This window comes from Dama dama, chromosome 16, assembly GCF_033118175.1.
Source record: "Dama dama isolate Ldn47 chromosome 16, ASM3311817v1, whole genome shotgun sequence".
Lineage (NCBI taxonomy): Eukaryota > Metazoa > Chordata > Mammalia > Artiodactyla > Cervidae > Dama > Dama dama.
In genome coordinates, this window is record NC_083696.1 from 36,294,944 (window position 1) to 36,582,254 (window position 287,311).

General features: G+C 47.5%; 5 protein-coding genes and 2 long non-coding RNA genes across 13 annotated transcripts in view; 5 read left to right on the forward strand and 2 right to left on the reverse strand.

Moving 5' to 3' along the window:
• Window positions 1-3,102: 3,102 nt before the first annotated feature.
• Window positions 3,103-57,312, reverse strand: EPHX2 (epoxide hydrolase 2). Its single transcript, XM_061163838.1, has 19 exons — window positions 57,108-57,312; window positions 49,781-49,865; window positions 46,564-46,723; window positions 44,887-45,077; window positions 42,813-42,935; window positions 38,325-38,399; window positions 34,245-34,340; window positions 33,648-33,726; window positions 31,697-31,731; window positions 29,431-29,457; window positions 27,668-27,753; window positions 22,710-22,821; window positions 14,109-14,180; window positions 11,826-11,859; window positions 10,538-10,640; window positions 9,094-9,163; window positions 5,421-5,501; window positions 3,721-3,779; window positions 3,103-3,576 (listed from the first exon to the last, which is right to left on the reverse strand). The coding sequence occupies exons 1-19, from the start codon at window positions 57,206-57,208 to the stop codon at window positions 3,498-3,500; spliced, it is 1,668 nt and encodes a 555-aa protein (XP_061019821.1). The 5' UTR covers window positions 57,209-57,312; the 3' UTR covers window positions 3,103-3,497.
• A 16,491-nt stretch (window positions 57,313-73,803) lies between these two features.
• On the forward strand, window positions 73,804-90,706 carry CHRNA2 (cholinergic receptor nicotinic alpha 2 subunit). Its single transcript, XM_061163846.1, has 7 exons — window positions 73,804-73,876; window positions 75,102-75,253; window positions 75,694-75,738; window positions 79,730-79,839; window positions 82,752-83,760; window positions 84,937-85,348; window positions 90,628-90,706. The coding sequence occupies exons 1-6, from the start codon at window positions 73,804-73,806 to the stop codon at window positions 85,060-85,062; spliced, it is 1,515 nt and encodes a 504-aa protein (XP_061019829.1). The 3' UTR covers window positions 85,063-85,348; window positions 90,628-90,706.
• Window positions 86,109-218,933, reverse strand: PTK2B (protein tyrosine kinase 2 beta). Of its 6 annotated transcripts, none has more exons than XM_061163839.1 (31): window positions 218,793-218,933; window positions 149,373-149,613; window positions 121,425-121,603; window positions 121,223-121,310; window positions 119,562-119,641; window positions 117,051-117,113; window positions 116,600-116,654; window positions 116,025-116,165; window positions 115,543-115,617; window positions 114,830-114,931; window positions 114,064-114,181; window positions 113,462-113,501; window positions 112,792-112,838; window positions 111,613-111,663; window positions 111,001-111,098; window positions 110,200-110,284; window positions 109,458-109,558; window positions 109,094-109,209; window positions 106,107-106,207; window positions 105,836-105,925; window positions 104,783-104,987; window positions 102,290-102,398; window positions 100,429-100,494; window positions 98,407-98,532; window positions 93,335-93,481; window positions 92,745-92,780; window positions 92,345-92,375; window positions 90,403-90,449; window positions 89,598-89,735; window positions 89,091-89,171; window positions 86,109-87,193 (listed from the first exon to the last, which is right to left on the reverse strand). In XM_061163839.1, exons 2-31 carry the CDS (start codon window positions 149,574-149,576, stop codon window positions 86,978-86,980), a joined length of 3,036 nt encoding a protein of 1,011 aa, XP_061019822.1. In that variant the 5' UTR covers window positions 149,577-149,613; window positions 218,793-218,933; the 3' UTR covers window positions 86,109-86,977. The 6 variants fall into 6 exon arrangements, with proteins under 6 accessions (XP_061019822.1, XP_061019824.1, XP_061019823.1 ...); XM_061163841.1 differs by lacking the exon at window positions 218,793-218,933 and adding an exon at window positions 181,219-181,236; XM_061163840.1 differs by lacking the exon at window positions 218,793-218,933 and adding an exon at window positions 176,459-176,570.
• On the forward strand, window positions 164,867-178,567 carry LOC133071276 (uncharacterized). Its single transcript, XR_009696394.1, has 3 exons — window positions 164,867-165,058; window positions 176,233-176,332; window positions 178,301-178,567. It is a non-coding gene; the product is annotated as an uncharacterized LOC133071276 (long non-coding RNA).
• On the forward strand, window positions 185,173-195,436 carry LOC133071450 (uncharacterized). The gene is made up of 3 exons (XR_009696423.1): window positions 185,173-185,314; window positions 189,704-189,788; window positions 195,092-195,436. It is a non-coding gene; the product is annotated as an uncharacterized LOC133071450 (long non-coding RNA).
• A 15,408-nt stretch (window positions 218,934-234,341) lies between the features above and the next one.
• Window positions 234,342-257,228, forward strand: TRIM35 (tripartite motif containing 35). Its single transcript, XM_061163847.1, has 6 exons — window positions 234,342-234,851; window positions 246,034-246,129; window positions 248,224-248,454; window positions 248,791-248,813; window positions 249,642-249,760; window positions 251,277-257,228. Exons 1-6 carry the CDS (start codon window positions 234,417-234,419, stop codon window positions 251,852-251,854), a joined length of 1,482 nt encoding a protein of 493 aa, XP_061019830.1. The 5' UTR covers window positions 234,342-234,416; the 3' UTR covers window positions 251,855-257,228.
• A 15,468-nt stretch (window positions 257,229-272,696) lies between these two features.
• STMN4 (stathmin 4) overlaps window positions 272,697-287,311 on the forward strand; it is a 24,259-nt gene continuing 9,644 nt past the window's right edge. The window contains exons 1-2 of one of the 2 annotated variants that reach the window (XM_061164037.1): window positions 272,697-272,728; window positions 273,289-273,456. The gene's annotated coding sequence lies outside the window, so the exon portion shown is untranslated. Of the gene's footprint in view, window positions 272,729-273,288; window positions 273,457-287,311 lie in introns of those variants that run through there. The other variant, XM_061164038.1, reaches the window with a different exon arrangement.

Sequence of the window (287,311 nt, forward strand, 5' to 3'; positions counted from 1 at the left end):
ATATTTGCCAAAAGAGAATTTCTGAACGTTTTGAATGGTTTATGGAGATATCTGGGTAGAATTCTAGAAACGGAAACAGGTCAAAGAGGTTTGCCTACTTGTGTTTTTTCTGATGAAAGATGTTTTAAGATTCTTTTTTCCAGCAACTGGGCTTCCCTGGTGGCTCAGATGGTAAAGCGTCTGCTTGCAATGTGGGAGACCCGGGTTCGATCCCTGTGTCAGGAAGATCCCCTGGGGAAGGAAATGGCAACCCACTCCAGTACTCCTGCCTAGAAAATTTCATGGATGGAGGAGCCTGGTGGGCTACAGTCCATGGGGTTGCAAAGCATTGGACACGACTGAGTGACTTCAGTTTCACTATCTTCCAGCAACTGCTCCCTGACAAATAAGCCTGGACACAGTGAAATAATGTTATCTGGATTCTGTAAGTCATCCCCCCGCTTGCATTTGAAATGAGTCCTTTAATTCTCAGATCCAAAAGAGAGGAGGTGGTGGTGGAGTGGTTGGGAGTTTAAAGTCCTCAGAAACCTTGTCCTGGGATAAACTGTAAAGTTCGGTTCAGTGGCTCGTTTGTGTCCGACTCTGCGACCCCGTGGACTGCAGCACCCCAGGTTTCCCTGTCCTTCACCAACTCCCAGAGCTTGCTCAAATTCATGTCTGTTGAGTTGGTGATGCCATCCAACCATTTCATCCTCTGTCATCCCCTTCTCCTTCTGCCTTCAATCTTTTTCAGCATCAGGGTCTTTTCTAATGAGTCAGCTCTTTGTATCAGGTGGCCAAAGTACTGGAACTTCAGCTACAGCATCAGTCCTTCCAATGAATATTAAGGATTGCTTTCCTTTAGGATGGACTGGTTTGATCTCCTTGTAGTCCACGGGACTCTTAAGAGTGGTCTCCAACACCACAATTCAAAAGCATCAATTCTTGAGTGCTCAGCTTTCTTTATAGTCCAATTCTCACATCCATACATGATTACTGGAAAAACCATAGCTTTGACTGTATGGACCTTTGTCAGCAAAGTATTGCCTCTGTTTTCTAATATGCTGTCTAGGTTTGTCATAGCTTTTCTTCCAAGGAGCAAGTGTCTTTTAATTTCATGGCTGCACTCACCATCTGCAGTGATTTTGGAGCCTAAGAAAATAAAGTCTGTCACTGTTTCCATTGTTTCCCCATCTATTTGCCATAAAGTGATGGGACCTGATGCCATGATCTTAGTCTTTTGAATGTTAAGTTTTAAGCCAGCTTTTCCACTCTCCTTTTTAACTTTCATCAAGAGGCTCTTTAGTTCCTCTTCACTTTCTGCCATAAGGGTGGTGTCATCTGCATATCTGAGGTTATTGATATTTCTCCCAGCAATCTTGATTCCAGCTTGTGCGTCATCCAGCCCAGCATTTCTCATGATGTACTCTGCACATAAGCTAAACAAGCAAGGTGACAATATACAGCCTTGATGTACTCCTTTCCCAATTTTGAACCAGTCCATTGTTCCATGTCTGGCTCTAACTGTTGCTTCTTGACCTGCATACAGATTTCTCAGGAGATGGGTAAGGTAGAAATGTATTCCCATCTCTTTAAGAATTAAAACCAGAAATCTTACAGTTGATGCTTTGGAACACTTTCTTTGTGCCAGGCACTGCTCTAGGGGTCCTGCGTGTATTCACTCATTTAATACAACTGTTGGGGTCACTATGAAGAAGCAGGAGAGACTCCATCTTGAAGCCTGTCATACATCTTAAAGAAAGGATGAGAATTAGGCCTGAACTCTGCCCAAGAAAGAGGAAACCATTGCTAACAAAAAAAAGGTCTCCTTCCCTCCCTATAGATGGCAAATGGAGATTGTAGTTGAAGTCTGGTTGCTCCTGTTAGATTAACCATGGAGACCTCCCCTCCTCCTTGATGTATGATCATTGTTCCCACCCTTTAACCTTGTTTGTTCTCCTAGCACCTGCTTGTTGTAAAGCTCAATCATACACAACAAAGAGGTTGCTAATATGTAACCAATCATTTAGCTAGAGGTATAAAACTAAGTCTCTCAGAAACATCAGGGTCCTTGCTGGGAACTGATTCCCCTTGGACCTGCTGGAGTGATAAACTGCGCTCCGCTGGCCTATGTGTCCCTCGAGATGTGTCTTGTGACTCGATTCCACAACACAACCACGAAGAGTTTAGTGCTATTAATGTCTTTTTTTTTAACAGGGGAAGCTGAGGCAGAGGAAACCCTTTCTTGAGGTCACACTGTGATTGGTGGCCCAGCAGAGTTTGATCTGGATAGCTGGACTCTAGATTTAGAAAAGAGACAAGCTTTTGCTGGGAGCTCTGCTTGAAGAACCAGATACCATGCGTCTGAATCTAGGCTCTGTCCCACACTAGCCAAGTGACCTTGGGCAAGTTATCCGACCCTCAGTTTTCCTCATCTCTTAAATGGGAAGAATAAGAGATGGTCTGTATGGGGCTCCAGCCACACAGAAGTACTTAAAAATGAGCTTCTGGGACTTCCCTGGTGGTCCAGTGGCTAAGACTCCATGCTCCCAATGCAGGGGGCCTGGGTTCAATCCCTGATCACGAAGCTAGATCCCATATGCCTCAACGAAGAGTTCATATGTTACAACTAAAGATCCCATGTGCCACAACTAAGATCAGGCATAGCCAAATAAACAAAAATAAATATAAAAAAAAATGAATGATAGCTGCTAACATTTCTAACTTACCCCTTACTTTCTGCATATACCTAGATACACATACCCTTTTTTATCCTAGTTAATTTATATTCATCAGAATTCAGCCTGGTGACACCACCTTGTCCACAAGACTTCCCTGCAGGAAGAGCAGCGAGGGAGGTGAGCATAAGTTACTGAGGACATCATGCCAGGGGAGCAGGGACACAGGGTGAAAGGCTAAGTGTGGCTGGCTGGTGGCCCCTCTATCTGACAGCACAGAACAGATCATTTTTATAACATCAGAAAGTTCTACCCGACAGCCTTGTTCTAGGCCATGCAGAGCCTTGCAGACACAAGAGCAGAGGGAACTGGGTTCACCCGAACATGATACTTTCTTAGAACTTGGGAGGAACTGCCTTCCTCCCAAGAATGAAAACAGCAGTACCACCATTGCCTTTGCTTTATTGAATAAAGGAGCTCTCATATCTGCCGAAAAGCTTCTCAATTGCTGATTCTGCATCATCAAAACAATGAATCGATCCGTTAAAGAGAAATCACCCTCTGATCATCTCATTCTGTCCCCCACAGAACACTAACCATCCTCAGAGACAAATTGATGCCTTTGTACCCAGAGAATTAATCACATGTGATTTTTCCTGTATCTAAAATTAGGTCAAACTTGACTCATTTCACTGAAAGAAAATCACTCTTGGCTGCAAACCCCTTCTGAATGATGCTGCTGGTTGTAAGAAACACATTTTAAGCTTCATGTGGGTACCAGAGCAGTGCTCCAGCAGATGAAGAGGTCAGAACACCTGCTGGCAGCTGATGCATCACACCCTAAAGCTTTGAGACCACCGGCGGGTCCTGGGCATCTGTCTCCAACCACTCAATGAGGATCCGATTCAACTCGGTGGGCCTGGAAAGGGAACAGAAGGCGATTCCCATTTATCTCCACCCACTCACCTGGCTCACGGGAAGGCAGGGGTGACAAAGTGAGCGGCTTATTGGAGGGGAACAAAGAGCCCTGATGTCCCCCACCCAGGGACCTCCACCTCCTTACTTCTCCATCTGTGTCCAGTGTCCACAATCCTTTATGTGTCCCCTTTTCAGGTGGGGAATCTGGAAGAAAACCCCACCCAGAAAAGTAAATGGCAGAAGGCAAGTTTTCTGCTCCCCACAGGCCACCCCACTGAAAACCCCACATTATTTACAAAGGAAATGACCACTGCTCAAGCTCCTACTATGTGTTAGGTGCTCTAAACACACTGCATCATTTAACCTTGACCATGATCCTTTGGGTAACTTGAAGGCTCAGAAAAGAAGCTAGGTGACTGGCCCAAAGCCATACAGAAAGTGGCTGAGCTAAGACTCAAATTCAGGCTGAACCCATACTCATCACAACAGATTGCCTCCCTTCAGAACCATTAGGACTTAGTCCATTCGTTGCCTGGAAAAGGCCAAGTCAAGCTTGGTTGACTCTTGCCCTGCAGCCATGATCTTGTCCCCTCCCCAGGCTGCCTCCCTCCCCCCTGGTGGTCTGCGTGCAGGGCTGTTCCGCCTCTCTTTGGCACCTGAACCCCCAAAGTAGGACACAGCCCTTTCTTGACTGGTTCCACAGTTCACAAAGGACTTCAGCAGCCCTTGAAACACACTCTCTCTGTTGCACAAGATGATGCTAACAAAGCCACGGCCAAGTGCAGGTGAATGCTCTCAGTATCCAGCCCTGATACCTGAGCAGTCACGGTGACCCCACTCACAGACCTCCCAGTTCCCACCAACCTCCAAGGTTTTGGCAGAGAACACTTCCAAATCATAGGTTTGACTCTTGAGAGTCTCTAGGACAGCAAAAAGATCAAACCAGTCAATCCCTGGAAATCAACCCTGAATATTCATTGAAAGGACTGGTGCTTAAGCTGAAGCTCCAATACCTTGGCCACCTGATGTGAAAAACTAGATGCTGGGGAAGATTGGAAAAGACCCTGATGCTGGGAAAGATTGAAGGCAGGAGAAGGGGACGACAGAGGATGAGATGGTTGGATGGCATCACCGACTCAACGGACACGAGTTTGAGCAAACTCCAGGAGTTGGTGATGGGGAAGCCTGACATGGACTGACACAGCAGCCCATGAGGTCACAAAGAGGCAGACGCCACTTAGCAACTGAACGGCAACAACAATTCCACTTCAGTGGTCCCCATGCTCTTAGGTCCATGCAGCTCAGCAGCTCCCAGTGGGCTCAGGGAAACCCTGATGCCCATGGGTTCCTGCCATCCTCTGAGCTCTTTTACCTACCCTCACCTCTCAACACCCCATCTCCTCTCCCATTCGCTCTCCGCCAGGCAAGCCTTAAGAGTTCCTCAAGCCCAGAAGTGGTGGTCAGCATTTCTGTGAGGCCCCTGCTCCCAGCTGTGTCCCCATCCTCCCAAGCCTCCTGGGTACCGCATTAACTGCTGACCATGAGCTCCTGCAGTGGAGGCTCTGTACCTTCTTCATCTTTACTTCCCCGGTAGCTAGCACTATCCCAATGCGTCTCAGTGCACTGTAAAAGCCCATGCGATGAAAGAGTCAGTGAGTGATGAGAGACTGCAGCAGGGTGGTGGAAAGGAAGTCTTAATCGCTACTCCCAAAAGGCGACTATCTCACTGTGGAGGAAGGCCTTATCAAGCACGTGGTTTCCTGAACATCCCACTCTGCATCCTCTGGGACACCTGAGCCCTCTGCCAGGAAGCCCCAATGACCCCGAGCAGGACTGTTCCCTTACCCAGTTCTCCATATGCTTGGACATATCAGGAGTGAGCACAAAGTCCTTCTCCGCGGTGACCATCAGGGCCGGAATCAGGATCTGGGGGGAGATTAACAGGAAGCAGAAGCGATCTCCATGCTTGGGGTCCCCCATCACCCAGGAAAGGAAATGTTATTTTCACGCCCTGTGGCTTCCTCCACTATTGTTTAGTCGCCAAGTCATGTCCGGTTATTTTGTGACTCCATGGACTGTAGCCAGCCAGGCTCCTCTGTCCATGGGATTCTCCAGGCAAGGAAACTGGAGTGGGTTGTCATTTCCTTCTCCAGGTGATCTTCCTGACCCAGGGATGGAACCTGAGTCTCCTGCACTGGCAGGCGGGTTCTTTACTACTGAGCCACTCTTAACTCCCCCCAAAAGACCCCTCACAGCAACACTGTGGTCTGGCTTTGTTTTCACCACATGCTTTGTGCGAAAGAGGCACCACTATTATTGAAGATCTACACTGACTGTGTAAGAGATTAGAAAGTGTATTAATATATCTCGGTCTTTGGCCCTGGTGCCTGGCACAGAGCTCCTGAAGCCCTGGTAAATTCCTAAGTAGTAAGAGTGCTCAGAGCATCTTTTGTTCTAATGAGGTGACTCTGGGTGGGTTCCTGGGTGGGGGCTGGTCACCAGAAAGACAAAGCCAGGATTAGAAGCTTGGGATTTTTCAGCCCCCTCCCCCTCCCCCACAACGTCTGGAAGGGGAGGGAGGGAGGAAGGGCTGGAAGTGGAGTTAATAATTGATCGCGCCTGTAGGAGGAAGTCTCCATGAACATCCACCCAACTCCAGGAGCATGGAGTTCAGAGAGCTTCTAGGCTGGTGAGATCCACGCCGAAAGGGTAACATGCCACAACCCCAGGGAGACAGAGGCCCCTGTGCGCGGGACCCTCCCAGAGCTTGCCCTGTGACTCCCTTCATCTGGCCGTTCATCTCTGTCCTTTATTAAATTCTTTTATAAACTGGTTAGGGTTAGGGTTCTCCAGGGGACCTTCCCCACCCAGGGATCGAACCTGGGCCTCCTGCATTGCAGGCAGATTCTTTCCTGACTGAGCCACCAGGAAAGCCCGAATAACACTTTATAAACTGGTAGACAAAAGTGCTTCCCTGAGTTCCGTGAGCCACTGTAGCAAGTTAATAGATTCGGGGGGTGGGGTCCTGAGACCCTACAATTTATAGCCAATCGGTTGGGAGCACAGGTGACAACCTGAATGTGGGGTTGGCAAATGAAGTCGAGGGGTCAGTCTTGTCAGACTGAGCCTTAACCTGGGAGCTCTGATACCCTCTCCAGATAGATGGTGTCAGGACTAAGTTACATTGTAGGCCATCCAACTCCGGTGGCAGAGAACTGCTTGGTGTGGGGAAAACCTCCACACATTTGGTGGTAACAAGTGTCAGAAAGAAAGTGTTTTGGGGACTTCCCGGTGAGTCCAGTGGATAAGACTCTTTGCTTCCAATACAGAGGGCTCGGGTTTGATCCCTGGTTGGGGAACTAGACTCCACGTGTCGCAGCTAAGACCTGGTGCAGTCAAATAAATAAACAAATGATAAGTTATTTTTTTAAAAAAGAAGAAAGTGTTTTGTGTGAAAGTAAAAGAGACACAGAGAAGGAAAAGACTGTTTTTCTCAACATGGATGGATTCAGGCATGTAGTGACCACTCAGGTTCCGTGCATGTGTGTGTAAGTACATGCATGTGGTCTGCTCTGGGGGCTGATAAAATCAAATGGCACCAGGAAGGCGGAAGATGCCCTTGGATGGATGGAGATTGACATTCCTTTTCTCTGAGTTGAACGGGTTCTTCAGAAGGGCAGCCAGAGTGTGACTGGCCCAGCCACGTGGTGCCCAGTGTGACCTTCGAGGCAGCAAAATGACTTCACTTTTATCCATTGATAAACGGGGCACTGCCAGATCGAGAGAACCCCCCTTTATTCTTGTTCTCACGCCACCATTACAACTTCCAGACAGCGTTCATTGTCTCTGGTTAAGGAATTTGCACTTTTTTTTTTTTTTTTTTTTACCTACAATGCAGAGCTGTGTGCTTCTCACTGCTCCCCCTCCTCTGAGGGGTGAAGACCCAGGGGTGGTTTTGTGGCTGAAATGAATCCTGAGGCTGCTGTGGGGGGTGTGTGGAGGGACGCCCCCCACAGTGCTCCAAGTGAAAATGTGAAGGTGTAGTAGAGGTGTAGAAGGAGGTGGGAGAGAAGAGCTGGAAGGAAACCTCAGAAGAAGGGGTCCCCAACCTTAGATCCCTGGGCTTCACCTCCCTAAAGACCTCATCCTCATCCCTCATGCTATGAGAGACTCTACCAATCACACTGGGGTTTTGTCCATCGCAGAGTAGAGTGATGATTGGCTCAAGAGCATTAATTAAGCCACTACAATGTATCAAGCATTGTTCTAGCTCAGCATTTCATATGCATCAACCCACTGTATCCTTACACAGCTCCTGAGCAAGGCACCACTCTTGTCATTTCCATCTTAAGCAGCCACAGAGAACAGAGTGGTTTTATTGGCCTTGTCCAAGGTCACACAGGGATTACAAGGCAGTTTCTGCCCGTCCTGTCCTTTTTTCTTTTTTTTTTTTAAGTTTATTTATTTGGCTGCCAGGTCTTAGTTGCAGTACATGGGATCTGTAGTGATGTGTGCTCAGTCGAGTCTGACTTTCTGCAGCCCCATGGACAGCAAACTGCTAAGCTCCTCTGTTCATGGGATTCTCCAGGCAAGAATGGCGGGTTGCCATGCTCCTCCAGGGGATCTTCCAGACCCAGGGATCGAACCCAGGTCTCCTGTATTGCAGGCAGATTCTTTACCGTCTGAGCCACCAGGGAAGCCCAGATATTTAGTTGTGACATGTGAACTCATAGCTGCGGCATGTGGGATCTAGTTCTCTGACCAGGAATCAAACCTGGGTGCCTGCCCTGGGAGCATGGAGTCTCAGCCACTGGAACACCAGGCAAATCCCTGCCCCACCTGCTCCTAACGACTATGTTTCACGTTCTCCTGCCTGAATACCTGATCCCAAGAGGTCGGGACCTCGCTTGTTTTATTTGTCTGGTGCCCCAAAGTCTAGTACAGTTCCTGGCACAGAGAGGATGTTCATTTTCAACCGAATCAAGGAGATGGCTGGGGTTACCGAATGAGCTGGGGAACGTGAAAATGCAATTCCCCTTAGATTTTTAATGCTCTGAATGTAAACCTGGGACCCCATTACTCCGTTTGCTGACCTTGAGACTGGAAACCTGTCTTCAGCTTGACAAATGAAGAAAGTGAGACTCAGACTGACTTAGTCAAGGTGACACATCCAGGGGTTAAAAGTCCTATCTCTCCTGTCTCTCTGAGAGCATGTGATGCTCCTTCTGTGAGCTGGGGGCTTCAACCTAGTGACCTCTGGGGGCTGCCCTGGATCACCTGCACCCTGAGCTGGGACTCCACCGGGAGACCTGGGTGCAGTCGCCTGGCAGACCCCTGTCCCCTCCGCCCCACCCTCTGCCATTCCAAAAGAAGCAGCGCACGGAGGTCCTCAGAGGAAACCCTGCAATGGAGGTCTTCCCAGAGCAGTGGGCAGCCTGTCCACCCCTAGCTCTGACCAGCCAAGTGGGGTCCACGGATGCCTGGGGGGTGACTTGGGCGAGGACCGCATGGGACTCACCTTCCTTCCCATGCCTTTGCAGCCCCACTCCCAGTTCCTGTCCATGTTTCGGTACCAGTTCAGAGGCCCCCTGGGAGGGGAGGGTTGGGAAATAAAAAGAGGAAAGCTGTTAGGAGATGTTTGTGCTACAGACTCCACCAGCAACCAGCTCAGCGTAGAGCCAGTCTTCCCACGAAGAGCCAAGATTCTGGCAGGGGGTCGAGAACACAGCCCGGGAGTCACGCCCTGGTGCCTTATATGCCTGCCAGGCTTTATGGAGCACAGCCTGGTGCAGGCATGGACCAGGACTGAGAGCTGACACTCTCTGAAACCAGCATGAGGGGACACAGAGAAGCCAGCCCCACAGAACTCTCCACTTCCTCCCAGGGCTGTCTCAGAAGAGGGTGGGGAACTTGGTTTAGTACCCCTGCCAGCCAGAGCCACTCCCCCTGCCCCAGGAAACCCACAGAAAAGGGATACGAGGAGATGCTTCCTCCTAATGGGACACCAGTGAGTGATGCCGAGGCGTCCCCACCGGACTAGCAGGGTGGCCCCAGGGCTGTGCCTGGAACATCCTCCCAGTTCTCAGGCACAGTAGGGGTTGGTGCTGTTGGGCCCTTGAGACTTCTCCAGTATAAACGAGGGCCTGGAAAGACCTTGGACAAACCATGTGTCCTTTCAGCATGCACGCTTCAGTTGTCTCCATGGACGGTAGCCAGGCTCCTCTGTCCATGGGATTCTCCCAGCAAGAAGACTGGAGTCAGTTGCCATGCCCTCCTCCAGGGTATTTTCCTGACCCAGGGATCAACCCATGTCCCCTGAGTCTCCTGCATTGCAGGCAGAGTCCTTACCACCGGGCCACTAGGGAAGCCCCAAGGGTGTGTGCGTGGTGTGCTCAGCTGCGTCCGGCTCTTTGGGACCCCATGGACCATAGTCTGCCAGGCTCCTCTGTCCATAGGATTTCCCGGGCAAGAGTCCTGGAGTGGGCTTCTAATACTTCAGGGGCTTCTAAGTTTCCCTCCTGTGAGAGGAGGGGCTGGGGCAGACTGCCTCCTACGCTCTTTTCTAGAGCACATCTGTGTCCCAGTCTGAGGCTCCTAAATTGCTGCCCACTTCAGGAATATGTATGCAGTTGTGAGTTTACGTGGGTTTTTTTGTTCTTCTGAAGTAAGAACTCAGAACTGTCTTCTGATCCTGACTGAGATCACGACTGAAGAAAAGCTGAAAACATGTGCCCTGAAGGGACTCCTAAGCATAAGGAGAACAAACTGAATTCTCCAAACTAGACCAGGCTGAGCATCGTCAGTAAAGAGCCTCCTGACACTGGAAGCATTCAAGCAGAGGCTAGCCAGACATTCACGGGGGCTGAGCTGCAGGATCACAGGGCTTCGCCCTGCACCGTGTAAGCAGAAGACCCTGTCTGCCCGCCTTCTCTCTCCTGCGTTCGGGGCGGTGTCCTCTTTACCTGAAACCAGACTTCTTGAATTCCTGCACGTAGAACTGGATGTCCTCCTCAGTGACCATCCTGCTGAGGGTGGGCTCCTCTGGGGTGTTCACAAGGATGCCTCCTGCAAAAAGCCACTTGTTTCTTCTCCACCATCCCCTTCCCATTGTTCTTCACCACCATCCCCTCCTCAGGGTCAAATGTCTGAGTTACAACACCTTGGTGTCTCTTGAGACCCTCCACCACTTCTCCTTGTCTTATTATTAGGCTGCTCTTTGCCTCCTCAAGAGACTATATGGCAGAAGTCAACACAATATTGTAAAGCAATCATCCTCCAATTAAAAAAAAAAAAAAAAACAGACTGGGACTCCCTGAGGGCAATGACGCTGTCCTATGGGTTTGGATACCTGCTCCTGCCTTACACCATGTGTACACTTTAAATGTTTGAGGAATGAAGGAATGAATCAGTGACCCTGTGAATGAGTAGAGCGGTGAAGGGAGGGAAGGGAGAGGTGTTCCTGACCAGTGACAAGAGTTTAACCCCAGCCTGGCCACTTTGGGCAAACTCTGGCACTCTTGTAAGACTCATTTTTCTCATCTGTAGAACAGAGATAATAGTGAGAGTTTTCAGGGATGTCATGAGAATTATAAACAATATATCTAAAAAGGCCTGCCCAGTGTCTGATGCACAGAGTAGGTGCTCAAACAAGTGGTAGTGATCATCGTTATTAATACAAAATACAAGGGAATCATGGCAAAGTCACGGGCTTGGGGCCAAGCAAGGTTCTCTGGAAACAGTGCTGGATCCAGGAGCTGAGGGGATGGGCATGTGGTCTGCTTCCAGCTCTGGCTCCTCGCTTGTTTCCAAACTGGGAGGGAGAACAGGGGCTGTTGGACCAGAGCCTGATGGAGGGGAGGCCAGGGAATTGTGACAGAAGTGACCTGGCTGGGGTCTGGCCTGACTTCCTCCCTAGCTGGACCAGGTGACCGTGCAGAGGTCAGGTTCTATCCTGGGTCTCTGTCCTAATCAGTAGAGGATGCCTTGACGAGCTCTGAGAGTTCTCCAAGCTCTTGGCTCTAAAACTCTGTGGCTGAAAGGAAGCCAGGGCCTCATGGTCACCCCGGGTCAGGGTAAATGTGATTCACCAGCAGAGGCTCTATGTTAAGCATGTTAAGCGTGTTAAGAGTTCAGACTGGCAAATGATTGCTTCTGCCCACAGCCGGCAGATGGAGAAACAAACATTTAACGTTCAGCTGGTTCCTGCCATGGCCCCTCCTGTCTCCCTTCCCTTCTGAGAATGTCTCTTACCCATTTCACAGACTCTGCTTACGGTGATAACATTCTGGAGGGAGAAAAGTTAGAAATGATGTCATGGGTCAAGCAAAGGAAATACGAATGAACAGGGCATCTAAAAGCCCTGTGAGTGCCAGTAGACCATACAAATATTCTAAACGCCCAGAAGAACTAGGCTGGTCCTGAGTGGTCAGAATAGAGACAGCTCCCACCAAGCTCCAGGTTATAGCTGCTCCTGGGTGCTTGCAGGTCTTGGCAACATAAAAACCTGGGTGTATCAACCAATAGGAACAAGAGATTAGGCCTTAGGTCTATGGCAGATGGGAAGTTAAAAGTGAGATTGTCCCCACCATCCACAGTGAATTGAGTCAGTCTGAGGTCATGAGTTAAAGGGTGGACTAGGAAAAACCCTGGAGAAGGAAATGGCAACCCACTCCAGTCTTCTTGCCTAGAGAATCCCGTGGTCAGAGGAGCCTGGTGGGCTGCCGTCTACGGGGTAGCACAGAGTCGGACACAACTAAAGTGACTTAGCAGCAGCAGCAGGAAAAACCCACCCACCATGATAGAGCGAAATCAAAGGAGCTGTCTATTCAGTTTGATACTAAGAAGATGCTAAAAACACTTCCTTAGGAATTCACAGCTACAAGTCTGCTTTTGCATGTATTTGAGTTTGAATCCATACTGTGAGAGCTGGAAAGCCCCAGTAAGTGAAGTAAAACACAACAGTAGCGAAAGGGAGCTTGGGCTGGTAAATTCTACCAGGAGACCTGGCAGGAGCAATAAATGCTGAACCACCTGGGAAGGGCACTCCCTCCATTCCATCTGAAGCAAGTTGGAGCAGATTAAGTACTACTGAAGATGAGCTTGCAAACCAAAATTACACAACTCTCTCCCCTACCCCCACATACACACCAAGGCCCCACTGTGAGAGAGAGCAAGCCAAGCAAACAGTAAACAAGACTCTTCAAGAATACTAAATAACAGAACCTGAACAGAGAGAGAATAAAAAATAAGTCTGCTTAAAATGATTAATGTGGCTTCCCTGGTGGCTCAGATGGTAAAGAATTTGCCTGCAGTGCAGAAGACCCAGGTTCAATCCCTGGGTGGGGAAGATCCCCTGGAGAAGGGAATGGCAACCCACTCTAGTATTCTTGCCTGGAGAATTTCACGGACAGACTATGGGGTCACATGGAGTCAGACTAAGATAGAAGAAGGAACTGAACAACAAGACTAGAACCAAGACTCTACGGACAGAGATCTGAATGCTTTGAAAAATAATCAAACACAACGTTCAAAAATTAAGAAAAAACAAAAAACTGTTCATTGAAATTAAAATTAAAACCTCAAAGATGGGTTAAACTGTGGATCAAACATGACTAAAAGACAAATAATACACCAGAAGGTAGACTTGAGACCGATTTCTTACAAACAGTGATAGCAGTTTCTAGAAGAAAATAATTGTCAACCTAGAATGCTCTGATAAACTGTTCCTCAGGCCTAAAAGCAAAATAAAGATATTTTCTAGGCCAAAAAATGATGAGTTTATTCCTAACAAACTCTTATTGAAAAAACTAAAAAAGAAGCTACTTCAGGAAGAAAGAAATTGAACTGAATATGAAAGAGTGAGGTGCAAGAAGTGCTCAGCAAAGAAAGTGGCAGAAATTGGGACATCTGAGCAGGCACTGAACAGACAAAGCAACAGTGATTCCTAACACATAAGACAGGACAGCGGGATTACCACGATAAAGCAGTCTAGGCTCTTGCGTTGTTCCAGAAAAGAGTTAGAAGCATCAGCTCATTCTGTACCTTCATAAGCAATTATGCAGATGAAAATGATAATGGTAATAATTTCTTAACTGTCACCATTATGATCGGTTCAGCTCAGTTCAGTTACTCAGTCGTGTCCGACTCTTTGAGACGCTGTGGACTGCAGCACGCTAGGCTTCCCTGTCTGACCAACCCTGTTTGACCAACTCCTGGAGCTTGCTCGAACTCCTGTCCATCAAGTCGGTGATGCCATCCAACCATCTCATCTCTCTATATATGTTTCAAAGCCTTCCTGGTGTGTTTCAGTCAGGACAAGACCTTTCCCCATTATAATGAAGGGACCAGTGGGAGTGAGGACCCCAATCACCCTGACCACAGAAGTCAAAGAAAAGAAGGCCAGCTGCTAACTGCCAGACGCTGACACCCCCATCCTCCCATCCCCAAGTCCTCCCACGGGAGGCATCTGGGGACCTGCACCCCCGCAGCTCCCACTTTCTGCTGAAAACCTACCCCACACCCCACACTCCTCACCTCATCATTTGCTCTGAAGAAGCTTTTGAAAGTCCGATTCAGGTTCTTTTCCAGTTCAGCTTCAGCCACTCCCTTAAACAACCAAGAAAGCAAAATGAAAGATGCAGCAGAGATCTTGGAAATCTATCTGACCCAAAGCAAAAAGCCTGTGACCTCTGTCCCATCTAGCCCAATTCATCAGAAGTGCATGATTTTGAATTTTCATATTGAAAAACACTTTTTTTGAAAGCTTCAAATAAAATACAAGATGCTGACAGTAGTCCCCTCCACCGCACCCTGTACCTGGCAGGTAGGTTTATGGCTATCACTTTCTTTTCTCTTTTTCTAAATTTTTACAATGAGAATGTAATACTTATAATTTAATCACTTTATTATTATAGGCTGGGGCAGGAATGAAGTGTTGGGGGCTGAAGGGTGGTGAGGGGAAGAGGAGGGTTCCGAGGAGGCCTAGAAACCAAAGGCAGTTCCATCCACGGGTCTTGAATTGCCATGGTAACATCAAAACCAACTCCTTTGACTTGGACCCAGGTTGTCTCCCCAAGAACAGGACAGTAAGGTGTCTTTGGTTAAGGAGCTGGGACGCATATTATTTGTACTCCCAGTTCTTCCCGCCACATGCGAGCTCAAGTTGGTACATTGGACTCTTTCATCCATATCTGATTCTTTGGTCATTTCCAGGCCAAACCAAACCCTGTACCAAACCCTGCCTTCTCCTTGAAGCCCCAACTCCCTCATCACAATAAAATAGCTCTGCTCTTCCTGGATCCTAGAGGGTCTTTCGTTTGCTCTCCGTGGTCCACCCTGAGAAAGCAGGAAAACATTCACTCCGGGGGCATCTGTGACTGGTCCTGGATGGACCAGAAGCTGGATGTAGTGAAAGGTTTATTCGTCTCCTGCAAGTAACATTCCCAGAGAGTGCTACCGAAAGGTGGGTGTGGGGTCTGGCTGTTTGCTGCTCGAAAGCCAATAAACAGGCCAGGTTGGTGGAAAGGAAAGTTTGCTTCATTTCAGATGTTGACAACTAGAGGGGGAGGGTGGCAGATGTCTGTCCAAAGGCTGACTCCCCCATCCCCACTGGCAACCAGTGGGCAAGAGCTTTTATAGACAGAAGGTGGGGGAACTACATGCAGAAAAGCACAGTCATCTCTGATAGTCAACTTTCAAATTGGTTACAGGTGGTCCAAACAGCATCATCTTGATTATTTTAGGTACAGTCAGTCTTCAGTTCCAGGGTCCATTTGTTTCCATTTCTCTGAGCTCAGTTCTTGGAATTGCGGCAACTTCTGTCATGGCTATAGTTTGGTTATCATGTAGTTAACATCTTCTACCTGGGATTTCAGTATCTATAAGACAACTTAACGGGAGATGACTCAGAATATTATCTACAACCCTTGAGAAAGAACTAAAGGTCCTCAACTGTGCTTAATGAGTACATTACTGTTATTTGGTTTCCTCTGACTCTCTTCCTTTGCTTTAACTGTTTCTCACTTGTCTGATTAAACTTATTCTCTGACTACAGTTTTCCACAGACAAAAGGCTGGCAGACCATATGGGTGGGGTTGGGGCACGGACCCTAGCAGGGTCCTGCTCTGTTTTAAGAGGAGGGTCCTGTAAGCCAGGCTGGCCAAGTGTGCCGGTGGCCCTCGGACCCTGAACACTTTAAGAGGCCCTGCTACCCTGCGCTTGCTTATTGTGTAGGTTGCACATCACGAGAGCTCTGGATTTACGAGAGCGGCACTGCAGGCAACGAAACATTTATCATCCAGCAGCGCTGCATCGGCGGTTTGAGGTTTTCTGATGAAAGCAATGTTGGCATGTTAATCACAATCCCTTGACAAGCATGAGATTCCTTCACGATGGAGAATCAATTATGGCCTTCAGTGACGTGATGAATGTCGAGGCCAGAAACAGCCATGGAAGGCAGTGCATTTTGTGTGCTCAGTAAAGGCCCCTCATGTTACCACAGGTCATCACTCTTCTTTGTCTTCTTTCTTCCCCCTTTTTATTGGTTTCTTTGCTTTCTTATTTATTTATTTTATTTTTGACTGGGCTGGGTCTTCACCGCTGCTCAGGCTTTTCTCTAGCTGCGACAAGCCCCCAGAGACTACTCTCCACAGCAGTGTGTAGGCTTCTCCTTGTGGTGGCTTCTCTTGTCGGGGAGCACAGGCTCTAGGGCTCCCGAGCTTCCGTATTTGCAGCATGTGGGTGCAGTAGTTTCGGCTCCCAGCCTCTAAAGTACTGGGTCAGTAGTTGTGGCCCACTGGCTTAGCTGCCCTGCAGCACGTGGGATCTTCCTGGATCAGGGATCGAACCTGTGTCTCCTGCATTGGCAAGTGGATTCTTTAAACTGAGCTACCAGGGAAGCCCCATCATTCTTATTTATTGTGAGCAGCCCCCATCTGGGAAACAGCTTGGTGTTCATGAGCTTCGGATATGTCTCAGCATGTGCAGGAATCTCCATGGGGTCAGAGGTCTGGACAGGCTGCAGAGCTCAAACAGTCCGTAAAAGAGCAAATGAATATCAAAAGGGTCAACCAGAAAATCGAAGAGAACACAAAGGTAAATAAGTCTGTCCACCCACGTGAAAGCATATCAGATCAACAGGGGTGATGAGGACAAAGGTGAGGGCCAGAGGGGGGAGATCAGAGCATCTGTACACTGGTGGTGTGCCCTGTTGATATTCTCGGGCTCTCTGTAATTTATAAAAGGTGATACTCTATTTTTAAGTCCCACAGACCAATGACAAGCCTCCGGTCAGTTCTCTGGGTGGGGCTCCTCCCTTTGTGCTCCTGATCAGAGGGATTAAAGGATGAACTTTGGAATCCAACAAACAAGGTTTCAAGCCCCACTGAAAGGTTAATCACTCAGTTGGGTCCAACTCTTTGCAACCCCATGGACTATAGCCCGCCAGGCTCCTCTGTCTGTGGAGTTCTCCAGGCAAGAATACTGGAGTGGGTTGCCATTCCCTTCTCCAGTGGATCTTCCCAATCCAGGGATCGAATTTGGGTCTCCTGCATTGCGGGCAGATTCTTAACTGAGCCACCAGAGCAGCCCCACTACTCCTCCTTATTAACTGGGCAACTTAATCTTCCAGAGCCTCAGTTTCCTCATCTGCAAAATGGGAGTTTTATAAGGATAACAGGAGATAATGCCCGTTTCTGATCATGCCTGGTACAGTATACATAGGAGAGAGGGCAATAAATGGTGATTATTGTTGTTATTGTTGCCTCCATAGTTAAAAGTGACTCGGATTTTCTTTTGCTCCATTTTCAAGGGCTTTTCCCTTTCTTTGTCTTTTAGCCACCACCATTTTGGACTTCTTTTTCCTATTCTAACTACCTAGCAGTTAAAAGTTATTTGACTGCATGAGAATTGTCTAGTTTGGGATCTGTTCCCCTCACAAGCCTGGGGATTTCTTAGGGACACACACTGTATCTTATTTATATTTTTATTCCCACTGTGATAGCCTGGGTAATAAGTACATCCCAACAAAGGCCAGATGGATGAGAAGGAGAGAGGAGAAAAAAGGAAAGAATGTGAGATAAAGACTTTGGTGGGACTGTCTTGTAAATGACCACATGGATTGTGGCTTTTATTTATTTTATTTATTTATTTTTAAATGTAAATTTAAAATTTACATTACATTTATTTTTAAATTGTAAACTGTTAGATTTCTTTTCTTTCTTTTTTTTTTACTTTGTCCCCCCCACCTCTTAACATATGCTTTCTAGTTTATTTATTTATTTATTTATTTTTTCATTTCATTTAATTTTTTTTTCATTTATTTTTATTAGTTGGAGGCTAATTACTTTACAATACTGTAGTGGTTTTTGCCATACATTGACATGAATCAGCCATGGATTTACATGTGTTCCCCATCCTGAGCTCCTCCCACCTCCCTCCCCATCCCGTCCCTCTGGGTCATCCCAGTGCACCAGCCCCGAGCACTTGTCTCATGCATCAAACCTGGACTGTCGATCTGTTTCACACTTGATAATATACATGTTTCGATGCTGTTCTCTCAGATCATCCCACCCTCGCCTTCTCCCATAGAGTCCAAAAGTCTGTTCTGTGCATCTGTGTCTCTTTTTCTGTCTTGCATATAGGGTTATCGTTACCATCTTTCTAAATTCCATATATATGCATTAGTATACTGTATTGGTGTTTATCTTTCTGGCTTACTTCACTCTGTATAATGGGCTCCAGTTTCATCCATCTCATTAGAACTGATTCAAATGAATTCTTTTTAATGGCTGAGTAATATTCCATGGTGTATATGTACCACAGCTTTCTTATCCATTCATCTGCTGATGGGCATCTAGGTTGCTTCCATGTCCTGGCTATTATAAACAGTGTTGCATGGCTTTTATTTTTTATTTTTTTTTGCCCTCTACTGTAAGCTCCTATTCACCAAAGAAAGTGTGAAAGAAAATGCAGATTTTATGGCAGGACAAGAAAAATTTAGACATAAAATTTTTTTTCTGTGCCTTTCGACCTCTTCTCCCCCCACACTGTGCACTGTGTATCTTAATGAAGACATGGAACAAACCCCCATCAGCAGAAATACCTGCTCAACCACAAAGAACAACATTCTTCTCACATCAACAAGACAACTCCTTAAAAGACAACCTTGACCTTGTAAGGGGCCACGATGAACCATGATGATTCACTAGATTGTGTAAACTGTTGATAAGACATCATTTAATATACAGCCCTCTGTCTCAAAAACTGTAACTGTGTCTAGACCTCTAATCGGTAGGGCAGTTCTCAGAATTTTCTGAGAGACTGTTCCTGGATTACAGTCCTCAATTTGACTTGAATAAAATTTTGCATTTCTGGGACTTCCCTGGTGGACAAACCTAGACAGTGTACTGAAAACCAGAGGCATTACTTTGCCAACAAAGGTCTGTTATAGTTTTTCCAGTAGTCAAGTACAGATGTGAGAGTTGGACCATAGAGTAGGCTGAGTGCCAAAGAATTGATGTTTTCGAACTGTGGGGATGGAGAAGACGCTTAAGAGTCCCTTAGACAGCCAGGAGATCAAACCAGTCAATCCTAAAGGAAATCAACCCAGAATATTCACTGGGCGGGTTGACGCTGAAGCTCCAATACTTTGGTCACCTGATGCGAAGAGACGACTCACTGGAAAAGACCCTGATGCTGGGAAAGATTGAGGATGAGAGGAGAAGGGAGCAACAGAGAACAAGATGGTTGGATGGCATCACCGACTCAATGGACATGAGTTTGAGCAAACTTGGGGAGATAGTAAAGGACAGGGGAGCCTGGAGTGCTGCGGTCTGTGGGGTCGCAAAGAGTTGGACACGACTGAGAGAGTGAGCAGCAATATGCTTAAGTACAGGAACACTTAAAAGTATAGTTTTAAAACATCTGGGAAATACTCACCAAGCTGTTCATAGTAGGGAGTTCTACAGAAGTGAAGGGGGATCTGACTTTTTATTTTAGACAACTCAGTACTTTTTTTTAGATAGCAAGCACGAAATACCTAAAGAATAAACGATGTAACAAACCACCAGCAGTCTCTGTAGCTGAAGGAGTTACTGTGTTCTAGGGATTAAGAAAGATTCAAAACATCAAGGGTAATGTGGATGTGGATGTCGAGGTTCCTTCCTTCTATCTCAAAACCATCTCTCTTAATTACCTGTAATTTCCCCCCCTCCCCATTTTCTCTCTATCCTCCAGTTTCTCAGCTGGTTAAACACCTGAAAGTGTGTCTGGTGCTTGAAATCTGCCCATAGCTATGGTTTTACACACACACACACGTGGACACCCATGGGCACCATAAAGTCTTCTCCAAAGAAATAAAAATATAAATACATTGTTAAGGAGAAATAAAGAGGAAGCAGTGTTGGGGGTGGGACAGGACAGGGTTAATAGGACACACTGGACATGCTAAGATGTCCCCAGGGTCAGAATCTTAAGATTAAATAAAATGGAACAGGTCGTACTGAAGTCACCCAGCTGATTCTATTTGTCTTTGCTGCCTTGAGCTGCCACCGCCTTCTCCTCCTCCTCCTCCTTCTTTTCTTCCTACAAAAAGGTGGAGATCATAATCCCTTCCCTGAGAAGAAAAACACAGCTTTTGATCTGAGTTTCCACCAGACTTGGCGAGTTCCCAGGACAGGACAATACATGTCGGCTAACAGTTCAAAGAGCTGGATCTCAACGTGGCGTTTGTCTAAGCTACATCTTGAGGTTCTCCGAAAGAACTTGAGGTGGGAAGGCTGGGGACAGGAGCGTGGACCCCTGAGAGCTCACGGACGCCACCTGCAGGCTGGAGAGAGGTGGCGGCTGGGGCGGGGAGGTAGGAGGGTTTGGTGGTGGTGCAGGGTAGGTGAGAAAGGGGGACCCCCAGTGCCTGCCTGCGTGCTGAGTCACTCAGTCGTGTCCGACTCTTTGCAACCCTATGGATGGTAGCCCGCCAGGCTCCTCTGGCCATGGGATTCTCCAGGCAAGAACACTGCAGTGCGTTGCCTTGCTCTCCTCCAGGGGATCTTCCCAGCCCAGGGATCGAACCTGAGTCTCTTACATCTCCTGCACTGGCAGGTGGGTTCTTTACCACTAGCGCCACATGGGAAGTCCAGGGCTCCCACTGCCCACCCCTGAATCAAAGAGTTGCTTTATGTTGTATTTATTGGCCTGAATTCAGCTTATCTTTAAAGCTATTACCTGGATGAAAACTATCCAACCAGACCCACCTTTTTCAAATGAGGAACTGAGTGTGGAGACAGAAGCGGACATGGCTTGTCCATCTCCTGCCTGATACAGGCTGGAGGGACTCATCAGCCGCCATGGTTTCTCCTTAAGACCCAGCTTGGGGCCCATCCTACCAGCCCCAGATACTGGATTCACTCAATCTGGTCTTCTAGTAGCCAGATCACTAATTTGAATATAGAACACTTCCCTGGCAAGAAGCTTTGTCCTTAAGAACAAAGCCAGCCCCAAACAGTGACCACAGAACAATAAAGGTACTGATTTTTTCCACAATGACTGTAACAACCTTTGAAACAAAAATCATTGCTCTACAATTAGTAAGCATCGTTCCCCCTCCCCTGAAGTCACTCTGACCTTGAGCTTATCCTGGGTTGCCCCTCCCCTCCCTGCTCGGATGCACGGGATGCACAGATAAAGTCCAAACTCCCTCTGAGTGTGGCTGAAGAGGAGGTGTGAGGGCTTTGAAGACAGACAAGGCAAGGTCAGCATCCTGACCCAGTCGAGTATTTGGTCCCAGGCCACTGAGTAAGACTCCTTGAGCCAGCTCAGCTGAAAAGATGGGAGAGAAGGCCATGTGATGATGCAAACAGAACCACCTGGCCAAATAGGCACCCAAACAGCAGGAGTTGCAACCCAAGAGTCCATCAAGGGAAGATGGATGAGCCAAATACACACACAATGGGATACTGCGGGCATGAGTGCATGTTCAGCTGTGTCCCACTCTGGAACCCCATGGACTGCAGTCTGCCAGGCTCCTCTGTCCATGGAATTTCCCAGGCAAGGATACTGGAGTGGGTTGCCATTTCTAACTCCAGGGGATCCTCCCGATCCAGTAGACGTGGGTTTGATCCCTGGGTCAGGAAGATCCCCTGGAGAAGAGAATGGCAACCTGCTCCTGTATCCTTGCCTGGGAAATCCGATGGACAGAGGAGCCTGACAGGCTACAGTCCATAGGGTCGCAAACAGTCAGATACAACTTAGCGACTGAACACACACACACACACACACACACACACACACACACACACACACACACACACACACAAGAGCAGCAGACAGGCAAAGGCTGGATGATAGATGTGGTGAGATGCTGTCATGATCTTTATCAATAAACTCGATCCATCCTCCTCTCTTTGGAGTGTTAGGGAGCATCTTTTATCCTTTCTGGAATTATCCAGACACAGCTGGGCATCAGAGTGCAGAGCCCACAAACGGAGGAGGATCAGATGAGGGCAGCTGCAGGGGGGCAGCCAGGCTGCACGACGTTGCTCTCAGGGAATCCAGGGTCAGGTGGAAAGTAGCCACATGCATCACACAGCACCCAAACCCTCAGAGGCAACTCTGGAAGGCATCCTTGGCTTTGAGGCACACAGGTGATCCCTAGAAGCCTCCCACATCTCTCAAAGGACATCTGCAAGGGGTCTGGTGAGGGGCTTTTAGGCTCCGGTGCTGTCTGTAACTATAAACATCCCTCCTCAGTACACAGACATATCAGGTCCCAGGCAGGAAGCCGGGAGGTGGTGCTTACAACCAGAGGTGGGTTTCACCAGCCGCTCAGCCAGAGAACTAAGAAGAAGTGGCTCCAAACGAACGCTCAGCCCCCACTTCCCCATTTCAGAGGAGCAGAAGAACCCCGTCCACCACACTGCTGTTCCATCAACACCCCAAATACACACACACACATGCAGAAATGTGCCATCACCCAGGAAGGACCAGCTGAGCTCAGCTTCACCTGAGCCTACTTGTGAACATCTTTCTCACTGAAGCCACAGAAAACTCAAGAGGGCAGAGACAGATCAGACCATCAGGGAGGAGGGAGGAAGGAGAAAGAACAAAACCCTTGGTGGGCTGGCAGGACCCTGAACTTACCGGTTCCTGGAAGTAGAGCTGGTAATTGAAGGCAGGGTTGGCCTTGATGATCTCCATGGAGGACACTTTGGGATTTGACGGCATGAAGGGAGTATTCAAACTGGCCACTGCCCTGTGGGAAGAAGAGGCGTCAAGACACAGACCCCATAAGAAGACAGTCTGCAAGGACCAGAAAGAATCTTATGTGTCAAAACGTGAGCTCGGAGTGGTGGAGTGCCACATACATGATCTCACTCCAGCAGTGCATGGAGAACTGGACCTAAAACTAAACCACCCTTCTTGACTCTCCAGTCCTATGTTTGTTTGTTTTTTTTAATTTAATTTTTATTTATTTTATATACCCCAATATAGAACCAAAGACATTTTTTACTGGGGTATGACCAATTAACAATGTTGTGGTAGTGTCAAGCAGACAGCAAAGGGACTCAGCCTTACATATACATACATCCGTTCTCCCCCAAATTCCCCTCCCATCCAGGCTGCCATGTAACATTCAGCAGAGTTCCCTGTGCTGGACAGCAGGTTCTTGCTGGTTATACATTTTAAATATAGCAGTGTGTACACGACCTTCCCAAAGTTCCTAATATCCCTTCTCCCCGGCAACCATAACTGCAGTATTTCTCACCTACTTGCCTTCGACAAAGACAGCCACATAAACATGCCCTCATGTATGTTACATACAGTATATCTATCTCGATTAGAATAAGAGCATAGTGTAATCTTTCTCTAGATTTTAAAAACAGTCATTTTTTCTTCCTTCCTTCACTCACTGTTTCCTCTGTGTGGAGTGTAATTCCATGCCACACACCAGGGAAGAGAAAACATAAAACCAATACTCCAGGAGCTTCCTGTGGCCTAACAGGAAGCCTAGACAAATACATGCGTCTGTGCTCAGTCGTGTCTGACTCTTTGCAACCCCATGGACTGTAGCCAGCCAGGCTCCTCTGTCCATGGGATTTCCCAGGGAGGAATATTGGAGCGGGTTGCCATTTTCTTCTCCAGGGAATCTTCCTGACCCAGGGATCAAAGCTGGGTCTCCTGCATTGCAGGCAGATTCTTTACCATCTGAGTTACTAGGCTTCCCATAGGAATAAAAGAGAGGGTGAATTTGAAAGATCCCATGAATGTAGAACTAACAGAAGTTGGCCAGGAACACAGTTAGCTTGGCTGGTTGGCAAGAATTCCATATCCCACTCTTACCTTGGGGAAACTTTTTCCTAAGAAAGAAACAGATATATAGGGTACTTTCTTGGTGGTCCACTGGTTAAAGCTCTGTGCTTCCAATGCAAAGAGTGTGGGTGTGACCCCTGGTCAGGGAACTAACAACCCACATGCCGCTAGGCACAGCAACCCCCCGAAATAAACAGTTAAAAAAATCCCATTAAATTTTTTTTTTAAAAAGCAGATATATGAAATAAAAAAAAAGATATATGAAATATATTTTTAAAAGATATATAAAATAAAAGATATATAAAAAATATACCTATTTTATATATAAAATAGGAGCAATGGGATAATCAGGGCAAAAGAAATAATCAGAGAAAGGACTGGTAAGTCTTACTCCATACCAGCCAATAGAAATATAATTCAAACCATATATGATTAAAAATTTTCTCCTGCAGTGCAGGAGACCTGGGTTCAATTCCTGGGTTGGGAAGATTCCCCTGGAGGAGGGCATGGCAACCCACTCCAATATTCTTGCCTAGAGGATCCCCATGGATATAAGAGCCTGGCAGGCTACAGTCCACAGGGTCACAAAGAATTGGACACGACAGAGTAACTAAGCATAGCACAGTAGCCAAATTAAAACCAGCAAAAAGGAACATGTGAGGTTAATTTTAAACAATATTTAATATTAATTAATTTGATATTAATTTTAATTTAATGTTAACCGAAACATTAATATTTAACCCAATATATCAAAAATATTAATAATTTTGATATGTAATCAATATTAAGAATTATTAAGAAGCTATTTTACATTCTTTTTTTCATACTAAGTCTTTGGAATCTGGAAGGCATTTTCTACTTATAGTAATCTCAGTTCAAAACTGGCCACATTTCAAAGGTTCAATAGCCATGATTAGTGCAGGTTATGGTATAGATAAGTTATATTTATGCCTATAGGCTTCTAATGATACCACAGTGAACCCATTTTAAGTGTTATTTAAGTCACAAGTCAAGAAACTGTAACTTTTACTAAATATTCTGGACAGAATGGGTTTTTTTTTTTTTTAATCACTTTGACACATTATTTATTCCATATTAAAAAACCATCACTAAATGAGATGATAGCATGTAAATACTTAAAGACTAATTAGTACATATAAACTGCATTAAGATTAGAAAAAGCTGAACCATAGCTCCTGGCAGCAGCATCTTTAGGTGATTGTTAAAGAGAGGATAGAAAACAAACAAGTGAGTACATCCTTATTTTAAATAGGTCCCCAAAGCTTATTTCAGTAGAAAGGCAAAACCACGATTCAAAGAAATATTCCACATCAAGTGTTGCCTTTTCTTTTTCCTTCACTCTTTGTCTGAATAGAAAGGCAGAGATCAGTGCTGTCAACAATATTTTTTAATAAAAGATGCTCCCAGACCCAGAGATGCACTGTCCCATTCTCTGGAGACCCAGAGATGTGAGACCCTGAGAGGGTCTCAGCTCCCTTACAACCTCCCAGGAATAAGGTAACAGGGCTGATTTGATGAGCGCAGATGGAGGAGAAGCTACTGCTCCAGAGTCAACAGCAGACATGGTGGAAACGGCACAAGGAGAAAAGAAACAGGAAACCAGAGCATGCCTGCGTGTCTCAGATCTGATGTTATTATGCACAAAATTTCACCTGGCTCATGTTTAACTTTTAAAATTCTCACAGGAGAGAAAGAGACAAAGAGAGAGACTAAGTTTAGTAGAACAACAACAATGTGGAGACCATCTGTTGTTGCTCTATTTCTTTTTGTTCCCTTCAAGAAGCATCTAGGGACTTCCCTGGTGACCCAGTGGTTAAGAGTCTGCCTTCCAATGCAGGGTCTGCGGGTTCAATCTCTGGTCGGGGAACTAGGACCCCACGGTGCTGAACGGCAACGAAGTCACAACTAAGGCCTGATGCAGTCAAATAAATAAAAAAGGAAGAAGAAGCACCTAACACAGTCTCCAGAGTAACTTTTTGGTGAAACTGACTCTTAAGAGCTTATTTCTTACCTTGCTTTTGAATGAGAGAGAGAGAACAGAGAGAGAAGCTGAAGCGATCAGAACAGAGCACAAAAACTTTAAAACTATTTTAGGAAATGTTTGATTTTTTTCTGGTCTTTGAGAGCACCCAACTGTTTGAACTGGGGTTGAACTGAGCATAAATATCTTGAAAGTTTCTCGAGTGTTTCCATTTGTATAAACTCTGCCAAATAAAAAGTGATTGGGTGAGTTAGGGAAACAGAGATGACTGCTAAGGATGATGTTTTAGTTAATTTGCTAAGATCGAAGGCTGAAATGGGAGGTCAGACAGGCTTTAACTGCAGTTACCAACTCAAGTGGTGTGTGGCCACAAAGACCGCCTGACCCTCCAGGTTCAAAGCAGGTCATCTGAAAGCTCCCATGGGTGCCCTGAAATGCCATTCTGCAATGATTATGAGTGATGTGATCAGGATCATGAAACATACTCCAACCTGACTTCCATACAGCATTCTGCAGGTGGAGTAGCCGTGTGTGTGTGTGTGTGTGTGTGTGTGTGTGTGTGTGTGTGTATGTATGTTCAGTCGTTCAGTCATGCCAGCTCTTTGCAACCCCCTGGATTGTAGCCCTCCAGGCTCCTCTGTCCATGGGATTCTCCAGACAAGACTACTGGAGTGGGTTGCCATTTCCTCCTCCAGGGGATCTTCCCAGCCCAGGGACTGAACCTGTGTCTCCTGCAGCTCCTGTATTATCAGGCAGATTCTCTACCACAGAGCCACCTGGGAAGCCCTGGAATAGTCGGGTAGGAGTGGCAATCACCACTTTGTGGTTGAAGAAACCAAGGCCTAATGGGTGAAGTGAGTTGTCACATAGCCAGTTCAGGGCAAAATCGAACGCTGTGTTTTCTGACTCCGACCAGGGCTAAAGTCTCTCCTGGTCCTCAATTCTATGAAGCTGACATCCCTGCTACCTCACCCACTCCCCTCAAAGTCCTGCATTCTGGCTACTTGGGCACAGCATTATTCACTGCATTACTGGTGACTGAGACAGGCCTTGTGCCTAAGACATTAGCTCATTAAACTGTCCCTACTAAGAAATGGAATATTTTCTGCCATATCAGTAAACAAAGGATGTCAGTCACCAGCAACTGCAACCCTCCAAAGTGAGCAGGTGAGCCCTGAGGGAACTCAGGAAAGAAAGAATACCTACCATCTAGGAGCCACCAGACTGTAGCCACTCCCTATGCTGAGCCCTGAGAAAACTCAGGATGTAAAAACAGCATGCTGGCCTTAGACAGCTGAAGTACATGTCAAAGGAATGATTTCAGTGAGCCCAGACTCTTGCGTCTTCCCATACATGGAAAAGTGCTCAATTCCCTAACTTGAGATATCTCATTTCCTTTAATTAACAATCAACTTAAAAAAATTATTGGAAGATAATTGCTTGACAATATTTTGCTGGTTTCTGCCATACATCTGCCATCTGTTGCAAAACTGCTATACAACCTGGCTCCCCCTCACCTCCTCAGAGCAGTTTCTCAGAGCTATCTGAAACACTGTCTCCAGGCTGCAGTCCTCACTTTGCTGCAAATAAAACTTGCAACACTTGAGTTGTGAACATTTTTTTCAATGCTACTCACACACCAGTGGGCTAAGGGAATAAGGTTTTACCTTCTCAGATAACAACCTACCATTTTCAAGATGTTTTCTGGAACTCAAGACCTGAGGAAGCATTTTAGGGAATTCAAGTCTAGTCTGACCCAAACTATTGATGCCCATTGCCTAATTACCTCACTCTCTCGGGGTGGAAGAGAGCGATGGTCCACACCAGCATGCCGCCCCAGTCATGGCCAATGAACACAGCCTGAGAGATGCCCTAGGAGGACAAAGAAAGGGGAAGAGTGTGAGCAGGTTCCTGGGATGGGGGATAGGTGCTGACAGCTGGAGGCCTGGTTCTCCCCTGAGGTCCAACCACAGCAACTACTTCCAAAGTCCACTGTCTTGAAACCTCTGTCCCCACATGTGGGCCCCACAGACCTGCCACACAAACGACTGGCCTTTTAAATCTTCTTGGAAGACTGAGGCCACTGGCCATGAATTTCCTCTCTACCTTCTCTCCAATCAAAATTTTTTTCACCTTCTTTCCTCCTATTTGTCTTAAAGTTAGAATGACTTCCCCTCCCCTTCCGTGCTCTTCTCCCATTGAGTGGTTATTATTCTGTTCCCCATTCTTTTGGGATCTTCTCTCATCTAAGTAGCTAGGAGAGCCTCAAAAGCATCTTATATCTCCTGATTTCTCCCTGCATCTTCCTCTTCTCTGCTGCTGTAACCGCGAATGGCCACATTCCCTTCCATGGAAGACCTACTGTGTCACAGGCTCTTCTAACACACATTTTGCAAATGAGAAGATGGCTCACAGTGGTCAAGAGACTTGCCCACACTGCACGGATGATAAGTGGTGGAGGTCCCAGGTGGAGGTCAGACCCAGGTCCCCCAACCTAAGGACTTCCCAGGTGGTGCTAGTGGTAAAGAACCCACCTGCCACTGCAGGAGACATAAGAGATGCGGGTTCAATCCCTGAGTCAGGAAGATCCCCTGAAGGAGGGCATGACAACCCACTCCAGTATTCTTCCCTGGAAAATCCCATGGACAGAGGAGCCTGGTGGGATAGTCCATAGTGTTGCAAAGAGTTGGATACTACCAAAGTGACTTAGCATGCAGACAGCCCCCAACCTAAAATTGGGCTCCCTCCTCTACCTTACCTACTGATCATATTTAGGGCCTTCAGATCCTTCCCAGCTCCACTAGAAGGAAGTGGGTAGGGCACAATCATTAAAAGAATGATACAACCATTGAGAACAGGATATCACAAAAATCTGTTAGAATGTGCTAGGCCCAAGATGGCAAAAGATTCGACCTTCAGTAGACCTTGAGCCTCATTATATGCTCAAACATTCCAAACCACCTTAAGTGGAGGCATTAGATTTTAAATATTTCAAAAGGGGTGTAACTTTTTAAAAGTTGTGTAACACTGTTGTTCAGTTGCTAAGTCATGTCCAACTCTTTTGAGACCCCATGGGCTGTAGCCCGCCAGACTCCTCTGTCCATGGGATTTCCCAGGCAAGAACACTGGAATGGACTGCCATTTTCCTTCTCCAGGGGATCCTGCTGACCCAGGGGTCAAACCCACATTCCCTGCATTGGCAGGCGGATTCCTTACCACCAAGCCACCTAGGAAGCACTGTGGGAATATTAGGATATTTTCCAAACTTCTTAACCTGGCACTAAGGCTCTCCACCTGGCTTAAAGCCAACAAAGATATCCTATCCCTCGGAAGATGCTTTTCATAAAACAAGAACCAAAACAAATTCATCTGTGTATTCTCCAAACCTGTCTTTGTGGTCCCTTCCCACCCACCACCCCCACTTCCCCGGCTTGTGCCACTCCCTTCAGAGCTCTGACAAATGACAGCTTCTAGGGCTATATCTTTTCTTTAACTGCCCAGCCCCAAACAGAATTCTCCAAAGAGGTCAGTTCAAGATAATTAACTTACCAACTTATCCAGGAAGGTGATCATGTCCTAAGAAAGAAAACACACAGCAAAATCAGAACTGTGGCCATCCAACTCAGCAGCTTCAAGGTTGGAATTACTGTGTTTGCCTTTGTTACAGTCTGAATTGTGTCCTCCCCACCCCCAATCCCACCCCCAAATTCATATGCTGAAGCCCTAACCCCTGGTACTTCAGAATATGGCTGTATTAAATATCTGAAGGTAGAGTCATTTAAAAAGTGATGAAGTTAAATGGGGTCATTAGGGTGAGCCTTAATCCAATATAAAAGGGAAAACAACTATGGCTTCCTGTTTCTCAGCCCCGCTTCTCTGAAAAGACTCCCTTGTCACACCATCTCTGCTGTCTGAGCCAACGCGAAGGGCCTCTGCTCAGTACAATGGGTCTACAGAGCTGCATATACGGGGCCCATACGGGTGGGGCCCTGAGCCAAGAAGATTAGTGTTCTTATAAGAATAGCCCCGGACAGCTGGTTCTCTCTCCCTGCCGTGTGAAGACACAGCAAGAAGGCAGTCACCTGCAGGCCAGGGGGGCCCTCACGAGAACCTGGGCCTACTGGCACCAGATCCCAGACTTTCAGCCTCAAGAAAGGGGAGAGATACACTTCTGTGGTTTAAGCCCTCTGGTCTGTGGTGTCTTGTCATGTAAGCTTGAGCTGACTAATGTACACACTAATGGGGAACTTAGCTGAGGGATTCCCAGAAATTCCAGGACATGCAAAGTGGCAGCACCCATGAGGCTCCTGATGAGGAACCAACAGACTGTCTGATGTAAGAGCATCTCTAAGGGGTGAAGGGTGCAGAACTGTGGTCCAGCTACAGTGACTGGGATGACTTGAGTCCTCCATCAGCAAGAAAAACGATTAAGGAGGAATGTGGGAAATGAAATAAATGCAGGAACCCCTTTACCTTCTCCTCCTAGCTGATACTGTCCATACCACTCCCTTGGCACTAAAGTTTTATTCATAGCGTCTCTCCACTTCCTTCTTTCTTTATTACTCCCTTGATTTCCGGGTTCTCAGACTGGTTCCTCAGACTTGCCTGAGCACGGGCTGCTGTTTCCTGAGTCTACAACTCTGCTTTGGAAGCAACTCAGAGCATGGGCTTTGCTTTTTGGCAACTTACAGAGGCTGTTCACAGGCCAGGAGAAGTCAAGGTCACCAATTCCAGGGCAGCCAGAATCCTGTGCTGTTCCTGGGACCGTTTCATTTCTAACAAGAAACAGCATCATTCTCACAGTTCCCTGAAGGATCTCTGGTCCTGGGGAAATCGTTTCCAGAAGGAAGGTCCTGGATCCATACATATTCTCAGGGGTCGACCCAGGTAACTCTCCACTGGAAAACTCACTAAGTGTACTTTTTCTGTATGACAGGTTGGCTTATACCTGGGCAGGCCACGGTCCCCTCATCCTGCCAGTAAGAAGCATCTGTAATTTTAGCATAACCAGGGGCATCAGCAGTTTTCAGGCCACACAGAAGGCTGTTTCTTCCTCCTGGTCCCTCCAGCCTTTGCTTTTGCTCTAGGGCTGATGGAGGTTTGGGTGCAAGCTCTGAGATGAGGGTCCCCCTCCTAATGGTGCTTATGCCTTAGAATAGGAAGACCACTGCAGTCTCCAGTCCACACACTCACTCCCAGGGTCTGACCAAAAATATCTTTACCAAAATAAAGTGATATTTTAAAAATTCTCAGGATGGAAAGGTGATATGGTGGTGTGGTTAAGAGCAGGAGCAGGGGAGCTACTACAGAATTCAAACCTGGCTCTAAAACTGTTGACCTCAGGCAAATTATATGATCCCTCATACTCAATTTCCTCTTCCATCAAACACTGAGAAAAATACTTGATATACAGGGTGTGTGTGCATGCTGAGTTGCTTCAGTCATGACTCTTTGCAACTGTATGGACTGTAGCCCGCCAGGCTCCTCTGTCCATGGGATTCTCTAGGCAAGAATACTAGAGTGGGTTGCTATGCCCTCCTCCAGGGAATCCTCCCAACCCAGGGATCCAACCAGCATCTCTTATGTCTCCAGCTTTGGCAGGCAGGTTCTTTACCACTAGAACCACCTGGGAAAACCTACTTGATATACAGTAAATGTTGGCTATTATTTCAAATATTTCAACTTTCAGAAAGAACTTATACCCAAATGCTGTGAAATGCTGCATTCTTAGAGCTTAAATCACACTTCTGTTTTTTATGAATGAAAACACAGGATGGAAAAGAAGTTACAGATGTTACCCAAAGACACTTCTTACCTTGCTTAACACTTCCAAGGAGTATTCTTCTATTTCTGCAATTATAAATAAAAGAAACATTTAATTTAATTTGTGTGATTAAAAATTACCAACAAACTAAAAAAGGCCTCTTTGCAAAAAAAAAAAGTATCTTATTACATGATTAGAGTGATATAGTCTGTACAAGGGATTCAGGGAAGATTACAATAGAGATGAATAAAAATAAACACTTAAATAATTAAAGAAAAAACCCTTAGACATCTTTTCTGAATATTTGGACTGAGTCCTTCCTTTTATCTAGAATGCTTCTGTGTCGTTCAAGAGGTAGTAAGCTGAGGCTGAGTTGACATGATGACATTTAGGGAACAGTCACAGAGGCACACTCTTGCCGTGATAGGCTGAGTGGCCTGGAGGTGGCCCCTGAGTGCCTGAGACCCCCAGCCCATGTCAGCGGGCTTCCCACTCAGCATAGCAGGGCAATGTGAATGTGGCTGCAGCAGCTCAGGAAAGGGGTGGTGAGCCACCGCCTGGGCTCTCTAGGCTGCTAAGAGCATCCTTGACGACAGAGGGACCAGCGACTCTGCTCCACACCTGACTGCTTCCCATTCCCTCCTCCACACGGCATTCTTGAAGGTTGGGGGCTGAGGATCCCTCTGACACTGATAAAGACAATGCACTCTTAGGCAATCCTGTGGTTAAGACTTTGTCTTTCAATGCAGGGGGTGCAGGTTCGATATCTGGTCAGGGAGCCGAGATCCCACATGCCTTGTGGCCAAAAAACCAAAAACATAAAACAGAAGCAACGTTGTAACAAATTCAACAAAGACTTTAAAAATTGTCCTAATAAAAAAAAAAATCTTAAAAATACAATGGATTCCTCTCTTCCCAGGGAAAATGCTCATAAACCCACATGTGGTCTCAAGGGTTCATAGGCCCTGACATCATCAGATGGGCTCCCACTAGGACCCATAGATGCTGGGTTAAGTAAGAATCTGGCCTACAAATTACTGTATGATTCAGTAATTCCACTTCTGGGTATATAAGCCAAAGAACTGACAGGAGGAATGCAAAGAGATATTTGTACACCTGTGTTAATTGCAGCATTATTTACAATAGCCAAAAGGGGAAGCCATCCCAGTGTCCATCAATGGATGCATGTATAAACAAACTGTGGTCTGTTCACACAATGAAATATTGTGTGTGTGTGTGTGTGTTCAGTCCCTCAGTGGTGTCCGACTCTTTGCAACCCTATGAACTATAGCCCGCCAGGCTCCTCTGTCCATGGGATTATTCTGGAAAGAATACTAGAGTGGGCTCCTAGATCCTCTAGGAGATCTCCCTGACCCAAGGGTTGAACCTGCATCTCCTGAGGCTCCTGCATTGGCAGGCATATTCTTTTATCACTGATCTCCTGAGCCTCCCACAATGGAATATTACTCATCCCTAAAAAGGAAGGAAATTGTGATACAGGATATAACATGGATGAACCCTGACGACATTATGCTAACTGAAATAAGTCAATTACAAAAGGATGGATACTGTATGATCCACTTAGATGAGGTACCTGGTCAAGTTTATAGAATCAGAGAGCAGAAGGGAGCTTGTGTGGGAACCGAGGAGAGGGAGAATGGGGAGTCACTGGTTAATGGTACAGAGATTCAGTTCTGCAAGATGGAAGAAGCTGGATGGTACCAATTACACCCTATATCCTCACTGACTCACAGGAGACTCCCTTGGGGGCACAGATCGCTGGGTTTCTTACATTCATTCAGAGTATGAGGACCAGAGTCATCTGGGGCCCAAAGTGCGCAGACATGGACACTGCAGGAGCTGGGAGGGGAGGGGGGGAGTCAGACCTCCTGGAAGGGCTGCCTGCTCTGACATGGGAACAGGTGAAGATAGTGCAGTTGGAGAGCTCAGACAGCCAGAGGGCATGACCAACGCAGGAACAGCTGTAAAACAGCTAACTCACCAGGAGGAGCGGAGGACTCTCCGTAGCCTTTCATATCCACAGCGAGGACCCGGAAACCCGCCTGGGCCAGAGCAGGGATCTAGAACACAAACATTTCAGACCCCCTCCGGTGTGGCCTCATCAGTATTTTTTGGACACTCCCTCTTTGCTTCTTATAAATGGCTCGGTTCTAAATGCCACATGACACTACCTGGAATCCTTGCCATGGGGTTGGAATCTCACTGCGATGGGGCTGCCATGGATGGTGGTAGGGTTTGTACACTGCACCTAATGCGCCTCTGCACCTACCAGAGACAGCAGCTTTCCTAGCAAAGACCTTGCAGATTTTTATACTCGCTACAGAGACTTCCCAGCAGGTGGCATAAAGCATCTTGAGGAAATCTACCTTTATGAAATCTGCAAAGGGAGTATAGGAACCAGCATAGCTCTGAGCTCAGAAGCCATCTCTGACCCCAATATTTCAGCGATATCATGGTCATCCTTGGGAGACGATGCTCCACAGCAAGGTGTCAGCTTCTTAATGATGTCCAAGGCTGGGTCACACCATCTTCTCTCCCCTCACTTGACCGGGGTGTACCTTCTCCCAGTTTCCCTTACCTGGTACCTCCAAGAGAACCAACTCTCAGGAAATCCATGGCAGAGGCACACAACAGGGCCGGAACCCAGCTCCACAAAATGCAGACGCACCCCAGGCTGTTGAAGAGAGAGGGCAGCAGGGAGTGATCACAGCCTGCAGGCCAGAGGGAACCAACGCCTCTTCCCCAGACACATTTCAAGGCTATTGTTTTTCCAGTGGTCATGTATGGATGTGAGAGTTGGACTATAAAAAAAGCTGAGCGCCAAAGAATTCATGTTTTGAACTGTGGTTTTGGAGAAGGCTCTTGAGAGTCCCTTGGACTGCAAGGAGATCCAACCAGTCCATTCTAAAAGGAGATCAGTCCTGGGTGTTCATTGGAAGGACTGATGTTGAAGCTGAAACTCCAATACTTTGTCCACCTGATGTAAAAAGCTGACTCATTTGAAAAGACCCTGATGCTGGGAAAGATTGAGGATAGGAGGAGAAGGGGACGACAGAGGATGAGATGGTTGGATGGCATCACTGACTCAATGGGCATGAGTTTGGGTAGGCTCCAGGAGTTGGTGATGGACAGGGAGGCCTGGTGTGTTATGGTTCACGGGGCTGCAAAGAGTTGGACACGACTGAGCAACTGAGCTGAACTGAACTGAACTGAATGTCGGAAAACAAACTGACTTTTCCTTCCTCCCTAAAAGGCCCTCATTCTGTCAGGGTTTCTGGTACCATATGTATTGCATATGTTAAACTAGGGGCTGGGGCTTTTCTGGTGGTCTAGTGGTTAACAATCCTCCTTGCAATGCAAGGGACACCAGCTCCATCTGAGGTCTGGGGGTATCCCATATGCCACGGGGCAACTAAGCCTGTGTACCACAGCTAATGAGCCTGCACCCTAGAGCCCATGCTCTGCAACAAGAGAAGCCATGGCAACAAGAAGCCTGAGCATCACAACTACACAGTAGTCCCTGCTTGCCGCAACTAAAGAAAGCCCTCGAACAGCAACAAAGACCCAGCATAGACAAAAATAAAATCAATTAGTTAATTGAAAATAAAGTAAACTGGGGCTGATCTTGTGCAGGGCATAATATTCACATGAAGGTGCAGAACACCGTGATTGTTCTGTTAAAAGCTGTTTGTCTCCTGAATGTGAATTTTCCCCCCAGCTTCTATGCTTCTGGTCTTTTGTGAACTACACAGGTGTGCCCAAGCCTGCTTGGGCTGAAAATCCACCTTCTTCTCTTCTCCTTGGCTCCTGCTGACATTTTCCAGGCCTCTCCCAACCTCCTTGCAGAGGCGTGGCCGTGTGGCTGGCCAGCACCGCCTGAGTACAATAGCCCTGTGCTCCCTCTGGGCCATAAACCTCTCCCGCATCTGGTTCCCCCTGGCCTTTCCTATCTGTACCCGAATGGACTGGACCGTGAGGAAGGAAGAACCTGCAAAAAGAAGAAGCCTGGGTGCTTGAATGACTGTGAGGAGACAGCCCACTCCCAAACCACACCGGATTGCGCTGCCAGACAGAAACAAACTTGGAGTCAAGCCACTGAAAGTGTGAGGCTGTTTATTACAGCACCGAGCCTACTCTGACCATTACAGCAGGGTCTAAGCAAAAGAGATAAAGCAATATATAGTCAAAGCACCCTATTTTCCCCTCAAAATACATATCTTTAAATTCCTAATGGAAACAAAAAAAAAGCTCCATCTTATGGAAATCTACTTGGAACGACTCTATTTCACTGCATCTCATACAACTCCAAGGTGAGCATTCCAAACTGGAAGTTTCACTCATAATTCCCAATGAACTATTTTGCTCAAGAAAACATCAGGCTGATGTTTCACAAACTATTTCATGGACAATAGTCTTTTTTTTTTTTTTAATAAGAATATGTTCTATAGTCTTTCCTTTAGTACTTGGCAAAGAAAGGGAATTGAACTTTTTTGTTTAGGCAACAGTTAATATGCTTTAATTTGTAAAACTTGAATTTTATATGTAAAATTGTTGTTATTTAGTCACTAAGTCATGTCTGACTCTTTGGCGACCTCATGGACTGTAGCGCACCAGGCTCCTCTGTCTGCGATTTTTCCGAGCAAGAATCCTGGAGTGGGTTGCCATTTCCTTCTCCAGGAATTGAACTTTAAATTCTATACTCCTTTATATTGAAAAATGTTACAGTACTGTTGCCCAGTCAAATGATCCTAACCGCCCTCTTTCTTAATGGATCTTAACTAAAAGGTTTGTTCTTTCAGCTGAGTAGCTCAGCAAACACATGCACTTTCCCATCCTTTGAACAACTTGTTAACACAAATTGTCATTAAGCCAGAAATCGGAGATCTATTATAGCGCATTTTGAGTTTCATTGACATCAAGGCAACAGTACCCGCAGAGCCTGGGTTCCCCAGAGGCCACTACCCAAGTCCTTAAGTTTGGGGTGAGGCCAGAGGATGTGGTTAGGCAGCTCTGAATCACACTCCTTCCAGGTCAAATAGGAATTTATTGAAACTGGCTGGATATGCAAACATCAGGAGGATTATGAGAACAAATCCTATCCACAGGGTTGGAGATGCAGGGTCACAGCCCAGACCCCAGCCCCAGGCAAGGAGCCCCTCATGCTGCTTCAGTATTAGAGATGAAGTCTGGAGGGAGCTTATGAAACCTTCACCACTCCAGGAGTACCCAGGACCTCACTCACTGATGCTCATCAGAAGCGCCCTTTCTCACTGTTCAAATCCCACTCATCCTCTGATGCCCGCTTCGCCACTGAACCTCATCCCCAGCAATTACATTACAGTCACTTTCTCTACCCCCATAGAGTCCATTCTGAGTACCCGAGTCACTGCCAGTAGGGCCACACCCTGTAATGTCACCATGGGAAATATTTTCCTGGCAGACTGCAGACTGCACAAGCCCTGAGGTCATGGAAGACCTCTATTCATCTAGGTTATTTCTTGGGGTGCCGAGCAAACAGCGAATGCTCCCTGAATATCCCTGTGGCTCTCCTCCAGGGCATCAGACCCCCACCCCCCTCCTCAGGTCCCAGATCTGCACAGCTCAGGACACCTGCTCTCTTTGTCCTCATCTCTCTTGTTTGTGGAGCATGAGGCACTACACCCCATGATCAACACAGGATATTTCAGTTAATCCTTACAAGAACTCCGAGACCAGGTTTTATCACCATCACATCACATAGCTGTGTATACTGAGGTTCAGGACATTAAGAAATGTATCCATATTTGCAGACTTAGTAAGTGCCAAAGCAGGATTCTAACTGGTTCTTTCTGGCTCCAAAGAAACTGTTGGGTTTTGGTTTTGTGTCAGCTAACCCATAGCTACACATGCTTTCTTAGTTAAATGGTCACAGTGCCAAATCAAGAAAGATCCCAAAATGAACCTGAGTAGATGTCCCAAAGCCCTGCCCTGTATGCCGACTGGGTCGGAAGTCAGGGCCCCTCTGCACATGGCCTTGGTCTTGCCGCAGCCCTGATCCCTGGGCTTAAAACTGGCTGTCTCCCTCTTTTTCTTTCCCCTGCAGGTTCCCCAGGACCAGTCTGGTGCCTCCCTGCACCTTTCATATCTGGCTCATGCCTGACACAAAGGAAGGCCCCAATCACACCCGCCAGATGAAATAATGAAATTAAGTGCCAGACACACAGACTGTGCAGGCCGAGCAAGGCCCCCACGTGGCCTGCTGTTTGGTGGGAATCTGACCACACTGGCCCACATCTCTTATTGAGTTTTGAGGAATGATGCTTTTGTTGTGTTGTTGTTTAGTTGCTAAGTCATGTCCAGTCTTTTTCGACCCGATGGACTATATAGCCCACCAGGCTCCTCTGTCCTTGGGATTTCCCAGGCAAGAATACTGGAGTGTGTTGCCATTTCCTCCTCCAGGGGATCTTCCTGATCCAGGGATCGAATCCACATCTCCTGTATTGGCAGGTGGAGTCTGTGTCACTGAGCTGCCAGGGAAGCTGGATGCTTGTGGGAAAGGCCTTTTCCCTATAAATGGTGGGTGTGCAGCTCCCTGGGAGATTTCATAAGCGTCTCTTGAGTCGTCTTACATGGGCTGGCTGGAGAGGACTCGGCTGACGGCGAGAGCGCACGGACTCACCTTTATGGGCACGTATCCGTGGGTCACGGTGCTTGGATCACATGAGATGGGCAGGGGGGCTGCAGTTTGGAGAAGCTGAAAGTAAGAGACGCACAGTAAGGGGACGGCTCCGCTTCTGTCCACAAGAAGACCTCTGAGTTCACAAAGTATCTCAAGACAGCCCCAGCTTGTGCCATGGCCTCCTGAGCCGACCAGGTGACTGACCTACTGGGCCCCACTTCCCCGGGGTCACAGCCAGGCTTCACTCCCTCCATTTCCCCTCGGGTCAGCGGAGTCTGGTAACCGAGTTCTGGCCAATGGGTAGCAGACAAAAGAGTATGGCCCGTGCAACTAGAGGTGATCAAACTGAGAGAAGCAGCTCAGACAAAGACAAATACCATTCTGTCACTTACAGGCAGACTCTAAAATGTGCACAAATGAACCTGTCTGTGAAAGAGAAACAGACTCAGACAAAAAGAATAGACTTATGGTTGCCAGTGGTGGGGGCTGGGGGGAAGAGAGGGATGGATTGGAGTTTGGGATTAGTAGATGCAAACTATTTTATATAAGACAGATTAAACAACAAGGCCCTACTATATGGCACAGGGAACTATATCCAGTGCTGTGTAGTCGCTAAGTTGTGTCTGACTCTTTTGCGATCCCATAGACTGTAACCCACTAGGCTCCTCTGTCCATGGGATTTCCCAGGCAAGGATACTGGAGTGGGTTGCCATTTCCTTTTCCAGGGGATCCTCCCAGACCAAGAATCGAACCTGCATCACCAGGATTGCAAGAGGATTCTTTACCGCTGAGCCACCAGGGAAGCTCATGGAAAAGATTTTAAAAATGCAAGAAAAATAAAAGAAGAAGAGTGTGGTCTGACCACCAGACCTGTGAAAATCCACATGCGAATAATGGAGGGAGTAGACTGTGAAATTCACCTCCTTTTAAACATGGAAGAGTCTGCCTGGGAATCTGTAGAGGGTGAGACTGGCGGGTCTCCACCTATGCAGTGTTCAGAAAGGACCCAGGGTATGGTGGCAGGGACGGGCAGCTGGGTGCCTCTGACAGTGATGAGGGAGTCAAGACAGCCCCCAGGGCCAGTGTACCCTGGAGTCCTTTTTCTAATGTGTCCCCAACTTCCCAGGTCACACACTAGGGGGTGTCTCCCTGATTCCATGGGTGGGATAGGTTCCTACAAACACACGGTTCTCCCATGTTTTTGTCCAGCTTATAAAGCCCATTCATGACTGATTCTTATAGCCTTTCTGACAGATAAGAGGCACTTCCCTGTTTAAAAAGGAGTGATTTTTTTTCCCTTACACCTTCCCCATGCCCCTTTGGAGGACAAGTGGGACATAGCTTACTTTCCCTATTGTACAAGGCCGGTGTGTGTGGCTCAGATGTGATGAAGGGATAAATCTCGTAAGTGGGACCAGCAAGTGGCCACTCTAATTCCAGGTTTGGTGCTTCCTTCTCTGCTGCACAAGGCTTCTGGGCTTGCGTAAAGACAAACCAAGCTTGGGAGAGATGCTCTAACGTGAGGTCATTGTGCTCTGTGTGCTATGCCAAGCTGCTTCAGTTGTGTCCGACTCCGCAGTCCTATGGACTGTAGCCCACCAGGCTCCTCTGAGTCCATGGGATTCTCCAGGCAAGGAAACTGGACTGGGTTGTCATTTCCTTCTCCAGGGGATCTTCCTGACCCAGGGATGGAACCTGAGTCTCCTGCATTGGCAGGTGGGTTCTTTACTACTGAGCCACTCTTAACTCCCCTCCAAAGACCCCTCACAGCACCACTGTGGTCTGGTTTTGTTTTCACCACATGCTCTGTGTGAAGGAGGCACCACTATTATTGAAGATCTACACTGACTGTGTAAGAGATTAAAAAATGTATTAATATATCGGTCTCTGCCCCTGGTGCCTGGCACAGAGCTCCTGAAGCCCTTGTAAATTCTTAAATAGTAAGAGTGCTCATTGAAAAAGCAAGAGAGTTCCAGAAAAACATCTATTTCTGCTTTATTGACTATGCCAAAGCCTTTGACTATGTGGATCACAATAAACTGGAAAATTCTCAAAGAGATGGGAATACCAGACCACCTGACCTGCCTCTTGAGAGATCTGTATGCAGGTCAGGAAGCAACAGCTAGAACTGGACGTGGAACAACAGACTGGTTCCAAATAGGAAAAGGAGTACGTCAAGGGTGTATATTGTCACCCTGCTTATTTAACTTATATGCTGAGTACATCATGAGAAACACTGGGCTGGAGGAAGCACAAGCTGGAATCAAGATTGCTGGGAGAAATCAATAACCTCAGATATGCAGATGACACCACCCTAATGGCAGAAAGTGAAGAAGAACTAAAGAACCTCTTGATGAAAGTGAAAGAGGAGAGTGAAAAAGTTGGCTTAAAGTGCAACATTCAGAAAACTAAGATCATGGCATCCGGTCCCATCACTTCCTGGCAAATAGATGGGAAAACAGTGGAAACAGTGGCAGACTTTATTTTCTTGGGCTCCACAATCAATGCAGATGGTAATTGCAGCCATGAAATTAAAAGACGCTTACTCCTTGGAAGGAAAGTTATGACCAACCTAGAGAGCATATTAAAAGGCAGAGACATTACTTTGCCAACAAAGGTCCCTCTAGTCAAGGCTATGGTTTTTCCAGTGGTCATGTATGGATGTGAGAGTTGGACTATAAAGAAAGCTGAGCACTGAAGAATTGATGCTTTTGAACTGTGGTGTTGGAGGACTCTTGAGAGTCCCTTGGACTGCAAGGAGATCCAACCAATCCATCCTAAAGGAAATCAGTCCTGAATGTTCATTGGAAGGACTGATCTTGAAGCTGAAACGCCAATATTTTGGCAACCTGATGCGAAGAACTGACCCACTGGAAAAGACCCTGATGCTGGGAAAGATTGAAGGCAGGAGAAGAAGGGGACGACAGAGGATGAGATGTTTGGATGATATCACCGACTCAATGGACATGAGTTTGGGTAGGCTCCAGGAGTTGGTGATGGACAGAGAGGGTTGGCATGCTATGGTCCATGGGGCAAAGAGTCGGACACGACTGAGCTACTGAACTGAACTGAACTGAAGAGTGCTCAGAGCATCTTTTGTTCTAATGAGGTGACTCTGGGTGGGTTCCTGGGTGGGGGCTGGTCACCAGAAAGACAAAGCCAGGATTAGAAGCTTGGGATTTTCAGCACCCCCCACTCCCCCACAACGTCTGGAAGGGGAGGGAGGGAGGAAGGGCTGGAAGTGGAGTCAATAATTGATCGTGCCTACATGAGGAAGTCTCCATGAACATCCACCCAACTCCAGGAGCATGGAGTTCAGAGAGCTTCTAGGCTGGTGAGATCCACGCGGAAAGGGTAACACGCCACAGCCCCAGGGAGACAGAGGCCCCTGTGCGCGGGACCCTCCCAGAGCTTGCCCTGTGACTCCCTTCATCTGGCCGTTCATCTGTGTCCTTTATTAAATTCTTTTATAAACTGGTTAGGGTTAGGGTTCTCCAGGGGACCTTCCCCACCCAGGGATCGAACCTGGGCCTCCTGCATTGCAGGCAGATTCTTTCCTGACTGAGCCACCAGGAAAGCCCGAATAACACTTTATAAACTGGTAGACAAAAGTGCTTCCCTGAGTTCCGTGAGCCACTGTAGCAAGTTAATAGATTCGGGGGGTGGGGTCCTGAGACCCCCCAATTTATAGCCAATCGGTTGGGAGCACAGGTGACAACCTGAATGTGGGGTTGGCAAATGAAGTCGAGGGGTCAGTCTTGTCAGACTGAGCCTTAACCTGGGAGCTCTGATACCCTCTCCAGGTAGATGGTGTCAGAACTAAGTTACATGGTAGGCCACCCAGCTCGTGTGGCGGAGAACTGCTTGGTGTGGGGGAAAACCTCCACATATTTGGTGGTAATACGTGTCAGAAAGAAAGTGTGCGGCAACTAAGACTTGATGCAGCCAAATAAATAAACATATTTTTAAAAGAACAAAAGATGCCTCCCCTCTGGCAGAGCAGGCTAACCCCTAGCAGTCCCCAGCAGCATCTTGGTGGGCCTCCCTGCCTCCTGAGAGAGGAACAGGTTTACTTTGGAGCTTTCCCTCTGACTGCCAAGAGGGTGTGACCCATGTGGAACTAAACCACTATGCCTGAGAGCCAGCAGCATCACCAGGCAGATCAGAGAACAGGGCTCCCGACCACTTCAGGGAGGACCTGGCAGTGACATTCTCGTATTTACTCTGAATGCGTGACTCTGAGGGCCTTGCTCTAGTCTTGGTCCCCTGCCTCTGACCAGTATAGATTCTTGCTCTCCGAACATCCTTTCCCTGTTCGCTGACTGCAGAGAAGGAAATAGGAAGTTCGTCACAGACATCATGCTGGTTACAGGAAGGGTAACAGTCTCCCACCCAGCAGGCCCTCATCTGGAACCCCGCGTGTTTTGTTGAGCGTGGCTAAACACAGGCAAGTGAGGAAATCCGACTCGGCACAGAGAGAAAAGTTACCTGCACCCCGGTTACTTTCTCCAGCTCCTTCAGGGCCGTGTCAGTGTCGTGGACGAGAATGGTGACCGTCCCCATCTCGCGGGCTGGCTTCAGATTAGTTTCGAAGTTATCTAAGAAAACCACCTGAATGCAAAGAGCATGGATGGTAGTGTCAGTTTGATCAAAGCAAAACTCAAGCATGAGGACCACTAGCCTGAAATAAGCTACAATGTGGACAGTGGCTGAGGTTAAGAATTAGTAATGTCAGGACTTCCCTGACAGTCCAGTGGTTAAGACTTTGTCTTCCAATGCAGGGGGTGCGGGTTCTATCCCTGGTCAGGGAGCTAAGGTCCTACAAGCATCTCAGCCAAAAAAACAAAATGTAAAACAAAAGCCGTGTTGTAACAAATTCAATAAAGACTTTAAAAATGGTCCATATAAAAAAATCTTAAAAGAAAAAGAAAAGGATTAGTAATCTCGTGATCAGATTGATAAAATATTGAGTTATTTTTCTCCCCATGTAATTGTTCACTCTTAAAATTAATTTTGTAATTAATTTAATTATGTAAGCATACATATAAACACATAGATAGATACACATGTTCCCTGAATCTGAAACTGTAAGATGAAAGAAGCATATAAACTTACCAGATGAAACTTAAAATTCCTCTAGGAAAATCAACATGTATGAATAGACCCCCTCCAAAAAATGTCTGGAATAGACCTATAATAAGGTCAGATAATAAAAGGTTTCATAAAATATGAAGCTACAAAAGGTGGAAGAAAAAGTTTTGTTCTAGGAAAGAAATAAACATATTAACGAAATAGAAGAGTCTAGGAATAGAATCATATACAAATGAGAATTTAGTTTCTAATAAAAGTGTCATGCCAAATTGGTAAGGAAAAGGATTACTTAAAAGATTAAGTATTTCAACTGTTCTGGGGGAAGAAAAGTTATTCCTTCCTTCACTTATTCCCTATATAAATTCTGAATAGATCAGGTCTAAATTAAAAAAAAAAAAAGATCCTTTGGCACTTCCCTGGTGGTCCAGTGGTTAAGAATCTGCCTGGCGATGCAGGGGACACTGGTTAGATCCCTGGTCAGGGAACTAAGATCCTACATGCTGCAGAGCAACTAAGCCTGACTCTGCAACTACTGAGATCACACGCCACAGCGAGAGAGTTGTGTCACAACGATCAGCTTATGGGTGAAAGGGGCCGACGAGACAGCGTCAGAGAGGAATTTTCTCTCGGTCCAACCACCTCTGTGGAGAACAGAGTAGTGAAACACAACAAAAGCAACATTTTAGACCAGATAATCTAGAGACGGCATGAAGGCTGGATTCAGGGGTGTGGGGGTGCCTATAAGGAGACTCCTGCAGTATTGGATCCCCTTCCTGCACAGCCTTTGGTTGGGTGACTGATTAGCCTGTGGTCTTGGGAAAGTCTATGTTTCTTTACAGGAAAATGCAGGCAGCTGGTCTGGCAGCTTTGGACAATAATGACTGTTTTAACCAAGCTCTCCAGGCTATCTTCCCGACCCAGGGATTGAACCTGCATCTCTGAAGTCTCACTGCGTTGGCAGGTGGGTTCTTCACCACCAGCGCTACCTGGGAAGCCATTCTGAATGGTCTGGACAATAATGCCTGTTTTAACCAAGGTCCTGCAAAAAGCACAGAGGTCGACCAGAGGCCCATCTCTGGTAGAACTTCCCAGGCTGAAGGGGCAGGTGAAAACCCTTTAGAAGTCCTGGCCTGGGAGAAGTCGCCCCTGCCACCAGACATTGGACCACTCTGCCAAATCGCAGGTGTCCCCCACCTGTTCACACTTCTTTAAAGTTTTTTAAAAATTTATTTGTTTATTTGGCTGCATCAAGTCTTAGCTGTGGCACCCTGGATCTCTCCATTGGGATGTTCGGGCCTAGTTACCCCACAGCATGTGGGAGATAAGTTCCCCAGCCAGGGACTGAGCCTGTGTCCCCTGCACTGGAAGGCAGATTCTTAACCACTGGACCCCCCAGGGAAGGTCCCTCAATTTTTCTTGATTGCAATCACTCTAGAACATTCTTTTCCATTGAAAGGCAGTGTCCACGTACCTCACTGGGGCTGGTCTTCAAGGTGTCCAGCACAAACTTGTAGATCTGAGGGTCGGGCTTGACCATTCCAATCTGGCACGACTCAATCAGGAAATCAAAGTGTGGCTTGAGCTCACACAACATCTGGGCCAGGCTGCCTCGCTCAGCGCTGTCATCCAACCAGTTGTTGGTGAGGATACAGGTTGTAAATCCTAAGCAAGAAGGCACCAGTGAATCGGCCAGCTACAGAGCTCTGAGAAGCTCCGGGTGTCCCACTGAGGGGGCCCAAAGACGGGGCCAAGCAGGGTTCTGCTCACTCACATCAATCTCCTGATGCCCGGCTTCTCAACTGACAAGTTGGAAAAGCACCATCTTTACCCATCCGCCCTTTCTGATGCAGACGTGAGAGCCAGCTAATGGTGTGCACCAAGGGCTTTTGGATGGAGACGATACAACCCTTCATTCCTTGCAATTGCAGAGCAAGAAGTTGTGACATTCTTCAGCTCATCTGATCAAGGTGTTTTAACTTTCATCAGCCCCTTGGATCCTTACACCTTTGGGGCAGGCAGGGCAGGCCTTAGCATCCCACCTTTACCAACAGGAAAATGAAAGCTCAGACAAATTCTAAGCTGCCCAGAGCCACACAGCACAGGTAGAGCCAAGCAAGGCCTAGAATTCCACCTTCTGACTGCCACTCCAACCCTCCACCCTCCTCCCAGTCCATGTTATTGCAAACTTTGTTAGTGTGTGTGTTTGTCTGTGTGTGTTCAGTCGTGTCTGACTCTTTCCCACCCTATGGACTGTAGCCCTCCAGGCTCCTCTGTCCATGGGATTCAGAATACCAGAGTAGCTTGCCATGCTCTCCCTCCAGGGAATCATCCTGACCCAGGGATCAAACCCAAGTCTCCTGCATTGGCAGGTGGGTTCTTTACCACTAGTGCCACCTGGGAAGCCCTTTCCTTCTTTACACCCAACTGCATTTTTACATAAGTGTAATCTTAGTGTTCTGACAGTTTTACCATTCTGCTTTTATTATTTAACCTCCTGTCTAAAGCATTTTGCCATATTTTAAATCATCTTTGTAATTAACAATTAAAATTTCTGTGATAAATAAATAAGTAAATGCCTATAGAATGGACATGACCTCATGTTCTAGACTGTTTGACACCACTTGAACCCATGTCAGCCAGCTCATATAGCTCAACCACTGTGACATGAAGAGGCTGAGAAAATCACGGTTGCTTAAAAGGTCCTGTTTTTGGGACTTCCTTGGTGGTCCAGTGGTTAAGACCATGTGCTTCCACTGCAGGGGGTGTGGGTTTGATTTCTGGTTGGGGAACTTAGATCCTCTGTGTTGTATGGCATAACCAAAACAAGATAAAATAAAAAGGCTTTGTTTTCTAATCACTGTGACAAGAGGTTGGGTCATTCAGGTCATTACTGGTACCATGGTAGGGGGAGAATTTTGTTCATGAAGCATAAATTGCTAATTAAACAAAATTCTTTCTTACAGCTATTCTGATAGTGCTGATTTTGGCCATTTCCTAAAACTTACTTTGAAGCTGTGTTTGAAGAACAGCTCTCCATCTAGGCCCAGAAGATTCCTGATCTCAAACCACATTTCAACATACTACGACCTGACCTTCCCAATGGTTCTGTTGCAATTAGGTTGGAGAATGGCCAGTACTGGAGCCTTACCCTTCTTTTTGAGAGTGACAGCTGCTTGAAGCATGGGGTAGTTGATCTTTCTTGCTGAAAGCACCTTCTCAAAGATTTGCTTTATAGAGAAATTCTCTGGGAGGCAGATTCCAGAGTCCTCGGAGCATTTCTTGCAGTCTTCTTCCATGAATGGCACCCACTGCAAAAGTGAATTGATGAGGGACTGTCAGTCGGTACAACCACTTGGGAAAGATTTGGGCAGCACGTACTTAATCTGAACACACACATTGCCTGTGATCCACCAGATCTGTTCCTGGATACACTGTTGTTCGTCACTCAGTTGTGTCTGACTCTTTGCAGCCCCACAGGCTGCGGCACACTGGGCTTCCCTGCCCTTCACTATCTCCCAGAGTTTGCTCAAACTCATGCCCATTGAGTTGGTGATGCCATCCAACCATCTCAGCCTCTGCCGCCCCCTTCTCCTTCTGCCATCAATCTTGCCCAGCATCAGGGTCTTTTCTCAGCATTAGGGTCCTGTACATATACCCAATGGAAATTGTCTACACATGTCAAAAGACATGAGCCAAAGTGTTCTAACAGTGATATATTCCCAAGAGCTCCCAATTGGAAACTACTCAAACATCCCTATTACGAGCCTACTTTTGTTTCCCCCAAATTCATGTTGAAGTCCTAAACCCCAAGACCTTGGAATGTGACTGTTGTTGGAGAGAGAGTCTCTAAAGAATCATTAAGGTAGCTCAGATGGTACAGAATCGGCTTGCAATGCGGGAGACCTGGGTTTGATCCCAGGGTTTGGAAGATCCCCTGGAGAAGGAAATGGCAACCCACTCCAATATTCTTGCCTGGAGAATCCCATGGACAGAGTAGCCTGGTGGGCTACTGTGCATGGGGTCGCCAAAAGTCAGACACGACTGAGTGACTTTCACTCACTCACTTCTCTAAGGTAAAATGAGGTCACCAGGGGCCCTAATCCAATCTGACAGGTGTCCTTTAAAGAACAGGAGATCAGGACTCAGATGCACACAGAGGGACCGAAGAGTCTGGACAGGAAAAGGGGGGCCGTCTGCAAGCGGATGAGAGAGGCCTCAGGAGAAACCAGCCCTGCTGCCACCCCGATCCCGGGCTTCTACCTCTAGACCTCTGAGAAAACGAACTTTTGCTGTTTAAGTCACCTAGTCTGTGGCTTTTTTTTTAACGGCAGCACAAGCAGGAGACTCGAGTTTGACCCCTGGATGGGAAAGACTACCCTGGAGGAGGAAATGGCAACCCACTCCAGTATTCTTCCCTGGGAAATCCCATGGACAGAGGAGCCTGGTGGGCTACAGCTCATGGGGTCACAAAAGAGTTGGACATGACCAGAGCGGCTGAGCATGCACATACTACAAATTAAAAAGTCAAGGTTGTAGTGATAATAATAACTACTATTTCTTAAGCACTTATTACATGACAAGCACTGTGCTAAGCACTTTCCAATCTTCATAACAACCTAGGAGATGGACAGTGTTATTCGTCTCATTTTAGAGATGGCAAGACCGACTTTGAGAGCTTCTGTGACTTGGTATGCTCACATGTCTGTAAGTGGGAGCCGTGACCCACATCCCGTCCCTAGACTCCAAAGTCCGCCCATCACATAGTTATTAATTAGCAAAACTGCCTCTGACCCAGTGGCTTGACCTGAAAACAACTACTCTAAGGATGACTACCATTAAAAAAAAAAACACGAAAATAATAAGTTGGCAAGGATATGGAAATACTGGTAACCTTGGGTGTGTTGCGGAGAAATGTAAAATGGTGCAGCCACTATGGAAAATCATATGGTGGTTCCTCAGAAAGCTAAAAAGTGAAACTGCCCTATGATCTACCATCCCACTTCTGGATATATACCCAGGAAAACGAAAAGCAAGGTTTCAAACAGATATTTGTACACTTGTGTTCATAGCAGCACTGTTCATGATAACTAAAAGGAGAAAGCAACCCAAAGATGCTTTGAAAGATGAATGGGTAAACAGAGTGTGGTCTATCCATACAGTGGAATACTATTCACCCTTAGAAAGAAGGAAATGGTGACACATGCTACAGTATGGATGAAACTTGAAGACTTCATGCAAAGTGAAATAAGCGGTCACAAGAGGACAAATGTTGCATTAGTGTCAGTTACTTCATTTGTGCCCTATTCTTTGTGACCCCGGGGACTGTAGCCTACAAGGCACCTCTCTCTATGCGTGGGATTCTCCAGGTAAGAATACTGGAGTGGGTTGCCATTTCCTCCTTCAGGGGATCTTCCCGACCCAGGGATGGAACCCGGGTCTCCTGCATAGGCAGGCAGATTCTTTACCGTCTGAGTCACCAGGGAAGCCCATGTAAAGTATCTGCTGCTGCTGCTGCTAAGTCGCTTCAGTCGTGTCCGACTCTGTGCGACCCCATAGACGGCAGCCCACCAGGCTCCCCCATCCCTGGGATTCTCCAGGCAAGAACACTGGAGTGGGTTGCCATTTCCTTCTGCAATGCGTGAAAGTGAAAAGTGAAAGTGAAGTTGCTCAGTTGTGTCCTAGGGTAGCCAAATACATAGAAAATGCAATAGTGGTTGCCAGGGGCTAGGGGTAAGGTGGGGTGGGAAGTTGTTGTTTAATGGGTATAGAGTTTCAGTTTTTGAAGATAAAAAGAATTCTGGGACTTTCTTGGTGGTCCAATGGATAAGACTCTGAGTTTCTAAAGCACGGAGTGTAGGGTCAATCCCTGGTGGGGGAACTAAGATCTCACATTCCATGTGACTGAAAAAGAAAGAAAGAAAGAAAATACAACATATCAACTTAAAAAAAATTTTAAAACAGTTCTGGAGATGGATGGTGGATTTGGTTACCTAACGTGAATATACATGACATTACTGCATTGTATACTTAAAAATGATCAAGGCGGTAAATTTCATGTGATGTGTCTTTAACTACAGCTTAAGAGGGAAAAAAAGCTACTCTGGCTGCTGTAATTCCCTGGCACACATTTTCAAGGGCTTGGGGAATTTCCTAGTCACTGGGGCATGCCCCTCTGCTTGGCTCAAAGAGACAGTAAACCAGCCTGAAATGTCTCCACACCAGTCTTGTGAGTTAAGTGTTATAAGAGGTAAATGAATGAGGCAGATGACGTGGCCCTGCCCTCACGGAGCTTATGGTCAGTGGGGGAAGATGGGTGGGTAGGCACAGAACACCTCCTCAAGGGGGTCTATGAGATGTCACTGCACCTGGGAAAACGTGATCTCTCCCCTCATCACACGGGTGCTGGAACCATCCGGGCCTCCTTTCAGGAAAGCTTTACTCAGAAAGCCTCTGCAAGACACAAAGAAACATCAGGAACGTTTAAATGACTTCATCACAGCAGCAGGTAGGGGACAGACACCTCGATGGTGGACTTCTAGCTTCTGGAATTGCTGTTGAAAACACCCAGTTTGCAGTCCTTCTTTACGGTAACCCTAGCTGATTAATACATTGGTTCATGTTCATCCTGTGTATGTGGCCCAGAGGAGAGGCAGACAGAGAGAGACCCTCTTACTTTCCTACATTACCCTCTTACTTTCCTACATTACAAAACAAAAGCTTCCATTCCACTTTCTTGATAATTTCTCACCTCCCATGGCTGGCTAGGTGACATCAGACAGGTAGCAGATGGCACATACAACTCTGTTCCCTCAAATTCCTGGCCGATTTTTCTAACCTGTCACATCCTATACCACTGCGTTCGGACATTGATTTATAGGCCTTCTTAGTATAGTGCTCTAGGCAAAAACTTAGAATGGAATGGAATTGGCAACCCAGTTGAAAGTATTAATATTTAACATTCTGTGTTAAGAGGACAGATATCTGGGAGTTTCATATCTGATAAGTCAACAACCTTTAACCCAACTAATCCTCTTGCAGGTAACAATGATTGACATTAAGACATAACATAAAAAAAAAAACAAACCCTACTATTTATAGCCTTGCTCAATTTTCCAACATCAACAATGGCTTTGGCACATCTTTGCCATTGGTTGTCTTTTTTCAGATATGACTTTATTAAATTATACTTACATGTCATCAAACTCACAAATCTTCAGCGTACAAGTCAATGACTTGTAGTAATTTTTGTAGTGGTGCACAAACCTCACTGTGTTGTAGTTTTAGAACATTTCTATCTTCCCTGGTGGCTCAGATGGTAAAGAATACGCCTGCAATGGGGAAGACCTGGGTTCGATCCCTGGGTTGGGAAGATCCCTTGGAGGAGGGCATGGCAACCCACTCCAGTATTCTTGCCTGGAGAATCCCCATGGACAGAGGTGGGCTACAGTTCATGGGGTCGCAAAGATCGGACATGACTGATTGACTAAGCACAACATGGCACATCACCTCAAAAAGATCGCTCATGCCCTTCTCAGCTGCCATCCACTTTTAAGAAGCAACACAGAGTTCAACTCAACAATCTTTCATTGAGGACCTATGGCGTCAAGGCATTGTGTCTGGTGCTGTGATAGATAGATAGACATGATAGAAAAATGAAAAAATACGGATATATTCTTAGGGAGCTCCTAGGGGAACAAGTGAGGCAACATATAAACAAATAACTATTACACCCTGGATGAGTGAGATGGAAAAGCACAGGGAAAATTGATTTTGCTGCCTGAAATTGGAGGTAGGTAAAAGAAGAGGAATTGAAGGAAGAATGTAGCTGCACAAGAAGGAGAGGTTGATAACTCTCTAAAACAAAAGGAGGCAATATTTTTTTATTGGCGTCTCAGAGAAGCAATTGGAGATAAGTTGTTGGCACTGGAAAGCATGACTTTCAAACTTTAAGGTTGCTTAATAAAAGCAGGGAACAGTGAAATGGCTATCACGGAAATGAAACTAGTGAATCAAAAGACCCAACAAAATGTCCAAAGACAAAGAGTAAAATGATGAAGCAATTAAAATTAATGTGCAAACAGGGAGGTCAACTTGGTGCTCTGTGATGATCTAGAGAGGTGGGGGGTGAGGAAGGAGGTCCAGGAGGGTGGGGATATATTTATACACAGAGCTGACTCATTATGTTGTACAGTAGAAGCTAACACAACATTGTAATTATACTTCAATCAAAAAAAAAGATTAAAAAAGAATTAATGTACAAAAAGATAAGGCCTATGGAGGCCAAATTCCTTCAGTAAACAAGAAGAATCATAGAAGGAAAGATCAGAAAGCAACAGTCAAAGAAAAAATGGGAGAAGATGTTTCCAGGCTAAAGAAAAATCTGAGTTCTGAAATCAAAGGTGTTCAACCAAAAAAAGTGTTCACCAGTCAAAATAAATGAAAAAATAACCACAGCAGATAGAGGGTGGGGAAATGTTTCAATTCTTGGGATAAGAAAGTCTAACAGACAACATTTTGGGTAAAAAAAATTAGACTATCCACAAAGAAGAACAATTCAGACTGACAATAGCTTTCTATGCTTGCAGCTTTAAATGTGAGAAAATGGTGGAGTAATATGCACTAGACATTGAGATAAAAAGATGCCAAGAAAGAATGCCCCCCAAGTCTATCCCCAGACAACTTATTTTATGTCCAAGGTTTTAGAGATCTTGGTTGATTTTCATAACTGATCAAATGGGCTATTTGTTCTATTTCCATGTTTTAAATTCCTGCTCTTGTTTTAAATTCACCAATAAAGAGTGAGCCCATGAAACCATGGCCCCCATACGGAACCCCAATAAAAACGGAACCCAGGCCCAGGCTCTCATTCTCCTCATATCCTCACTATGTGGCCCCAGGTGTGCTGTGCAATTTCTGGGTTTCATAAGTAATAAATCCTTATTTTTTCCGAAGTTCCCCAATGGCTACTGCTGAAGGGTGTCTTGTAATCACAATAAGAACCTCAAGGAATGGCCCAAACAGAACATTGGTTATTGGTAAGCTGAGACCCACACAAATCAGGTTCAGGCAGGGAAAACTAATATAGTAGTTTGCCATCATGCCTTTCCTGGAAGAAAAAAAATATAAGAAAGACTTCCAGTCAACTTAAAGATAGATCAAAATAAAAATCCTGAGAAGAGGAAAGAAATGTTTTAAAAGAAATTGCAACAAACAACTGTCTCATTCAAGAGAATTATCAAATGGCCAGTAAGCACCTAATAAGAAGCTCAATATCATATTCATCAGAGAAACACAAATTAAAGCCACGGTGACAGAGCACCAGGCCGGGCTCCCTGTGTGATATAGCAACTTCCCACTAACTATCCATTTTACATACAATAGTGTATATACGTTGATGCCACTTTCTCTGTTTGTCCCACTCTCTCCCTCTTCCTCCAGGTCTACAAGTCCATTCGCTACATCTGTGTTGCCATTCCTTCCCTGCAAATAGGTTCATCAGTACCGTTTTCCTAGATTCCACATTTAGGCATAAATATGCATTTGTTTGCATCTTTCTGACTTATTTCACTCTGTGGGATGGGGGGGAGGGAGGGAGGCTCAAGAGGGAGAGCATACAAGTATAATTATGTCTGATTTGAGTTGAGTTGTTGTATGGCAGAAACCGACACAACATTGTAAACATTTAAAAACAAAAAAACAAAAAAAATTAAAAAAAAAAACAAACCATGAGAAAACACCATAAACCCACCAGATCTGCTAAATTTAAACAGAATGACATCAAGTACTAATGACAATGTGGAGAAACTAAAACTCTCTTATATTTCCGGTAGGAGCAGGATTTGATACAACTGCTTTAGAAAAACTGCATACCTACTGAACACTTTTATATTGACAAAGGGCACAAACCTTTGTGCAATAGAGTTACAAGGCACACGATGTTATGCACTGATTAAAATAGTGTGAAAGGAAAACCAAAAGAGACCCTGATGCTAGGAAAGACTGAGAGTAGGAGGAGAAGGGGGCAACCAAGATTGAGATCATCACCAAATCAATGAACATGAATTTGAGCAAACTCCAGGAGATAGTGAAGGACAGGGAAGCCTGGCATGCTGCAGTCCATGGGGTCGGAAAGAGTCAGACATGACTGAGTGACTGAGCAGTAACAATAATGAACAAGTGAGTGGTCTAGAATGGAGCCAGAAGGCTGCCGAGGACACGTGACTTTATACGTCTCAATCTGGGTGAGACCATGTACTGTCCTACGTACAATCCTAGAAGACGTCAGAATACCTGCCAGAAACTCAGGATACGTACTAGACTCCCTCCCCAAAGGGCAACTATTTCCTTTCTTGAATCAGAGCACAGCCTCGTGGCTTTTGCCTTAATAAGCCCTTGACTCTTTCTCTTCCCCAAAACACTCTCGGTTTTACTCAAATTTGTTTCTCCTGAATTGCAGTTCTTAAGACTCTCAAATCAAGCACTCTGTTCTTTGCAGCCTTGATGCTATTGAAAGAGGGGATTGTACCAAGGCACCACTCTGGGCACTTATCTGTTTCTCTCTCCGTCTAAAATACCACTGAAATTACACAAAAGATAGCCTTAAAAGTTTTTTAAAAAATCAATTTCAGGAACTCCCTGGTGGTCCAGTGGTTAGGACTCTACGCTTTCACTGCCAGGAGCCGGGTTCAATCCCTGGTCAGGGAACTAGATCCCACATGCCACCCCACAACCAAATAAATAAATATTTCTAAAGAAAGAAATAGCAGAAGAGATGGTAAGTAAAAAACATAAAACATTATGGTAGAAATCAAAAGTTCCTAGAAATCAAGAAGAAAGTGACAATCAAATACAAAAATGGGCAAATGGTATAAAAAGGTAAACACCAAGGGAAAAAAATACAGATGACCAATAAAAATGAATAGCAGAGAGGAAAATGCAGACTGACACAAGATAATGTTTTTCCCTCTATGTCTGGCAAAAGTTCAGGAGAGTCATCTCCACCATAGGGAGGATCTGGGCTGGCCTACTCCAGCATAGTCAGGGCAGGCACAGCATTTTTTGGAGAATAGCTTGGCAGAATCAGTCAATATTTTACATGTAAATACTACTTGCTTTTATTTGGCAACTCCATTTTTAGAAAACTACCCTATGGAAATATGACAGTGACATTATTTGTAATAGTGACCACTAACAAATAAATGTCCACCAACAGGGGAAAATGGTTAAATAAATTACGGAACTTCCATATTGTGGAATACTATGGAGTGGTTAAAAAGAGAAAAGTAGGTCTATGTAAACAAAAAGACATCCAACTGTTGAATGAAATAAAATGGTTAAAATAAATAAAAAGTTAAAACATAGAACAATACATGTACTAGAATTCTACTGTTTGTTTTAAACCTACCTGTCTACCAACCTACCTACCTACCAATTTATTCATAAATGTGTCTGCATTTTTCAGACTGTAAAGGTAAAATGGGGGATATACCATATATTAAGTAACATCTCCAGGAGGACCTGTGGCAGCCTGTGTAATTAAACTCATGAATATATTTATAGTGAAAGGTGTGACTATTTGAGGTTTCCTAGGTGGCTCAAGTGGTAAAGAATCCACCTGCCAATGAAGAAGAAGCAGGATAAGCTGGTTTAATCCCTGGATCGGGAAGATCCCCTGGAGGAGGATATGGCAACCCACTGCAGTATTCTCGCCTGGAGAATCGCATGGACAGAGGAGCCTGATGGGCTACAGTCCACGGGGTCACAAAAGGGTCAGACACGACTGAGAATACACTCATGTGCACATGTGATTATTTACAGTAGTAGGATAGATAATGGTGATAAATAATCTCATGTTTGTTCAGATCAGACTTGCCACCAAACGAAGCCAGGTCAGATTTTGCTGCCAAAAGATTATAAAATAAATAAAAACAAAACCCTGGGTTTTGCTTAAGTGATTTATGTATCAGCTACGATGCTGTCCAGGATGTAGAGAGGAACAAGAAAAAGTGAAGAGGCACTTCTGTTTTCTGTCCACAGGCTAATAAGATCGAAAGCATGGACTCTGACTTCCGGGGTCAGCTAGCTTTGCTGTACTGTTTTGTGACTACTGGGAACAATCCTCGCCATGGTCACAGAGATGGTGTGTGAGTCGGTGCCATAGTGGATGAACAGAATATCCCAGTACATTGGTCTTTCTGTGCATGAGACCTGAATAATAAAAAATGGATCAGGAACACAGTGGCCCACCTATCTTACGTGTCATCTAATCTAACCCATACAGAAAATTGAGGGGCAGTATTTTCTTATTTTAAGACTGAGGTCTCAGTTGAGTTAACAAGTCAGGTTAAGCAAGGTGGCCCAATGCTAAGTGTTAGAACTGAGATTTTAACCTGGGTCGGACTCAAAGTCCAGTGCTGTTTGAAATTCTGTACATTTGTGGGTTCCATCGTGTAATGGTTGGCACTCTGGACTCTGAAATTTTGTCCATTTGTAAACTTGACTACCTGTGACCTGTATACTCACAGATACACTCTCAAGTACATGCACTGGTATACTGACAAGTATTCTTGTGATTTGTACATTGACAAGTCATGTTCTCTCCCCCACTGATGAGGTCACAGGTGTAAACATATCACATACCTTACTCTCTTTTATGTCTTAAAAAAAAAAAATAATACAACTTACAGGCTAAAAAAAGTGAAACAATACCATGGTTAAAAGAACTGCAAGGAAAGGCAATCAAAACTACAGTGAGATATCACCTCACATCTGTTAGAATGGCTATTATCAAAAGACAAGCAATAACATGTGCTGGCAAGGATGTGGAGAATGAGAAGCCTGCCTGTACTATTGACTGGAAATGTAAACTGGTGCAACCACAGGGATATTTTGGAAAATTTCTTTCAGGCATCTTCAGCATTTAGCTGTTTTTCCATAGTTGAAATACTTTTTCCATAGTTTCCCTGCTGTATAAACAGTTGTACATTCTGGTGGGTTTGTTTTTCTGCACTTATAACAGATATTTTCTGATGTCACTGAAATCTCATCCTGAACATTCCGGTTACTGGTTATGCTTCCTAGTTGACCATTTCCCAGTAGTTATGTTTGGGGGCTGTTTCTGCTTTGCTGTTGACATTGTGCAAGGCACAGGACTTTTTTCTCTAAAAACCTTCAGCGCAGCTCTCTTAAGTGAAGTTAAGGTCGCTCAGTCGTGTCCGAGTCTTTGCGACCCCATGGACTATACAGTCCAAGGAATTCTCTGGGCCAGAATGCTGAGGGGGTAGCCGTTCCCTTCTCCGGGGGATCTTCCCAACCCAGGGATTGAACCCGGGTCTCCCTTATTGCGGAAGGATTCTTTACCAGCTGAGCGACAAGGTAAGCCCCAGCCCATTCCATTACAGAGAAGTAAGTGGGCAGCAGACACCTCAGGGAGTAATTTCTCTGACTTTAAGAAAAGATTTCAATATAAAAGTCAATTTTGGAGTCCTTAGAGAATCTTAAATACTCAACATTTAGAAAGACAGTGGATCTACTTAGACACACTGGTATTTGAGGGCCGAATAATTGTTCTAACCTTCCACCCAGCGCTCTCGCCTTCCAGCAATCTGAAACCAGTTCTGCGAATCTCGAAAAGCAACTTCTCCAAGGAGTGGCGCCCCAGCCGCCCGGACCAACCCACGCGGGGTCCCTTACCTGGGCAGCGCCAGCTCCTCCTCGGCGCGATCCCAGAAACTGGTGACCGAGGGCAGAGTCAGGACCCCGACCAGGTCGAACACGGCCGCACGCAGCGCCATGGCGGTCTTTCACCCAGAAACCAGCGAAGAAAAACCCATGAAAGCCGAGCGGCCAGACTGGAGCAGCGGGCCACCAGGGCCAGCTAAGTCGAGCTTGGCCCCGCCCCAGCCCGAGCCTCGGCCCCACCCCCTGCCTTCAGACTGGACACACCTCCGCCCCGCCCCTTGCCCTGACCCCGGCCCCGCCCCTGCCCCTCCAACACGTCCCCTGCCCCGCCTCCGCCACGCCCCGCCGTACCAGTCGTGATCGCCACGGGTCGCCAGGAGGTCCCATGGGGCCTCCCTTGATGTACCCGCGCCGTCCGAGGCCCGGATTCCATCTCCTTGCCTCCTGGCGCCTGGATCTGGGGCTGGAATCTCGCTTCTGAATGCATCATCTTCTGTCCCCCAAAACGAAAGTACTAAGAAGATCCCCTGGAGAAGGAAATGGCAACCCACTCCAGTATTCTCGCCTGGAGAATCCCATGGACAGAGGAGCCTGGCGGGCTACAATCCATGGGGTTACAAAATAATCGAACACTGAGTGACTAAACAAGTAGCCTCAGGCCGGAGCAGTGGCTGCTTGGAGAGATGGACCCTGGCCAGGAAACGGGCTGACAGGCTTTACGTGTACATGGCAGACTTTCCAGTCTGGGCAAAGATGGGGACCTGGGAAAAAGTCAGAGGCCACAGAACCTTTGAGAGAGCGTGTGTGTGTGTGTGTTGCCAAATCTTTCTTCATTCAATATTTGGATCTTCTATATTCATCTCAGTTGGAATATCTAGGAAAATAATAGATTTGTGTCCCTTATTTTCTAGATTCAATACATACACTTACAGATTCCTCACTATCCTGACCATGTGCCTCTAGTCACACTTGTTTGTCAAGGCAAAATGTAATTCTAGAATAAAATAGAATGCCCCAGGTATGGTATGCCAACCCAGAATACATCCACCCCAGCCTCTTGTGGAATGAGGTTGTTCACTTGCTCAGTCGTGTCCAACTCTTTGTGACCCCATGGACTGCAGCACGCCAGGCTTCCCTGTCCTTCACTATCTCCTGGAGTTTGCTCAAATTCATGTCCATTGAGTCAGTGCTGCTGTCTAACCATCTTATCCTCTGCCTCCTCCTTCTCCTGCCTTCAGTCTTTCTGAGCATCAGGGTCTTTTCGAACAAGTCAGTTCTTTGCATCAGGTGGCCAAAGTATTGGAACTTCAGCTTCAGCATCAGTCCTTCCAATAAGTATTCAGGATTGATTTCCTTTTAAAGACATACATTTGAACTATGATTACTTCTTTGTACATTATTTTTATGCTAATGCTGCCTTAAAATGTTTGAACTTCATTTTAAACTACACTCTTGGCTCATTTGTGTTTTTGGAAAACCTAAACCTTAGGAGTGTCCGAGCTGTGCTTACTAATGGGTTGTTGGGTTCTCTGTGCCTTTGTAGTAAGTTCTGTGAGTTAGAGCAAACTCCTGGCCTAATGTTCCAACTTGCTGAGATGTAGGTTCGATCTTTGAGTTGGGAAGATCCCCTGGAGGCAGGCATGGCAACTCACTCCAGTATTCTTGCCTGGAGAATCCCATGGACAGAGGAGCTTGGGGGCCTACAGTCCACAGGGAGGGTCGCAAAGCATTGGACACAAAAGAAGCGACTTAGCACGCATGCTCAAAGACCCTAGGTTTGAAGACAGCCAGAGTTAAAGTGAATAAATACAGTAGTCACTCAAGAAGTTGATGATCTTAGGGGCTTCCCTGATGGTCCAATGCTTAAGACTTCACTTGCCAGTGCAGGAGGTGCAGGTTGCATCCCTGGTCAGGAAGCCTGGGGCCATAAAATCAAAACATAAAATAGAAGCAATATTGTCATAAATTCACTAAAAGACTTTAAAAGTGACTTTTAAAGACTTAAAAGTGATCCATATCAGAAATTTTTTTTTTAAAGTTGGTGATCTCAAAAGTAAAATTGAGTTGGAAAAAAGAAAGAAAACGGCTGCCTGACTTATGTAGTTTAAAACCTCTTAAATTGAAATCTACAATTTAGACTTCTCTGTGGTCTCCATATACACACATGCAATTTCCTACTCAACACCTCCTCATGAATATCTCATAGGCATCTTGAATTTCTCATGATTGAAATAGAGTTCTTGCTGCATTCACACCTCCCAAGTCTGCTCCTGGTCTTACTACGGGGTATTTCCATTCAGTCATTGCTCAATCTAAAGAACTTGGAGCAGCTTATATATCCCTGGTTCCCAGCCAAGTGTGTCTTTGAACTTAGGCCCAGTGGAGGCTGGCTGATTGGGGTAGAGGTGACAGCTTCCAGTTCAGTGGTGGTGTTTTTCTGGGAGTCTTTCTTTCTTTTTTTAAATTAAATAAAATCTTTTTTATTAATCATCCTTTTATAAATTAATTAACCATGAACATTTGAGTGACAGCATATGCAATTTATCTCTCTAGAATATTGGCTTTTTATTTTATTTTTTAAAACTATTTTATCTTGGAGTAGAGTTGATTAACAATGTGATAGTTTCAGATGTACAGAGAAGTGATTCAGTTATACATATTGTATAACTGATACATGTATCCTTGTTCAAATTCTTTTCCCATTTATATGATCCTGTAAGCTCACTCCTGGGCATATATCTGCAGAAAAACATGGTCTGAAAGTATACATGCACCCTAGTGTTAACTACAGCATTGTTTATAATAGCCCAGACATGGAAGGAACCTAAATGTCCATCGACAGAGGAGTGGATAAAGAAGATGAGGTGCATATATACCGTTGACTAAAAAATTAATCACAACCTGAAAGTAGAGTTATTTTATTTGGTGGCAATGTTAAGGACTCCAAGCCTGGGAGGTATCATCTCAGCAGCCCTGAGAAAACTGCTCTGAAGAGGCAGGAGAGGGAATCAGGCTACATACAAGTTTGCAACATAGGGAGCAGGCAGTCTGAACATCAAAGATTTTTGTGAAGTAAGGAAAACAAGATACCAAGTTAAGGAATTTAGTGTTCTTCTATGCATGGAAAGATGCAAAAGTATGGGATTATTGAAGTCATCCCTTTCATATGCATCTCAGCTATCTGGGGCCAGCATCCTGCACAGAGATATTTTTCTCTTTCTTGAATTTCCTTAAGACCTTGCAGCTCACACTGGATTGCTATAATCACTGATGATTACGAAATCCTTATGTCCCTCATGTAGAGGGTGGTGCCACTTGTCAACATGGCTCAGAAACTCACAGTTGGAGGGCCAGGATCATGGATAGCCGTGACATTTCTTACCCACTGATATAGCAGGAAGTATTTTGTTTCACAATACAGTGGAATATTACTCAGCTGTAGAAAGAATGAAATAATGCCATTTGTAGCAACATGGATGGGCCTAGAGATTTTTATATTGAATGAAGTAGTTCAGACAGACAAAGAAGAATATCATATGCTATTGCTTTATTAAAGGCCCCGTCTGGAGCTCATTCTGCCATTTTTCCCCAAAGATTCTACAGGTTCCTAATTTCTTGTATTCAATCTCTCACTATTTAAATTAACTAGAGTGATTTCTGTTGCCTGACTGATGCAGTACTGTTTAGGAATACATATATGTGTTTGTGAAATGCAGCGAAGTGAAGAGGAAGGTCACATCAACAGAATTAGATTTTATAAATCGCCCCTTTGAGAAAAAAAAAATAAGAAACTTAGAATATGAGACCCCACTTTAGATGGGAATCATCTTTGCTGAAGACGAAATTATGACCCTTTGTTTATTCCAGGGCTGTAAACTAGGAGACTGATTTGATCTGGACTATTTTATAATACCTTGTGAGTTACAGGACTTCCTGGATGAATTGCTTAGTGAAAGATGAGAGGTCTCAATTGCATTTCTCTGTGTTCCACTTTTTCTCATAGGTCATTGTCCCCCTCTGTTTTCTGCCACACAAGATATAGGAAGATGCAAGTTCACTCAGCTGGACAATGGAAAAGGTATACCTTTTTGAGATGTAAATCCTAACCCTTATGTCTACTAATCTTAATAGTTATAAATATGTTTGAGGTGATAGCACTGGAATCATAAAACACGGCCAGTGTAGTAGTGAAAATTCAGAAATTACACCTGCTGTCAATCACTCAATTTGTAATGAGCTTATTAGATTTCATTTTGGATTTCCTGCCCCTGCAACCCTTCCCCCACCTCCTGCCAGACATTGGTTTTTCAACCCTATTTTAAAGACTTATTTATTTTTATTTAGTTTTGGCTGCAGTGGGTCTTCACTGCAGTCATCAGGGTCCATGCATCATCGTGGTGTGCAGGCTTCTCATCACGGTGGCCTCTCTTGTTGTGGAGCACAGGCTCTAGGCCCACAGGCTTCAGAGTTGTGGTCTGCAGGCTCAGTAGTTGTGGTTTGAGGGCTTTAGAGCACAGGCTCAATAGTTGTGGTTCATGCGCTTAGTTGCTCAGTGACATGTGGGATCTTCATGGACCAGGGATCGAATCCATGGCCCCTGCATTGGAAGGATGATTCTCAACCACTGGACCACCAGGGAAATCCTCCAACCCTGTTTTAAAACTCTGTTTAATTCCTACTAGTTGAGAGAGAGGTTGACAGTGCTGCTTCTCCTGCAGTAGGTGTTTGAATCAAGCGCAAAATTGTCTCAAGTGTTTTCTAAGCCCTCATTTCACCTGAAGGTTGGTCTTTCTTCAGTGCAGCAAATGAATTTCTTTTATTCATTCAACAAACACGCATCAAGCACCTGCTGTATGCCAGGTACTTTCTCAGCACTTGGGATCCACTGGGAAATAAAACAGACCAAAAATAGGAACAAAAAGTTTCCATTTTTAGTGTAATGATGAATTAAGGAGTTGCCAGCTGCTTGTGGGGCAGTGAGAAAAATGAGACTGGGAATAGTGATGGTAGCTACTTGTTTTTTTTTTTTTTTTTTTAAGCAAGAAATATAACTGTCTTTATTTTCAGAAGACGTGTTCTTAAAAATAGAAAATCCTAAGGAATCCACTAAAAACTGCTAGAACTAGTAAGCTGAGCAAGTTGCAGGACACAGGGTCAATATAAAATAGTCAACTGTATTTCTATACACTAGCAGTGAAAAATCTGAAAACAAAATGTAAAAAACAATTCCATTTATAATAGCATCAAAAAGAATAAGATAATAAAAATAAGCTTAATAGAAGTGTAAAGCTTGTATTTTGAAAGCTGCGAGACTTTTTAAAAATTTATTTTTTCTTATTTGTCAGTTTTTGGGCTGCCAACACCTATAAACTCTTGCTACCTTTAGAAAAAAAAATTCTGCCCCAAAGTGGATGTCTGTCAGTCAGAGATGCACAATGTTCTTCAAACATCTATTTTGATATCTCTCACGTTTTGAATTTTACACAAACACCGCATTAGTCAGGCGGGCCTCCTACTGATCACGTGACATGGGTGGTGCCAGTCACTGTGCCCGAGATTCGGGTCAGGGAAGGAACGAGCTGAAGTGACGGCCGTGTGAGGTGCAACTCGCTTCCAGCGCTGGCAGTGCAGAAGCATCGAGCTTTGATCTTGGAGAGAGGGCTGTGAGCGGTCCTGAAGAGAGATTTTTAACTCCCTGCCCAAGGATTGAACCTGGGTAACCTGGACCTGGAGAATCCCATGGACCGAGGAGCTTGGTAGGCTACAGTCCACGGGGTTGCAAAGAGTCGGACACGACTGAGCGACTTCACTTATTCAGTTCAGTTCAGTTCAGTTCAAGTCAGTCGCTCAGTCGTGGCCGACTCACTCACTCAACCTGGATGAAAACCAGAAACCTTAGCCGCTAGACCACCAGGGGCTAGAAACTAGAAGCAAAGTGGCCCTGGCTCTTTCCCTGGTTGGAAAGCAAGAACGATTCAAGGAGGCAAAAGCTCTACAAACAGTTCAAAGTTTATTATCAGAAAGTGAAAGTGAAGTCGCTCAGTCATGTCCTACTCTTTGCGACTCCATGGACTGTAGCCTACCAGGCTCCTCTGTCCATGGAATTTTCCAGGCAAGAGTACTGGAGTGGGGTGCCATTTCCTTCTCCAGGGGGTCTTCCTGACCCAGGAATCGATCCTGGGTCTCCCGCATTGCCGGCAGATGCTTTACTGTCTGAGTGAGACACAGCATAATATGTGGGATAGCACACAGAGAAGCAGTTTGTTTATTTAAAGCAGAAGTGAGACAGGAATACAGGCCCAGGGAGGAGCACATTAAAGAGGTGATTTAAAGCAGCAGTCCCCAGCATTTTTGGCAGTAGGGACCAGTTTCATGGAAGACAGTTTTTCCACAGACCCGGCGGTGGTGGGGGGGATGGTTTCAGGATAATTCAAGTACATTACATTTATTGGACGCTTTATTTCTATTATTATTACATCAGCTCTATCTCAAATTGAAACAGAGCAGGACACTATGGTCCTTGTCCTACCATGTCCTCTGCCTGCCTTTTGTTTGGAAAACTTTAGTCAAAGAATAAGTTTAATTGGAGAAGTGAGAACATGTGAAAACAAAGGAAAATAGTCAAAGGAGACCAAATAATGATAATGAGTCATTAAGCATAGTCAAGGACCTTTAGTTCTTTCTCAAGGGCCATAGATAATATTCTGAGCCATGTCCTATGAGCTGTCTTATAGATACTAAAACACCAGGTGGAGAACTTACTTGCATGATGACCAGACTGTGGCCATGACATAAGCTGCCACAATTCTGTGAACTGACCACAGAGAAATGCTAACAAATAGACCCTGAAACTGAAAATTAACTATACCTAAAACAACCAAGAGGATGCTGGTGAGACCACCGACAACCAATTTGAAGGTGGCTCTTAGAGCTGACGGTGCTGTTTCTGCATGTAGCCCTCTGCCGCTCTGTCCACAGAAGCTCTCACCCCTGCTTGTCATGTGGGGTTGGGGGAGTTGGCCTTGAAACAGGTGTCCACTCTCTCCCACCAGTTGCTGGCATCTGAAATAAAACAAACTTTCCTTTCCACCAACCAGGCCTGTTTATTGGCTTTTGAGAGGCAAGCAGCTGGGCCCACCACATACCTTTCAGTAATAAGATCACCAGGCATTAGATCCCAGAGGGTGTGAACTCCTGGCAACCCACTCCAGTATTCTTGCCTGGAGAATCCCATGGACAGAGGAGCCTGGCGGGCTACAGTCCACGGGGTCGCAAAGAGTAGGACACGGCTGAGTGACTTCACTTTCACTTTCTTTCTATAGGACAGTCCTTCCTGGTTTTTGTTTACCTTTGGCCAATTATCTTGTTTTTTTCCCTAGGACCCTCCCCAACATCTATATGCACTTTTTGCTAAGATGGATCCCACCACAGAGGACTATGGGTGCATGTCCACACTTATTATGGGGTGGCATCCCCTCCCTTTTTTACCCTCAAGGAGCCTTCCTGCGTATGTGTGGGCAGGGGAGTTTTCCTGTTCTCAGGAGCGGTCATCTTATCCCTTCACTTCAGTAGAGCTCAGATTCTGCCACTAGCTTTGTCCTTGGAGTGTCTGGGTGAATACAAAGCTTAAATTTTTCTCCACTCGATAAACACCAGCTGTCCAGCCCAGGGGCCCATCTATCTCTCACTTCAGATTCACTGGGGAGCTGAGACAGAGCTTCTCCAGTCTAGTCCTGGGTGTGCTTACTGCGCAGTGGTGGCCTTGTTAACATTGTATGGGCATGATTTGCTGTCACTACATTGTTCTTGGCTGTGTGGTTTCCACACCTGCTTCTCTTATCCTCCCTGAGAGTCTGGGAGCTATCAATATCCTGTAATAAGCCCCTTTTTTCTTATAAGACCAAGAGAAATGTCTATGGTAGCAAATAAGAACCCCATAAGTCGTAGCTAGGACTTCCCAGGTGACGCTAGTGCCAATGCAAGAGACATAAAAGATATGGGTTTGATTCCTGGGTCTGGAAGATCCCCTGGAGGAGGAAATGGCAACCCACTCCAGTATTCTTGCCTGGAGAATCTCATGGACAGAGGAGCCTGGCGGGCTACAGTCCATGAGGTCTCACAGAGTCGGACACAACTAAAGCTACTTAGCACACACTCCAGATGTAGCCACCTTATGAATCTTAGAAGAGCCACCTTGACCATAGACTCTAAAATTGCCAAGTGCTCACTTCCCCAGCTCCCTGCCTTGAGGCTAGGGTGAAGGTCAGTGAGCTTAACCCAGCAAATCAGAGGCACCCAGCCCAGACTTTACAACAGGAGCTGGTGAGGAGAACAGGGAAAGAGGAAGAGGGTTTTGATTGGAAGTGTCAGGGCAGCAGCAGCATCTGGGGTCCACAGCTGGCAGAGGTGATGCAGGTCCCATGGCCCTCCGCCTCAAGCAATATCAGTTACAGTGTTCTTTGCGGGTTTCTTATCATTTTTCCTTTCTGTTTTTAATATTTTTGTTTTTTTGATGTGGACCATTTTTAAACTCTTTATTGAATTTGTTATTCTGTTTTATATATATATATTTTCAGCCAGGAGGCATGTGGGATCTTAGCTCCTGAACTAGGGATCCCACCAGCACACTCTGCACTGGGAGGTAAAGTCTTAACCACTGGACAACCAGAAAATTCCCCCCTTCCCATCATTTTCCTGATTTCTAAGTTAAAAGTCAGTCCTTGGGCCTCTTCTCTTCTTCATCTACATTCATGCTGTTGGTTATCTCAACTGATCTCCTCCTCCCTAAACTCTCTCTTCTGCACTCTTCCTCATATGTGACCGCCTGGCCACAGACAGCTCTGTGTGAAGGCCACATAGGCCTCTGATTTTCATGTTCAAAAAGCTGCAGAAAAGTGATGGCCATGCTGAGACTACAAGCTGCATCCCAGCCCTGTCTGTGCTGGGAATTGCAGGAAACCTGTCTCTCTTCCACCTGCAATGTCTCCCCAGAATTCTCTCCTGAGAACGCTTAGCATTGTGCACCGTTCAAAGGAGAAATGCTTGAAGAAACACATGTCAGAGCTACATTTAGAAATGAGAGGCCGTACCCAGATAACTGATCAGAGGGCTAAAGTCCAAACTCAGATTTAGGTCCTGTGATTTGCCTAATTATTGCATCAATTTAATTTATAGAATCTATAGCGGGGGAGTGGGCAAGGTCCCAGGACAAATGCCAGGGAGCCTCCCTTGTCAGGGAGATGTATTTTTCTTCCTCTGTCAGATGAGCTTGTTTCTGCCTTAGCAAAAATTCTTGCAACAGACTCACCTAAGGATTTTTATTCTTTAATCTTAAAATTTTTTATTGAAGTATAATTGACCTCCAATACCCTGTTAATTCCATCTGCACAACACAGTGATTTGATATTTCCATGCACTACAAAGGGACCACCACAGTCTAGTTATCTGTCACTCTACCAAATTATCACGGTATTATTGACTCTAGTCCCCACCGTGCATTTCATTTCCCGGACTCATTTATTTTGTAACTGGGAGTTATACCTCTTAGTGTCCTTTACCTATTTCACTCGTTCCCCCAACTCCCTTCCCCTCCCCATCTGAAAGATTTATCACAGACCAGGTAAGTTAGCTTCCTCCCCTCCCCTAACCACCTCTCACTGCCTCTAGACTTGAACAAGGGGTCGGGTCCCCACATGCCCCAGCAGGCAGGTTCAAAGGACAAACCTGGGAGGAGATGCAGTCACACCCCAAACCTCCAATCCTAGGCTGCTTACCCTGTCCTGCCGTGGGTTCCCTACAGAGGCTCCAGTACACACTCTGAGGCTTGCTTTCCCCACTGCCCTTTCTGCCCTGTCTGACCCAAGTGCTTCCCCGAGTGGTCCTACCTTACATGCCATGATTCCTGCTTCTGGGGATCTGTGCATAGGAACTTCTTCCTCCATGAAATCATTCACATGTCTGCCTGTCTTACCATACCTGATTAAAACAAATTCTGAGTATACATTTTAGAACAGGATATGTAGATGTGTGTATTTTTTCAAAGTGTAATTACGAAAGAAACTTGGGTGTGTCAACTTCTTTTTTTTTTTTTTGTAAGAGCCAAACTGCTTGATTTGGAGGAGCTTCCCAGCATTTAAACTGTTTTCTAATACACTAAGCCCCCTACATACAAATGAGTTCTGTTCCGAAAGTGCATTCGTAAGTCTGACTTGCTTGTAAATCCAACAAGTTAGCCTGAGTACCCAACTAACATAACTGGCTATATAGTACTGTACTGTAATAGGTTTATAATACTTTTCACATGAATAATACATAAAAAAACAAACACAGAAATAAAGAAAACATTACTAATCTTTCAGTACAGTACCTTGAAAAGCACAGTAGTCCGCTATGACAGTTGGCATACAGAGTCTGGCATCAAGTGAACAGGCAAGAAGAGTTACTGGCTGGAAGGGGGAGCGGAGGTGGTCTATGGTAGAGCTGAAGGATCATCAGCCACAGAAGATGGAGGGCAAGCTGTGATTTCACTCACACCTGACGTTGATGCCATAGGTTCTGGTTCTTTGCAGGAACCAGATACATGTTCACATCTATGAAAGTCTGCAACTAGAAGGTTACTATATTCTGTGAAATATCCCCCCTTGAAGGAGGCAGAGGCCACCTTCCATATAGAAGCTCAAAACACCAGATTCCTGCTTCCTCAGGCTTCATACAGAGAGTGGACCAGCACAAGTTTAATCAGATGCATCTGTCCTGACCTTTGACTTGGGAGCCAGTGACACAGAGAAGCAGGGAGGGAGGAGAAGCAACCCTGGCAGCGGCAGGAGTGGCTGGTTTCCAGGGACGGCGGTGACACAGAACCCGTGACAGACGGTGCAAGCCTTCACTCCCAGTCCTGTGGCCGCAGGGCCCACTGCGCAGGGCACGGCTCGTGTCTCGGGCTCTAGCCCGGCTGGCATTTCCCTCACTCTCTCCTGTGTCTCCACGGGGGTCTCTCGCTTTGTAAGTGCACCCGTGAACTTCCCGTTGCCCTTTAATAAAATTGCTTTCTGCTTAATCAATAGATTTTTTTTATTGCTCAAACCAAAAACCGTGATTGATACAATCAATGATTATTTTCCCCTTTCCTTCCTTCCTTCCTTTTATCTTTCTCTCTTTATGCCTTTAATACTTTAACTCTATGCACACAGAAATATCCACATATATCAATGTGAAAGTACATATGGTAAAATATTAACATTTATTAATTCTGGATAGTGGGAATACGGGTGGTTAAATTTTTTTGTATTTTATGGGTTATTATCTTTTTGTCAAAAGAGAACCTATCATCTACACATATGTAAATATATACTCTTGTGTATCATATTTGCATATGTGTGTGCATGAGTGCTCAGTCACTTCAGTTGTGTCCAACTCTTTGCGACCCCATGGACTGTAGCCCACCCGGCTCCTCTGTCCATGGGATTCTCCAGGTAAGAGGACTGCAGTGGGTTGCAATTCCCTCCTCCTGGGGATCTTTCCAAGCCAGGGATTGAGCCCATATTTCCTGCATTGCAGGCAGATTCTTTACTGCTAAGTCACCAGGGCTCCCATATTTGTATATATCACACATATGTATCACATGTATATTTATATATCTACATATATGTATCATGTATAATTTCCACTTTCTAAGCCCTTTATTTATACTAACTCATTTACTCATCATTACACGCTTATTCAGTGGAACCAATATTCACATCCTCCTTTCAGTTCAGTTCAGTTGTTCAGTCGTGTCCGACTCTTTGCGACCCTATGAATCACAGTACGCCAGGCCTCCCTGTCCATCACCAACTCCCGGAGTCCACCCAAACCCATGTTCATTGAGTCGGCAATGCCATCCAGCCATCTCATCCTCTGTCGTCCCCTTCTCCTCCTGCCCCCAATCCTTTCCAGCATTAGGGTCTTTTCCAATGAGTCAACTCTTCGCATGAGGTGGCCAAAGTATTGGAGTTTCAGTTTCAGCATCAGTCCTTCCAATGAACACCCAGGACTGATCTCCTTTAGGATAGACTGGTTGGATCTCCTTGCTGTCCAAGGGACTCTCAAGAGTCTTCTCCAACACCATAGTTCAACAGCATCAATTCTTCAGCGCTCAGCTTTCTTCACCGTCCAACTCTCACATCCATACATGACCACTGGAAAAACCATAGCCTTGACTAGACAAACCTTTGTTGGCAAAGTAATGTCTCTGCTTTTAAATATGCTATCCAGGTTGGTCATAACTTTCCTTCCAAGGAGTAAGCGTCTTTTAATTTCATGGCCGCAATTACCATCTGCAGTGATTTTGGAGCTCCCCAAAATAAAGTCTGACACTCTTTCCACTGTTTCCCCATCTATTTGCCATGAAGTGATGGGACCAGATGCCATGATCTTAGTTTTCTGAATGTTGAGCTTTAAGCCAACTTTTCCACACTCCTTCACTTTCATCAAGAGGCTTTTTAGTTCCTCTTCACTTTCTGCCATAAGGGTGGTGTCGTCTGCATGTCTGAGGTTATTGATATTTCTCCCGGCAATCTTGATTCCAGCTTGTGCTTCCTTCAGCCCAGTGTTTCTCATGATGTACTCAGCATATAAGTTAAATAAGCAGGGTGACAATATACAGTCTTGACGTACTCCTTCCCTATTTGGAACCAGTCTGTTGTTCCATCCTCCTTTCACACATGAGGAAACTGAGGCACAGAAAGCTCTACTAGAGACGTGCCCAAAGCCATACAGCTTTCAGGGAGCAGAACCAGAAGCTAAACCTTGGCAGTCATGTCCTGGGTCCTTGGCTTTTAACAATATGTGGGAGATGAGAGAGCAGGGAGCAGACCCCAAAGGGTGTATTTAGGATGGAGGATGAGCTTCCTTAAGGGCTGAGGGGCAGGAACAAGGAGGAGAGGAAGAGATGAGGAAGCCTGGGGAAGTTGGATAGATGGAGTTGCTGTCAGAACCCCAGGGCCAAGCTCCACCATATACCATACATGGTAAGAAGAACAGGAGTCCTGGTTTGATGTGGTCCAGAAGGAGGCAAGGGGTCAGTTTCTGGTTTGAAGTCAGGTGACCTTACTTGTCTGGGAAATTGAAGGCAAGGTCACTGGCAAGGGGGCTGAGGAGGAGACAGGAAAGCTGTAGCCAAACCAGGTCTCAGCATGAGTCACCCTGGGGTCCTGCAGGAGGCTGGATGCAGGGAGGAGGCGGGGCGGGGGTGGGGGTTCCTAGCGGGGGAGGGGAAGGAGAGGAGGGCAGGTTGCTGACCTGCAGCTCTCTCCGTGGTCCTGCTTTACTCAGAATTGCACTGCTCTATTGACACATGGACCCAGGAGGTTCCCCATCTATGGGTGAGGGTCAGGGGCCCAGGAAGTGATCCTGGAGCACAGAATCCTTCAGAGCAAAGAACGAAGCATCCTGGTAATCACGCAGAGGGCGAGCAAATCTCTGTCGGTCCCCACTGGACACGGACTGGAAAGTCAGAGGCTCCTCCTCCTCCCCTCCAGAGTGTGTGTGTGTGTATGAGAGAGAGAGACAGAATACGAGCATGAATCTGTGTGCTTGCCAAGCTGGCGATCCCTCCCTTGGACCCGCCTGACTCTCACCTGCAGAAGCCTCTGTGCCAGGCTCTTCGGTAGGACTTAAATGTGCAGCTTCTCTGCCTCCAGAGCTGAGAGCCTGGAAACAGCAGCCTGACTTCAGAACTTGCCCAGCCCTCCCCAGGAAGCCAAGCTGCCTGTCAGAGTCAGACCTTTCTCATGCACCAAGGCGAGTCCTGCCCCAGCATCTGTCTGACCAGGAAGAGAAGTCACCCAGCCTTGGTTTGTGCCTGCCTTTCTATTCTTGGGGTGGAGCGGGGAGCCTTTGCCGGCTGATCAGGACCTCCAAACCGGGCTGGTTTGTTGAACGGCTTGTCTTCTATAGTCACAGGTAAGAAAGGTGTCCCCCCCCCCCCACTGGTGTTGGTGACTTGGTGGGTATGTGGACATTAAGTGGGTGATTCAAAGGAATATGAGAGGATCAGCAGCTTCTGGGTACTTGGGGCGGGGGTGGGTGTATGTCAGACTGCAGGAAGATGCCTGCCTCTAGAAAAATTTTAGTTTTTTGGTTGTCCCTGCTGGGGCTGTAAAAGTCCAGTGACAGTCACCTCCTCTCACTGTGAAGGTAGCTCTATCTCAGGCATTATTGGCTTTACTTTATTGAATCTGCTTCTATGTCTTTAATATCACTATTCCTCTCTTGTCATTTATTTATTACTCAGTATTCCATATCCTTGAATAAAGGCTAACAGACATCCATGCTATTCACTGACTTGGAGGGTACCAAGTTCTATCATTGCTGTTTTTTTATTTTTATTTTTTTCCCTGAGGCTGGAATTTGTAGAAGAAAATGACCAGGAAAATGACCAGCTGGTGTGGTAATCCAGATGACCTTTAAGATTCCATCCAAGCTTGAGAGATTACGCGTCTGTGATTAATCAATGTATTGAGCTGATCATAAGAAAGCTAGAAATAGGCTCTCTCTATCACTGCCTAAGCAGTTCTGATGAAGTGATTTGGAAGAAGAAACACTATTATTTCCTCTAATCAAGGGACTTTCTCTGGGATATTGACAGTTACAGGAGAACAATGACTCCCATGCCTGGGGATGTGCCGGGTAATGGACAGGGGCTCGGCGAGATGCAAGCAGGTTTTATGGAGAAGGTGGGCCTTGTGAAAAGAGTAGAACAGTGTGAGAAGTTGAAAACCAGCTGCCATGGGAAGATGGACAAAGAAGTCAGTGCATACCACCTTAACTTCGGTGGAATCAGGGTTCAGGACGTGGGCAAGAGAGGCTGACTTGGGTTGGGGTGTGGGGAGCTCTAGTGACCCTGATACATCATGGCAATGCAAGCCCAGTGAGCATGTCTGAGCCCTTTGAAATGAAAGTAAAAGTGTTAGTCACTCCATCATGTCTGACTCTTTGCAACCCGCATAGACTGTAGTCCGCCAGTCTCCTCTGTCCATGGAGTTCTCCAGGCAAGGATACTGAAGTGGGTAGCCAATCCCTTCTCCAGGGGATCTTTCCAACCCAATCGAATTCAGGTCTTCTGCAGTGCAGGCAAAGCCTTTACCAGCTGAGCCACATGGAAGCCTTGAGTCCTTTATTTATGCAACACTTCTCGTATAGCTTTCCCTGTGCACCCCATTCGTCCAGACCCACCTTACAAACAGGGTCATCACCCCACAGGCACTGCCCTCCAACCTACCGATCCAGGCATGTAGAAGATTTAAGGGTTTGGGGCTCTTTCTCTTTTCGTATCTTTCTAACAAGAGGTGGAAGTTTACTCTAGTTACTGCTAATTACCTGGAACAGCTTCTCCTTTGGTTTCCAGTGACAAATTAATTAAATTATCATAGTGGACTAATTACAAGATATGCAAGGGTGAGTCTTCTTGCAGGAATATGTCCACCCGAGTCGACTGAATCTCATTTGCACATTCTTCCAGGGGGTCCCGGATGTCTCTGGTTGAATCTTTATATGATGCAAGTTCAGCATGCCTTGATTTCTACTTCTTTTTCCCCTATTCTCACGAGTGGGGAAAAAAACATGCTTTCATTTAGTTCCCTTGGTTGGAAGGTGAAACAGATTATAGTCTTGGGATCTGCACCCATGATACTGGTTGGAAGAAGGGAGTGAAGCTGTGCACGGAGCAACCTCCTAGAACTTTGGATTTAGGTGAGACTGGCTTTGGTGTGGGGCACCTGGGCCTTGTCACCACCTGTCTGTCACAGATCTTAGTTGTGATTGTGGCAGAGCAATGACAGTCACAACCTACAAAACGCAGGCCAGTGCTGGCCGAGTCGCCCATACAAAATTATCTTTCTAGTTGCCACCACTGAGCATCACTAGAGCACATCATAGTTGAGAAGCTGAGGTGTGAGCCTGAATTCCAACTTCATCATGTGTTGACTATGTTACTGTTGTTCACTTGCTAAGTTGTGTCTGACTCTTGGTGACCCCATGAGCTGCAGCACACCAGGCTTCCCTGTCCTCTACTATCTCCCGGAGTCTGCTCAAACTTATGTCCATCGAGTCAGAGACGCTATCTAACCATCTCACCCTCTCCCGCCTCCTTCTCCTTTTGCTTCAGTCTTTTCCAGCCTCAGGGTCTTTTCCAGTGAGTCAGCTATGCGCCTCAGGCCAAAGTATTGGAGCTTCAGCTTCAGCATCAGTCCTTTCAGTGAATATTTAGAGTTTATTTCCTTTAAGATAGGCTGGTTTGATCTCCTTGCAGTCCAAGGGACTCTCAAGAGTCTTCTCCAGCACCACAATTCAAAAGCATCAATAACTATGTGACTTTGGGCAAATCAGTCCATTTTTCTGATCATTAGTGTATTTAATTTAAATAAAAAGGACACTACTATCCCCTTCCCCTTACCTTCCTAGGATTGATGGGAGGTCCAAATGAGGTCAAAGGTGTGAGGCACTGGAGGTGATGCGTTCTTGTGTCAAGGAGGCATCACCCTAAGAACACTTTGCTGGTCTCACTCAGGTTCTAAGGTGAGAGGGAAGCCTTTCGGAATCCCCCAGGGAGTTCTGCTGTGCTAGATCCCCATGCCCTCTTGGGGGAGTGGTCCCAGCTTCAACCCACAGTCAGCCCCAAGCCGGCCTTCCTTCTGATGTCCAGCCGCAGCCAGATCCCTCCTCTGAAGCCATGGGTCCCTCCCGGCTTGTGCTCCCGTTCAAGACAAAGCTCGGGCTCTGGTGGCTTCTTCTGATCCCGGCAGGTGAGCGGGGGCGGTCCCCAGGGCATCCTGTCACACGCGTGAGCGCACATGCCTTGGGTTGAAACTGATGAAAGTGGGTTGGTGGTGGCCCGCCAGAGCCTCGGGGTGGGGGTGGGGTAGCTGTTCCATCGCGGGAAGGTAGGGGGCGCTCGCTGTGGCATCTGAACCTCCGAAGCTCAGTGCTCCCCATTTGCAAATTGCTACCTGTGCTGTGACCCTCCCAGGGCTCTTGGGTGTGTGACCTGGAATGAAGGCTAGTGACTCACACCTGAGAAACACACATGGCAGCTGCTGTCGGTGTTTTGAATTTTAGAGCAGTGGTTCTCGACCTGCTCGGGCAGGAGAATCCTGAAGAGGTGAAGCTGTTTGCAGAACAGGGTGAAACCAGACAAGAGTGATTCCATCAGACAATCTGGGGACACTTTGCCTAGCTGATGAGAAGGAGCAGATACCAGGGGTTTGAGGAAAAACAGGGGAAAGTCTCCGAGTGGCAGAGAATTTCATGGTTAGCTTTAGAGGTTCCTTATAAGAGAATGGGAGTGAAAGCTCCCGGGGCCAGCTCACCCCACACAATCAGGTGCTTCTCACAGTTTGCTATCCCTTGGGTCTCCTCAGTTTCAGGCTTAATCTTGTCCCTCTGCCTGACTTCTTCCCACTGCTCTGCACCCCTCTGAGCACTTGTTTTCACCCCTTATCCATTGTTGTTGCTCTTCAGTTGCTAAGTTGTGTCTGACTCTTTGTGACCTCATCGACTTTGGCACGCCAGGCTTTTCTGTCCTTCACCATCTCCTGGAGTTTGCTCAAACTCATGTCCATTGAGTCGATGATGCCATTTAATCATCTCATGCTCTGCTGCCCCCTTCTCCTCCTGCCCTCAATCTTTTCCAGCATCAGGGTCTTTTCCAATGAATCAGCTCTTTGCATTAGGTGGCCAAAGTACTGGAGCTTCAGCTTCAGCATCAGTCCTTACCCAGTTGTCACAGAGTAACTGATATTGCTTGAGTGCCGACTATGCACTGATCAGCTGCTTTGTAAGCTCAAACAGACGTTATTATATTTCATTCTCAGCAGTGTTTTGACATAGGTACTGGATTAGTGTGCCCATTTTGCAGATAAGGAAAACTAAGGTTCAGTGAGGCTGAGTGGCTCTGGTTGGATGGGAGAAAAAACCAAGCGCCCAGCACCACGGACTCCTGGAAACCCCATCTCCCCTCCTGTCCAACAGTATCCTCGGAGAGGGCCCCCCAAACCCAAGCTGAGGACCGCCTCTTCAAACACCTCTTTAGGGGCTACAACCGCTGGGCGAGGCCGGTGCCCAACACCTCAGACGTGGTGATCGTGCGCTTCGGGCTGTCTATCGCCCAGCTCATCGATGTGGTGCGTCTGTCCTCCTATCCTTCCCCCTTGGGATCAGCCCCGGGCACGGACCCCTTTCCAGGGCTCCTCTGTTCCTCCCCATCTCCAGCCCTCCCAGCCCACCTCAGTCAGAGCATCACCCTTCAATGTCACAGGTGTTGTCTCCCTTCCACTCTCAGCCCTGGAGCCCCTCCAGGGAGGGCGTTGATTGGCAACAGTGGGTTTTCTAAATGCCTGACTTGTGTCACCTGACATAAGCCCAGAGGCCCCAGAGTCCTGTGTGATCCTGAAGAATCAGAGTGAAGAGGGCAGTACCAGGAGGGGTGGAGGGTGGGCTGGACTTGGGGTGTCATGTCAAAGCTTCTTTGGTGAGTGGGGTCCTGAATCAGCTCCTCCCACTCTGCCCTGTTTTCTGGGGCTGGCTCCTCAGTCTAACTGCTTTCTCTCCCGCTACTGGTCAGGATGAGAAGAACCAGATGATGACTACCAACGTCTGGCTAAAGCAGGTGAGTGTCCCTCCCCGGGGCGAGGCAGGAGCTGGGTGGGAACTCAAGAACCCTAGACCCTCCCAGGACTCTTTCACTAGCAGCATGATTCTAAATCCACCTTTTGCCTGAGACTTGCCACTCAGCAAAGCCAGCCGATTGCAGGCCGCTCCTTGCGAGGGGCTGTGCTCCTGTGGCCAGGCTCTGAGTCCGGTGTCAGAGACTCCACCTACAAGAGCCACGTGGTCCCCTTCCCGGGAGTGGACCTTGCCTACATCCCTGCTACATTTGCAGGTCAGCTCACTGAACTGTCACTGAAAACATGGGCGGTTTTATTCTGCCCGCTTTACAGCCGAGGGAAACCGAAGCAGAGTGCATCTCGGCTAGAAGAGAGCGGCCAGGTGTGTCCCACTCGGTATCCCAGGCTCCCTCTACTGGAGAATACTGAGCGTTCTGTGTCGACGCTGCCTAACAGGCTTCCCCAAACCTCCCAGCTTAAAGCAACAGACAGCTTATCATATCAAGAGATTTTATGGCCAGGCGTTTTAGTGCTTTGCTTGGGGACTCCTGGTGGCACTTGGCTGGTGGCTGGAGGGTCCAAGGTGGTTTCACTCACATGTCCATCCCTCAGCAGGGATGTCTGGAAGGTTCTGAAAGACTCTGGAAGCCAGGCCCAGCCATGCCTTCTCCTCCAGGCACTTTCAGGGTCTCTCCATCTGTTCTCTCCAGAAGAGGAGCTGGACTCCTCACCTGATGGCCCAGGGACCCCAGGGAAAGGGTCCCACGAGACAGGAAATGTAGTTGCTGCCTCTTAACCAGAAACTGGCTCAGCATCAGTGCTGGTAATGGGTGGGCGGCCCTCTTTGACATGCCACTCACAAGGGCAGAACTCGGGTGCACGGGTTTTTTAGATCTCTCTCCCTTGCCCTCCTCATGCTCACACTGACCCTGAAGTGGAGATGGGAGAAGACGAGAAAGAGGGCCCAGCCCTTTGCCTACGTCCCTCCCATGGTGTCTTTTCCCCAACCCACTGGCAACCTAACCCTCCCCATCTCAGAGGCTGGCACTTTGAAAACCATAACCATCAGAATTGTGATGGACATTTCTGTATGAGTCATTTTAAAATATATATATATTTATTTTGTATTTTTGGCTGCGCTGGGTCTTCGTTGTGGCACATGGGCTTTCTCTAATTGCGGGGTGCATGCTTCTCGTTGCAGAGTATGGGGGGCGCTTGGGCTTCAGTAGTTGCTGCACGCGGGCTTAGCCGCTCCCCAGCGTGTGGGATCGTCCCAAACCAGGGGTCCAACCCGTATCTGCTGCATTGCAAGCCAGATTCTTTTCTTAAAATTAATTTATTGTTAAATGAAACAAAGATGAATATTTTTAATGAAAAAAGGTACAATGCACAAAGAAGATAGACATCATAAACCATTAGACACTTAACATAGAGAAACTAAGATATACAAAGCAAAAATCAGAAGAAATAGAAGGGAAAAGAATAAAATATATAATAGTGAGATATGTTAACATCTTTCTCAGAATATTTTATCAAGTGCAGAAAAAATAAGAATAGGAGCATCTTGAATGATGTTATTAACAACTAAAATATGATAGATTTCCATTTATATTAGTTCGTATAAATCTTATAGCCTACACAAATATATTTAAACTTTTGTATCTCATATGCTGTTATTAGATGTCCACAGGACATTTAGAAGAACTGGCAAAGAGATAAACATAACTAAATTTAAAAAGTAGGTTTCTTTTTTGTGTGATTCAGTTATACATATACACATGCATTATTTTTGAAATTATTTTCCACTATAGGTTATTATAAGATATTGACTATAGTTCTTTGTGCTATACAGTAACAAGCCAGATTCTTAACCCTGGACCACCAGGGATGTCCTGTCTGAGTCTTTGGAATGAACATGATACTGTGAGTGTCCAATGTGCCATTCCCGCTCCATAGGCTGGAGGTCGTGTGGGGCTGTCTGCTGGCCATTCAGACTTGACAACTGGATGTTTAGATGGATGGCATGGATCAGACCCCTCTGATGCTGTTGACCTTGGAACTGTGGGGGCCATGAGGTTCCTCTTTACAGAGGAGATGCAGAGCCATGAAGGGACTTGGGAGGCCACAGCAGTGCAAAGACCATATCTTGAACCTGGGTGACTGCCAGTGTCCCTGTGGGCCAGTTATCTTGGCTTCAGGGGCTGGGGTAGTAAAGAGAGAAAGAAGCACTGCAGCAAGAGTCAGGCCAACAGCACCGTCTCTGGCCAGCCTGTGACACCATGCAAGTTAGTCTCAGCCTCACTTTTCTCATCTGTAAGATGGGGATACTACAATCTATTTGCCAATTCATATAACCCAACTTGGTGTGGATGCCCCTCAACTGTTGGTTGAATCTGAAAACTTGACACACAATGGACTGGGGGAAAGGGAAATATTTATAAAGACCAATCCGTTTCAAAATGGTTCCTCAATGTCCTGAAAAATCGTGACAATTTTAGGAACATTTTTATCTTTCCTGTTTTTGCAATCTGGCTTGTCTTTCTGTCTAAGCCTTCACCTGAAAGTGAAAGTGAAGTCGCTCAGTCATGTCTGACTCTTTGAGATCCCATGGACTGTAGCCTACCAGGCTTCTCCATCCATGGGATTTTCCAGGCAAGAGTACTGGAGTGGGTTGCCATTTCCTTCTTCAAAGCTTTCACCTACACACAAGTAATTAGCACCACGGCTAAGCCAATGTCTTCCCAAGCGTGGTTTTGCTACCAATGGCGGTTTCTTGAGATGATTTTAGTTGGCTTCAAAACCTCTTAAAAAAAAAGTTATACATTTATATTTTAGTAGATGGCTTCAAATCATGTGGGTTTTCCAGCTACTTCATGATGTAAAATTCAGAAATTTATGTAAGTTTAAAACTAGTGAATCAGTTTAAAGGAAAATATTAAGTAAATGCTTAATACTAAAGCTAAGTAAACGCTAACACACTGCTAAGGTGGTGCACATATATGGGCAAAACTTATGAAGTTGGGGCTTGAGTGCTTGAAATCTGGGAATCACTGAGCAGGATCAGTGCTTTTCCTCTCATGTGCCTGCCTCCTCCAAAGCCTCCTGTTTTCCTTCTTGGACCCCCTGCCCAGTTGATGAGTTTGTATAAATGTTGCACAGCTATCCTTAGAGGGGAAAGGTTACCATGCACGGGAGCCTTTTCAACAGTGCACCACTGCACTATTTTAGTGAAAATGCACAAAAGGAAAATGACCCCTAGAATTAGGGCAAGTTTGACGACTCGGAGACTTGGGTTCAAGCCCTAGCGCCGCCACTTGCTGACGCCATACCCTCCAAGCTTCACTTGAAAAACACAGATTCACATGAACCAGCCAGTGGAATCAGGGCTACTAGCGGGACTTAGCAGCAGCAGCAGCAGCAGCAGGGGGCGCTCTGGAGCAGCAGGGGGCGCTCAGTTGGAAAGTCACTGGTTGACTGTCCTTTCTCAGCTGTGTAACTCTGATGTGTTGTTTTTACCCATCTGGTCCTCAGTTTTCTTATCTGTTAGATGGGGCAGTACTTCTACCTGCTCTGCCCTCTTTGCCCAGCTCTTCCCATTGAGGCTCTTGCTAGACAGAGGGTGTGAAAAACCTTTGCAAACTGTGATGCACTGAAAAAAAAAAGTTACTATAAATGAGTGAGGTTGCTTGCCGGGGTCATCCAGCTAGGAACCGGCATAACAAAGGCGGGAGTAGGGTGATCCACGGTCAGATGTGACCCGGACTTTGAGTACTAGAGTTGGGGCAAACCGAGAGCTTGGTCGTCTTAGACCGAACTCCCCTTTCCCGTCTCAGGGCCCTTTGGGGGCATCGTGGCCCTATCTATGCTGCAGGACCGGGTGAGGAGCTCCGGATGCTCTGTAATCGGCTGCGGGGCGTCCCTAAGCTGCCCGAGGTTTCCCCAGACCCCCTCCCCTGGCAGGGCCGCTTACGGGACTCCCTTCCCCACTCACAGGAGTGGAGCGACTACAAGCTGCGCTGGAACCCGGTCGATTTCGGCAACATCACATCCCTCCGCGTCCCTTCGGAGATGATCTGGATCCCAGACATAGTCCTCTACAACAAGTAGGAAGCGGCTGGGGTCCTGGGACACCGTGCCTGCGAGGGGCGGGTAACCTGATGCTGGGCTGCGTTGGCCTTGGGAGGCGCGCCCCCTCGTGGCCCAGCTGCCTTGCCTTCCTCTCAAACTCCTGCTTTGCTCGACGCTCCACCTTTTCTTGATTCTCTTCTTTCATTTCATGCTTTCACTCATACACCCCAAGTTTACTGAGCACCTACTATATATCCGTGCCTGCGCTCTGCTAGTGGGACACAGATTTGCCAACACTGAATATTGTTTGAAAAATGCGGTTGGTGCAGGTTGTGAAAACAATGCCTTAAGGGTTGGCGTTTTTGCAGGATGGCATGATTGTTGGAACAGGTAAGCAGCATCTCCCGGTAGCACCTTTGAAGGGGGCGGAAGTGACATTTAAAAATATTATTTATAGTTGCCTTGTATTCAGAACCAAGAAAGACCTGTCTTTGAGTGTAAGGACTAAAAGTTCTCCAGGGGATCTTCCTGACCCAAGGATTGAACCTGGGTCTCCTGCATTAGCAGGCAGATTCTTTACTGAGCCCCCAAAGAAGCACCCCCCCCCCAAAAAAAATGTCAGGGGAATCTTAAGAGAGCCCCAGAGGGCCAGGTCGGTTGTTTTTTTTTTTTTTAAATAGAAGATATAAAGAATTACAACTTCATTTATGTTTAGTAGCCAGTAATTCTTTATTTAGAAGTCAAGAACTGAAAATTAAGAGATGTTTGGCATGATACTTGTCTAAAAAAGTTTTCTAAAGTGGGGCTCCAGAAAGCACTAGTCCCTGGAGATAGGACTAGGTATGAAAAATAGTTTTGTGGTCAAATAATTCTAGAAAACCTTGTATGTCATTAAACCCCCTTTGGCACCCCATCCCTAGTCCTTTGGAAAATGTCATTTTTAAATGTTGTTAGAAGTTGGACAGACAAGACACCCCCTGAGCCCAGCGTTTCCCAATTCATTTGACCCAAATTTGGAAAAAGCTATTTTTAAACAATAGAATAAAGGGAAACAGATGACAGTGATCCCTTTACACTGCCCAGCCCCAATCAGGCCCAGAGCCCTTTCATCTGAGCCATCTCTGTAAACACACATTCGGCAGGGATCATCTGCACTGTCTCACACTGACCACTCACCGCACTTAGGATCCCTCTCGTTTCTGCTTCTCCATTCTGGCAGAGCGCAGGAGCACAGTCCTCGCATCAGCCAGGGCCTGGAGTTTTAGGACTGCCAACAAGGCCAGTGTTACCTGATTATAACAGGAAATTCCTCTGATAGAACAAAAGTTCAAATCAAATTCTTACAGACATTTAAAGAAAGGTCTCTCCTCCAGCCAAACCCTCCGCTTCGGGTTAAGAAGACCCGGGACAGTGTTTGGGTCTTTCCTCAAAGTAGGGGCCCATGGTGCCATCTAGTGGTCATTGAGTATAATGTCTTCAAAAATCAAACAAACTTTTGCCCTCATCCGTTTGTACCTCCTTTTCAAAATTCTGGTTTCCAATCGACTTAAATCTCTAGCCTGGAACTACTGCAAGGGAAAGAAGTGTCTCTTCCTGTGTGTTCTGGTTCACCTGCTTTTAGGATTGACCGTGGAATCAGCGGAGGGAAGTATGGCTGGGGGCCAAGAGCCCATTGCGCCACTTTTCAGGGGCAGTCAGGGACTCAGGCTCCCAGGAAGCCCTATTGGGCTGGTCACCACTGTTCCAGTGTCACCAGCATCCTTATGGGCCCTTAGATGGGTAGCCTCAGGAGGCTGCTGGCCTCCTCTCTCACCACTCCCACCTAGGCCCCACCCCCGCCCCCAACTCACCTTCCAGCAGGTCCCCAGCCCAAGCATTGTCTGTGAGCCATAGCCTTTCATCCTCCATTCCTTGTTCCGCGGAAGCTCTGCTGGTCCACTCTCCACCCCAGCTTTCTGCCAGATCCTACCATCCACCCATCAAGGCTTTGCTAAAATGGCAACTTGCTCACCGGAAGGGAGCTCCCCCCAATAGTTGTTGGGGAGCACTCTGATTGGCCTCCTAATGCTGTTGCCAAACTGCCTCCCTTGAACTGTAGATGTTCTGGGCTCGTCTTTTCTTTGTGGTTCCCTCAGGGCAGGCTTGAGTCTCCCATCCCATCCCCCCCAACAGTCCCTATAGTGGCCCTGGTGGGGGCAGCTGACTCAAATATGCCTGTTAACTGGATGGATTCCTCCTTCACCAGCAAAATTATCAAGTCTCTGCTGAGGAAGAAACTAAACTGCCAGGTAGAAAAGACAAGACCACTAGGAGAGGGGCTTCATCGCCACCTATGGCAGATGGTGTGGGGTATAATATAAAACAACCAGGGCGGCTCAGCAGCAAAGAATCTGCCTGCCAATGCAGGAGACACAGGAAATGGGTTCAATCCCTGAGTCCCCTGGAGAAGGAAATGGCAGCCCACTCCAGTATCTTACCCGGGAAGTCCCATGGACAGAGGAGCTTGGGTGGTTCCAGTCCATGGGGTCGCAGCACAATTACCCTAAAATGTTAAATGAATACAAACAGGCCATCAAACTATGTATATACCCTGTGATCACAAATATATAAAAATTCTATATGTGTTGTCTAGATGATGATCAAATATATGTGATATATATATGTATATGTATACATATATCATCAACAGTGATTATTTTAAAAATTCTTGGTACTTTCCTATATTCTTCAAAATTCCTACTTTTGTAGTGAGGAAGATGGTGTCTGAAAGACAACGCAGGTAGCTCTAGCTGCCTGTGTGCTGAAGAGTCTTGCTTGTTCAAGTCCCAACAGCCCGGTGTGGTCTGGCTGTGTTATTGGGGTCCCCCTGCTGGTAGTTATCTGGAGTAGCCTGGGTTGGGCAGCTGGGGTTCCCCAGGTGCCCCCCCAATGCCTCTCCTCTCCTCAGTGCAGATGGGGAGTTCGTGGTGACCCACATGACCAAGGCCCACCTCTTCTCCTCGGGCATGGTGCACTGGGTACCGCCCGCCATCTACAAGAGTTCCTGCAGCATCGACGTCACCTTCTTCCCCTTCGACCAGCAGAACTGCAAGATGAAGTTTGGCTCCTGGTCGTACGACAAGGCCAAGATCGACCTGGTGCAGATGGAGCAGACGGTGGACCTGAAGGACTACTGGGAGAGTGGTGAGTGGGCCATCGTCAATGCCACGGGCACCTACAACACCAAGAAGTACGATTGTTGCGACGAGGTCTACGCCGACGTCACCTACTACTTCGTCATCCGGCGCCTGCCCCTGTTCTACACCATCAACCTCATCATCCCCTGCCTGCTCATCTCCTGCCTCACCGTGCTGGTTTTCTACCTGCCCTCCGACTGTGGGGAGAAGATCACGCTGTGCATCTCTGTGCTGCTCTCGCTCACCGTCTTCCTGCTGCTGATCACCGAGATCATCCCGTCCACCTCGCTGGTCATCCCACTCATCAGCGAGTACCTGCTCTTCACCATGATCTTCGTCACCCTGTCCATCGTCATCACCGTCTTCGTGCTCAACGTCCACCACCGCTCCGCCAGCACCCACAACATGCCCCACTGGGTGCGGGTGGCCTTTCTGGGCTGTGTGTCCCGCTGGCTTCTCATAAGCCGGCCATTGCCACCCTTGGAGCTCCGAGTCCCTCCGGATCTGAAGCTCTGCCCCTCCTATCGCTGGCTGGAGACCAACGTGGATGTGGAGGAGAGAGAGGAGGAGGAGGAGGAAGGCAGATGGGCGTGTGCGGGCCCTTTGTCCCCCTCCGTGGGCGTCTACACCCATGGGAGTCTGCACCCAGGGGCCTCGGGTCCCAAGGCAGAAGCCCAGGTGCTGGACGGCGGACTCCTGCTGTCCCCGCGGGTACAGAAGGCCCTGGAGGGTGTGCGCTACATTGCTGATCACCTGCGGGCTGAGGATGCTGATTCCTCGGTGAGTGGGGGCTGGGGGAGGGGGGAGGGTCCCTCCCCTGGGTGACTCTACCAGCCTAGAATGGAACCACTCCCCCTCCCCCGAGGGTGTTGGCTTACACCAACCCAGTCTCCTCCACAAGGACCATCTCCCTTAGGCATGGCCTTGGAATCTGGAATACATTGTGAAGGAGAACAGCTGGCTGGCAGCTCTTATGACACTTATTGGCAGAACGGCAGTAAAGGCTGTCCCAGCTCAGCTTAACTGGGAGGCAGCAGGACAGAGGCGGATGGATCACCCACGCCATCCTCATGCCAGCCATGTCCCACCAGTGCTCATAGGTGGGCAGACGGGGGTGAGCGGAGCGGGCAGAGGGAGTTCCCTCAGGAGGTCCCCCCAAACCAGCCTGCTGCTTTGTCCTGCTGGGCTCCCCTTCCCCGTCCGTGTCCTGGGCTCTGGGCACTTTGTCAACTTTACTATTCACCCACAAACCCTGAGGAGCTTGGCTGGGCCAAGTGGGCTCCCCTCCACCCCACCCCGGCTGTGTTCTGCATATTAGGTGACAAGGCCACCGCCCAGGGTCACAGAATTCTTCTCACCAACCTTGGGAAGGATGAAAGGCCTGGAGGTTATGACTGAGTGGCCTTGTTGAGTAGATAAGAAAAATTAATTATTATCTAATCTGGAGGCACTTGGCTGGGCTGTGAGCCCCAATCCCACGAAACCCTCAAGCCCTACTGCATATGCCCCCCTACTAGCCTTCTCTGGCCATACCCTCACCTACCTTCAAAGTGGCCGGGTGAGTGGTTGGGGAGGCAACTGTGGGGGAAACAAAGTCTTCACCATTTTGCAACTTCTGAGTGTTGTGCTGAAAATCACCCTCCTCCAGGGAGAGTTCACTCCCCTGGGTGATTCTAGAACCTTCTGTGTCTCGAACTTCCATAACCTGGAACTTGAGAGCCCATGGAAAGGCTCTGGGCTATTGTCATAGGGGTGGGATAGGGTGGGAATCCCTAAGCGAGGGTTATTTGAGTATTTGAGTCTTGAGACACTTCTGTCGTCCCCTCCCCCCCTCCCCAGCTGCCTTAGCTTCCCAAGGTCTCAGGGGGGTTGCCACTGCCCCCAGCACCATCCTCCTAGGGGCTGTGAGTGGATGGGGCACCTCCCCTTTCACTGTGCACCCATCTCCCCCTGCAGGTGAAGGAAGACTGGAGGTACGTGGCCATGGTCATTGATAGGATATTCCTCTGGTTGTTTATCCTCGTTTGCTTCCTGGGGACCGTCGGACTCTTCCTCCCTCCCTTCCTGGCTGGAATGATCTGATGTCACATCGCCTGCTCTGGCCCGGAGGTGGCATGGCTGACTGTCGTTCCCTGCTGCCACCTCTGGAGTTCGCCTTTGGGGTCAACGCCATCTGACTGCAGGTGTCTCTCCATGGAGTCCAAATGTGGAAGTCTGCTTAGAATGCTTTGCTTGACATTTTTATACTATGTGCTGAGAATCTGCTGGGTATAGAGCCCTGTCTGGGTTTTAGGAGTTGGGCGAGGAGGAACTTGCTTTGCAGAGGGTTACCATGTGGCGAGGACGATGTGAAGATGGTGACGTGGTGGTAAGATGCTCCTGAGATGCAAGAGGGATGGGAGGGCCAAGATGGGGGACCCAGGAAGTGGGGTGGGGCCATGTGAGGAGGCTCAGACATCAAAGGAGGGGTGTGTGGGGAGAGGGTGCCTCAGGGGGCAGGGAGCTCAGGTGCCTACCCCTTCCACACCCCCACGTGCTCTCCCTGACACTCCAGGGAAAACTGGCCACCCCAGGCCCAGTCCACCTGCCTCAGTTCTTTCCAAGACCCGCCCCCCCCGCCCCGGGGTCATTCTTATTTCTGACCCCTCCTGCTCTGTGGACGCAGCCCCAGCCCCCTACCACTCCTCCTATTTCTCCTGAAGCAGGGATGCTCCCAGCCTTGACCTCCCGGTGTAGAGATGTTCCCTCTGGTTATTCCATCTCCCAACCAACTCGCAAATGAGGAAAGAGAGCAAGTAAAGCCGCAGTCACTGCTCAGGCAGCTAGGACCCCCTCCAGCCCCCAAAGAGCCCTGGTTCCATGGATGGCAGCTGGGAGGATGCACTGGCTTTTCTTTGTGGCAGCGGAAAGGCTGTCCGGGTCCCTCCTGGAAAGCCGCCCTCGGGTCAGGCACCCGGGGCGAAGGGCTGGAGCACGCGGGTACCTGACCCCAGCACCCTGGCTTTACCCCGTACCCTGGGGGTTGAGCCCTGGCTTCGTTCAGCTTTTCCATCTCTGCCCAACAGAACCACAATCGATTCCTTCCAGGGCCTCAGAAGTTCAAACAAACGAAATAATCAAACCACAAAGCAAATGGTACAATTTTATTTCATCCACAAGTCAAATATAAAGGAGGTAAAAGAGTGTTCTGCACATACACAAGAGAGGGAGGGAGACAGGGCGTGGATGAGAGAAAGGGAGAGCAAAGATAAGTAAGAAAAGACAGTAAGAAAAGAGAAGGAAGGGGCCAGGGAGGGAAGAAAAGCAAGGGGGCGAGGAATGCAAAGGCGTCCAGGTCCAGTTTGGCCTTGTTTCTCCCCCCCTCCCCTCTCTGTGTGAGGAGGACACAGCCTCCTGGGCGCCAGCTCCCAATAGCTTGTCCCTTGACCATCCCAGGCCCCGCTCCGCCCCTCACTGGGGCCCACGGCTGTCGGTCCAGACGGACTCACATTAAATAAATTCCAATATACACTGTACAAGAAGGCCAGGTCCATGCCTCATGACACCAGCCGCCGGCCTCCCCACTGAAAACCCCTCTCGGTGCCTCCCTCTGTGCGCGGGGCTAGGGGAGGGGACCTCCGTGGGCGGAGGAGGGAGGAGAACTAGCTTGGTTCCCCAATCGGCCTGCCCTGTCCCTGCGTAAAGCCATCGCGGCCACAAGGATCTGCCGCGTGACCCCCTTGGGCCAGGCAGGAGTGGCCGGCGGGCAGCAGCCGCGCTCCCTCTGAGCCTCTGTCACCCCCTGGTATCCTGCAGCCCTGAGTCCCCTCTGTCCAGCTGGGGCCTGGGCAGCACAGTCTGGGAGTAGGGTGGGGGAGAGGCGACGTGCAAAACGGCAAGGGAAGAAGGACCCCCCTCGGCCTTCCCTCCCCAAGTGGGCCCACGGACCGAAGGCGAGGCAGGGGCCGGGAGGAGCGGGCGGGCGGGGCGGAGACGCGGGCGGGAGGCGCCGCCCTCTTCACTCTGCCAGCGGGCGGGCCAGGTTGGCCACGACCTTGGCTTGGTCCACGGCGTCCAGCAGGTTCTTGGCGTCCACGGCCAGCGTGTGGGAGGCGGTGAGCATCTGCCGCTTGCACTCCTCACTCAGGGAAGTCACGGCGTTCTGCTGGGCCAGTCGCATCTTATTGATGAGCTCTGCCAGGTCCTTGTTGAGCAGTTTCTGGGTCCCCTCGATCTGCAGGAAGAGCACACAGGAGGGGCTGCCAAGTCCAGGCCCGGAGGGCAGGGAAGCCCCACAGAGGTCCAACTCGGTGCTGACCCAGCCCTGGGCTGAGTCCAAGACCCGTGCTGGTTGGAGCCAGGTCGTCCAGGTCAAACACTGCAGGCCCTCCAGGCCCCAACCTACCCAAGTCAGCCCCCTCCAATCCAGCCCCACAAACAGTCCCTCCCTGGCAACATGCCTGGGTGCTGGCCCGACAGAGTGAATGGTGAGGAGTCAAGTGCCTCCAGGCATCTGTTCACTCTCTACAATCACATCAATAGATCGCGGACTGTGGTCTGGGCTGTAGGGTTTTATTAACCACTATATCCTTGGATCTAGTGCACGGCTGAACAAAGACTTAGCGCTCAAGAGATATTTATCAAGTGAAAGAAGAGCCCGGCCTTCAGTGCCTAGGTGTGGCGCTTTCATGCCCGGCGGGACCAACCCGGAGGGGGCTCCGCTGGACTGCCACAGCCACCCTGAAGGGGTCTGGGAAGTGCCCAGGCCCCCTGCCCTGTCCTGCCTGTCTTGAGTGGTCACAGATGGTGGGGACAGTGGCGGGACGCAGTGGGTCAGCTGTGTGTTACACTGCAACCACTAGGAAGTAGTAGCTCAAGCTATAGCCTGGCAGGGGGTGAGGGGGGTCTGTGACTGGGTTTCCAGACAGAAAACCAACAAATGCTCAGAGGCACTGCCTCTGTTTCCAGTCCCGCGGTAACAAATTACCACAAACACAGTGGCTTAAAATAAGTCAGATTTGTGCTCTTACAGTTCTGGGGGTCACAAATCTGGAATGGGTCCCCTGGGGCCAATGTCCAGGTGGCAGCGGAGCTAAGTTCCTTCTGCCGGCTCCAGGGGAGAATTTGTTCCCTGCCTTTTCCAGCTTCACAAGGCTGCTGCCTTCCTCGGCTTGTGGATCCTTCCAGCAATGGCCTCATTCCGACCTCTGCTTCTGTTATCCCATCTCCTTCTCTGACTCTTATGAGACCTCTGCTTCCACCTCCTTCTTACAAGAACCCTTGTGACTACATTGGACCCACTTGGATAATCCAGCATAACTTTCTCATCTGAAGATCCTTAACTTAATCACCTGCAAAGTCCTGTTTGTCATGTAAGGTCACATAGACACAGGCTCTGAGGACGCAGACATCCTTTTTTTGGTGGTTTTTCAGTTGCTAAGTCATGTCTGATTCTTTGTGACCCCATGGACTGCAGCGTGCCAGGCTCCCCTGTCTTCCACTATCTCCTGGAGTTTGCTCAAACTCATGTGCGTTGAGTCACTGATGGTATCTAACCATCTCATCCTCTGCTGTCCTCTTCTTTTGCCTTCAATCTTTCCCAGAATCAGGGTCTTTTCCAGCTATCTTGTGGGGGCGCATTATTCTGCCTACCACTGATACCATCTCCGTGATAGAGCTCTGGCACTCCTGTTTTGGTTTTCGGTGGTTGCTTCTCATTTAAATAAAGAAAATTAGATTAAATGATCAATTGAAGAAACCTTAACTGCTATTTCTGTGACACACTCACCTTGACCTTAGTAAAAAGGGTGACTAGACAAAGAATCATGGACAGGACGGGGCTAAAAAGGAGCGTGTGTGTCCTCCTTTGCCTGTCCTCAGGCACTAAGAAGTCACTGCCACCATCTGAGACCTAAACTAGGAAATTCGCCCCGGAAAGCTGGCGAGGCCCCTGGGTTCCAACTCCGCCCCCTAGTGGTACCTGCAGAAATATGCAGTGCAGAGCTACCTGCTGAAGGCTCGCAGAGATGGGGCTGCCCAGGTGGCCCTTCTGGGTCTCCTGTTGAAACACAGCTGGAGCGGGAAAAGGGGGCAAGGGACAGTGGATGACACCGATGGGACGAGACACTCACCTCTGTCCGTGAAGACGATGGCAAGGAAGGCAGGAGGTCATCCACACTGCCGATGAGCTTCCGCAGGGTCAGGCCCACGTTCTGGGAGAGAGAGGGGTGCGTGGCTGTCACCCTTTGCTTTTTTCTTTTAAAGTCTTTATTGAATTTGTTACAACATTACTTCTGTTTTGTGTTTTGGTTTTTTTGACCCCAAGGCATGTGGGAATCTTAGCTCCCCGACCAGGGATCGAACCTACATTCCCTGTACTGGAAGGTGAAGTCTCAGCCACTGGACCGCCAGGGAAGTCCCACCCTTTGCTTTTTGAGAATGCCATGTCTCCCTTGAGAAGAGCCCTCCTGGGATGGTGTCTGCCTTCCGAGGCTACCTGGGACTAACTTCTCTTTGACAACCTTGCCCTAATGGGGTCTAATCAGGCAGAATGGGAAGCTCAGCCCCTTCCACGTCCTTCCAGGGATGGGCTGAGTGGCCTCCGTCCCCCAAGTGCACGGCTCCTCCCCGGCTCTCACCTTCACCACCACCACGTAGCCCTCGGGAGGCAGCTGGCAGAGCTCATTCTTGAGATCCAGCACGGCCCGCACCAGCTCCATGACGTTGAGGTACACCAGGTCGTCGGTCCGATCCAGGTTGGCTGTGGGCTGGATGGACTGTGGCGGGGAGGGGAGGAGGAGAAGCAGGTGGCCGGAGGGGAGGGTGGCGAGTCAGAGGGACACACCATTCTTTCCTGGGCATGCACTAGTGGTGCCAACTCAGCCACCAAGAAGTTTCTCTGAAATAATAGTGCCTGGTCCTGGGGGGGGGGCGGTGCACCTTCCCTTCTGCTTCTGGGGCAATGGTTCTTATGTGAGAGTCTGCCTGGGTATCTTAAAAAAGTGTTGGTGGCCAGCCTCACAGCAAAGCAACCGAACCATCAGCTGGGCGTGGGGGTCAGGCGGTGTCAAAGCTCTCAGAGGATTCTCATGGGCTGCCAAGGCTGAGACCTGCTGCTCCAGAGTGAAGAAAGCAGTAGCTGCCCCAGAACACGGGGGTGCAGGGAGCCAGTGGGGGTCCACACCTCCTGCTCCTTGGGACAGGAGAGCTTTCCTCCAGGTCAGGGAGGGGGCTGGTCTTCCCCTTGCTTTTTTTTTTTTTTTTTTAATGAATTAGTTGTGTGGCTTTAGACAAGACATTTGCCCTCTCTGGGCCTCAGCTATATAATGAGGATACAGGACTGGATTCTTTCTGTGGGCCTCTGCAGTCTTTGCAGTCCAGACCTTCAGTCTTGTGGGGCCCTGATTCCAATCCATTACCAGCTTCAGCAGAGCCAGCACCTACCTGTGCGCCGAGCCGTGGTGGTTTCTGTGGGGGGGCTGTGAACTCCGCTGCAAAGGGAAGGGACCATGAGTAGGGGTGTCCTCAGCACCCTGACCCCTCCCTTCACAGGTGCTGATGACCAAGCCCAGCTCTTCTCCACTACTACCAGGAGACCCCAGGGAAACGGGACCTGAAACCCAGGACAATGGAAAGTAACCTCTGGTCTCCCTGGTCTTCTGTACGCAGGGACAGGCACTACAGTCCATTTCAAAGACAGAAAAAGCCAAAGTCCTGGTGGAGATGGAGTGATGGCAGTGGGTGTTCCAGCACACCGGGCCCTGAGACGCTGACCTTGACTGTCATGAGAGAGAAACCTGCTCTGAGGGCAGCAGGTGACCCTGGAGCCTCACCCAGCGGGTGCAACAGCCACCGACGTGGTAGATTTGTGAAGCTTCCCTATTGTCTGCTTTGTCCATCTGGGGGTCAAGGAAGTGAACTGCTAGAAGCATGCTGTTCTCTGGACATTCCGATGAACAAAGACACACAGGCCGCGTGGGACTGCTTGGAGTAGCAGTCAGAAGACCTGATTCCACTTTCCACTCTTCCCCCAGAGTGGGGTGAGACTAGGGCAGCTCACTGACAGGCCCCGGGCCTTAAGTGTCATCTGTCAAGTAGGAGCATTCGCTTAGAAGGGCCCTGCAGGAGCCAGATGCCTGGGCTCAAATCTGGGCTCTGCTAATCACTAGCTGTGTGACTTTGGGAAAGTCACTTGCCCTTCCTGTGTATGTTTCATGTCCTTCGTCAAATAGGCATCCTGATACATTGTACCTATTGCATAGGAAGGACTGCTGTGGGGTTTAAACTGACATTTTAAAGCAACTTGGGCCAGTGCTTGTCATTGTCTTTGGTGGTTGCCATGGTCACCATCACCATCATCATCAGCCCCATCCCCCTAGGATGGTGATGAAGAGCCTGGCTCACTGCAGGACTGGGACCTGGGAACCTTTGCAGCAAAGTCTGCACCAGGACAATACAAAGAAACAATATGGGACTAAAAATAGCCGTGTGCATGCCGCAGTTGGGGCAAATTCTGGACCGAAAGATACAAAAAAAGACAAGAAACCCCAAATAACACCCGAGAACCATTTCTGAAGAGCCAGGAGCAAAAACCTGGGTGTTGGGATCAAAAGCAGGGTACTGCTGCGTGCCCACTGCACGCACCATCACAGAGGGGTGGGCAAACCACCTAAGCCACCCCTCCTGCATGACCCCTGATCCACCCCTGTCCTCACCCCGTATAAGGAATGAACTCCCCGCCGCCTCTGGGAGCAAGCAAGGGAGCCTGTTGTTTTCACTTCCTCCTGCAGCCTGCGGCGCAGGAGCCCCAATAAAGTTTGCCTGAATTTCCTGTCAGGCCTCCAGTCAATTTCTGTTAATCGGGAAAGGCCAACGATCCTAGCGGGTACCACTCCCCGCCTGCCTTTCAAGGAGGCTCCTGGAAAGACTCTGGTCGCGCAGGGGTGGGTGGGAAAGTCAGTTGGCCCCGCCCTCTTCTTGCTTCCGTTCAGATGGCCCCGCCCTGTTCCTTTCTTCCCTTCCTGGGGCCTAGGGAGAAGTCACTTGGGAGAGATGTCATGGCGCTGCTTTAGAGCTTCTGACAGAGTGGGTGGGAGACAGGAAGGATCACCAAGTCCTCCAAATAAATGCAGCAGCAGAGAGGCGGGGACAGGAGCCAGGCCGCGAGAGGGGTGGGGGGCAGCCGTCGGAGCAGGGGTGGAGGTGGAGGATAGGAGGTGGTGTATATCGACTCCCAAACTGGGCCTCCCTGCACACTCTGAACTCAGGACAGATGATTCTTTCTATGGCAAATACACTCCCTTTGCTCTCTGCAAGGGGCAGGGAAGGCGGCTGCATACAGGATGCCACGCCCGGGGACATCCCCGCCAAGAGGAAGGGTGCTCACACTTACTGTAGCCGGCCTCCTTCTCTGGGGTCTGGAAGGGAGGAAAGAGAAGAGGTCACTGGTGCAGCCCTGGGGGCCACCCACGTCCCCCCTTAGCTTGTTCCCGTCCCCCTTGAGTGTCTCTCCAGAGGTTTGGCGGTCATAGCTGCAGGGGTCCTGGGGACTCCGTGACCGTGACCGTGACTGGGGTGGGGGGGGCGCCTGTGCCAGAGCCGGGCGGCGTTAAGAGTGCCGATCAAGTGTGAGCTCAGCAAGGAGACTCCAAGACCAGAGTGAAGTGGAAAAAGGTGCTCTCGTGGTGAGAGGCAGAGAGGGCGAGGTGGGCAGGTGTGGAGTCGGAGGTCCCGCTAACTACCCTATAGGCCCTCCCTCCGAATAGAGTGCTCCCCCGGCGACTCACCAGCGGGGACTTGTCGTTCATGTAAACCATGGGGTCCTGCAGAGGGGGAAAACAAATCAGAGGACTTAGGATTCTATAACCAAAAACTCCAAGGATGCCTGGAGAGCAGTTCACTCCAGCCAGGTGGGGAGCGAAAGGGGACAAGATGGCATGAATCTCTCCCCGGGGAGCATGGTTATCAGAAGGTGTTCAGGGGCTTCCCCGGTGGCTCAGCGGTAGAGAGTCCACCTGCCAGTGCTGGAGAGACCGGTTTGATGCCTGGTCTTGGAGGATTCCACATGCTGTGCGGAGCGACTAAGCCCATGCACCACCACTACTGAGCTTGTGCTCTAGAGCCTGTGAGCCGCAACTACTGAAGCCCAAGCTCCCAAAAGCCTGTGCTCTGCAACAAGAGAAGCCACTTCCACGAGAAGATCGGGCATCGCAACTGTAGAGTAGCTTGCCACAACTAGAGAAAAGCCAGCGTGCAGAAACGAAGACCCAGCACAGCCAAAAATGAAAAAATAAGTGAAATTATTTAAAAGAGGAAGGTGTCCAGCGGAGGTGTCGGGGCGTGTCCTCTCCCTCCCCTGGCTGGGCTGTCTCCTCACCAGGGCTTTCTCCTCTTGCCTCAGCCAACGGTAATCTTCCACCATCTGCTTCTGCTGCTTGTCCAGGAGTTGCCGCATCTTGAGCCTCTCCGCCTCCCACAGCTGCTGGGCCTCCTCCCGGCTGCTGGGCCGGACGAAGTCCTCCTCCTGGGAGCACAGCGGGGGGAGATGGCAGAGGACACAGTCAGCCCAGTCTCCGCACCCAGGGAGGACAGTCCTCTGGAGAGCCCTGCGGGAACCACACGCCTTGGCCTCACCGGCCTCAGATCTGCAGCCGTCTGTGCAGAGGGTTATTACTGTTGGCTCCATCAGCCCCAATCACATGCAGTGTGTTCGTGAAGTGCTGAATCCCAGGGCATAGAGTTTAACAGGCACTGGTTTCAAATCGTCATGTGATCCCTTAGTACCATTTTATTTTCAAGTGACTGTCCTAATATCATTTTCTCAGTTGGCATGTGTCATGGCTGCTGTCACTGAATTTGCACTTAGGATTGCAAAGCCAGCCCTCTGGGAGGCCTTGCGTGCTTAGCGTCACCTAAAACTGAGATGGCAGGTCTGGAAGCTTCAAGGAGCAGTGGTGTGTGGTCCCCCAAAGCTGTCCACTGAAGGGTAGAGCCTGAGAGAAGGAGCAAGAGCGTGCACCCATCTGATCGCCTTTTTTTATCAGAAGATACTCGTTATTTGGGCTTCCCCATCCTAGTTATGGATGGCTCAGACAGGAAAGCATCTGCCTGCAATGCGGGGGAACCGGGTTCGATCCCTGGGTCGGGACGATCTTCTGGAGAAGGAAATGGCAACCTACTCCAGTAGTCTTGCCTGGAAAATTCCATGGATGGAGGAGACTGGTAGGCTACAGTCCATGGGGTCGCAGAGTCGGACACGACTGAGGGACTTCACTTTCACTTTCACTTTCTGTGGCTCAGAAAGTCAAGAATCTTTCTGCATCATTCTCTTGATTAAGAAACTAGCCTGGGTTATGTCACCAAAAGTTAAAAGAGATGCATGAGCTAAGAGATAAAGTGAAGCACTAAATTTAAAGAAATAAGGATGTATGGATATGCAATAAGTGGTTCTTCTCCTGAGTTTTAGTAATCTAACCCCGTTTCAACTCATTTGTGGGGCTTTGGACCTATTCATAGTTCTCCCTGTTATTTCTCCCGGCATGTTCCCCTTTCCTATTATTTCTCTTCCCTCAATCTTCCCCAGGGTTCATTTATATAAATATCTGCTCAGTCCCTTTAAACTGGCTTGCTTTTTTCTGCTGCACAAGATTACCTGGGTCTCCTGGACATACTAGTGTTACCAACATTCTTTTGATTGTGTAAAGCCTGGGGTGACCTTTGCTGGGGGCAGGTGACCTTTCTATGATGTTGAGGTCCGCAAGCTGCTCAGATCCCTTTCTTTGAACTGGCCCGTTTACATACAAGTCACTTACATAAAATGCTAAAAATGATTCTCAGTCTACTTTAACAAGCCATAATCTCTGCCAAGCCTCTAAAAAAGATTATCCCCACTAAAGTCTCTAAACAGCACAGTTTGAAAATAGTGACACTGGTGTGTTTTTCCTAGGCTGTCAGCTACAATAACTGCTTTCAATTTCTAACAATACTCCTCCTCATAAGATGTGCTGCTGAAATAGCCCTTGTTCATTACGCTAGTCAACGACTGTTTATTGAGCAACTGCTATGTTGCAGGGACAGGGCTGGGTGCTGGGAGGGCAGTGATGGTTAAAGATGTAGCATCCTTCCTGTTTTCATGAGGCTATGGAACCAAATGCAGACTGGGGTTTCTCATCCTTAGCATTGGGGGCAGATAATTCCTTATTGGGGAGAGATTTCCTGTAACCTGTAGGATGCTTACAGCAACCCCACTCACTAGAAGCCTCCAGCACCTCCCCTGTTGTAACAAAAATGCCTCCACACATTACCAAATGTCCACCCAGAGCTGACTTACTGAGTTAGACCTTATTTTAAACTGATCTGTGGACATGGTGTGGGGAGGAGGGTGGGATGAGTTGGGAGGTGGGGACTGACGTATGTGCGCTGCCATGTGAGACACAGGTAACTAGTGGGAAGCTGCTATGCAGCACAGGCAGCCTAGCTCAGTGCTCTGTGATGACCTAGGAGGGTGGGATGGGGTGGGGAGGGCCGAGAAGGGGGGGATATATGTATACCATAGCTGATTCACCTCATTGTACAACATTGTAAAGCAACTATACCTATCCCAATTAAAAAATAAAAGCAAATTTCAGAACACGAGACTATTTTATCATCATAGGATTGATAAAATACATAAGATTTACTTTGTAAAGGCTTATGCCCCCCAGATGAAAGGATTTTAAGGCTGTAAATATCCTCAGTTAAATGCCAGCATGTGCAAGCACAATGGTATCTCTATATCAGGCCATTGACGAATCATGACAAATAGGAACTAAATGTCCAACGTTCTGAATATAGCATTAGGAATAGGAAAATGTATGGACGGAGGAAGACTAGAGTAGATACTGACAGGAGGAGTTTCCAGACTCAAGAAAACACTTCACAGTTTTGAAATTGCCAAAGAAGATTCCTACCACTCAAATGTCTAGTATGCCCCAGGCTTGATCACCATCTGACCAATTATTTTAACATGTATTAGTGGATGTATTCCTATGTCTTCCAATTTTCTAATAAAACTCAAGAAGCAAATGAGATTTTAAAAAAAAAATTGGATCTCTTTAGGGCTTACTGTCCAAAGTATACTTCAAGAATTCTTAATCAGGTGATGAGTGCTTACATTGATGGTCATTTTTAAGAGGAATTAGACCCTTGGGGTGTTTTAAAAAGACTCTGATAAGCTGTGACCCTTTCCAGGAATTGACTCTTCAAGCTGCCAGGCCTATTTCCATTGTAACTAAACAGCTCCTGCACTCATCCTAAGGTTTCCCATCATTCAATCTGGCTCCAACTCATGCTTCTGCCTTCCTCATTCCCTGGGATCCTTCTAATTTTCCCCTCCCATTGAGGCCCAACTGCAAAAAAAAAAAAAAAAAAAAAAAAAGCAGCTGGAAAGAGTTGTTTTACTCTCTGAACTTCTGCTGCACTTTGGCTGTACCTCTGTGTGCTACTCACAGCTCTCTGGTTTACATTATAGGCAACCATCTGCCCTGTTCCTTCTCCCTTCAGCACCTAGGACAGCGCCCGGCAAAGTGTCCCTTAAAAAAAAGGTGCTGTTTACTGAACTGTTATTTTAAACTTCAAATGTGTGGTCTTCAAGAGGGAGACTGCTGCCTTCCTGACTCTGGAATTGAATCCCACAGATTCTCAGATGAGTCAGGCAATAGAGTTAGTCACTAGAAAACTTGTTTTTGTGGGAAAACCATCTCTGACTTTCATTAAATGCTTTCAAATGCTTTGCAGGGAGTCTATTATACCTTTTCAGCATTCTACTTGGAAGAGGCTTTCTCAGTGTTTCTGATGCATACCATAAAATGGAGTTTATATTTTTAACTTTTTTCTTTTTTGCTTATTTTAAGAAATGCTTATTATGTTCTCTCAGGCAGGCTTTCCTGTGGCAAGTACATCTAGAGCCCTCACACAAAAGGCCCTTTTTCCTGCCTCACAGTTTGTCTTTATGGAAGGGAACAAAGTCCTTATGGTGAATCAGGAGTTAGACAAAGGCAGTGCCGGCCCTCAAAAGTGCGAGAAACACCTTCTTTCTGAAAGGGCACATTTAAAGCCAAACTCACTTAATTAAAACCCAATTAATTATGAATAAAGAGTTAAGGGCAGGAGAGAGAAGTTGAGCACTGCCTAAAAGATACTGCATGCTTACAGATGCAGTTTTATTATCATTGAGTATATGCTAAGACATAAATTGGTTAAACTAATGTGAAAAAGAAAAATGAGCTGGGTCAGGGGAAAACTTTTCCACTAAGCTCTCACTGCCTTGAATTCTAAGTTATCTTAATCATTTCAAAGCTTTACTAAATTAAGAAAAACAGCAAGGATATCTCAACATACTTTCCTACATATTTGTAAATCTGTTGTAATAGAAATGTAGTCTCCCCCAATTTTCAGAGTCCTATATACCTGAATCTTAAATATGATGCATGGTTACAGAGTTAGAGCTAAAGTAATAAGGGTTTCAGTCTGTTATATCACATATCAAGACTCAGTTCAGTAAACTATATCAAATGCTCATGGCAACTGACCATGGGGGCCATTTGTATTGAAGGAGGAGAAGATGGATGGTGACAAGTAACAAGTGGACAAGCAAAGGTGCACTTTTTTTTAAAAAGGAGACCTGACAATTAGAAGCTAGTTCCCAGCTAGTGCAGTGGTAAAGAATCCACCTGCCAATGCAGGAGACTCAGGTTCGATCCCTGGGTTGGGAAGATCCTCTGGAGGAGGAAATGGCAACCTACTCCAGTATTCTAGGGGAAAAAATCCCATGGACAGAGGAGCCTGGAGGGCTACAGTCCATGTGGTTGCAAAGAGTGAGACATGAGTGAGTGACTGAGCGACGGACAATGAAATACTCAAGGCTTCATCGGTAGTTGACAACAAAGAGTGACTGGGGAGGGTGTGGCTCAGCCCTATGCTAGCCCCCAAGTTTGTTCTCATATCGCAGCAACTTTTGCAAAGCAGCAGGAGTGGCAACCACAAGGCAGACTTTCCTTTGACCGAGGAGAAATGGAACAATCACAACAATCAGGCAGCAGGAAGGGCAGATTGGGCAAGACCTCCAGGGTCTTTTACTTTCTGGCACAGTCAGGCTTCCCTGCCCTCCGCTCATGAGCTTTCACACTATCGCCAGGGCTGAGGGAAGGGGGTGGTTTTACATCTCTGCCACAGCATCAGAGCAGGCATGGGGCAGGTCTGGGTCCAGCTGGAGTCTCAAGGGCAGTGCCTGGCTTGGCCCCCAAACTCTGTTGCTTGTAGAGGTGCAGGAGGCACAGAGTCCCTCTCTGGCCGACTGGTGCAGGAAGGGCACCTCCTGAGTCTGAGGACGCAGGGTTCCCAGTATCCCAGGCACCTCCCTCCAGCAGCCTCCTTGTCCTGGCCGGGACCCAGCATGCAGAGTCCTCTTACCCGCATGCTGTGGCGCTTGAAGACATTGTGCCGGTGGAGAGGTGGGGTGTGCAGCGAGTTTACGGGAGATGGATACTCCATAGGGCTGGTGAGCGTGGGTGAGCTGGCACACAGACCCTCGGGGACCTATTCAGGAGAAGCAGAGGAGCACAGGCACGGGGACAAGGCGAGAAGGTGGACGGTTAGCTGCTACGAACACGAGCACAGAGAAACGATACAAGAGCTCCAAGAGAGAAAGGGGACTTGCGCTCCAGGAGCTTACAAAGAACAAAGTGTGGGCATTCCACTGGTAGTGTTTGGGAGACGTGGCGGAGCGACATACAGGGCTCTTGGCTAGAAGTCAGCACGGACGTGGTGGCTGTTCTTTCATCTAACAGCCCTCCCCGTGATGCTGTGCATGCCGTGGGTCCACGTGTGGCACTGACCTATTGACTACATCTCCTCCTTCAGGACTCTTCAGGGAAGAGTCATCACTGTGTTAGAAACTAACAGATACTGTTCATCCACAAGTATGTGTGTGTATGGGCTTCCCTGATGGCTCAGTTGTAAAGAATTTGCCTACAATGCAGGAGACATGGGTTCGATCCTGGGGTTGGGAAGATCCCCTGGAGAAGGAAATGGCAACTCACTCCAGTATTCTTGCTTGGGAAATCCCAAGGACAGAGGAGCCTGGCAGGCTACAGTCCATCAGAATGCAAAAGAGCTGGACATGGCTGAGCAACTAAAACAAACAAACATATGCGTGTATATATATATGTTGTTGTTGTTTAGTTACTAAGTCATGTCTAACTCTTTTGTAACCCCTATGGACTGTAGCCCACCAGGTTCCTCTATCCTTGGGATTTCACAAGCAAGAATACTGGAGTGGGTTGCCATTTCCTCCTGCAGGGATCTTCCTGATCCAGGAATCAAACACACATCTCCTGAATTGCAGGCAGATTCTTTACCACTGAGCCCACAGGGAAGTCTATATATATATATACACACACACATTTTTAAAAACCACTATTTTGGGACTTCATAGGCAGTCCCGTGGTTAAGACTTCACCTTCCAATGCAGGGGGTTTGGGCTCAATCGCTGGTCATGGAGCTAAGATCCCACATGCCTCATGGCCCAAAAACCAAAACATAAAAACAGAAGCAATATTGTACAAAGAGTTTTAAAATGGTTCACATTAAAAAAAAATCTTAAAAAAAAAACCCAAACAACCCCATTATTTTAAACATCACAAAGGGGTATGTTTCTTTCTAGGGATATCGCTCCTGTCTTCTGCCTTGAGGTTTGTTTTCTTTTTCTTTTTTTTGCATGAAGAGGGTTTGTCTGTTTGTTCCTGGTTAGGCTTGTTTTGGCTCTGTAGCACTTCCTTGACCACAGGACACCAAATGAAGGAGCACCAAATAAAAGACACTGTTTGCATTTTTTAAAGAGGGACTCTGAGCTGAGGGATAGAAAGGAAGAAAAGAGAGGGGGCCCCTGGCTCCTTCTGACTTAGATGCGACAGAAAGACACGGGGCAGAGACACTTCGAGAGGGACCGACAGCATGGGCAGGTCCTGTGGTTGGTAACCATGGGGGTGGGGGGTGGGGAGCACAGGGGGAACCCTGCTCCCTCTCCACCAGCTACCGAGGTTCTCAGCAGGGCCCCCGCAGGGAGCCCCAGCGAGCAGCCCCATTCTCAGGGCGATGTCAACGGTCCCCAGCTGCCTGGATTCCTTTTCAGAGGCTCTGCTCAGGGTTGGGGAGGCCAGGAGTAGAGAATTAGCTGTAGGTGGGCGCACGCAGCAGCCAATACTATGGACAGACAGATGTGGGTTGAAGTCGTCTTAACAGGACAACCTGGTAGAAGTTCAATGAGATTCTTTTGATCTCTGGGCACTTTGAATTCTTTTCTGGGTACTCAAGAAGAACTGTCTCCATTGCCTGAGCAGCTAGGACTGCTGCTCTGCTGAGGCACGAGGATGGAAATTCAGGAAGGACAGAGATGAGGCCTGCACTTCCCCAGCCCTCCAGTTACGTCTTTACCTGGAACTGCAGCTTGGGTGCCAGCAGGTTGGTTTGTGGAGGGGGTCTGTACTTGGGCCGGCTGGGCTGCAGAGAGAACATGGAGATGAGTCAGTCCCGCATTCTGTCCTGTTGAGGGAGCACAGCTCACCAAGGGGAATATCAGGAAGGAGTCGGGTCAGGCTTGTTCAGGATGATGAAGACGAGGGACAGAGTAATCATTAAAATCATTCATGTCTGCTGACTGTGCATCTATTGCTGCTGAGTGACACGAGGGTACCAGGAGGCCGGTTTTCTCTGCCCTCCTGGAGGTCACTGCTAACTGGAGGCATTCATTACCCGTCTCTGTGTAGCCTCTCTGCATGTGCCAGGCATCCTGGAGTGTGAAGCCAACTATGGCTTAGGAAGCATTACTATGAACAAAACTAGTGGAGGTGATGGAATTCCAGCTGAGTTATTTCAATTCCTAAAAGATGATGCTGTTAAAGTGCCGCACTCAATATGCCAGCAAATTTGGAAAAGTCAGCAGTGTCCACAGGACTGGAAAAGATCAGTTTCTATCCCAATCCCAAAGAAGGGCTGTGTCAAAGAATGCTCAAACTATCACACAATTGCACTCATTTCACAAGCTAGCAAAGTAATGCTCAAAATCCTTCAAGCTAGGCTTCCACAGTATGTGAACCCTGGATGTGCAGAGTTTGCCAAATCAGTAATCGGGAGCTGCAGACATCCAGAGGTGGGTCATGGAGGCCCAGGCGACCCGGAGGTGATGAAACCTGAGCTGGGCCTGAGTGTAGGAAGGTGCAGGGCACAGCAGATCAGGGGGACCTCGAAAGAGGCCAGCACCCACAGGGCTTTGTTATGAACTGAATGTTTGGCCCCCAACCCCACCCCACCCACCCCATTCATATGTTGAAGTCTTAACTCCCAGGGTGATGGTGTTTGGAGGTGGGGTCTTTGGGAAGTAATTAGGATCAGATGAGGTAACAAGAGTAGGACTCCTATGATTCTTATTATTAGTAGTAGCATTAATGAACTTCCCAGGTGGTGGTAAAGAACCCGCCTGCCTATACATTAGAATAAGAGATGTGGGTTCAATCCCTGGGTAGGGAAAATCCCCTAGAGGAGGCCATGGCAACCCACTCGGGTATTCTTGCCTGGAGAATCCCATGGACAGAGGATCCCTGCAGGCTACAGTCCGTGGAGTGGCAAAGAGTCAGACATGACTGAAGCGACTTAGCATGCAGTTGTATTAATAACAATAACAGACACCAGAGCTCACTCTCCCCACCATGTGAGGACATGTGAGAAGGACACATCTGCCATCCAGGAAGAAAGTCCTCACCAGACACCTTGATCTTGGACTTCACAGCCTCCACGCTGTCTGTGTGTAAGCTGCCCAGCCTGTAGTATCTTGTATGGCAGCCCAAGCTGACTTCTACAGACATGTTCCCACCCATCTAATAGTGGGGCAGCAGGGCATTGGCTCCTGCGCCCAGAGATGCCATGGACATCAGAGGCTGGACTTCAGGGCTCCCCACCACGTACTTTCAAGGGAATCTAATTTGTCCCTAAAAACACCAAAAGGGTAAGTGCTGCTGTCTCCCGAGGGAAATGTTTCCAGGGTGACTGCCTGATCCAGCAGCCCCACAAGGTGCCTGGTCCCTGGCTGTCTCAGGTTCCATCTGCCGAGGTGACTGATGGGGGCTGACCTCAGGGCTGATGGATGGTTGGGTGGAAGGGCTGAGAAGACGCAGGGGCCCATCTGATCGCCACTGTAAGGGGGGGCTGCATAGTCAGATCTGGGAGGGGCCGGACAGGGTCCGCGCTCTGCTGTGATTCATGGGGCCGATGGGGCCGATGAGTTCAGGGCTAGGCTCACCTTGGGTGGGGGTTCCTGGAAGGCTGTGGGCTCTAAGATTTTGGGAGGTCGGTAGCGAGCGTTCCTCTCCTGCTCTAAGGCGATGTCCTTCTCCATCTGGTAAATGTCACTGCCAGGAAGTCAGGTCAGATAAGGAGACAGAAACAAGGTCAGAAACACTCGTGGGGGCTCCCCTCTGTGCTCCACTGCAGCCGGGATCCCACTCCCAAGTCCTCGCCCACGTCCTTCGCAGAGGGTACTGGGGAGATCCCTAGGAGACAGGCCACAGTACCGTGGACCCTGCAGCCGCCCCAACCTACGCATTCCTGGCGTGTGCTAATGGGAAAGGGTACCCACACATTCACGGTATGTGCTAATGGGAAAGGGCCATGGAGTCCCTCCCAGGTTTGCTGAATGCACGCTTCTTGCCTTTTTTTTTTTTCTTTTACCCAACAGTGGTTCCCAACCTGGGAATCACACAGCTCCAAGGACTCGAATAAAGGCAAGGGGTCCATGAATCCACAAGTGTACCAAGCATTGTCTGCAGACAGGGATCATGTGTTGCTGAAATACATTTCTAGGCCCAAGATGGAGCTGCCCCTGCCCAGGGGGTCGCATCAGCAGGTCAAAATGCAGATAACGTTTGCATCCTTCTAAATGCTATGCTTTATCAGAATCAAAGTACCAACCCCAAACCAACCCAAATACGAATCCAAATGCCAATTCAGCATTATGTGCTTAGTTGCTCAGTCGTGTCCAACTCTTTGCAACCCCACGGACTGCAGCCTGTCACACGGCTCTGTCCATGCAGACTCTCCAGGCGAGAATGCTGGAGTGGGTTGCCATGTCCTCCTCCAGGGGATCTTCCCAACCCAGATCTCCTGCATTACAGGCAGATTTTTTTTTATCATCTCAGCCACCAGGGAAGCCCATTCAGCTTTATAGTTGTTTCCTATTCCCTATTCATTCTCTAATTATCTCTTCCTTGTTCCTTATTCTTTATCCTATAAAAGCGTCCTACCTTCCGCTCCCATTTGCCACTGTTCTGGCCCTTGGGAATGGAGGCGGCCACCGGCCACGTCACGCAGTGTTGAAGTTTGTCTGCATCACTTAAGTTGCCTTGTTTAATCATTTTAAACAGTACTGTGCAGTGCCTAGTTTTCAGTCATGTCCAGCTCTTTGCGTCCCCATGGACTGTAGCCCCCCCACCAGGCTCCTCTGTCCATGGGGATTCTCTAGGCAAGAATACTGGAGTGGGTTGCCATGCCCTCCTCCAGGGGATCTTCCCGAGCCAGGGATCGAACCCAGGTCTCCTGCATTGCAGGTGGATTTTTCATCATCTGAGCCACCAGGGAAGCAATAAACAGCACTACTAAATATATAATATTTAGTACCATGTTTTCAGATTTATATGCATTCTATTGTGTGCAATACAAAAATTCATGATACGGCTTGTTTATGGAGCCCTGCCTATAAACAAATGCAGTATCATTCTGAGAAATGAATATTTCCTGCCATATCAGTAAACAAGGATGTCACAGTCATCAGCAATTGCCTCCACCACGGGTAGTGAGCTGGTCAGCCCTGAGGGAACTCAGGAAGGAAAGAAAACCTGCCATCTAGGAGCCATCAAACTGCAGCCACTCCCTACGGTGAGCCCTGAGGAAACGCAGGATGTGAAAACACAGGATACTGGCCCCAGAGAGCTGAGATGCATATCAAAGGAATGATTCCAGTGAGCCCAGACTCTCGCATCTTCCCAAACATAGAAAAGCACTCAATTCCTTAACTTGGGTATCTGGTTTTCTTTAATTAACAATAATTGTTTGCTGTTCAGACAACCTGCCCTTTGTTGCAAAACTTCTATATAAGCTGGCTCCCCCTTTGCCTCTTCCCAGAAGTTTCTCAGAGCTATCTGAAATGTTGTCTCCCAGGCTGCAGTCCTCATTTTGCCCGCAGTAAAACTTAACTCCCAGCTCTCACACTGTGCAAATTTTTTTCAAAGATTCCCATTGCCCGGACCTGGGATTCCCAGCTTCTCCTGTGGTGCCTTCCCATGCAGCAGTTTCTGGGGATGATTTTCTAAGAAAAAGGCCCACAAGTTGCCTACAGTGTTTAAAGCTGTAGTATTTCATGTTAATTAAGCATTGGGTTCCTTAAAGTAGGAGCCAGCAAACCAGGCCCACAGGCCAAATATAGCCCCCTACCTACTTTTATGTGGCCCCCAATGGTAAAGAATCTCCTTGTAATGCAGGAGACCCTGGTTTGATCCCTGAGTCAGAAAGATCCACTGGAGAAGGGAATGGCTACTCACTCCAGTATTGTTGCCTGGGAAATCCCATGGACAGAAGAGCCTGGTGGGCTACAGTTCATGGGGTCTCAAAGAGCTGGATGTGACTTAGAGACTGAGCACACACAGCTATAAACCTCTATGCGCTGCTGAAGAGGAGACTTGCTCTCAGGGGGCCCTGGGCTTGCAGTCCTACCCCCCCACACACCCGTCTCCTTGCTCACCTGAGGCTGCACACAAGCTCGCTAAAGCGGGGTCGCTCACTGGGGTCGTAGTCCCAGCAGCGGGTCATGAGGGTGTAGAGAATGGGCGGGCAGAGGTCAGGCTTGGGCAGCCGGTCCCCCTTCTCCAGCACCCCAATGACATCCTTGTTCTCCAGCCAGAAGAAGGGCTGCTTTCCGAAGCTCAGGATTTCCCACATGCACACAGCTGCAGGCGGGAGGAGAGGGCTCAGGGCCTGAGCTGAGGGGACTCGAACCTGGAGAGGCAGCCCACCCTCCCCAGAGATAGCCGCGTAGTCAACACAGCGCCTGATGGGGACCACCCTGAGTTCCCCTCTCTCCTCTATAGATAGCATCCCAGGGGTCCTGCCCACGTGGTGATCTGCTAAGGGACCAATCGCCTATGATTGTAAGTGAACTAAGCTCCCACACCCAGGTCCTTTCCACATGGAGCTGTTAGGATTCTGGAAAAGGGGACCGTCAAAGGAGCTTCACTGGGACCACCAGGAGGGAGTGACGCCTCCATCAGGAAGCTGGCATACGAAGCCTAAAGCCAACACTTGCTGCCTGTGTGATCACGAGCAAGCCCCTGACTTGCTGAGCCTCAGTTTCCTTGTCTGGAAAATGGGAAGAAGAATAATGAGATTGTACTGGGCAGGCTGTGGAGACCTGAGACAGAGAATCTACATGGCTGTGTGCCTTTTAAGTGGCTGTCTATCACCTGGTTTTCCTCTCTCCTCACCCTGCATCTTCTCCTCAGAGAGGAGCTCAGTTCTGCCTTTGAGGCTCCCCTGCGGGGTGGCCTCACCTCAGTCCTGGGGCTGTTTGGGGGAGCTCACGCTCCTATCAAGAGCCTTTTCCATGAAGATGAATGCAGGCTGGCCCTTAGCTCATGTCACCCCCAATCCACCACTGACTCCCCACCTCTGGGACTCCTCAGTGGTGGCAGCAAAACAGAATCTCAGGGTCCAGACCCCTGCTTCTTGTGCCCCCTATTATCCTGGTCACAGAGGGGTAATCAAACCCTTGTCCATGCCCTATGGAGAGTCTGCTCACCAAACATCCAGACATCGCTGGCGGTCGTGAAGCGGCGGAAGTTGATGGATTCGGGGGACATCCATTTGATTGGTAGACGGGTCACAGAGGCTGTGGGTGGACCAAAGGTTTATGGGAGCTCTTAGAGAAGAATGATCCAGACTTATCCAGAAAGGCAGCTTACTCTCCAGAGACTGTTGGCCTAGACTTGCCTTATAGTCACCTTTTGGGGGGATTTTAGCTTCAGGGACGCCCTCCGGGGACAAAGCTGTAACACACCCCCCCACCTCACCTTTGTAATACTCTTCATCCTCAATGTATCGGGAAAGGCCGAAGTCCCCCAGCTTCACACACTCAGGGGAGGCCACCAGGATGTTCCGGACAGCGATGTCCCTGGAAGGAGGCAAAGACCAGGGTGAGGTGGTTCATAATACTTCAGGGGGACAGACAGATGGACAGATGGACAGAGAGGCAGAGGAGAAGAGAGCTTCAGGGCCCCAGCCTCCGGAGGAGAATCAAGCAGCTTCTGTGGGTCAGCCCTTCCTGGCCCCACAACTCGTCTTGCTGGAACTTGGCTCAGGCAGGAGCCTTGGCTGCTCTTCCCTGCTGCTCACACGCCCTGGTTGCCTCCCTCTATCTCGCTGCTGAGCCCCATCACCCATCCCTTCTCATGCATCTCCACCTCCAAGCCTGTCTTGTGTTCCCTGTATTTGCTCCAGTCACTGCATGTATTGTCCCCTCTGCTGGGGATGCCGTCACCCTGCTGACACTTCAGGGAGGAAGCCCGACCACTTTCCTGATCACAATTAACCTCTCCTTGGTCTGCGACCCCACAGCTGCTCACAGCTCACTTCCAGGGGGCACTGGGAGAGCCAGGACCCCCTAAAGGCTACACGCCCCTGAGCCGTGGCGCAGAGTCCTCAGGAACCCCTGGTATGGAGAGGAGAGAGGGGCAGGAGCTGGAGGAACACAGGTGGCAGCTGGCAGGTGAGAGGCGCAGCCCAGAACTGAGTCTCACCCCCCCACTTCCATCCCCACCCTCACTGACTCAGTCATCTTGAATCCCCACATCACTTCTAACCCCAAACTGGCTATCTCTTGCTTCTCCCAGGCAGGTTCTGCACCCCACTGTTTGTCTTTGTTATTGAAAAGATGACTTCAAAGCCTGACAATAACGACACACAAGGATGCAAATCTATTATATCACTTTGCCCCATGATTATTCTCCCTAGAAGATGCTAGAAGATGAGCTTTAAAAGGAAAAGTTTGTTTCTGTTTGTTTTGATTGTGACTTAATCCCAGAGTTTAGGACACTGCCTGGAGGCCCACAGGAAGAGTTCCATCATGTTTGCTGCACGAGTGAGTGAATGAGTGAGTGGATGAATATTCACGAGTGAGTGAATGAATGAGGGGGTGAATATTCATGAGTGAGTGAATGAGTGAGTGGATGAATATTCACAAGTGAGTGAATGAATGAGGGGATGAATATTCACGAGTGAGTGAATGAATAAGTGGATGAATATTCACGAGTGAGTGAATGAATGAGGGGATGAATATTCACATCCCCCAACGTCACTGTGCATAGTGTCACCCACATGGCCCCATATCTGAGCGGGATGGCGTTGGACTGAAGAATTCACCTGTTCACCCCAGGGCTTTGAGCTGGATCATAAAAAAAGCAAGAGAGTTCCAGAAGAACATCTACTTCTTTGTTGACTACACCAAAGCCTTTGACTGCGTGGATCACAACAAACTGTGGAAAATTCTTAAAGAGATGGGAATACCAGACCACCTTACCTGCCTCCTGAGAAACCTGTATACAGGTCAAGAAGCAACAGTTAGAACCCAACATGGAACAACGGGCTGGTTCCAAATTGGGAAAGGAGTACGTCAAGGCTGTATATTTTCACCTGCTTATTTAAATTATATGCAGAGTACATTATGCAAAATGCTGGGCTGGATGAAGCACAAGCTGGAATCAAGATTGCGGAGAGAAATATCAATAACCCTCAGTTATGCAGATGACATCACCCTTATGGCAGAAAGTGAAGAACTAAAGAGCCTCTTGATGAAAGTGAAAGAGTTGGCTTAAAAGTGAACATTCAAAAAATGAAGATCATGGCATCCGGTCCCATCACTTCATGGCAAATAGATGGGGAAACAATGGAAACAGTGACAGACTGTTTTCTTGGGCTACAAAATCACTGCAGGTGGTGACTGCAGCCGTGAAATTAAAAGACGCTTGCTCCTTGAAAGAAAAGCTATGACCAACCTAGACAGAATATTAAAAAGCAGAGACATTACTTTGCCAACAAAGGTCCATCTAGTCAAAGCTATGGTTTTTCCAGTAGTCATGTATGGTTCTGAGAGCTGGACCATAAAGAGAGTTGAGCACTGAACAATTGATGCTTTTGAACTGTGGTGTTGGAGAAGACTCTTAAAAGTCCCTTGGACTGCAAGAAGATCAAATCAGTCAATCCTAAAGGAATTCAGTCCTGAACATTAATTGGAAGGACTGATGCTGAAAATGAAACTCTGATACTTTGGCCACCTGATGTGAAGAACTGACTCACTGGAAAAGACCCTGATGCTGGGAAAGATGGAAAGCAGGAGAAGAGGATGGCAGAGGATGAGATGGTTGGATGGCATTACCGACTCAATGGACATAAGTTTGAGCAAGCTCCAGGAGATGGTGATGGACAGGGAAGCCTGGTGTGCTACAGTCCATGGGGTCACAAAGAGTTGGACACAACTGAGCAACTGAACTGAACTGAACTCTGTCTCCTCCAGAGGATCATATCCCCCATGATGGGGACCTCCCTTCAGGGAAGGGGACAAAGCCGGGTGGAGAAGGGACCAGCGCCACAGTCAGACAGAGGATTGGACTTGGCAGCTTGGAGGTGTCAGGGACCAGGGCAGTGCCACTCACTTGGGCTGGAAGGCCTGGGACCCCAGGATTGTCCTAGTGCTGCCAGAACCCATTCTCTCCTGCTAGGCTGGGTGCCACCAAATGGAAATGCCAGAGAACAAGTGAGCGGCAAGCAGGTAAGTGATTTCCTGCACCCACAGGGATGCGGGCTACTGAGTTACAGGCAGACACCCCCGATTTCAGATTGCCTTTTCCTAGCAATCCTGGGAGGGACCTCCGGCTGTTGTACTTTTAGAGGAGGACATGGGTCCCAAGAAGGTGCTCAAGCCCCGCTAAGTGGGACCAAAGCCAGGCCTTCAACCCTGGTCTGTGCGTGACCCCACCTTCTCCAGGCCCCTCCCCAGCCCCACCTGTGGACACAGTTGATGCTCTCCAGGTAGGCCATGGCCTTGCAGATCTGCAGTGCGTAGAGGACAAGAGTGAGCACCTTCAGGATGTTCTTGTTTCGCTCCAGGTAGTGGCCCAGCTGCAGGAAAGGGAAGGTGCCCTGAGGATTCGGCCCAGCCTGGGCATGGAGCTGGGGCTGGGGGAGGGCACACCCAAGATGGCAGCAGAAACTGGCAACTTCCTCTCCAAACAGCCTTGGGGCTGTTTCAGCCAGGAGTTAAGGGCCCCTGGCTCCGAATGCATCCTCCCTGGCCGCCCCCTCCCCAGGTGTTGCTCCACTGCAATCCAGCTATCATCACAGGGGTCCTCCTTGACCCTCCAGCTCACCTCCCCATAGGGGTACAGTTCCATGATGATCCAGGTGGGCTCCTCTTCGATGATGCCGATCAGCTTCACGATGTGTGGGTGGTCCAGGTTCCTCATGATCACTGCAAGTGGGAGTGACAGGGTTAGGTTTAGGAGTTAGGTTTAGGGTTAGGGCAGAGTTAGGGGTTAGGTGTTATGGTTAGTGGTTAGGTGTTAGGGTTAGGGATTAGTGTTAGGAGCTAGGGATTAGGAGTTATGGTTAGGGTTTAGGGGTTAGGGATTAGGGTTGGGATGAGGTATTAAAGTTCGGGGTTAGGAGTTAGGTTTAGGGTTAGGGGTTGGGATTAGGTTTAGGGGTTAGGGTTAGCATTTAGGGTTATGGTTAGGGATTAGGGTTAGGGTTTGGACTAGTGTTTAGGTTTAGGGTTAGGGTAGGATTAGCTGTTAGGGTTCTGGTTACTTGTTACGGTTAGCGGTTAGGTGTTAGGGTTAGGGTGAAGTGTTTGGTTTAGGGGCTAGGGACTAGGGGTTAGGGGTTAAAGATAGGTGCTCCAGTGCCTCCAAGGTCTAAAGCAAGAATCAAACTCTGCTGGCTGGACCCTAAGCCAGGGGTGCATCCTGTTCCCCCTGTGGATGTCAGCTCTGTCCATTGTCTCCCCGACCTCCACTGCAGATGCTTCGATCCCTTTCCGCCTCCCGGTCTGCATAGTCTCCGGGCTTTTTTTCCAGCCCCGGTGCTGGTTTTTCCCCAGGGGACACCTACCTGCCTCACTCATGAACTTCTCCTTGTTATCCAGAGTGCAGTCTTTCTTACAGGTCTTCACAGCCACATTGATCACCTCCCCTTTCTGCAACGACAGTGTGTCCAGGATCCTCAGTCCTGCCCAGAGCTCCCCACCCCGGTGTCCCCAGGAGACAGGCAACGTCTGGGTCTCTGCAAAGCCTGCACTTCCTATCTCTTCCCCTCCTCTCCTCCACACCCCCTTCCTCCTGATCAGGGTACGTTTGGACTGGAGGAACGTTGAAGATCAGATCCCTTGAGGCACTGGCTGTCCATGTGAGGACACGGAGGCTGGGGGTCCATGTGACCTGCCCAAAGTCAGCGGGTGTGTGCAAGTCACATGCAAGGCCATCATTGGACATGGCGTCCAGGTCTTTTTCTCTTTATTGTTGGTTTTTACAATTTTGCCTTTTCCCCAGGCCTGGTTGAAGAACAAACACAAAGGCAGACTTGTCCAGCCCCATTGGCGGCCTTGGAGCCCACCTTCCCTTTCTCACAACGGCTTCACACGGCGTTTCCCCCTTCACATTCTCCCATAAGTGTCAGTCCCCACTGCCGGCCCCGACCCATGCCCCATGGCTGTTGCCCCTCTTCCGATGCCTGCTATTGCTGCCTTCCTGGGAAATGACTCTTGTTTTCATCACTCCCTGTGTATTTCATAAACGCTGCAAAGGCCAAATGCGTGAAGCTCCACGCACCAGGGCACACCCTCCCCCAGCACTAGAGTATTTGAGCTCCTTTCTCTGTCTACCAAAGAGCAGAACTTGGGTATCACGAACTCACGTGATTTGTGTAGACACCTTCATAGACCTCCCCAAAAAAGCCTTCACCGAGAATACGATTCAGGACCACATCTTCCCGGGTGATGCCATACTGTGGGCCTGCACAGGTGATAGAGCAGACAGTCCTGGGGCACATAAACTGGTTGGCAGCCCCTGGGAATCCAAGAATCTACATCCCTGGGGATGCTGAGGGCCCACATCCCTGGGATTCTGAGTATCCAGAGGCTCTAACACTGGGCTCTGCCCCCTCCTGCCCAGGTGTAACCAGACCTCCCCCACCAACACCTCGGCCAGGAAGCAGGGGCTAGGCTGGGAAAGGGGGTCTAGAAGGTTCCATTGTCTCAGACTTGGGAAAGCTGAGTCCCATGTCCACGCGCTTAGCACACCCCTCCACCACAGACACACCAAAGGTCAATGGTGATGGGATAAAAACAACGATCTCTGCTTTGAAATCACAGATGCCTCACTCAGCTGTGTCCCTGGCTGAGACACACATGGAAGATGACACAGGAAGGAAAGAAAGTCCCCCTGTGATGTCACATGTGTCCCCAGATGTCACTTCCCATGGCCCTGGCGGTGGTTGACATGGGGTGGGGAGCAGTCAGGGATCTACCTCCTGATCTTCGCAGGGTCTCGTCGGGGATCTCAGCATAGATGTCTGATTCTGAAATGACAGGAGGACACCCCATGGGCAAGATGCCTTGGTGGGGGGTACCACCAGGAAGCAACTGTGAGACCCCCTCCTGCCCCGCCCACCACAGGTCAGTGGAACTAAGCTGACATCACTGGGAGGGGCGTGGGGAGGAGCCAGGGGAGAACGGGTTTCCATCCCAGGTATCTGGGTGGCCACAGGGTCCTGGGTCCTCGGCCTGAATCCCTCCTTGCTGCTGCCTGGCTATAATTTAGGGCAAGTTGGTTCATCTCCTTTAATCTGCTTTCCTTTCTGTGAAATGACTATTTCTGGGGAATGTAAATATTAAAGAAAACAATACCGATTATGTATTTAACACTGTCATGAACTGAATGCTTGTGTCCCCTCAAATGCATATGTTGAAACCCTGACCCCAGGGGTGGTGGTGGTGTTGGAAGGGGTCTTTGGGAGGTGATTAGGGTTAGATGAGGTCATGAGGGTGGGGCCCCCACGGTGGGATGAATGTCCTTAGAAGAAGAGAGACCAGAGCTCTCCATCTGTCCAGCACCTGAGGACACAGAGAAGGTGGCCGTCTGCAAGCCGGGAAGAGAGCCCTCACCAGGGCCCCAGCACACTGGCACCCTGATCTTGGACTTCCACCTCCAGAGCTGTCAGAAATCAATGTCTGTTGTTTAAGCCCCCCAGTCTGTGGCTTTTTATGAAGCCTGAGCTGACCAAGACAAACATGGTGCTCGTACTAGCTGCCTAATACATGTTCGCGCTCACACTCAGTTTAGCAGTCGTGCCCAACTCTTTTCAACCCCACGGACTGTAGCCCACCAGGCTCCTCTGGCCATGGGATTCTCCAGGCAAGAATATTGGAGTGGATTGCAGTTTCCTTCTCCAGCGATCTTCCCTACCCAGTGATTGAACCTAAGTCTCTTGTGTCTCTTGCATCAACAGGTCAGTTCTTTACCACTGAGACCCAAGGGAAGCCCCGCCCAATACATGTTAGCTATTATGATATTTTTAGCTGTCACTGAACAGTCATAGGGGAAATTCACTTTTCTGTAACTTTGAGAGAATCCTTCGGGATGCCACAAGAGCAGGCAGAAGGGAGGCTCTGGGTGCGGGCAGAGGACAGCAGGTGGGGAGGCTTACCTATGCTGCAGCTTTCTGAAAGGTGGGGCCGCCGAGCCTCCAGATTTCTACAGGAGGAGAGGACAGGGCAGGAGACCAGTGAGCTCAGAGCCTGGCAGTGCCCACCCAGGGCAGCCTCATCCCCCCACCCTCCCACCCTGCCTGTTCTGATGGCGCTAAGCTAGGAGCATGGCCCAGGCCACCAGGAGACAGGAGGGAGGTTTGCTTGCTAAGTCGTTTCAGTCGTGTCCGACTCTGGGATCTTATGGACTGTAGCCTGCCAGGCTCCTCTGTCCATGGGATTCTTCAGGCAAGAGTACTGGAGTGGGTTGCCATGCCCTTCTCCAGAGGATCTTCCCCACCCAGGGATTGAACCCATGTCTCTTACACTGGCAGGCAGGTTCTTTACCACTAGCCCCACCTAAGGGGACAGCAGCAATCCCCCCCACCTCCCCCGCCCAAGATGGTGCCAGGAGGCTTTAGGGCACAGGAATAACCCCGCACGAATTTACTGGGAGAAATTTACTGGTGAAAAATAACCACTTGTGAAATGCTGGAATTCCAGCATTTTCTCCTGGGGGCCAGAAACTGGAAACCGTGGCGGGGGAGGCCCCCGTTCGGTCTGCCTTTGTTAGGAAGGCCCCGGCTGAGGGCAGGGCCGGTTCTCCGCCTTGCGGTTGGTTGTACTCACAGCGTGGGGATCTGGGGCAGACTGTTCCGCTTCTCAGCATCTGGGGAGAGGAGAGAAAGAAGGGGAGCTGGAACCAGGGCCTCAGGGTCCCGGACGGATGACGGACCTCATTGCTTCTACCAGCCGACACGCGGGAGACCCCTCCCGCCACTCTATGGCCCCTGAGAGTCGGAGTGGAAGCTGGATAGGCAGTTGCCCTGAACTGGAATCCTTTTAGCAGAAGAAACTCTCAGACTTCCTCTGCCACTGTCACGCGTCCCAGCCTGACCCTTGCTTTCTGATTCCACCCCCAAACAGGACGGACCAGCCATGTTCTGGGAACAGCTTTGATCTTCCCAGGGCGACAAACATCTCTCCATCAGAATTTGCCCCCCGCACCCCGCGCCACCCTCGGTCAGCGGGGCCAGGGCTTTAGCCAAGGATCTGGGATGGGGTCACAGGGAGTGTCCGGCAGGGCTGGGTGAGCTCCTCCCCACACTTCCAAAGGCTCTTCATTCACATATCCGCCAACGGTTTAGCTTCTCCTGCTCCTCCCCGGAGGCTTGGCTCGGGTATGCCACCCACTGCCTGCTGGGCCAGGTTACCTTCAAGTGGAAACACACCTTTCTTGGCTCGAATGATGAGAGAGCCGTTGTGCTCTCCTTGCAGCCGGCAGTAACCATCTACGAGGTCAGCCATGTTCTCGGCCTCTGCCAGAGAGGAGGTTTTGATGGACAAGGACTGCAGGGAAGAGACCAGCCAAGGATGAGACCCCAGAGCCTTGGCTAGAGTCAACCCCACGGGACTGCAGGACTCCTAACCAGGGCCTGCCTGGACTCCACCAGCTCTTCTGGGGCTCGGCTTGCATTCCCCATTGCCACCAGGGGGCGCTCTCGTCACCCCGCCCAACTGACCTTACACTCCAGGAAGGGAATTCCTTTTTCTAGCCACTGAGTGTATAGCACATGCCTTGTATGCTTGAGCAGAAATGGAAAGAAGGGAAGAGGGAGGGAGTGGGGCAGAGCACACGTGGATGAAAGGACAGGCATACACCTGTTTGTGGTCTGAGGTCTCTCTCATTCTCCCACCTACAACAAGCCCTGGGTCCCCAAGGCGTTGGTTCTGAGTCACTGTTACTTGTTCACAGTTAGACCTCTGATCTGGACCTTGATTTCTGGTCACTTTACTCCGGCCCTCCCCCAAACTTCCTACAACGTCTTTCTTGCAATTTTTAACAACAGTTAAAAATGTACTTTTCCTTAGTTTGACATCATTCTGCTACCTGGTCTAAGAAATAGGTGCCCTTTACTTAACAAGATCTCAGCAGCTAGGGAAGCCCTAGCCAGGATGGCCTGAGCAGGCATGCCCAATGTTCTCAGAGATGCTCACCTGTGGAGCGCCTTCGATGCCCAGCTGCAGTACCGCCTGGCCTTCCTCCAGAGGGAGGCACCTGATGGACTTGATCTGCTTGAACTCGGCCAGGCAGGTGGGCTGTGGGAAAGGAGCGGTTCCTTCAGACCACCCCATTCTTGGGATTGGGCCAGGAGGATTGATCAGTATGGGGTGGGGGTGGGGAGCGAGGAAGAACTAGGCATTGGAGTCTCTCGGCAGGGATGAAGAGGGAATCAAAGACTATTCAGGTTAGAAGGATCACCTAGCCCAAGCCCCTTGCAGAAGGAAAAATGAGCCTGGAAAGAGTCAGGGTTTGCCATAGTCATGCCAAGCTGCTGGTAGGGCCAGGGCTGGACCTCGTTCTTCTGACTCCCAGGGACATGATAGCCCCATATGCCATTGAAAAAGCAACTACTATTGCCAGAAGAGCAACAGTAGTACCCTTTCCTCTTCCCCTCCCACACCTTAACCACACCTGTCTCCAGCCCCTCTGTGCCAGGGACAGTCCCAGGGATGTAGAGACCCACGCTCCCCATGCCGTTATCCCAAATAGCCTCCCCACAGCTGCTGATACCAAGAGCCTCTCTGCTGTCAGCAATGGGGCGGAAGAACTGATGGGACAGGCCAGGATGGGAGGCAGCCAAAAGGGGAAGCACGCTCTGCCTGGAGCTGGGTGGGGCCTGCCCCCTCCCTACCCCATCGCTCTCTACCTTTGCATCTTGACTTGTCAGCTGGCGGATGCCCTTAGGGCCGATGACCAGGTCCACAGTGATGTTCCATCCTTGCTGGAATCAAAGGAGACGCAGGCTGTTGCCTCTGCTCTGCCCGCCCGTATTTCAGAGGCTTGAAAACAGCTCACTAGCTCGACACAAGCCATGTCTCCTGGGCCCTCCAGCTCCTTCCATCCTAACCTCCCACCATACAGATCACCCCGCTCCCAACACTCTGCCAGCACTGCCCACCTCCTCCCAGAGTTGGAGCCAAGGTTTCAGCTCCCTTCCGCAAGCAAGTGGCTTAGCGTTAGTTGCATTTTCAGATACACTGGGGGAGGTCCTGGTGCTACAGAACCTACAAGCAGCAGGTTGGAGGGTTGTCTCAACCCCGACTCCCACCCTGAGTAGCCCTCGTGGCCTGCTCTCCTGAGAGGCTTGGGATTTGGGTCAGGGGGAGAATGAAGAGAGAGCGGCGTTACAATGAGTTCACAGCGATAGGTCTCCTGGTCAATGTTGGCGAAGCCTGCGAGGGTGTTGAAGAACTTCATGACGCACTCCTCCTCCCGGAGCGAGGCGTACTGCTGGAACGTCTGCTGGATCATCTTCCGGAACTGCTTGGGCTGGGCGAGAGGGTCAGGGGTGAGCGGGGCCCGATTCCTTCCCTTAGGATCTCACCGCAGGCCTGCGCGCTGCTGTAGGCCAGTCCTTAGGCCTCTGTAGACCGTGAGGGCAGTGGTGATCTCTTACACCTGTGGTCTCAAGGGAGCTCACCATGGCCCTGGGAGGGAGGCAGGGGTGGTAGCACCCCCGGTGTTCAGGTCATAGAGCTACCTGGCCTCTGATGTGGAACTAGAGCAGGGTTTCTTGATTCCGGGACACAGACGGGCCCATGGGATGCATGGAGCAGTCCCAGGTCCAGATGGCCTAAGGCAGCACAGACACCCTGGCTTCCCCAAGGGTCCCCAGCTCCATCCCTTACAGACCTAATCCTTGGGGGACATAAGGGAGACTCGAAGGGAGTCTTTCTGGGCTATTCATCCACTGGTTTCCTCACCTTTAAGTTCTCTTGCATTTGCTTTGGGAAAAACAGGTCCAGGCCCACTTCTTTCCTGAAAGTAAGGGGGAAAAAGCAGCATTTGAGTCCTCTTTGGTGGCTCAAATGGTAAAGAGCTGCCCGCATTGCGGGAGACCCAGGTTCGATCCCGAGGTCAGGAAGATCCCTTGGAAAAGGGAATGGTAACCCACTCCAGTATTCTTGCCTGGAGAATTCCATGGATAGAGGAGCCTGGTGGGCTACCGTCCATGGGGTTGCAAAGAACTGGACAAGACTGAGTGACTAATACTTTCTGTATCCGCAGCTCAGGACTTTGGGCCGATCAGGGAAAGGTGAACACAGCAGGGAGGTGGCCCTAGCCTGGCTCTGGTCTGGGGAGGGTGTGTGGGAGGTGAGCAAAAGGAGCAGGAGGAGGAGGGGAGGAGAGGCTGCGGCCAGTCCCAGAACTTACTCCAAGAGCTCGAAGTTGGACTTTTTGTCGAGTGCATTGTGGGGCATGTCCTTGAAGAACCGCCTGCAGAGAGAGAAGCCACGGGGAACGGGGCCATCAGAGCTGGGCCACCCAATGCCCACATGTTGGCCCAGAAGCACCCTCCCCTGCCGGATGTGGGAACGACTGGGAGGGAGAACGGAAGGAGAGGCGAAACATTCAGTATTTAGAAAACTATGAATTTTAGAAAACCCACAAATTTCCTTCCTAGGAAAGACTCCAGCTGTACTCCGGGGTGTCCACCTCTGGCTTATGCAGTTGGTGGGCAGAGGAGGAGGACAGGGGTTCTACCAGTGGTCTCTAAAAATAAATGACCCAAGGCAGCCAAAACTCAACCTATAGCTGAGGAACACCGACACCCACCTTTGAGGTTCTGTGTTCCCTTTGTGACTTTCTTTCCCCTCATTTGCTACCTCTGAAAATCTACGTGTATGCAAGCAAATAATTATAAAATATAGTATACATAAACACTTTAGCATTTATGGGACAGAAGAAGAAAATAAAACAAACCCATAATACTACCACCTGGGGTGACATCTATTAAGTTTTATTTTTTAAATCTTAATGTCACAGATTTTTCTCTATGTGACTTTATTTTTTTTTCCATTTATTTTTATCAGTCGGAGGCTAACTACTTTACAACATTGTAGTGGTTTTTGCCATACATTGACATAAATCAGCCATGGATTTACATGTGCTATTAAATTTTTATACATATTCTTTAAGTATGATTTTCCCTTAAAATGTATGTCTTCATGGAGATTTTAATGTATTACTTATTTGTAATAATTGTTTACGTGGAGACAATACTATTTGTCTTATCTTCCCTTCCCTGTTTGGATCATTGTGTCTAGTAATTTCTTCAACTGTTGCAGACATTGTCCCACTCCTGATCATACTTTAGTAACTCAGTGTTACTCTAACCCAGGTGTCCTTGTGCACATCAGGGAATAGTTTTATGCTACTGATACCATAAGCAGAGAAGGGCAAGTAACTTATGATTCATAAGCAATAAATTTACAAAATTCACAGTGTTTAGGAAAGAGTATGGTTAGACCTTCATCTCACACTTTATTATAAATATTTATTCTAGATAGATTAAAGGGAAAATGTTAATAATGAAATTATTTTAAAACTAGAAGAAAAGCTAGGGAAATATTCTCAAATCATGGAACTGAGAAGAATATCTAAAGCATGAAATCATAGAAGAGATCTACAATAAAAACTTAAAACATGTAGTGCTATGTCCTTAACAATTTTTAATAAACAGTATTTTTGAACATATTGTCAATATAGATAAGTAGTAATAATTATGGTCTCAGTTTTAGAGGAAAAAAATGCATTGGAAAAAACCTGACTTGGAGCTACTCTGCTAGTGGAGGTTATCTCTGGTTAATGGAATTTCAAATGATTTTAGTCATTTTTTTCTCCTTCCCTACATGTTCCAAATACAGCACATTGTACAAGGCAGTGTGGCCATCCACAACACCCCCTGGGCTGGGTGAGCTGCAAAAAAATGTACTTCCAGGTAACTGACCATATTGGCATACTGCATGCAGTTAAATAACTCTACAAAATAAATGTCAGTGTGTGTCCACCAGCAAAGAGGTCTTTAGATCTTTACCCAATCATTCAAATTCATACTGTGCCCTCACTGTGTGCCAGGAGAAGGTGGCACCAACCCTGAGTTCAAGGATTTGATGGATTTCAGATGAGGGCATGTGAACCATTCAGCATCTGACAGAGTGGTGCATACACATGGCCTTGTGGCCAGTCCTTGCCGGGAGGGGTAGGTGGGGTGGACCTGGGGAATGGGAGGCTTCGAGATGGAGAGACCCTTGAGTGGGCACTGAAGGAAGAGCCCAGGGCCACACTGCCTGTTATCAAGGTGTGTGTCACAGGCGTGCTCCGAGGTTTTCTATGAATGTTGAGGGATAGCGAACAAGCTTGGGGGCTTCCTTGGGGGCTCAGTAGTAAAGAATCTGTCTGCAGCGCAGGAGATTCAGGTTCAGTCCCTGGGTTGGGAAGATCTCCTGGAGGAGGAAATGACAACCCACTCCAGTATTCTTGCCTGGAGAATCCTACGGACAGTGAAGCCTGGTGGGCTACAGTCCGTGGGGTCACAGAGTCAGACACGACTGAGTGTCTGAGCTGGATGATTTACTAACTCTGTACACATCTATTAGCATCTACTGGAGTGGGGGATGGCAGGTAGACGGAAGAAGCCGGAGCCTGGAGGCAAGAGCAGTGGCAGCCAAAGGCAGATAGGGGACACCAACCAGAGAGAGGGCTGGCGCCTCTCTTCCCAAGGCCAGACAGTGAGCACCTCGGGGCCTTACCATCTGTCGGCCACCACTTGTCCCATTCCGGCTCTTGCATTCCCACCCTGGAGGAGAGTCCAAGCTGGCAGAGAGCCCAGTGGAGGAGGGAAGGAGTAGGCACTCTCCCTGGAGTGGCCTGGAGGCCACCTACCTGAGCTCCAGACAGCCCAGCTGCAGGGCCATCCCTTCGCTGACCTTGCTGGCATAGCGCTGCATGTAGTCGTTCCGGAGCTGGCAGGGAGAAAGGCCACGGTTTAGACTCCCGCCCTCGCTCCCCATTTCCCTGAGATGAGCAGATGCCCCAGGAGGTGGAGGGGGCTTTGAACACCATCCTGCTGCCCTGAGTGGTCTCTCATCCCTCCCCCGACAAATGCACAACTTCGTAGCAGGAGGGGGAGGTGCCCTGGGTAGTGTTGACGGTGCCCCCACAGGCGCGAGTTTTTGAAGCACTTTCCTAGCACATTTTTTTCAAGGGTCCACAAGGCAGGAAGTTCAGGTTCCCCTCTCCCACCCCTCACTTTGGAGATAAAGAAACTGGGAATGGGGGGAGGAGGTAGTCATTTTTTCTTCCCGATGGCTCAGCGGTAAAGAATCCTCCTGCATGCAGGAGACACAGATGAGGGTTTGACCCCTGGGTTGGGAAGATCCCCTGGAGGAGGGCATGGCAACCCACTCCGGTATTCTAGCCTGGAGGGGCGAGAGGAGCCTGGCGGACTACAGTCCTTGGGTTTGCAAAGAGGTGGACACGACTGAGCGACTGAGCACACACGCACGCAGTAATTTACCCAAAGCTTTGTTGGTGAGTAGTGACGGATGTCACTCAAGATACAAGAAAAGTCCGGCTTGGCCAGTAAAGGACCAGGAGGGAGACGGAGGCTGGGGCAAAGGCCAGACAGAAAACAGCCGCGGCGGCTCTCATGCACGTGGTGTTTATTCCCCGCCACGTCTCGTGCTGGGCACCTCAGGGGCACTGCAGCCAGGAGAGTGGTGAGCTCCAAACAGCTCACAGAAGTCAGCTATTAAGTTTTCCAAAACTTTGTGAGCTGCTTGATATATCAGTCTTTTGAAATGAGGCCAAGATGGGAGAATTTGATTTAGTTTAGTTGCTAAGTTGTGTTTGACTCTTGTGACCCCACAGACTGTAGCCCTGTCCATGGGATTTCCCAAGTAAGAATACTGGAGTGGATTGCCATTTCCTTTTACAGGGGATCTTCTGGACCCTGGGATCGGACTCAGGTCTCCTGCATTGCAGGTGGATTCGTTACCGCCTGAGCTACCAGGGGTTATTTACAAACACAGAGATTGGCAAGCACTACAAATCAGAGTTGGTTTACCAGTACACTGCTAGTACTATCGTTAGGTCTTCACGGCAGCCCAGTAATGTACATATTCTTCTTATCACCCCCTTTTGATAGAAGAGGAAACAAGCTCATGCAGGTAAATTAGGTCCCCAGGGGTTTCAGGCTGGAACGTGGCAAAACTGGGCTAGAAACCAGGTGTGTTGGACAGCTGAGCCTGTGTGCTAGGATTGCTTCCCTTCTCTTTGGACTTGCTCTGCCTGCTTCCCCAGCCAGGTCATCTGGGTAGTAGATAGCCACCAGGAAAATCCAAGAGGCCCTGTGCCTATGGGGAGGGGTCATTCTGCCCTCAGGTGTGAGGGAAGCAGGTTTGGATAGCTGACCAGGGACCAAGGAATGTCCCCGAGAGAAGCTTCCTGGAATGGGACCTTCAAAATGCAAGCTTTTGTCTTTCCATCTCCCCAGGAGAGGATGGTCATAGGACCCAGGGGACCGGAAGATAAAATACTTCTACCTGTTGGTAAAAATAAAGCAGCGTGGTCCTGTCTTCTTTCAGGCTCTCCATGAAGTCTTCTGGCAGGTAGCGGATTTGAAGGTCATACCTGGGACAAGTAGTTCAATTTCTCTGGTTGACGGAGGGAAGCTGGTCCTACCAGGGGCTGCCCACTCCTCATTTTCCCCCTCCCCCGTTCCAGAACCTGCGGCTCCTCTCTTACCTCCACTCGGCTTCCACATGTAGACACTCATACTTGTCCTGCACCTCCCCCACTGTCATCAGCGGGTGCAGCCAGTGGATCTCGTCTGACTTCATGTGCTTCAGCCTCAGCCCATAGCAGTCAGCCAGCTGGATGTTGGGCCCGATCCGCCCGCTCAGCAGGATGGAGGCAATGACATCCTACAGAGGAGAAGAGAGAGGGCTTGACTCAGGGGTATGCCCTTCTGGGCTCCCACAGTCCCCACAGAGCCCATGGAGGTGTGATTCTCTAGGGTGGGATTCTGACTTAAATGCTTTATTCGTCTCTGATTCACAAGCACTTAGTGTAAGGCTGGGTACGCGGTAGGCTCTGTGTGATGAACGAACAAGTTTGCAAAATCAGACAGGGATGGAGGAACTGAGAGGAGAAGCAAAGGAGAAAATGCAGTGAGCAAAGAGCATGAATTCCATACGTATGCATTTCATTCCAACCCAACCAAGCCATCACTACCGAGCACTGACCATGTAAGAAGCACCCTCTGAATGGCTTCCAATTTAGCCAGCATTACCAAGCCTCTGCAGCAGGCATTTCTGGGAACTGTGCATACATTATTTCACTGAATCTGTGCAACACAAGGGAGCAGGTGTTACTTCCCCATTTGGCCAATGGGGAAACTTATGGAGATCACAGGGGCTTCCCTGATAGCTCAGTTGGTAAAGAATCCACCTGCAATGCAGGAGACCCAGGTTCAATGCCTGGGTAGGGAAGATCCGCTGGAGAAGGGATAGGCTACCCAGTCCAGTATTCTTGGGCTTCCTTTGTGGCTCAGCTGGTAAAGAATCCGCCTGCAATGCGGGAGAGCTGGGTTCAATCCCTGGGTTGGGAAGATGCCCCAGAGAAAGGAAAGGCTACCCACTCCAGTATTCTGGCCTGGAGAATTCCATGTACTATACAGTCCATGGGGTTGCAAAGAGTCAGACACAACTGGGAGACTTTCACTTCACTTCACTTTAATGGAGATCACATAGCTCATGGCATTAAGCTGGAATACGGACTCTGAACCCTGGACTCTGAGGACTAGTACTAGATCAAGTTGCTTCATGGAAAGGTTAGGCTGGGTAAGATAGAAGGGAAGGACTTATATTAGGGATTAAGTGGCACCATTTCTGCACAAGAAGCATGGCCACCAGAAACAGAGTATTGACAAAAAATTAAGTGCCCTCCGTATTCCTGCTTTCTTGATCAGAAGCCAGCCCGCCCCACAGCCTGATGCCATAGCTTCCTGGCCTGGAGCCTGAGTTGGATTAAGAGGCCCATTGACAGCAGCCTGGAAAACCACCATCTATAAAGTCCTGTCTAGTTCTGAAATCACACTGGTTACACTTTAATTCAGGTTTCTCATGGAGTTCCACACATCATTGGTTAATCAAGCCCACTCCTGATGGAGTAAAAAGTACTCTAAAGGCAAATGAAAAAACTCACAAGCACTAACCAATCTCTGCTGAGTATCTTTGTAGTACATGCCACCCAGTCTGAAACCCCTGTGAATATTGAAAACTTCAAATATATAAGAAGATAGAAGTCAGTAGATTAGTATAATAAATCCCCATGTATACCCCACCCATCTTCAACAGTTACTAACATTTTGCCATTTTTACTTCTTCTATAACACCACCATCTGTTACTTAACCACCACTCAACTATCGTCAATTTTTACAGTTCTTTCACAGTGAAATTCATATTAATTTAAAGACACAAAGTTTAGCTACATAGTTTGACACATGAACACACCTGTGCAACCCACATACCAATTAAGATATTTCCAGATCTCCAGAAAGTTCCCTCATATCCCTTGTCAGTCAACTTTCATGGCATAGTCCTACTTCCGGTTCTAGGCAACAATTTTTTCCTCCAACTTTTACTTGTTTTGCCTGTTGTTGAACTTCATATAATTGGAATAATTTCATATATATTATTCATCCTCCTGTTGCTAAATACCCGGGTTATTTCTCATTTTTGGCTATTGTAAATAAAATTACTATGAGCATTAATGTATAAGTCTTTTTGAGTATGTGTGTTGTCATTTCCTCTGGACAAATACCTAGGAGAGAAAGGACTGGGTCAAAGGTAGATGAACTTTATAAGTGATCACCACAATGATTCCATTTTATATATATATATTATGATGTATGAGACGTCCATCACACTACATCCTCTCCAACTTTTGGTGTTATAAATGTTTTTAACATTAGATATTTTAGTGAGTATGCATAGTATCCCATTGTGCTTTTAATTTGCACTTCCCTGAAGACTAACAACATTGAGTACTCTTCCATCTGCTTATAACCATTGATATATCTTCCTTTGTGAGGTACTCATTCAAATTCGTTGTCCATTGTGTGTGTGTGTTTATTGATTGTAGGAGGTCCTTATACAATCTAGATAAAAGTACTTTGCATATGTCTTATGAATATTTTCTCTAGATCTGTACTGGTGAAAATCACTCAGTCATGTCCGACTCTGCGACCCCTTGAACTGTAGCCTGCCAGGCTCCTCTGTCCATGAAGTTCTCTAGCTCAGAATACTGGAGTAGGTAGCCATTCCCTTCTCCAGGGGATCTTCCCAACCCAGGGATCAAACCCAGGACTCCCACATTGCAGGTGGATTCTTTACCATCTGAACCATGAGGGATGCCCAAGAACACTGGATTGAGTAGCTTATCCCTTCCCCAGGGGATCTTCCAGACCCAGGAATTGAACCAGGGTCTCCTGTATTGCAGGTGGATTCTTTATCAGCAGCGCCACCAGGGAAGCCCAGATCTGTATTGTGCCTAGTATTTATTTCCTTAACAGTACCTTTCAATAGTCTCATTTACCCAAATATTCTTTTATGGTCAGTGCTTTTTGCATCTTAAGAAATCTTTGCCTGTCTCCAAGTCATGAATATATTCTCCTGTTTTCTTGTATAAACTTCATAGCTTTAGGACTTCCCTGGTGGTCCAGTGGCCAAAGCAGGGGTCATGGGTTCAATCCCTGGTCTGGAAAGTTTCCATGTGCAGGGGGACACTAAACCTGTGTGCCACAACTATTGGAGTCCTCACTCCCTAGAGCCCATGCACAATGAGAGAAAACTGCAGACTGCAGCTGGAGAGGAACCCCTGCACTCCAAAACCAGGAAAAGGCTGCATGCAGCAACAAAGACTTAGTGCAGCCAAAAATTAATTGATTTTAAAAAGGTCATAAAACAAAAACATCATAGTTTTAGCTTTTACCTTTGTCTCTGTGATTGAGCTTGAGTTACCCTTTGTGTCTGGTGTGAAGTAGGGGTCAAATAAATTTTTTTTGTCATAAAGTTCTATGGTTATTCAGCATTGGCTGTTGATTTTCATTTCCTAATTGAATTGTTTTGCTGTCTTTGTCAAAATCAACTGGCCATATAAATTCTGGGCTGTCAGTTCTGTTCTATTGATTTCTGCCTGCACTATGCCAATGCTACTCTGTCTGCATTACTGTAGCTTTAGATAAGATCTTTAAAATTTTTACTTATTTATTTAACTTAGTTTGGTGTGCTGGGTCTTCATTGCTGCACACTGGCTTTCTCTAGTTGCAGTGAGTGGGGGGTCCTCCCTAGGAGCAGTACGTGGGCTTTTGTTTGTGGTGTCTTTTCCTAGTTTTGGAGTAGGAGCTCTAGGTACCTGTGCTTCAGTAGTCACCAAGTGCAGACTTAGTGGTGCCAAGGCATGTGAGATCTTATTTCCCAGACCAGGGATCGAACCTGTGTCCCCTGCATTGGCAGGCAGACCAGAGAACCAGTGAACCACCGAACCACCATTCTTAACCAGTGAAATGCCAGGGACGTCCCTAGAGGAGATCTTGAAGTCAAACAGCATAAGCCTTCCGCCATTTCCTCCCGAAAATTATTGTGCTATTCTGGGTCTCTGCATCTCCATATACATTTTTGAATCAGTTTGTCACTTTCTATTTAAAATATCTGCTGAATTATGATTGAGATTGTGTTACATCTACAGCTTAGCGAGGGAGAACTGGCATCTTCACAGCACGGAGTCTTCCAATCCTCACACATGGTATATCTCTCCACTTATTTTGCTTGTCTTTCATGTTTGCCAGCAATAATTTGTAGTTTCCAGTGTATAGGTTTTACAGGTCTTTTGTTAAATTTATTCCTAATTTTAACAATTAGGACTGATGCTGAAACTCCAATACTTTGACCACCTGATGTAAAGAGCTGATTCATTGGAAAAGACCCTGATGCTGGGAAAGATTGAGGATAGGAGGAGAAGGGGATGATAGAGGATGAGATGGTTGGGTGGAATCGCTGACTCAGTGAACACAAGTTTGAGCAAACTCTGGGAGATAGTGAAGGACAGGGAAGCCTGGTGTGCTGCAGTCCATGGGGTCACAAAGAGTCGGACACGACTTAGCAACCAAACACAACAACATGGTTTGAAAGAGAAAGGTCTGTTTACTGAGAGAACCTAGGACCAACGACACCCTGACAGTCAATTGGATACCAAACACCCAGTCTTACTTTCCAAATACCCTTCTGTACTAAACAGATCTAGGATTCCTTGGAGAAATACTGATTCCCCGGCTGGGGCAAAGAAGGTAAGAGATGAGCCTGGAATATATTTTTGTGCTAGAGAAAAAGGAAGTGTTTAGAGAATGTTGGGGGACACATGACAAGGAACCAGTATAAGCTTAAAGGGACTGGGACAAGCCAAGTCTGGGAGAACATAAGCATTAAAGTCTATCATGGTGGAGTGTGTCCACAGAATAAAACAGAATCTAGGACAGATAAGTAAATAAATGGGGGAGAAGAGGATGCTTTTCTTTAGAGTAGAATACTAACTAGGAAATGTAGAAGAGAGGATGGAAATAGAGAGTCACTGCCAACAAACCCAGTGTTGGTTAGTTCAGGCATGATTCATCAATGGAAGATAAGGCTGAAGAGCAGAGGACACTGACATGGTCTGAGTGTATCTCCTTTCAGACACTAATCAAATACAAAGGAAAACCTGGCAGACACAAATGACCAGGTCAACAAAGATAACTTCACCAGTGCTAGAACATGGTAAAGAGGACGTGCCTCCCACCTTGATACACTGAGATGGGTACAGGACATCATTTCTGTGCCAACTCTGCTCTGAGTTCATGATGAGTCTAGGCACGAACCTGGGTGAGTGGTCTCCTCTGAGACTGATAGATGGAATAAAGGGCTCAACTCTCTCAGACTGAGAAACTCTTTCAGGTTGGAGGAGACCAGAGAGATATGACAATCAAATGCAATGGGTGTTCCTGGACCAGTCAGGAAAAATGGATATTTTAGGCACAGTTGGTGAAATTTGAATGGGTTCTATGGTTAGGGCTTCCCCAGTGGCCTAGCGGTAAAGAATTCACCTGCCAACGCAGGAGACATGGGTTCGATCCCTGGGTCAGGAAGATCCCCTGGAAAAGGAAATAGCAACCCATTCTAGTATTCGTGCCTGGAGAATCCCATGGACAAAGGAGCCTGGTGGGTTACATTCCATGGGGCCACAAAGAGTAGGACATGGCTTAGCAACTGAACAACAAATGGTTTAGATGGTAGTGGTGATTGTAGCAATGGTGATTTCCCACTTTAGATGGTCACAATTCTGTAGAAGAGTGTCCTTGTGTGGGAGAAATAAATACTGAAGTCTTTTCAGTGATGGAGCAGTATTGCTGCAACTTGCTTTCAAATAACTCAGAGAGAAAATAAAGATAGTGGGCATAGTGTATGCATGTTTATGAAGAGATAGAGCCACTACATATGGAAAATGACACATTTAAACGATTGGGAAATCTGGGTGTAGGTGATATGGGACTTCAGACACGTCTTTCAACTTTTTTATAAATTTTGAATAATTTCAAAATGATGAGAGTCTCTGGTAAGGGAGATTCCCAGCCATATAAGAATTAAAGGCACCATATCAAATGGACTAATAGAATTTCTGCCCAGCTGGACAGGAGCCTTGCATCCAGCTTCTCTTCCACTCAGAGTCTCTGAGAGGAACCAGACTGTATCCACTCTTCGCTCTGTGGTTTGTAAAACTCTCCAGGGCATAATTGGTGCAAAATTTTTTCCCCTAGGTTTCCTTCTAAAACACAACCAACTTCTATCATAAGGATGTTGGGAAAAGGTTAACTCTAGATCCTTATAGTGGAAATTCATTAAGAGACTCTTCATCCAACAGATTTTCATAGGAAGATGGATCTCAGCTTCAGGTAAGGAAGAGTATGAAGTGTACTATTCGGGGGGCTGCCTGGTACTGAGCAGGCTTTTACCAGAAGGCATTCTTCCTAGAGGAGGAAACCTGAAGTTCCTGGGGGGAGGGAGCTTTACCAAATGGCTACTCCACCCACCATCACCATCACCCCACTAGTTACTGACAGAGGATGTTGTACATAAAAGAACTTGGCTTCTCTTTGTCCTTGCTTCTGGGAAGGGAGCCTCTGAACCCCTGAAATTTCCTACGTATCACTTAGAGTATCTTTATTGTTCCTGGTGGGTTCCTTGGACTGAGGTTTATGCTGATGAAGTGATTCACAGTGGGCCCCTGAAAAGTCTCATGATGGGGGCTGGCCTTGTTGGAAAAACCAACCATGTCATTAGAGGTTTAGAGCTTTGAATCACATGATATTAGCCTGGCTGAGGAGGAGGAGGTGGAAGGTTGGAAGATCGAATCAAATAGATAAAGAAAATGTGATACATAAATACAATGGAATATTACTCAGACATTAAAAGGAATGGAATGATGCCATTTGCAGGAACATAGACAGACCTGGAGACAGTCATACTCAGAGAAGTAAGTCAGATAGAGAAATAGAAATATAATATGATATCCCTTATATGCAGACTCTAAAAAGAAATGATATAAATGGATTTATTTATTTACAAAACAGAAATAGACTTGCAGATTTTAAAAATGAACTTGTGGTTGCCAAGGGGAAGGATGGGGGGATGGGACAGTTAGGGAGTTTGGGATGGACATGTACACACTGCTATATTTAAAACGGATAACCCACAAGGACCTACTATATAGCACAGGGAACTCTGTTCAGTGTTATGTGACGGCCTGGTTTGGGGGAGAATGGATATATGTATACATATGGCTGAGTCCCTTCACTGGTCACCTGAAATGTACAACATTGTTAATTGGCTCTACCCCAGTAGAAAATAAAAACTTTAAAAATAAAATAAATAAAAAAGAAGACGCTTCTATTCAGGGGGTGGAAGGGAGAAAGTGGCTTAAGTGGAGGGGGGTCCTAGAGTGAGCTGGGGAATCAATTTAAAGGAAAAAAAACCGAGGTTTGACATGATCTCACCATGGAGGCTTCTGCATCAGCCCTGCCGCCCCCCTCCCCCTTCACTGCCTCCTCTCTCATATCCACACAGCTTCTGGTCCAAATGGTGGGAGCAGCAGTATCAGCCCTCTGCCCACAGCTCATAAACTGTCGTTAATGAGTTCCATATTTTTTTCTCTATGAATAAATCACTTTGAAAACCAATAGTATAGGGTGTTTACCTACTCACGAAATTGCCATATGTAACATGATAGAAAAGGGTTTCGGGAAAGGTGTCTTAATTTTATCAATTGTTATTGAGCTAAGCCCAGGATTCTTATTTTTTTTTTTTTGCTACAAGAAAGTCTTTCCTTCTGCCCATGTGAGGGCTACTGAAAGGCAGGCCCCCAATCAGCCCATGGGTCACAGCTTCGGATGTGCAAACAGTGGGATTTCTGTGTCTTTTCCTCCTGCTTGACTGACATAAAAGTATTGGCTTTGTCAACCAGTGTGAAGACCTCAGACTGTCTTCACCTCTCTCCCTGTTCTCTGGCATCTCCTCTTACGGGTCAGAAACAAACAAGAGGCAGATGTCTATCCCCATGCCCAGGATAATTTAGTTCTAAAGAAAAAAAGATCACCCGAGCAATTAGTTCTTCAATCCATTTTCTTGCTCTTTTGTTGGAGTTGAGTCACATTTTTTTCCATCTGAAATTCATTTTTTTTCCCACTTATTTTTATTAGTTGGAGGCTAATTACTTTACAATATTGTAGTGGTTTTTGTCATACATTGACATGAATCAGCCATGGATTTACATGTATTCCCCATCCTGATCCCCCCTCCCACCTCATAGTGTGAAGGCTCAGACAGTAAGGAATCTGCCTGCAATGCAGAAGACCTGGGCTCAATCCCTGGTTGGGAAGATTGCCTTTAGAAGGGAATGGCAACCCACTCCAGTATTCTTGCCTAGAGAATCCTATGGACAGAGGATCCTGGGGGGCTATAATCCAGGGGCTCGCAAAGAGTCGGACATGGCCAGCAACTAAACCATCATGCCTCATGTTACACCCCGTACTGGGTGACTGGTCACCGTGGGGGTTTCAAGCCCCTGTCCTTTCACGCCCAGCAGAGCTGTCCTATCCCGGCTCCTGTGCCCCCTGTGACATGTCCTGTCACAGCCCAACTCTTTTCTCTGCCCAGTCCTGTTTTTTTTATCGCTCACTCCAGGTGAGGTTCACGGGCATGCTCACTGCTGCTTCTTGCCTGCAAAGATCAATAGGGTCTGCTTTCTGGGAACCCACCTGAGGCTCTGGCCTTCCTTTGCTTTCCAGGCTTGATCTAACTCACTCTCCTTACTTCTTACTCTTTGGCTTATGAAAACAAAATGATGGAACATAGGGACTTCCTTGGTGGTCCATAGTTAAGACTTCATCTTCCAATGCACAGGGTTTGGATTTTATCCCTGGTCAGGGAGCTAAGATCCCACATTCCTCTTGGCCAAAAAACCAACATGTAAAACAGAAACAATATGGTCCATATTTTAAAAAAATCTTTTAAAAATAATAGAAATAAAAATTTTAATAACTTGAAACTTTGGTTTTATAAAGTCCTGCTTAAATGGTACTTTAAAAGTTACCCCTTTGAGATGAATGGCACATTTAGGGAGGTGACTTTTGTTACTGGGTCCTCATTTTCTAGACAATAAGATCCAGACTCTTTAACATGAGGCATGAAAGGCCCTCCAGAATTTTCCTCCGTGTGTTTTTTCCAGATCGTCTCCCATGCTGACACACAATGAATTCTAAGCACCTGCCATCTCCCAGTATTACTCTCCATGCCCAGGAGGCTCTTCCCTCCTGGAGGATGCCCAGTCCCCTCCCCTTCTGTCCTCTCCTGATTGAGTTGCATCAAAGGAGTCCCATCAAAGCAGTCAGTCCTAAAGGAAATCAACCATGAATATTCATTGGAAGAACTGAAGCTGAAGCTGAAGATCCAATACTTTGGCCACCTGATTCGAAGAGCAGACTCATTGGAAAAGACCTTGATGCTGGGAAAGATGGAAGGCCAAAGGAGAAAGGGACAGCAGAGGATGAGATGGTTAAAGAGCATCACCAACGAAATGGACATGAATTGGAGCAAACTCCTGGAGACAGTGAAGGACAGCAAAGCCTGTTGCAAAGAGTCAGACAGGACTTAGCAATTGAACAATAACAACAAGCTTTCTGACGTCCCCTGGGAAGGCTGCCTGAATTGCCTTGATGGTTTGTTTTCATCCCTGGGATCCCAAAGAAGTCTGCACACTCTAAGATGCTCTTGGGCTTCCCTGGTGGCTCAGATGGTAAAGAATCTGCCTGCAATGCAGAATGCGGGAGACCTGGGTTTGATTTCTGGGTTGGGAAGATCCCCTGGAGAACAGCTATCCACTCCAGTATTCTGGCCTAGAGAATTCCAAGGACAGAGGAGCCTAGAAGGCTACAGTTCATGGGATTGCAAAGAGTCAGACAAGACTGAGTGATTTTCACTTTCATTTTTTTCTTTCAAGTTGCTGTTATGGGTTGAATTTCCCACCCTCCCCACTGGGATATGTTGAAATCCGAACTGCCAGACCTTAGAACATGACCTTATTTGGAAGCAAGGTCTTTAGAGAATAATCAACTTAAAATGAAGTAGCTAGAGTGGACCTTAATCCAATATGACTGGTGTTTTTATAAAAATGGGAGATTCGGACGCAATGGGAGTTACACACCCAGGAAGGATGCCATGTGAAGATAGGGGATCTTGTTGCAGAAACCAGTAATCAAGAAATCAAGCACCACACTCGGAAAGTTGGAGAACTCAGGTTTATTAGGCCGGCGGGCCCAGAGGAGTTAACATTCTAAGCTCTGAGGCCCAAACAAAGGGGTTATGGAGTTTTTATAGACAGACTATAGTGGGCAATACTAGCTGCTAATAGGCTGGTTTAAACTAAGGGGCTTCGTGCACTGGAACAGCGGTCAAGATGGGGAAGGGGATGCCTGACCTCTACACAGAAAGGCACGATGAAGCAGGTTTGCAGGGGCTTGCAAAAAGCAGCACAAAGGTGAGTGACATAAGCTCCAGTTCCTAGTATTGTGAGTTCCCACTTTCTGAGACTACATGACATAGGTGGCCCAGACTCTGCAAGGAGCAAGCTGAGTTACAGAGGCAGAAGGAGCAGGAGGTTATGTAAAATTTTAACTTTTCCTTTTCATTCTGAGTGATACTTCTGCAAGCCCGGGAATGGTAATGGTTGCTAGGAACCCACCCAAGGTGAGGAAGATGCAAGGAAACATTGTTCTCTTACAGGTTTCTGAGGGAGCATGGCCCTACCAACAACTTGACCTTGGACTTCTAGCCTCCAGATCTGTGATAAAAATGAATTTTTGTTGTTTTGACTCACCCCACTTGTGTTGCTTTGTTAGAGAAGCAAGAAGAAATGAATACAGACATTCACCAATTAGAACTAAGACAATGATTGATGTTTGTCTTTCTAACCTTTCAAATGCAAGGTCGGAAGCCAAACTTTACATACAATATTATCCTCTTGGCAAGCCCAGTGCTTGGCCCACAGGAGAGTCTCAAATACTTCAGGGATGAATGAATGAGTAAATGAATAGAAGCCAGCTCTCTGGATAACAAGTCGGGGGTTATGAGAGACAGTGACCCATATTAAAAAATGTTCAAGAGATCAAGAGTGTGGTGACTAATGATATCATGAAGACTTTGGCATCTATCGGATCCAGCAAGACTGTGCAGTAGGCCATGACCAGGTTACCGAACCTCCACTTCCTCACCTGAAAAATGGGGAGAATACCTCTTTTGTTGTGATATTTTTGGACGGGATTAGATAAGATAACATGTGGTATAAATATAAGGAGCAGATATAAAATTATAAACATGTAACACTGTCTCTTTTCCACCTTCTAAGGAGGTTTCCATGTACCACTCAACTCTTGAACTTAGGTAGCATGAACTTGGTAATGGGGAGCATGAAGCAATGCAGTTGAATTTGAATTATACAGTGGAAGAAGCAAAGAGTTGACTGTGCGTGTGTGTGCTAAGTCGCTTCAGTTGTGTTTGACTCTTTGCAACCCCGTGGATGGTAACCCGCCAGGCTCCTCTGTCTATGGGATTCTCCAGGCAAGAATACCGGAGTGGGTTGGCATGCCCTCCTCCAGAGGATCTTCCTGACCCAGGTATGGAACCGGCGTCTCTTACATCTCCTGCATCAGCAGGCGAGTTCTTTACCAGTAGTACCACCTGGGAAGCCAAAGAGTTGACTAAGAGAAGAAAAAGAATGGATTTTGCCATGAGCAGTAGAGGGAAAGAAAAGAGCCTTCATGGTCTGGATTTCAGGAATTTTTTAAAAAATGCAAGTAAAGATATTTTTGGTCAGCAGTCAACCCGATTGGATATTAAGACATGGCTATAAAAATGTTAAGAAATGTTGCTATTTTTCTTAAAAGTGATCCCTCAATGATATTTTCCCCCTAAGAGTTTACAATAAAAATTCAAACTGATTTCTAATTATTTTTAGATAGCAGACTAATAATTTTTTGGAATGTGATACTACTAAGATTGGCTTCAAGGATAAGCAAGCTGGTCAAGCTTTTGGTGGGTTCCAGAGATGTAAAAAGCTTACGTAGAAAGCTTACGTAGCAAGCTTACCTAGCCTTAAAGTAACACAGAGGAGTAGGTGCTTAATAAATGGTGGCCATTGACAGGGTGGGTGGGCAAAGGAGAAGAGACGAGCTTGGCTCAAGGTCAAGTTATCCTGGGAGTTAGATTAATGAACTCAAGAAGTCTATTTTGTTGTTGTTTTCATCACTAAGTCATGTCCAACTCTTCTGAAACCCCATGGACTGTAGCATGCCAGGCTCCTTTGTTCATAGCGTTTCCCAGGAAAGAATACTGGAGTGGGTTGCCATTTCCTTCTCCAGGGGATCTTCCCGACCCAGGGATAGAACCCGTGCCGCCTGCAGGTGGATTCTTTACCATTGAGCCATCAGGAAGATCCCCAAGAAGTCTATAGCTGAGACATAAAATTTGAGAGCCTGAAATAGAGTCTAAAGTTGTCTGACCAGAGGCTCCTCTGACTCTCCCAGCCTGAGTGGGAGCTGGTGCCCTGGGAAATGGACCATGGAGAAACTGTCTGAGTAGAGGCTGAGGGTGAAGGAGAGAGCCATGGTTACCAGTAACTTCCGGTAACAGCTCATCAGCTCCATTGAAGGGGTCCAGGTGGCTAAGGAAAGCTGTCTATGGTAAAAGAATCTGAGACTGTTTCCAAGCTGAAGCCAGTCCTGGTGGGAGCAGGTGGCTGACAACGATGAATGAGCCTCAGAGGATGTCAGGTGATGGCCGTGGAGAAGAAATAATGCAGAGAAAAATGACTTCCTTCTGCCTAGAGCAAGAAAGCCACAAAGGGCTTTGCATTCCCAGGGCAAAGCTCCTGATAGCAGGCTTCCTCTATTCCCCTTCAGCCACACATGGAGATGGGAAGTGAAGTTCTGAGAAAGTGCAGAAATAGGTGGAAAAGGACTTCTTTTTAAATGACTTGTACAGAACGTAAGAGGTGTCTCTGGAAAATATTCTGTTAAGAATAAGACTGTTCTGTCAAATGTTTGGATTTACTAATAAACCCCAAGGAAAGACTCTGGCTGCTAAGCTGAGATTTATTAATAGAAGGGAGGAGGAATGAAATAATCCATTATGACAGAACCAGGAGGACTTCATGTACTTCTTTTTTAGTTTCTTATTTCTGTAAATATTAATTTTTTTTCATTTGTTCATTTATTTATTTTTGGCAGCACTAGGTCTTCATTGCTACACGCAGACTCTCACTGCATGCAGTGAATGGGGGCTACTCTTCGTTGAGATGCACGAGCTTATTGGAGTGGCTTCTCTTATTGTAGAGCACAGGCTTAGTTGCTCCATAGCATGTGGGATCTTCCGGAACCAGGGATCGAACCCACTTGTCCCCTGCAATGGCAGGTGGATCCTTCACCGGTGGACCACCAGGGAAGTCCCTCATGTTCTTCTTTGAAAAAAGTTTTCCACCCAGAGGGATGGGATGGGGAGGAAGGCGGGAGTGGGGATCGGGATGGGAAACACATGTAAATCCATGGCTGATTCATGTCAATGTATGGCAAAAACCACCACAATATTGTAAAGTAATTAGCTTCCAACTAATACAAATAAATGAAATAAATAAATAAATAAATTTTAAAAAAAGGAAAAAAAAGAAAAAAGTCTTCCTACCAAAACATCTCCTGAAGTCGTGACTCGGTGGTTTGTGTGGCATATAGTGTCTGCCTTAGAGCGAGTTCACGTCAGTGTGACTGGTGAAGCTTTATTCTCGCATGGGGCGATGGGTTCCCGGTTGTTCATCTCACCATAATGCCCCATAACTCACATCAGTGAGTCCTAACAGGCGCTGGCATTTGGGGCCAGATGATTCTTTGCTGTGTGGTGCCATGCGGCACCCATGGCTGCAGCCGATGGAAAGCCTTGCCCCTGTCATTCTGACAATGATGACAACGTGACAAGCAAAAAAGAAGGCCCCTACATGTTTCCAAATGCCAGGTCCCAGGAGATGTGGAACAGCCCTCAGGGTGAGCTGCCAACTCATCTATTTGGTACTGTTTTCTTCTGCCTGTATCGATACCAAAAATTACACAAGAAAACCTCTCAATGATTCTCATCCATGCAGTCAATAATTAACATACTCTTGCATCAGGCTCCCTTCTAGGTGCTGTGGATACAGCAGAGAATGAGAGAAAGTCCTGTCCCCGGGGAGCTCCCATCCTAGTGCAAAGATAGACAGGAATATCTGTATTGTATCAAGAATCTGAAGGGTTTCCCAGGTGACTCAGCGGTAAAGAATCCACCTGCCAATGCAGGAGATGCAGATTCAATCCCTGGGTCGGGACGATCCCCTGGAGGAAGAAATGGCAACCATTCCAGCATTCTTGCCTGGGAAATCCCATGGACAGAGGAGCCCGGTGGGCTACAGTCCATGGGGTCATAAAGTGTTGGACACGACTGAATGAGCACCACACAACATCAAGAATCTGAAATGTGCTTATATCTTGGATTTAGTTCTATGCCTGGAAGTGTGCTATAGATTAACAGCTGGTACCCCCAAATGCATATTATGAAGCCTTAATACTCAATGGGATGGCGTCTAGAAGTGAAGCCTTTGAGAGGTGAATAAGTCATGATACTGGAACCCTCACGTAGGAGACTAGTGACACAAGGGTGATGGACATTTTCTCTGTCATGTGAGGACAGCAACAAGTGGCCGTCTGCAAGCCAGGAGGAGGGCTCTCACCAGAACCCAGCCCTCCTGGCACCCTGGTCTTGGATTTCCAGCTTCCAGAACTGGGAGTAACAAATCTCTGTTGTTTAAGCCCCGCAGCCTGTGTTATGTTGTTATAGCGGCCATGTCGTTATGGTGGCCATGCTGTTATAGTGGCCAAAGCATAAACTGATGAACTGATTCAAACCCCAGAAATATTCTGTATACAAAGAAACTCACTGTAGCAGTTATAAAAACAGCAAAAGCCCCGCCATAAGCCACCAATCCAGATAGTTTGAAAAGGACCATGAAAGTGATGGGAGGACACATAGGGTTTATGTGCTAGTTTGTAAAATTGTATAAAGAGCTTGTAATCACTTTTGGAAACAACTTCTATTATAAATGGGAGGTGTAGTACATATACATATATATCTATACACACCCTGGTGGCTCAGCGGTAAAGAATTTGCCTGCCAAGCAGAAGATGCAGGTTCGATACCTGGATCAGGAAGATCCCCTGGAGAAGGACACGGCAACCCACTCCAGTACTTTTGTCTGGAGAATCCCATGGACAGGGGAGCCTGGTGGCTACAGCCCAAGGGGTCACAAAAGAGTCAGACATGACTTAGCGACTAAAAAACAGCAGCGACAACAGCAAGTGCTATTACTGAATGAACGTGTATTCCATTCTACATATCGTTGGATTCAATTTTCTAATATTTTGTTGAGTGTTTTTGCCTCTATATTCATGAGAGATAATGATTTATAGTTTTCCATTCATGTTTGTCTTTCATATACTCATATTATACTTGTAAAAAACTTTGAAAATAAATGTCTAAATTTGGCTATTATATTAGGCTTAATTTAGCAGATGAGGCATAAAAAATCCACAGTGAAATAATAAGAGTAGACATCAGCTTCCAATTCGAGACAAATGGTAACTTTTGCCTACATGCTTGGCTCACATGCTACCCGGTAGTGACCTCCTCCCTAACTTATAGGATCAGCTCTTAAGAGATATACAAACTCCCTGTGCAATATAACTCTAAAATTAAAATACTGACTGGATAGCAAATGTCACAGGGTCAGAGAAAAACAATGGCCAAACTCACTCAGGTCTTGATGAAAGTTAAGTTGAACAACGATTTTGCCTTCTGGATCCTGTAAGCTCATATGCAAAAGCAAACCTCACTGATGCAACCACAGCAGTACAATCTACAACTCCACAGATATTCAGATATTCAGACATTAATAAGCTCATAAAACTTAGACCGGAATTCTAGAGTCTTAAGTAAATTTAGAGATCACTTAATTTGATTCAATTTTTAAATGAAGAAACTGCGAGCCTGGGAGGTCAAGTGACTGGCCCAGGAGTATACAGGAAATTCTATTTTAAGCCAGCTGAAATTCTATTAACTCTCCTACACTTCATCATTTATGAAGGCCAAGCTTCCTTGAGGTCAACTTCCTCCTTGTCTTTACATCAAGTGATGTAAGAGATTCCTGGTCTCCTTTGTGGACTATAGGCTCAGCTCATGCACTCATTCATCCATTTATTCTACAGACATCTGAGTGTCTGCTTTCTGTCAGGCACGAAGTAGCCACTGGGAGACAATGGTGAATAAGACACAGTCCTGGCTTTCCAGGAAGCCACCTCTGTTTAGAGGCTGACAAGAGGCAGGCACCATACAACCTTTCTAGGGCTCAGATTAGGAAGTGGGAGCACAGTGGCGCCACCTCCAACCCCATGAAACCCACCTACACCCCACCCCATCCCACGTACTCTTGTCACTTTTTCACAGACCCTCCAAGACTCTGAGTATCCTGTGAGCTCTCAGATCCTCTATCATGACTCTGTAGCCTGAGCTCCGCCCCACCTGGGTGATGGTTGATAATCCTTCTTCAGGGCACGTGAGCTAGGTGGGCAGCCTGCAGGCAGAAGTGGGTACTTAGGGGCAGTGACCAGTCCCAGCACCCCTGAGATTTCAATGCAGTGAATTTGGGATGTGACTTGGAAAACTGATACTTTCAATTTCCCTGGTGACTTAGCTTGTCTGCCTCATCTGGGAAGACAGTAGTAGTGGTTATATGAACTCCTCTGCCTGCCCTAATCACAGCATCTCTTGGCATTCAATGCCACTGACCCCAGACACTGCCCTCTGTACATACCAGGTTAGTCCAAAACTCTCTCTCCCTTGCTGGAATCTAGAGCTGAGACATGGAATTCCAGCCAGTCTCTGTTGACTTTATAACTGGAGTTCATCCATCCATCCATCCATCACTAAGTAACTACTCAATTCAGCAAACTGGGAAAACAAAAGCTTGCTCTCTCATGGAGCTTGTTTTCTGTTGGGAGGAGGGTTAACAATAAATAAATAAGCATAATAATATCATAGGTCCTAATAAATACCAGGAAGACAAACAAAGAAGGCAGGGCACCAGAATGGTGGTCAGGAGAGGCTGCTATTCTATGCGGTGTGTTCACGTGTGCTCAGCTGTGTCCAACTCTTTGCGACCCCATGGATCGTGGCCTGCCAGTTTCCTCTGTCCATGGGATTTCCCTGGCAAGAATACTGGAGTGGATTGCATTTCCTTTTCCAGGGGATCTTCCCAACCCAGGGATCAAACCTGGGTTTGATCTCCTCCATTGCAGGCAGATTCTTTAACATCTGAGCCATTCTATGTGGAGTGGCCGGCAAAGTTCTCTCTGATAAGGGGGCATTTGAATGGATCTCTGAAGGAAGCCAGGGAGAGAGGGATGGCCTTGTGGGGGAAGGATCTTCCAGGCAAAGGGACCAGATGTACAGAGTCCCCAGGGGAGCATTTATGAAGTTCTGTGTGCTTGGCACATTTGGGGAACTGTAAAGAGGCCAGTGGGGCTGAGGTGGGGAAGGCACAGAGGAGATGATAGGAGAAAAGGTCAGAAGGCCAGGCCAGAGCTCAGCAGACTTTTCCTGTAAGGGGTCAGGTAGCAAATACTTCAGGTTTTGTGGCCGGATGGTTTCTGTTGCAACGATTCACTTCTGCTATTGTAGCTCAAATGCACCAGAAATAATACACAAACCAGTGTGGTTAGGCTCCCCCCCATCCCCAAATTTGTTAACAAAAACTGGTAGTGAGCCATATTTGGCCTACAGGCCCTGTTGCAGGTCAAGGCAAGCACTTTGGATTTTACCTTGGGTGAGGAAGGTAGGCACCAAAGAGTTTAAAGCAGAGCAGTGATATGACCAAAGGTATACCTTAACTATATCCCTCTAACTGACGTGTGTTTGAAAAATTCACCATGTCTGCTACCTGTGGAATGGAGCACACGGGGATACAGGCAGAGGCAGTAAGGAGGTGAACGCATTATTCTATGTAAGAGATGCTGTCGGCCTGGACCAGGGAAGACACAGTGGAGGTGCTGAGGAGGAAGTGCTCAGAGTCTGGATATGTTTTAATAGTCGAGCAGATAGGATCTCCTAATGCATGAAGTGCAGATTGTGACAGAGAAAGAAAGAATTCAAGGAGGACTCGGAGGTTGACAGCTGGAGACACGGTCAGTGAAAGAACAGAGCTGCAGTTGGTGGAGCTGGAAAGACTGGAGGAGAAGCTGAGTTTCAGGAGAGGATTCCGAGCTGTTTCTTCACACGGAGGTGGGCAGCCAGTGGAGATGGCGGGCAGGCAGGTGTCCCTATGGCCTGGGGTCATGGGAGGAGGCTGGAGCCAGCATTACCCATTTAGGCGCCACTGGGTAAAATCAGAATTTCAAGCTCTGTGACTGGATGAGGTCACTTGTGGAGCGACAAGGGACCAGCCTATGGTGTCACCTGGGCTGACTGTCATGGGAATCGGGCTGGGGAGGGGACAGCCCACAGCCGGCCAGCAACTGAGAGTCCCAGGAGAAGGCAGGGCAAAGTGATAGGCCTTCATTAGCCTGTGGTCACTTTCTGACACTTGGCCTTGTGTCAGTGTGGATGTGCAAAGGTGTGCAAAGGTGTGCAAAGTACTCACACCCTCCTGTGTACTATGTACACAGGCTTATGGGCTCCTGGACGAGGGTACCAGCATCTGCCATTGTGATCCCACTGAGGGCTTAAATGGTGGCCCCCTGAAGATGAGTCTGGGTGTCCTGGAACCTGTGATCATGACTTCATTTGGAAAAAGGGTCTCTGCTGATGTCATCAAGTTCAGGATCTCAAGATGAGATCATTCTGGATTATCTGGGGTGGAGGGTGGCTCTTAAATCCAATGACTAGTGTCCTTATAAAAGACACACAAAGGAGTGAAACAGAGAGAGAAGAGAATGGAACGTGAAGATGAAGGCAAACAGTGCAGTGATGCAACCATAAGCCCACAAGCCAAGGAAGTCTGGAGCGGCCAGAAGTTGGAAGATGCAAAGAAGGATTCCATCCTAGAGCCTCCGAGGGAGCCCAGTCCTGGGACCCCTTGATACAGGACTTCCAGTCTTGGGAACTATTCGAGAAGACAGTTTTGTGTTTTAATCCACAAGGACAGGGTAATTTACAACAGCAGCTCTAGGAAACAAATAACAACAGCAGGATGAGTTCTGAGTTCTCCACACACCTAAGGGATCATTTTTAAAAAGTGCCTGAAGAGCAAAATAATAAAAGTTAACATGATTTATCACTCTGAAAGCATTCACTTGGATGTGCTAAAAGCCTGTACCTAACAAGGACATTCAGTGATGCGACTGCCGTTTAAAAATAGAAATGTGAGCACCAGCACCTGACTGCTAATTTGTGGACGTCACGAATCTGGGTGCGCAGTGAACAAAGGGGCCCAGAGGTCTGCACAGTTGCCTCGCGCTCACCTCTGTGGGCGTCGGAGGCGGGTGGGCTGGCCTGCCAAGCACACACAGGAAATGGGGAGAGCGTGCTGAAAGGAGGAGGTCCTTGCTAATGTACCTTTTGTTGTCCCATTGTGTCTCTGTGGTGTTGATCTGTGGTTTCCTGGCTGAACCCCTTGTCTCGGGTTTCCAGGGACTGGTCTTATGCATGGGGGGCTGGTCTTGTGCGGCTCTTTAGGGTAACCTTCCTCTTAGCAACAGCAGCTTCCCAGGACACGAATTCCTTTCCTCTTACCCCTCAGCCTCATGGTTTTGCCCCCAGAGACACATGATAAGGGCAGCTTGGATTGTTCTGGAAACAACCTGAGCCCATGAACTGTGGCCTGTAGATCCTCCTCTGACCGCAAGGAGCTGCTGGTCCTGTGTCTGCTGAGGCTACTCTAACACAGGACCACAGACTGGGTGGCTTACATGCCAACATGTGCTCTTCAGGGTTGGAGAGGCTGAGAAGTCCAAGGTCAAGGTGTTGACAGACCCAGTTCTTGGTGGGCATTTTCTTCCTAGCTTACAGAGAGCCGCTCTCTGGCTGTGTCCTCACACAGCAGGGGACAGAGCTCTGGTCTCTTCACCTTCTTCTCAGGACACTAAGACCTCATGGGAGCTCAAAGGTCACGACCTCAAGCCCAGCTGGTAATACCACTGCACTGGGAGTCAGGACTTCAACATACGGATTTTGGAGGGGGCGTGTCTGCTCAGTCACTCAGTCATGTCTGACTCTTTGTGACCACCGTGGACTGTAGCCCACCAGGCTCCTCTGTCCATGGGGATTCTCCAGGCAAGAAGACAAGTGGAATGCCATTCCCTTCTCCAGGGGATCTTCCCAACCCAGGGATCAAATCCATGTCTCCTGCATTGGCAGGGTGGGTTCTTCACCACTGAGCCACCTTGGGGGGTAGGGGGCACATGTTCAAGCCATAATACCCTGTGTCTGGTTAAGTGATAGGTTTAAACTCAAGAGTAACTGGGATGAATGTCTGACAAGGTAGGGCAGGGACAATGGGTGGCAGCTGAGATCTGCCTCTCTGGGAATATTCTGGGATGTACTGTAAGACCACTGAATCTATAGGGAAGTCAATGAGTCCAAGCGGGCGTACAGCAGGCTGCCTTTGGGACTGGACTGTGCCCTCCTCACACACCAGGTGAGTGGCCTCTACTGGCCGCCCCACAGTCTGGAATCCCTGCTGTAGCGGGGAGGGGACAGAACTGGACCAGCCGGGAAAGGACACAGGATGGCTCTGTCTCTGACCCTCCCGGGGATGTCGATGTGGATTCTAAGGAGGGTGATGCTTCAGGACTAAGTAAGGATGGATCTTTTTGTTTGTTTGTCTGTCTTCTTTTGTACATGTCATGCAGGATCTTAGTTCCCCGACCAGAGAGTGAACCCGCTCCTCTTGCAGTGGAAGCACAGACTCTTAACCACTGGACCCCCAGGGAAGTCCCAAGGACAGATCTTGATCATGGCTTCTCAGCACAACAGAGGCTGGCTGAGGGAGAGGGTTTTAATGTGGGGGCTCTGCTGACATCCTTGGAACCACAGCGTGTCACAGACAAGTGCCTCATTTTCTGCTTAAGGCCCTCCTGTGTGAGACACAGATGGTCCACTGATGGAGAGAGATGGGTCCACGTGGGGTGTGGGTCAGCTGGTGTCAGCAGGGGAGAGAAAACACCACCAACCAGCCAATCAGTGTGTTATGTAGACAGGAGTGAGAACGGCACTTAGCCGTAGGTGATTTATCCTCCAAATCATGATGCTCTCGAGATTGGCAGGGGTACTGTTCATATCCATCCCTGGACAGTGTGAGGAAAGAAGGACTCTCCCATACAACCGGGACATATGGTCAACCTACCCTAAAGAAAGAGAGGAGAAGGAGAAATGAGGAGGGAGAGGGAGACAGGAGAGAGAGAGAAAGGAGAGCCTTAAGAGTCAAAGAGAGACGCCCTGTGTGGCCACGTCTGGGTGGCACTCAGCTGGTTGTTTGCAAAGTGTTATCTTAACCTCTTTCCCAGACAAGCAAATTAGCATGTTAGAAAAATATATGATGATAGAAGCCTCCACTTGCTCCAGAGCTCCCCACACACACAATTTCCTATGAATATCAAACAAAAGGGAAACAGGAAATCAAGAGGAGAGAACTCCATTTCTCATTCAGCACGTTGCTCCACTCTCTCCAACACCTGTCTAATTTCTGTTGGGTCCTAAACACAGGGGCCGGGGCTTATTTACAAGGCTTTTAACAACCTAGAGAAAACATCTCGAGGCAACTGTATTTATGTAGAAAGAGGCTGAGAAAAAAGGGGAAAGCATGAGACCAGCAAGTACACATGGAGTAACTATGTTTTGGAAATGTGTTGCCAAGTGGACTGTGCCAGGGCCATTCCCCATGGCTTCTATTCCATCAGACACAATTCTGACACCTCCACTATTTGGAGGTCAGAATTTCTGGAGTGTTCTGGTGGAAGGACAAGTGCTTGGCAAGCTTGAAAGGACTGGCAGTACTTTGACGCAGAGAAGATGGTGAAAGAAGATACAGAGCTGCAAGGAGAATAATCCATCAGAGGATGAAGCCCAGCTGGGGAAAGAAATACTGGAAGCAGAGGGTGGGAGGGGCCAGTCCAGGAGATTCTTGGGCAGGGAAACTGGTCTGGATCTACACAACTGGAACACAGCATCTACAAACAGGCCATGAATAGCTAAACAGTTCCTTGATGTTTAGACCGAGCTCTTTTGTATTCTGTTCTCCCACAGAATTTCTGTCTTCCTGTCAGAGCACTTGTCTCCATTTGTAAAGGTTCATTCATCAGTGGGGGTCAATGTCATTCATTATGGTGGGTCCTTGGCCTGAAAGCCCATTGAAAGCAGGGATTATATTTGTGTTTGGGGGTTTGGTTTTACTTCCAGGCCATAACTGGCATGGTGCCAGGTACATGGGGGCACTCAACACATCCTTGTGGAATGGATGATGAAAATATTCAGGACTTCTTCATTGATGATTTTACCCACATTCATGGCTTTAACCACCACCCAGAGGCTGACAAGATCCAAGTGTCTATCTCCAGCCCAGTGTTTCCTCCAGAATTACGTATCAAACAGTCTACTCAACATTTTCACATATATACCATAACATGAAAATGTCAGAGCATCCCAATTGCACTCAACAGTCCACAGCTGGTTCTGTGATCTCCCCAGTCTCCAACCAGTTTCTCTTCAAGTGTCTTTCACCTTAGGGAGTGGGACCCTGACCACCTGAACGGCTGTTCTTGACACCTTCTTTGTTCCTGCATCTCTGGTTCATTAGCAAAACCTTTCATGTTCATCTCTTAAATTTTCTGGGTTACAATCACTTCTCTCCACAGGCCATGGTGATTAAGAGTGTAGGCTCTGGAAGTGGATTGCCTGGGTTTGAAAACAGCTTCCACCACTTATTAGCAATTTGCTTAAAACCTCTGAACCTTATTTCTGTATACAAAGAATGGAGATAATAGTAGTATATACTTCATAGGTTTCTTCTGAGAAGTTGATGAGATAATGCTTATGATGCACTTTCAAAAGTGCTAGTTGCTATTATCATCACCACCACCATAAGCAGTACCACTATTACATCTCTACCACCATCATCACCATCACTACCATCATCATAACACCATCATCATCATCACCACCATCAATACCATCAACATTATCATCATCTCCACCATCATCATCGCCACATCACCATAACACCATCATCATCGCCACCACCATCACCATAACACCGTCATCACCACTACCATCAATACCATCAGCATTATCATCATCATCATTGGTCCTCACCATCACCACTGCCATCATCATCACTACTACTGCCACCATCATCACTACTACTGCCACCATCATCACTGTCATCACCATCACCGTAAACGTCATCATTACATCATCACCGTCATTACCACCGGCACCATTATCACCACCACAAGCACCATCAACCCTATCAAGTTACCATCACCATCATCATCACAACCATCACCTCCATGGCTACAGTCTTAATCTAAACTACCATCATTGCTTATCTGTATCATCACAACAGTCCCCAACATCTTCTCACACCCGTTCTTGCCCTCTCTAATCTATTTTCCACTGTGTAACCCAAGTGATCTTTTAAAAACACAATCTCATGTCACTCACATATTTAAACTGTATCAGTAGCTCTCCATGGAAGATGGGGTAAAATCCAAAATTGTTAACATGGTTTAACAAGTCAACCTTGGAAATCCTTTAGCCTTAAAACTGACAGGTGTATTGGTCACTTGAGGATCTTAGCAAAAGCTCTTTCCTTTGCCAGTAACACTGTTCCTCTTGCCCTTTCCTCTTTCCTTCCTTACATGAGCAAAGCCTCTCTGGAATGGTAACATTCACTGTCTCTGCTCTACAACTGACTGCACAACGGCTTCTTCCCCCATCTTTTCATTGAAACTGATCAGAAAAAGGGCATTATAGCACCTGCTGGTGAAGTCAATGAGCCTATTTTTAGCCTTATCTGACTTGACCTTTCTGAGAATCTGACACAGCTAACCACTCTTTCTTCAAAGTTTCTTCTGCTTTTGTCTCTCCTTCCTGCTTTCTTGGTTCTTTTCATCTTCCTCTGGATGATTCTTCTTTTTTCCTTCATTTGCCCCTCTTTATCAGCCCCTTAGAAGTTGATTGCCCAAGGTTTCCTACTTAGAACAGTTCTTTTGCTCTTCTCATTCTCCATGGGTGATCCTACCTATTCATGTGATATCCACTGCATAATGACTCCCAAATCCTCATCTCTAGGGCCTTTCTCCCTCCTCAGCTCCAAGTCCATGCTCCTCTATGAGGGTGTTTCAGAAAGATGCCAAACAGAACATTCATAAAGCTGAAATCTCAGAATGTCCTTCCTTTCTCTGTTGGTATCTCAGTGAATGGTACCAACGCCCATTCAGTTGCCCAAGCAAAAGCTTGAGTCATCCTTCTTTCCTTTCTTTCTCTTCCTCCCTACATCAAGTTAATCATCAAGTTCTATTGACTCTGCCTGTCTAGATGCACTTGGATCTGTTGGCTTGTCTTTGTAACCTATGCCACTCCCTTAGTTCATCATATCCCACCTACACTGCAGCCATGGCTTTCTAATTCCTCTGCCTTTCACCAGCCTTTCCTCTCTCCTACACTTTTTGTACTTTGGTCGGAGTTGAGGGAAAACAGATCCCTAAATGATTTATTAGAGAACTGGTCTAACTTATACGAGAAAGGGTTTCTTAGGCAAATAAGAAATGACTGACTTAAGAGAACATCACTACTGTGGCTCTTTATTAGAACCCATCATGCAGAACAGCATATTAAAGATTCTAAGAAGTCCTGTCACAAAGGAATTGGTTCAGAAATTTAACCAAGCATCTCCAAACTCCTTGGACCATAAAAAAACCTTCTCCAGAATGCGCTTCCTAACGTCTTGCAGGAAACTACAAACTGTTTCAAAATACAAATCTAATCATCTTTCTTTACTTAAAGATATGACAGATAAATGGATAAACACTAAAAGATGATTTTGATTTTATTCTATGGGCGATTAGAAACCCATGGAGATTCTTGAGCAGGGTAAAGACATAATATCCACACAGTCAATAACTTCCAAGGACTGAGCTCCTGCTATATTCTGGATGCTTCTCATCTATAATTTCTGATCCTTAACAATGAGGCTACAGGCAGGCATAATCCCTAGGTGAGGGGACTGAGCCAGGTTGGCAAAGTGTTGGGTCTAAGGCCACACAACCAGTAAGGGTGGAGTGGTATCAAGCTCAAAGTCTAGATGATTTTAAAGACATGGCTGTTTTCAATGAGCAGGTGACATGGTGCCTCTAGGACAGATGTGAAACAGGAAAAATCAGAAGGCTGGGACTTAAACTCCTAGGAGGCTATCACTTCTTTCTTTGTTCTTTCTCTACCTCTGTTTTCATACTTCTCCAGATAATACTTCAAGTACTAGCCATTCTTCATTTTTTCTTAAGATTTATTGATGTGGATCATTTTAAAAGTCTTTAATGAATGTGTTACAACAGTGCTTCTGTTTTGTGTTTTGGTTTTTTGGCCACGAGGCATGTGGGATCTTAGCTCCTTGACCAGGGGTTGAACCTGCACCCCCTTCATTGGAAGGTGAAGTCTTCATCACTGGATGGCCAGGGAAGTCCCTGAGCCATTCTTTCTAAGCTCGGGTCTCCTTGCCCTTTCTGTAGGCTATTGTATTTTTCCCCCTTAAGCACCCAGCAAAACATAAGATGGCTCCAGGAAAGCCTCTCTCTTGCTTGAAAGCTATGTGTCTCTAGTACCTGTCTGAGCCCAGATTCCTCAACTTGATATTCTAGGCCCTCCCTTATCTGCTATTAAATTTCCTTTTTGATCTTGACTCTAGATACTTTTCTAAATATAACCCATGCCCCAGCCAAACCCAACTACCCACTGTTCAGCAGCCTCCCTGTCTTTGTTCTTGCCGTGTCCTCCTCTTAGAAAGCCCTCTTCAGTACTGCCTCTTCCAATCCACCTATCCTTTCAGGTCCCTTTTCACCGTACCTCCACAGAACATGGGCTTCCCTGGAGGCTCAGATGGTAAAGAGTCTGTCTGCAATGCAAGAACTCTGGGTTCAATCCCTGGGTTGGGAAGGTACCCTAGAGAAGCGGATGGATATCCACACAAGTATTACAGCCTGGGAAATCCCATGGACATAGGAGCATGGGCTACAGTACATGGGGTTGAAAAGAGTTGGACACGACTGAACAACTTAGCACGCATGCACACCGCGGAGCACATCCTAATCTGATTAGTCTAACCACATGCTCTTTGGGTTCCAGCCCCAAAGGGCAAGGAGGTGCTCCAAACATGGAAATTGGGTTGCCTTCTGAAATTAAACTAGTAAACCCTATTGTAGATGGCATCAGCTATCTGCAAAGATGATATACCCAAAGGAAGGCTCAAGAAGTAGAGAGTGAAGGAGATCTGAAAACATCCTTTTGGAGGAAAGTGCCTAGGACTTACTCCTGGGACACAATTGTACACATATATCTGGAACCGTAAGATGCAGATAAGGCCCTCATCAGATCAGTTATAGGAAACAGAGGGAAGAACCAACCCAGAATCAATTGTGACAATAGGCCAAGACAGCGACCTAATCAATTACATTCGGCTCGGGGTGTTGAAGCACAGCACTTGCTGTTATAGGCAGAAGGCAGCCAAATGCACAGACGTGGAGAGGCTGCTGCCAGTGTCAACTGGAAGAGATGCTTGCCGAGTCTGGGAAATGCTGACTTCTGGGACATGGCAGGGTTGGTGATTACAGGACTAGAGATGGTTTATCCAGCTCTCTCAGATCTGATGAGTGTTCCCAAGATCCTCCTGTTTCCTTTGTTCAAATGACAAACCCAGCAAAGCCAGCTCTGGAGAATCAGTTTGGCTTTGGCTTACTTTCGCATCATCAGAAAGGAATACTCTGAGCAGTGGAAAGTGATATCCTTGCTGTATCTACCTCAAAGGTTCAACCAGATAATGTAGAGGGATTGATTCAGGCATGTATATAGGAAAGGAAGAAAAGTGTTAGTTGCTTAGTTATGTCCGACTCTTTGTGACCCCATGGACTGTAGCCTGCCAGGCTCCTCTGTCCATGGGATTCTCCAGGCAAGAATACTAGAGTGGGTTGCCATGTCCTTCTCCAGGGGACCTTCCTGACCTGGGGATTGAACCTGGGTCTCCTGCATTGCAAGCGGATTCTTTACCATCTGAGCCACCAGGGAAGCCCCATGTATATAGGAATTGTTCAATAAGTGTTGTATTTAAAATTAATCAGTGTATTGTGGCTCTGCTTCTGATGACAAGCTCTCATACATTTGGTTAAGGTTAATTGGCTTCCTGGTGTCAAGGTGCTCTGGTGACTGTGGGTATTTGGATTTGCAAAACAGATTCTGTGACTCTGGATGAGAGTGAACCAGTTGAAGTATAGCCTCAGAAAGGGCCTGGCAACCAGGCACCTGGTCAAGGGCATCTCTAGCTTATTACCATCCTCTAAAAACCTCCCTTTTCTAAGCATCCAGGGCATGTCTGGGAAAATCACTCTTGTTCTGTGTTCAATGCAATCACTTGTGTATTCCAATTCCATGAGAGTGTGAACTCTTTGAGGCCGGAGGGAACACATATATCCCTTGCAGAGCCTCAAATGTCATAAATAAGGAACAAGTTGAAATGAGATAAATCAAAGCTTGAGCAAATGACCTAGGCTTTGAAGGAAGGCTACACACTCTGCTCCCGCCCCCAGAGCTGCAGAGCCTTGGAGAGGAAGCCCAGAGCTGCAGGAGAGCATCCCTCTGGTGCCCACCCTTCCCCGCCATCCAGGGAGTGGATACAGGAGAGCTGTCAGGCTGAAGGAGGGATGCTCAGCCACCCAGGAAGAGTGAGGGAGAGACGGACAAACGGATGGAGCAGGTGGCGCCTGTCACACTCACCCGGATCTCGGTCTGCACAGTGCATTTAACCAGTTTGAAGTTCTTCCCAGGGTTGAAGCTGTTGCTATAGAAGCAGACCTTGAGGATCCTCACGTCTTCCTTTTCCACATCTACTGGCACCACCACCATGGGCTCTGGGGGGCCTTCAGGCCGACGTAATGTGCCCACCTTCACTCGGCTCAGGGTCTCAGACACCCCGGACATCCTCTCTGACGGCAGCTAGGACCAGCACATCGCAGTCCTGTGGAGACAGCAGAGGGATGGCCCTGAAATGATGGGCGTGGGCCCATCTGCCTCACCCCCCAGGGGCAGCACCCAGAAAGCACACATCCTCCTACTCTTGAAGACGCCCCTTAAAGGCATCCGGCTTGGAGGATGGGGAAGTGGAAGCACAAAGGAGCAGTCTGAATGAACATCCAGGTACCAGCCAGAGGACCTGGTGCGTGCAGGCAGGCACTCTCTGCGAGGGGCCCCTTCTCCCCATCACTTTCCTCCTCCCACACTGGCTCCTAGGCAAGGGGTCCATACTTTGCAAACGCAGCTGTGAGAGGAGGCGGCCCCAGCATGATTCCAAGGCACAGCTGAGCAGAAAAGGCGAAGAGCAAGACAGTAGAAAATAGCAGGAGAGAAACAGGGACAAGGGAGAAGAAGCCGGGAAGAAACAGAAGTAGAAAATGGGTAGCCTGGAGGGCAGTGGGGTGGGGAAGCCAGGAAAGGGTCCAGGTAAGGGCCAGCTGGGGGCTGATGGCTTTGCCCACACCCACCTGCAGCTGCCAGCCTAGGTTTCAGGGTTGGCAGCCTCGGTCCCACTGAAAGTCATCTCCCAGAGCATCTGTCACCATATCAGATGGTGCCCTGGCATCCCAATCTGAGAGGTCTTTCTGTTGGGGCAGGGGTGTTGAGGGGGTTAGGGGGTGTGACTGGGCCCCTAGAAGACCCAGCCCAGTTCTGATGACAGTTTGGTTGACATCTACATGGACTATAAGCATCCTAGGAATCTTCAGTTCACCCCGAATCTCAGCCAACATTGGCCCTGGCTTCTTGATCCAACCACAGCTCTGTAGGGTCTACTATCACTGATCTAAAGTAGGAATACTCAAAGGGAGCAAAGGAAGCCTGACACCAGACTGGAGATGCCAATCTTGGCTCCGCATTAATATCCTCTGGGAAGCTGTTAAGAGTGTCTAAATCCAGACCCATGCCCAGAGATTGTCAGTGAGGTGGTCTGGGGGAGGCCTGGCATTGGTATTTTTAAGTTTCCAAGGATGTTTCTAACATTCAGGCTAGGTTGGGAACTTCTGTTCTAGACTAAGTTTAGTTCTCATCGAAACCCATTCCTACAGAGAAATCTCTCCCTTCTAACAAGAGACTGATTTTAGGGGGACATTCCGAGACTAGGAGTTGGGGGCCGAAGGATGGAGTGACAAGTGAACTTATTCATGAAACAGAAATAGAGTCACAGATGTAGAGAACAAACTTCCGGTTGCCAGAGTAAGGGGAGGGGAGGGATAAATTGGACTTGTACTGACATATACACACTACTACATATAAAATAGATAACTAACAAGGACCTGGGCTTCCCAGGTGTCTCAGTGGTAAATAATCTGCCTGCCAAGCAGGAGACACAGGTTCGATCCCTGGGTCGGGAAGATCCCCTGGAGAAGGAAATGGTAACCCATTCCAGTATTCTTGATGGGAAAATTCCATGGACAGAGGAGCCTGGCTGGCTACAGTCCATGGGGTTGCAAAGAGTTGGACATGACTGAGCGATTGAACATACGCCACAGACCAGAATGTAATGAATGTACCACTCTGGTGGGGGATGTTGGTAACCAGGGTGACTATGCTTGTTTGAGGGCAGGGGGTAGACGGGAAATCTCTGTACCTTGATACTACTGACATTGGCACAAGCTCCATGTAAGAAAAAAAAAAAGTGTCAGCCCAGCATGGAACATCCCAGTCTGTGAAGAGTCTTGAACACTCCTGGCTTAGAGAGTGTCAACCCCTTCCCAAGCTAGGATGTGGTCATGACATGTCCTGGAGGGTCTTAAGAGTCTGGGCAAAAGACCTCAGTCCAGAAAGGTGGTGCCCACATCTCTGATAACACATGGCAACTCCCTCAAGGGCATCCGAAACCACCAGCTGTCAGTACAGATATGCAGTGAACTGCCAAAGGGGTCCCTCCTGAACTCTCTGAAGCTGAGTAACTGAAAGGTGTTCTATAATCAAAGCCTCAGTTACCTGCCTTTGGGGTCTTAGAGAAAACAGCCCTCAGCCTCATGCATGGTCTTCTCTCCCAGCCCCCCATGGCTGATTTCAATCTACCGATGTACGGCAGTGGACACAGTGTGGAAGACAGAAGAATAACCCACTGACTCTAGCTCATGCTTCCTGACAACACAACCTACCTGTTCCTCCAGACTTTGCCTGCTAACTTGAATCTCTCACTGACAGCTTGCCTCTGGATTTTGATGATCACAAAATCCTCTGGCTCTCCATGTGTGAGTCAAAACCCCTGTCCTCCAGTCCAGACCTGGACCGCAACCTGGCGACCCCTTCTCCCTGCGTCCCGGCCAGCCCCAGGCCCTGTGAGCGCTGGCAGAGCAGAGACCGTCCCACCACCCCGGGGAGAACCCTGGCAGTGAGCCAGTGTGGGCTCCGGCCTGCCTCCCAACCCCCAGATCTGCCCAAGTCAGAGCCAAAGAATAACAAACACAAGGAAATGGGCTCAAATTAAAACAGGAAAAGTTTTGATTGGCTCTAAGAATGTCTTGGACAAGACCTGCCAAGGGCACTGAGGTGAACAGTCTCTGAGTCCCTGGAGACTCCAGGGAAAAAATAAAGGACCCTCTTCCTGAACACAAGACATTCACCTGCCTGAAGGGGGCAGGGGGGAAATTAGGAGATTTATTTATTTATTTTTAACTTTTTATTTTATATTGGCATATAGCTGGTGAGATGGCTAGATACCATCACCAGCTCAATGGACAGGAGTTTGAGCAAACTCCAGCAGATAGTGAAGGACAGGGAAGCCTGAAGTGCTGTAGTCTATAGGGTCCAAAAGAGTCAGACATGACTTAGCAACTGAACAACGATAGCTGATCAACCATTTTGTGATAGTGTCAGGTGGAGAGTAAAAGGACTCAGCCATACATATATATGTATCCATTCTCTCCCCAACCTGCCTCCCATTCAGGCTGCCACACAACATAGAGAAGAGGTTCCTACGCTATACAGTAGGTCCTTGGTGGCTATCTATTGTAAATGTAGCAGGGTGTATACAGCCATCCCCAACTCCCTAACTATCCCTTCCTCCCAACCTCTTCCCTGGCAAACACGAGTTCGTTCTCTAAGTCTGTGAATCTGTTTCCGTTAGAAAAATATACTCTTGTTTTTGAAGACGTTGCAGGGTAACGTTACATCTTACTGAATACATACTGTGTGTTAGGGAGCTTGTGTAAGCAATCTTTCATTCTCTAGAAAGATTCTGCAGGATAGGTGATGTTAGAGAGGTCCAGTGAGGTGACTTTGTTCAGATCACACAACTGGTAAGGGCAGAGAATTAAGGCCGCTGGGTTGCCAAAGATTAGAGGGCCTGTGGTATCACGTCCTGCCAACCAAATGTCCGGCTCTGCCACCAACCAGCCCTTGTACCTTCAGACGTCAGGCTGGGATGGGACAGAGTTCCCAAACAGCAGCTGACAGGTGGGTGATTGCCTTTGGTGATATTTTGCTGTGTCCTTGGCAAAATGAGAAAAATAAGGACACTATAGAGAATCCATCATAAAGCTCAATGTATTCCATTTGAGGCACAGGGGCAGTCTTTCATTCTTTGTCTTTCCACCTTTTTTTTGGGGGGGGGGTTTGGTTTTCCAATGTTCATTAATTTATGAGATGACAGTAATAGCCTTTGGCAACTGACATTGAAGCTGGACCTCTTGGGCAACCAGACTTGAGGTGACACTGGGAGTTCCAAGGGTAAAAGGCAAAGTGTTGAGGACTGGAAGTTCTGCCCTGGATTTCAGGGAGCAGAGACAGGGCACCATTAGTCGGGAAGATGGCACAGAATCGGGAAGGGAGCAGACACCTGACTCATGTGAGCCTGGTTTAAAACTCCTGCCCTCGGGGCTGCTGTGCCGCACAAGTCTGGGGTGTTACTCACGAGGGGTCTCAGAGCGAGGCAGTGTGGCGGCCTTCAGTCTCTGCTGCTTACCCCTGTGTGATCTGGACAAGGATACCTCGCTAGACCTCAGTTTCCTTTCTTGGGATAGGAGGCTAACATTACCTACCCTAGAGAATTTTCTGAAAAATCAGAGATTACTTAGATAGACTCCCTGGCACGTGTATTTCTTAAAATGCCTGTGACTTGGCAGAAGAAAGAACCAGAAACCCGATACCAGTGTCCACTTATAAAAGATTAAACAGAGCCAGTAAGTCAAGGCTCGGGGGGTTGGGACAACCCTTCCTATCTCCAGTACCAATGCCCACCCGCTCCATCTACCTTGGCACCTGAAAAGATCACCTCCATCTCCAACCTTCTGCTCACAAGTAGCGCCACTGTCTGTTCTGTGCGTGGAAGGAGGCCCCCCAGGACACAGTTGAAAGGCCAGCAGAGGACCAGAATGTCATGAGACACGCACTTTATTTCCACTCTGTCTCTGAGTCACTTCCTCTTGCCGTTTCCACATCAACAGAATGGGGAACACATGCCTTTCCTCTGCAGAGGCCTGCTGAGAACAGCCACTTAACGAATTGGCAATAACCTTGCAGTCTTGGGGAGCCAGGCCTGTGTTTCTGGGAAGCCGGGCCCTACTGGCTCCACGCAGTGCCCCTCCCCAGCCCAAGCCCGTTCAAACCCTAGTTCCTACTGGGTGGTGGCATTCTGCTTGCCCTGGGGAAGCCCAATCCATCACTTGTTTAATCCCTTCCCCTCCTCTCCAAGCATCCCTCCCCATTACCTTGCAAAGGAAGGACCCAGGAAGGTTGTGATTAATGCCAGCTCTAATTCAATGTCATTCAAAAAACCTCTACTGAGACTCTTTCGCGTTTTCAGCCTGCCACCTCCGCACGCCTTACCCACTCTGGATCACTCTCCTGCCAGCACTTTGTGACCAGGGGTCACCTGGCTGGGGCTGGCTCTCGGGGGGCGGGAGGGGCTGGCTGAGCTGCAGCACCTGCCGTTTCTTGTTCACAGATCCTCTGTTCTCTCACTAGTTCAAGGGCTCTGAGCCCTACAGCTGGGCAGAGCCTTTTTACCTCCTGGTGACTTCTGGGCGCCCCTGTTTCCCCAACCCTTCACGAAATCCCCCTCCCCTTGCTTCTAACTGGCCAGCTCATGAGTGATTTGGGCTGGCTGGTTTTTCTCCCCCTCCCTCCCTTCCTTTTTTCCTGCCTTATTTTTCTTCTTTTTCCCTTTCCCTCCTTCCCCTTCCTTCCCCCCTCTTTTCTCTCTCCCTCTCAGCCTTGCTATGTTTCAGGAGGCATGCCAGAATCCAGAGATAAGAAGATAAACAGAAGAGGGAAGAGGGTCCCCATCCAGCAGGGACTCATCCAGTAAAATGGAAGAGGATTAAGCAAAGCAGCCACAATCTGATACAGGATCTAATGGGATCCCCCCTAGGTGTCAGAGGATCACAGAAGAGGGCTTGCTTCTGGGCCCCTGGGGTCTCAGGAAAAGAGGACACAGTAAGATCAGGAAATTATGTGACGTAATACAGGCTGGCCAGGAAAGTGCTGAAGGGCTGTTGGGAAATGAGAGGAGGTGGTGGCAACATACCACCCCGTGGAGAGGCAGATATTCATTTAGAAAATAGAATTTGGGCCATACAATGAAGCACAGGCGAGAGATAGGAGGCAGGAGGAGAGGCTCAGATAATCCTTTGTATGAGTTTCACAATGGCTTCCCAGGTCACTCTGTGGTAGAGAATCCACCTGCCAATGCAGTAGATGCAGGTTCCATCTCTGGGTTAGGAAGAGCTCCTGGAGATGGCAATGGCAACCCACTCCAGTATTCTTGCCTGGGAAATCCCATGGACAGAGGAGCCTGGTGGGCTACAGTCCATAGGGTTGCAAAGAGTTGGACACGACTTAAGTGACTGAGCATGCAAATGAGTTTCACAACCAGCAATCCAGAGGAAAGATGGCTCAATTGCTGTGTTTGCTCATTTCTCTGGTGTAAATGCTTCTGGCATCTCTGATTTCAAGCTACCAGTGTGACCTCACTGACAGCAGACTCGGGGAGAGAAGGGTGTCTCACGCGGGTTCCAGCACTGCAGGGCTTTATCAGGGAGAGACCTGGGAGTAGGATGGGGGCAGAGACTAGAGCACTTGCCTCAAGTCCACCTCTGACCCTGGATGTCACCTGCTCTTGGGAGTGGTATGGCCAGCCAGTACTGCAAGATAGCAACATACTATAAGGTGTATGGAAGCACAGAATTTTAAAAAAATATATATAATTATTGTATTTATGTGTCTGCTCCAGGTTTTAGTTGTGGCAGGCAGGATCTTCAACCTTCATTGCAGCATGTGGGAACTTTAGTTGGGGCAGGAGAACCTTTAGTTGGGGCATGAGGGATCTAGCTCCCTGACCAGGGGTCAAACCCTGGCCCCCTGCACCGGAAACATGGAGTCTTAGCCACTGGACCACCGGTGAAGACCCAGAAGCACAGAATGTTAAGATTCGCTCCATCTTTCAAGGAACTTTTGTTTCTCTTTGGTTTCCTAAAAGTTGTAGTTTTCAAAGCCACACCCTGTCCTCATTAACCATCAACTAAATTCTCCAACTTCTCCACTATGAATCCCAGTCTCAGCCTTTTCCACCTCTCCCAGCTTTCAGCTCCAGCAAATCCCATTTCTCTTTTTGTGCACGCTTAAGTGTTGGTTGTTGGGCTGGGAAATTTGACACCATGATGAATCCATGCTCCATTGGGGGTTTTGAGCTCTTCCCTGTTTTCCTGAGAAGTGAATGAGGAGGCCAGATGACAAGCAGGTGAATTCACAACTGGTCAAATGGTTTCCCCAACAACTGATCAAACGTCTGTGTTAACCTGAGAGCCGATGGCTGTTCGAATTGGCCCTTGTTCATACCGCTGCACTTGGCTTTAAGGAGTTTGTGGTTATCAGACAAGAAGCACCAAGATCAGCACAGGATTAGGGGAGATTGTGGCTCTGGCTGAAGGATCCCTGACATCTGCACGAGAGGGAAGACATACCAAGGGGAACAGAATGCAACCAGTGAAATGGGCTAAATGGGAAGTTCTTCATGTGGAGAAAAAAATCTTCCCCAATCTGGGATGAGGAAGATGTGGTTGAGCAACAGCATGGATTAAAAAGTGGGGTTTAAGCTATGTCAGCATGAAATAGCTGCCAAAAAGTTAACACTGTTGCAGTTACTAGAAAAATCCCTAATATAAGGATTTCCCCCCCGGGGCTCTGCATGGAAACAACTGCATCTATGGAACTGGTGATCTAGGGCCCCGAGGTTTGTTCTAAGATGAACATCCCAGGACACTCAGAGCCCTGGGAACCTGGAGGGCCAACCCTGGGGCTAAAGGGAGATGAGAGTCCTGGGAAGTGAGGACGGGATGGCTGGTTTCAAATGGTTGCAGGGCTGCCATGCAAGAGATGGACTCACTACCCCCATCCAGGTCATTGTTTTAAAAAAAAGTACAACAGGGACTTCCCTGGTAGTCCAGTGGTTGGGACTTCACCTTCCAATGCAAAGGCTGCAAGTTCATCCCTGGTCAGGGAACTAAGATCCCACATGACAGGCGGCCAAAAAACCAAAACACAAAACAGGAACAATGCTGTAACAAATTCAATAAAGACTTTAAAAAATTATCCACATTAAAAAATATTTAAAAAGTGCAACAGACGGATGGGAGGAAAGAGGGTCTTCATACACACAGAATACCCACTGTGCACCCATTTCTGGAGTGTTTGCACCCCCACTTGCTATCTTGTTGCTCTCTCCCAAGGCAGACGTCACTCCCATTTGGAGGATGAGGAAAAGTGATCAAGTAGCTTGCCCGGGGTCACTGTTGTTAAATGGCAGAGGCAGGACCAGAACTCAGAATTTCCCATCTTAACCCAACAAGCAAAGCCCACAGCCTGAGTCCCCCAACTCTGTGCGTTGTCTCCACACAGCAAGTGATTCCTGTCCTCAGGTGGACACTGCTTTTCTGGTATGGCCCCCAGAATTCTGCTCAGACAAAAGCTCACACATAAACGTCAATTTCCAGCCCTGCAGTGCCAAAAGGGATACTGGCCTTTGATATATTAATATTATAATCATGGTGTATAGAATTTTATCTTTGATGACATTTAATAAACAGAAAAAAATTGACCATGAAAAGAAAACTCAACTGGATTCTTTTTGTACTATTCAACTGGATAGTACAAACCCAGGTCTGACAGTATGGGTATTATCTTCTTATCTAGTACCACTTGAAAACAACCAAAAGATCCTCCTGAACAAGCTTCTCCACCTGACAGCCCCCAGTACGCTGCTCTTTGCAACTTCAGTAGACACTACAAATTTGCTTTTTGTACACAGATATCCAAGCCAGTAAACATGCTGGTGGTCCCAATCTGTACACTTCAGTGATTGCCTTTCACCTTAGTGAAATTAGATGTCCTGTCAAGTAAACAGAATGCCACCTGTGTATAAAAAGACTTGGGAAAATTAAAAATAGAGGGGAAAATCCTCAGCAGTTAAAAATACTAATAAAAAACCACTTTGAGGCACCACAGCAAACCTTTTAAACAAGCCAACATAGCTGGAGAAAATAATACAATCTTATGTTTATGGACCTGAAATAAAACTAGTACATTTGCCAGTTGATTCAGAACCTAGCTTCCTGAAGAATAAGCTAGTTGAATAGAAAACAACTGATGAAGGGCAGAAGACCTAGACAGAAATTCCTCCAGAGAAGACAACAGGAACATGAAGAGATGCTCAACATCACTAATTATTAGAGAATGCAAATAAAAACTACAATAAGGCATCACTTGACACTGGTCAGAATGGCTAGCATCAAAAAGTCTATCAAAAATAATATATGCTGGAGAGGGTGTGGAGAAAAGAGAACCCCCCTACCCTGTTGGTGGGAATGTAAATTGGTGCAGCCACTATGGAGAACAGTATGGAGGTTCCTTAAAAAACTAAAAATAGAGCCACCATATGATCTAGCAATCCCATTCCCAGGTATATATCCAGAAAAGACGAAAACTGTAATGCGAAAAGACACATGTGCCCCAGTGTTCACAGCAATATTATTTACAAAAACCAAGATGTGGAAGCAACTTAAGTGTCCACTGACAGATAAATGGGTAAAGAAGATGTGGTGTATATATACAATGGAATATTATGCAGCCATGAAAAAGAACGAAACACTGCCATTTGCAGCAACATGAATAGACCTAAAGGTTATCATGCTAAGTTAAAGACAAATATATGACATCATTTGTGCAAATCTAAATATAATATGTGCAAATATATGTGCAAATCTAAAAACTAATACAAATAAACTTATTTACAAAACAGAAACTGGCGCACAGACATAGAAAACAAACTTATGGCTACCAAAGGGGAAAGGGGGAGAGAGAGGGATAAGTCAGGAGTTTGGGATTAACAGAACAACCCTACTGTATATATACACACACACACATATACACATGTATAAAATAAACAACAAGGATTTACTGTATAGCACAGGGAACTATATTCAATATCTTTTAACAATCTCTAGTGGAAAAGGATCTGAAAAAAAATACACACACACACACACACATATATGTATAACTGAGTCACTTTGCTGTATGCCAGAAACAAATGCAACATTGTGAATCAACTCTACTTCAAAAACAAAAACAAAAAACCCAAGTAACTGACATAGGTTGACCTGGCCATTCAACTTTGGGAAATGCACACCCCACATATCTAAAGAGGAAGCAAGGATCATGTGCTCAGAAATGTTCATAACTAAAATATTTATAATAGAGTAAAAGTGAAATCAGAACAAAATGCTGAGGGAAATGCTGAGGGGGAATTCTGTCTAGGCAATATCCATAATGATAGACCTCATTTAAAAACGTGAACAGTGGTAATTCATGACAATACTGGGTTGGCCAAAAAGTTCGTTTGGGTTCCCCTACAACATTGTATGGAAAAAGTTGAATGAATTTTGGCCAACCCAACATATATATTAAAAATGTTAAGTGACAGGGAATGGGGCTTACATACAGGTTGTAACTACGTAAAAATACATTCTGAATCACATACAGTTAAAAGACGTTAAGTTCTTTTGTTGTTAGGCTGGCTTCCCAGGTAGCTCAGGGGTAAAGAATCCACCTGCCAATGCAGGAGCCACGGGAGTCTTGGGTTTGACCTCTGGGTTGAGAAGATTCCCTGAAGGAGGTCATGGCAACCCTCAATAGTTTCTTGTTTGGGAAATCCCATGGACAGAGGAACCTGGTGGGCTATAGTCCATGGGGTCGCAAAGAGTTGGACACAACTGAGAATGCACACACTGTCTGTCTCTCTGGTTAAATATAAGCAGATATTAAGTGGCTCCCACAAGACTAGAAGCTGACCCTGTCTCTTCTTCCGACCTCCAGCTCCCCTTCTGATGGTCTGACTTTCTTATTTTCTGTGCTCTCCACGTTGCCCAGAATGGCCAATCTTCCTACCCCAGAGCTTGACTAGAGAGCAAACAGACCCCATATCTAGATGTCAGCTTCCCACTCAAATCAGGAATTGGAGTGAAAAGGCAGAGAGGGAGCTCAGTAAAAGCTACCAAGAGAACCTGGAGCTACAGAAAGTTACCCTCAGGCCAAGACAGTCCTCCAAGAGACCAGAGCACATGGCAAGGCCTGGTGGCCTGCTCTTTGCCTTAGGTCTCCAGCCCTGAGCCCATGTTCCCTTCCTTCTCCCCTGCACACCCGTGGAAGGCTCACTTCTGAGAACTGGCAGCAATTCACACAAAGCCTGTTCAGCCCTAACAACAAACTGAGAAGGTAGGTACTGTTATTTACGCAGCTGAGGCTGAGCAAAGTGACTTCCCGAAGGTCACAGGGGAGGCAGAGACCAGATGGGATTCCCACATTGTCCTGAGGGCTCTGAGTGTAGGCTCTTGACTCCCACACCCTGGAGGAGGCCTCGGCGCACAGACAACATCAGGGTAATTCCCTTTGGGGCTCTGAATTCTAATGGTGAAAACAGTGGACTATTTGACCTGATACATAACACCTAATAGCACTTGGACTCTGCCTTCTTCATCTGGCTGTGAGTTCATGTGCTAATACATGTATGGATAAAGATTCTCTCCTTGACCAAACTTCAGTCTGGCTCCTCTGAGCCCCTCTGCTCTATCATGCCTGGATATCAGCTTCTGTTCCTGTCTTCGTAGAGTCCAGATTTTAGTAAGAATCTCACAAAGCGGGTTTAGTCAGAATTTCCTACTTTCTATAGCTCCCCACTCTCACCCCCAAGGTAACATCTGATCGCTGTAGCCTGCCTTTAGTAAGAAGAATCCTGTTAGGTTAACTTAGAAAAGAAATACCCTGTCGTCTTACTCTGTCTATCCACTGATCCCCATCCCCCACTCTGGTTCTTGGCAATAATTTCCTCTTTCCCTTGTTTTGTTTCAATTTCTTTCCCCTACTGCAAAAACCCACTGTAGTAGTTCCCTTGAATAAGGTCTGCCTTACCATTCTTTAGCAAGCCTCTGAATGTTAATAGTTTTGCTTTAACAATTTACATGTGTAAATATCCCAGAGCATGGTGGCTCAGTGGCAAAGAACCCACCTGCCAATGCAGAAGACTCGGGTTTGATCCCTGGGTCGGGAAGATCCTCTGGAGAAGGAAATAGCAGACCACTCTAGCAATTTTACCTGGGAAATCCCATGGACAGAGAAGCCTGGCGGGCTACAGTGCATGGGGTCGCAAACAGTCGGACACGACTGAGCGACTAAAGAACAAGAAGTCTCATCTTAGTTTCCATGAATGAAGACGCCCTCTGAGCTGAGGCCCAGTCATCTACTTTTTAAATCACATCCTAGGTGATTCTGATACATAACACTGAGGTTGCAGGACAGCTGGTTTGGCCTTTGTCTCCCTGGTGAGCACTTAGTTTCAGAGAGACTAAAATCTGAGAACTCTTGGCTGAACCCCAGGCCTCCCCATTCCCAGGCTGCAGGCTCCCACTAGCAGGGTGGTGTCTGATAAACACCTGATGCAGACAGGTCTCAGCGAGTTACGGTTCTTAAGTGTGGGACCTTCCCGGCTGTCATGGAGACTGAGTGCAAAGCACAGTATTGGTTTCTGTTTCAGTTTCTGCTTGCTAGCCAAGCCTATTATTGGGAAACGGACTGAGAGGCGAGACAGGTGGCTTCAGTTATTCAGAGCTCAGAAACATCAGAAAATTTGGGGGAACTCTGGTCTTTGAAAACTCTAGCCGTTGTAGTTGCAAGGGAGGGAAGCCCTCAGTGCAGTGTCGAGAAATCCCCCAGCGCATACCATTTCTCTCACTACCTTCTCAACCACTTCTCAAAGTGTGGTAGGACTTTTTTCCTCCCCTGGTAGAAAAACAAAACAAAATACAAAGGGAAAATCCAAGCCAAAATTTCCTGAGCCCGAAAGGGAGCAAAATTACTGTTATCCTTTTACAAGGGTTATGCAAGGAAAAGGTCTCATGGACCCGTCACTCCAAATTTTTGTTGTGACGAGACAAAGAACCAAGGAGCATACACTCGCGTGACACACCCAAAGGCAGGCATACAAACTCAATGCCAGGTGGCCAGGCTAGGATGGGGAAGAACTGACCCTTAGGGACCCAAGTTTGAGTCTGATTTGAGTAGGAGGCCCTGAGAAATGGGAGTTTGTGGGCAGAAAGCTCAGCAATGTGCCATCAAAAAAAACAAAACAAAACAAAACAAAAAAACAAGGAAAAGCAGGGAGAAAAAAGGAAAGAGAAAGAAAGAAAGAGCCTGGTATTTCTCCATAGTTTTGTCTTTCTCACCCAGGTATAAAATTTCACTCATATATTACTTCTGGTCTGTTCTAAAAAGTATTTAATAAAGAGACTACTTAGGCATATACAATTAAAGTAATATTAAAAAAACCCTCCAAAGATTCGATGCATATTTGTTACATAAATATATATGCTCCCATGGTTACAACTAGCTGCATGCGGAAAAGGAGACAGAAATTAAAACGGTTGTGGTAAAGAGGTAACGAAGCATTCTCTTTTAATGTGTTTGATTTCAGTGATACATATTTCTCAAGAATCATTTGGGCTACCTCCTGAGGCATAGTGGACCCAAGCCTGAAAATATTGAGGATCCCACTATCTACTTCCAGGCGTTTGTGTTCCCTAGAGGCCAGGTAGGAAACCGGGGTCTGATTCTTGGGGTCTGGTTCTATAAAAGTCATGAATCTAGCTCCCCGCATGTCGGATATAAGTCTATGTTTGGCATAACGGTCCTTGGCCCTTTCTTCCTTTAGTTGGTCTTTCACTGAGGTTTCCGAAACACACAGGAAGTCAGAAAAAAGAACAGTAACTCACTCCTCCACAGCTTCACCACAGATGAGAGGCAGTGGGGGGTGGGGTGCAGAACACAGCAGATCCCAGAAAGGGGCCCATGTCGGAGGAGGGGTGTGGGGAGCCAAGAGCCACCGGTGGGCCCTCCCGGTCCCACAGGGCACGGGTGGGAGACAGCAGAAATAGATGGGAGGGTAGCAGCAGGGGTGATGTCCACAGCCAGGTCTTGTAGGGTCTCCAGAGGAACACAGTTCTGGTACCTCCCTCCTGTTGACTGAGAATTTTCTGGTTACCTCACATACACCCACAAAAGCTATAGCATGTGAATTGTTTTTAATCACATCTAACTAAAATGCCAAAAAAATGCTTGGTTAACTATGCCAAGTCACCTCACCTGCTGGGACCTCAATTTTCTCATCTAAAAAGTGAGGGGATTGGGTAAGGGGAAGATTTTTCCCAACAAAGTCTAGAGCATGAACGTTTCACTTTAAAAGGGGTTCCTGGGGTGGCTCAGCTCATTGTTTGGCTGAAAATGCTTCCATTTTTAGAACCCCCTACCCAAGTCCTTTTAAATGGCCCTGAGTTCCGGGCTAGAACTGCTGGACCAGGTTAGATGCCTCCCAAAGGGCCCTCTTCGATGGAAAAGTCTGGAAGCTGAGGTCATTAGCCCCAAGGAGAGACCCTGGGTCATTGAAACAAGGGCAGGGAGGGGTAAGTCATGAGTACAAAAAGAAAAGGAATGATTTGGGATATTGATGAGGGAGAAAACATAGTGACTCTGATTATAAACTCATTGGTGGTGAGAACCAGAGCTGAAGGGGCTCATAAATGACATACTTTTACCTCTTCTGTCTTATTTTTACCTCACCTGTAGGTGAGGAAACTGAGGTCGGAGATGTCAAGTGACCTTCCCAAAGACACAGAGCTGAAATCTTGACGTGGGGGAGCAGAGCAGGGGCCCTTTGATGGGTCAGCCACAGAACTGGGGGGCCTGAGTCTTTGTCAGGAGGTCCATCTCACCGAAAGGGAATCCCCTGTGGGTGCTAGAGTCCAGGTGACCCCATGGGGACTGACTATGTAGGTGATGCCAGCCAGAGGAGGACTCTGCCTGCTAGAACCTTCTGCATCTCCTTCTAACACTTCTGTGGGCTTTACCTTGCCCTGCCCATCGTGGACAGCCCTTTTGGGAGAGCTTTCTTGCTGCCCAGAAAGGAAGTCTACATTTCAATGGCGACCTAAGCTAGAAACCAATGACTCGGCAGTAAAGAATGTGCCTGCAAGCCAGGAGACGCAGGAGCCACGGGTTTGATCCCTGGGTCAGGAAGATCCCCTGCAGAAGGAAATGGCAACCCATTCCAGTTTTCTGGCCTGGAGAATTCCATGGACAGAGGAGCCTGGTGGGCTACAGTCCATGGGGTCGCAAAGAACTGGACACGACTGAGTGACTAACATTTTCACATTTTCAAGCTAGAAACACTCCCCACCCCCCACACACACAGGCAGTCGAAAGTGACTGTCCACAGAGCACTTTTCCTTCTCCTTCCTCCTCTCTCTGGAGGTGGTACTGATCCCTATACAGAGGAAGAGACACTGGCTTAGAAAAGTTAAAGTCCACGCTCAGCTGGAAACAGAACTGAAGCCTCCCAATCAACTGCCGAAGGAGGCCTTCCGGGAGAACAAAGTTCATATCATGCTGGAAGAAGCACATGTTTGGCGGTCTGTCCTGGTTCAGGCCACTCATCTGGGACAAATTCTGTTACATCTCTGCGCCTCAGTGTGCTCACCCACAAAATCTAGGTATGTTAATACTGTCTTCCCTAGAACTGCTGTGAAGAGGAATGGAAAAACTGTATATAAAAGCATTTTGGAGGGGCTTCTCTGGCAGTCCAGTGGTTAAGAGTCTGCCTTGGAATGCAGGGGACATAGATTCGATCCCTGATCTGGGAAGATCCCTCATGACGCAGAACAAATAAGCCCGTGCACCACAACTACAGAAATTCCGACACTCTGGAGTCTGTGCTCCACAACAAGAGAGGCCACCGCGATGAGAAACCTGCACACAGCAACTGAAGGGTAGCCCTGCTGTCGGCAGCTAGAGATGGCCTGTGGGCAGCAATGAAGACCAGCGCAGCCAAAAGTAAACATGTAAGTAAAATGAGTGAAGGAAGGGAAACTGGTGTGCTATAGTCCATGGGGTTGCAAAGAGTCGGACATGACTTCGCAACTGAACATTACAACAATATTTAAAAAAAAAGCATTGGGGAAACACTAAATCCTTCAGCTTTGGTCATAATCATACCTAATCCACAATCCCTGGGTTCCTTCAAGCATTTATACAAACATTTCCATGATAAGGACTCATTCCTGTTAAAGAAACTCATTTGTCCCATGTTGGGGCCAATTTCAGGACTAGAGAGGTTTTTCCTGTGATGTGTTAAAGGCACTTTTCTGTATCAGTTAGTGCTGGACCTGCCTCGGGAGCTGCTAATCATGAGCTCTGCCCCTTCACCTATCCTTGGCCCAGCCAGTCGTGGTTCCAAACACAAGGCTGCAGGGAAACAGGAGGGTTTGCAGGACTCTTGGATCATTCCACACAGAACCACCTGGTGCACATACACATCTTCATGCCAACCTCAAGAAACCCATAGATAGAAATCATATGGATGAGCTATGCCAGCACCAGTGTGATGGTAACTGGACACCTCCAGAGACCACTCAGCCTGCAGACTTGCCTGGCCTGAGTCTGCCCCAGGTCCCAGCTCTCTGGATCTAGAATTAGGTTCTTAGGATTTTAGAGCTGCATATGTGTTGGCTCAGATGGAAAAGAATCTGTGTACAAAGAAGGAGATCCGGGCTCGATCCCTGGGTCAGGAAGATCCCCTGGAGAAGGGAATTGCAACCCATTCCAATTTTCTTGCCTGGAGAATTCCATGGACAGAGAAGCTGGGCAGGCTATATATAGTCCATGGGGTTGCAAAGACTCAGACATGACTGAGCGACTAACCCTTCACTTCACTTCATGGGTTTTGAAGGGCTTCCCCGGTGACTCAGCAGTAAAGAATCTGCCTGCCAATGCAGGAGACATGGGTTTGATCCCTGGGTCGGGAAAATCCCCTGGAGGAGAGAATGGCAGCCCACTCCAGTATTCTTGCCTGGAAAATTCCATGGCCAGAGGAGGCTGGTGGGCTACAGTCCACGGGATCACAAAGAGTGGGGCATGACTGAGCGACTAAACAACAACAACAGACAGACTTTGAAGACCAGATCTTCCCCAAGGCCTTGTAGTCATCGATGTGGCTCCTGGGGACATTCAGTCCACTCTGAGCGCTGGTCCCTGCTCCTCAAGCTGGGGCGGCAACCACACCTGCCCCCTGTAGTCCCCACAGCATCCGTTGAGCAGACTCGCCTCCCACTCGATGGTGCTATTCTCAGCTGTCAACATCACCATCACCACCGCCATCGTGTGTCATGTGTCTAATTGCACATGGCCATGCGCCAGGTGAGGGAATAAAGAACCCAGAGCACGGGCTGCCCCATGTGCCATTGCAGCCCACAGTCCTTCTGAGGGCAAACAGCTGGTATGGGCAGAATGCTGAGCCTGATGTGGATGGACACAGTGCACTAGTTGTATACACTGGGCTCAGTGGGGAGCGGGGCTAAGTGCATGATGGGGGATGGGATTCGGGTGGGGAGCGGCCCACCATGGGAGAGACATGTGGGCCAGAGCAGAAACACAGCCTCAGGAGAGAGGGCTATGGGCTTCCTCTGCTGAAGCCCTCCCCACAGACCCTCAGATGTGACTGCATTTGAAGACTTGGCTTTTAAAGAAGTAATTAGGGAAAAGTGAAGTCAATAGTGGCTCAGTGGTAAAGAATCCATCTGCCAGTGCAGGAGACGTGGGTTTGATCCCTGGTCCGGGAAGATCCCGTGGAGAAGGAAATGGCAACCCACTCCAGTCTTGTCTGGAGAATTCCACGGACAGAAGAGCCTGGTGGGATACAACCCGTGGGGTAGCAAAGAGTCAGACACGACTGAGCAACTAAGGACAGGAGCGGTAGCGCAGTAGAACTCAAGATCTGTCAGGCAGAATGAGTGGGTGGGGCAGAGAAAGAGGAAGCTGTATTTTATCAGGGAGGATATCAGGCAGCAGGTTGGGAATGATCACAGTGGATAAGCCTGATGACAGGGAGGGAACCAAGCTGCCCCAGTGAGACACTTGGAGCAGGGCCAACAAAGCTGAGACCAGGGTGGCACCTCCTCCCCCCAGGCTGCATCTGCTTGCAGACCCCGGATCCAGGTCTTCCTTGTGCCTCCAGGGCAGTGGAGGGGAAATCAGAAGCTTTGCCGCACTGCCAGAAACTACACTTGTGACCTGCCCTAGGAACCCCAGGGACTTCCCAGGTGGTTCAGTGGTAAAGAATCCACCTGCCAAGGCAGGAGAAGTGGGTTTGATCTCTGGGTCGGGAAGATCCCCTGGAGAGGGAAATGGCAACCCACTCCAGTATCCTTGCCTCCGAGATGTTATGGACAGAGGAGCCTGGTGGGCTACAGCACAGCGGGTTGCAAAGAATTGGACTCGACTTGGCGACTAACAACAGGAGCCCCAGATGTCGCTGGCTAGTCCACATTCTCCCACTGTGGACTTTTAGGCATGAGGACTCCGTGCCCACTCCCTCTAGTCCCTTCTAACCACAGAGAGTGGCCGAAGGGGCACTGGGCTTCAGGCTCTTCTCTGAAGTGAACCTGAGACTTTGATTGAGTCTGTTTACCCCTTTGGGTCCAGGGTCCCCCCCCAACAAGGCAAGAGTAGGGCTGGACTGTTGGGTCACCTCTGGCTCAGAGGTGCTACCTGATTGACAGCATCTCTGGGCTGGAAGGAGACTCAGGCATCACTTGGCCTGGCGCTGCCCTCCTGGTGCACCTGGAGAAACCCATCTCCCCAGCCCCCAGGCACGTGGGCCGAGCCTTGTTAATCACCATGTTTCCTCGTTTCTGGGTTTGGTGCTCCGACTCCAGGGTCTGCGCTGACTCTGGAGGGACTGCTCCTCCCTCTGCTAGCAAATTCTTGAGAAGGTGCCTTTCATGTACAAACCTGCCAATCCTGAGTCCCTCAGTTCAGTTCAGTTCAGTTGCTCAGTCGTGTCCGACTCTTTGTGACCCCATGGACTGCAGCATGCCAGGCTTCTCTGTCCAACACCAACTTCTGGAGTTTATTCAAACTCATGTCCATTGAGTTGGTGACGCCATCTAACCATCTCATCCTCTACTGTCCCCTTCTCCTCCCACCTTCAATCTTTCCCAGCATCAGGGTCTTTTCAAATGAATCAGTTCTTCACATCAGGTGGCCAAAGTATTGGAGTTTCAGCTTCAACATCAGTCCTTCCAGTGAATATTCAGCGTTGCTTTCTTTTAGGATGGAATGGTTGGATCTCCTTGCAGCCCCAGGGACTCTGAGACTCTTCTCCAACACCACAGTTCAAAAGCATCAATTCTTCAGTGCTCAGTTTTCTTTATAGTCCAACTCTCACATCCATACATGACTACTGGAATAACCATAGCTTTGACTAAACAGATCTTTGTTGGTAAAGTAATGTCTCTGCTTTTTAATATGTTGTCTAGGTTGGTCATAACTTTTCTTCCAAGGAGCAAGTGTCTTTTAATTTCATGGCTACAGTCACTATCTGCAGTGATTTTGGAGCCCCCCAAAATAAAGTCTCTCATTGTTTCCCCATCTATTTGCCATGAACTGATGGGACAGGATACCATGATCTTAGTTCCCTGAATGTTGAGTTTTAAGCCAACATTTTCACTTTCCTCTTTCACTTTCATCAAGAGGCTCTTTAGTTCTTCTTCACTCTCTGCCATAAGTGTAGTGTTATCTGAGTATCTGAGGCTATTGATATTTCTCCTGGCAATCTTGATTCCAGCTTGTGCTTCATCCAGCCCACCATTTCTCATGATGTACTCTGCATATAAGTTAAATAAGCAGGGTGACAATATACAGCCTTGATGTACTCCTTTCCCAATTTGGAACCAGTCTGTTGTTCCATGTCCAGTTCTAACTGTTGCTTCTTGACCAGCATACAGATTTCTCAGGAGGCAGGTCAGGTGGTCTGGTATTCCCATCTTTTGAAGAATTTTCCACAGTTTGTTATGATCCACACAGTCAAAGGCTTTGGCATAGTCAATAAAGCAGAAGTAGATGTTTTCCTAGTACCCTCTTGATTTTTCAATGATCCAACGGATGTTGGCAATTTGACCTCTGGTTCCTCTGCCTTTTCTAAATCCAGCTGAGTCCCTAATCACTCCTAATCACCTTATTTACTGGGTTCTCATACTCTAGTCACTACCACCCTGTCCTCATCACCCCAGGGCCAGGTATCAGACAACCAGAGACAGTCCCCATGCCCCAGAGTCTGTTGATATTATTCAGAAAAAAAATCACATGGAAGGCTCTTGCCCATGTTTCCCCCCTCATTCCCTCTGCCTCGTGACACAGCCTGGTGCTTCCCTGTGTGGCCCCCTGTGTGGCCTGTTCTGCCTCTTATTCTAGAAATCCAAGTGTGTAAACTTCTTCCCGCATGACATGTATGCTAAGCCACTTCAGCTGTGCTTCAAGTGTCACTTCAGAGTTCACTTCAACTCTTTGCGACTCTATAGACTGTAGCCTGCCAGGCTGTTCTGTCCACAGGATTCTTCCTGCATGACCGTCATCTCCATGTCTGCACATCTTTCCAGACCTGCTTAAAAATAATCCCTGGTTGAGCTTCCCTGATGGCTCAGTAGTAAAGACTCTGCCTGCCAGTGCGGGAGTCATGGATTTGAGCCCTGATCCAGGAAGATCCCACATGCCGAGGAGCAACAAAGCCCATGAGCCACAACTACTGAGACTGTGCTCTACAGCCTGGGAGCCACGGCTCCTGAAGCCCGTGCACCTAAAGTCCATGCTCGGCAACAAGAAAAACCATTGCAATCAGAAGTCCATGAGCCACAGCTACAGACTAGCCGCCACTCTTTACAATCAGAGAAAGCACATGCAACAGTGAAGACCTAGCATAGCCACAAATAAATAAATGAAATTATTAACAAATAATCATAAGCCCTGATCTCCTCAAAACTGCCATGGCCTAGAACCTTGGGCCTGTAGGCAACCCCTTTAGAGTTAAAATCCCCAGTAGTCAACCTCTTATTGTCATAAGAATATTTTCATTGCCCATGTGTACCACCCATGAAGGAGGTTTGGGACTCTGGATACAGTCATCCTCCAGTCTAACCATCAAATCCCCTCTGTAGCCCCTATGGCCACGGGGCTTTTCTGTGTTACGCACTATGCCTTTCTACTTCTAAGGAGCCTTCTTTGCTAGAAAAATCTGCAATATGCTCACCACAAACCTGCCTTCTCATGACTGTTGGTCCCCAGTTTGACGCCTGCCCTCTAGGGATGTACCAAATTGGTGCAATCCCAAACTTGCATATGATATCCCTTCAGCTTTTTAAAAGCAGCTCTTGGTTCCCCTAGAGGCATTTCATCTCCCATCTCAATACCCCCGGTTCCTTCACTGTGCCTTATTAGTGGAAAGTCATGTTTTTCATGATTCTGTGACTCTAGAAGTTTCCATCCCAAGGCCCATCTCTGAGCATTGGGCTTGAAGAAGAAAAGACACCTTGACCTTAAACGTGCCTGACTTACACGTGACCACTTCTAGGTTTTCATGAGATTTTGAATGTGAAATCTAATTTTTAAATGTTGCTATAAACTCACAAAACACGGTAGCAGCATGGGGCTGCTGGTCCTCTCCCAGCCACTCGCTCAAGGCCAATTCCCTCCGGATGGCTTGGCTACTCCCTGGTTGGAGGGCATCTCGAGCTTTCCCACCACCACCCAAGATCCCTTCCAGTCATAGAACTCTGGAGGGCCTGTGGCCATGGGGCTACTTTGGATAGACTCTTGTTAGAGAAGCTTGTGAGGAGACCTGGGCAAGATCTTGGTGAGTGCTTTGGACGGTCTCATCCTTGCTTCCCCTCTGCTCTCACAAGGAGAAGACACAGCCTGCTGTTGGCACAGGCTCTCCGCTAGGGGCAGCAGGGGGTGGTGGTGGGGTGCTGATGCTCAGCTCAGGTGTCTCTGTTCCTATAGCAGTGAACAAGTGCAAGTGTTAGTCGCTCAGTCATGTCCAACTCTTTGTGACCCCATGGACTGTAGCCCACCAGGCTACTTACTCTGTCCACGGAATTCTCCAGGCAAGAATACTGGAGTAGATAGCCATTCCCTTCTCCAGGGGATCTTCCCTACCCAGGAATTGAACCCAGGTCTCCCACATTGCAGAGTGATAGTAATAGACATGAGTGGAGCAGGTCAGCAGTGGGTGATGGAGGCTAAGCCAACAAGTTGGGGGTACCTCACAGGAGCCGGCGGGAGGGGGGGAGCAGCCCCAGCTCAGATGTCTAACCTCTACACAATCACTTCTGTTTTTTCATGTGCTCAGTCATGTCTGACTCTTTGTGACCTCATGGACTGTAGCCTGCCAGGCTCCTCTGTCCATGGGATTTTCCAGGCAAGAATACAGGAGGGGGTGGCCATTTCCTTTTCCAGGGCATCTTCCCTGGCCCAGGGATTGAACTCATGTCTCCACACCTCCTGTGTATTGCAGGTGGATTCTTTATCCACTGAGTCATTGAGGAAGCCTTCTATTTTTTTTTTTTTTATAAGAAGCTAGAAATTCAGACTTTTAATGGGAACTCTTCAAGATGTTGGCACAAACTTGTAAAATACAGCATAAACCATCAACAATACATCTTTGGATTGGACAGAGCCCCAGGACAACTAGTTTGCATCCTGTCCTGACCTCAGCCAGGATTACCCTCCCCTTCAGGAGAGGGTGGTCACTCAGCGATTCCTCAAGAACTTGCTCAGCTAAAGCATCTTCCAGCCATAGGTCCTGGGGCTCGTTCACTGTGATGTGTCAACTTGACTGAGGTGCCCAGATATTTCATCAAAGATTATTCTGCATATTTCTGTAGGACTGTTTTGGATTAAGGTTAACATTTGAATTCCCTGGAGAAGGAAATGGAAACCCACTCCAGTATTCTTGCCTGGAAAATTCCATGGACAGAGGAACATGGTGGGCTACAGTCCATGGGTTTGCAAAGAGTCAGCCATGACTGAGCACATCTGCACATAACATTTGAATTGGTTATGTGAAACCAAATAAAGCAGATTTCCGTCCCTAGTGTAGGTGGGCCTCATCCAATCAGATGAAGGCCTAATAGAAACAAAAAAAAAAAAAAGGCTGAACTTGTCCCAAATAAGAGAGAATTCTTCCTGTCTCATGACCTTTGAAGTAGGACATTGGATTTTTTTCTGTCTTTTGATCTTGAACTAAAATACTGGCTCCTCCTGAGTCTTGAGGCTGCTGGCTCCAACGATACCATTGTTTCTCCTGGGTTTCCAGACTGGGACTTCAGATCTTGGGATTTGTAAACCTCCACAATCACATAAACCAATGCCTTATAATAAATCTCTTTATACATTCACATATACATGCAAACCACTCCAGTATTATTGCCTGGAAAGTTCCATGGATAGAAGAGACTGGCAGGCTATAGTCCGGGGGTCTGCAGAGTTGGACATGACTCAGCACATAGCATGTATACATACACACACACATACATACAAATCACATATATGAGATACATATATATTACTATATATATACCCATCTCTTACTGTTTCTGTTTCTCTGGGAAACCCTGACTAATACAATCTTTCCTTAACCAAAAGAGAGCTATAAATCTGAAGAAGCTATATATTTTACTGAACAAAAACACCATTTCTGATTCTCTGCCCAGCCATTTACACCATATTTTTTGTGTTAGATGTAATAAATATAATAACAGTAACAACTACCACTTATCAAGCACTTTTGTGCACCATGTATGATGATAGGTAACATGCACATACACATGTCTACACACACATACATATACACGTACTTTCTTAATCTGAACATCACCCAGTCCTTTATTGGAATACCTGAGTATCAAGAGGACAAGAGCCATATCAATCCTTCCCACCACTGATGCTCGTGCCTGGCAAGTACTTACCAAGAAGGGGGTGCTCAATAAATTATGTATTGAATTAAATTTTCTTAAAAAGAGATACAGTTAATATCCTCATGTTACAAGTGGGGAAATGGAATCTCAGAGATGCTAATAACCAGGGTCACAAGACTAAGCGATGGTGGAGCTGAGACAACCCCAAGATCACTTGAGTTAGCATCCCACATTCCTGACCCTTTGCTCTTTTCCCAGTGAACATGGAAAAGCCTCGAGTCAGGGTGGTGGTCTCCAGTGCCCGACCTTGACATTCATGCCCACCACTCTCACAGGCGATGTGGATGCTTGGGGTGAGAGCCTTCACAGTTCAGCACCCCTCACCCGCCCGCACACAGATAGCCCTGCTACCAAGCTGTCCACTGAGGTTTCTAAAGACTAATTTGAGCATCTAACCACAGCTTCATCTTTAAAAATAAGACAAAAGCAAGAGAGGAAACTGGTTGCAGAGGTCTTTGTTCACCTCCTTTTTTCATAACTACCGCAGGGGACAGAGGAGACTGAGCAGGCAGACACCAGGCTGAGAGGCCAGGTCATAGAGCGACTGAGGGGAGGATGCCCACTCCCGGCCCTGGCCAGGAAGAAGGCTTTGAGGAAATGTGCACCATTTCTAGAAACCACCACCTCCTTACATTTGGCCTCTGTAACCCAAAGTGGGTCAAGCTGCCACAGCAAGCTGGCAGATAAAGAGTGGGTGGTGAGTGGAGTTAGGTAAAGCTCATGAATGGCCAAACGCAGGAAGCTCAGGAAAGAGGCAGGAGGAGGAAGTGAAGGAGGAGCTCCAGATGGACCACAAGGAGATGGGAGGTTTACCAAATCATGGATGCCCATGGGACCCATCTGGAGTAGAAGGCACAGCAAAGGATGACTAAGAACTTGGTCTGGAATGTGGCCACATACACAAGCCTCTTCCTTCACTCCTTAATGACCAACTCCTCCCACCAGCATGTATCTGGAAAGCATCATTGTCTGGATCCCTCCAGGGGGCCATTTCAGTCCATAAGTACTCTGGATATGCCACATTTGCTTTATCTAGAACAAACAACAGTCTGGTTTCTCTTTCTGTCCCAGAAGCAATGAGCTCTCATTTCAATGGTTGCAATACAACACAGCCAGGATTTCCCTGGTGGTCCAGTGGTTAATACCGGGGGCTTCCCAGGTGGTACTAGTGGTAAAGATGCTGTCTACCAACGCAGGAGACATAAGAGACCCGGTTCGTTCCATGAGTCAGGAAAATCCATGGGAGGTGGGCATGGCAACCCACTTCAATATTCTTGCCTGGAGAATCCCCATGGACAGAGGAGCCTGGCTGACTGCATATGGCTGCATAGAATCTGACACGACTAAAGCAACTTAGCACCCATGCATGCAAGGAGTACAGGTTTGATCCCTGGTTGAGGAGGTAAGATCCCATATGTCTCACAGCCAAAAAACCCAAAACATAAACCAAAGCAATAGTGTAACAAATTCAATAAAAGACAAACAAAACAAAACAAAAACCCACACCCATTCTGAAAACAAAATAGGAGGGTTTGAGGACAACTGCAAGTCAGGGTGTTACAGTTCCTACCTTAACCCTTGGCACAGGACATCCCCAGCAAGACACTGGTTGCTTATCTAAGCAGGAGGGACTGAGCCAGCTCTTAACAGTCTAGGACTCAAGCCCTTAGTATATGAACACTTGTATCACTTGATATTGGGTTCTTTGTAGGCCCAGGAGCCCCCAAGCCTAGCACAGGTTGGCTATAGAAGGGACCCATCCATGCCTGGGAGGGGGTTCTGTGATTATCAGATGGTTGAAGGAGGGCTACAGGGCAGGGAGGGAGGTGGAAGGATTTTAGGGGAAGACCTGTAAAAAGAGGAAAGTGGAGACTAGAAAACATTGGGAGGAGTGAGGGCATAAAGAGGAGATGATATTCCTTTCTTCTTTTATCTCAATATCACAGCTCTGTTTATTCTGAGAAGCAACCAGCTGCAACTCCAAAATAGATATGCCAAGAAACGCCTCTAATGACAGAATGTTTCTTCGGGAACCAAGGTTAGAACAGTTCTTTTCAAGCAAGGGGAGCAGGAAAAGCCTAGAAGGGGACACTGACGGCTTCCCTCTTGTCCCCTCCAGTCCAGGGCAGTCGTGGTCCTTCCCAGAGTCCCCAAGGCTTGGAGCTGAGCATGGCTCTGCCATCACTTGCAGGCCTGGGTAACAGTGATCAACCCTTCCCCATGAGAGCTCCTATGGCAGGGTGTGACAGATGGCTTTCCTCTCCCTGGACCTGAATATCCTTTCCTAGCAGCTTTCCTGAGCTCAGGAGAGATAATGAGATGACCCAACAGAACCAGAGAGTTTGTTGAGTGTGTTGGTACATGTACACAGATAAAACAATGCATAGGAAGGAGTCCAACAGGCAAGGCAGACTTTTCTCAAGACTACTGCAGCAGGGGAGAGAGAATGAGCTCATCTCAATACAACAGAAGCAGCTGGGGGTTTACAGCAAACAGGCAGGAGAGGGAATTAGTGGATGGAAAATGACTAAGAGGAACTTGGATAGGTGTCAGGGGTGGGGGTGTTCCAGAACTGAACTTATCAGGCCCAGGATGGGGCCCCATTGAGAAGAGGGCTCCTGACTCAAGTTTGGTCAAGGACAGGGTCCTTGTCAGGAGGATGGAAGTAGAGAGTAGTTTTGGGACAAAGAGCTGCTGCCTCCCTTCTTTCCTTCCTCATAAACAAACCAGAATAAGCATCAGCTCTCATAAGGGCCACAAGACGGTCACCCACTCACGCTGGGGCAGAGTGAAAGGACAGTTCTCACTATCTGGGACTGGTCACATGGGCAGTGTGGGCCATTTCCCACACAGAACAGCCCAGCCTAGGCCTGACTCCACAGAGTCTTGATTCATGGGGACTTCCTGGTCCCTGGCTCTGGACCTTTCTATTAACTGCCCAGAATGCAAGGTCTCCTTTGCCCCCCAGTGTCCCCAAGATGGTCCCTCAGGGAGGACTGGGCTGCCCCAAAGCCAAGAGGGCCACTGGCTCAGGCTTCACAGGACAAAGGGCCTCTGTCATTATTTCTAAGTGAGTCTGTTCACAAAGTCACCACGTATCTGTGTGTGTGTCTTGTATGGAAAACTATTAGTTGATGAAAGTAAACATTTAAACTACATCATGATATCTGTTGCCCTCTTTTGATAGTTCTGCTTTTTTAATGCAGAGAGCCTCCAAAAATGGAAGTAGTCCAGACTTCTCTAGAACCTGAGAGGCCCCATCATCAAGGAACCTTTACTTTTTAAAATTGAAGATTCGAACACCAGGTAAGCCAGAGAACAGTCTCTTACTCTCTCCCTTCCCACGTTCTCTCCTCCACTCCCCTTGCTGCTTACCACTCCCCTCTGCCCAGCACCCACCCCACTCCCACCCTAGAGCCCCCACACACTGACCCAGACAATTGTGAGCTGGAGCCCTGGGCTGTCCTCTCTTGGTGTCTGTTCCACTGCCTCTCTGGGGGATACAGGCTCTGCTGTGAGCAATTTGCATACTGTGCAGTCTGACCAGACCCGCACAGGAGCTCTGCTCATGCAATACCTCCCTGGAGGGGGCGGGGGAGAAGAAGGTTAGGTAGCAAGGGACACAAGGAAGAGGCTGAAGGTCTCTGCCCTCCCCTGATGCCACTCTGATCTTGGTCTGGGACAGACTCTGCACCATTCAAGGCAGATGCTGGTTGGGCAGCTGAAAGACCTCCTGCATTGAATGAGGCACACACATCTTTAGAAGCTGGTTTTGCCTGGACAGACGGTGCCGTTTACTTGGGAAACAAACTGGGTTATTGGAAAATCTATGGCGCCACAAGTGGGAGGGGTGGGAATTAGTCCAAAGGGACAGGGTGGGGTGGCTGAGCAGTTATGGAGGCTGGCAAGTCTGAGATCAGGGTGACAGTGTCTTCTTGTGGGTGGGCTGACAGGTTTCTCACATGGGAAAAGAGGCTAAGGAAACTAGGAGGGGGTCTCAGTTATAAGGGCACTAATCCCATTCATGAAGGCTCCACCCTCATGACCTCATCACCTCCCAAAGGCCCCACCTCCTAAGACCACCACCTAAGGGGGTTACAGATTTGAACATATAGATTTGTGCTGGTGGCAGGGTGGGGTGGGGTCACATATTCAGATCACATCAGATGGAGAGATTGAGGAGATGGGAGTGCCCAGGGGGCACCTGTCCTCAGGGAGGTTGGGTTAATTCTGGAGTCCCCTAAGATTTTCTAGAATGTACTTGCCTCCCCTGAGACTCAAGTCCCTAGCCTGATTTGCCTGTTGGGTTTCAGGTTTCCTGTTGAGCAGGAAGTGGAATGTCAGGCGGGTTACTGTCCTATTTGAGAAAGAGGCTGAGCAAAGGAGAGGGTGCTGGAAGGACTGGTGGCTGGAGGTCTTGTATTTCTGGGGTAACGCCAATGGGAAACATTATGACATGAGGTCTGATGAGTGTTCTGAGTCCTTCTCTCAGGACCGCTCAGTCTGCAGCCCCTCATGACCTTAGCTCACATCTGAACCCTCCCAGGATCTGTTTTGTGGTCAGAAAGGTACATTTCCAACAACCATCCCCAACAGTACCCATCACTTGGGCCCCCTTCAGGATCTCTGGTTCTCAGATATGTGTCTCTTGCCTGCTAGGAGGAAGCCAGGTTATTAGTAATATATTATTATTATATTATTTGGGTTATAGTATTCCCAGGTGGTGCTAGTGATAAAGAACCCGCCTGCCAATGCAGGAGACATAGAGATACAGGTTTGATCCCTGGGTCAGGAAGATGCCCTGGAGGAGGACATGGCAACCACTCCAGTATTCTTGCCTGGAGAATCCCATGGACAGAGGAGCCTCGTGGGCTATGGTCCATAGGGTCACACAGAGTCAGACACCACTGAAGCGACTTAGCACACATACGCACGAACACAACCATAGTTTTAAGGTTAATATAATAACCTTAAAATAATAACATATATTGGGTATTTTTAATACACCAGTGACATAAATATTAACTTAATTCTCAAAATGAAGCAAAGAGGTCAACACTATTATTCTCCTGCCATGTTACTTGCGGGGAATAGAGAGGTTAAATGAATTTCCCAGGGTCATGGAGCTTGGAAGCAGCAGATCTGGCTCCCACTTCCTTCACAGTATATCACACATCTCTCAAGGAAACATACAGGACTTTGTCACAAAGTGGAGGAGAACAGCCAGGGCTATGGCAGGTCCCTGTTCTTGCTAACTTGTTTCTTTTCCCATAGAAAGCGTGTATGGTGCTGTGCGCAGCCGCTTTCCCGGGGTCTCCATCTGCATCCCCTCAATCTGGAGCTGGACCTCAGGCCCTGTGACTACAATCAAATCCATGAGCATCACTGAGTGCCCACGAGCAGAAGAGAGGGACGACAAAGGCAAGAGACTTGTCATGTGGGAAATTAGAGCCAAACTAGGCAGACAGGCAGGCGTGTCCACAGATTAACTCCACGTGGCAAAGTGTTCTCTGTGCTAGCAGAGGAGCATAGATCCAATTATACCCTCGAGCAAGGAAACAGAAGGAGTTAACATCACCTGAGGAGGTGTGGCCTTGGGGGGCGGGAGTGATGAGGTTTGTAAACAAAGTTTGTAAAACAAAGGAGACAGGCAGGGAAGGTTGTCAGCAAAGCCTGGAATAAATGTGGGCAAAATCACAGCAAAGGGAAGTTTTGCTGTGGATTCAGTCCAAGTGCCAAGGTTTATAAAGGTGACTCTAAGCACAACTATGCGAAAGGTGGATTTGCAGGGAAAGACCCTGGTGCCTGATCGCTGATTTAGGCAAGTAGCACGGGAGTCTCGGCCAGGATAGGAGGTAGCAGTAAGGGATGGATAAAGGGAGGTGTCCACAGAGAAGCTGCAGACATGGGTAGTGGTTTGGAAGAAGCCCTGATGTCGCCTACTACAACCTCCAGTTGCTGGCAGCCTGGTAAGGCTCTTTGTCAAGTCAGAGGAGGAGAAGCTTGGATTGAACAGTTCTGTTGGGGGCTGGGGCCACCCAAGGGTGGGTAAGGAAAATATAAGGGTCAGGCATGCTTGCTTAACAACAGCTCAAGACTTCACAGGCCCAATTCTGTTACCCAAGGCTCCTGTTGGCAAAGTCCATTTCAAGTTTCATCTCTGTTATGAAGCTTTTCCTCCTGTCCTTCGATACGCTGACCTCTTAAGCCCAGTGAGGTGCACCTGGCTTATTGTGAACATGCAATGTTCACTTTTGGGGACCACAGGTTTCTCATAAGCTAGAAATAGTACCTCATACTCTTCCTCCCCCCACCCCTGTTGTATTTAGAGAGCTCTGTCCCTTACAGCTGTGTCCCAGGCACAGTTCCAACTATTCTGAGCCTTGGTTTCCTCCTCTGTGCAATGAGATGATAACATAGCTCTTTCGGGCTGGCCTTAAGGATTCAACTTGAGGTTGCATGTAGGATGTACAGCATGCAGGCACCCAATGAACAGCATCAGAAACAGCAGGCCAGGCTCCGGGCCTAATCTTAGCCCTGCAGTGGCCTGGATATTTTCTTACTTCCTCATCTGCAGCCTGAGGGAGAGTAATCTTGACCCACAGGACTGGTGGGTGGGTGAGATGACCAGTAAGAATTCACAGACATGTGTCACAGAAACGCTTGGTGACTGGACTGCCTCAACACATGGCAGACTTTTCTGAGGCCTCTGCCAAGAGCTGTCACCCAGCCCACCCCAGGCTGGTGTGTGTGTTAAGTTGCTTTAGTCATGTCCGACTCTTGGTGACCCTATGGACTATAGCCCACCAGGCTCCTCTGTCCATGGGATTCTCCAGGTAAGAATACTGGAGTGGGTTGCCATGCCCTCCTCCAGGGGATCTTCCCAACTCAGGAATCAAACCTATGTCTCTTGTGTCTTCTGCATTGGCAGGCAGTTCTTTACCATTAGCGCCACCCCAGGCCGGAGCACAAGCCAGACTGTGGGCCTCTGTCTCGCTCAGGGGAAGAGTCTTGTGATGAGAAAGATGGAGATTTGCTGCAAGAGTGTTGTGGGTTTGGAAGAAAGGCAGAGCTAGACCCGATCAGAAACTCTTGGAGGCGAGAGTGGAATAACCCTGCAGCCTGAGCTTTAGCCCAGTTGCAGAAGCTCCGTCTTGGCCAACTTCTGCTTGAATTCCTCTAGCAATAAGAAGCTCACTATCTCAAAACGTGAGCAGTCTGTTCACACTATTCAAAGCTCTCATTGTAGGCAGGCGTTTGTTTCCAGTCAGCCCAGATACACTGTTCTGTAACTTTCTGAGTCTGTCTCCCGGACCTCCACTTGACAGAGAGCATCTCACTTTCGCAGAACAGCCTTTTGGTAGCAGACAGCAGCTCCCCTGCTCCTCCAGCTGTCCTCCAGTCCTTCAGACAGTTCTCGCGAGACATGACCTTCAGCTCCTTCATCTCCCTAGATCCTTCCAGCAAGCTTTGTACCGTTAGTTGGAGATGGGGCCCTCAGAACTGGGTCTGAGACCACAGAAGTACCATGGCCTCCTAGACTGTGCTGGCCCAGTCCTGGTCCCTCCGCCGACAGGGAGACTTCCCTGAGGTCGATGGGACCCTGCCCTTTCCCCCACTTCCCACTGTGAGCGGTAGAATGGCTGCTCTCCTCAGAAGACCTGCCTCTGGAGACCACATCACAAGGATTCCCGGCTGGACTCTGGCTGTGTGGGCATCATGGGCATCACAGGTCACAGAGAGGCGGGACAGTGCCTGCAGAGTGGGGCCATGCCCGCATGATGGAACCTCATTTCTACCCAGCAGTTCCAATTTTCACACGGGAACGGCTCTTTGCCTGCTTGCTGGTCTCTCCCATCCTGCTCTAACCAGGATGGCCGGGGATGGACTTCTGAGGCTGGATCCTTCCTGCCCAGTCACAGCCGCCCAGGGAGCGGCAGGCTGCCACATCAGGGCTGCCCACAAGGCCAAAGGATGCATCTTGGGTGGGAAGGTGAGGAGAAAGTGGAACAGTTCTGGGGACTGGTAGGGAGGGTGTGGGGATGGAGGTGGGGATGGGGGTGGGGGTGGCAGAGAACAAGAGGAAGCCCACTGTCCCAGGCCCCTGCTTCTCCCAAACACCTCCCAGTGGAAAACACAGACAGCCTCTCCCGCAGGCGATAGACAAATTCACTCCAAAAATAAATCCCTACCAGGATGCTGCAGTGGGCTTCAAGGTCCAGCCCTTTCGGTCCAGTTCAATCAGATCAGAGGGGTCTCGGAGGTAGGGGGGGTGGGAGGGACACGCTCAAAGCCTGGGTCTCAGAGCAATAAGGAAATGACACATACCTGCCATGCTGAGAGGGAGCCTCCGGGTGAATCACGCCCCGGAACTGGAAAGGGGAGAACTGGTTGGCCCAGAGGAGCTCGGGGTGGGGGAAAGGGGAGGGGAATGAGGCCCTGGGAAGCTGGGGCTCCTGACTGCTGCAGGCTCTGACTTTTCAACTCTGTCTGCCCTGCCTCCAGGCCTATAAACTGGGTCAGCAGAACCGGAGGAGGGAGAAGGCTCGGGGCCAGCCCTGGATTAGTACAGGCCTGCAGAGGGTTGGTCAGCAGTCTGTGTCCATAAATGGAAGTTCCAAAGGGAGACCAGGCCCGGGCTCCCCACCACCTGACGTGGGTAGGTTGGTAAACACCGAGGAGGTGCACACTCACACTCATGACGCAGAGGCCGTGTTTTCTTGGCACAAAAGGGCTGAGCTGGCTGCCAAGATGGATTTGAGGATGAGAAGAATTACTAAGGGAGGGTGCTGGATCACGGGGTCACCAGTGACAGGAAGTGGGGGGAGGTGCGGAGGTGAGCTGGGAGGCTGCTCCATAGCCCCATGAATAGAGGTAGTTCACTGGGGACCCTGGGGGAGCAGGGTGGCTGGGCCTCCCCAGCACCCCATTTCCCTGGGGAGGCATCTTAGACATCAGAGGTAGAAGGGTCCTTCCAGACCCAGAGCCCTCCTCATCTTACAGAGAAGGGGTCTGGTGCCAGATGCCCCAGTCGTGGTCCCACCAGGAAGTTGGAGAAACAGCTGGGCCGTGGTTCTCCGAGGGCTCTTTCCTATAAAACATCCGCCCCACCTATCCTTAGGGTTTCCCAGGTGGCACTAGTGGTAAAGAATCTGACTGCCAATGCAGGAGACGTAAAAGAGGCAGGATCGATCCCTGGGTCGGGAAGATCCCCTGGAGGAGGGCATGGCAGCCCACTCCAGTATTCTTGCCTGGAGAATCTCCTATACAGAGGAGCCTGGCGGGTTACAGTCCATGGGGTCCCAAACAGTGAGACATGACTGAAGCAACTTAGCACGCATGCATGCACCCATCCTTCATCACCCCCCGGGCTATTTGAATAACCAAAATGTTGTACTTGGAGAATAATCGAGGACCCTTTCTTCTGGCTGTCATCTGAAATGAGGAGAACTGCCCAGTCCTGGACCCAGAGGACAAAAGAAACACAGTTCTGCCCTTTTTTTTTTTTTTTCCCCACCATCCTGCTAGTCAAAATAAACCAGGTGCAGTGTTCCATAGACAAGTCTTTCACATCCTCTTTCTTTTTTTGTTCACGGCTTATATGGCATCATATGTGAGGGTATTTTGTGGTGTTTTAGGGCATTGTGCCAGGGGAAATCCTGCCCCTGCCACCCATTCCCACACCTGCAAGGTTGGATCACATCGGATGCCTGGTCCTCCAGCCTTTGTGACATGTGGGCTGCTTCTCTCCTGACTGCTGGCTGAATCAGGCCTCAGTTGGGACACAATAACGTGCCTTTCCTTAGCTAAGGTTGCACATTTACACTTATTCCTCAGGCTACCTGATTCAAGGCTTTCTCCTTCCCTGGGTGTTACCTTCTGGGAGGGCAGGGCAGATCTTCACTCTGCACTGTAGCCCTCTGATCTCATTGGCTCAGTGATGTTTGCTGACTGAAAAGAATGAAAGTGGGCTTCCGCCAGGGTTAAGAACGTGAGGTCGGCTGATTTACAGTCATGGTGAGACTGACCTAGTACAGATCTGGCCGGCCCTGCTCCAAATATGCAGAAATACTGGACAGAATATAACAGAAAAATCTTATCACAGCCAAGGTGGAGAGAGGAGATTCTTAGGTATCAGAAATGGAGGGACTCACAGCCAGAGTAGGTGAGTGGGGGCTGACTCTGTGGAGACCCCAGGGGCTGGGGATGAACACACGCAGAGGGTGACTTCCGGGTCCAGATCGTTTCAAGGCAAGGCTGGGGCACAGAGAATAAATAGAGATGGGCCCTGGGAACACCGCTTACCAGCCCAGAGAGGTGAGAAAGCTTGACCTCTGTCTGGGGCCCGATTCAAAAAAGAAAGAAAGAAATTTTTCTTAGAAACCAAAGCCTGTGCCATTCTAGCAATGTGCACCAGGAATTCTAATCCAAGTAATTAAAACGAGCAAATTCAAGGACTTCCCTGGTGCTCCAGTGGTTAAGACCCCTCACTTTCACTGCTGGGGCTGCTGGTTTGATCCCTAGTCGAAGAACTAAGATCCTACATGCCATGGTGGCGGCATGACTAAAAATAAATCAATAAAAACAAATGCAGAAATGGTGACAAGTGATTCTGGCAGAGGAAAAAACAAAACTCTTTGCTGAGGGGGGACAGTTCAATCAGAAATGAAGTGGGAATCCCCACCCTTCACATATACAAACACACAATTCAAAATTACAAACCAAGCAGATTAACAACCCACCCGTGAAGAAGGCTCAGCAGACAAAAATCATAGATTTGAAAAGCAAGACCTGGGGTTAACAGAATAATTCCAGGACCATAAAGAGTCTATTTCAAATATGTAAATGTGAGAGTGGGCAGGGGAAAGGTATGAAATATCGAAGATGATAATTACTTCTAATACTAGGCTAAATTTGGGAGGGAGAATTTTGAAAACAAGATGACATTAAAATGCTTGTCTGTAATATCTTGGAAGATGGGAGGTCAAAGATTGGAGCTGAGGTGTCCTATGCTCCACTTTGGGGAGGAGGACAATGATATTGGCTAATGCTAGACTTTCGAATCAAGTAATATGTTAAAGATGAGGTAAGTCACTAAAATAATAGAACTGTAATGTATAACTTCTAAAGTAGGAGGGTAAAAGAGGAAATTAAAGAAACACAGTCAATCCAGTGAAAGACAATAAGGCAGGAAAAAGACAAAGGGAAAATATAATAATATAGTAGAAATATACTGAATATATTAGAAGTCTTGATAAATTTTAAAAAAAGTTTCAATTGCCTGTTAAAAGATAAAAACCTTTGGATTCAATTTTTAAAAAACCAGTTCTATGTATTTTATAAGAAATAAAACTAAAATATTAGAAAAGTTGAAGATAAGGGGGAAAATTGTAAATCAGACCCTTACTAAATGAAAGACAGTTGATACAAGTATATAAAATAAGAAACTAGCTGGAATTGAAGAAAAAAATAAAAATATGATTACGAGGAAGAGTGATTTTTAAAAGAAAACAATTTACCAAGAAGATACAATAATGAACATATCAAAACACAATGGAATAAAAATATAAAGCAAAAATGAACAGAAATACATAAAGAATTTTCAGCTTCCGTACTTCATTTGGTTTGAACTCTACAGACTGTGCAGATGTCCAAAGTGATGGAATTAGAAGCCAAGTCCTCTAGGAGGTGATAGGTCATGAGGGTGGAGCCCCAATAATGGGATTAGCATCCTTATAAAAGAGATGTTAGAGGAATTACTACTCCTCCACCACCACATGAGGACACAGTGAGAAGACAACTGTGAGCAGGAAGCAGGTTCTAACCAGACTGCAGACACCTTGATCTCAGACTTCCCAGCCTCCAGAACTGTGGGAAATAAATGTTCAGTGTTTAAGCCACCCAGTCTATGGTTCTTTTGTTATAGCAGCTTGAACAGATAAAGATGCTTGCTGAATAAATGGATGAATTCAGGTAATACTCCAAGTCTGTGCTTTTTCTATTAAGTTATAGCACCTATTTTACCCATCTTAATCTCAACTATCTGTCTCTTCACTTCCCCCAGATCTCCCCCCACAACAAAGGCTTCTCCTTTCTCCAGTCTGTTTACTGGCCATTTCCCCTCCCTCATCCAGGGCTGGCAGAGGAAACAGAAGAAAGCCAGGCTCTCATATGTCCAGTGTGTCTCATAAACACAGCCGGTCTCACTATATACCAGGAAATGACGCTCCCGCTGGTTGCTGAAGGAGAAGGCTGGCATGGAGTGTTGTACGAGAGATCTGGGAGGAGGTGAGTGTTCTGTTCTCTGCTGTCAGTTGCTAGCATCATCTTCCCATCCTATTTGGTCCTGAGCAGATGTCTAAAAGTGATGGGGGAACCAAGAGGTGTTTAAACTCTAACTGAAATGGACTCAGAACTATTTGAGTGGTGAGGAAGTTCTTGGGGACAGAAGAAATATCATCAGACAGATGAATTTTAGTTGGTAGCTTTTTAAAAATTTCTTATTTTGAAATAATTGTAAACTCATAGGAAGTTGCAAAAGTAGTACAGAGTCTGAGTACCCTTGATCCATCTTCCCGTGATGCTGACATCTTGTAGTATAATATCTAAACCAGGAAACTGACATCAGTTTACTGCTGTGAGTGGACAACAGACCTAATTCCATTTTCACCATTTTCCACAGGGATTTGTGTGGGTCTCTGCATGTATAGTACTATGCAGTCTTATCCCATGTGTATGATTGTGTAACTGTCTCCCCAATCAAAATGCAGAACTGTTCCAGCACCATGAAAGAACTGACTTATGTTACCCTTCATTTCTGCAACAACTGCTTTGTTCTCTATGTCTACAGCTTTGTCTTGTAAGAATGTTACGTATTGGGATCATACAGGAATCTTTTGGCATTGACTCTTTTTTTCACTATGTATAATGCCCTCAAGATTCATCCAGGTTGTTGTGTTTATCAACAGTCCCTTCTTTCTTATAATTGAGTAGTTTTGTATTATATGGGCCACCCTGGTGGCTCAGGGGTACAGAATCTGCCTGCCAATGCAGAGATGTGGGTATGATCCCTGGGTCAGGAAGATCCCCTGGAGAAGGAACAAGGAAATGGCAATCCACTCCAGTATTCTTGCCTGGAGAATCCCATGGCCAGAGGAAGCTGGTGGGCTACAGTCCATGGGGTCGCTAAGAATCAGACACGACTTAATGACTGAGCACAAACACAGATATATAGGGCTGCATTCCTTCAGAAACCCTTTCCTTCTCTTTTCCAGCTTCTAGAAACTGTTTGTTAGCTCACTGGTCTCTACCTCCATCTTTAAAGCCAGCAAAATAACATCTTCAACACTCTCCATGTGAGCCATACTTCCGACATCACATCACCTTCTTTGACCCAGACCCTCCTGTCTCCCTCTTATAAGACCCCATGTGAAGGCAACCAGGTAACCTAGGATCATTTGCCCATCACATGGTCCTTAACCTAATCACATTTGCAGAGTCTCCCTTGTCCTGTAAATCAACACATTCACAGGTTTTCAGATTAGGACATGGCCATCTTTGGGAGGTTCTGATTATACACCAGATGCACAGTATTAAAGCATTAAGACTCCTTTTGAACAAGAGCAAAGTATAGTCTAGAGACTTGAAGAGGCAGAACTGAAAGTAGTCATTTACTCTTAAAACAACTTTCACTCATGACAGAAGGGTACACTGGTTTTAAAATTTCAGACATAGGCAGTACAATAAAAAAGTCATTCTTGAAAATCGAGGATGGGACTTCCCTGATGATCCAGTGGTTAAGACTCTGGGCTTCCACTGCAGGGGGCATGGGTTCAATGCCTGGATGGGGAAGTTCCAAGTACTACATGGTGTGGCCAAATAAATAAATAAGAAAATCAGGGATGATTCTGTGGGAAGACCACCACTATTAGTGACATTGCCTTCAAGTCCAGGAAAGAAAGACCAGTGAGCACGTGACTTGGTCTGGGAAATCCTACAAGCTTGGCTGCATGACCAGGAAGTCAAACTCAGTCATCTCCTCCTTCATATAATAACTGTTGTCAAGCAGCCCAGCAGTATGTAAATGATTTATGGACATATAATTGATGACCTTACAACCTGTCCTTTCTGCAAAGCTGTATTTAATCCTTGGCTGTAACATAATTCTACATTGCCAATTCCCAAGCACTTTGGATGTCACTATTTCCCTCCATTCCTCAAGTTGAATGATCTTCCCAACAGACACACACACCTTCCAGCAGATATAACTTTGCTATATGATCAAAGTTGGCAAGACTACTGCAGGGGGACCTCCATTGTTTTGTCTGCCTTCAACATCTCCTTCCTCTTCTTCAGAATTTCCCTAGTTCTCTTTGTGGGGAGCTAGTCCTCCTTCCATGGCAACCAGCTAGTTCCAGTGGAGGCTGCCCATCACGGGAGACCATCTCCTCCTCTTGTCTGGACCACAAGATAGGATGCAGGACATCCTCGCTGGGGCAAAATGGCACCTGTCCTGTTGGCCAGGAGGCTCAGTTCAGCTCAGTTCAGTTGCTCAGTCATGTCTGACTCTTTGCAACCCCATGGACTGCAGCACGCCAGGCCTCCCTATTCATCACCAACTCCCAAAGTTTACCCAAACTCATGTCGATTGAGTTGGTGATGCCATCCAACCATCTCATCCTCTGTCATCCCCCTTCTCCTCCTGCCTTCAATCTTTCCCAGCATCAGGGTCTTTTCAAATGAGTCAGTGGCCCAGAAATGGACACATGACCATAGCCAGTCCAGTCATAGTTTTCTTCGGCATATTTCAAACTTCAGCTTAGGGAGTGAGGAATTCCCTTGTGGGTGAGTAGGCTGTGGATGAGAACTTGACACAATTAGTGGCAATGCCCCCCGGCTTTTGGAGAAGCTGTTCTGAAAGAATGAAGCCAACATGCAATGAGAGCCAGAGAGGCAGACGGGCCCAGCCAGGGGCCCCTGGCCACGTCTAAATGCCAGGTTGGAGTTGACCCTGAGCTGAGTTGCTTCCTGAATCTTCCCTTAGTTTGGATATGTGATCCTGCAAATCCTGTCTTTGGACCAGCATCTTTGGGGTTTGTGTCATCTGCATCTACAAGGCTATTGACTATGACAATGACAGGTGTGGGATGCCTTCCTTTTCTTGCTCTATCCTCAACAGCAGGTTCTTTCCTGTGGATGCTTTCTTGCTCCTGCTTTTGGGAAACTTCTTCCAAAGCCACCCTTTGAAGGTCTATGTGGCTGATGATGTTTCATGAGTAGGCACTTGCAGGCTAGTCATCCTCAAGCAGATGAATAGTGGGAGATCACGCCTTCAAGGCAGCATCACTTTAGAACAGTCCTGTGGCCAAAGTGCCTCTTTGACTTAAGATTTGGTCTTGGGTGTAAGCTGCCATTACAGGGTACATGTGGAGATTGTGTTGTGGTAACCAAAGCATGAATGCGTGTGTGTGTGGGGGGGGGGAGGGAAGTTGTGAATGAGTAAATGAATGCCTTAGGGACTTTGCTTATTCATACTCACAGGGCTTCCCAGGTGACCACAGTGGTAAAGAATCTATCTGCCAATGTAAGAGATGCAAGAGACATGGGTTTGAGCCCTGGGTCGAGAAGACCCCCTGGAGAAGGAAATGGCAACCCATTCCAGTATTCCTGCATGGAAAATCCCACGAACAGAGCAGCCTGGAAGGTTACAGTCCATGGAGTCTCAAAGAGTCAGACACGACTGAGTGACTAAACAGCAACAAGAACAATTCATAGATCAACACGTACAATTAGTCCGAGCTGGGCCCTTCCTTCCTTGGACTTCCCTGGTGGCTCAGATTGTAAAGCACCTGCCTACAATGCGGGAGACCTGGGTTCAATCCCTGGGTCGGGAAGATCTCCTGGAGAAGGAAATGGCAACCCACTCCAGTATTCTTGCCTGGAAAATCCCATGGATGGAGGAACCTGGTAGGCTACTGTCCTTGGGGTCACAAAGAGTAGGACACGACTGAGAGAATCCCATGAAAAGAAAGGAGGGAGAAAAAACCTGACAATGGATTAGAAAGCAATGAACACTGTCTCTGAATTGTCCTAGTAAACAATAGACTCTTTGGACAGGCAGGCCATCCCCAAATTAAGGGTGACTCACTGGCTTGGCCTGGTAGCTCTTTATCTGCCCCACTGCCTTCATCTTGAACATCTGATAGAACAAACCTCCAACAGGAACAACCCCATCCATGAAGAGCTCATGGCAAATTTGTGCTCTAGATTTTTTGGATCTCTTTTGGAGTAGGATTCTGGAATGAATCCCCTTCAAGTCTGAGACCAGATGGGCAGTCCTGTGAGCATGTAGTTCGCTGCCTTGCATCTCCTTGAGGGGGCATGGCCTCCTCTGTCTCAGGGGAAGGAGACCTGCTTCTCCTTCAATGCTTCTTGCTGCTCTCGAGATAGAAAATGCTAGGACACCATGCCATTCCCTTGGGTTCAAAATCACGTGCCTCCCAATTAATTAAAGTTCCTCTCTTGACTCTTAGAGCCAAAACAAGTCCACAAGTGTGGGCTGGCCCTGATGACACGTCCCCTCTGCATGGTGAGGATAGTGTTCTTGCTCTAACAAGCACTGACATGAGGCAAGCTGGTTGCAAGGCTTTTCCTGTCTTTTGTTTTCCTTGCTCACAGGAACCCATGTTGACCTTGACTTGGCCTTCAGGGTATCATGCTTATGCTGCCTATGCTGGAGACTACCAATTCTGAGGATGAGTAGGTGAGTGAGAAAAAAAGCTTTGGCACTTTGTCAGGATATGTGTAAAGTACATTTAAAAAAACGGGGTGGTAGAAGGATACCATTCGTATTAATGGGTGAGCATTTTGAGAGGTGGGAATGGTGGGGGTCTTGGAGCTCAGAAGAACAGAAGGGGGATCAGCAAGGGAGAGGGGAGGTAACTCAATCAAGGTCCCACCCCACCCCCCAACATGCCCCCTGAGTCATGCATGACAAGCCCTGCAGAGCAAGTGCCAAAGTCAGCTCCCAGCTTGGGGAAGCGGGGCCTAAACAGCGGACTGAGTCATACTTATTGAAGAGACCATGGGAACAAAAGCTGTCACTGGGAGCCTGTGCGGGGGCCAGCATTCACGCTGCTTTTACCACCCATTAGCAGCGTTTCTCTTTCCTCAAGTGGACGGGCTACGTGGGCTGTGGGTTAAGAAAATCAAACACAGGTTCCATTTTGCACATCCTCCTTCAGTGGGCGGGTTTAACCCCATAAACCAGGTGTGTTTGGAGAGACTGGCTTACAACTGGCATTTTACCTTTAACATTCCCCGGAGAGTGAGGTGGCTTCCCTGGTGGCTCAGGGTAAAGAATCTGCCTTCAGTGCAGGGGACCCGGGTTCGATCCCTGGGTCAGGAAGATCCCCTGGAGAAGGAAATGGCAACACACTCCAGTATTCTTGCCTGGAGAATCCCATGGACAGAGGCGACCATAAGGTCACAAAGAGTTGGAGACAATTGAGCGACTAAATAACAGCAACAAGACCAACACAGAGCGAGGCTCCGTGGTATTCAACAGAAAATGTTTGTACAATGAACCTGGACGACTGGAAAATGCTGATCATTTTAGGTTTTAAACTGTGGAGTCTCATTGGAGGCATGATTCTGCTCTTATTGTAGAGGATCTTTTTGCAAACCCAGGTCTAGCCCTGGGTGGAATCCTCTGGGGACAAGCAGAGGAACAAAAGTTGACAGCGGGGCTTGGCAGGTTCTGTCCTGACACTGCTATGGGGCCGCAGGCAAATCACTTTTCTGGTTTCTCATTTTTGTATTTTTATTTGAAAAGCAAAAATTTAGAAAGTGGTGGTCACCCACATTTCCACAATTCCAAATGAAGTATTGTTCACATGTTGCAGACTCTTGCCTTTGTTGACTAAAGGACTGTCATGGGTGATGGCCAAGGTCCCTTCCAGCTTAACTTTCTCTAATTCTATGACTAATCATTCCACGTGTATGTGCAAAGTCGCTTCAGTTGTGTCCGACTCTGCAAGCCCACCAGGCCCACCAGGCTCCTCTGTCCATGGGATTCTCCAGTCAAGATAACAGAGTGGGTTACCATGCCCTCCTCCTTCCTGACCCAGGGATTGAACTCACATCTCTTATATTTCCTACATCTCCTGCATTGGCAGGTGGGTTCTTTACCACTAGTGCCACCTGGGAAGCCCAACTGTTACATGGGTCCATTCATAACAGAGATCAGAGCTGTCTCCCTGGTACTCCCCCACCAAACACCTATATTTTTGAAAAGTTAGTGGTAATATGTGGTTAACCATTAACACTTGGACAATGCAGCACCCCTTGAAGCTTGATTACAAAGCAAGAATTCCCAACTTTTTTTGTTGACTCTTAAAAAATATCAAATTTTTATTATAAAATTTTAAGTGATTTGCAAATGATTGCTAAAAAATGATACCCCATGGCCTGAGATTGTTGTTTAGCAAAGCAGCTAAGTTGTGTCTGACTCTTTTGGGACACCATGTACTGTAGCCCACCAGGCTCCTCTGTCCATGGGATTTCCCAGGCAAGAATACAGGAGTGGGTTGCCATTTGCTTCTCCAAGAAGAATTCCCAACTTTGTAATATGTTTATTCATCTTTCCCCTGAAGCCATGGGATTGGAGAATGGGTAAAGACCCCGAGTGAAGTTGACCCCTCTGTCCTAAGGGCTTGGAAATAGATCTTCCAGGCAAAGCCAGAGCTTTGAGAGTTGCTTGAAGTATCCATCTTTCCTCTGGGGGTCCTCTTTGTATGAAGACACTGTGCTTGCCTGGGGAAGTCTCACTGAAGAAACTGCAAAGGCTCTTTGTTTGTTCATCCTTGGCCAGACTCCCAAGCTCCAAGATTTTTGTTTTTGGCCACACCGTGAGTCATGCAGGATCTTAGTTACCTGCGTAGACCAGGGATAGAACCCACAGTCCCTGCAGTGGAAGCCTGGAGTCTTAACCACTGTACTGCCAGGGAAGTCCCTTCAAGATTTCAGTAATATCCAAATTCTATGGTTTGGCTACACTTTTATTTTGTTAACTTCCTATAAACTACTGATGTCACAGACTTTTGTATCTCTGTCTTCAGGACTCCTGTATTTGCAAATTCAGCCTTTTCAGGTCACTATTAAACAAAGAAGCACCAAGGAAGTCTCCATGATACCCATCTAAACGCCTCTTCCCCACCACCTCTGTCACACCTTGGGCACGTTCTGACTCATTTGTTTTCATTATTAAGAAGACAGAGATCTCTATATACTTCTAAACTGGAATTAGAAGAGGCCTCTAACTGGATAATAAACAGCCACCTTGGTCATGGGGTCCAGAGATGAGGAATCTGTTCTTCTGGCCACAGGACAAATACTCTCTGCAAAGAAGGATTCAGTTCTCTCCACAGAGGCTTTTGAAGGGCACTGTCATTTCTCAGTTTGCTACAGTTTTTTTGCATTTAAGGGGGCTTTAGGCATTTTTAAATCTAACTCTTTCATTTGACAAGGAGGGAAATGGGACCAGGTTTGTCCAAAATAATCCTGCTCTCTAAAATTTGTGAAAGACTTTAAAATGTGTAAAGGATATTGATAGGCTTCCCAGATGGTGCTAGTGGTAAAGAACCTGCCAGGTGCCGGAGACATAAGAGACGTGGGTTTGATCCCTGAGTGGGGAAGATCCCCTGCAGGAGGGCATAGCAACTCACTCCAGTATTCTTGCCTGAAGAATCCCATAGACAGAGGAGCCTGGTGGGCTCTGGTCCACAGGGTCACCAAGTCGGACATGACTGAAGCGACTTAGCATGCACACAGCTCAAAGGAGATAACATGCATTTGAATATGCATTCGACAACTCAGGTGTTCTTAGCTCCACTTTACAGGTGAACAGAGGGAACCTCAGGGCTATTGAGGCAGGACCCAAGATCAGAGGAATGGACCCGGAGACCTGGAGCGTGTCCACCCCCTTTGGGCCCATGTCCTGTCACTGCACGGTGGTGCCACTTGAGAATCCAACCAGAAAACTGGTTTTCACTTGAGAGAAAGAAGCTGCCAAAGAAAGGGTAAAGAGGTAGAGATGGAAGGAGAAGGACAAAAACAGAGTTCTCCAGCTCTCTGCAATGTATTTTTCTGGGCTCTTTCTATGTTACATTGTATGACTGTCATTGCCTGGTGAGGCAAATATGCCAATCCCCCTAGAAAACAAAGACTTGGAGAGGTTAAAGAAACTTGATCTAAATTCCAGAATCAAGGGGGAAAGAAGAGGATCAGGAGTTGGAAGATAGGTCTTCAGACTCCAGACTCTCACCTTCTCTACTGTTTTATGCTACACCACATCTGTGAACTCCAGCTCACAAAGATCTGGTTCTGATCAGGACACCAACATTGGGTAGGAGGAGGACTTCAGTCCACTGAATGGTGTCTGGCCCAGTGGCCTGAGGCTGGAATGTAAAGAACATACAGGAATACAGGAACTGGCGGGGGTGGTTGGATAAGGTGGGGGGAATTGCTGATCTGAGGAACTGGGGGCTATCTGGTCACAGGAGGCGCATCTGAAAGGCAGAGGGACCAGGGATTGGAAGAACAGAGGGCTGCGAGGGGGTGGGGAGGGGAAAGGGCAGTGCCAGCACATTGAAGAACAACTTCCACATGGAAGAAAGTGAGGGGAACTATGGCGGCTGGGGGCGGGGGGATGCGGGCCTGGTGCAGGGCAGGGCTGCGTGGGAGCAGAGAGGATCTGCAAGCTGCCCTGTCTGCATCACAGGCATCCTGAGAACAAGTGCAAGCAGAGAGATCCGGCCCTTCAAGAACCACCTACCCAGCCGCCCCCACAAAGACATTACCCAATGCCAAGTAAGAGCGAAATGGCAACCAATTTAGGGCTCCCGGGGGATGAGCCAATATCTCTGGAGCATGATGCTGGCCACCTCTGACAGTTACCTTCCTCTTGTTGCATGGAGAAACCAGGGAACTGTTTGTATTGTCTGCAGTGCTCCATGGACAGTGCGCGGAGGTGTGATCACACTTCCCCTACTCGTTGCTAAGCAACAGCATTAAGATGATATGCCAGGCTGAAGCTCTGGGAGGTGTATGTTGGAGGGTGTGCACGCTGGGGAAGAGTTGCAGAGTGGAGTGGAAAAAGAAATGGGCTCTGTGGATTTCATTTTAACTCAGGCATCTCAACAGGTGAAGTCTAGGAGAGCCTTGTCTTGTGGAGGGAACATGGAGAAGACTGCAAGACGCTGAATTGTGAGGAACCAATGAAGAAACCTGAGTATTTGCCACATGAGAAGAGGACCGAGCTCTGTTTAAGTCTGTATCTCAAGAACAATATCTCAGGGTAGACAGTTCTCAGGCATCTAGTCTCACTAGTTGTCAACTTCCGGAATAGTTCAGATTTTTTCCCCCACCTGCTATTCAGTTCTCATTGTGTCCAGAGACCATTTTACTTATTTGGGATCATTTTATCTGAATTGGAAGGGAAAGCTCCTTCTGCTTGTGAAGCTTGGAGCTTCTAGGTACAGGTTGCTGGTATGGAAAGCTGTGGAAGCCAGCAGAATGGACTGGTTCAGGAGAACAGGAATTCTTCATCTCTGGGGGTGTCTACACAGACTGGACAAGGATTTGGCATGAGAGCTTCTTTGAAGAGCGGCCTTGAGGGACTTCCCTTGTGGTCCAGTGGCTAAGACTCTATGCTCCCAATGCAGGGGGCCTGGGTTTGATCCTTGGTCAAGGAACTAGATCCCACATGACCCAACTAAAGAACCCACATGCAGCAACAAAGATCAAAAATCCCTCATGCCTCAATTAAGACTTGGTGCAGCCAAATAAATAAATATTTTTTTTTTTAAAAAAAGAAGAAGAGCAGCCTTGAAGGAGAAGCAGGGGAGGCAGGGCGAGAGGCAGTAGGAACAAAGGCAGGAGAGATGAAAGTAAAGGCTGTGCTCTGAAAAGACTGGGTCAAACCAGCAGAAGGTAAGGTGGAATGTAATGGGCTGAATTGTCTTCCCCCCAACACACAAACTCACATGCTATTGTCCTAACCCCCAGGACTTCAGAATGTGGCTGTATTTGGAGCTGCGACTTTTAATGAGGAAATTAAGGTAAAACAAGGTCTTTGGGGGTGGACCCTCATCAGCATGGCTGGTGTCCCTATACGAAGAGGAAATACAGACAAGGATATGATCTGAGGGAAGAACATGTGAGGACACAGGAGAAGGTGGTCGTCTATCAGTCAAGCAGGGAGGCCTCAGAAGAAGCTAATCTTGTGAATATTTGATCTTGGGCTTTCAGTTTTCAGTTTCAGAACTGTGAGAGAATAAATGTTTGTTTAAGCTGCCTAATCAGTGGTATTTGTTACGCGGCTGAGCTGAGGAATACAAGAATGATGAGAAGCAAGACTGAGAGGATGGACCAGAGAGAAACCAATGGGAATTTCTGGGAACATGAGAGGCAGGCTGAGGAATTCAAAGGGATTGTAGATGGGTTTTACTTTTTAAGTTTAATGAGGATGTTTCAAAACAGAAGTCCCAATGGACAGGGGAAAGATGGGAGCCCATAAGTGATGAAGAGGCTGGAACCAGCTAAAAGGTCTTCTTTCTCATGGAGTGTTAATGTCTATGGCTGGCTTTGGCATTTTTAAGATGGCAACAAAATCACTCATGCAGGAGTGGAGAGCCAGAAAGGCAGGGCATCTGAAAACTGTGTCATGCAAGGAAGGGGTGAAACAGTTCTTTGTGTGAAGCCTTCACCAAGAATCATGGGGTGGGTGGTCCCTATCTTTCAGGGCAGCCATATTGAAAAAGTCATGATCACAGCTGTTGCAGAGGGCAGTTCTAGCACTGGTGGGGGTGTGTTTCAGAGCTACTTCAGCTCAGTGAAAGGAAGAACCTTCTAGCAATAAGAGTTTTCCAACAACAATAAGTTCTATGGACGAGGCATTTCCCACAAGTGCTCAAGGGAAAGAAGAGTTTTCTTCACGAGTTTAGATTAGACAACTTCAGCAGGCCACCTGCTCCTTCCGCCAAATAATGCTCTCATCAGTGGGGTAATCTCTGGTCCTTAGGGATGCTCTGCTCTTATGTGATCAGAAGAAACTCTCCATCACTTTTCTCATTACTCACAGCAGCATGGCTTGCAGAAGGCAAGTAGTTCTGTAAGAATAGAGTAGAAATAAGGATCCACAGAACCTCCTTCTTGAGCTCTTTCTTCCCCATCTGCAAGTGGGAAGTGGAAACTCCACGAGGGCCAACTGCCCATGACACCAAACGTGGTTTTGAGTGACCAGACTTCCAGTCGAAACTGAAATTTCAGAATTTCATTGCATGGATTTCTAAAAGATTTGTGGAGACCCTACTGCATCCCAGACACTTGAAGCCACTAGATAGGGCTGAGAGTGGATTGGAAAACAGGTTAGATTGTTTTACAGAGTTCGCTGAAAGTCAGAAGGAGGGGAATGCCCACTGTCACCCAGGGCTTTGAGCTAGGAGACCAGTGAGAATAGGGCGGTTCACTCTGATGATGGGCAAGAGGAACTCAAGAAGGCCCCCTCAGGAGTGCTGGGGGAAAGATGAGAAGAATTTTAAAGGGTGAATAAAAAGAGTGAGATGAGGGGTTGAGGAGCATTTGGGTAGATGAAACAGTGCTTCTGGCAAAAAAAGTGAAGTGAAACTCACTCAATTGTGTCTGACTCTTTGCAATCCCATGGACTATACAGTCCATGGGAATACTCTAGGGCAGAATACTGGAGTGGGTAGCCTATCCCTTCTCCAGCAGATCTTCCCAACCTAAGAACTGAACCAGGGTCTCTTTCATTGCAGGTGGATTCTTTACCAACTGAGCTATCAGGGAATCCCCTTCTGGGAAAAAGTGTGAGAGCAAATAGCACTTTGGGGGACTAGGAGTTTGGACCCCTGTGATGGAGTAAGTAGGACATGAGCCTCTCCTGCTTCTCAAAATTCCATACCACAGCCTGGAGTTCCCGCTGAGACCTCCAGGGTCATGAGCTCCTGGCCCCTCCAGGGCAGCTGTTTCTACACTTTCATTTGATTCACCTGCCCTGGGATGTGTCAACCCTTTCTTAGGTTTGGTTCGATTTTCCAAGTCTGACTCATCCATATCTAACAGAACCTCTCTCTCTTTTGTTGACTTGTTTGATCAGGAAGTCCATGTGGGGGTTAACAAGTCTCATTGTCAGAATGTCCGGTCTGCAGTCTGCTGCCTTTCACGAGCAGTAAATACCCCACCAGGCTCAGTTTACCTTTACAGGGAGCAGACATCTGTTTCATAATCTCTGTTCTCTGACTGCTCTGTCCCCAGCCCTGGGCAGCTGTCCCATGTGGCCTTGTTCACCATTTCCACTCCCCAGACATCAACTTGGGGGTCTTGCTGGCAGGATGTGGCAGCATTTTGTGTTTGTTTAAACACATGTAAAGAATAAAGAAGGACTTCCCTGGTGGTCCAGTGGTTAAGAATCAGCCTAGCAATGCAGGGGACGAGGGTTCAATTCCTGGTCTGGGAACTAAGATCCCACATGCCTTGGAGGAACTAAGATCACGTGCCACAACTACTGAGCCCAGAGGCCACCGCTGGAGAGTCTGTGCTGCAAGGGAAGATCCACATGATGCAACAAAGACCCTGTTGGATGTAACTAAGACCCGGTGCTGCTAAAGTAGTCAGTCAATAAATGAAAAGAACGATGAGATCTCTACTCCCTCAGGAGAGGGTAACAGAATTCCTCCAGGAATAAAGCTGTAGTTACTTAGAAATACGTCTGCTATGGTCTGAATATTTGTGTTCCTCCCAAATCCATATCTTGAAATCCTAACTCACAAGGTGATGTACTAGGAGGTGGGAGATGATGAGTTCACGAAGGTGGGGCCTTCGTGAATGGGGTTACTGTCCTCATACAAGAGGCCCCAGAGAGATCTCTTGCCCCTTCCACCATGTGAGGACACAGCGAGAAGACTTCTATGAACAGGAAAGCAGGTGCCCATGAGACACAGAATCTGCTGGTGCCTTAATCTTGGACTTCCAGGCAACAGAACTGTGAGAAATACATTTCTTCTACTAATAAGCCACTCAATCTATGATATCTTGTTTTAGCTGTCAAGTGGACTAAAGTAACACTCTACTGCATCACTGGAGTTAGAAGGTGAAGCTCAGGGAATCCCGGCAGGTATGCTTTGCTCACTGTGTTGGGAAAGAATGGAGACAATGAATGGAAGGGGTGGGGCGGGAGGAGACCAGAGAATGAACGGATCTGTGTGTAGGAAACTGGGGAAAGGGGCTGAGTTCTGGGCCTTGGGGCCCAGAAGATCTGATGGCACAGAGGTGACCAGAGGCACAAGGAAGTGAATCTAAAACTGGCAGAGATCATGGGCAGGCATGGGCTATGAAACTGGGGTTTCTGTCAATCGTGACCAGACAGGTGAGGCACAAGGGCCCCAGAGACACTTCAGTTACACCTACTTCTGTCTTCCAATCGTAGGTGCCATCAATAAGAGCAACTCGTTACGTGCCCTGGACCCAGGCTGAGTGCTTTACATACATAAACATATTATGTCTCTTTAATCTCTGCAGTATCCCTTTAAGGGAAGCACTAGCTGGATGACTGTTTGGCTGGGAGGAAAACTGAGGATTAGCGACCACATGGCTGGGGAGTAAGGAGCCACACCTTGGGCACAGGAGGCAGACCACTGCTCCTTCCTGTTACCAAGGCTGCTCGCTGAGGGACTGTCACTGTTTGTGTGCGAGCTGGGTGAACCTCTGCCTCCTTGGGAAACTCAACTGCCCCATGTTTAAGGGAGCAATAATGTCAGACCCAAGCTTGTGCTGGGGAGCAGGTGGGGGCTGGGGAGGGGAGGACTTGAAGTGGTGGGGGTTGGTGGCACACAAATAAGGCGGCTGATATGCATGCCATTTTCCTGAGAAGTGAAAGATGGGGGTCAAGAACTGAGTCCGGGAGCCCATTCTCCAACCTGAGGCCATCTTGAACTTAGTCACAGCTCTCAGAGGAACAAAACGGAGGGGAAAGGCCAGAAGGCAGGGGACAAGGTTAATGAATAATGTACAGCTTGTAGAAGGATTCCCAAGGGCACCCCCTGCAAACTGTGGTCCCCTCCCGGCTTATCTGTCATTTGTCATTGTTTAGTTGCTCAGCTGTGCCTGACTGTTGCGATCGCATGAACTATAGCTAGCCAGGATATAGGATTGTCCAGGGAGAACTGTCCATGGGATTCTCCAGGCAGCAATACTGGAGTGGGTTGCATTTCCTTCTCTCCAGGGGATCTTCCCGACCCAGAGATCGAACCTGAGTCTCCTGCGTTGGCAGGTGGGTTCTTTACCACTGAGTCACCTGTCATTAGACAGTTGTAAATAAGCAGCAAAGGGCAGTGGTCCCAGAGATGTAAGCGGGTCACCTGGGGCTTCTGTGATTCACTAGGGGTCCTCAGGGCAGGGAGACTAAACTCCCGGCGAACCTCAGCACCCCCACTGGAAAGGAGTGAGTTCTCTTAACAAGAACTGTAAGACAGTGTTGGGGGAAGGCACCTATGTTGGAGAGTTTTTAGAGTGTTGAGAGAACATCATGGGGGTTGGTTATATGTCAGCTGGATATCTGGAAGGAGTACTGCTGCTGCTGCTAAGTCACTTCAGTCGTGTCCGACTCTGTGTGACCCCTTAGACGGCAGCCCACCAGGCTCCGCTGTCCCTGGGATTCTCCAGGCAAGAATACTGGAGTGGGCTGACATTTCCTTTTCCAATGCATGAAAGTGAAAAGTGAAAGTGAAGTCGCTCAGTTGTGTCCGACTCTTCACGACCCCATGGACTGCAGCCCACCAGGCTCCTCTGCCCATGGGACTTTCCAGGCAAGAGGACTGGAGTGGGTTGCCACTGCCTTCTCTGCTGGAAGGAGTACAGGAAGGAGCAAAAAAAAAAAAAACAGAAAGAAGAATCAATCAAAAAGAAAATCCTGAGGCTGCCTTGAATGCCAAAGACAGCACAATTTTTTTTTTTTTTTGCCCGAGAAAAACATTCTTAATACAGCTCTGGGGGTGGTAGTTCCCTGAGTGATACAGATTAGTAATCAAATTAGTTTCAAGTTCCTGATGAGCCCATCAACAATGCTGGGACCTGGCCATATCAGCTCATGGATGGGGTTCAGCAAATGCCTTCTCTTCTCCATCACCTCAGTCTTTCAAGAACAGGGGCCCAGGGAAGGCCAAAGTAAACAGGTCTCAGTTTGTTTTGGTTTCTTTCAGACACTCAGTGTGATTCAGCAAACACAGATTGAATTAGTCCTCTATAGACCCACTGAGGGGCACGTGGGCACCATGCCTGTGATCTCCCAGGTTTCCAGTCTAATTGGGAAAGACAGTGTTACGGACAGAGTGTTTCCTGTTATGGACAGACAGCCCTTCCCACTGCCCCACCCCCCTCCACCCCACCCCATCCATATGTGAAAGCCCTTAATGGCTCATGAAACTGTATTTAGAGTTAAGGCTTTTACGGAAGTAATTCAGGATAAATAAGGTCTTAAGAGGCTTCCCAGGTGGCGCTAGTGGTAAAGAACCTGCCTGCCAATGCAGGAGATGAAAGAGACATGAGGTTGATCCCTGGGTCAGGAAGATCCCTTGAATAAGGGCATGGCAATGCACGCTGGTATTCTTGCCTAGAGAATATTCCTGCATGCATGCAGGAGGCTGTAAGAGTGGGACCTGGATGGATGGAGTTACTGTCTTTATAAGAAGAGGAAGACAGCCTGGAGCATGCTCTCCTCCCTCCCTCTCTCTTTCTCCCTCTTCCACTCCCTCCGTCTTTCTTATACACACACACCCACCAAAGATAAAGCAAGAAAGGACACACAAGAAGGTGGCCATCTCCAAGGCAGGAAGAGAGTCCTCACCAGAAACCAACCATGCTGATCACCTGACCTCAGCCTCACAGCCTCTAGACCCATGATAAAATAAAGGACTGCTGTTTAAACCACTCAGTTGAGTTTGTTATGGATACCTGCACCGACTCAGGGCACACACATAATAAATGACAAAACAAGGCAGTAAGAAAGTGCTGGCAGAGCCAGGAAGAGGGTGTTGGGGATAGAGAGGATGGTGAGCTGAAGCCAGCCTGAGGCGTGGACAGGAAAGGCGTCATGTCAAAGTCAGTGGAGATGCGGTAGATATTTCAACCTCGGTGGGCATCAGAACCATTTGGGGAGCATTAAGGACAAAGCAGAGCAAAACTGAAAGGGGGAAGAGATGTCTGTGTGGGCCTGACTGCAGACAGACACCAGGGTTCCAGGGGAGCTCTAAGACACACCCCAAGTAACAGAGTGGTCACAACACACAGATGGTCCCCAGGCTAGCAGCATCACCATCACTTCTAAACCTGTCAGAAATGCAGAGGGGGTTGGAGCCCAGTTGTCTGTGCTTTTGAAAGTTCTCCAGCTGATTCTGAGGTGGCACTGGCGGTTGACCAGCACCACTGTCTGGAGGACCTAGGCTGCTTCCGCCCTGAAAGTTCTCCGAGGTATGTGTCCTGGGGTTGGGAAGTCCTCTGCCCACTTGTCTCTTTCAGCAGCTGATGAGGTTTTTCACATCCTGCTTTATCTGAACTCCTCTGATGTCCCTCATTTTCACCAGTATTCGAGACCATCTCTAAATAAAGCACTTTTTCCTCTGCCCTCTTCCCTAAAACCTCCTCTGTCTGTACAAGTGTTTACTGAGCGTGAGTTTTGTAGCTTGACATTTGCTGGAATAGTGTTGGGAGACATGGGGCAGGAGGCGAGGTCCCCGCCTTCCCCCATTCCATTGAACAAGGCGTGTACTTGTGAAAAAATAATTTTATCTCAAGATAACATGTGCCTGGCATAAGTGGAGGGTACAGCCAAGAGCTCTGGAAGGAGGGGGGCTCGGGGGAGGTGGAGTGTGAGATTCCATCCTATGACAAATCCCTCTGCCCACCACCCCCCACCCAGAGTCTTCCGGTCCTGAATATCCTATGTGTGCAAGCATGCTCTATCTCTTCAAGTCGTGTCTGACTCTTTGCGACCCTATTGATGGTAGCCCACCAGGCTCCTCTATCCATGGGATTCAATCTCCAGACAAGAATACTGGAGTGGGCTTGCCATTTCCTCCTCCAGGGTACCTTCCCGACCCAGGGATCAAACCTGCATCTCTTATGTCTTTTGCATTGGCAGGCAGGCTTTTTACCACTAGCACCACCTGGAAAGCCCTGAATATCCTATACATCCCATAATACCTGTGGGACACCCTATTCCAACTGGCGGGGCCAATAAGGATGCCAGGCGTCCCCCTTGCTTTGCAGCAGGCATCCTCTCCTAGGTTCCCCATTCCTGCGGCTTGAGTCTCACCCACTGAACCTGCCCACTGAAGGCAGGCTGGTTCCCCTTCCCCTGGCCAAGCCCCTCTCTGTCCACTCAGCCCCCTCCTCACTGCATGAGAGTGGATGTCCAGGGGAAGAAAATGAGAAGTGGGCTCTTTCTCAGAGCCAGCCCTGTGGGCCAGCCCTCACCACCACTGCCTCTGGCCAGCCAGCAGTGTGGGGAGCTGCGACACCCAAGCTGATGACGGGAACTCCAGGCCATTGGCATGGCGCTGCTGCCAGCCATGGCCATGCCCCAGAAATGCCTGTCTACAGGTCTCTGAGCCAATCCTCGTCTGCACTTGGCACAAGAGCCACTCTGGTCTGGGGCCAGAGTCCTCTTTCCCAAAACAAAAATCTGACTCTCTTCCCTGCTTGAAAACTCCTACGGCTACACATCCTATAGACACACTCTCTTATCTCTCTTGTTGCTTCTTGTTGCTGGAGAACAAAGTTCAGTGCCAAGCGGCCATAATAAAGTGCCTTTCTGCATCCTTCCAGCTTTATTCCCACTGCTGTCTGGCCAGCTCCAGCCTCCCTGAGCTGTTTACAGCTTCCCAGACTGTCCACACTCTGATGCCTTGTCTTTAAATTTGCTGTGCTCTCTGCCTGGTGGGGCGCCTCCCTGCCCTTTCTCTGGCCAGTACACTCCTACCCATTCTTCAAAACCCTGCCCAGCATCACCTCAACAGTATAGCATTGTTAGCCTCCCCGGATGCCATGGGTGGCTCTGGGTTTTGTGTATCCGCAGCGTTTGACTGTCATCTCGCAGCCCATCTGGTTTCACTGCGGTTCTTGCCTGGTTCTTTCATCTTGAGGATGTTCTCTCGTGCACCCTGGTAACCCTGGCACTGTGCCTATCATCTGGCCCAAGGCTGGTACTAAGTGATGAGGAGCTGGGCTTCAGATTCACCATGTAACACTCCAACTGATCCCATATCCTTAAAGAAGGAAACAGCACTTCAAGGAGGAAGAATACAGACTCTCCTTCCTTGCAGAGGTTTAACATCAAGATAAACAATCACATGGCAGGTGGGAGAGGGGAAGAGAGCTTAGACTCAGTGCTGCCTCAGCAAAGAAGTAAGGACTAGATGTCACTGGAGGATGCTGGGACCCTGCCTAGGAATGGACTAAGTGGTGGAGGGACTTCCCTGGGAGTCCAGTGGTTAAGACTTCACCCTCCAGTGCAGGGGTTGAAGGTTCAATCCCTGGTTAGGGAACAAAGATCCCACGTGGCAAAACAACAACAACAGCAACGAAAACATAAACCAGAGGCAATATTGTAACACATTCAATAAGGACTTTAAAAATAAAGAATATACTTTTAAAAGAAAATATCCATGGCTGAGTCACGTCAATGTATGACAAAAACCACTACAATATTGTAAAGTAATTAGCCTCCAACTAATAAAAATAAATGAAAAAAATAAATAAATAAAAGAAAAAAGAAAATAAAGTGGTGGGAAGGGACTCAGGCTTTGCCTGATTTACCAGATGTGCCCCCCATTTCCCTTGGGACCACCATATGTGAAGGAAGCGGGGGACCAGGCCCCATCAACACTTCCCTTCATCACCCCTTGTTCTCTGATCCCAACTCCAACCACACACACACTCCAGCAGAACCGCAGTCCTGCTGGCCCAGGATCCCTGAGCTGTTCACAGCCTCCCAAACTGGCCACACTGTGGCTATCCCTCTGTGACTGCTGTGAAGGTCTTTCTAAAGAGCAGTCTCATCCATCACTGATTTCCCCTCCGGGGTCCGGGCCTCTAAAAGCCTCCCGTCGAGCTTCCATCCCTGTCTGTCACTTCTTCACACGTCTGGCCACAACTTCCACTCCGGTCCTCCGGCCAGTCAATCTTCCTCTTTCCCTTTCTCACTCTTATAGCAAACCTGGGTGGCCCAGGTGGCACAGTAGCAAAGAATCTGCCTGCAATGCAGGAGATGTGGGTTCAACCCCTGGGTCAGGAAGGTCACCTGGATAAGGAAATGGCAACCTACACCAGTATTCTGGCCTGGAGAATCCCATGGACAGAGGAGCCTGGTGGGCTACAGCCCCTGGAGTCAAAAGGGTCAGACACAAGTGAGCAGCAGCGGCAGTACTCCAAACCCAGGAGGGCTACATGCTTCGGCTCACGTGTGTCTTAAGAGAAGACCAGAGGGAAGTATGCAAGGGGCAGTCTCTCTCCGAGGAGTCTGCTGGTGAGTCAGCAGGGAATGTGGTTTGTGAGATGGTCAGACCATCCCACCCCCGAGAAGCGACGGAGAGAAGCCTCCAGGGCTAGACACAAGTCCTCACGCTAGTAGGAAGAACAGTGGTGGGCTTGGACCCTGATGAGGGCAAACCCGAGAAAACCCTTGTACCACGTCATCTCCCTAAAGGTCCTGCTCCACCAATGCGCAGCCCTCAACCATGCCGTCCTGTTATGTGGTCTTTGGTTTCTCAACCACTTTCAGAAACCAGGCAGACTGTAGTTCTCCCATTTTAAAGAAGGTGAGAAAGACTGTCAGGCAACAGAAAATCTAGTGTCTTGTTTCCAACTTGGAACTACAAGTTTTCCAAAAAAATTAATAACATATATGATTCTATAGAGTATAGATGAAAGACCAAGGCTGGTTTTCTCCATGAGAATAAAGAAAGAAAAAAGGCCAGATTGGTGTGGCTGCTTGATTGACTGTTTCACCAGCTTGCATTCCTTCCTTTGTTCATTCATTCATTCCTAAAGTTATTTGTCCATTCATCCATCCATTCGGTCATCATCTATTTTTAAATATCACACGTGCTCTTTCCCTCCCCAAATTATCAGTCAGAAAACAGGAAGTTTATATTCTAGTCCTTATGGAATCTTTCATTTTATGGGCTTCTTTCATAAATACCCTATTTTGAACAAGCTGGGAAAACATATTTGTTTGATGCCACTACAATAAATGTTAGTTTGGGCTGTTTACAAAGGTCACCTGATAGAACTGTTTTAGAAAAGAAGCACAGGACTATAATATATAATAATATAACATATAATAATATAACATATATAATATAGTATATTATATAATATATAATATAATATATATAATATAGATTTCACTTACAGTAATGTTTTTAAAGTTTATCTCCATATTATAGTACTATAATATAGATTCAGAAACTTTGTTTGGGGGCACAGCCTCATAATTACAAGCACTGAATTTTGTAAAAGACCATTTTTCAAAAAGCAATGCACGAAGTAGTTACGCTCTAGACATTGAAAAGAAATATCTTCTATAGGGTTTGATTAAACATTTTTCCAAAGTGCTGTATGAATGGTCAATAAATACATGAAAAGATGCTCAACATCATCAATCATTAGGGAAATGCAAGTGAAAACCACGCCAGGGTACCACTTCATGGCTACTAGGGTGCCTAAAATCAAAATTACGGACAATAACAAGAGTTCCAAGAATGGAAACCATAACACGTTGCTGATGGGAGCATAACACGGTGCAGCTGCTGTTGAAAGCAGTTTGGCCGTTACTCAAAATGGTAAACGTAGTTATCACATGACCCAGCAATTCTACTTCTGGGTTTATAACTAAGAGAAATGAAAATATAAGTCTATGCAAAAACTTGTACATGAATGTTCCCAGCAACATTACTCATAATGCTCAAAGAGTAGAAACAACTCAAATGTTCATCAACTGAGGAACGGTTAACTAAAATGTGGAATATACAAATAATGGACTATTAACTGGAAATATAAAGGAATGAAGGACCAATATACACTACAGCGTGGATAAACTTTAGAAACATTCTTGTAAGTGAAAGAAGCCAGTCACACAAAGACCTACGATGTTACATGATTGCGTTTATATGAAATGTCCAGAATAAACAAATCCATAAAAACAGAAAGTAGACTAGCGGTTGCCAGGGACTGGGAGGAGGGGAGAATGATGAGTGACCACTGACAGGATGAGGTTTCTTAGACAGTGATACAAATGTCATGCAATTAGATAGCCATGATGGTTACACAACTCTGTAGATCCAAAATTCACCAGACTGTACATTTTAAAATGATGAATTTTATAGTATATGAATTCTCTCTCCAAAAGGCTGTTACTAAAAAACATACAAACATCTTCTGTGTTTATAAGAAATAGCCAACTCTTTTTAGACTGTTGGGACGGCGATATAGGCCACAACACAGAGAGCTGATTCAAAAAGTGAAGAGGACACTGGTGTCAAGATGGGACTGAGATGTTGACTGTTTCGTAAACAGGGAGAGTTGGGGAAAAGCCATACTTTAAAGTAATATATTATTTTATATAAATAGCAAGCGCTTTAAAATGTGTGTCTCTAAAATTATACGTTAAATATTTTGAAACGTTTGTGTGGCTCCTCTGTCCATGGGATTCTCTAGACAAGAATACTGGCTTGTGTTGCCGTTTCTTCCTCCAGGGGGTCTTTCTGACCCAGGGACCAAACCTGCATCTCCTGCATTGGCAGTCGGATTCTTTACCATTGAGACACTTGGGAAGCCCATTTGGAAATGTTTACATATTTACATTAGCTGTGCTGTACACAGCCCTCCTTATTGGGAGACACATGTGCTCAGGCATGAAACATGTATGCATTAAACGCCAACTGTGTATCAAACACCACCTATCCATCTCACTCTCAGTACAAACGCTGAGACCTGCATTCTGACCTCCACAGAGCTTACAGCCTAGTTCACCTGAATTAAAACAGAGCTTAAGTTGGAGATCATTCCTTCAAAAATCTAAAAAATTGATTACAAAGCCCTGTGAGTTGTTCTTAATATCTGGTGGGAGGGTGCCACAAGTTCCTTGGAGCTTAGATGAAAGCTTCAGATTTTCTTCTCATAAACATGTGCATTTCCTCAGAGGTGGAAATTATGCATCTTCTCCAAGGGTGCTCATTTATGCAATCCCCCCTCAGCTCCCACAGTACACAGGCCATGCCCCAGATAGCATTCCTCACTTCGAGTTCATTCTTCACTGAATGCACCTGAATCTAGACTCCCTGTCCACTGTCTCTGTGTTTAAACACATAAACAATGAGGACCTCAGGAACTGGAGGCCTGGAGAGGATCCCAGATGATCCGGGCCCCTCGAGATGCATGGAGGGACCTGCCCTCCCTGCTTGAACTTTGGGAAGCTCTACTGTGAGCTGGTTTACACACGGGGCTTTCCCCTGAGGTCCATGTTGAATAAGATATCACCTGGTTAACAACTCCCAAACCCCCTTATTGTAAGCACAAATAAAAACCCTGAGGCTTGAAGAGGCCCACCTAAGTGACTCACCCAAGGTCAAGTGACAGGGAGGTGACTGAGCAGCCACTTCCTGGGTCTGCTCCCGGGCAGCGCTCTCTCTGTCCCCACGCCTCTCCCCAGGAGTCAACCCAGGCTGGCCACTAAATGTTTAGCAAACAGGTGCAGGAAGAGTTTTTCTAGACAGAGAGTCAGGTAGAGAAAGAGGGAGGAGGTCCAGAGGCCACTCTGGGGACCACGGAGAACCACCCTCTGGACAGCCCTGTTGCAGTCACCACGACAAGCCCCAAGCCTGTGCACAGGTGGGTGGAAGTCCAGGTGGCTAAAAACTGTGGCTCTCATCATTCAGGATCTCCTTATCACTCAGGCTCTTAGTAGAGGAGAGGCTCTTTTTCCAGCATCCAAAGCCTGAATCTTAAGTGAGATTCTCATTACTACCATGTACGTACTCCTGAACCAACCACTTTGCCAACCTGTGCCTTGGAAATCTCTCCTGTATCCCCAAAGTGACTTCACCCTTGACCAGAGCTTCTGGTCTTTTTTTCCTACTCCCTGACTCTCTACTGTCACTCAGCCTGGCTAGGATGATTTCAATAAGCAGGAAGATGAGAGGGAAAAGAAAGCAAGGATCCAGTGGATTAGAGACAGGAGCAGCTCAACAAAGCGATTATCAAGCTCTAAATCACCCACTCCCTCTCTCTGGGCTCTGGAAAACCTGCACATTCCCTGAGAGGCCAGGATAGCATCCTGACCTCAGGGGGCCGGGGGGAGTGGGGAAGGGATGGTGGGTGGACATGGAGAATGCAGTCCTCTCTGTTGCCACGGGCTGTTGTGAAGCCCAGCACAGAGAAGGACAAAGATTGCATCTGGCCCCAGGGAGCCAAGCCAGATGAGTGTGTAGAGGAGGAAGCTGGAATCTCCAACCCTTGGAATTTGAGGGAGTTTGGAAGGACTGGGTGGGGCTTGGCCTGAGCCCTGGGGGAGAAGTCTGATTGAAGAAGGGTGAAGGGGCTGGCAGTCCTGGCAGGCAGTCCGAGAGGATTTGGGCAGAGGTTTGGTTTGGGCATAGGTTTGATGGGGACCAGTAAGCAGACCAGGCTACTCGGGGTGAAGGGCTTAGTTTGGAAAGTATGGGGAAGTTAGGAGAGAAGGTAAACGGAGGTGAGATTACAGAGAGTATTAAACAGTAAATGTAAGGGATCCAGATCTGCCCAGAGGCACAGGACCTTCCGAGGAACCTAGAAGCAAGGAGAGGCAGTGAGGTAACATCCGGTGATATCAGGGAACATGGCTCAGACTAGAGTAGGGGCATGGGAAGCGGGAGGAAGGAATGAGAGGCACGAAGAAAGAATTTGCAGGATTAGTGATGGGTAAGATGTGAGCAGAGGAGAAAGGGGAGATAACCCAAAGTTTCTGACTAGGAGAACTACAACTCCGTGCCCAGGAGAACTGCAACTGTGAAGAGGAGGGGAGCCAGAAGGTGAGGCTTTGGGGTAAGAAAACAGCAAGTTTTGTTTTTCAACCTGCATCATTGAAGATGAGTTACTCAAGTGGACATCTCTTACAGTTTCTTGGAAGTGGAGAGCTGAAGCAAGAGAGGAGGATCAGGCAGGAGGAGGGAACCAGGAGTCGCCTTAAGTGAAGAGGGTGGATTGGAGGTGGTAGATAGAGCTGCATGCCTCTCCAGAAGCCCGCCATTACAAAGCTTGCCATTGGATCTCGAGACAGGATGACAGCGCATCTCTACCAAAGTTGAGGTCTGCGGGAAATGGCTTACATGTGAAGCAAGAAGGTGGAGGAAGGAGAAGATTAAGGGGAATGACAAATTACTTATATAACCTAAACAGTTTGATGCTCCCATAAATGCTACATCTTTTAAATCCACGTCAGGACCAATTTCAACTCAGAGAACACAGAAGCCTCCGACTAGCCAGCAGACACTCTCCAGGACCTGCAAATCATCCCGGATCACAGAATTTATCTAGACTCTTCAGGCAGGAACTGTTATAATAGACTCCTCCATGCCCCTCTTTCCAGGTCAAGCTCTCTTCTTTCTGATCTACTTTATACACTGCTGCCCAAACCTGATCATTAACCCTTTACCTACGTTCAGAACAAAGTCCAGTGGCTCCCAATAGCCTGCAGAATCATGTCCAACCCCTCAGCCACCATGTCCCAACCTTATTTTATTCTCCACCCTTATCTTAATTGCTCTTTGATACTCTTGGCTCCAGCCAAAATGAGTCATTCAAATCATGCCTTCCAGCCTCCCTCTTATTCATGCTCTTTGACCCATCCCATGTTTCCAGGGTCATACTCTGGACATCTTTTGAGAGCTTTTTCAAATGCCACCTCATCCAGGAGGCATTCCCAGACTCCCAAGACAGAAGAATTCTCTCTGTTCTCTGACCTCATTGTACTTTATTGGTGCCTCTTTTATGGAACCAAAAGTCCCTATCTGGTCTCACAGTTATTTATGTTTATGTATTATGGTCAGAAATATCCCCTAGAGAAGGGAATGGCTTGCCCACTCCAGTATTCTTGCCTGGAGAATCCCATCGACGGAGGCGCCTACAATCCATAGGGTTGCAGAGAGTCAGACACAACTGAGAGACTAACACTTTCACTTTCATTATGTCCCTAAGAAGACTGTCAACTCGTTGAGGAAAGATACAATCCTTCAAACTCGGGGAAAGAATATACTCTGTGAGTGACAAGGGGGCTGAAGGAGGGGAGAAATGTTGAACAAATGCCAAGAATGAGTCACAAGTGAGAAAACTCAGTCTTTGAGAGGTTACATAACTGGTGATGTCATCGAGGGGGAAAAGTGACAGATCAAGACTCAACCCACAGGGATTCCCTCGTGGTCCAGTGGGTAGGAATCTGCCTGCCAATGCAGGAGATATGGATGGGTTTGATCCCTGGTCTGGGAAGATTCCACATGCCACGGGGAAGCTGAGCCCACGCTCCGCAACTACTGAGCCTACGCTCTAGAGCCTGGGAATCACAGCCACTGAAGCCAGGGCACCTGAGAGCCGGTGCTCTGCAACCAGAGAGGCCACTGCAATTAGAAGCCTGTGCACCTCAACTGGGTGAAAACCTGCACAACGAAGACCCATAGCCAAAAAATAAATAAATAATAATTTAAAAAAGACTCAACCCACATCTTTCTGACCCAAGCTCTTCATCTTTCCAGGAATCACTCCTGGGGTGTCTTATGGGGCAACGTCACACAAGTCAGGTGTTTCTCTCAATGACCCTATCAAACTTGTGGTACTATTTCTTCATTTTGAATGAGAAGCGAAGTTACTTTGCCCGAAGTCACACAGCTAGCGATTGGAAGAATCTAAACCAGAGCCGGGTCTCCCGACCCTGACCGCTTTCCCACTCACTCAGGCTGACAATCTGCCAGTGCTGAGCTGGGGACTCAAGAACTTCAGCTGGGGACAGCCACTCACAACTGCCTCAACGGGCATGGCCGTGTTTTAGCGCCTGGTGTCTGTGTCAGAGCAAACCACAGGTAAGCCGATGCTGGTAAGGGCATCTTCGAAGGTGCTAGAGTATCAGCTCTCTGGTTACCTGCCAGAGCAGGAGCTAAGGGTGGGAAGAGCATACACCTGAGCCAAAGAGAGAGGAGCTGGGTTCTCACCCTCAAAGCTCATGAAGAACAAAGAGACTATTTAAGGCTAGAGAGGAAGTTGGGGGGTTGTTGAGGATTAGAAACCCGAAAAACACGTGATGCTCCAAGTGACACGGACCAGAGGAGGGACTGTTCTCTCACTGGAGAGAAATGGTACCCATGCCCTCAGAAGAGCAAAACCTGAACTTGGGGTAGAATTCCCAATGGGCCTGTTAGGGGAAGCACGTTGACTGAATCCGCCCATCCTGACCAGGCACCATAGTAAACATCTGTGTGTGTTATTTTACAACAGGAGGTCCTGTCTTAAACTAATAGGCCACCTGCACCCAGAAGAGTTGGGGAAAAGTCAAAAGGAGATGCCGTGTGTCCAACTACATCCCAGAATCCTTTTCGCTGACGTCCATCTTGGCTGAGCAACGTGTGATCCACCAGGAAGGACCCTGAGCCAGAACGACTGGCCAGAGACAACCTAGAAACAAATCCCATCACCATGAAACCTGAGACTGTGAGTCAGGTGGCAGAGCAGTTCTCCTGGGTCCTTTCACCCCAATGCTCTCTGCCCGGGCACCCCTTCCCAATGAAGTCTCTTGCTTTGTCAGCGTGTGTGTCTCCTCGGACAATTCATTTCCAAGTGTCAGACAAGGGCCCACTCCTGGGCCCTGGAACGGGTCACCCTGCATGTGTCCCAGGGGGATTGCAACAGCTGGGGAGTCAGAGCCAGCTGGAAGACCGTCAGACAAAAAAGGGGCATCAATCAGAGTGCCCTCAAAGTTGTTGGGAGAATTGGTCTATTCAAAGGGAGGTAGTCCACGAGACAAGAACTAAACCCAGGAGCAAGCTCTCAGCACCAGGCCAGTGGATTCTTTGAGCTCCTGTCTAGGCAGTGATGGTGCCAAGTCCTGTGAGGGAGAATTTCAGGACAAAAAAGGGAAGAACACAGAAGAGGAGGAAAATGTTAGTGGATGGTCACCAGGATAGAAAAGGGGAAGGTTCCCTTCCAAGGCACTGGAGGTGGTTGATCTTGGTTCTAATCACACTGACTGGCTGCCTTTAGTGCTGGGTAAGGTCAGAGCTAGGTGGGGTCTGCAGCCCACCCACAGCCCACCCAGAGGGTCACTTGGAGACAAAATCTTGCACCTCTATCAACCCACTCCTCGGGTCTAGGTAAAAAGTACATCGGAACACACAGTCTCCAGCCTGCTCTCTTAATCAAACCATCATCATGAGTAATAATTATACCCTGGGAAACAGCAGAGTGACTAAAAAAGCTGCGCCCCTCCCCCAACACCACCCCCTCACATGGCTCAGAGCTTTGTGCTGGGTGCCGAGCGCCCCGGAAGCTGAAGCTGCCGTTTTCTCCTGTCAGCCCTCTGGGCACCTTCAGTGACCGTGCAGGCTCTAGTGTCTGATGCGTGGGAGTAGAAAGGCGCTCAGATGGCTAAAGAGCTGATCTGGCCAGGCTGCTAACAGAGTGAACTGGGGGCAGGAGTAGGGGGTACGGGTTGGGGGCAAGACGCAAATTCTGTCTCATACGTGATTGCATGTTGGTGAGACAGTCCATGTGAGAAGCTGACTTCTGCCCCTCAGAAGAAGGCCTTTATCACCAGGAGAAAAAAAAAAAACAACCCTTCCCCATCAACTCAAATTGACTCTAAATGTGAATACAGAATGATAAGGAGAGCTGACACTTATTGGATGCCTACCATGTGCCTGATAAAGGACTGCATGTCTTACGTACAGTCAAGGTGATGAAGCTGGTGCATAAGTCCATCTGGGAGACGAAAACACTGGACTAGTCCATCCAAGTTGGAGGGCCTCCCAGGTGGCGCTAGTGGTAAAGAACCCACCTGCCAATGCAGGAGACATAAGAGACATGAGTTTGATCCCTGGGTCGGGAAGATCCCCTGGAGGAGGGCATGGCAACCCACTCCAATATTCTTGCCTGGGAAATCCCTTGGACGGAGGAGCCTGGCGGGCTACAGTCCATGGGATCACAAAGAGTCAGACATGACTGAAGTGACAGCACGGCACAGCAGTCCATCCAAGTTGGTAAATGTCCGCTCCCCCAGCGCCCTGACTGCCCACCCGATCCACCCCCCGGGTTACCCATGACCACTGACACAATGGCCTGTGTTCTGTTAGATTCCTGCCTAGGCCTTAGCAGCTGTTAACATTTTGACTATTACTCCTGGTATCCCCTCACAGAAAGCTCTGCCATCATCTCCATCTCAGAGATGAGGAAGAGAGGGTGATAGGGCTTGGCCAAGCCAATGTCATACCATAAGTCCCAGAGCTGAAGCTGGAACCTGGGCTGGCTGACCAAGTCTGGGCACTGGCCCACAGCACCACCAACCACATTAGTGTTTCGGAGACCGTTACCCATCTCCCTGCTCCTCCCCTTTTACTCTAGAACTGGCCCAGAGTCTAAGGGAAACTCTCGATCAGGAGCCAGCAAGAACTTGTGTTAATTACCACCCCTTCTGCCTGCACACCTTGGCAATTGTCCATCTCTACTCCAGCCGCCTCGGATTATCCATATCTACTCCGTTTACCTGGGAGACTGGGACCACATGGTCCTGGAGCCTAGGACTCCTGGGCAGGGAGAAAACTAGGGGTCAGGAGACCTACCATGCAGGGTTTGCCCAAGGTACACTCCTTCCCCTCCCCTACCTCAATTGTACTTAATAGTATCTGAACACGTGGAACTCCCCCATCACCCCAGAGGGCTTGTGGGCTGAGAGACATACTTTTCCAGGGTCCTCTGAACCATGGTAAAAGGGTGGGAACAGTCGTAGGAGGCTGTAGGCTGACACATGTCGGGGTTTGTGTTCATGAGGCATGAGTGATGCTAGGACAGGGCACATGGTGCCCAGTACCCGAAGATCCTTCCATAAGTTGGACACTGCTGAGTCCAGGCTAGAAGAATGGGATGAATGATGTCCACAGAAAGATCTGCTCAGTCCAAGAACTGCACTCATATCAACAATCACTAGGTGTGGACTGGCTGTCTCCCTTGAGAAGGTAATAATGACCCCTCCAACCCACTACACATATGGATGTGAGAATTGGGCCATAAAGAAGGCTGAGTGCCAAAGAATTGATGCTTTTGAACTGTGGTGTTTGAGAAGACTCTTGAGAGTTCCCTTGGACTGGAAGGAGATCAAACCAGTCAATCCTAAAGGAAATCAACCCTGAATATTCATAAGAAGCAAGGATGCTGAAGCTCCAATACTTGGGCCACCTGATGCAAAGAACTGACTCATTGGTAAAGATCCTGATGGTGGGAAAGATTGAGGGCAGGAGAAGAAGGGGGCTACAGAGGATGAGATGGCTGCATGGCATCAGTGAACATGAGTTTGAGCAAGCTCCGGGAGATGGTGAAGGACAGGGAAGAGTGCTGTGCTGCATGCAGTCCATGGGGTTGCAAAGAGTTGGACACGACTTCACTACTGAACAACAACCACCCACAACAAGGGGTCTATAGTCAAATTTAGGGACTTCTGGGGCTTCCCTCATAGCTCAGTCAGTAAAGAATCTGTCTGCAATGCAGGAGGCCTGGGTTCGATTCCTGGGTCAGGAAGATCCCCTGGAGAAGGAAATGGTAACCCACTCTATTCTCTGCCTGAAGAATCCTATGGACAGAGGAGCCTGGCAGGCTGCAGTCCAGGGGGTTACAAGAGTCAGACATGACTTAACGGCTAAACCACCACCACCAAGTAAGTTCAGCGATACAGATGACTTTTCTGTGGAATTGACCATAGTCTAGATCACACAAACATGCAGGACAAATGCATATTTACCCGAGAGTGGGCTCCTTGGAACGTGTCACCAGTGGAACACCTGTAACTATCTCACGGCACAGAGTTCCTCCGAATACTGTCTGGCAAATGCTGCTCTAAGAGCTGGGGACAAAATGCTTATCACTGGGCAGGAGGATGGGGAGATTCAGATACTGGAAAGAGGGGCCATTTTTAACCCAGTGGTTCTCATAGGGAGACACACTTTCCATTTCCTCTTTCTCTTAACAGATTCTTAGCTCCTTCCAGGTTCCCTTTCAGGATGCCAGTTAATGTGCCCTTACAAACACCCCCATAAAAGTCAAAACAAGGCATCCTTACTTCTACCCCGAGCTCTATTTTCCTAGTAAGCTACTCAGTATAAAAATGGGAATGTTGGGCTCCCCTGGTGGTCAAGGGGTTGACTGCCAAGGCAGGGGACACAGGTTCAATCCCCAGTCTGGGAAGATCCCACAGGCAGCAGAGCAACTAAGCCTGTGCACCACAACTACTGAAGCCCACAACTAGAGTCTAAGCCTGAACACTGCAGCAAAGAGCAGCCCCAGCGGGACACAGCTAGAGAAAGTCCAGGCACAGCAATGAAGACCCAGTACAGTCAAATAAATAAACCTTTAAAAACATAAAAATGGGAATATTGACAGCCAAATTTTATGGCACATTTGTCTCTGTCAGCCACTGTGCTAGCTGTTTTACCTGGATTCTCCCTGTTACTTCACTCACATTTCCTTTCAGTTAATTCTTTGAGTCATTCCCCTCCCCCCACCCCACCCCCGGTGTCCTCCAATATAAGAGCTGGGTATCTCTTCCCTTGAAGCAGGGCATCTAGGCAGCAGGTCAAAGACAAAGTTGAAAAATGAGCCCGGCTCTCCCTCTCAGGAGCTAACCTACTCTCCCTGGGAGCGGGATCCCCATCACATATTTCCCCTGGGACCTGTGTGCTCAGTCACTCAGTGGTGTTGGACTCCACGTGACCCCGTAGACTGTAGCCCACTAGGCTCTGTCCATGGGACGTCCCAGGCAAGAATACTGGAGTGGGTTGCCATTTCCTATTCCAGGGCAGCTTCCCGATCCAGGGATTGAACCCACATCTCCTGCATTGGCAGACAGATTCTTTACCACTGTGCCACCTGGGAAGACTTTGGTATCTCTGAGCACTCAATAAATATAAACAGAAATAAATGAGCCCCAAGTCCTTTGAGGATGCTACTTTGGTCACCCCTGGGGAAGTGTTACAAAGATTAATATCTACCACTTTTTCTTCAGCATTCCTTGGGCAATTTACATATGTGACCAAGGCTCCAGCCTACAACCTGGACAAACAGGTACTCTCGTCCTCATTTCTGAGAAGAGGTTCTGGGGCTCTAGGAGCTAAGTGGTTTATGGGGGTCTCACAGCAGGCAGGGGGCCAAGCTGGCACCTGACCAGGTCCACTCAGCTCCAAAGACTAAGGAATTGTTTTTGTTCGGTTTTGTTTTTAAGAGACAATATGGTCAATTAGTGGACAAGCCCCAAAGTGGAATCTAGGAGGACCGGCTACAAGATGATAAGTCCTGAGACTGTTCCCTTGGTGCCTGCACACTACCCACCCCTCACTTCCAAGCACAGTAGCATCCTCAGCTTTCTCCCAGACCAGTGGTCCCCAGCCTCTGGGATCTAATGCCTGGGGATCCAAGGTGGAAGTGATGTAAAAGTCATAGAAATAAAATGCACAACAAGTGTAATGCACCTGAATCATCCTGAAACCATCCCTCCCCACCTCCCAGTCCATGGAAAGATTGTCTTCCATGAAATGGGTCCCTGGTACCAAAAAGGTTGGGGACCACTGTACTGGAAGACAGGTGCCAGATAAAATACCAGACGTCCTGTTACACCTGAATTTCAGATTAACAGTGAATAATGTTTCAGTACAAGTATGTCCCAAAGAGTGCATGGGACATACTTGTACTCGACGAATACGCGTGGCTTATCTGAGATTCAAATCTGAGTGTTCTGTATTATCATTTGCTAAATCTGGAAGCCCCGCCCTTGCGTCAAGGCAGAGGCTGTTGGCTCTAGGGCTTGAGCGACAGGAGTTGCCATGGCAGCCAGGGCAGACCCTCCTGGAGCGTCTCTCCCCACCTCTGAGCGTCACCTCGCCCGGCACGCTCCACAGCTCCACGCACTGAGCCCCCAGAGCTACTTTCAGTTTCCTGGGTGCGTCATGCTGTTTCTGGCCTCCTCTCAGCACTTGCTGTGCCCTGTGCTGTTCATCCCCCTCTTTCCCTCCCGGACTAATTCTACTGATCCTCAGGTCTCCACTTAGAGCCGCTTTCGCCAGGAAGCCTTCCTGGATACCCTCCCATAGTCTCCAGCACTGGGCAGTCCGCACCTGCTGCTTTCCTCCCCACAGCACTGCTGGTGGGTGGGTGGCGGATGGTGCACACCGTGGTCCCCGACGCCCAGTGCTAGCACCTGGCCTGGGGTAGGAAGTCAGCCAATGTGTACAGAATGGAGGAATGAGAGCCCAGTGTCCTGCCAGAGCTTGTCTTTTGGTGTGTCTACTTTCCTCCCTCTGTCCATCTTCACTCACTTTTTCATCTCTGCCTCCTCTCACCCGCCCCCAGAGGAGTTGTGAAATCTGGGGTTAGGTCCACAACTGCATTCCTTGCCCTCGAGGGAGGGGCCTCTTCCTGCCCCTTCCCTCATCTTTGGCACCAACTGCCCCCGAGGGCTCATGTCCAGCCGTGGGTCTGGGGAAGCTCTTCTCTGCTCTGGCTTCTGAGTGCCCCTGGTGAGTGTCCCCTGCGTCCCAGATTCTGTTCCTTCTTCTCCTGATCCTCGGAGGAGTCTAACAAGATTGAGCACCAAGTTTGGGGTGCAGGGAGACGAGAGTGTCAGATGGCTGAGGGTTAGGGCAGTTGGTGGGGTTCTTGTTGGGCTCAGAACAGCACCCATATGCTGCCTGTTCACCCACCCCAGGCTTTGCCCACGCACCGCCTGCCAGGAGGAGAAGGCGGCAGGGAGCTTAACTCTTTAGGGGCATTCCCAAGTATTTTCACAGAGACCCAGGGCAGCAGCAGGTGTTAACTTTAGTCCCCCAGGGCACACAGGTACACACACACACACACACACACACACACACACACACACACACGAGTCCTGCCTCTATGCCCTTGCAGAGCCCTGCTCGCTTCCAGTCGGGGGTGAACATACAGAAGGTGCCTCGTGGGGTGGTCAGGTTGGGGGAACAAGAATCCAATGCGGGATGTCGCGGGGTGTTCATGGGCCCGTGACCGGGGTGGGCGCGCTGTCTTCAGGGGTAGGGGCGGGGGGTGGGGGGTGCGGCGCGGGGCGCGGGCAAAGGCTCTAAGGAAGGAGTGGAAGGTGGATTCTGAAAGCTCTCTGATCTGACCTTTGCAGGCAGGCGGCCCTTCTGAGTCCTCTCATCATAACCCCGGCCTTCCCTGTCTGAACCCGATAAGAGAACTAAAAGGGGAAAGAAAACACCCTTGACTTTCAAACGAACTCCCAAAATAGACTCCCTCTCCCCCTGGCCGAGGGCTAGCCGGCGCAGAGGCGCCCACTTCTGGGTCCGCGGCCCGGGAGTCGCCCCCCACCCCTCCTTCCTCATCCAGCCTCCCAACTTCTGGCCGGGCGCTCGGCGCCGATCGATCGCGGCAGGGGACTCACTCGGGGCGAAGCGCCGGCTCCAGTGGCGGCGGCTGCGGCTTCTCCTCTGCTCAGCCAGGTGCGGCGGGGGCTAGGCAGGTAAGGGGCGCTTCCGAAGGGGCTCGCGGCGGCTCGGGAGGCCTCCGCTGAGTAAGAGCGCTGACAGGTTTGTGTTTCCCCCTGCTCCTCCTCCGACTTAACCACACCCCTGCCGCTCTCCTCCCCACTTCCTTAAAGGGTGGGGTGTGTTGTCTGCGGTGCGGAGCGTGTGTGGCTCCAGCCTCTTACCATAAACTCTGAAATAGACGCCGCTGCCAATTCCCGGAGCTGCACGTGCCCACCTGGGAGGGGGCCACCTCTGCCACCCCCAGCCCCACGTGGGGTCTCCTGATATTCTGTGTCACCACCGCTTCCACCTCGTGAGCAGCTGAGAACCCCCAACTCCTACCACCCCTCGCTCTCCCTTCCTCTCCACTGGGAAGCTTGCCTCTTAGCTCCCAGGTCTGTCGCAGAGCTAGAGATGTTACCAGCCTGCCACACTCAGCATCGGTGTCCCTCCGGGTCTCTTCAAGTCCTAAAGTGCTGCTTTGGGGGGCGGGGGGCGCACCAGAGATCAGGTGACTGTCACCAGGGGCTTTGGCAGAACTGGTCCAGGGGTCTGAATGCCATGGACCAGGTCCCTGCTCTGCAACAGCCAGGACGAGAGGCACAGTAGTCACAGATGCTGGCAGCCTTTTCCCGTCCCCTCTCCGCATCAGTCCACTTGGTTTGTTGACCAAGAGGCTGGTTTACCACTTCACTTAGGCCCGCAGGGCAGCAAGAGTCGAGACAGTGACTCAAGGATACTTGGTAATCCCTTTCTCTGTCACTAGGAAGGTTCTAGACTTTTTCTTGAGTAGGAGCAGGTGAACAGGACTTAGTGTACAGTCAGGAAGCTGGTGTGTCCCTCAGCATTCCTCACCTTCTCAAAGTTCCTCTCCAGAGCCCCACCCCAAACTTCTTCATCCTGTATCCTGAGAACTGGGCTCTCTCCCACAGTTAAAGGCTGCTCCTCATAAAGGCCTCTCTGAGCATGGCGCCCCCTGGTGTTGCGCAGCTGCCTGTGATAGACCAGTGTACGCTACAACCAGCCCCCACCCCAGCTTCCAAACTCAGAGGACGGCCACCCCCGGGGAAAAGCCAGCATTTGGTTAGTATGTCTAAATGCCAATCACTGTGCCAAGGAACACTCAGTTTACATTTTATCTACGTTACCATTTCCTTTCATTCTTCCCATCTTCTGAAAAGAAAACAGATTTAGATTAAAATGTCCAAGGCTGCAAAATCAGAAAGTCAAAGTTTCCTTCAAGTATGATCTGTGGACTGTCTGTAGCTCTTAAAGTGCAGATACCTGGATGTGACTCTGGGGCTACTGAAAAATCAGAATTTCTGAGCAGTGTAACTTACATCCACTCATGCAGCGTAACTTACAACCCATCTGTTGGAACTCACAGCCTTGTTAATCCCGTACACTGATCAGCCACGTTCTCAGCACCAAGTATTGCCAGGGTCTACAAAGCAGTGAGAAGACACACAAGTAGGTGCCCAGGGCTACCTTGGCTAGGGCTTGGGCGACAAGGCGAGTCAGATAGGGTAAACTGGAGTTAGTAGTGGACTTATGGGGGAAGATGAGGCGCTGACCACTCTATAAGGAACTTGTCAGAGGGCATCAGAAAGCAGGTGACCTGATTGTCTTCCTGGCATGGGAATGAGGTGATGAAGGTCCAGTGGTGTGAAGGCAAGGGAACCTGTGTGAACTGTGGAGGGTCTGGTGCCAGATCTTGACAGTGGGTACTCAAGAGCAAAGCTACTCCAGACTGGTTTAAGAAAAGGTGAATTTGTGTATGCTGCCTCCGTGTGGCCAAGCCCATGAACTACACCTTCATTGAGTCCTAATTCAGGGGAAGAAGTTTTCAGATATTTCGATTGTTGAAGTCTTTCGCAAATTTTTTTGAAGCTCCAAAATCTAGCTCCTGGAATTGTAGCATCACAGGTTTTATTTGTGAAAGAGACCTTGAGGAATTCCCTGCAATGTATGACTCCATCTTCAGGTCTTCTACTCTGTCCAGTGTGTGTTTGCTCAATGGTGTCTGACTCTTTGCAATCCCATGGACTGTAGCCCACCAGGCTCCTCTGTCCATGGAATTTTCCAGGCAAGAATCCTGGAGTGGGTTGCCATTTCCTTCTCGGATCTTCTAGACCTAGGGATAGCACCTGTGTCTGTTGCTCTCCTGCATTGGCAGGTGGATTCACCTTTGACTCTCCTTTATTGCCCCATAGTCATTCGGTCTTTGGGTTCTGGGAATCCTTCTAAGCATCTTTCCTATTCATCATTTTCGTTCTAGTCCTATTGCCCCTACCATGGGTCACGGTCTGTTTGTTTTATGCCTAGACTTTAGAAAAGGGTTCTTTTGATCTGTCCCACACTGCCATCTGGAGCTCAGTAAAGTGGTCTGATCAGGTGATGAACTTCCGGTTGGCATCTGAAACCACAGGAATAGGTGAGATGGTCTGGGACAGCAGTGAGAGGAAGCAGAGATCTTAAGGTCAGGCTCTTGCCAGGAGCAAACTTAGTGAGGAGGCAGAAGCTGGGTGGGGGGAGTTAATGAATGAAATAGAAGTGAGAACATGGAGTCAGCATGTTGGCTGAAAGGAAAATTGAAGAGATGGGGTGCTGAGGCGCTTGTGGGTTGAAACATGGCTATTTAATAATTTGCTTAAGATGCAGGTGTAAATGCACATGGGAAGGATCCAGTCGAGAAAGAAGACATGAACTTGAGCAGGTGGAATCCTTCTCTCTGAGCTCGTATCTCCTAATCTAGAAGATTAAGGACTACCTTCACTGCCTATTTCACAAGGTTCTGTGATGCTTAAGTTGACAACTATGAAAATGCTATAAAATACTATAATTATTATTTTTAGATGTGATAGGAATTAAATAGGATGGGATTAGTAGGGAGATTTACATATGTATCTGTTATATGGAAACAGTTTGTTGAGTGTTCACTATGACCAGAACTTTTACCCATCATCTAAGTAATCTTCACGAAACTTCAGGTTGATTATAATACTCCTATTTTGCAGAAAGGTAAAGGAGACTTGGAGAAGGTAAATAAAAAAATTTGTCCACCACCCAGGTGGTAAAGAGAGAAGCTGAATCCATTAATCATTAATAGCAGGGCCATGATGGTAGTAATTGGAGTCTCTCCATTATGAACAATGGAGTTAAATCAATGGGGTTAAATTTACTATTACATTTCATTTTAAAAGGACAACATGGTTATAAGTGTCCTGAACAAAAAAACAAAGAAAAAACTCATGGGCACAAGGACTAAATAATTAAGTTGTTCACGACCCAAAGCCATCTGCCTCTAATTTAACCAGGTACCACTAGGTGTACTAAATGGGCCACGGTTGAAGCCAAAATGAAGGACTCAAAACCACACCCTTGACTTATAAAGAATCCTTTGTTCCATCTACAAAAGCACTCCTGCTTGTCCTCCCCTCTTCACTTATAGTAGTATCCCTGATTTTTAGTTGGCCAGAGGCTGCGCAAAATACAGACTGCCTTTCCCAGTCTGCCTTGCAAGTGTGACTGGGTGATTATCTTTTGGGTGATGGCTGGTGATATATATGTGTGTAGCATCAGGACCAAGCCCTTCAGGTCAATGGGCATGCCCGCCGCTAGTCCCTTTTCCACTTCCACCTGATGATGGAACCTGAAGCAGTCTTCTTGGCCTGAGGGTTTGAGAATAGCTAAGCAACAAGAAAGACGAAGCCTGGGTCCCTATTGAATGCCATCAAGCCACCATGCTGGCCCCAGACTTGGCCTGAACCTGGGTAAACTTTTTACATGAGAGAGAAAGAAACACTTCAGTTGTGCAGGTTACTACTGCCTTGAGGCTTTTCTGTTGAAAACCAAAGCCAAAACTGCATCCTTTAGCCCGTTTGAATATACCATCATTTTTTAAAATACACAAATTAAGGCAGAACCTCAACATCCCCATCTATAAAATGGGAGTAATTGACAGGGTTGTGAGAAGACTAGAAATAATACATGGAAGTTTTCTTGCTAGTTCTATGGTTCATAGTGGACAATAATGGGAGGTATTATAACCTGTTGTAAGTTTAAAAAATGTGTTCCTGAGATAAAAATGATGGTTACTTTGAAATATTCCATACCCCACCTCCAACAGTGTAGGGGAAAAGAGAAACAAAAACAGAAAAATTTAGAACTGACATAAGACGAATGATGGGTATGTGGGGGTTAATTACACTATTCTAACATTGTGTTTGAAAATATTCATAGTAGAAAAGTTAAAATAAATAAAATCTTTCCATGGGGGTGTGGGGGGGGGGGAGAATTCTTGGACATAATCCAAAGTGTCTCCCTTGGAAAAATAAAATGATATTAAATGCACTGAAAAGTTAATTTGGGTACCTAAGTGGAAGGGCAGATGGATAAGGTAGAAGCGTGTTTTCGTTTTCAACAGTTTCCACAGCCCGGGGCACTGCTGCCAGCCCTTCTGTAGCCCCTCAAGGTGGAGGCAGGTCGGTGGGCTCTGGGATGCTCCTGGAGGCTGCCTGCATGGAGGGGAGCCCGCCTTGCCCACTCGGGGTCAGCTCTGTGTCCTGTGACTTTGACTTTGGTTTTCAATCCTTAGCCCACCTGTGGATGAACTCACCAGGTCCCCCCACCTCCAGCCTGTGGAAAAGCTCTGAAGTAACAAATGACTGTGTGAATCTTGTTTTGCCGTTGTTGATGCCAGAGATTCTAACACACATGGCTATCAGCTCCCAGCCCACACTATGCTAGAAGCATCAACTAGGAAGGAAGTGCAGGTTGCAGTAGGCAGGCTCTAATAAACAAAGAAAGAAAGAAAGCCCAGCCGATGCAAGAACCTGCAAATCACAGGCATCTGTGGCCATTGAAGGGGCAGAGACAAAGAATCCTGCACACTTCATTAACTTCTGAGGGCACCCCGTTATTACCCAGACTAGCCTAGTGATTATTGTCTATTTTGGTTAGTCATGAGGAAAAGTTTAAGTGATATTCTGCATCCTCTATTTTAGAGAGAGAAAAGCACATGATGTAATTCAAAAAATTTTCTCTTGAAAATGGTTGCCATAAAATAATTGGGAGCTTAAAGATAAATTTTAGAAAAAGAAAAAAAAAAAAAAGATAAATTTTAGGAACATAGAACATCGGTTTAGATTTCATTTTGTCAAGTTGTCAAGTTGCAGTCTGTACCAGGGTATTTTTACCAGCCTCGCTCCTTCACCAGGAGTAGCAGTAATGTGCGGGCTTCACTGGGGACCTCCAAGTGTTGGTGTTAGTTGCTCAGTTGTGTCTGACTCCTTGCGACCCCATGGACTAAGGCCTGCCAGGCTCCTCTGTCCATGAGATGCTCCAGGCAAGAATACTGAAATGAATAGCTGTTCTCTTCTCCAGGGGATCTTCCAGACCCAGGGATCGAACCCAGGTCTCCTGCACTGGAGGCAGATTCTTTACTGTCTGAGCCACCAGGGGGACCTCCAAACAACGGGTCAAAACCCCAAATGCTAATGGAGGCAGTGAGTGTGAGGGATGCTGATGGAGGCAGTGAGTGTGAGGGATGCTGATGGAGGCAGTGAGTGTGAGGGATGCTGATGGAGGCAGTGAGTGTGAGGGATGCTGATGGAGGCAGTGAGTGTGAGGGAAGCTGGCTGGATGGGGAACATGGCAAACAGAAACAAATGTTCCTCCTACAGGGAGCAGCTGCTATTCAGCTCAAGTCTCCTGCCATGTAGGAGAGGGAGCTTAATGTGGCAATTGTAGGCAGATCTTTCCTTCTTTAAGAGCAAAGGCAGACTGATTATTCGAAAAGGAAATTAAGAACATATTTTCATTTATAATAGTATGAAAAAGCATAAAATGGAGGCAAAAGACTTGTACACTGACAACTGTAAAACACTGCTGTAAAAAATCATCAGTTCAGTTCAGTTCAGTCGCTCAGTCATGTCTGACTCTTTGTGACGCCGTGGACTGCAGCATGCCAGGCTTCCCTGTCCATCACCAACTCCCGGAGATTCCTCAAACTCATGTCCATCGAGTCAGTGATGCCATCCAACCATCTCATCCTCTGTCATCCCCTTCTCCTTCTGCCTTTGATCTTTCCCAGCTTTAGGTTCTTTTCCAGTGAGTCTGCTCTTTGCATCAGGTGGCCAAAGTATTGGAGCTTCAGCTTCAACATCAGTCCTTCCAATTAATATTCAGGACTGATTTCCTTTAGGATGGACTGGTTGGATCTCCTTGCAGTCCAAGGGACTCTCAAGAGTCTTTTCCAACATCACAGTTCAAAAGCATCAGTTCTTCGGCGCTCAGCTTTCTTTATAGTCCAACTCTCACATCCATACATGACTACTAGAAAAACCATAGCTTTGACTAGACGGACCTTTGTTGACAAAGTAATGTCTCTGCTTTTTAATATGCTGTCTCGGTTGGTCATAGCTTTTCTTCCAAGGAGCAAATGTCTTTTAATTTCATGGCTGCAGTCACCATCTGCAGTGATTTTGGAGCCCAAGAAAATTAAGTCTGTCACTGTTTCCATGTTTCCCCGTCTGTTTGCCATTAAGTGATGGAACCAGGTGCCATGATCTTCATTTTTTGAATGTTGAGTTTTAGGCCAGCTTTTTCACTCTCTTCTTTCGCTTTCATCAAGAGGCTCTTCAGTTCCTCTTTGTTTTCTGTCATAAGGGTGGTGTCATCTGCATATCTGAGGTTATTGATATTTCTCCCGGCAATCTTGATTCCAGCTTGTGCTTCATCCAGCCCAGCATTTTGCATGATGTACTCTGCATATAAGTTAAATAAACAGGGTGACAATATATAGCTTTGACATACTCCTTTCCCAATTTGGAAGTAATCATAGTACACAAGTAAATGGAAAGATATCCTGCATTCATAGATTGGAAGACAGTATTGTTAAGATGGCAATACTACTCCCAAGCTATCTATGGATTTAATGCAATCCCTATGAAAATCTGAACACCATTTAATACAGAAATAGATAAAAAAAAAACCATCCTAAAATTCATATGGAATCTGAACAGACCCCAACAGTCAAAATAATCTTTGAAAACAAAAACAGAGTTGGAGGTCTCATACTTCCAGATTTATAAACTTGTTACAAAGCTGCAGTAATCAAAACAGTAAGGTATCAGCATAAAGATAGGCATATAGGCCAGTGCAATAGAGAGTTAAGAAATGAACCCTTGAATATATGGTCAAATGGTCTTCAACAAGGGTGCCAAGACCATTCAGTGGGGAAAGGACAGTCTCATCAACAAATGGTGGTGTGAAAACTGGATATCCACATACAAAAGAATAAACTTGGACCCTTCCTTTACTTCATGTACAAAAAATTAATTCAAAATAGAATGAAGACTTACACATAAGACCTAAAACTATAAAGTTCTTAGAAGAAAACATAGGGAGAAAATGTCATGACATTGGGAATGATTTCTTGGATATGACATCAAAAGCATAGGCAACAAAAATAAAAGAGATGAATTTGACTGCATCAAACTAAAAAAAGTTCTGTTCAGCAAAATGAAAATGGATGGCAACAAAATGATAGAATGGGAGAAGATATTTTTCAAGTGATCTGGTAAGGGGATAATACTCAGAATATATAAAGAACTCATACAACTCAACAACAAAAACATCAAATAACCTGATTTTAAGAGGGGCAAAAGACTTAATAGGCATTTCCCTAAAGATGATACCCAGGTGGGCAACAAGCACAGGAAAAGATGTTCAATATCACTAATCAATAGGGAAATGCAGATCAAAAACACACGCAGATATCACCTCACATCCATTAGGATGCCTACCACTAAAAGAAAGAAAGAAAATAACAAATTTTGGCCAGGAGGTAGAGAAATTTGGAATCCTTGGGCACTGTTGTTGGGAATGTTAAGATGGTGAATCTGTTGTAGACAACAGCATGTCAGTTCCTAGGTAAAATCAATCCAGGGATTCCACTTCTAGGCATGTACTCTAAAGAATTGAAGACAGGGTCCCAAAGAGATATTTATACACTCATGTTCAGAGCAGCATCATTCACAATAGCCATAAGGTGGGAGCAATCCAAATGTCCATCAACAGATGAATGGGTTAGCAAAAATGTGGTACATATATACAGCGGAATACTATTCAGCTTTAAAAAAGGAGGGAAACTCTAAGATATGCTACCAGATGAATGAACTTTGAGAACATTACGCTTAGTGAGATAAGCCAGTCACAAAAAGACAACTACTATTTGATTCCCCATATCTGTGGTACCTAGCCTAGTCAAATTGTTAGAGACCTAAAGTAGACTGGTGGTTGCCAGGGAGAGGGAAAGGAGGAAGAGGCTATTTGTTTAAAGGGTTCAGAGTTTCAGTTTTACAAGATGAGAAGTTCTGGGTATTGTGTTGCACAATAATGGGAATATACTTCATACTACTAAACTGTACTTAAAAATGCCTAGGGTGGCCAATTTTATGCTTATTTTAGCACAATTAATTTTTTTTTAAACAATGGGAAAGCAAAGTTAAAGTTTTTATGGGAAATTTCCCAATTTGCATATGATGGCAACTGTTTTTAGCCTCTAGTTGCCTATCTCGTGGCTATTTCCCCCTCTTTGGTAATAAATAGCCAAGCCCCAGATGTATCTCAGTGACGATCCCTGCAGCACTTAATTCAGGTAAAACCTAATTGATTCACATCAGTCATAGTGGGCTCATCTCCCTTGCTGGTGATGGATTTCGGGGTGGGCATGTAACCCAGTTCTGACCCATAAGGTGTGAGGGAAGGTCTTCTGAAGGTGTGTAGGGCTGGTTTTTGAACCAGTCCACTCCAATATTCTTGCCTGGAAAATTCCGTAGATTGAGGAGCCTGGTGGGCTATAGTCCACGGGGTTGCAAAGAGTCAAGACATGACTGAGCGACTTCTCTTTCGCTTTCTTTTCGCAGCTTTGTAACAAACCTTTGGCTTAGTATGTCAGAGACATACTAAGGAGAAATGGTCCTTTCCATTACTGGACATTGGTTTATATCAGGATAAGATGCCTGGGGCAGTGCAATAATTTTCCAACCCAAAGGCAGCCATGGGCAGACCAGAAAAATGGAAAGAATCTGGGGGTCTCAGTGTCACTGGGTTGGATGTAGCCTTCTTGGCTCTAGACTTTCTGTTATGTGAGATCATCCATGCTCTTACTATTGGGTTGCAATTTACAAGTGGCAGCTTAGAAGATCATAAGTGATACAGAGGGGGGAAAAGCATATGGATCCAATAAAAGAAGTCTGCAACTGAATCTGATCCAGAGGCCAGTGATTCACTATCTCAGGTGTTTCTCTTTTGTTTCTGTTGGTTTGTCACTAAGCCATGTCTGACTTTTTGCCACCCCATTGCCTGTAGCCCGCCAGGCTCCTCTGTCGATGGGATTTCCCAGGCAAGAATACTGGAGTGGGTTGCCATTTCATGTTTCCCTAGTCACTTGCATTAAGGACTATTTCTTAGGACAGTTCTCCCTGCATTAGTCAAGCAAACTCAGAGCCCCACAGCCCCCACCCCCAGCTCCTTTTCTTCATGGTGTAGGCCAGAGAGAAGGCCCGAGCCACCAGTGTGTCCATTATCAAGCATGAGACTACAGTGATTTCCTCAAAGATGTCCTTGGTAACGTTGCTGAACAAGTTCAAGTATGTTGGCATCTCTGGTTGCTTGTTTCTAAAAATGCTACTTCCAGCTCTGTAATTGCCAAATATAGAAGTCATCTTCCTTATCCCTATAATATTCTCCAATAGTAAATCTGCTTTGTCTGGTATTAATAGGGCCACTCCTAGGACTCCCTGGCAGTCCAGTGGTTAAGACTTCACCTTCCAGTGCAGGGGGTATGGGTTCAGTCCCTGGTTGAGGAGCTAACATCCCACATGCCTCGTGGTCAAAAAACCAAAACCAAAACATAAAACAGAAGCAATATTGTAACAAATTCAATAAAGATTTTAAAAATGGTCCACATCAGGAAAAAAAAAGTCTTAAAAAAATAGGGCCACTCCAGCTTTCTTTGATTCATGTTGGTGTGGTATAACTTTTCCTATTCTTTTACTTTTAGCTTACCTGTTGGTTTATATTTGAAGTGGTTTCCTTATATAGTTGAGTCTTGCCTTTTTATCTAACCTAACAATCTCTGCTTTTTATTTGCAGTCGTCACTTTCTAATCAACTGCTTTAAAAAAGGGAGAGAAAAAAATCACTCTTCTTTCTGCACCTAGGAACATATATATATTTTTCTCCTAACACAACATTTAAGAAAGAGAAGACATTTCCAACATACATTTGTGTGATATTGCCATATGTAAAACAGATAGCTGATGGGAATTTGTTGTATGACACAGGGAACCCTAACCTGGTGTTCTGTGACAACCGAGAGGAGTGGGATGAGGATGGAGGTGGGAGGGAGGTTTAAGAGGGAGAGGACATATGTATACCTATGTCTGATTCCTGTTGAGGTATGGCAGAAACCATCACAATATTGTAAAGTAACTATCCTTCAGTTAAAAATAAAATTAAAATAAATAGAAAAATGTATATGATGATAGCAGGGGGTTGGAAATGTGGCATTGCCCGGCAAAAATGCCTGAGGATGGAATGGAATGGGGCAAGTTACAGAAGTGAGAACTGCCAGTCAAGTTTTGCAATAGCTTAACTGGTATACAGAGGATCTGAACTTCAGGGCCTCTGAGGAAGATCCTTTCTACTGGAAGAAGAAATAGGAGCTGGTGACACATGAATTATGATCACCAAGACTTCTATTTCCTGGTCCCTATGTCTTAGTCACCCTCTTTCCTGAAATTATGGAAAGAATAAAAAACAGTTCAGAGGGTTGGAGTTAGTAAGAATTTGAAGCAATTAGTCCAATCTTTCCTTAACAGTTGAGGAAAAGGAAGTAAGAAAAGTGGAACATTATTCCCCAGGCCATGCTCCTGGCTAATGGTGGAGCTTGGAATAGGACCAAATCCTTTCCGGATTTCCAGAAAGACAGGAGGACCTTACTGGTTTAATGTTAACCTTTGTATTCTACTTAAAGGAAAAATAAAAATCCATTTGTTAATATCTACTCCTTGCCCTTGTCTGATTTGTGGCTCTATTTAGAGAGTTGAGAAAAAACCAACAACAAAACAAACAAGCAAAGAACAGAAGGAAACAAATATAAACAGATTCAAAGGGCAACTGGGACACATAGATAAAACAGTGAAAGAAAACAAGACTAGAAGACAAGGTTTTCCAGCAAGGTGCCTGGCATGTGATTTCCCTGGTGGCTCAGTCGTAAAGAATCCACCTGCCAAGCAGGAGACATGGGTTTGATCCTGGGTGGGTAAGAGCCCCTGGAGGAGAAAATGGCAACCCACTCCAGTAATTCTTGCCTGGGAATTCCTAGGGACAGAGGAGCCCATTGGGCTACAGTCCATGGGGTTGCAAAGAGTCTGACATGACTTAGCAACTAAACGACATCCCGTCTTGTGGGGTTATGAGCCCCATCTTGTGGCCCTTTTGGATATTGCTTAAGGTTAATTTTTGAATCAGTCAACATAATTGGAGCAGCATTCCTTGGCTTGCCTGGTGGCTCAGATGGTAAAGAATCCACCTCCAACGTGGAGGAGGCCTGGGTTCAATCCCTGGGTTGGGAAGAACCCCTGGAAAAGGGACTGGCTACACACTCCAGTGTTCTTGCCTGGAGAATTCCATGGCCAGAGGAACCGTTAGTTCACAAAGACCTGGACACAACTGAGCAACTAACACTTTATACTTTCAAACTCAACTGGAGTACCCGAAAATCACCTGGATGTGAAAATGCAGATTCCTAGGCCTTCCCCTCCAAAGAGGCAAATAGATCAAAGAACCTGGGCTCAAGAATCTGTGCTTCTAGAAAGCTCCCCAGGTGATTATAGGGGAAACAAACTGGCACTGATCAAGAAACACTTGTCAACAACAAACTGGCACTTGCCATCTACCCCTACAAGGAATAAATCATGTATTGCTGCTTGCCGACTTTCAACACCTCTGAAAGGAGTTCAGGGTAGACAGCAGAAATGAGACTCTGTGCTCTGGGAAAAACTAGTGGGATAGATCTTCATATAGTTAGATATTTTCAAGAGCTGATTTTATGAGCCCAATTCTTGTATCTCCTCATATTTAGAAAAGTACTAACATCCTTCATGGTGACAACTGCTCCTCATGACTAGCAGACCCCTTTGGCAAAATATATGTGCTTGATTTCATGTACTTTCCCCTTACCAAAATCATATATATATACTGACCTCCCTCCCTACCTCTTTGGAGCAATTTCTCAGAGCTATCTAAAATGCTAACTCCCTAGCTATAGTCCTCTTTTTTAATTTTTTTAAACTCAGAATATAGTCTTCATTTTGCCCCCAGTGAAATTTAACTCACAACTCTCACATTCTGTACTTTTTTGTCAGTATACTGCAAACGGCAATAAGAATTAGTGGCATCCGTCCCTTAGGCATTGTGGCTAAAGGCCTATTCTGAGTACAAGTTTGGAAGGAAATTGTCTAGCACTATAAAGGTCTGAGATTTTTAGCCTGCTTGCAAGCTAACAAATTATCAATGGAAAAAAAAAAAAAAGGTTCCTGCCTTATCAGTTAACAAAGGATGCTGCAGCCATCAAGCCATCATAGTAATGCTGCCCCAACCTAGCAGCCAACCACCGCAGCCACCCATCAATGATGTGCCCCGAAGAGACTTGGCAGGAGAAAGCGCAGGGCACTAGCCTCAGATGGCTGAGGTGCATGCCAAAGGAATGATTTCAGTGAGTCCAGACTGCTGTATTTTCCCGTACACAGAAAAAGTGCTAAATTCCTTGAGATATCTGCTTTTCCTTAACAGCAATCTTTTGAAGTTTTGACTACTTGGTCTTGGTCGTGAAAACAACTATATATGGCTCCTCCCTTACCTCTTTGGAGCAGTCTCTCAGAGCTGTCCAAGATGCTGTGTCCCTGGCTTAAGTCCTGAGTTTTGTTCACCAAATAAAACACGATCCTCAACTTTTAGATTTTTTTTTTTCCATTGACACTTTAGTATTCAAGTTTCAGGAATGCTGGTAGATGAGACTCTTGGTTCAGAGACAAAGGATAGTTTATTACTAATAGCAAATTCAGTAGTCAGATTATAGTCACTTGAGCCAGTTTCCTGACTTAATTCCCAAAAGCCTTTGTAGAGTGGGCCAGAGGATGGAGCTTAGAGAACCTGAATCTTTTTTTTTTAATTGGAGGATAATTACAATATTGTGGTGGTTTTGCCATACATCGACATGAATCAGCCATGGGTTACATACATGTCCCCCCATCCTGAACCCCTCTCCCATCTCCTTCCCCACCCCATCCCTCTGGGTTTTCCTAGAGCACTGGCTTTGAGTGCCCTGCTTCATGCATCGAACTTGCACTTGTCATCTATTTTACATATGGTAATATACATGTTTCAATGTTATTCTTTCATATTGAAAGGTCGGGGCATGCCCCGGGAAAGTGCTGCAAGGCAAATTCCGAGGCTGGCTAAACTTCCGGAGACCGACCCCCTGCAGCCTGGTCCAATCAGGTACCAACACAGAGCCCTTGGACACTGACCGCCGCTGTAGCCCGCACTTTCTTCCTTATATGAAAAGACCTGTCTTGGACGCCGGCCCTGACTATAAAACCCCTCCCCACTCCCTCATACCTCGCAGACTCCCTTTGTCTCCTCACTCACCCGCCCCTGGGAGTTCTGCGCGAGAGCGTCGCTCAATAAAAGGCCTTTACCACCGGTCCTTAGAGGCGGTTTTTTCCTCCCGCGGCGTTTTTCTAACACATATCATCCCACCCTTGCCTTCTCCCACAGAGTCCAAAAGTCTGTTCTTTACATCTGTGTCTCTTTTGCTGCCTTGCATATAGGATCATCGTTACTGTCTTTCTAAATTCCATATATATGTGTCAATAAACTGTATTGGTGTTTCTCTTTCTGACTTACTTCACTCTATGTAACAGACTCTAGTTTCATACACTTTATTAGAACGGACTCAAATGCATTTTTATAGCTGAGTAATATTCCATTGTGTATATGTACCACAAATTTTTTAACCATTCATCTGCTGATGGACATCTTGGTTGCTTCCATGTCCTAGCTATTGTAAACAGCACTGAAATGAACACTGGGGTACATGTGTCTATTTCAATTCTGGTTTCCTTGGTGTGTATGCCCAGCAGTGGGATTGCTGGGTCATATGGCAGTTCTATTTCCAGTTTTTAAAGCAATCTCCACACTGTTTTCCATAGTGGCTGTACCAGTTTGCCTTCTCATCAACAGTGTAAGAGGGTTCCCTTTTCTTCACACCCTCTCCAGCATTTATTGCTTGTAGATTTTTTGGTGGCAGCCAGTCTGACCAGAGTGACATGATACCTCCTGTATCATCATCTTGATTTGCATTTCTCTAATAATGAGTGATGCTGGGCATCTTTTCATATGTTTATTAGCCATCTATATGTCTTCTTTGGAGAAATGTCTGTTTAGTTCTTTGGCCCACTTTTTGATTGGGTTGAGAACCCAAAACTTTTACAATGCAGAGAGATTGCCTGAAGGGAAACATTGTCTCTCTCTTCCCAGGCTCTTCATCATAGAAACATCCTTGAAGTGACAGTTCAAAAATGGCAGTGTCTCTGGATAGCATACAGAAACACCATACAGGTGGAGAATTGTCATCCAGCAGAAACCGTTAATGAAAGGAATCCTACATCTGAATGCTGTAAAGTGATCAACCTGAGGCAAGTGGAGTGACTCAGACCTGCTGTACCTGGCAGGAAAATTCAGCCTGGACTCTAACTACAGTCCATAGCTAACTTGGCAGACGTCTTTTATCTCTATTTCACTCAGGAGGAAATAGATTTTGGAAAAGATTGTGACTCGCCCTCCTGTCCAAACAAGACAAGAATTGGGTCTTCTCAGAGGTCTTCCACTGCCCCCTGCTCTCACTTGTTTCTTCCTTACCCCAGCAGGCAGGAACTAAACAGGCCAAAATAAGTAAACAACTAATTCAAGGGCGGGCATAGATCTTTCAAAGGGGCACTGCAAACTCAAGCAGTGAAAACGCTAATGACGCTGCAAGATCACACTCCACTTCGGAACCAAGAAGTAAGGAGCTCTGGCTTCTCCCACCTCACTGGCCTGAGATTTCCGGAAACTAAGGAAGTGGCTCCTAGACTTCATTTTCCATTTGAAATCGGAAGTAGGTTTCAATACTACGGAAGCCCTAGAGCACGGTTGTGTAGTTTCTTCTTGGCTAAGCTTGACCGGCAGGCCTAGAACCCGCGCTGACCGCAGAGCAGATGGGCTCCGCCCCACTCTTCCGGGATTTCCCGAGCTGACCGGAAGGGGGGCGGAGCCCCCTAAGCACGCCCCGAGCAATTGGCCGAGGCCACTGTCGCTCAGTTCTCCGAACGGAAGAGGCTGGGCGCCTCTCATAGGGTCCCGAGAGCAGTCAGGCGGGTGGGAGGGACTGGAGCGAAAGTTACCGGCTCGAGAGCCGGGAAGGTTATGGAGCCGGACCCCGCCGCGTCCCCTGGGCCTTCCCGCTCCTTCAAAGAGGAGCTGCTGTGCGCCGTCTGCTATGACCCCTTCCGCGATGCCGTGACTCTGCGCTGCGGCCACAACTTCTGCCGCGGGTGCGTGACCCGCTGCTGGGAGGTTCAGGTGGCGCCCACCTGTCCGGTGTGCAAGGACCGCGCGGCCCCCGCCGACCTGCGCACCAACCACACCCTCAACAACCTGGTGGAGAAGCTGCTGCGCGAGGAGGCCGAGGGCGCGCGTTGGACCGGCCACCGCTCCCCGCGCCTCTGCCGCCTGCACCGCGGCCAGTTCAACCTCTTCTGCCTCGACGACAAGGAGCTGCTGTGCTGCTCGTGCCAGGCCGACCCCCGGCACCAGGGACACCGCGTGCAGCCGGTGAAGGACACCGCCCACGACTTTCGGGTAAGAGTTGCTGCGGGCGGGAGTTGGCCGAGCGCGCACGTGGACCGGAACCTAGCATCCTGACCGCCCTGCTCCAGCACTCCAGCCTGCCAGGGCTGGGTGTGCCCAGTCCCGTCCCTCTTCCCCCTGCCAGATCGCTGGTGCCTCCTCAGGACCCCATCTTCCCCTGGTAACATACAGAGCCTACATCGAGCACCGCCCAGGGGGTGAGATAGGAGAGGAGAGACTGTCACCAGGAAGTTTGAGAATTGGGATGACAGGATGTTCTCAAGACCGCCCGCCCATCTCTGAAGGGCTGAGGCCCTGCGCCCTTTCTACCAGGCGGGTGTGGCTCATGCTCATTTTAGAAGCACAGGTTGAGTAAACCCAACAACCCTGGAATGTGGTAGACAGAGGGCAGAGGTGCAGCACCTGAAGTCCTGGTCAAGGATATGGAGCTTTTAGGTCTTCCTCCACATCCCCCACCTACTTTCTGGGCTGGCCCCATGTATTGGGTAGCTCTGGGGAGGCCTCTGGCCCTGGCCAGCTAGTTTAACCTGGATCACTCTCTCAGCATCCCCCATGGCTGGAGTTTCACTGGTTATAAATGAAGGAGCTCCAATATTTTGGCCACCTGATGTGAAAAGCCAACCCACTGGAAAAGACCCTGATGCTAGAAAAGATTGAGGGCAGGAGGAGAAGGGGACGACAAAGGATTAGATGGTTGGATGGCATCATCGACTCAATGGACAGGCTTTTGAGCAAACTCCAGGAGATGGTGAAGGACAGGGAAGCCTGGCATGCTGCAGTCCACGGGGTGCCAAAGAGTCGGACACGACTAAGTGACTGAACAACAAAAATAAAGGAGCAGCTTATAAGGAAAAACGAACATGAGGTTTTTGGCATAGGAAGGAAAATGATCAGGAAATCAGAGTTAGCCAGCTCAGGAGTTTTCAGAACTTTTGACCTTTGCTGGCCCATTGTTGTTCAGTTGCTCAGTCGTTTCTGATTGTGACCCCATGGACTGCAGCACACCAGGCTTCCCACAGTGAGGAATATTGTTTTCCATTGTGACTCAGAACAGCCACATGTATGTATCATGTTCTGTATCAGTGGAAACAAAAATTCTGTGAAAATCTCTGTTGTAGTCTGGCATTTTCTGTCATTATATTTTAAAAATTACATAGGCTGTAAAACATTATTTTATTACCTACTTGTATCTACTCATACATAGGTCAGACCCACAGTTTGGAGAACACTGGTTAGCTAGTCTGAAGATGAGTGTATTGAAAATAAGTATTTCAAAAAGTTGAAAATATTCTATAAGAATGCTTGTTCTTCGGATACTGTTTTAGTTTGTTTTAATGCCTTTGTTGTAGTTGTTTAGTCACTAAGACGTGTCTGACTCTTTTATGACCCCATGAACTGTAGCTTACCAGACTCCTCTGTCCATGGGATTTTCTAGGCAATAATACTGGAGTGGGTTGCCATTTCTTTCTCCAGGGGGTCTTCCTGACCGAAGGATCAAACCCACGTCTCCTGCATTGACAGGCGGATTCTTTACCACTGAGCCACCAGGGAAGTTCATAATGAAAGTAGACAGTTCCCTATACATTTTGGCAAAGTTCAAGTGAAGGAGAGTGTCATTAGCATGGTTACTTGAAGTGTTTGAACAGTGGTCCACAGCAATGCTTTTTCTTATTTCACCTGGCAGAACTGCCAGGTTCTGATTTCAGACAGCCGATGTATTAATAAGTGTGGGCATTCCGGGCATCCTGGGGCCTGGTGTCGAGGTAAGGGGACACCATGGATCACATCGTGATGAGTCACTGTGTGGCTGGCAGATATAGATCAGGAAGGTAGGTGGGGGTCAAGGCCAAGAACACTAAGACAGAACCTCCAGATGTGGGCTAAGCCAGGATTCAAGATCAGTGAGCCAGGTACCAGGAAGTACATACGGTCTAGTGACCTGTTACTGTTTATTCAACAGATGTCTTATACTGCTAGGCCCTGGGGATACTTCAGAACAGGAATTGAACAGTAATTCATACCTTCAAGGAGCTTTAAGCAGAGACCCAAGGAATACGGAGGTGTTAGGCAGGTGACTGTGGCTCAGATCATGAACTCCTTATTGCCAAATTCAGACTTAAATTGAAGAAAGTAGGGAAAACCACTAGACCATTCAGGTATGACCTAAATCAAATCCCTTATGGTTATACAGTGGAAGTGAGAAATAGATTTAACGGACTAGATCTGATAGACAAAGTGCCTGATGAACTATGGATGGAGGTTCCTGCATTGTACAGGAGACAGGGATCAAGACCATCCCCATTGAAAAGAAATGCAAAAAGGCAAAATGGTTGTCTGAGGAGGCCTTACAAATAGCTGTGAAAAGAAGAGAAGCAAAAAGGAGAAAAGGAAAGATATTCCCATTTGAATGCAGAGTTCCAAAGAAGAGCAAGGAGAGATAAGAAAGCCTTCCTCAGCGATCAATGCAAAGAAATAGAGGAAAACAACAGAATGGGAAAGACTAGAGATCTCTTCAAGAAAATTAGAGATACCAAGGGAACAATTCATGCAAAGATAGGTTTGATAAAGGACAGAAATGGTATGGACCTAACAGAAGCAGAAGATATTAAGAAGAGGTGGCAAGAACACACAGAAGAACTATACAAAAAAGATCTTCACGACCTAGATAAGCATGATGGTGTGATCACTCACCTAGAGCCAGACATCCTGGAATGTGAAGTCAAGTGGGCCTTAGAAAGCATCACTACGAACAAAGCTAGTGGAGGTGATGGAATTCCAGTTGAGCTATTTCAAATCCTGAAAGATGATGCTGTGAAGGCGCTGCACTCAATATGCGAGCAAATTTGGAAAACTCAGCAGTGGCCACAGGACTGGAAAAGGTCAGTTTTCATTCCAATCCCAAAGAAAGGCAATCCCAAAGAATGCTCAAACTACCGCACAATTGCACTTATCTCACACGCTAGTAAAGTAATGCTCAAAATTCTCCAAGCCAGGCTTCAGTAATAAATGAACTGTGAACTTCCAGATGTTAAAGCTGGTTTTAGAAAATGCAGAGGAACCAGAGATCAAATTGCCAACATCTGCTGGATCATTGAAAAAGCAAGAGAGTTCCAGAAAAACATCTTATTTCTGCTTTATTGACTATGTCAAAGCCTTCGACTGTGTGGATCACAATAAACTGTGGAAAATTCTTCAAGAGATGGGAATACCAGACCACCTGACCTGCCTCTTGAGAAACCGGTATGCAGGTCAGGAAGCAACAGGTAGAACTGTACATGGAACAACAGACTGGTTCCAAATAGGAAAAGAAGTACGTCAAGGCTGTATATTGTCAACCTGCTTATTTAACTTATATGCAGAGCGCATCATGAGAAACGCTGGGCTGGAAGAAGCACAAGCTGGAATCAAGATTGCCAGGGGAAATATCAATAACCTCAGATATGCAGATGACACCATCCTTATGGTAGAAAGTGAAGAGGAACTAAAAAGCCTCTTGATGAAAGTGAAAGAGAGTGAGAAAGTTGGCTTAAAGCTCAATATTCAGAAAACTAAGATCATGGCATCTAGTCCCATCACTTCATGGGAAATAGATGGGGAAACAGTGGAAAGAGTGTCAGACTTTATTTTTTTGGGCTCCAAAATCACTGCAGATGGTGATTGCAGCCATGAAATTAAAAGATGCTTACTCCTTGGAAGGAAAGTTACGACCAACCTAGGTAGCATATTAAAAATCAGAGATATTACTTTGCCAGCAAAGGTCTGTCTAGTCAAGGCTATGGTTTTTCCAGTGGTCATATATGGATGTGAGAGTTGGACTGTGAAGAAGGCCGAGCGCCAAAGAGTTGATGCTTTTGAACTGTGGTGTTGGAGAAGACTCTTGAGTCCCTTGGACTGCAAGGAGATCCAACGAGTCCATCCTAAAGGAGATCAGTCCTGGGTGTTCATTGGAAGGACTGATGCTGAAGCTTAAACTCCAGTACTTTGGCCACCTCATGTGAAGAGTTGACTTATTGGAAAAGACCCTGATGCTGGGAGGGATTGGGGGCAGGAGGAGAAGGGGACGACAGAGGATGAGATGGCTGGATGGCATCACCAACTTGGTGGACATGAGTTTGAGTAAACTCCAGGAGTTGGTGATGGATGGGGAGGCCTGGCGTGCTGCAATTCATGGGGTTGCAAAGAGTCAGCCACAACTGAGCAACTGAACTGAACTGAACTGCGCCAGGTGAAAGGGGTCAGGGAAGGTATTTCAGGCAGTGGCATGTGTAACAGTCCAGAGCAGGGAAGCCATATTTTCCAATTACTTAGAGAATTTCAGAGTAAGAAAGAATGAGGATGGAGATTTAGAAGGAGCCAGGAGGTCCCAGGCTTGTCCTTTATCCTTAAGACTGTAGGGAGAGGACTTCCCTGGTGGTCCCATGGTTAAGACTTCACCTTCCATTGCAGGGGGCGCGAGTTTGATCTCTGGTTGGGGGGACAAGATCCCACATGCCTTGAGTCCAAAAAAGAGAACCCCAAAACATAGAACAGAAGCAATATTTTAGCAAATTCAGTAAAGACTTTAAAAATGATCCACATCAAAATGAAAAAAATCTCCAAAAAAAAAAAAAAAAGGACTGGGGAGTAATGGGAGTGTTTTAAGCAGAGGAAGGATGCATCAGAGCAGTGGGCACTCAGGACTATGTTTGAGGGGCCCAGGAGTCCAGTCCCAAAGATCTGAGGAGTGTGCTCAGCCTGGTGCCAACTGGCTTCACTTGTGGCATCAGCTGTGCGCCAGGGCTGTCCTGAGTGCGGAGGCTGCGGAGGTCAGTAAATCAGAGCCCTCGCCCAGTGGAGCTGGGGGAAGTCAGCCAGCAGAGAGTCAGGTTGTAGTTCTGGATGATTGGAGTAGGTGGAGGTGTAGGGAGAGTAGCACGGGAAGGCAGGAGAGGTGAGAAGGGGCCAATGGGGAGCCCCCAGAAGCTTTTACATAGGGGTTTGGCAATTTGATTTGTGTGTTGGAGACTACTTTGGCAACCACATGAGGAACTCCAGCAAAAATAACAACCATACCAGACGACATCTTTTTGTTAAAAAAAATTATGTATCTGTGTTTGTCTGTGCTGAGTCTTCGTTGCTGCATGCAGGTTTTCTCTAGTTGTGGCAAGTAGGGGCCACTCTTTAGTTGCAGCGCATAGGCTCCGTTGCCCACACTTCCTTGCTCCACAGCGTGTGGGGTCTTCCCGGACCAGGGATTGAACCCGTGTCCCCTGCACTGGCAGGGAAATTTGAACCACTGAGCCACCAGGGAAATCTGCAGCCAATATGTTTTGAGCACTTACTATGTACTAGCTACTCTTAAGTGTTTTTGTCAACACATTTAATCCTCACAAAAACTCTATGAGGTTGTGTCTTAGTTTCCTATTGCTGTTGTCATAAATTGCCACAAACTGTGGTTGAACACAGCACAGATTTGTTATCCCACAGTCCTGGAGGTCAGAAGTCCAAACATCAAGGTGTTGGCAGGATTCTGTGCCTTTTGGAGGCCAGAGGAGGGTTTCTTTCATTGTCTTGTCCAACTTTTGGAGGCCCTTTCCTCCGTCATCCTGAAGTACATCATTCCAGCTTCTGCTTCTGCTGTCTCATTGTCTTCTCTGACTCCTTCTTGGAAAAACCCTCATGATTACAGGGAGCCCCTGTGGACAATCCAGGATGATCTCCCCATCTTAAAGTCCATGTTTTAATCGCATCTGCAAAATCCCTTTTGCCACATGAGGTAACACATTCCCAGGATTAGGACGAGGACATCTTTGTAGGAGGGTGTAGCAACCCACTGCCACTGCAGATTTCTTGACTGGAGAATCCCGTGGAAAGAGGAACCTGGCGGGCTACAGTCCATGGGGTCGCAAAGAATTGGATGCAACTGAGCACACATCCCTGGAGGAGCTGGTACTCAGCTTACTACACCTGAGTACTATTCTCCCCATTTTACAGACAGTAATATTGAGTCTCAGAGAGGTTAAGTAACTTGTCCAAAGTCAGAGCAGTTACTGTAGAGTTCACCTGGGGCCCTTCTCAGCTCTTACTCCAGTGAGGGACACTGATAGAACCTTCTCTGGTGTTGGGCTAATGTCTTCCCTACCAGCCCCCTTTTCCGGGAGCTGTGAGGGCAGCTGCCTCTGTGTTGGTTCTTAGAGGCTTGTGTGGATGAGGGCCCCCATCAGTGGGCCAGCAGGTATGGACTGAGTGCCTGCCCCGTGCCAGGCAGTGTGCACAGGGAAAGGACACGGCAGTTGCTCAGTCGTGTCTGACTCTTTGCGACCCCATGAACCGCAGCATGCCAGGCCTCCCTGTCCATTACCAACTCCCGGAGTTTACCCAAACTCATGTCCATCGAGTCGGTGATGCCATCCAACCTTCTCATCCTCTGTCGTCCCCTTGTCCTCCTGCCCCCAATCCCTCCCAGCATCAGGGTCTTTTCCAATGAGTCAACTCATCGCATGAGGTGGCCAAAGTATTGGAGTTTCAGCTTCAACATCAGTCCTTCCAATGAACACCCAGGACTGATCTCCTTTAGGATGGACTCGTTGGCTCTCCCTGCAGTCCAAGGGACTCTCAAGAGTCTTCTCCAACACCACAGTTCAAAAGCATCAATTCTTTGGCACTCAGCTTTCTTCACAGTCCAACTCTCACATTCATACCTGACCACTGGAAAAACCATAGCCTTGACTAGATGGACCTTTGTTGGCAAAGTAATGTCTCTGATTTTTAATATGCTACCTAGGTTGGTCGTAACTTTCCTTCCAAGGAGTAAGCGTCTTTTAATTTCATGGCTGCAGTCACCATCTGCAGTGATTTTGGAGCCCAAAAAAATAAAGTCTGACACTCTTTCCACTGTTTCCCCATCTATTTCCCATGAAGTGATGGGGCCAGATGCCATGATCTTAGTTTTCTGAATATTGAGCTTTAAGCCAACTTTTTTCACTCTCCTCTTTCACTTTCATCAAGAGGCTTTTTAGTTCCTCTTCACTTTCTACCATAAGGATGGTGTCATCTGCATATCTGAGGTTATTGATATTTCTCCTGGCAATCTTGATTCCAGCTTGTGCTTCTTCCAGCCCAGCGTGTCTCATGATGCGCTCTGCATATAAGTTAAATAAGCAGGGTGACAATATACAGCCTTGACGTACTCCTTTTCCTATCTGGAACCAGTCTGTTGTTCCATGTCCAGTTCTACCTGTTACTTCCTGATCTGCATACCGGTTTCTCAAGAGGCAGGTCAGGTGGTCTGGTATTCCCATCTCTTGAAGAATTTTCCACAGTTTATTGTGATCCACATGGTCAAAGGCTTTGGCATAGTCAGTAAGGTAGAAATAGATGTTTTCTGGAACTCTCTTGCTTTCTCAGTGATCCAGATCCAGCGGGTGTTGGCAATTTGAAAAGGGAAAGGACAGGGCAGTGCAATCCCCTGCCTTCTTGGAGTCAGGTGGGCATGATCAAATACGTGCATGCATCCTCAGTTGCTCAGGCATGCCTGACTCTTTTCGACCCCATGGACTATAGCCCGCCAGGCTTTTCTGTCCATGGGATTCTCCAGGCAAGAATACTGGAGTGGGTTGCCATTTCCTCCAGGGGATCTTCCGGACCCATTTCCTGCATTGGTGAGCAGATTCTTTACTGCCTGTGCTGCCAGGGAGCAGGGCATGAGAGCCTCTGCCTTTGCAGAGCAAGCCTTCATTCTGTCTGCAGTTTATGGAGCATCAGTGTGGTTGGTGAGAGGACCGGGCATGAGGACCTACCCCCAGGAAGCCTGCAGCCTTTCCAGGAATGTGAGACACTGATGCTGGTATGAAGTGGAGGTGCCCATGGAGGGGCAACTAAACCACATCGGGGAAGTCGAGGCAGTGTTCTAGAGGAAGTGAGGGAGGGACCCAAGTCCAATTTTCAAGGCCACGTGGGATAGTTGAGTGAAGCAGGTGGGGATCGGATAGAAGCCGCTGTCTATGTGAAAAGACGTGCTGTAAAGCTTTAAATACTGTAGGAGATTATCTTTATGACCTCAGTGGAGGGAGGTATTTCTTAAAACCAAGGAGCACTAATTCTGATTTGTCACCTTGTGACACAATGCTGCTGATCTTGATCTTCACTTAAATGGGGTGAAACTGTATGTACTTTCCTGCAAAATAATATGTACATACACTTTTTGACTTGTCTATGTATATGTATCAGTAATTTGTTCCTTATTTGTTGCTAAGTAGCTTTCCACATGTAAAAGTTAAAATGTTAGTTGCTCAGTCGTGTCTGACTGTTTGTGACCCCATGGACTATAGCCCACCAGGCTCCTCTGTCCATAGAATTTTCCAGGCAAGAATATTGAGTGGATTGCCATTGCCTTCTCCACGGGATCTTCCCGACCCGGGGATTGAACCCGGATCACCTGCATTGTAGGCAGTTTCTTTACTGTCTGAGCCAGCAGGGAATGTCTGAGCCAGCAGGGAAACCCAGCTTTCCATTTAATAACATCATCATTTATTCACCCATCTCTTGTTGATCGACATTTGGGTCATTTCCAATTTTTGATTTTCCTTAAGTTTTTAAGATGCTTTGTTCAGTTAGACATGTATGGGAGGAAATTTTCATTAACATTCTAGGTTATTTAAGGAGTTGAGCAAAGTATGGCCAGAATTATGAGTGTTTATTCTCCAGAATTAAAGACATTGACAGTATGTTTGATGTCAACAAATTTGGAAATAAGATGGCACATTTGACAAGACAAAAGACAGCTCGACAACATAGTAGTAGCTCCCTTAATGAAACAGATTGGGTAATATTGTGGTTAACACTGTGGCCTTTATTTTTGGGGCAATTCTGCAGAGCCTGGTTCTGCTGCTAACTATAATTTTGGCAAGTTACTTAATTCTTCTGGGCTTCTTTTCTCTTCTATGTGTTAGGAATATAGTGCCTATCTCGCAGAAATGTAAGAATTCAATAGAATGATATCTGTAAAGGACCTGATTTAGGGCCTTGTGCAAAGCACATGCTCAATAATAACTGTTCATTAGTGATAATACAGACTTTCCAGGCGGTGCTAGTGGTAAACAACTTGTCCTGCCAGTGCATGAGACATAAGACATGTGGGTTTGATTCCTGGGTCAAGAAGATCCCCTGGAGGAGGGCACAGGAACCCACTCCAGTATTCTTGCCTGTAGAATCCCATGGACAGAGGAGCCTGTTAGGCTATGGTCCATGGGGTTGCAAAGAGTCAGACACGACTGAGGCAACTTAGCCCAGCACACAGATAATACAATCTTTGGTAACTCTCACCAGCGAGCAACTCAGAGAAGGGCACATATTAGGACTGGGACTTGCTGAGTTAAAGCAGAACTCTCCAATGATTAAAAAGTTTGAGAAAGACAAGGGACTGTTGCCCCCTTCCCTCTTCATTGCCCCATAATTCCCTAACTCGAGGTTGAAGGGCAGAGGGTCAGGGGTGTGTTCTTTGGGGCTAGCACACCCCTGGGTAACGTGTGTCGGCAGTTGCTTCACCCCTGACATTCACAATTATTTCACAAATAATGGAATTTTTCTTGGGGATAATATTACATAACTTTGCTTCAGAACATCTCGTCCCATCAAATGACACATTGGGATGACATTTCAGTGGTTTTGTGGGACACTCATGCTGATGTTATTTTGCTATTGAAGTGACACACTTCAGAGATATTACAGAAAACAATATTTTTTAAAAGTCTGTTAAATATTGTCAAGAAGAACATAAGGATGACCAGAATGAATTGAAAAGAAAGCTAAACCTGCAGTAAAGGAAACCACTGTTTATTTTCTGTAGAAGTGTGGCTGAAGGAATACACTGTGGAGGAGGACCCATGGGCTAGTTATGTACTGCTGTGTGACAGGTTACTCCTACATAGTGGCCTCAAACAAAAGTGTCTGCCGTCTCATGGTGTCTGTGGGTCAGGAATCTGGCATGGCCGGATGGGTGTTTCTGCCTCAGGGTCTCAGAGGTGCTGCAGTGTGGACCAGGGCCGCGGTCTCATCCGAAAGCCCGAGGAGGCCAGGATCCCCACTCAGGCTCACTTGTGTGGTTGGCAGCAGGATTCAGGTCTTCATGGGCTGTTGGTTGGACACCCTTACTTCCTAGCCCCATGGGCTGCTCCGCTGGTTGGATCACTTCCATCTGAGGGTGAGAGAGCAAAAGAGGGTGAGAAAGGGTCCGTGCAGGCTTTTTGTCACCTCAGCTCATGTCCCGTCACTTTTGCCATATTCTCTTGATTAGAGGCAAGTCTTTTGTAGATCCAGCCCTCAGGGAGGGGCTTTCAGCAGTTCAGTACTGGGAAGTGGGGATCCTTAGGGCTATTTCCAAGGGACATTGATGTCCCTCCCACCTGTAGAGCACACTCACCCCGTCCCGGGATCCCCAGTCGTCTTGTCCCATTTCAGCATTAGCTCAAAGTCCAGGATCTTATCATCTAAACCAGGCACAGGTGGGGATGAGGCTTTAGGGACTAAAAACACAGCTTGAATTTACCACTCTGTTAACTATTTACATAGCATTTACATCATACTTACAACTACTTAACACAGACTTTTATACTAGCACTGAAACATTTTTACGTAAGGGACTTGAACATCCTGGGATTTCAGTATCTGTGGGGATCCTAGAACCAACCCAGGATGACTGTGGTTTAGACACGGTCCTGTGGGAAGAACTGGGTCAACCTCGTGATCAGACCTGTTCTTTCATGACTGTAAACCAGTCCAGTTCACGAAGTTGTGAAGGGGGCCTGTGAGCATATTGTTGACCCCCAGCTCGGGTTCACTGCTCCGCCTGCACCAGCTTTAGGCTTCGCAGGATATCCTTCTGTTCTGTCCTGTGACCAGCATGGAAACTAGTCTCTTTACCTCCTCAGCTGTTTCCCCATCTGTATCGGGTATAAACAGAGGTGCTGGGTTAGAGGGTATCAGAGGCCCTTTGTGCCCTGATGGTGTATACATCAGGTGCAGGGGCAGAGCTGTGCTTTCCCCACTGTGTCCCCCAGCATGTGGCTGGACCGGGTTCAGTAAATAATGGTCGAGTGGTTCCTGCGGTGAAGTGCACCTCCAGCTGTGATGGGGCATGCTGCCTCCCTGCCCGGCCTCCACCCCTAACTCATCTCCTCCTGGTCCTTCTTGGCAGGCCAAGTGCAGGAACATGGAGCACGCGCTGCGGGAGAAAGCCAAGGCCTTCTGCGCGATGCAGCGCTCCTACGAGGCCATCGCCAAGCACAATCAGGTGAGTGAGCACTGGGGCTGAGGGTGCAGACGGGTACCTCTGGGACTTCTGTGGGGCAGAGGTGCGGGTGGGCTGGCCCTGGCCATGGCTGCTGCTACAGGGTCAGCCTTCACCAGCCCTGCCGGCGAGCACAGCCGTGCCCTTGGAGGCTGACTGTGACTTCGTGGCATCTTTAAACACCTGGGCGTGGCCATGCCGGCAACCACCGAGGGGCTTCCGCAGCCCCCTGTGCCTGTGACCTCAGACTGATCACAGGTGCATGCTGCACCACCTGCTGGGGTGCTCAAACCAGCGACGCCCCCATTCTCACACCTCACGTCCACTGTCTCCAGAATGCACCTGTCCACTGAGCGCCCTCTCCACTGCCAGCATCTGTTCCAGGTCCCCATCGCCGCTGCCTGCCCTCCTACCTGGGCCCCATGCTTTTGCTTTTATATGCAGTCCACACTCCTTGCAGTGGACTGATCTTTTAAATAAAATAGATGGGTTCTGTCACTCCTCTGCTTAAAACTGTCTGGTTCAAGCTCCTCACCAGGGCCTCGAGGGCCCTCATCCAAGCCCCATGCCGCCAGCTTCCTCTCCCCCCAGGCGTGGCCCGTGCCGACTGCCTGGCCGGCCTGGTGTGGGATGCAGTGGGGATGCCTGTGTTGTGTCCATATGTCCAAGAGACAGCCACTCTCTGTGCATCCAGCTGCTGTAGAATTCTCACGTAGTTGTGGAGAGTCCAGGATTCTGGCTTGACTAATGCTTTTCCTCTCAGTTCAGTCCATCCTGGTGGATGAGAGGTGAAAGTTTGTGTCTTCCCCTTTACTGAGAGGCTCCATGGCCAGTGTGAGGCTGGCTGGAGCTGGCTTTGCACTGGCTGGCTTTTCCTGCCCACTCTGTTTTTTATCCCCCTGTGTGATAAGAATCCTCCCAATTTCACTCTCTCTCACTGTGCATTGCCAGTCTTTTCACTGATGTTCCAGCAGTGCCGTCTCCGCCTTTGCTTTTCTTTGGCTATTAGTAAGTGTGTGCTTCCTTTCATAAGAATAACAGCCATTTGTATTTCTTCTGTGAATATTCACATTCTTTTTCTTGGGATGTTTGTCTTGTCTTCTTATAGAGACTTAAGAGCACTTTGTATATGAAGAATAACAATCTCATATATGTTGGAAATATTTTTCTAGTTTATCTCTTTTCAATAAATCGTGCGTGCTCAGTCTTGTCCAACTCTTTGCGACCCCATGGACTGTAGCCCTCCAGGCTCCCCTGTCAATGGGATTTTCCAGGCAAGAATACTGGTGTAGGGTTCCATTTCCTCCTCCAGGGGATCTTCCTGACCTAGGGATTAAAGCCTTGTCTCCTGCATTGGCAGGCAGATTCTTTACCACTGTCATCTGGGAGCCCTTTCAATAAATCATTCCCCTCCCTTTTTGGTCATTTCTTCCTATTCGGTGAATCATTTTGTCATGTTAGCATGTTATTGATTCAGTTTTAAAATAAATACTTTCTACTATTTTTTTGGGTAAGCATCTACAGTATCTATCAAATTTGAAGTCCTAATATTGGAAGGGAAGTGATTTTTAAAAATCGTTGCTGTTTGCAACAGTTCATTTCTGTGATTCAGAGTTTCCCTCACTATCGTACAACCTGTGCAGGTACAAAATATTTTTGAGGAATTTATAGAATTACAGTTGTCCTCTATCAGCATTGATTTTGTTTTATTCATTTATCTAAATAATCTCATTATACTGTTTGACTTTTTTATTTTAAACATTTCTTTTTTTAAAAAAACTTTGGGCTGCGCTCCGGGGTCTTCGTTTTGGCGGACCAGCTTCGTTGCCCCGAGCCATATGGGATCTACGTCCCATGCACTAAGAGGGGATTCTCAACCACTGGACCACCAGGGAAGTCCCTATGGTGTTTGACTTACTTTAAACTTGCAAATAGGTGCTAAGAAAGCTGCATCTATATTTTATCTTCGGGGGTTCTGCACGTGATTTCTTTTTACAAAAAATAGAGTTCCTTCGCTGAACACCTGGGGTCACCGGCTGCATGATGGCTGAGGCTCCGCCCCACCTCTCCCCCGCCCGGCCCTGCCCTATGCTGCAGGTGGAGGCCGCCTGGCTGGAAGCACGGATCCGGCGGGAATTTGACAAGCTCCGCGAGTTCCTGCGCGTGGAGGAGCAGGCCATCCTGGATGCCATGGCCAACGAGGCAAGGCAGAAACAGCACCTGGCGGAGGAGAAGATGAAGCAGCTGAGGGAGGACACGGAGGCCTTGGCCCACGAGATTGAGCGGCTGCAGATGGAGATGAAGGAGGATGACGTATCCTTTCTCATGGTGAGGAGTGCAGCGTCCAGATCTAGTGACAGGGACCAGATGTCAGGGGCCAGATGTCAGGGGCCAGTGGGGACCCTGAGATCAGCAGCCCTGGCTATATTGTTTTTTTAAAATATCTAGTTATTTATTATTTTAAAATATTTATTTTGGGGGTGGTATTGCCATCTTAACAATATTATTAATAATTTAATTATAGCAATATTAACCTTGATATTATTAATTTAATAATATTAAACTTCTGATCCATGAACATGGGATATATGACTCCTTTTGAGGTCAGAGATTTATATGTTTCCTCTGTGTCTACGTTTGTGTGTCTGGTTTTTTCTTTTTCAGAAACACAAGAGCCGAAAACGCCGGTAAGTTGCCAAGTCCAGTAGGGGGAGGGGAAGCATAGGCAGAAATACCAGGGGTGCAGCCTCACATGGCGCCCAGGCCAGGCAGGTGGTGAAGCCAGCTGGTGCAGTACTGAGGCAGCAGTGGGACCGGCCAAGTGGAGAGTCCTCTTTCAAGACACCGACTTCCAGTCTGCACTGGTGTAGTAGTGTCTTCCTGAGGGTGGCGCGTGACCATCTACTATGTGGGGGGAGATTGTCATCCTGCATGGGGCTCGTAGTTCTCTGACGGTCAGCCCAACATTTAACCTTGTTTCTTGGTCAGCCTCCTCCCTCTGACAGTCTCAGGACATACTGGTTTGTGTTGACGGTTGTTGGGGTCACGGAGATGAATATGGAATAATTGTGTCCCAGTCAAAGCTGTACAAAGATGGAAGAGAATGCTTTGGGTGGTAGTGAATCCCCTGTCACTGGATGTGTTCAAGCGAAGGCCAGTGACACTTTCAAAATGTGGGACTAGAGGGCCCCTAAGGTGCCTTCCGACTCAGACATGCTATGAGCAGATGTATGTGTATCATTTCTGCTCACACGCAATGAAACTTGTCTGAGAATCTCCTGTTTATATTTATCCCGGCGAGGGCAGGAAGGGCTCTGGTACTGAATCCTGAAGGGTGTGAGCTGCCCAATTGGCTCCCGGTTCTTCTCCCATCAGAGCCCAGTGTAGGTTTGTCTTGAGTAAGGCAGCCAGGGAATGTAGGCCTGAGGCAAGGGATTCTGTTCCCAGCTGACCTAGTTAGGCCCAGAACACCTGGCCCTGGCCCTGCCCCCCCAAGCCCACTTCTCCTTTCCCAGCCTCTTCTGCACAATGGAGCCGGAGCCCATCCAACCCGGCATGCTCATCGACGTCTGCAAGTACCTGGACTCCCTGAAGTACCGCGTCTGGAGGAAGATGGTTATGTGTGTCGAATCTGGTGAGTGGAGGCCCCAGGCAGGTGTAAGAGGCTGGAGGAGGTCTTGCTGGGCAGAGGGCCAGCTGAACTCACTCCTTCGCACTTCCTGCCCCATAAGACCTCCTCCTCCCCACACTGGCCACTTTTCCAGCCTCTTTCACTCAGGTCCCTGTGCCCTGGTCTACCCCATGTCCTGCTGCTCAAACCATTCCTGACAGAGCACCTTCCTCTTTTGGGTCGTGACACTTGGCCACCTCTCCGGAAAGAGCAGCTGACTTCCCTTTCTGTTCAGAACCATATTGTATATGTAATGAAAGAGAAGAGCTCCTCAGTTTAGGACCGCCTCTCCCAAGGTGATTCTAGCCCATGCAAGTCACTGTGGACTGAATGTGTCCCTACCAAATTCGTATGTTGAAGGCCTAACCTCCATGTGATGGAATTTGAAAGCAGGGCCTTTGGGAGGTGATCATAGTTAGAACTGGTCATGTGGATGGGGCCTTCTGATGATCAGATTAGTGCCCTTTTAAGAAGAGACACCAGAGAGCTGGCTTCTTTTCCATCTCTCCCTCTGCTTTATAAGGACACAGTAAGAAGGCAGCCATCTATAAACCAAAAAGAGGGCCCTCATCAGAATCTAAGCATGCTGGAACCCTGGTTTCAGAATTCCAGAAGCAGAACCATGAGAAATAATTGTAAGCCACCCCATCTCTGATACATTTGCAGTAGCATCCCAGACTGAGACATGATTTTATGGGGAGAAATGTCAGTGACCAGGGCCATGTCACATGCTTTTCTAAGGTGGTACAGGCATCTTGTGAGGTTCACTGGCTTCCTGTGGTTATCCTCACAAAAGACTGAAGTCTGGATGCTTTAAAAATGACAATTTTATTCTCATGGTTCCAGAGGCTAGAAATCTAAAGCCAAGGTGTCCGCAGGGCCACACTCCCTCTGAAACATGTAGGGGAGGATCCTTCTTTGCTTCTTCCTAAATTTTGGTATTTTCTGGTGAGCTCAGCGCAGGCAGTTGCAGCACTGTGATCTGTGCCTCCATCATCAGAGGGCTTTTCCCCTCATGTGACTGGTTTTCTTTTTTATAAGGACAACAGTTATATTGGATCATGACCCCCTCTCTTCCCATCTGATCTCATCTTAAATTGTTAACATCTGCAAGAACCTCATTCTCAAATAAGGTCACCTCCTGAGGTGCTGGGGTTAAGACTTCAACATAGCTTTTTTGTAGGGCACATGTTTTTTTTTTTAACTTTATTTTGTATTGGGGTGTAGCCGATCAACAGTGTTGTGATAGTTTCAGGTGAGCAGTGAAGGGACTCAGGCATACATATACATGTATCCATTCTCCTCCAAACTCCCCTCCCATCCAGGCTGTGCAGGGCACATTTCAACCCATAATGCCACCCCCAGCCCAGGGCAGCCCCCTTTGTTCACTGGGCCAGGTGGAACACAGTGGGTCAGTTTAGGGGGACCCGAGTCCACAGGCTGGTCTGATTTCCCCACTCTCTTCCCTCTCTGCGCCCAGTGCCTTTCAGCCTCGATCCCAACACCGCGGCTGGCTGGCTCTCCGTGTCTGACAACCTCACCAGCGTCACCAACCACGGCTACCGGGTGCAGGTGGAGAACCCGGAGCGCTTCTCGTCGGCACCCTGCCTGCTGGGCTCCTGCATCCTGTCGCAAGGCTCACACGCCTGGGAGGTGGACCTGGGGGCGCTGGCCAGCTGGCGCGTGGGGGTGGTGCGGACGCGACAGGATGCGTGCACCGAGGGCCACGCGCACAGCTGCTACCATGACACGCGCTCGGGCTTCTGGTACGTGGGCCGCACGCAGTGCGTGGACGGCGACCACTGCGTGACCTCGGACCCCGCCACGTCGCCGCTGGTCCCCGCCATCCCGCGCCGCCTGCGCGTGGAGCTGGAGTGCGAGGAGGGCGAGCTGTCCTTCTATGACGCTGAGCGCCACTGCCACCTGTATACTTTCCACGCCCGCTTCGGGGAGGTGCGGCCTTACTTCTACCTGGGTGGCTCGCGGGGTGACGGGCCCCCGGAACCACTGCGCATTTGCCCGCTGCGCATCACCATCAAGGAGGAGCTGGATGGCTGAGGACCCCCAGGTCCGCCGGACTCCGCTTGCATCCAGCAGTCGGTCCCAGTTCCTTGCTGTCCCTTCCCAAAGCCACGCTCGCCTTGGTACCTCTCTACCGCCTGCCTTCTTACCAGGATCTTCCCATTGACCTACCCTGTCATTTTCTGTGGCTCCAGGCCACGGGCCTCTCCCCCCGCTTTTTTTCGTCCCTTCTCTCCCCTCATTTGAAGTCAGCAAGAAGACACTTCCTGGGTCAGGCTTTTTCCGAAGTTGTGGCATCCTCTGGATGTGAATTTCCTGATCCAGATTCTAAGATTTCTGGGGATAATGTTTGTTTCTAGAATGGGTCTGTTTAAAAAAATGTAGGTTTTTTGTTTTTTAAAATCATTTTCCAAGTGTGGTGAGGCCAGCAGATGGGAGGGGACTGCTGTTGAAAAGAGTTTGTTACTTACAGTTCCTAGGAGAAGGGGTGCTGCGGCAGGGCGGTGGAGGGGACCAGGGGACGCACCAGAGTCCTTAGGAGGCAAGGGGTGTGCCTTGCATGGACAGGAACAGAGGAGGCAGGGTGCTGGGTGAGTGGGTTTATGATCGGCAAATCTGAATACTTTTTACAGGTTCTGGGGCATAGCGGCTGCCCCTAGTTGTCCTGAAACCTGAATGTGGGTTGATTGTGCATGTGTGTGTGCTCAGTCATGTCCAACTCTTTGTGACTTTATGAGCTGTACCCACCAGACATCTCTGTCTGTGCAGTTTTCCATTCAAGAATCCTGGAGTAGGTTACCATTTCCTATTCCATGAAATCTTCCTGATGCAGGGATTGAATCCGCATCTCCTACATTGGCAGGCAGCTTCTTTACCGCTGAGCCACCTGGGAAGCCTGTGGGTTGATTAGCCCAGGGGATTATTGGCTTGGAGTGGAGCCTGGTGCCAGCTTGGCACAGGTGGTTGGGGTACCGTCTTGCATGTAAAAGGTTGACTGCATTCAAAAGGCGCACTCACAGGGGAGTTGTTTGCTGTCTGCAGGAACTTGCTAGTCAGGGAAGCCCCAGGAGCCAGAGTGTCAAGAATTCAGAAAAGAAGAAAATATGGTTATTCCAGCACCATTGCCATGGCTTTGGGCAGGACCCATGCCCTGGCTTGTCTGTCACTTCATACCGGTATTTAAAGCTGCTCCGTAGGCCTCGGTGGGGCCCTTCAGGGCGAGGGTGGGGACAAAGCTGCCCATCCAATCGGCTCTAACTTATAGATTAAGAATTCTTGCACAATTTCCTCTGAACAGAGTTTCCAGAGCACTTTAAAAAACAATTTAAATATGCTTCTCACTTTCCTCATGTGCAGATGAGATAGTAGATCTGGAAGGTGATGGATGTGCTGCAGTCGTGTGGAGGACCCTTCTCTGGCTCCTCTCACAGGTACAGGAGGCGGAGGAGAGGGGCCCTTTGTGTTAGGAGGGAAGGGAGGCGGTTCTGTCCAGGGAGGGGTTGGTGTCAGGAACAAGGAGGAGGGGGCTCCAGGACTCTGGTCTTTGCTGACCTCAGCCTGCTCATTCTTGTTCTGCTGCCTTTTACGTCTTCATCCTGATTTCTTCTCCCCCTACTGTGCCTCCAGACTCCTATCCCCACCTTTTCGTCTTCACACATGCCTATGGAGAGTTTTTAATTGTTACCTCACTGTGTCCTGGGACAGGGAATGTCTCCCCGTAGGAGCAGTGTTGTAATGAAGGTGTTTTCTTTACTGAAGACTCACAAACTTTCTCCTGCTTGTGTCTCTTGGTTCAGCGAAATGGACATTTTAAACAGAAATGATGATTCAAAACTAAAAATTGGTTATAAGTGTGATGTGCCCATCATTGGTGGCCAGGGGAGGGAGGTGGTAGGATATACCACTGAGTCAAGGGGGCCATGTGCAGGAGAGGGGTGAGGATGTTGGCAAAGGGGTGGATGTGAGCTGAGCAGCCCCTCTAAAGATGCTCAGACTCAGCAAAGCTCAAGGCACTTTGGACCCAACACATCTGAGTCCAGTATGCACTTTCTGCCATAAAGTATTTTATCTAGCCCATCAAATGCAAATCACTACCTAATAAATCTTGATCTGAAACTATTTTGTTAGTTGTTGTAAACTTTTAAAAATGTTTTTCCTTTCCACCTGAGGTGTTGGAAGGGCTTTGTTTTGATTTTATAGGATATTGTGGATTGCCTAGGCCCCTTTTTACCAAAATAAAGTGTTTGAGCCAAAGCACACTTTTTTTTTTTGACATTTTCCTTTCAGTGTTCTCATAAGCAAAAAATTTCATTAACCTTGTAGCATGTATTCAGTGTTTTTGTTTTTGTCATTGGATAATCTATTATATGGATATATACTGCATTTTACTTACCAACTCTTCGGTTGGTGAAAACATTTTGATTGTTTTCACTTTTTGCCATTATGAATAATGCTGCTGTAAACATTTATGTGCAAGATTTTGTGTGGACATGTGTTTTTTGTTCCCTTGGATGGGTAACTGGTGCAGACTTGCTGGATCATGTGCTGACTCTTGTTTAACCTTTTGAGGGACTGCCAGGCCATTTTCCAGTGTGGCCGCACCTTTGTATGGTCTTACCAGTAATGTAGCGAGGTTCCAGTTGGTCCCTATCCTCATTAGCACTTGTTACTGTCCGTCTTTTAACTTGGGCATCCTAGTAGATGTGAGGTCTATCTCATTGTAGTTTTGACTTGGATTTCCCTAATGACTCATGGTATCGAGCCTCTTTTCAGGTGCTTATTGTCCATTTGTTTACCTTCTTAGGAGAACTGACTTCAGATCCTTTGCCCATTTTAAAATCTTTTTTTGTTTTTTTTACTATAAACAACAGTTGCGAGAGTTCTTCATACATTCTAGATACAAGTCCCTCATCAAGTACATGATTGCCAGAAATTTCTACCACTCTGTGGTTGTATTTTCACTTTCTGGAAGGTGTCCTTTGAAGCACAAAAGTTTTCATTTTGGGGTCCGGTTTATTTTTCTTTTTGTTGTTTGTGTATCCTTTCACATTGCCCTTAAGCCAGTTGATTCCAGGTTCTAGGTCTTGGCTCAGGCATGGGCAGCCATCTCAGCATGGGTAGCTGTTGTGTTGACAAGGAGCCCTAGTTCAGGAGCCCATTCTTCCCTTGAGCCCTCCTACCCATGCGATGTGATAATTGAGTGTGTGCATGGGAGCCCAGGTAAGCTGTATCCGAAAGTTTTATAAGCTGGCAGCATCTTTGGTAAAGAGAAAGCAGCCGGAACCAGAAATCCAGATTCCTATACCCAAGTCCCAACCGTATGATTTATGAGCTACTGAGCCTTTAAGCCTCTGCTCCCTCATCTAAATGAGGATTTAGGGTACCTACCTCAGGTTGTTGTAGAGATTAAATAAGGGGATTTGGGGGGCACACATACTATGTATTATGTCCTAAACATACTATAGACTCAGTGCGTGTTGGCTAATTCTTCAGAAAGTGGAAGATTTTGAATGCTGACATTATGATTCATGTTAATGAAAAACCCCAAAGGAAATTGAGAAACGAACTTACATTGGGAGTGCTTAAATTTCTTGAGACTGGAAGGTTATAAACATAAAACTTACATTTATTAAAAACAACATGGGTAAATTGTGATGTTGTAATGACTTGAGAAGACTAGGATTTATACATATAGACATGCAACACACAATTTGTCTCTAATTTGTGTGTGTTGTTTGGTGAGATCACCCACTTATGTGGCTGTAGATTCAAAAGGTACAAAAGAACAGCCTCTCCCACTTCTGCCCAGACACTCAGCTCCCTTCCTTGTGGACAGTCATATTACCATGAAAAAAATCCTTCCAGAGGGATTTCATGTACAGCAGTATGCTGTTGTGAGTATATTCTGGTCCCCCCAATGCACTGTAATTTAAAAGCAGATACTTTGGGGGGCTCCCCTGGTGTCTCAGTGGTACAGAATCCATCTGCCAGTGCAAGGAGACATGGGTTTGATCCCTGGTCCAGGAAGATCCCACCTGCCAGGGAGCAGCTAAGCCTGTGCGCCGCAGCAGCTGAATCTACCCCTAGAGCCTGTGCTCTGTAACGAGAAGCCACAGTGAGAAGCCTATGCTCACAGCAACTTGAGAAAAGCCTGCGCAGCAGCGAAGACCCGGCACAACCAAAAATAATAAACAAAAGCAGATGCTCCAGGTCTGCATCTCTAAGCAACCCAACAGAAGGAGACAACTCAAAGGATGTTATTAAGATAATTTCCTCCCCTCTAAGAGGAGGTTTGTCATGGATGTTTTCATGTAGTCAGTTCAACTGGTGCATTCAGCTTCTTGTTTATTTCACCCTAAGGTTTTATTTTATTTTATTTTTCAAAATAGATACTGTTTTATTAACATTTAAAACCAATGTTATGATTAGTGAAATTATAATAGGCAGAGCTTTTAATGATTGTTGAAATATTACAATAGGCAGAGCTTTTAATGGAGCAACGTAGTAAAACCCATCATTGAACAGAAGGCCTTGGTTGCTGACAGAATCTCGACTTAAGACAAACCTAAGGGAGTCAGTAATGAAGTCTAGGATCGGTAAACGCGAGCAGATATCGCAGATGCCAACCATTAAATGGTTTTCCCATGCAGGGCACCCTAAAGTTTTAAAACAGGGAAAAAACAAAGTGGAATTTAGCTGCTCATGACATGGAAGACAAACCTTACACTTGAGACCTCAACATACGTTTTTAAAATCTCAGTCCTTACCAAGGTATCTAGTGACCTACATAGCTAGCTAGACCTGGGTTCAAAGTCTGCCTCAGCCACTGTGTGACCTTGGGAGAGTTACCTAACTTCTCAGTGCCTTAGTTTCATTATGTGAAAAATGGAGATCTTAAGATGAGTGGAGATAATAACCTACCTCATAAGGTGGTCATGAGATTAAGTGAGCAAATGTGTAAAATAGGACAAGGTCTGACATGGACTTGGCAGTTGAGAGTTCACTGTTGTTTTACTTGGCTGTGCTACTGTAGAGCTCTGGTACTTCAGATAAAGCCATTCAACTTCTCATCTGTAAACAGGGAAATGAGGACATGTGCATGATTTTTGAAGGTCTTTTCCAGTTCTAATGTCCTTTGATTTGCAATTTGTGTCACTAGCAAAGGCTGGTATCCTGCACACGGTAGGGGCTGCTGATTCCAGGTGCTGCAGCTGACCAGCATTCAAGAACCTGAGTGTGGTTTGGTATTAGGAGCCTTGTTTCCTCATGTGTTAAGTCTGGAGAAAAACTAAATAGTCATCATGTTTGAAGGATGGCAAGGTTGTTCCAGAGAGGAGCAAGTCTTGGGAAATTGTTCCTAAGATTAGTAATCAATCATGCGCAATAAAATTGGACAGTCATGTTTCACAGATGGTTCATGTGCTTGTATGTGTGTGATTGAAGATGTCAAATATTGACTTGAGTGCACCGTAAATATGATCTTTGTGGCCTCAGAGCTGCTGGATTGGGCAAAAGATGACCGTTCGTGGTGGGGACTATAGCAGGTCCCTTCAATTTTCAAAAAGAAAATGCATCTTCTTACAAGGTTCTGTGCCTCCTCTCCCTTCCCCAGCCACACCTGGAGCACCCAGCGAGATGGATCACTGGCTTGATTGAAGCCTGCTTCCCTAGCACGTGGGAAGTGCTCCTGTGGGTGCCACCAGTCCCTGTCTGTGGGTGTTGCTTGGGTGGGTTTCTTTCTCTAGGGAACGGGCTGAGGATGGGAAATTCAGGTTTCTATGGATACTGGGCTAGCTGGGATTTGCAACTTGTATTTCAGAGATAGTCTGGGAACAACGTGGGCTCGGAACATAGAGGCACATGGAAACAGTTGGAGGGCCCGGGTAGGTGGGCTCCATTTCAGCCTTTCTCTGGGGACGCAGATCTGAGATCCCCACCCTTTGAAGAGGCTGCAACTTGGAGCATGAGGTTCCAGGGTGTGGCGCCCCCTACAGGGTGTGTCAGGTACCGAGAGCTCTACAAAAGTTAATACCCTTTTGCTTCCCTTTTTATCTCAGCAATTCCCTCTCTAGGGGATCTTCCCTACTCAGGGATCGAACCCCAGGTCTCCTGCATTGCAGACAGGTTCTTTACCGACTAAGCCACCAGGGGAGCCCCTTTGACTAAAGGTTCCGTCAATAAGAAGGTTTAAGCATGTGAATTCTCCCTTGTTTATTTATAAAGCATTCCACCATGCCCCCTCATCCCCCCCGCTTCTCTATTATCTTATTTTTAATTTTTATTGTAAAATACACATAAAAATTACCATCTCACTTACTTTTAAGTGTACAGTTTGATAGTGTTAAGTATATTCACATTGTGGGGTTTCCTTCCTTATCTTAACCCCAGTGTTAACCAAAATTATATTTTTCCATGTTCTTTCAGAAAATGATATTGTGCCCTCTCATTTTAATCCCCACTCTCCTTGACCACCCTGTGAGATAGATTCACCAGGTCAAGAGACTGGTTTATACTCATGTGACTCACCGGCAGCAGATCCAGACCTCAATCCCAGGTCCCCTGGAGTTAGCATCTCCAAATCCAAAAACATCTGGGGTCCCTAGCATCAAATGTGGCATCACGGAGGCAGTTGTGTTTGTCAGGCCTGAACTGAAGGATGAGGAGTAGTGATAAAGAGGAGAAATAGGCATTAGATATACTGGAGGAGGTAAGAGGATCAGGAAAGGTCCTGGAGGAATGTCCTACATGAGGAAAATCAGGAGTCTGATGGCTGCCAGTTTCCTAGCTTGAGTGATGATCTAGTCTCTGAGTGGTGGACCATAGGAGAGCAGGTGGGTTCAGTGTTGTGTGGGGAACACCGGCTGGAATTACAGTAAGAGAAGGCTGTGGTTACAGCTCTATAGCCCAGGATTTGGACAGGATGGGAAATAGGAGTCATTGGCAGAGTTGTCTTGTTGAGACTACTGGAGTCCGAGCTCTTGTGTAGAGAGTATCTGGAATAAAAGGAGCAGAGACAGAGGCCTGGGGGCACTGACACGTTGGAGGTGGGCTGAGGATTCCAGGTTAGAGACATGAGGGAATAGAGAAGAAGAAGCAGGGCACGGTGGTGTGGCCGAAGCAAATTAATCATGTTAAAGGTAGAGGAAGCCACAGCATCACAAGACCCAGAAAGTCAGATAAAGGGAAGATGAAAAAGACTTCATTGACTCCAGTTGACCTGCAGCCCCTGGCACAGTTTCTCCCGATATCAGGGAAAGAGAAGAGATGAAAATGTACATTATCCACAAGAAGCAATGGGTGACCAGTCTGTTGGCAGAAATTAGGAGGGATGATCCCAAATTATAAAGCAGAGGAGCTTGAGTTTTAGCTCCCACCCAGACTTTGCTTCTTGAAATGTCCACTCAGGAGACATCAAAAGCTACTTTATCTTCCCCTATCTCTCTATCTGTACTGTGTGAACCAGACATTACAAAGCTTCTGCCATTGGGCTTTGGGGCTCTAATGAGGTGGAAAGGACCAAGTGGAATTTAAAAGAATATTTCATACTGATAAAAGCGTCAAAGTGTATAAGGTAAGTTGTTAGACGTACATTACAAATTTGCTGCTATAATATTTGCCTATAAACCCATGAAAATCAACTGAAAGCAGAACTAATAAGAGATTTGGTAAAGGGAATCTAAATGACATTAGTTTATAAAAATCAACAAATTTTTATGCCAGCAATATCCAGCTGGAAAATATGATAGAAATAAGATTCCAATCACAAAATCAACTAAAATATAGAACTACCTTGAATTGAATTTTAAACAGAATTAGAAAGTTTAATGAAAAAAGTTTTAAAAAATTTGACTAGACTGACCAGTCATAAATCAAAATAACTAAGGTTTGGTTTCAAAATTGTAATGATTTAAATTTAATTTGGAATAAGTAGAAAGGAAGCTTAACCAAAATATATGTGGCGAAAAGTCTTTAAGATAATCCAACCACTAAGATTACATCTAGAAGAAAACTGATATTGGGTCCAGAAATTATGTACAAAAGACCCCTCATTCATCACAGATTTAAAATAGGGAACAGTTGGAAATCATCTAAATATGTAAGAATAGGGGTATAGTTAAATTATCTGTTTGCTGGAAAACTGTCATGCCACTAAAACAAAACAAAACAAAATCAAGCCACTAAGAATATCTAAAGATATGAGGAAATGCTTACATGAGAAAAGCCAGAGGAGAGAGAACAAAGTATTTATAATCAGTGCAATTCCAAATTTGCAAATCTATCATCTTTCTAAAGTGACTGATATTGTTAACCACGGGTATCTCTGGTTGGTGTTCACCCTTTAACTTCTGTTTTCCTCCTCTGTTTTCTAAAAAGAGAAAGCATTACCTTAAAAATCAGAAAAATGTAACGTTATGAAAATCAGAGCCTGTTACAGGTGGCTGTAAAACGATGCCGGGTTTTATTTTGCGAACTGTGAGGCTAGGAGGGCAATGCCTGAACTGACGAGGGGCAGGGATCATCCGACGCCGAGCTCGGCCCTCACAGAGAAGAGTGACAATGTGAGCACAAGCGGAAGCAGTCACGTTGACTCCTGAACCTTCTATTGTTTTCAGCCGTCTGCTGAAAAAGCAAGCAGCAGAGGTGTCCGGAAAAAAAGTGGTGAAGCTCTGGATAGAGCGGCTGGGGGAGGAAGCCAGAGCCCTTCAAAGAGCTGCTGCACAAGGGCCAGCCCCGCAGACTCAGAGGAGACGCTAGGCCGGCGCATGTCTAGGCCCAGCCTGGCGGCGGGGGGCATCCAGATCCCCAGGTCGGGTCCACAGCACTCAGCCGCCCACGTCTCAGGTGGAAATGTCAGCTCGCTAGCTGGTCCAGACGCCTTTTTAAGGCATCCGGGTCTTAAGGACACTTTATAGGCAGGGGTGCTACTATTGGTTCCTGCTCCCGGCATGATGTCACCACCAGCCAATCTGAAGCCAGCATTTCCTCCTAGGCAAAGGAATTAATTACGAATTAATTAACTCTTCCTAAGCCAGAGAGGCAAGCAAAAGCAGTGCCCGTCATCTTTTCTGGTTTCTCTTTGCCAGCCGAGCGAGTAAGGAGATAGAGTTGGAAATAAAGTGAATAAGAGCAGATGCTAGGTTTTGTAGATATGGGCTATGCTTAGTCACTCAGTCGTGTCCGACTGTTTGCGACCCCATGGACAGTAGCCCGCCAGGCTCCTCTGTCCGTGGGATTCTCCAGGAGAGAATACTGGAGTGGGTTGCCATATCCTTCTCCAGGGGATCTTCCCAACCCAGGGATCAAACCCAGGTCTCCCGCACTGCAGGCGGATTCTTTACCGTCTGAGCCACCAGGGAAACCTTTTATAGATGTAGGCATAGATACTATTTTTTAAGGTATAAAAGTAATGTATGTTCAGTGAAAAAATTGTGAAAAGAATTACTTGAATTCCACTACCTAGAGTTAATAATAATAAGCATTTCGATGCAGGTTCTTCCTATATTTTTAAACTCAGAAGTGTGGGATTTTTATGGAAATTAACTCCCACTATAATTTTTGTAGCATTTTAAATTTATTTGCTGTAAATAATTATCTTCAAATGAATAGTACTTAATGGCTGCAAAACTTTTCAACTAAATGGACATTCCATAAGTGTCCCGTTAAGTATTGTATGGGCATATCATAATTTATTTTAAAAGTGCCCTGATCACAACTGAAAATAATACTGTCACAAACACTACTGTATATACTTTGTATATTTTGTTATTGTTCAGAAGCTAAGTCGTGTTCAACTCCTTGTGACCTCGTGGACTGCAGCACACCCGGCTTCCCTGTCCTTCGCTGTCTCCCAGAGTTTGCTCAAATTCATGTCCATTGATATACATTGTCCAATTAATTCCTTAAGATAAATTCCTAAGAGTGAAATTCCTGTGTCAAAGATTAAAATGCATGTTCCCAGATTGCTCTCCAGAAATGTCGCAGATAGTCTACAAGAGTGTTCAATTTTCCACATCCTAAACAAGCCAGTACAAAATGATAGATAGCTCATGAATATTTTTCAAAATTAATCTTCTTCATTACTAGTGATATTGACCACATTTTTATGTATTCAGTGCCCCCTTATATTTCTTTTCTGCCTTCTCTGTCTTCTTTGCCCATTTTTATATCAGGATGTTTGCTTTTTTTCCTGACCCATGTGCAAGACCTTTAATTCAACTTGACAATATTTTCTTGAGTGTTTTTTTCTTAGGTGCATTAGTGGGTGTATATAGGTACATGGTTTTCTTGTAATATACTATGTTTGTCAAGCTTTTGTTTCAGGGTTCAGCTCTTCTCGTAGTGCAATTGGACAACTTTCTTGTTTTTTTCTGTGCCATGAAATAGTTTATATAGCATGTTTCTGGAAAGTTTAAAGAATCAGAGTCATTATTGAAAGAAATTCTTTGAACACTTTAAAAATATCTTACATAATTTTTAGTCGACCAGGTGGCCCTAGTGGTAAAGACCCTGCCTGCTAGTGCAGGAGGTGTAAGAAATTCAGGTTCAATCCCTGGGTTGGGAAGATCCCCTGGGAGAGGGCATGGCAGCAAACTCTAGTATTCTTGCCTGGAGAATCCCATGGACAGAGGAGCCTGGCGGGCTATAGTCCATGGGGTCGCAGAGAGAGTCAGATCTGAAGCAACTCAGCATAGCACGGCACATCTTTGGCCAACCAGCTGGGTTTTGTTGCATCTTGAAAGGTGGTCCACATGTAGCATGGGTCTGTGTATGGTAGATATGGAGGGCAGGAGGGGAGAATGGTACCTATGGAAGACTCAGGGACCCACAGAGAGGTCTGGACTCTTTTCTGTAGGTTCTGGGGAGCCGTTGGTGATTGTAAAGGAGGGTCAAGTACCATCAAGAGCAGTTTTTCCCTCTTTTTCTTTCCCCTGGTCCCCAGCCCAGTGAGGTTGTTCTCCCTATGAGGAAGGGATGACAATAATGACCTGACTTCCAAAGCTATGGTGCTCATTACTTAGAGAACTGCAGCTCCTCATGGTCCCTGAAGGACCTGCCCTATGCAGTCGCTGGGGGAACTGAGGGCATCACTGGAGTCTCAGAGCCTCAGCAGTCAGGATGATGTCATGCTCACCGTGACCTGAGGCCTCCTTCCCCCGCGGACAGCTCTCACTGGGCTTGTTACTAGCAGGCCTCTCCCCAGGTACAGAGAGCACGCCCATCGGCTGAGGACGGTCACAGATGGTGAACCCAGAGATGACTTGGGATGTTTTCTGAACATTAGACAGTAATTTTTCAGATCCTTCCCATATAGATCGTTACAGAATATTGAGTAGAGTTTCCTGTGCTATACAATAGGTCCTTGTTGATTATCTACTTTAAATATCGTAATGTGTATATGTTATTCTCAAGCTCCTAATTTATCCCTCCACTCTATGTTTCCCCTTTGGTAACCATAAGTTTCTTTTCTACATCTGTGACTCTGTTTCTGTTTTGTAAATAAATTCATTTGTATATACTTTTTTAGATTCTCATGAAAGTGATATGGTATTTGTCACCCCATAGCGGTTTTTTAAAAAAATCAAATTTATTGACCTATAAGTTACAAACAATAAAATAAACTTGTACGAAATTTGATGAGCTTTGACAAACATTTAAACTCATGCAATCACTACCACAGTTAAGATAGGGAAGATTTCCATCACCCCAAAGTTCTCCTGGGTCCCTCCCCCAGAGAGTCCTCACACCCCCACCCAGCCCCGCATACCCGCTCACATCTGCCTTCTATCCCTTCAGATGAGACTAGTCTTTCCTGGAGTTTCATATAATTGAAGTAACATGTAATAGTTCAGGAGAGAAACCTGTGTAGATAAGAAAAAGCCAGTTTCTTTCTGAAAAATAAGAAAATCAGTTTAAAATGTGAATCATTTCCTTCTAAGGAGCAAACCAACATTCATTCTTTCTAGAGGGAAACATGCAGAAGTGTAACCTTTTGACTGTGGATTCCAATTAGCTCCACACCTCTGTGCCTTCTCCTGCTGCGCCCCTCCTTCAATTTATCTGTTGCAGTTTTCCTTTGATGTCTTATTTATTTTACTACAGTATGAAAATGCTATTGGTGTTCTGCTTATGGCTGTTCCTAAGTTCCTTGGATTTGGGGACATAAATAGATTTTTCATGGGCTAATATGTCTTCAAGACTGCTTGAATTTGGCCTATTCATCAATCTAAAATGGGTTTGAAGCCTTTGGACAGAATGAGGCAGACGCTAAACTATATGGTGAATGAGAGTCTCCAGGGCTTTTTGTCGTTGTGGCAGGACTATGTGTATTTCTTCCTATTCAGCTCTTACCCTATTCCCAGTTCCTACAGTACCTTCAGGGTTTCCTAGGTGGCGCAGTGGTAAAGAATCCACCTGTCAATGCAGGAGATGCAAGAGATATGGGTTCGATCCCTGGGTTGGGAAGATCCCCTGGAGGAGGAAATTGCAGCCCACTCCAGTATTCTTGCCTGGAGAATCCCATGGACAAAGGAGCTTTGTGGGCTACAGTCCACAGGGTCGAGAAGAGTCTGTCACCACTGAAGCAAATTAGCACACACGCCACTCTTCTCTTACCCTCCTGAGTGGAGCAAGGAGGGAACATATCAAGATGAGCCCAGAGGCAATACTAGCTTCCTGATTCTATCTACATGCAGAAACATGCGGCAAGCAGAACTGGGCAGCTGGGCTAGCTGTGACCTTGACTGAGGGGGCAGGTGGTCCCCTCATCTCCCGGGCCCCAAACCTTCTGACACCCTGTGTTTGAAGCATCACTTCTTTTCAGTTATTCTTTTTAAGTATTGATTGATTTATTTGACCATGCCGGATCTTAGTTGTAGCACATGGGATCTTTGATTTTTGTTGCAGGATCTTTAGTTGTGGCGTGTGAAGTCTTTGTTGCAGCATGTGGGATCTCATTCCCTGACCAGGGATAGAACCCAGGCTGGATAAAACCTGCATTGGGAGCTTGGAGTCTTAGCTGCTGGACCACCAGGGAAGTCCCTGAAGCATCCCTTCTTAGCTCCCTAGTCTGATACCAGTCAGAGGAGGAATCTTACTAGGGATTCTACCCTTGCTCCCCCCAGGAATTCTGCACTGGGGATGGAGCTGGCTCCAGTGCTACAGGTCAAGCTATACAGAAAGGCAAATATTCTTCGCGTCCTCAGCATTTCTCTTTTTTACCTGTCCTGATTCAAGCGCTTTGCTACTGGCAGTTAGCTATTGTTCAAGGACATTTTTGCAGCGAACGCAACACTGCTCTTTTATTATGAGCCACACGCCCTGGAGCGGTACCGTGTGGGATGTCTGCTGCACTATCCACGATGCCCCACTCTGAGAACAGAACCCTTACTCCCTGCAGATTCACGGAATGAAACCCAGCCCCTGGCCCAAATCCTTGACCTCAGACACGCACACCTCAGTGAAACTGGGCCAGGTGGATTCTTTTCCCTAGACATTTGAAATGGGGATTGAAAGGCAGCTAGTCTGTCTCTCTCTCACCCCAAGAAACATGAGATGGCCAGGGCTCACAAAGCAGAGAGAATCTGTCATGGAGATGGAAGGAAATAGCCATGTAGATGAATGTAGGTGAATGCAGATGTGGACAGGAGTGACTGCATGATGACAGAGGTGGGAAGGGCATCAACATCCAGAAAGAAGGAGAGAGGCTGAGAGACAGAGGGAGAGGGGGAGAGAAACTGGCTGCCCGGATTCTGTCGGGTTCCTAGTTCCTAGTTCCAGCCCAGCTGTTCTTTTGTGTTAGTTTCTCTGTGATAGCCTGGTAAACTTGAATGAACTTCCTGTTTTTGCCTAAGGTAATTTGGAGAAGTTTCCTGTTAATTTGCAGCCAAAAGACTCTAAATAAGATGCAACCTGGTACCAGGAAATGAAGCTGGTAACCACATAACCACAGAAATGGCCCATTTCAGAATTTGGGAATAATGAGGATTCTGATGTCTTGGGATATGGAGGAAAGTTGTTGCTCAGTTGCTAAGTCACGCCCGACTCTTTGCGACCCTGTGGACTACAGCATGCCTAGAGGAATGTTGGTGCAACAGAGACTAAAGCAGCCAGGGAAATTAGTGTCGGTGGTTTTGGGGGACTTGGATAATTTTCCTTCTGAGGCTGCAGCTTTAGGAGGCTCCGGGGCCACCTTGAAGTATGCAGGTGATTCCTTGGGACTCCAATATGGTGTGTGGGAGACATGCACCTGTAGGAGGCTTAAAGTGGATGGGGGAAAGCAGGTCAATTATGCAACTCTGCTCCTGGAAGTCATTTCTGCCTATGGTATGGGAGCTGAGACCACTTCCAGTCCATTTTTGAAATTCATCATAGGATTTACTGAACTGCAGCACTTATACTCTGTGGCAACGGGCATCAAAAACTAAGTCTGGTGAGCCAATTATGAAACAGTGACGTCCTAGCAGTTAGAAAGAGGACATCTGGGGAATCGTGATCCTTCAACACTTCTCCCAAGTGTCTGCTCTGCCCTCTTGCTGGAGAGAGGTACTGATACCCCGTGAAACCCACCATTGGGCAGATTCAGGACGCTCTGTTCAGCTAAAGAGGTGAAGCAGGCTCTCCATTGCCCTCTGCACCCAAAGGTGAAACCCATTAGTCACAGAACTGGGCACAGCCTTCTAAGAAACTGAAGCCCCCCAGGCATGGCCCACCTCTGGCTGCCTAGTTGTGCAAGATGTCTAGGAAAGGTGTCCAGCAAGCTGAATCTCTAACTTAAGTCAATCGGCTGCCAGTTAAGGTCTTACAGGCATTACACTGCCAAGGAACCTCAAGCAGGCATAGCAGGGTCTTTGGAGGGACACAAGTCCACGCCACAGGGCTTTTTGGTCCCTGAGGAAGGCCAAGCTCAGAGGTGGCCAGTTCCATTCAAAAGGTGTCTCGTGCCCCACAGCCAAGCTCTTCTCAGTCTCCTTTCAGGGGTGGCCCTGCAGGATCCAGGACAAAGGCCACGTCCCCCGGGGTGGAATCTGGAATGGTTCTACTGGGGAACCAAGGAGCTCCTCCTACTGGAGTCAATGCGCAATGGCCTCGTGCTTTGTCAGATATCCAGTGACTGCCACGGCGTTACTGCTTGGAGGTGCCTCCTTCTTCATTTCTGAGTGGGGGCTTTGTGGGTATTGTCTGATTCCTCTGCATTCTATATCAGATGGAATGGAGATGGCAGGCTGTTTTCATCTCTTCTGTAGGTTGTACCTTCTGGGGACTGACTTGGAGACGGGGACTTTGTTTGGGAACAGGGCCCCCCACGGGAGAAGTGAAGGTCCTGACATTGGTAGGCACACCCGTGCTATTGTGACCCCCTGCCATAGGATGAGGCAAGACTCCAGGACCAGACAGTCCCTAGTTGACTTTATTTTCTTAGAAATTTTGAATTGACTCAAAGAGAGCTAATGGATTTCTCTGTGCAGTCCAATTACAAAGGATACTGGCACAGCTGGAAGCCAATAGGGTCCCTCATGGCTGTGAGGCAGCCATAGGCACAGAGCAACAGAGATGGTGGAGAAGGAGGCAGGTTTGCAAGGAGAGGAGAGAGACAGAGATTGAGATAAAGATGGAGAGAGACAGGAAGAGAGAGACAGGGAGACAGACTGATCCATGACTGCTTTCCTGGTTTTTGTTTCTTGGGAGAAGGTGTCGTACCATGCTCAGGTGCCATGAAAATCCCTGACCCTCCCTCCACTTTAAAAACAAACGTCTAATTGTGGAATAATTATAGATCCAGAGGAAATTGCAAAGACCAGACAGGGGGATGAGTCCTTGGGTCCATGTACCCATTAATGTTTCCCCCATGGTTACAATTTACACAACTATAGGACAGAATCAGAGCAAGAAATTGATACACAGTATCATGTGTGCTGACTTATCACCTGTGTGGATTTGTGTAACCACTTCACTGCTGTCAAGGTCTAGAACTATGCAACCCATAGGGACCTTCCCGCTACCTCCTCCCACCATTCCTAACTCCCAGCAGCTACCAGTCTGTTTTACATCTCTACCATTTCATCATTCTGAGACTATTCCATAAGTGGAATCACAGTTTGTGACTTTCTGAGACTGGCTTCTATTCCTCAGCATCATTCTCTTGAGACCCATCCAAGCTGGTGTGTGTCTCCCTCATCCACTCACATTATTGATGACTAGTAACCCATGGCAGGGGGACTTCCCAGGTGGCTCAGTGGTAAAGAATTCACCTGCCAATGCAGGAAGTGCCAGTCTGAACCAGGGGTCAGGAAGATCCCCTGGAGAAGGAAATAGCAACCCACTTCCAGTATTCTTGCTTGGAGAACCCCATGGACAGAGGAGCCTGGTGGGCTACAGTCCACGGGGTCACAAAAGAGTCAGACACGACTGAACAATTAAACAATGGATAACACGAAGGAACAACCTGTGGCAAGGATGGACCAGTCAGCGTTTGTTTAACCATTGACCCAGGGAGGGACGTTATGGTTGTTTCTAGTTTGAGGCTATTACAAATAAAGGCTGCTGTGAGCATTTGTAAACAGGTTCTGTGTGAACATGTATTTTATTTCTCTGGGAATAATGCCAGAAGTATAATTACAGTGAGGGTATGTTTTGTTTTTTTTTAAGAAATTGACTATTTTCTGGAGTGATTGTATTATTTTATGTTCACACCAGCTCTGCATGAGACCTCCAGTTTCTCTGCATCCTTGCCAGCACTTGGTACTGTCATTTTTTTGATATTTATTTATTTATTTGATTGCCCCAGGCCTTAGTTGGGGCATGTGGGATCTTTAGCTGTGACATTTGAGATCTTATTTGTTGCTTGTGGGATCTAGTTCCCTGACTAGGAGTAGAACCTGGCTCCCTGCTTTGAGAGCGGAAAGTCTCAGCCATTGGACCACCAGGGAATTTCCCATACTGTCATTTTTTATTTTACCTGTTCTTCTAGGTATAGAGTGATACCTCCTGGTGGTCTTAAGTTTCATTTTCTTTATTGCTAATAATATTGAGCATTTTTTCACATATATATTTGTTGTCTGTATGTCTTCACTGATGAAAGGTCTCTTTGTATCTTTTGCCCATTTTATAACTGGTGTGTGTATGTGTTTACTATCAAGTTTTGATATAAATTATCTTGTTTCATTAACAAGTTTGAAATGGGCTGTTGGTACTTGCAGACTCATGGGTAGTGTACTTTGAATTTAGTGACAATCATAGCAACATCTAATGCTTATTGAGCTAATATTTTGTCAGGCAGTGACCTATGTGACTCACAGGCTTTAGCTCAGTGGATATATGTTATTTTACAAATATCATGTGTTCCTGTCCTAAATTGTAACCACTGCTACAATTTATTTACAAATAACTGTCAGCATAAACAAAGCTCTGGTAACACAGCAGTGCCTGGATTCGAATTGGCTCAGTCTATTTGTGTTCTAGTCAATTGAAAAAGTTCTAAGCCACTGATGTGCAAGTCAGGAGAGCTGGTCTTCAAGTGAAAAACTGTTTCCACAGTCAAGACACATCACACAGGACACACCTTTATTATTTGTTTTAAGTAAATATCTGTCAATGTTCAGTTCAACACATTGCACAAAAAGAAAAATCCCCCCAAGCTTTCGTCTCCTCCTAAAACAAGGCAGAAAATAAATGCCTGTTTACATAACATAGTTTTAAAAAACCACATTGGTGTGAATAAAGCAGATACAATACAGTGATCAGATATTCTGAATTCCTGGATGAGTTTAGGACCATATTTCCTGAGGTTTTGAGAGAGGTGGGAGGTTTGGGGAGGGTCCTGAAGGCAGCTGCGAGTTGGCCCTATAGGAGAAACACCGCTGTGACAGGCAAGATCCCTTTGGGAACAGGACACGCTCCTCCGTGCCTTAGCGCTGTAAGTATGTGTTACTGGTGAGTCATTGAGCAGGATGCCTTGGGGCCCCTGGCTTCTGGACAATCAATCATCTGTGCTGCTGCCTCTTTCCACACTTCCAATCAAAAGGAGGATGCAGGAGTTCCCTGGCAGTCCGTGATTCCAGTGCAGGGGCTGTGAGTCTGATCCCTGGCTGGGGAACTAAGATCCCACTTGCTGTGCTGTGCAGCCAAAAAGAAAAAACAAAAACCCAGGAGGATGCAAAGCCCTTTCCCACACATTAGACAGTCATGTTTCTACCCTTAGAAGAGGTAAAACGAACGAGGTGCCCACAGCACAGCTAGGCAGCACATGGAGATTCGAGGAGTGGCCACAGGTGCCTGCCTGATCCTAGCCCCATTGCCCCAGTATGTGCGGCGCCATGCAGAGTGAATCCACAGATCTGTGCATTGTTGGCCCAAGTCCCCTGGACCAGTGTTCAGCCTCTGTATTTTGATGGATTGGTCACAGTCATTTATCTCAACCCCAGCAGGTCCTGGGACATCCTCTGCCCGCACATCTTTCTCAGCGAAACTCAGGGCAGTGCTGGAGGTGTGAGAAGCATGTAGCCCACTGCCCTCTTTTCCAACTCTTCCCTGGTCACCACCCAGCCCTCTGAACCTCCCAGGTTTGACCTTGCCCCTGTTTCTCCTCACCCTTTATCCTTTGGACTTGAGGCTTGACCCATTTTCCCCCTTACCAGCTATGCTGTCTGCAAGTTACCTTTCCTAGCTGACTCTGCTTCCTTTATAAATGGGGTCCCTTTTGAGTGGGTCCCTTTCTCACAAAGCTGATGTGAGATTGATGGATTCCGTTATACCAGGGGTAGTGATGGTATAACAAAAGGGAAATTCTTGTTTAATGGGCACAAATTTTCAGTTTCTGGAGATGCATGGCAGCACATCATTGTAATTATACTTATATATCCCATCACGTCTTAGTACTCAAACTGTAGTTAGATAATTCTAGAAATGGGCAGCCCTTCCTTTTCCTGTCCCCATCTTGATCTCTGCTCTCAGAACCTGATAACCTGTCCTCCACCCCTTGGTCCCAGCCCCACCCTCTTATCAGTCACTCAAGGGGACTCATAGAGCGCCCCTCTTACCCAGCAGTGGAGGACCGCTCCCTGACTGCCATCACCATGGCAACTCACTGTCTCCTCCTTCCTCCCCACCGTCCCCTGTTTTCCAGTGCTGCTAGCAGATTTATGGAGTTCCAGGCTTCTCAGGGCTGGGAGGGAAGAGGAAAGAGGCTGAGGGAGAAGGGAGCCTCCCTTGACTGCAGAGGCAGCTGGCCACACAGCTCAGGTTGGCTTGGGTCCCTGATCCCAGGCATCCCCAATTTCCTCTGAGAAAGGGTCAGCGTGGGACGCGAGGGTGGGGGTTAGTGGCACGTGGCAGGCATGGTAAGCGTGTGGTTCAAACAGAAGATGGGTCTCTTCTGCTCTAGCAGCACGCTGGGGCAGGGGCACTGAGCTTTGCAAATGCCAAAGGCTGTCAGTGGGCATTGATCATTCAGCCATTCCCACTGTGGCTGGCCAGACATGAAGTAGGGAGTCTGGAGATATATTTCCACACGGGACCCCCTGGAGGACAACACAAGGACAGTGGGCATGAGATGCCAACCAGTGGGTCCCAGCTGGGGAGTGTGGCCTGGTGGGGGTCAGCACCAGACCCTGAGAACCTACCTTTTCCCCGGCCTACCTGTAGAATGAACACACCCATGTCTTATACATGCGGGACCTGCAACGTGCAGATAAACTCTCACTGGTGCTCTTGTAGTTAGAAGAAATCATTGCAAGGCATGAGCTGAATTTAATGTAACTTTAGAATTTTTTTTTTAATTTATTTATTCGTTTTGGCTGTGCTAGGTCTTTGTTGTTGCACGGGCTTTTCTCTAGTGGCAGAGAGCTCGGGCTGTTCTACTCTCTGGCTGCGGTGTGCGGGCTTCTCCTTGCGGTGACTTCTCTCATTGCAGAGCATGGCCTCGAGGGTCATGGGCTTCAGTACTTGCAGCATATGGGCTCCGTAGTTGTGGTTCCCAGGCTCTAGAGCATATGCTCAGTCAAGGTGGCACACGGGCTGAGTAGCTCCACAGCATGCGGGATCTTCCAGGATCCAGGATCGAACCTATGTCTCCTGCACTGGGAGGTGGATTCTTTACCATCGAGCCAACAGGGACGCCCTCAAGGTAACCTTCTGTCATCAGCAGGGCTGTGGTGGTGGCAGGTGAGAGCCTGTGAAAATGATGGTGGTTGAACAAACCCTCCTCTGAAAGGTTTCCCAAACGTGGTGAAATTGAGACCCAGTCTACAACCTGGATGACCCTTGAGGATGTTCTGCTGAGTGAAGTAAGCCAGACACAGAAGCACAAATACTGCATGATTCCACCTACATGAGGTAATAGATGAGGTAATGAATTTACTGGAAAAGGTGAATTCATTGAGACAAAAAATAGATTAGAGGTTATGGGAGGTTGTGGGGGTGAGGGGGAGTTAGTGTCTCATGAAGACAGAGTTTTAGCTCGGGAAGGTGAAAAGGATCTAAAGATGGGAGGGTGATGGTAGCACAGCCTTGTGAATGTACTTAATGCCCCTGAACGGTGCGCGTCAAAATGGTCAGAATGGTAAAATTTAAGTTATGTGTATTTTACCACAATAGCAGAAATCACCTCCCCCGCCCAAAAGGGGGTGGTGAGGTGAGGCTGTGTGGAGGATTGGTCTGTCCCTGCCATGGGGTGTGGGGATGCAGGGCTCATCTGGGGAGGCTTTGGTGGGGAGCAGTGTTCTGTGCCCCTGACTGCCCCACTCTGCCACCTGCAGCCACCTGTGGTGTTGAGAAGACCGTGTCCCGCGCGCCCTACCCCTGAAGCCAGCATGGGTGGTCCGTCACCTCCCTGTGGGGCTCTGCCTCGTTTGGGAAACACCAGGGTGCTGATCACCCTCAGCATCAGTCATGTCTCTCTCCTTCTGGAAGGCACAGGTATGCGAGGTGGGCTGTGAGAAGGACCCACTGGTGCTGGCTAAGTGGCCACAGCAAATGTGTGGCCCACATGCCAGCCAGCTGGCAAGAAGGTGGCTCTGCTCTCCTAGGACCCCCATGTCGCTCCCACACCAGCTCCAGGGCCTGGGGTGCCGGAGCCCCTCCTTGCCTTCTGACTCACTGTTCAAACCCACCAGCCCTTCTGAAAGAGCCGGAAACAGGCATGAAGCCCTCCAGGGAGCTATTTTTAGGGCTCATCTGTTCTTTTTGATTTCTCCTCTAGATTCTATATTCTCCCACCCCCAGATCAAAGAAAGCTAAAGATTCTGGAAATCATCAGTCCCTCTGTCCAGGTGCTCTTTCTTTGCTGGGCAGCTCAGTTTGCAAGCTGGGCCCTCACCCCCACCTTCCCGTACCACTCCTTCTCTCTTTCTTCATCCCCAACCTCACCCTCTGGTTCCCCAGCTCCAGAGGCAGTGCCGAAGGCAAGCTATTTGTCTGACATCATCTTCTACTCCCTGGTCTGCTAAGAGTTACTCACTCAGGCAATCCCTGTTCAGCCAGAGGAGACTGTCCAATTGCCAAGCAACCCACTGTCGGCCAATCACAGAGCTCGGAGGTGATGTCATGGTGAGAGCCGAGCAGTGGTGCTGATGTGGAGAGAAGCCCAGGGTACCACTAATTGAGGGAGTGAAGAAGGCGGCAGCTCGCTTCTAACTGGACTACAGGTAAGGAGAAATGGGATGCAAATTATTTGAGGCTTTTCATACAAAAGAAAAGAAAAACAGCAGCTGCAGAGAGGAGAAGCGAGGAGTCTGGTATCTATTGTGTTGCCTTTTGGTTTCACTCAATTCAACTTTGCCAAATCCTGGGGGCAAAGGGGTGAGGCGAAAAGGATGGTGCTTGGCAGAGGGGCAAGGGTGGGCTCCAGGAGTTTCTTCTATTCTGGACCTCAGGGGACAGAGGATGGGTGGGAATCGTCAGAGCTTCTTACAGATCAGCCATCCACAATGAGTTCTTTCTGCATAAAAATGTTTTGTTGCTGAGGGAGAAGGGTTTTATTCAGTCTGGCTTTCTCTGGATCATCTCTGGCCCCCAGAGCCCTTACAAACTGAAAGCAGACCTGTGGTTTACGTTTCCTTTCTCAGCGACAGCTCTTCTGTCTCCCTTGCCCATTGGCAGCCTCCTTTGCTTTCTCCTCCGTCTGCACTGGGTTGCTTTTTCCTCTTGGTTCTAATAATACAATGAGCTCACCATCTCTTCTTGCCCCGCCCCGCCCCTGAGGTCAACCTGGTCCTACCTGGGCAGGGACAGATGGCTGTGAGGCTGCAATCTGCAGGAACCCACACCTGCCACACCCTGGTCTCTGCCTGTAGCCCCAGCCAGGGCGCGACACCCCCCAACCTCAGCGCTCAGCCCACTGCCTTCGCCAGGAGTTTAGGCATTGTCCCCGCCTCATCCCGGGGACACAGGGTTTTGACAGCCAGCAGCCAGCTGTGTCCCTGCGTGGCGTGCTGCCTTTGTTTTATTCCTCTTGGAAGGCATGGTCAGTTGTGGAGGAGTTTCATTATCCTGAAAAGGGCAGGACCCCCTAGGGTAGCAGAGAAATATACCAATAGTACCTGTCCAAATGCCTGGAGAAGGGACCCCGGAGGCTAGAATAGTGGGGAGGGGGGAAGGGGGGGCCAGCAGTGACCTGTGGGGTGGGTGGGAGGTTGAGGGTGGATGTGGGGGAATCTAGTCTCCCCCGAGGCTGAGGCTTCCTCAAGGGGGCAGAAGCCTCTCCCACAGGCAGGAGTCAGGGTGCCAGCGGGGGATGAGATCATCCTTCAGACTAAGGGATAATCCCAGTGCTGGAGCTAGCAGAAGGGAAAGGTCTGATCAGCAATCCAACCACCGCATGGAGGTAGGGTCGCCTGGAGACCCTGCCCCACCCTCCAGGGCCAGCCAGACCTGCGTTGCCTCAGCTCTCCCATGCCCCCACCTTGCCTCTGGGAAGACCTGTCATTTTCCCTGAAGCCCACTTATCATCGATAGGGCTGGAGCACCTGTCAGCAAGTCCCAGCCCATCTGGGATCCCTGGCTCCACCCAGGCTGCTCTGGGAACAGGTTTGAAGTGGGTAAGAATCCTTAACTGCTGGAGAATCTGCCACAGAGCAAAGTAGAGAGTGAGTCCCCCATCATGGAGGCATCCAAGCCAAAGTCGGATGACCACCCAGGGGGGTAGCTATAGAGGAGATTTCTGCATTGTCTTGGAGATTGGTCTGGATCAGTGCTTTTCAAACTGCAGATTGAGACCTGTTTGTGGATTTTGAAATCAATTTTGTGGGTTGTGACTTGTTATTTTCTTTTTTCAGATAACATGGGATAAAACAGAGTAGGAAAAAAGTGAAAATGCATCCCATGCAATAATGCTTTCCTATACCATTTTTAGTTACATATTCTCAATTATCTTAAATATAAATATATTATTATGTTTATAAATATATTTAACAACATTCATAAGTCAATATGAATATACTTATGTTTATATTTCAATTATATATGTGTATGTATATACATATACATAGATATAATCATATGTGTGTGTATGTGTATGTATATACATATACATAGATATAATCATATGTGTGTGTATGTGTATGTATATACATATACATAGATATAATCATATGTGTGTGTATGTGTATGTATATACATATACATAGATATAATCATATGTGTGTGTATGTGTATGTATATACATATACATAGATATAATCATATGTGTGTGTATATATATGTATATACATATACATATATATGTCAGTATCATGGCATATGCATATTGGATCATGATATAAAATGTGGTTCTTTATTGTGGATTCCAGTAAGAAAAAGGATTGAGAAAAATTGGGCTAAATAACCTCTTACCATTTTTTCTAACTATAAGACTGTAAACCTGTGGATAACTCTTACTAGACTATGAAGTTCATTTAAAATTTTAAAAAATTATTGATTGTGGTAAAATACACATAACATGAAATTTACCATTTTAGCCATTTTAAAGTGTTCAGCCAGTGATATGAAATACTTTCACACTGTTGTGTAACCATCGCCACCATCTCCAGAACTTTTTTCATTTTCCCAAACTGAAACTCTATCCTCACTAAACAATAACTCCCCATTCTTTCCACCCCACCCCTGGCAGCTCCCCTTGTACTTTCATTATTGTGACTCTGAGTACGCTAGGTCCCCCATCAAAGTGGAATCCTGCAGTAGTTATCTTTTTATGACTGGCTCATTTCGCTTGGCAGAGTGTCCTCAAGGTTCATCCATGTTGTAGACTGTTAGCTTCCTACAAGAAGAGCTGTTTTGTTCATTAGTGCCCCAGGTACGAAATAAGTGCCCAAACTCCAAGTGTTGTTTTAAGTGGAATACTATATCTCTTTAGGGAGAGACGGTTCTAAATGACCCATCAAAGACAGAGAAGTCTGGTGTAATATGGTCCCCTCTGAGCAGACTATGGAACAGACATACTATGCTGATGGGTAGTGGGAGTGTCTTTTATTTCTGGCTTCATATTTAGATTTCACTGTGGTTCAATCATAGACATTCCGAGGGGCAAGTGAGGTTAGCTGTCTTCTCTTGTCCAATTAGGTCGTTTTAACCACACTTTCCCTGTGGGACAGATGCGAGCTGACTGGCAAGATTTAAAATAGAGCAGTAAAGACATAAGCTGAGATCCAGAGATCGGGGTCCTGGAACAGAAAAGAGAGACAATGGCAAAGGAGGAGCATAAGAGAGAGGTAGAGAGAAAGTGCCTACATGAAACCAACCATATAGAAGGGGAAGATTCAGATCTTTGGGGTTCTTGGTTTTAAATCATTGAATATTTTTTAAAAAATCAAGATCAGAAACAAAGAAAGGCTTCATTTTTCCTGAATCCCTAAGCTCCTCTCTCCAGATCCCCTTGATATTTTTATATTATTTCCCGCTTACCTGGAGATTATTGTTTGGAGATACAGAGATAGAATTCCCAGAAATATTGAAATCCTGAGTAGGTGGACATTTTGGAGGGTAGGGTGGGGAGGAGAAGAGAAATTTGGAGGAAAATTCTAAAACAAGCCATGTGTAATGGCTTGTAGGGAATAAACTTTTATAATGCCCTGTAGGGAACCAAACTCTCTCCCTCCCCATCTCACCTCCCCCTTTTTTGGCTTGGGAAATAAACATGCATCATATATAACTTAATTTGCTTTTAAAATTAGAATTTGCTGTATTTAGAGATGTGGTAGTCTTGGAAAAAGGTTACTTTTTGTCCTTTTCTTTGGCGGAAGAGTGAGAACCAAAAAAAAAAAAAAAAAAAAATCTTCCTTGACATTTTAAAAAGCATTTTTGAGATTCGTACATTTTCAGTCCCATGAGGAAGACAGGGAGACACACAGATAAAGGTATTGGGTTGGCCAAAAAGTTTGTGCGGCTTTTTCCATCACACCTGGCTAAAAATCCGAATAAACTTTTTGGCCAACACAATACACCACGCCTGTGTCCCGATACACACCGATGCTGCTTCCCCAGTTGAGCTCACTGGTTTTTTCTATCATTGCAGACTGATCATTGTGTGTCCACCCTTTTAGGGTCCTGCTTTTAGCGGTGGGTGGTGGGTAGAAGCCAGACTGAACAGATCAGAAGGGGCAGGAATCTGGGGGTGGTGGCCTAATTTATGATGGGGCACAGGTGACCTGAGAGCTCAGAGGACCAAGTAGTGAGTGCGAATCCTGAGAAAGGCGCTAAGCGCAGACTCTCTGTTGAAAGACCTGGCGGGGTGGGGGTGGGGCAGAGGGCAGCGTTCCAGTGGGTCATTTGGGTATTGGGGCCCCGAAATCCAGACCGGGTAGAGAGCATGGTTCGGACTGAGTGTGTGAACAGGTGGACTGACTATCTGCTGACTGCACAGACCAACTGGGCTGCTGATCCCACAGTAGGTCTGTCTGTTTCCTACACCTGCCACCAAACCAGACAGACAAGGACTCAACAAGGACTCCATGAACCCCTCCTGGAAAAGAATTACTCCAGCATAGTCTAGATAATCAAGGAGTTTTATCACATTAAAGGACTCAACTACAAAAAAGATGGGGTATTGATAATGACCACCAAGAAAGAAAATGCTAGAATTTAGAGTCATTGTCTAATTATAATCAATGTGCTCAGAAAGCTGAATGCAAATGTTAAACATCTGGAGGCCAGGGAATATATATATATATAATTCATCATTGTATTTCTCCTTAGTACCTCGCCTTGTGCTTATAGTAAATATTTCTCCAAAAGTATTTGTTGAATGAATAATGTAAGAAAGAAATCAATAATGATACTCTAGAACTGAAAATCCAAGTCACTATGACAAAAATCAGGTTTGTAGGGAAAGGAAGTAAAAGTGTGCTAAAGCTCTTATCTCCTAGAGAAAATCATTAGATACTGTTCTATTCTTCATGTAATGAAATTACATGCATTCTTCATTTTATTGCACTTCACAGATATGGCAGTTTTTACAGACTGAAGGTTTGTGGTGACCCTATGTTGTCAGATGATGGATAACCATCATTTTTTAACAATAAAGTATCTTTTAGACAAAATGCTATTGTACATTTAGTAGACTCTAGTATAGATAAACATACCTTTTATACCTACCAGAGAACCAAAAAATTCATCTGACTTGTTTTATTGCAACATTTGCTTTATGGTGGTGGTCTTGAACTGAACCTGCTATGTCTCCAAGGTCTGCCTGTAGACATACATGATTTTAACTTCAAGATAAAATCAAGATGTAAAACTTACAAAGCATGGGAGAAGAATGAAAGAACAAAGAAACAGGAGTAATATTGCAAAAGAGAAGAGTCTCCCTCTCGTGTATTTAGATGTGGGGCCAGAAACCAGGCTCTGCCCCTCCTACTTAGTCTTGGGAACAACACTGGACCTCTTGGGTCCTCTGTCTTCTTATCTGAACATAGATGTGAACCAGAAATGCTGAAAGGTCTCCATGGCTCCTCCCATTTATGGCCATAGAACTTGACCCCTGGAAGTGTTCACAAATCTATTGCTTGTTCTCTGCTGACAACGAACACTGTTTAATTGATTGCACTTGGTAGGTCATGTGTGTACGTTTTAACAGTGACTTCCCGAGGCAATGCCTAATGCAAAAGAGGGCTCAGTATTGAGACTAGGGTCCTTGTGGTTGGGAGGGAGAGTTGGGACAGGCAAGCTCTTGTGTGCCCTTCAAACACATGCCCCAGGCAATCATTCATCTTCCTTACATTTACACTTGGCCTTGAGTCTCAGGAAGTACCATGGAGCTGTGATGTTGGGCTGACCAAAAAGTTCATTCAGCACGGTCCATAACATCTTATGGGAAAATCTGAATGAACCTTTTGACCAACCCAATATAAGTAGACTTTGATAAATCCCATCTTTACGAGATCCCATAAATCCCATCTTTATGATTTTTGACTTATATGACTTTAGGCAAATTAAGTCACCTTCCTGAATTGATCGTCTGTAAAGTGGGTTTAATAATATCTACTGGATAGAATTTAGGGAGAATGAAAGGATAAAAGTGATGATAACTATGCAAAAATAATAGACATAAACAGAAAACTAGAAGGAAATACCAATAGCAAAGAGTAGCAAAATGACAGAGATTTGTTTCCTTTTCTCTGTCACATAGATGTTCTGAAATATATTAGTTTGTTTATAATTAAAACATTCTGAAATATATTAGTATGTTTGTAATTAAAACATTAAATTATCAGTAAACATTATCAGTAAAAGGAATAAATATATATACACATACACCCCCACACATGGACGTGCCTGGCAAGCCGTAAAGCACCATGAAGCATCCCTATCGTGACCAGGAGTAAGGTGACAGGGGCTGGCTCTGTGCTGATGCTTCCAAAGGCTCTGACCCCAGGATGTGACACAGAGCTGGCTCCCAGAGCCTTGTTCTCCATCCAGCAACCCTTCACGGAAGCCCATGCTCCTGACTTGTGTGTGTGTTTCTACGCTTAACAATTTTTTTTAATTGGATTATAGTTGCTTTACAATGTTGTGTTAGTTTCTGCCATATAGCAAACGGAGTCAGCTATACATGTGTCCACACATCCCCTCTTTTCTGGATTTCCTTCCCATGCAGGTCCCCATAGAGCGCTGGGTAGAGTTCCCTAAGTACACAGCAGGCTCTCATTTGTTATCTATTTTATACATAGTACAAGAGTGTCTATGTGTCAGTTCCTCCATGTGCCTGATTCATACGTCTAGTGTGTGGATTCTCCTGTATCTATCGAATGGAAAATAAAACTAGCCCCCAAAGCACCATCACTGTGGATTATTTGGGGCTGTTTTCCAGACTTCATTTTCCTCCTCTGGCTTGCCAACAAGGACGGGCCCCTCAGACTTAGGCCATCGGAGCTCTGCATTTGCCAGCAGGTGATGTCTCCTTATTTCCTAGAAGCACTGTTTCTAGGAAATGAAGCTGTATTTCTCAGCCTGCTAGAGACAGTTTGGAGGTTATTCTTGGCCAGGGATCCCACCATTTCTTCCCCTTGGAGCCTCAGAAGCAGACCTAAGCAGGTGCTGATCAGACACTCATCAGTTCCCAAAATCACTTAAAATCACAGGTTGCACATACATGGACAGGCAGGGCCCACTGGACCACACCAAGGACTTGAGCATCCAGGGATTTTGGTATCCGCAGGTATCCTGGAACAGACTCCCCCGTGGATTTGGGGGAGTGACTATATTCTGCCTTGTCTAGTGTCCCTCTGCAAGTCTCAACCTTCTGTTCTTGGCCCATACCCTAACACCCACTCTTCTCCCTTTATAACATGGTCCTTATTACTGCCAGAGACTTGCCCAAGGCTAGCAGAAACTTCCAGAGACTCTAAATTCCCACCCAGGGGACCCATTCATTTTTTTCCTTATTGAAAACCCCTGTGGTTATTTTAGGACCTGGCTGAGGGCTTGGCATGGAATTAAATATTCAACAAATATTGTGGAAAGAATGAAAACCACAGTCATGAAAAAATAATTTATCTCTTCTTTTAAAGAAAACCCAAATGAGACACATGACTGCCAATCAGAACCTTTGGATCAACATGAAATAACCAGGTTTACTGTACAGACATGATATGATTCCATGACATTTAGGCAGCTCATGCAGTGTATTTCAGGTAAATGTTATAATTTCAACAGGACTTTAAAAAATACTGGTAATTGGCACAAATCAAAAGAGCCAGTTTCCTCTATTGCTTGTGGTTAAACGGCCTGGGTCAGAACTCAGAGCTTCCACAGCATGATTCTATGAGTTCTTTTACTGTCTCTGAACATTCTTGCCAGGAACCACTCTATTCAAACCATTTGGATGCACATTAGCTTTTTTCCTCTCGAAAATAGTCTACAGGGGATTTGATACATCCTGATGGCATTTTCTGGGCAGAACTTGCAGTGACAAATAAAATGCTTGTTCACTCGGGTCATGTGGATGGTCAAAGATGCCTCCAGAGGTCAGGCATGCACCCAGTAAATGGCCACATGGCATCTGAGAACTGGATACTCTTCTCTATTGGCTCTTGGCTATTGATTGCTTTATAGAAAGCCTGAGGGTACGAGTCACCATTTCTGGTCTTGTAAAAAAGTCCTTCAGCATCCCTATCACCATCAGTGGCTCTGGTGGACCCCGCAAGTTTCCCCCCACCACCTGTGGGATGTTCCTGTTGTGTGGGAGGAGAGAGGGAAAATCACTGACTCTGGAATTCAGAGATTTGGTTCCACCTCTGCCACCAACTCAGTGTGACATCTAGAAACCCAGTCCCTAGGGAGGAACACACTGGCGTTATGGAAGGGACAATCGTTGGTTGTGTGGGATCGTTGTGTGCCATGAAGGACATTTAGACTACTTGGTATCACATGGATGCCGTTAGCACCTCCAGTCAAACAGTCCTCCAAAAGTCACATTTGTTTCCCAGGAGTGAGGTTGCCCCTAGTTGAGAATCCCTAGCTAGTGATGGCCGGTTCTTCCTTCCTTGACATTTTCATGTTCTGGGGGGAACTGGAGGCTCTGATCTCTTCACTTTGATTTTTTCCTCCCACCAAGAGATCCCTCCTCTGTCCACAGCCTTGATTCTAGACCTTCATGGTCGGCTGCCCTACCCCCAACCAAGATTTCCTCATTCTGTGTCTTCTGATGACCTGGACCTCAGCTCGGTGGGATTATCGCTGACTGATTAGTTTCACCAACTATGCTAATGGTTCAATCTATCAACAAAAATGCTTGCTTTTCCATACACAGACTCTTAGATGCTGGAGCTGGATTAAGAGGAGGGACCAGTTTGCAAATGGGAAAACAGTGCTGCATGGGATGCAAATAGTCCAGGGTTTAACTCATTTAGGCAGGCCCTAATCACTTTGTGCCTCGTCTCAGCTTCCAGTCTTCTCCTCCTAATCTTTTCCCCAAGCTGGTGCTGCCCAGATGAATCTTTTGGCACTAGCAATATAATCTAAAGACAGAGACGTGTTTTAGACGGAAAATTCCAGCTTTGCCCCTTACTACCGGTAGGACTTTGTGTAATTAACCTGACTCCGTTGAGCTCCAATTTCCTGATTATAAAAGGACCTCAGAAGATAAAATTGAGATAATGTCTATGATTTTTCTGGTACCAAGGAGGTGCCCAAGAAGTGGTATCTATTATTATTGCAATGATCCTCAGCATCACCATTTTCCCTCTTTGTTTGTATTCAAAGGATGCCAGTGACTTCCTACTGAATAGAAGATAAAGTACCTTTCCCTGGTCTGGAGATCTCTGATCTTCCTATTCCTATTCTAGCAACTGGTCCCAATGCATCCTGCATGCAGCCCAGAGGGCCCTCTCTGTTTCACCTGTAAACCCAGTCCACACACCCAGCACACAGGCAAGTTCCAGAGCCACCGCAAGACTAGCAGCACGGCAGAATCCACATTGCATCGTAACCCCATCACCCTCTCACCTTTGCCACCTGAAGCGTGAGTCCTCTCGCCACTGGCTGAGCTTGACCAGTACCTGCCAGCACAGGGGCTGGGCTGCCCAGGGAGGCCCTGCCTCTCCAGCACCCAGTCTGCACCCATCAGAGATGTGTGGAACTGTGCCCCAGGGGATGGGGCAGGGAGGCGGGGCCGGTTGGGAGGCTGTGGTCCTGAACTCTGGCTCTGGTTCTGTGGTTATCGGCTGAGTGATTAAGACATGTTCCCACTCTGTTGCTGGGAGCTTCTAATGCTGGATATGGTCAGTTTCCTGGTCTTCCTTAGGGGCAACCCAAGGCCTGGAATTGGCCTCTGCCTTAATAGAAAACATGCAGGGATACTCTGGTAGGGCCAGAGCTGAGCCTCAGCAAGGGTTTTTGCCAGATGATGTTCTGATATCTGGTGTCTTGGTTAGACTCTCCCACTGATGGGCCTGACCTCTTAGCCTTACCCCCTATTCTGGCCGCTATGGTCTGTTAAACTTCACCTGCCTCCCTGAATTCTGAGCATTTTGTCCTCCCTGACCTTGGCAATAACACCCGTTATTGCCCCTCTCTGGTAGTCCCTGGATAGGCCTGGTGGCCCCTCTCCATTGCAGGTATTCTGCGGTGACTCGACAACCCGACCCACACTGCCAAGCCGTTTGACAGATTCCGCAGCACTGGGACAAGCTTGCAGGGCCCCGGGCTCTAGACTAGGGCTGGTCTGTGGGCCCTTGGGTCCATGGGATGCACCCAGGAGAACGGCCTGGGCAGTTGGTGTTTAAGATGGGAGAACAGAGGACTGAGAGCTGCTTCAGAAGGCCTGAAGGTCAGGGGTTAGCATAACCAGATCTTTCTAGCTGTGAGTGTCCAATCTGGGTGTCACCCACAAGAAACCTGGAGTCCTCAGGCAGCAAGGCTGAGTGCTGGGGAGGGGGTGGGACCAGCCCACCACCCACATTCATGCCACAGGTTAATTAGGGCTGCAGTCAGGCTCCCTGCTGTGGCCACCACCACCCAGGGATTCAGGACCACTTTTCATTGTTGGGCCCTTCCAGAAGAATCTCCCCCCACCCCCATATCCTTTCTTAGAATGTTCTTTTGAGTCTCGAGTGCTGTAGAAGTGACGTGACTATTGGCATGAGGATTTATAAGGGTACCGTGTACCTCAGGTACACATGCACAGATTATCTTTTTTTTTTTTTTTTAGGTTGAGCTCCAAGACATTTGGGATCTTAGTTCCCCAAGCAGGGATCAAACCCATGACCCCTCCATTGGGAACCCAGAATCTTAACCAGTGGATCACCAGGGAAGTCCCAGAGATTATCCTGAGAACCAAATCAGACCATATAAAAATACGGGTAGCTTAGATACAATGAACGAATGAATCATGGATTTGAATGAATCCTGGCCCTGTTGCTTATCAAGTATATTAGATTGCTTGGGCTACTGTAACAAATGATCACAAACTTAGCAGCTGAACACAGCAAAAATTCAATCTCGTGCAGTTCTGGTGTCCAGAAGTTCAGAAATGAAGATGTCAACAGGGTCTTACCCCTCCCAGAGACTTGGGGGAGGGTTCCCCCTGCCTCTTCCAGTTTCCAGTGCTCCAGGCCTTGCTTGGCTTGTGGCAGCATCACTCCAGCCTGTCTCCACCTATCCAAGGTCTTCTTCTCTGTGCATCTCTCCCCTGCATTTTTCTTATAAGGGCGCTTGTACCACCTGGACAGACAGAATGATCTCATCTTGAGATCCAACTTACTTAAATGCGCAAAGAAGTCACATTCCCAAACTGCAAGGGTTAGGATGTGGACAGGTTAGGTTCGAGGACACCACTCCACGCCCTACACTGAGTGACCTTGGTAATGCCATTTAGCCTCTCTGAGCTGCAGTTCACACCTCTTTAAGACAGGGGTAGTAAGTCCTATGATGAAAATCAAAGTGAAAGCACTTGTCACATAATAGATGCTCTATAAATACACATGGTTAATGATGCAGATTTCAACCCTGTGAAACTGAGAGCTCACAGCTGCAAATGTCATGGCCACGAATACCTCTGTTCATCTTTTAAAAAAATTTCTTTTGTTTTATTCACACTGCATAGCCTGTGGAATCTTGGTTCCCCTACCAGGGATAGAACAAACCCTTGTCCCTTGCATTGAAATCACAGAATCTTTGACCACTGGACTGCTGGGGAAGTCCCCTCTGCCCATCTCTAGGAGGTCTCCTCTTCCCTGCCCTGTCTTCCTTCTCTGCCTATCTGACTTGTACTTGATTCCTCCTGCAATTAAAACTCCTTGCATAATATCTTTCATTGATGTATAGAGAGCACCTAGTACATAATCTTCATCAAATCATATCCTGAGGCTAGACTGCCTTTACCTGAGTCCCCAGGACAATGGAGGAAACAGTAGTTAGCATTCAGTCCTTCCACTGGCTATAAGAGATGAGCTTATAAGTCAGAAGACTTGCACCAGCTCTACACCAACTAGCTGTGTATACTTAGCTAAGAATCTTAACATCTCTGAGCCCCAAGTTCTTCACCTAAAAGTGAAGCTGACAATGCCTGTCTTATCAGCCCAGCCTAGCCTCCTGCAAAGATCAGCTGGGATAATGTAGGCAACCAGGACTGTAATCAGTCACGTGCTCCACGAGTGTAGGGTCTTAATGATCATTTTCAGCTCCAGCCAAGGGACGTGGTCCCTGACTCCAGGTAGCCACACTCACAGAAAAAGCCTGATCTCCTTCTTCCTCAGGGTGTTGTACTTACTCTGCCTCCTCTTTCCTATTTGAACCCCCACTTTTAAAAACAAGTATTTATTTTTCTATTGAATTTTTTGTTTTGGCCTTGCCCCGTGGCATGTGGGATCTTAACCAGGGATGGAACCTGCCTGCCCTGCCCGCTGCAGTGGAAGCTCAGAGTCTTAACCAGCGGACCACCCTCACTTCTGATCCATTACCCAGGTTGAGGTCTGAGGCTGTGCCCTCTCCTGCCAAGGTCTCACTCCCTCTGCCAGTCACCCCATCAAGCAGCCTGGTCATGAGTGGGAGATGGTGTGGAACGGAGCTCATGACCAGAGCAGTTGTTTCTGGGCACTCTGCCCACATCTCTGCTCGGGGACTCACTGGTGCTGCCAGGATCAACTTGACTCCGAGGACAGAGGCCCATTGTGTTGCAGCGGGAGGGGCCCTGGTGGGGACCTCTGGCTCCAAAGCACAAGGAGAACACAGAGGCGCTGAGGGGAGCAGAGCCCTTCAAGTCTGGTTGACCTGGTTTCAAATCTCTGCACTTTCACTTTCTAGCTGAGTGACCCCGAGCAAGTTACACAAACGCTCTGAGCCTCCATTTCCTCATGTGCAGATGGGGACGGCAGTCCTTACCTGTAGGTGTGTGATACCTGGTAGTGAGCTTGATGTAAAAGGCAGAGGAAAGGAAACTAATATTTATGAAATGCTCCCTTTTGCTGGATGCTTTTTCTCATTTCATTTGGACAACTCTGCGCAGAATTAAGATGGGGAGGACAAGGTTAGACGTGTGATGTGACTAGTGACTGCTACAAGAGAGGCGAAGCCTGTGTCTGACCCCACACTCGTCCAGCCCTAAAGCCTGGGTGGAGTCTCTTGTTCCCATCCACTCCCCTGCCCATCTTCAGTCAGTACTGATCCTGATCCCAGAAGGAAAACACACCAGTAAGCAAAGAAAGGCGTTCTAAGTCGGTTTCAGAGTCCCTTTCCCTCCTGGGGTGGCAGGCAGTGAGCTCATGTCACCTGCTGGCACAGTGACCACTGAGGATGGCTGGGTTTGTCAGGGTTCTCCAGAGACACAGACCAGTAGGCTACATATAGAAAGAGATGTATCATGAAGGATTGACTCATGTACTTATGGAGGCTGAAAAGTCTCGCTATCAGCTATCTGCAAGTTGGAGGCCTGGGAAGGCCGGTGGTATAATCCTGCATGCGTGAGTGCTTAATCGCTTCAGTCATTTCTGACTCTTTGCAACTCCACGCACTACAGCCCACCAGGTTACTCTGTCCTTGGGATTCTCCAGGCAAGAATACTGGAGCGGATTGCTGTGCCCTTCTCCAGGGATCTTCCCGACCCAGGGATCAAACCCACATCTCTTATGTCTCCCTCATTGGTGGTTCTTTACCACTAGTGCCATAAAGGAAACCCTGAGTAATCCTAGTCCAAGTCTAAAGGCCAAAGAACCAGGAGCTCCCATGCCTGAGAGCAGGAGAAGATGGATGTCCTAGCTCAAGCAAAGAAAATCCTCCCTTTCTCCACTGTTGTGTTCTACTCTGGCCCTCAATGAATTGGGTGATGCCCACCCAAACTGGGGAGGGCCATCTTCTTTACTCAGTCTCTTGACTCAACGCTCATCTCTTCCAGAGACACCCTCACAGACACACCCAAGGATGTTGTTTGCCAGCCATCTGGCCATCTCTCTTAGCCCAGTCAAGCGGACACAAGAATGAACTATCACAGCAACCAAGGATCGAGTGGTATCCATGATGGTGGCTCACTGCTGGTTGTTCCTCACGCCAGCAGATAGAAGGTTTCAGTAGATC

What these genes read in the sequence shown, in the direction of transcription:
- EPHX2 (XM_061163838.1), bottom strand. Translation starts at nt 57,208, where the DNA reads ATGGCGCTGCGTGCGGCCGTGTTCGACCTGGTCGGGGTCCTGACTCTG. An exon ending in TTCCACCCCGAGAGAGTGAG is followed by an intron (nt 22,822 to 27,667) that starts GTAATTAGGCAA and finishes TTCTTCCCACAG; the next exon opens with GGCAGTGGCCAGTTTGAATA. An exon ending in GCAAAGGCATGGGAAGGAAG is followed by an intron (nt 5,502 to 9,093) that starts GTGAGTCCCATG and finishes ATCTCCCCCCAG; the next exon opens with ATCCTGATTCCGGCCCTGAT.
- CHRNA2 (XM_061163846.1), top strand. Translation starts at nt 73,804, where the DNA reads ATGGGTCCCTCCCGGCTTGTGCTCCCGTTCAAGACAAAGCTCGGGCTC. An exon ending in GCTTCTTCTGATCCCGGCAG is followed by an intron (nt 73,877 to 75,101) that starts GTGAGCGGGGGC and finishes CCTGTCCAACAG; the next exon opens with TATCCTCGGAGAGGGCCCCC. An exon ending in CTGAGGATGCTGATTCCTCG is followed by an intron (nt 83,761 to 84,936) that starts GTGAGTGGGGGC and finishes CTCCCCCTGCAG; the next exon opens with GTGAAGGAAGACTGGAGGTA.
- PTK2B (XM_061163839.1), bottom strand. Translation starts at nt 149,576, where the DNA reads ATGTCCGGGGTGTCTGAGACCCTGAGCCGAGTGAAGGTGGGCACATTA. An exon ending in CATGTGGAAGCCGAGTGGAG is followed by an intron (nt 121,311 to 121,424) that starts GTAAGAGAGGAG and finishes TACTTGTCCCAG; the next exon opens with GTATGACCTTCAAATCCGCT. An exon ending in TGAACGACAAGTCCCCGCTG is followed by an intron (nt 92,376 to 92,744) that starts GTGAGTCGCCGG and finishes CCTCCCTTCCAG; the next exon opens with ACCCCAGAGAAGGAGGCCGG.
- TRIM35 (XM_061163847.1), top strand. Translation starts at nt 234,417, where the DNA reads ATGGAGCCGGACCCCGCCGCGTCCCCTGGGCCTTCCCGCTCCTTCAAA. An exon ending in CCATCGCCAAGCACAATCAG is followed by an intron (nt 246,130 to 248,223) that starts GTGAGTGAGCAC and finishes CCTATGCTGCAG; the next exon opens with GTGGAGGCCGCCTGGCTGGA. An exon ending in CACAAGAGCCGAAAACGCCG is followed by an intron (nt 248,814 to 249,641) that starts GTAAGTTGCCAA and finishes CTCCTTTCCCAG; the next exon opens with CCTCTTCTGCACAATGGAGC.